The sequence below is a fragment of the Atractosteus spatula genome, chromosome 7, assembly GCF_055471065.1.
Source record: "Atractosteus spatula isolate fAtrSpa1 chromosome 7, fAtrSpa1.hap1, whole genome shotgun sequence".
NCBI classification, from domain to species: Eukaryota; Metazoa; Chordata; class Actinopteri; order Semionotiformes; family Lepisosteidae; genus Atractosteus; species Atractosteus spatula.
This window is the reverse complement of record NC_142712.1, coordinates 11756636-12044993: the sequence shown is the minus strand read 5'-3', so window position 1 is coordinate 12044993 and position 288358 is coordinate 11756636. Positions and strand designations below refer to the sequence as shown.

The following is a 288358-nucleotide window of genomic DNA, read 5'->3' as shown; positions in this document are numbered from 1 at the left end:
AGTGCAGTCATGGTTTTGAAAATCAAATTGAGAAAATTAGTCTTAATGAGCTAGCTTTTCTTTCTTTCCAGTGGCTTGTTCTGTATGCGTGCCAGGTTTAATGCTTAGCGAAAGAAAACAAATGACCATTGTGTATCATGGTCTGCAAAGACAACCTGAATTCTTCAATCTGTAGGAATGTGAGGACATGCAATATACAGCACAGTGGCTACTCATCCAGTTGAAATTCTTCTACATTCTTTTATTCTGTTTGCTAACATTATGTGTTCATTGTGCACCTATTGGGAATTTTTTCAAAAGGATTTTTTTACCATTAAAGTTCAAAACCTAAATTCAACCCCATGTAAGTTAACTATTTCTCTGTAAAACCTATGAAAGTTTAATTATTGCTGGGCTAAGAAGACCTTGCTTTTTATAATACTAACAAAAACATCTCATTTGCAATGATGACTTGTTTATGTAAGTGAAGAGTGAGATCCTGAATGTTTTTCATGATTTAAGAATTTTACACAAACAACTAAGCTATTTCTTTTAACAGCTTGCTGGGAAAGTTTACTTGTATGCACTGTATTTAGATCAGTCACCTTTCTAAATATGACAATGCTATATTATCCTAAATATTTATTGTGAATGTACACAATAATGTACATAAGTGATATCATGTTGACAGTAACTGCATGTTTTCTCCAAACTGATACACAACAGAAACTGCAGTTGTTGTCAATGCTCCACTTACCTCTTTCCATTTGCAACACTGTTATTAAGAAGAACTCAAATTCTCTGTCTCTGTAGACGAATAGTTTTAAAACCTACATGTTTGACCAAACAAAGAGTACTGTTAAAAATCCCATATCAACTTCAACCTCATCTGTCGCCAATAAAAAAATCGTTACAGACCTGCAGATGACCTTTATTGTGCAATACTGTATACAGTAGAACTGCACTCAAGTATCTCTTGACAAGACTATTTTTACTAGCTAATGAACGGATTTCTACAAGTACAGTACAACCTAAGAATCAACTAATGAACCCCAGTCTGCAGGTCACAAGTTTACCTATACCAGACCACCTACTGAAACCACTTCTCTGACCTTTGACAGCAAACAAATAAAAGAGCATTTCTCAGTGAAATGCAACCATATAGAAACTTCATACTGTTGTAAGAATGGTTTCTTTCTTATGGCAACATACTGCTGTATTCATTACTTATACTGTAGAGTTTGTGACAGACGTGAAAAAGATTGATGATAGATACTATACAGTAGGTACTGTAGGGGGTTGAGTCTGTGCCCCCGCCAATATGTTTACCACCTAGGAATAAACATGTTCTAGCCATGAAGTTTATTGCTCATCTGGAACAACCAGACATCTCAAAATGCCTTTAACATATGTAGACTCACATAGTGGTCCTGACAACTCATTCTCACACTATGGATATGACAATTAATCATACAAGTAGGTAGCTTTGTGGTCGTCTTTAAATATATACAATAAATACAAATCTGAATCTATAACAAAATAGCAGGATTAGTTGAAGTACTGTATGTGTAAATACACCTCTTAATGAGCTGATACCCACTGGGTTAAAAAAGGTTAGTTTGTATGAAAGCTTTTGTCTCCTTTTTTTTTGCTTAAAACATAAGTGAACATTTGCTCGACATGTAAGAGTGCTTTAGTCCCCAAGTGGCTAATAGACTTGTCTCTAGTGTGAAAGAACAATTCCAGATCGCCCACAAGCACACACATCATCCTGGTCCCTGAAGACATTGTGGGATCAAAGACAATGGAAGAAAATCACTTAGGTGGAAGAGGGATGGTGGGTGTTAAGGGAATTTTAAATCCGAAATAAACAATGCATTTCTTATTCTAGGGTCCATACTTTGTAACTGTTAAGTGAAAATCTAGTATTGTGAAGATGAAAGCATTCTCCCAATTCTCTAAGTTTATTAAAACTAACTTTTTAATAGTCTACTGTATATACTGTATCCTGTGACACTCTTTCACTTTTGCTCCAACCCCCAAGTGGGAAATGCACTTGAAACTGGAAATAAGAGGAAGTCTAGAGAAACCTACCCAGACAGCATACAGACTGATACCCAAAGCCTACAGTACCTGATGAAGCTAGGATGCGATTTATCTTCTACCAACCAAACGAACAACTGTAGATGGACCAAATCTAGTATCAAATCTACTTCTCTTTTATAACCTGTTTTTATATTATTTTGTTTTTACATTGAATGTATGGAGTTATGTCGAGAAACTACAGTTTCTCCTTAATCTTAGGCAACTGAGGGTAGTGTAAAATAGGTTTGTGGATTGAAATCCTCTCTGCAGATTTGAATGAAATATGCCAGTTCACACCATTGTATGAATGGAGACAAGCATTTGTCCAGTGATGCACTGTTACCATATATCATCCAGGGGAGGAGTCATGTGCTCTCTGTTTGCTTGACACTGTGGCAACCAGGAGAAGCTTTTGCCTGATGAGCCATTGTGACTTGAATATGGAAAATACCTACCCAAGAGACTTAATATAATGTGGATTTACTTTGTACATTTGCATCTAGCATCTGTTGTGTGAGGTGAAATACCAGTGACCTTTCTGGTCTGGGGTGCTATCTGTATGGATTTTTTATGTTCTTCCTTTTGCTTGGCTTTTTGTTTGGTGCTGTATGCTGTGTCCCAAAAGTAGTACTATGTCTTATGCCCTTCCTCCAGGACTGCACTTTTGTGATGTGAAGTGGTATTAAAGTGCACAAGCGTTCAAGGGTGCTCAATGTTATAAAAACGGTATTGGGACACCCTCACATGACATCACTCGTCGCTTATGGCTCACAGTCTAAATTAGTTAAATTTAGCAATACTTCTTGTACAAAGCTTGTTCTGTTAAATTCTTTGTCATTCCATTCTTTTGTCTTTCCACAAAGTATACCAAATATTGGGTAATCAAATATCCATCAGCCGAAATAGGTAGCAAGTTAATTAAATAATAGCTTTATGTCAACACAAAATAGCTTTATGTCAAAACTTCATAATTAGAATACATACAGTATGAATCTAAAATAGCCTAATGAAATTTAGTTTTTACATAAAATATGATGAGTTTTTTAAACTTTAAAAAGTTCAATTTTACAGTACTTACACATTTTCTTCTCCATGACGACTACACTCCACTTTAATAGGTTAGTACATGAAATGTCACTATTTTGCATGGAATTTTGGGTAATACACTTCAGCACAGCCTTATGAACTTATCAGAAGGGCACATAAAGTGCCTGTCGGTTCGGTCCTGTGAAACAAATTAAAAATCGGACGCCCTAAGCCCTTCCAGACCCTTCCAGGAATGAGCATATGAAGGCCATGAGACTGCCAGTATGGATACTAAGACACAGCCACACTGGTAGATTAATTGGGTCTGGAAAAATTGGCACTCCCTGTGAGTGTGTGAATGTGTGTGCAGCGATGGAGTGATGTCCTGGTTTAACACACCTTGTGCTTGTTGCTTGCCAGGATACCTTGTATTGGATGAAGTGGTTAGAAAATGGTAGGAAATACATACTGCCACTAACCTTAAATCAACATTAAGTATTCAAGTGATGTTTTAAAACTGCATTGTGTACTGTATCTATAAACGTACTGTTGGATGTGCATGTGTTCACAGATTTGGGTGTCTTCTATAGGCAGCTTTTCTAGCTCCAGTCAAATCATGTTTCTCCTATGTCCTACTTTAAAAAATTGAGTTCAAAATCATAATTTTTCCCAAAACATGTGTTTAGAATGTACCTGTATTCTATTGTTCTGCCACTCAGGATATTACTGGCTGTGATTCTGGATCTGAGAAAGAGCGTGAGAGAACTTCAGTCTCATAGTATTTTGTTCTGAGGTCTTTCGAACACATGCCAGAAGGAGCCAGACCTGAAATTTCACAAGGTATTAAAAACTCAATTTCAGGAATTTTATAGAGCTTAGCTTCTCTGACATTAGACTCACCTTGCCTTGGAACTTATGCTAAAAAACCTCAACGTTAGCCATGCTCTTCAGCTTTGGCCTGTGGTCTTTTTCCCTGAGGTTTTCAATGATTAATTCAATTGTTTCTGTCCTTGCTACCAGCTTTAAAAGCAAGGGTTCTACAACAGGAGCATGGCTGAGGTGTGAGAAAAGTAATATGAAATCTTTGTATAGCTGTGTTCTGCATGAGCTAAGTATAATAAACTCTTTTAAGCATTGGGGTTTTTAATGCATACACTCTGAATGCTACTTTTTATATGGTAAGCTGCTAAGGAAATCAACTTGTTTTAATATAAAGGTATGCATTTGAATGTTGACAATGCATCTATTCAATCTGAACTCCATTAATTCATATTTGTTCCCTATTCTATATTGTGCTTGCAAAACTGTATATACAGTACTGTACCATTTATAATGAAATAATGATTTAGTAGGAGGTTTTGACAGATTCAAAACTTTCATTTAAGGTTTAAGAGGCTTTATACTGTTTTTACCGTCTTAAATAAAACAATCATCTCACCATTACTTAGCTCTTCTAGCAGTCTGCCCTGACTGCTTATCAAAACCCATTTATCAATAATTAACTTATTATCATCTATTTACAAGTTGAGCCTACTGTATATACATGTGATCAAGGTAATTGTCTAGCAGTGTCTAGTAACAGGTTGGCTGTCAATCTTTTTACTCATTGATTTTTATTTTTTGCATAACTAGTTTAGAATAATCAATTCATCTAACAAAATGGTGCATAGCAAATGAATTCCCTTTTACTTTTAGGCATAATAACAAAGATTTAAGCTTAAGAATGTACATTATTCATATTAGGTAATATATTGCTCTTGCATCTGAAAAAATTACACTGAAATTGTGTAGACACCCATGGTGTTGGTGATGTATGCATCTGTGAACTATGCCAAGACATAAATTGAGCCCATTTTAAGATAGATTAATGCACTAAACCTGAGACTCCTGCAGGGAAATTTTGTTGTTAGTGGGGTATAAATATCCTTTTGACAAAGATGACTGAAAGTCAATCAGCTGGTCTAGTGTTGCCAAAACAATGTGCAACAAGGACATACCGTATTAACATTGCTACTCTTCTCTTATACCATCTGTATTATTTAAACCTTCATTGCTTTATAAGAACGTATTTAAGAAGGATGTGACCACCTGCACCTTTACTACTGTCATTAGATCTGGATTGTATACTACACAGCCTCTAGTTATTAATTCTGTAATGACATTTTTTAGTATAACAACTGTTTATACATCATATTCATTGGTATTCCCTAATGAATCTCTTCCTAAATGACTTAACAGTAGTTGATATATCAATTTTATTTTAGAATTATTTTTACAATTTTTAATGCCTTATAAAAATAAGTCCACAAAAGAGATGTATTTCACACAGAGAAAATGTGACTTAATTAAAAATAGCACATTACAGCTTGTTGAAAGGAACAGGTTGGCTTTTTGTAGAAAGGTACTGGTTTTCTGAGTTTTTTAAGTTTAAGCTACTGTAGGTACTGTAACACAAGCATGAGAATACAAGTCTTTCTGCACATACTGTACAAACACAGATTTGACACATTATTGATTTTGAATGATACATGTTTAAGAGGGCCAGCCTGGCCAAGCTTACAGCTGAGATTAGCCAAAGTATTTTTAAACATTAAATTTCAAATACATTTAATAGATATAGTCTTTTCAATGACTGTCAAAAAACGAAAACTTGTTCAAGCAATTGAACTTGTTTTGCTAGGTTTGTAAAGCACAAAGGTATGAATGATAATGAACAAATTCCAAGACATCTGGTTCAGCCAACAAATTGTACAGCAATTTAAAAACCTTTGATTGTGTCAGTACTGTATAATTAATCTTTTTCTCAGTCTGTGTCAGAGTGGCCATGAAGCATTGGTTTACTTTATTGTCAGTCCTGTTAAAAGTACATGTAGGCTTTACCTTTACCCTTTACTCTGTTCAATTAATACAATTACAGTATCTACCAGACTATTAGCAGAGCTATTTAAATCATTAGTAGGAAAAGCTTGCAGCTAGATGCAACTTGTTTCTTTCTCATTTTTCTTTATTTTCCCTTTGTTAGTCAGTTCTGCAGGCATCCTTTTGGAGCATTTCCATTAACAGCATGGAGACTAGTAAAGGTTGGTGAAAGAGGCTACACTTGTTGAATAATTTATTTTAAGGACCAAAGAAAGGAGAAGAGCACTAAGCTAAAGTAATTACAGAAGAAATACTAAGCCTTCATGTTAACGGGACCAAGTGATTTTTAAATTATTAGAGGAAAGTGAGAAACTGAAGTAAGGCAGAAAATTACAGGTTAGGAGATTTCTGCCAAATCTCAGAGTATCGGACACATGGAGAGCATCTGGGCCAAAGTAATGAGTAGATTTTAGAACTCCACAACAAGCTGCTAAGCTAAACCCAGCCTTTATGAGCATTTGTCAGAGAGGAAACGTGAGGCATGGGATCTTCACAAGTTCTGGTTCTGTTCCAAATCGAGTGACTAGTGGGATTCTACCTTTTAAACCCTTAATGATGTATTTGCCATGGCTTTGAAACTTTCCTCTCAGGTTGCAAAAAGACAAAATATAAAGAAATAGCATATTTCATATTTAGATTTTTGGCATTATTTCATTTACAGCACTTTACGGCCAAGGCTGAGAAAACCCCCTTCCACTGCAAAGGTCAAACCAGCTACAAGGGTGAGGAAAGGGATATCATGACAGTTGCAGGGAGCTGGTTTTCATGAAAAGGAAGTTGAAGAGCTGCTTATTCAACATAGAACAAATAAAGTGATTGCGGTCCTGGTCTGGAGGAGGTGAAGAGCTGTTAGATTGCAAAGTATGGCCATGCAAGAAAATCCAGTGAATGCAAGGATATGATGAATTTGGAGCATTTGAGAGGAGGGATAAGGCCTAACAGTGGTGAAAGATAGAGACATCTCTCTGAAAAGACCAAATTGCCAAAAGCAAGAAAAGATTCAGGTAAACAGTGCTCAGCAGGCCTGATATTTACAGTACGAGTAAGAAAGTGGTTACAATTGGATCTCTCTCAATCTTCTGATTTACACTGCACTTTTTACTTTAAACTGGCAGTAATATATATTAGTTTGCCTTCCACCCCAAATATAGCATGTAGCTAATTACAGTAAAAGACCAGGGAGGGTGATAATTATCAACAGTTTTAAGGTAAATTAGAGGGAAAGGTAACTTCTTCAGTGATGAACCTTGGTTTTTGCAGCCATCTCTGGGGAAAGATTGTTCTGGTTTCTGTTGTCTTTAGTAAAAATAAAAACAAACACAAACTTTCTGATAAAATCATCTTCTCATTTATTTGCCTACCTATTCTGTTTTTCTTTTTCAGTATTTATGAAGTTTTTAAAAATCACCTGCAAAGCTCTGACTGATCTGGGCTGGAATTGAGTGAAACTCACACAATATGTATAAAATATAAAGTAGTATTTTACTCCCTGAACACAACAGTGTCTAGGAATGTTGATTCTACAGTTATGTTGTAAGAGAAACTGCAAACTGCACAGGCTGCTTCCGAGATAAGGAACTGTCTATATACAGTATATAAATGGAATCCAATTAAACAACATCTGGATGCTTCTTTTTAAGTTTTGCATTTTGTTAAAGTTTTGAGTGGTTGTCTGGTGTTAACTGGCCCTGAGACTTCTTGTTAGTGGTTAAAAAAAGACTCCTAAGCAAATTCAGAGGCTAAGGGCACTTCTTTAAGCATTATAAGCAGGTTTTGTGTGATGAAGGACTGATGAAGACAATGAACTGTTTCTTTTTTAATTTACACTTTTACAGGCTTCTTTTGGACTATAGTCTTTCTTTTTACAAGAATATAGTGTTTGCCAAAATATTCTACTAATGTTAATGTACCTGGTGATGAATTTCTTCAGTGGCCTTTGCATACAGTATTTACATACTGTAGGTACTATTGTAGTATTAGGTCTTATAGCACATTTGGTTTGATATGCTTTGTCACCTTCTATTCTTTTGGAAACCTGTGCATAAATTTCAGCTGTGACTAGATTTTTTATCTTGTAAGACTGCATCTGTGACTAGACTAGCCTGATTGGTGACTATAGTCGCTGATCATTGAACAAACAGATGAGACTTTGAATCATTCTGTCTTTATTTGGTATATGCTTGAGGTGTCATGATTAAAACTTTCATTTTAAATAATATACATTTTTTTAATGCCAATGCAGAAAAAGCTTTTTCAAATATATTTCATTTTGGGTTGTCTAACAATACAGCCTTGAAATAAATTACTTATGGCTTTTCATATTTCATAGTTTAACAAAGCCTGACTACAGTGAACAATAAATGTGGCTTGTTAAGATGTATACTGTAGCAAGCTGCTTGATAGCTGAATTTCCTAGATCTTAATTAAATTTTTTAAACCACAATAGAATTTGCGGCACATGGTACCTGTAAATATAATGTAATGTAATAGAGTTTTCACACATGATAAACATGAGTTAACTTGAATCTCTACCACATAAAGGACTGGAAGGTTAGGATACTCGCCTTTTGGAAAATGTAAGAATATTTTTATATTTTAATGGGGAAAAATACATGTTTAAAGTTATCCTGACTTACCTTAATTTTCTCCACAGCATTCAATTTATTTTAATAATATAATCTAAACAACCTCATTATAGAATATTTACTTCAAGTTAGCTGTGTACTACATTTCAGCAAGACCGTTCAAAATAACATTCTGTGCACGTTTTCAATTTGTTTTTGGTTTAGTTTATATTTTTAATAGACTTAGCTTTGAATAAATTGTGTTCAATTGTTCGTTCATTCAGTAACCTGTTGCTACAAGCAATGTATATTCAATTTTGCCCTAGCTTGTTAACATGGCAGCTAGGGAAAATAACTCCATACTGTAGAAGCATTATCACAATTGTCTGTGGGCCTGAATAACAATTAAGGAAACGGCTGTGGTGGTATCCCACTATAGCAACAACACAGAGCAATGAGTTTAGAGCAGTGTATTTAAGCTATTGATGTTCATCAAGATATGGTTAAAGAGAGTGAGAGATCAGTTTTTAACATGTTGTTGACTCTTGTTGGAAGGGCTGAAGTGATGGTGATGGATCAGTAATACAAATAATAGTGAGGAATCCTCATAAAAGGGTCCATACCAAAGTTGTTTTTCTTAAAAGTTTTTTTTGTAGTTTACAATGGCAAGGGTCTGTATGCTTGTGAACCTACAGTAGGGAAATGTATACAGATTTCAGATATAGTTTGGTAAAAATAACATTTAAATGAAAAAGATGAAAATACTATTTCAATGTTTTCCCCAACAAATATGTATTTTGTTAAAAAATACCATTGGTATCAATTACAAATCACATTATGACCACGAGTCAATGGTGCTTTATACGCTGAGGAACGTAAAAGCCTGAAGGGTTAAGGCTAAAAAAAAAAAAGACAAATCATTATGTTAATATTAGAAAAACATTTAGCCAAGTACATGATTAAACCTTACCAAATTGTGGTAAAGCCACACATTTAAAGAAACAAAATTATGCAACTGACATTACACATGAAATACTGTAAGAACACGATTGTTAGTGCCTTATTTTCATGTTTATTATTTTTTTAAATTGTTATTAATGTGAAAAGTAGTTTCTTGCAAGGTTTTTTAGGTTCCAGGTATGTTTTTTTCAATTTTCTAAAAACACCTAGAAAAATAATATTACATAATCTGTATAATAAAAACTAACAATATAATAATATTACATAATCTATATCATATCTCTTTGATCCAATCTTCCTTTATCTACCTACCTAATCTGATAATCCTATACACAATGGTGTTCTATTATAATACACAAGACAAATGAAACTCCAAGAGGAAAATTAGTCTCTCTCTTTTTTTTCCTTGAAGGGTCACATTTTTTCACTTGTCTCTTTTCCCTATTGGAGTGCACAAGGGAAAGCAACATAGAAGGGAGCTAACAGATAATATATTTATGAGAAAGGAACTCAGACTGTGATCCTTTCACATATAAAGGATGGTGGGATTTCTTTTTCATTGAGACTAAAAGTACAACAGAATCGGTCAAATCCTTTTTTAGTAGGGATAATAAGCAGTAGCTTGAAATCACAACTTTTCTTACTGGTGCCAACCTAGAGAAAAGGTGTAATATGATAGTTCAATTATGATTGTCTTCTGGGAATACATCAGAAATATACTGTATATTACCTACAATTAACAAAGCTGAACCAACAAATACAGTACTTTTAAAGTCATAGATCATTGCAGATTATAGGAATTCCTTTCCCCATCTTGCTCATGTTTGTGTTATTGTGAAGTATTGAGAAGAAGGCAGTACACCTTCTTCCCCCATTTATTTCTGTTTCAGGTCTCTATTGATATCATATTAATGAGGTGGCCAAGAATAGAACGTCCCTTTGGACATTCTGTAAATCTTTGAAATACAACAAATTCCAATTCTATGAAGCAAGTAATGATTTCTCTGCTACCTGTTCCAAAGTGCTATTAAAAACTCAAGAAAAATGAAAATCTTGTGGAAAATCAGACCTTTGAAAACTCCCACTGCCTGCTTTTTTATTTTCATTTGTTTCATGAGGTAGCATCTGATCTGTAAAGTACAGTATAAAAAGGAAAAAAAAGGAAGTCTTCATGACTGCTACAATTAGTGAATTAGGCAAAGCTGTATAAAAACAATGTCGGCACAAAAATGGTGACAGGAGGAAAATCCAAAATAAGTTTTTATATGTCAGCATGCTCTTCCTGTAGTGCATTTCTTAAAACTAAAAATGTAAAAACAACAAACCAAGCACCAAACACATTAGGATGTGAGAACCATAACATCACAAACATGTATAGTATATCGTGTTTGCTAGGACTTTTTCCCCTCAAATAATGGCATTGTAATTTACCTTAAGCAAATTTGCTAGAATCAGAGAGTTAAATGATACTGAAAATGTCATTGTGTAAATATTCTGTACTCATGAAATTTAAAGACCTGTAATCCTTGCAGTGATTTGCTTTTCTATTTTAAATGAACCCCATTATAATAACCATGTTTTAAAAGAAGATACTGTATATTGTATTTCTGGACTACATGGATTGTCAAAAAATGTATCTACTGTAAATGGAAGTATCTAATAAGAACAGATTATTAACAGATGTTTTTTTCACACGATCTGTACATGGTACTGTATATTTGGAGCAGTCCTGCAATGAACTTCAGCAAACAAGGTACTAAAATTTTGATGAAAAGAAAATATCTCATTCATTGACCCTTCATGGAAAATAAAAACATTAGTGAAAAGTTTTGTTTTTTATAAAACAAAATATTCCAGAGATGAACTTGTAGAATGAAAATGTAAGGCAGATGTATAAAATCTGTCATTTGTGTAATGAATTAAAAAACCCAGCACAAAACAGCATACAGTATGTAATATATATACACCCATATGTCCCTATTTAACAGAAAGGAATAGAATGTAGAAGTGTGTGTCTAGACAGAAGAAATGCCAAAATGCAGATAGTTACAGTAAATTGGTAGGCAGGCACACATCATAAATGGGTAACAAATATCGGACACAAATTAGAATTCTGTTGATTACTAACAAAAACAGCCTTTTAGAAAAAGGAAATGAAAGGAAAATTGAATAAAGCTTCCATGTGGATTTTTCATACTGTGACTAAATAGTTGATTGTTTTCATTGCTCAATACAGAACTGTATTCACTGAAACAAATGTATTGATGTACAGTAATTTAAGATTGTTACGGAATACCTGATAATGTAAGCTTTAGTGATAATGTAAGCTACTGTACCTGTAACTGTAATGAAAATCATTTGGTAAGATTAAAGCAAGAAATATCTTGCTTTAAGCAAATAAAATGTTTTTAAGATGATTTTTTTTATCTCTGAATTATATGTAAGATACATGACATTATACAATGACTACAATTTGTACGTTTGACATTAAAATTCAACTAAAGATTTTCAAGCAAGAATTAGCATGTATTATGCCTTTATATCTGTTTTGTTCATTATTGACATATGTCTGGTAAAGGCTATACTATATTTCAAAACACCATAGGAATAAAAAACAGATTATTTACAGATTTGTAGTACTGTAAATCAAACCATGTATTTACTTATTTTTTTGTTGGCTGTCTTCTCTTACCTTTGAAATCAGAAGATGCTCTTTTTTCCGATACCCAAAAATAAAGCTCTCCTAAAGCACACCCATGAAAATTATGCCATAAGCTGAAGAAGCTACGATTTCCAATTTCTTGGTACCTCCAGTAAATTATTAACAACTCCTTATTTGTTGGTGTCTGGTTTATGAGGAAGAAAGAAAAGTGTCCATCAGCAACCATTCAGCACTGCTTTTTGTCCTGAACTTTTCCCTTAGTTGGAAGTATTTTATTGCAGATCTCTGTAAAAACATGAAAGTTTATCCTGGGAATAGATTACATTCTAACTCCCTGAGGACTTTGATCCCTAAGAGTAACATTTTCCACTTTTGGAAACTGCCAAAACTCCATCACAGTTATTCTAAGAGACTTCAGAATGTCAGGTACCGTACTCAGAGGAAATTAGCACATTTTCTTTTTCTAATTTAGATTAATGGGAGCTTACATAATAATGACTGTGGAAATCAGGGATATGCAAAATCCTTTTCTAGAAACACATACTGTGTTCTGCAGGTTTCATAGGTCTTTTAATACTTGCTAGAGGTGTAATAAAGATTTAAAAAGGGACATTTTAGTCAATAATTAATCATACTAATACATAACTACTAAATAATTTCTTAAGGTCTGTTGAGAATGAAACTGGTCTAGTTTGGTCTGAAGGTCTTTACCTGTAGATGATTTGCAGTTAACTGCAAAACCTGATAGATTGCAGCCCTTGAAGAGGCTTCTTATACAATTCTTAATATTAAAGGCCTCCAGAAACATTACTGTATCATTTTTATAGATTAACCTGGAATTAAACCAGTATGAAAAAACATTGTTTTTTTAACACATTTTTTTTGTTTCCTGTTTCTGAAAGCAAGAGAAAACTGTAGAAGCAATATTTAATGGTATTTTTCCTAGAAAATTGATATTAGAATAACTCCTTGCACATCATGTCTTCATGAGGCATGATTCATTCCAAATGTTATCATATTATCCATCGTCGTAAAATCATGACATCTCATGACATGTCTAATACAAACCTTTTGCAGGTGAAAATCTTTATGAATTTTAAAAGCTTTTATTAATATTAAAAATAAACTTTATTATAACACATTTTGCATCAGAAGTTCTCTAACAAATCTCTTTATAGTTAATTGCATTATTACCTATATATAACAACCAGTTTTAATTGTGTATTTAATTACACTGTAAATCAAACATCTTAAGCTAGTATAGAACAAGCTCCTTATTGTAGAAGCCTCATCTGTTTTACATGCATACATTCTACAAAAAGCAGACAGCATCATCTAAACTTTCTTTTTACTTCCCTGTCTCTTTATTTAGAATACTATGTGAAATACATCTTTTTCCTTGGAGCACGTCATGCACATTCGTAATCAACTTGGATAACAATAGCCTGGGTGTTGCAAATCACTGCTTATTACACTCTACATACAGTAGAAAATACTGGCACTGAATGGTGTAAAACACATTCAGAAACCTTTACATATATTTTTGTTAAATTCAGAAGTACTTGGTAATGCTTTTTACAACCTCTATTAAACCATTTATAAATTTCATTTGCAATTATCCATCCATTTTCTAACCACTTCATCCAATTCAGGGTTGCAGGGGAGCTACAGCCTATCCCGGCAAGCAACCTTAAACAGTTTACCTCATTAGGAAGCTAAAAACCAATGTACTTTCTATTAACAATCAGAAAACAAAATGTTAAAAGAATGCATACAGTACATACAGAACATTAAATAAAGGAACTGTTTCTCACTTGTTTTTTTTTAAAAAAACAACTGAAGTAAACCATTGCTATAATTTTCAAATGTTTTTATTGTTATTGTGCTTCTCTGAATGTACTCAGCATAAACTCACCCTTAACCCCCTGTCTTGCCCTAAAATGATAAACAAAATATTACAAATTGAGTTTTAATTTTTCATTCTATGTTTTGCGTGTCTTTTTTGTGATAAAATTAATAAACTACACCTGTCTTCCAGTTTTTGTTTTGAAATATTTTTCTTATGTATAAAGATACATGAACAAACTTAAAATGAAGCAATTAAACACTTACAATATGAAGCTTTGCTGCAATTACTGAAAAGAGAACTGGGCACTTATGTTTTTGTTGCATTTTGTAACTCAGATTTTTGGATATTTGAGACAGATTGTGTTAAACTTAAGGCTAAAGGCTGACGACAATAAAAATTATTATCATAATTTGAGCTTTAAATGTTTCATAAGAGGTGTAGTTTACTCTGTAATTTAAAATGCTATACTTCTGTATACTGGAAAAAGAAACCTAACTTATAATGAAGTTAAACAAAATGAGACAACCTAAACATATTTCAAATGAGTTACAAACAGGTCACAAAGCTGTTGTTTTAACATCACAGTACAAGTAGAAACACCTGAAGAAATTGTTTTTGTGGGGAACCAAGGAAAAGCTTGAATATGTTTTGAACACAGAATCCCCATTTAACAACCTTTTTAAAAGGGAAAAAAGATTAAGAACAGAAGAATAAGTAAGCTGTCACATACTTTAAAAAATGTATGTTCAAATAGAAACATATTTGGTGCTTTCGATTTCCAATTAAAAAGCATATTGCTACAGCAGCAGAAAATATAGGCATCCTGAGGTGTACAGTATGTAATGAAATGACCCATAAGCTATATTACGCAATTTATGAATGGCACTAATGTTTCCTAACTTTAAATTAAGTCTTTACACAGTATCAGTTAATCACAGAAGAATGTCATTTTTTTTTCTTACAACATCCTTTAATTCACATTATGTGTCACATTTTGTAAGTGTCCTTGGGTATACGACTGGCACTCCACAGTTTAGAGAGAAAAACATATAACCATTACAAGCTTTCACCTTTCATTTGTTCATTGTTGTTTAAAGCTGGTGAAGGTTTGCTTTTCATTCCTTCGGTTCCACCTTTGGATGTCTCTTGAAAGAAGAGCCGTGGCATCCACATTGACATAATAATCCGTTTATATTCCTTCCTGAAATTCTGGTTGAGCAGTCCATAGATTATTGCGTTAAGGCAACTGTTAAAGTAGGCCATAAAGTAGCTCACAACAAAAAGCCATTCAGGTATTTTTGGAGCAATGGCTTTGGGGTTGATCGCTACAGCTAGTCCAATGAAGTTCAGGGGTGCCCAACAAATCGCAAAGAGGACAAACACCACAAACATGGTGAGAAAGTTCCTTAAGTCACTGGGTTTCAGTCTGGGCCGGACTTCAGTCTTCACCTTCCTTCTGACTTGAATCACCAAGATCCATATTCTCAGGTAGCAGAAAGTCACCACCATAATGGGGACAATGAAATGGATCACCACCACAGTTATCGTGTAAGAGGAGCTGACTGTCTGGGCAAAAGTGCAAGAGTAGATACGGGGGTCATACTGTAGAGACCCAACGAAAAAATTTGGCACAATTGCGACGACAGTCAGCAGCCATATCAGAAACACAAACAGCAGGGTGTTTCTGTAGCTGTAGAGTTTGTCATAAGTGAAGCTATGGCAAATGTAGCAGTACCGGTTTATTGCTATTCCAGTGATGTTGAAGATAGACCCTATCACGCTCAAGCCCATGAAGAAACCACTCACTTTGCAGTGAGTATCCCCTAGGGACCATCCATCATGGAAAATGGCAAACAGCACAAGAGGGTAAGGGTAAAATGCCACCACAAGGTCAGCGAAGGCCAGGCTCACCACAAACACATTACCTGTAGGAAAAGAAATAAAGCTCCATTAAAATTAAAAACAAATTGCTTATAAAGCATAACCCAGTCCTACCAAACCTGCATGCTGTACGATAACAAAGTAATTTTATAACAAATCCTTTGAGGGTAAGAATCAGTACTGTGAGATTAGAAGGCAGTTTAAATGATTGGATTGCTAGCATTTAAATCAGCATGTCTTCACTGTACTGTAGATGTTAATGATCTGAATATGGTATTTTTAACTCTTTTAGCATTTAAAGTTGAGCTACTTTGATAAATTAACTTTTCTTCAACAGCTTTTATAGAAGAGTACGGATTGTTATACAGTACCTCTGATATTGATTACTGTGACTGACAAACAGTAAACTAGATAAATGTCCTCGTACAAAGATTTTTTTTGTTCTGGGATCAGAACAGATCAAATTAGATGTGACCTGCAAAACTCCCCTTCCACTGTAGAGGTTTATTGAAAAGTCAGACTTCATGTTCCAGCTTTTGCTGTCTGCATTTATTCAATTCATTCTTCAGTCTTCATTCAGAGATTCCACGTGGTGTAGTTTCCTCTTGTCAACACCATTTACAGTACATGTGATGTGCCAGAAAGAATTTTGTTGCTATTTCATTCTTCATGTTCAGCTTCTTATAGTATATTAAATGAACAAATTCATTGAAGGCTTTAGTTTGTTTTCTAAAAGTCTGGTTCAGTAAAGGGTTTAACCATTTGAGATGTCTTTAATAATTGTAATTTTCTTTTATCTTGTCAACATCATAACATAAACATTTATCTTTGCTCAAAATGTATATGGTTGATTTTTTTTCCCTCAGCATAAGCACTGCTATAATACATGATAAAGACTTTCAGTTTTTACTACATTTTATCTTTAATCTACATTGTATAATCTACCAGTCTTCTTTCTTGTGAAGTCCACATTTCAAATGATTTTATTTAATTCAGAGATATCTAAATATATATTAAATATATGTTTTCAAAATTCAGTTTCTGGTTAAGAGGCCAGAAGCAATTTTTCAGAAACCAATCAGTCAAAATGTCTTGACCCTTCCCTGGAAGAAGCAGATTTCTGACAGATGGTTAGATGCAATAGTCAGAGTAAATAATAACCTAGGTAATAACCTATGAAGTTTTTTTCTTCACAGCACTGAGGTCAAATAATCAGAAGACTGTATTTACCTTAACTAACTATTTAGAATTGTATTGGATTTCTATATTTCTCTCATAAAACCTTTTTTGTCCTGTAAACCACTGGTGTCAGAGAAGATTGATAACTCAATTAGGTCAGGTTAGTGCTTTAATTAGGTTCTGTGTGAAGGAGCTATTGTTCTAATTATATGTCACATCTCACGTATCCTTCATTCTTTTATACATGATATGTATTTGCATATAGATTGTGGACCACCAGTTCAAAGCTCTCCTTTTTCTGTAGATAAACAGAACCATCACTTGATATGGAATGTAATTTCATCACCCATGACATTGCTTAATTGGTCTTGTTTTTCATTAAACATCTGATATGTAAGTGAAAATAACCCTAAGGCAAATATACAGTATTGATTGCTCCATAGCTAGATGCCAGGAGTTCAATGTAGTGTATTGAACCATATTTTAATAATAGTGCTAGTTAAAGTCTTCTTTAGCATTCTCTATAACCATAGAGAAATAAACATTTAACAGCTGTTTAAAATGCACTGCAAGCTATACTGCAACAACTCTCAATTACTGTGAAATGATCATGATTCCCTAGTACTCCATGAAATAATGCTCAAAATATCCATCAAAATAAAGGAGATGACACGGAACTCTTCACACATGATTAAAGCTTCTTCCACAAGACCTCTACAAAGATAAAAATATCCAACTCTGAATTTTGGTGTCTCAAAACAAAGATAAAGTGGTGTACATTGTGGGGCTAAGGATTAGGGATTAATTTCAAAACAAATGTACATCCCCCATTTTATTAACTCAAATGCAAAGACTAAACTTACACACTTGGGTACTTGCACACCCAACTACAAGCATACAATGCATCTACATCTCTTATTAAATGAACCATTATCATCAGTACTTTCCTGTTCCTGGGTTAGTTTTTGATTCCTTTCTTTTTCACTATGATAAAGTCAAAAGATTTAAAAATGGCTTGTCAAACCAGGGTTAAAAAGTGAATAAAATAGAACAAATTAACATTATTGATGCAGAATATATACTGTAAAGCAGGATGTGCAAAAAAAAAGCAGCAGTGAAATGTAGAAAAAACTACACTACTGTCTTTTAAACACCATGGTTGAAGAGGAATAAAAAATAAGAACATATGAAATTAAGAACAAAACTATTTAATTTCAGCGAATAATTACCATTTTAAACTAGCAAACTTCTAATGTGACTTTTTAAAAGGATATCATTTTAGTTTTTTAGATAATTTGAAAGGGAAGTTCTACAAACCTTCAACTTAAAAGCTACAAAAAAGCTAAAGTGCATAACAGGGTTTCACATAAATTATAGAAAGCTTGCAAATGTAAACTGCTTCCAAGCACTACAGGAAAAAAAGAAATCTTTTTACAAACTTCATGTGGGTAGGCGGAGTAAATTCAATTCTGTATGTATTTTGTATTGACAAAGACTCCTCTGCGATTATGAACTTTGTGACTGAATTAAAATTTCAATACAAAGATATTAAGTTTATTATTAAATAAACTTGAAAGTGAGTAGCAGTGAGTACTGAATCATGAATGGGCATGACTCATTGGGCATGAATCATTGACAAGTATTTGTAATTTTGTGAAGTCACACAATTTTGTGTTGCAACTTTTCAACAACAACAACAAACATGCTCATTAACATCATAATCCAATACCATGCTGATGGATATGGTAATCTTTTGGGGCTCATACAGACATTAATGTTGAAGAATGTAATTGTGTTGATTTTTATACTACTGTACTTTATCACATAACATAAGGGACTCTCAGAAATTAATGTCTTGTTTCCGTTGAACAGATTTTGATATTTCATAAAATCTCTTAGTCGTTTTATCGTCTGTAGTTCTTATCCTTCTTAATGGATGTGAAAGCAGATAGATTAGCAACACTAAGAACTTGATCCATCTGCTAGTTTATTGACAGCTTCGATCTGGTCTGATATCAGGAGCCAGGACTTTTCTGTGTCATATTTTTTTCCAATTCTGTTTTAGGTTTATAGATTTAAATGAAATGTTACTGTCCGCAAGCTAGCCCTGTGTGTATTTCTCCCCTAAAACTGGGTCAAGCTCTGACTATATCTTGGGCTCCTTTTTCGCTCTTGTGAAATTGGCAGCAGCCAAATGAAAAACATAAATGAATTAAGTTAATGCTTCTAAACCTTAGACAATTTATAGATGTCAGGCATAATATAACATTTTTCAAAAGCTACTAGATAATGGAATTGCTGATCTACCAAACAGCTGGCACCTATAGTGAAAAGACAATGTAGCAAATTTTGTTATTACATTAATATATTGTACTGTGTTTGATTACTTTATATTGTAACTGGTTACTTTGTAACCAAGTAGAATGTGAGTGAAAATCTATTTTATAAATCATGTGATGTTTCCTATATTATATATTATATTATCACAAGAAATTATCTTGTGTGCAGTTTACAATGATTTGGCCATGAGTTTCAATACACATTAGCTGCAAAGTCAGTGAAATCCTTCTATAAAAGAAGTTCTTATAGGACAGACCGTAATGCATGAATGTAAAAGATAATAAACAGGGTATTTTTCTGGATCAAGATGCCACCCATCAATCAAATGCCTATGCAGGGGGCTCTCTATAAACATGACTCTTATTTCACACATCACTGCGGTTTTTTTCAGCCTTCCACCTTCCTATTCTTCTGTTTCCCTGCATGCATGGCCAAAGGGGAGGAAGGTGTCCTCAAGAGCAGTTTGTTCCACCCTGCAGCTCTTCAGTTTTCGTTCATTTTCATTTGCATTAATTTTATCATGCAAGCTAACAGGGTGGCACATAGTGCTCCAATGGGCAAGGCCACAGGCCAGAACACCCTGTCAGCTTCATTTACCAGTGGAGATCTCCATTCGCACAGTCCACAGTTCATTCTAAGGCTACACACATACATTATATTATTTTACATTTTACAGATTGTTGCATTCCTCTGACATGCAACACAAAGGCACTCATGTGAGCTATCAAGCGTATTCACCGCCCATGGAATTTCTCAGATTTTGTTCTGTTATAATATGGAATCATCCTGTATTTAATTGGGATATTTTTCAATTGATTGAAACATTAATTCTAAATATAAAACAGAAAATAACTGATGGCATAAGTATTCACCCCCTTTGCTACAACACACGTTCTGTAAATTGGGTCAGGTACAACCGATTGTCTTTAGAAGTCACATAATTAGTTGAATGGAGTCACATCTGTGCTATTAGGATGTTTTACAGAGCTCAGGTTAAACACACCTACAGTATCTCTGGGAGCTCCTACAGTCGATTAACACAGTGCCCAATAAACTAATGAAGATAAAGGAATATTCAAAGTAAATCTGGGACAGGATGATTGAAAAGCAGCAATCAGGGGAAGGCTATAAGAAGATTTCCAAGGCATTAGATACCCCAAAAGCACAATGAAGTCCATTATGAAGAAATGGAGAAAATATGGCACAACTGTGAATCTGTGTAGGACAGAGCATCCTCAAACTCTGAGTATATGGGTAAGAAGGACACTAGCCAGGGAAGCCACCAAGAGGCCTGTGACAGCTCTAAAGGCATTAAGCTCTTCCATAGCTGAAAAGGAAGAAACTGACAAACTAAGAAATGACAACAATTCCCAGGGACTTCACAAATCTGGACTTTGGAGAGGCAAAATGAAAGGCATTGTTGAAAAAAATTCACATCAGATTTTGATTACAGTGTGCCAGGAGGCACGTGGGAGCCCAAACATTGCCCTTTTTGGGCTCAACGCTAAGTTGTATGTTTGCAAAGCACATGTGAGAGATTTCACCAAGAAGACTCATGGCTATAATTTCTGCCAGAGATGCCTCTGCCAAATGTTAACTCAAGGAGGGTGAATACCTATTCAATCGGTTATTTTTTGTTTTACATTTATAATGAATTTCAGAGGTTCTGTAGAATTTTGGCAAAAATTCCTGATTAAATACATTGTGATTCCATATCGTAACACAATGCAATGTAAAATGTCCATGGTTTATAAGATTGGTAAATATTTTTTATTGCCGCTATAAGTGGTATTATAGCTATAAATTATTTGTCTTTATTTTACGTATATATTGTAATTGTTGACTAAGTGCCTAAATTCAGATCTTGCTGTTATTTACCATACTCCTTTATCATTGTGTGTAAATTCTGATAATTATGAATTCCATTGCTCTTGAACACTTTAGTGAAATAATCTAGAGTCAAACATTTACACTGAAATGAGCCTCTCAAAAATGCAGAATTTCCATACACAGGAATAATAGGCTGACAGCCGTCAGAGGTGTACTGTACATGGGAACAGAGATACAGACTTTCTTGCACTTTTCCTGCGTATAAAAACTTAGCAAAACATTAAACTTTTTTTCACTTTATGAATCCAATAATAATCTTCTGGCTTTAATTAATTTTAAACAGCCTGTGTGTCAAAAGATGGTACAAATCTCTTTGGTTACAGGAAAATATAATATACAAATAGCATCCAAAATGTATGCCCTCTTTCAAAATGGCAATTTTTGCAGGGTTATGTTGAAGCTGTCTATGGCAGATTAGGTTTTAAATCTTCCACTGTGAATACCATATACTTCAGATAAGGATTTGGAATTTCATTTTCTTAGATTAGGTATTTCATACAAACAGGTTAAACTCTTAAACTCATTCATTCAAATAATGTGTTACAGTAAATGAATTAACGAAAACATTTTCAGCATACCTGGAGTCTTTAATTTCCATTTGAATACTGGAACACTTATTAATAATGGTTTAATTTTGTTAGCGGGTCAGCCACTATTGAAACTTACAGAGGCTTTAATCCAAACATTCACACCTTGGCCTCAACACAGTAGGGTATTGACAAACAACACCAAACCAGTTTGGTTTGAACTGTCTGTGGGAATAGGATCAGTTGAAAGCAAATGTACAGTATTTGCTCAGAATATGAGAAGCGTGGAATTCCAAATGAGAATTAAATAATTAAGTTGCAGGAGCAAGGTTGGAACGGTTTAGGTTTAGAATCAGAAGGGAACACTGACTGAAAAAGAAGTAAATATAACCTAGATTAGCAAAGCCAACATGTAACAGACGTCAAGAGTCTCTTCCTTGTCATATTTTGTACAGGCTGTTCCTGCCTTCATTTGTTCTTATTTTCTTCTGTGTGTGAAATTAAGACGTAAGATCAATGCAAGCTTTTGCTGAATGATTCCAAAACTTCCACTTTCAAGCTGAAATACATTTTTCTGTCACCATACTGAATTCCCGATAGGTGCCCATCCATCCATTGTTATGTTATGGAAAATAGCAAGATAATGTGTACAGTATTAATGTTTTCATTTTGTAATACATTATTTTATGTCTCTATTTTGACTTAACCTGCGTGTTTTGTGATTGGATTTGTTTACGAATAGTGAATTAAATGGAACCATGAACTTTGGTAAGAAAACAGATTAAAAAATATACTTCTGCTGTATTTCATACAACCTTAAAATGATGCATTTGACAGGTTACCTCCCAACATTCAAGTGTCAGTGACAGCACATGATCCATGAAAATATCTGGCATTCAGTAATATTTGATGTGGAAACCAAGGTTAAACTATGCCCCAAGGGGAGAGATGCAGTATTCATTTGAGAGAAAATATATATTTCATGTGAATTGCATTTATGATGCATACAGACTGTATTTAAAGCTTTCAGCAGAACAGTATAGATAACTGTGTATCTATAGATATACAGTATAGATAACGTCTGTTGACAGCTGCATTGTCATGCTGGTGCCCGATCCTGTCAGATTTAGTAAAGTAATGTTGCTTAGCATGGTCAGTACTGTTTTGGAAGACATATACAGTACAGAAATATAAGGAAAACCATGGTACAGTACTTTTGAAAATATTCTTGGTATAGCAGTAGTTGCCACTCTTAGCTGAAACACAGCATAATTTCTGACATATTTCCCCCCTTTGAAGCATTTGAAACTTTTAATTTGAATTTTTGACTGAATTTGAGGTTCAGTGTCACAGTCTTACCAATATTGTTCTGCTTTTCATTTAGGCAATAGTCGAGTGTTTGTTTTGTGAAAAATTCAGCCATAATTATTTTTTCTTTGTCAGCTTGTGAAGATTTCCAGCTTTGTTTTCCAATCAGTTTGCAGGTGATTCTCTCCTTCAGAGTGTGCTTCTCATGTACAGTAAATAAACACTATAGCACTGTCCAAGGTCCTGAAAAGTCTTCTACAAAATGTGTCTAGTTAAAATTCACAAAAAGTCTGATAGAAACGTCTAAACTGAATCCTACTGTACATTTATCCTTAAACTCTGCATCTACACTATCCGGTAATACCTTAATTCTTTAGTTGGCTCAAAGGTCTGCAGATATTTACATCACTAATACGATTTTAAAGTGTGTTCATTTTCATGTCCTCTATCTGTTGCCTGTACTATCAGTTCTAACTCTAACCCAAAACCTGTGAAAGGCCTAAGAGAGTATTTTTTGTAACATCTTGTCATTAAAGTTTTAAAAACCAGATATTGATGTGTTTAAACTCAGACAGAAGCAGTCCTACATAGTTTTGCTTATTTATTCAATAAAGTACGCAAGGCTTATCTCAGATGTTAGATTAATATTTTCTGCTTGCATTCTTGGAATACTTAATGTGTTGTTTAATCAACCTTTTCAACACAGGGACATGTTTTTCTGGCATATGTCTCATTATACCAAAGAGCTTCAATCATACCACAGGAGACAGAAGGTTTGATTGAAAGCCTGTGGAATTTTTCTTTAAAAAGAATCTGAAGCTTTGCGACCAAAAAGTATGCTACTGCTACTGTATAGACCAAGGGAAATGACTGCCTACCTTAATCCATCTCTGACTGATTGTCACATGCCACACTTATTCTCGGGTTTCTCGGGTTGTATTAAAAGAAGAATAAAATATAATTCTTGTGAAAGAACAACAGGACTGACTGGAAGCAGGAAAATAGTTTTAACTCTGCTGTTAATGGAGATGGCAGGTGTGCGTGCATAAAAATGAATTTAAAACGTATTGCTTAACCAAAAGTATGTAAGTTTGGTAAAAACAAACAAAACATGTTTAGCAGTTAGCACACTCTTGGAATTATCACTATATATGTCCATATCATCTTTTAAAATAAAGCTCAAGAAGTAGTGTAAACAGTAAATTAGAAAGCAGACAAAAAAGGTATTGACAAGATTTAATATCTGTGAATATGCAATTTGACTCAATAAAAACCTGTGATATACAGCTTGCTCTAATCATATGAAAAATATGTACATTTTATGCAATGAAACAATTTACATAACAATATAAATCATATTGATAATCAAGACATTATTACCAATATACACGGATGTCTGTAAAATAATGCTCAGAGTAATGACACGATCAGGAAACACTGCAAATCAATGGTATAATTCTATAATAGAAAACATTATTTATTTTATAATTTCCCACAATTGCCTGCCTGCCACTCTTTCTTTTTATATCTGCTGAACATAACTGAAACAGGTGGTTACTTGTTTTTGTGTCCCCTATGCACGCCTGCAGTACTATTTTTAGTTTCTTTAAAAAACAATGTTGACTGAAATGGTGGCAAGTAATTCTGAATCATAAATAAGCTTTGTTAACAATTTAAAGTTTTCCTTTTTTTCATTTAGAAGATGAATTTTAAAAATAAAATAAAAAAAAAACTATAATCTGTAATGGAAAGAAGCAAGAACACATTATGTGAAGTTAATTAGCTCAGTTGCCAGTCAAACCATGTGCCTTTGTGCTCAGTTGATGTCCCTGTGACTCACTGTCACCACATACTGGCTAATCGTCTTACAGCGCCTCCCCATTAAATTAACAGAGTATGTCCGATTTTTTCTCCTCATTTAAAAATAAGTAAAAAGTGTACAGGTTAAGAAATGGTATTTTCTTATGGTATCATGATATTTTCTTTCTATTCCAGCTGCGTACTGTATATACAGTATATACACAAAGGTCTCTGCACTGACCAGTTTTCACATGTATCTTACTACAGTACATACCTGTAATTGAATGAAAATAGGGTTCGAGAAGAAAAAACAGTGCAACACACAATCCTGTTTATGTGGGCAGACATTACACTACATTGTTTCACAATGTCTTGCAAATTCTTTAATATTATCAAAAGCTGGAAATGTGCCTGTTTGTATATTGTTTCAGCTTCTATTACTGGTACAGTATATTGTACTGTATAATGGTTTGTTATTTGCTTGTCTGTCTGCTGCAGTAGATTTTAAACAAGCCATTTGGGTTGAATCCTAATTGCCTATACAAACATCAGACCCCCACTGCTTTATTTACTAAGGTTCAAAGGGAGAGCGGGCTGACATAATTTTTTACAGTGTTGATGTTTCCATCCTCCCTCTACTGCTCTTCCGTTATTTACATTTTAGCTTTCATTTGGGAATCTCTGAGCAGGAAGAAGGTTGTTTACTGTTTGTTGATCTCACTGTGCAGTCAGGCAGTTATCTTTTTTTTTTCTTATTTAAATGCTGTACTTGGCTTTCTTTATCGAAGTGTGACACATACCTGTAGCTGGTGGGAGTGTTACGAAAACAGTTTAATCTTTTACGAGCCTCAGATCAGCATTATGGTTTGGAACTTTCAATGAGGCGGACTCATTTTTTGAGTAATGGATAGATTCATTTATTTTAAGCTGAATTTATTAATTATATTGTATATATCTGTGTGCTGAAAATAAGGAGATGTAAGTGCAAGGAGGGAAAGTCAGACAAGACCGTATTCTATAAACATAGAACAGATCCACTGAAACTAATCAGATGTTACTGTATCTTTCTGCAAGATACATTCTTAAATCCAGTGGAAGAGAAAGCACCAATGTTTCTCACGTGACAGAAATCTAGTTTCTTACTTCTATTGTAAAAACATTGCACTGACATCATTTTTAAATACATTACTTCAGATTTGAAATATACATACTCTAATATGTCCTTGTTATGCTAGAGATTGACAAAGTGACCTAATTCAACCATTTACTTGACACACAAAAGGCTACTTTCAAAATACCATTCTTTGCCACTGTCAGCATTAATACCAGTTGCTGTTGTGTTCAATACATAACAAATAATAAATGCTATCAAGTTTGTAGAGGGTTACTGCTGCCAGATTTAATCCTGATATTAATGCTGATCAGTAACAAATGTCTTTTAAGCTCTCAAAAAATAAAATATGTGGTAAAGTGTTGGTTAAATCACAAATAATTAAAATACTTGTTTACAAATAAGAACAAAAAAGGAGAATATGATGCCACTATCAGTGAGGCCAAACTATTAAGCATACATTGGAAACCACATTTGACCTGAGGTCAAACTGAGTTTTCAGTTTGAGTGGAATACAGTGTAAGGCTTTCAATACTGTCAGAAAGCATCAGGGGATGAGTGCCAATTTCCCAGAAGGGGGATGCTGAAACATAGAAGAGGGCAGAGAGGAGGTAAAGAGACTACAGAATGTTTTCCAGCACTGTTTCCAGTTTAACTCAAAGTTTTTTTTTTTGGTTTAAGCCCTTTTCTTCTTAACAAAATAGAGTATGTATGTGGCATATCGCAACGAAAATCAGATCAAACACAATTGTTATGTTAGCATCATTCTCATTCTTAAATATTTATGATCTACATGGAAATTTTGGGGGAATGGAGAGGTAAAATCTAAGAAACCTAAGACACCTAAGAAATGAGCTTGACTGTTGCATGACAGCAGATTGCCCTCCTAACACACAGACACTAGCAAAGCTCCACACAATTCGGCACTTTTGCACACTATAATCTGCTTTGTTAAGGTATCAAAATTAAACCTCACAAGTTATGCCAACAAGAATAGAAGACTGTTTGAAAGTCTACAAACAGAAACATGACTGGGAAATTACTGTATACAGTAATTCATAAGTGACTTAATGAATTTAAGGTGAGATGTTTAGGTTTTCCAAGACTGTATTCCAAGACTCTATTTACTGTACATAATTATTGGAAATATCAGGTAAGATCATTTACAGTATGTAGTAAACAGAATGTCATTACTATGTACAGTACATGGGTGTCAACTCTGGTATAAAGTAAACAGGGGTGTTGAAAAACTGTGCTACGGTCAGCAATGACATCATAATTCTTTAGGTATGCAAGTACAATGTGGCCAACCAGTGAATTCCATTGTAATCCCAAAGGCAAGTAGTCTGCTGTTGCTGATTTATTGGGGGAAACTATTCTGGACCACATTCACTTGCACATTTCCATAAGCAAAAGTTGCAACTTCATTTAAGAAGTGAAGATGTGCAAACCTTGCTTTCACAAATGCTGACTAGTGAGGAGTGGTATTTCAATATTCCCATTAGTTTACTGTAATCTATCAGGGATTGCATGACCACCCATGATGCTGACAACATGAATAAATTAATGTCATTGATAACACTGTAGTGTCATAAGGATACCATAAGCAGTACTATTTTATGGCGGATTACAGTTGAACAAAGCAAAAATTATCCACTGTCTGAAGCCTTTTTTCTTTCACAAAAAGAAAACTTTTTTTGCCCAAGAAAACTCTGGGATGATGTTCTTGCCAGTCTTTCTGAATGATTAAAAAAAAGCTTCTTATAAAAATCCAGCCTTAGTGTAGTATGAAATTTAAAATTATTCTTATTTATACTTTGGCTGTGAATTTCTTCCTCAGTTTCTCCCTGCAGTTATCTTTCCTTATTTTAGATTAATTGATCTCCCCATTTCTTGTCAATTCATTTCCTATGAATTTCTTGCCATGTCTGTAATTAAATGGTTTTCATGATTTATAGGAGGAGTTTTTAGAAGGATGAGGATGCCAAAGAAAGATAATTCATACTATCTGCTCTTTGGGAAATTAATAATGTAAAATTTTTGAAATCACAGACATGGTATCAGGCTCTTATCAGAATGTAGGTTATCACTCTAAAGTGTGGGATTGATGCATTATGCTATTAGTAAAGCACAAAATAAAATCATTATTGGTGTTTTATGAGAGATTTAGTCATATTATAATCACTTTATCATGGAAATCTGTTGTATCCTAACAGCTGTAATCTTGATAGATTACAGCTCAGTGTGAATCGATTCCTGACTTTAGAAATGATCTCGCTTGGTCTTTGTAGAGGGAAAACTGAAAAGAAATGTTAAATATACTGAGAGGCATACCAAAAGCATTATTTGTATTTGAAATGCCTCTCCTTTCTGTATAATAAACATATTCCTTTAAACCTAATAGCTGTACCACTTACTGTAATGCCGACTGTATATAAACAGATACAAATGTTCAACTTGTTAGTGCAGTCCCAATTATTGTACATGATGTATTAATTTATTTAATGTATTGTTCGTTAATCATTTTTGTGTGTATATATCATACATTGTCTTACAGTTGTTGGTATTGAAGCCTTTTCTATTTATATTTTTATGTTTAAGGCAATACCGTACTGCATATTAAAAATGAGAACACAAACATTAACCTAAATGTCTGTTCAAACAGTTCTACAAAACAGTTCTTGGCATTCATAACACATCTGAGTTTTGATAGTTTGTAAGAAAAAACTAAAATTTCTACATTACTTGTTAGCAATGAAATGTTGGCATGTGTGCGGACTAATGCAATGAAATTTATTGCTCCACATCTAGGAGGAGTGATTAAGATAATATAAGGCAAACATTCCGCTTGTGTTTTATTTCATTTCATTATTAGAATGCGAAACAAGGATTCAGGCACATTTTGTGTTAAACACAATATTTTTATTTCCCCCAAGAGCATTTACAACATTGATGTTTCAGTTGTGTTCGAATATTAAGGTCCTACACTAACTCATTACCTGACATTATATTAATACTGTATATCGTAGTAGAGCTTAGAACTTAACGTTGCAAGTTTCATATGTTAAAAAACAATTTGTTACTTTTATAATAATAAAGAAGGTGTTCTTAGCAATAATTCTCCCTCAGAAATTCGTGAAAAAGTACCTGTGGTTATATAGACACACTCATTCTTAGAAAAGGTACTTGAAGTGTTATAGAATATTAATTGGATCCATTATTATACACTAGACACATTTATTTCTGTAAGGAAAAATTTTAAAACTCATCCACTTGGACTGGGATCAACAGTCACTGGTTCAGTCTTTGAAAAACTTGTGCGGAGTGCTACAATGTTAAAAGTTCATATTTTTCACTAATGGTACAGGTATTTTATTAATGTTACCAAATGTCCATCATTGTCCTTGAGTTACATAAACTAATGGAATGATTCATAATGTTAAGCAGGTCTGCTAAATAGGAAGCCTTGAATTTTCTCATAAGTGGAATTAGACCCTTGAGATGTAACACATTGTTTTCTAAAGGACTCTAGAGATATGAACATCGCACAATTGTGTGCTGATTTTTTTAAAAGGGCTTTCTCATTACTGCTTAAAGTATAATGTGTCATCAGGCTTTTTTCATGTGTGAGATTCTGAAATGTGTTAATACCACATCAGTGCACTGCAGAAAGAAAAACCTGTAGAGTGTATTGAAAATGTCTTCTGGACACATTCACACTGAATTTGTTGGAAGCCAAAACAACACAGCAACACATCAAAACAGTAGGTTCAAGGTTAAAATGTTCTTTTTGATCATTTTAACTGGGAAAGTTTTTGGAGCTTTGCTTTTTTATATTCACTCACAGTGGTCGAGTCTAAAACCTATGGCCAATTCTTTCTTTGTGCTGTTTGTGCAACAGCATTTGTTAAGTTGTATGGGCACTAATTGTAGAACCAAGTCAGTTTTTGTTTTTTCTCAGTGGTAAGCTCATTTCCTTTTATTCTGACATTGCTTAAAGAAATACATATCAACTTGAATTTCTGAACCCAGTAAATCAAGCCATTATTAAAAAACATTTTTCAATTAAATCTGTCACTACAATGAATTAATACAGTAATAATACAGTTGCTAGACAGCTAGCTTGTGACACTCCTTCAGCATTCAGCCTCTCTCATTTATTTAATTTGTGATGATCTTTTTGTAAAAATCTCATTGTATGCTCTACTTATTTTCCATGCAAACAATTTTAGAATTATCTAACAACTTACATTTCTCTCTGTTTAATATATACTTTCTGCAAAGATTTCCCATAAGTCTTGTGTGAAGAAAAGTGTTAAAGAAAAGTTCAGCTGTTTCCTTCCTAAATAACTGAACACTCAGCATGACTCAAGACTTTTTATTAGGAAAAAGCAAAGATTAATTGGACGCCATTAAACCAACACAAAAAATGCAACACTTAAATATCCATAAAGGGCTGGCGATTAGTTATTTTTTGTATTAAAAAGTAATAAGTTCCCAAAGCTTTTTATGGATATCTAACTTTCAGCTTCAATGAACATTCTCAAACATCCAAGGGACCATACTATTTGATCTGGCTATTTGAATGGAAAAACAGGATTATGTGCTTTTTACTTACATAAATCAAGAAATATCTGCCTTTACCCCAAAAAACAAAATGTATCAAAATGCATTTGAACAAGATCCCATCCTGTAAGTGCAGGGTATAAGATGGGATGGAAAAATACTGTACATGATTGCTCCCCTGCAGTAAGGACATCATCCCAGGACAATGGAGAAAGGGAAAATTTAGACTGGCCGGTAAAAACTAGCTCGCATATCTTTGGGAGATGGAAAGAGCACCAAGCAAAAATCCACTTCCTAAGACTGGAATCTAAATCAGGACCCCAGATTTACAGGGCCTTAGAAGCCATACAACCCATGTTAAGACAAGCAAAGCTGACAATTAATTAGAAAGCACCTGACTCAGCACCCCTCTCATATCTCAAATGTAAGAACATGCCTTGTCTATACAGTTTGTCTCTATACCTGTCACGTCCTGCACACCTAGAGGGCGCTCTATTTCTGTCCTGTTCCTAGTTCCCTGTGATTATTCATGTCTTTACGGTATGTCTTTGTTGTGGAGCCCATTTACTTCCTGGTTCTGCTCTGCTCCTGGCTCAGCATTGAGGGTACGGATGTCCTGAGACCCGCCTAGCACCAGGTCGCTCTTGTCCGTGGCCTGAGGGCTTAGGTTTCTATACCGACATCGTCTGACCCCCTGATCCTGGGCTAACCCCCATGTTGCCCTCTTTTACCGCCACGCATAGGGCCTTTATTGCTCTCCTGGCCATTCCACGGCTTGCCTTTCCGACATCCGTGACAATACCTGTCTAAAAAGCATCACTTTTCCTTCAGGAACATGTTCGTACACCTCAAGCTGTACAGGCAGATGAGTCATTTATACTTTTGCGTACATCTCACAAGATTGCAAAATTCCCAGTATTTAAAAAACAGAGCCTCTGCTGTAAAAATGCTATAGTATTTTATGCTTGAGAAGTGCTATATTCAAGAAAATACTGTACATTGGCAGCTGATCTTGATTTTCTGCTTAGGTACTCTGCCTCATTTCAACACTTATCACACATCAAAGGCTTCCTCTTCACTCTTTGGAGACAGTTATGCAAGCCTTTAGCTGAAATTACCACAATGCATTTATAATAGATATAAAAGGAAATGATTCCAGCTCCTTTTAATGTTCAGTTCCAGTGGTACAAACAGTGAAGCACGTGGCACAATTCTTTTTAAATCCATTAATATGCTAAGGCTCCTTCTTCAAAATGTTTTAATAAAACACTTGCCCAAAGCACAGACCATGAGGAGTTTTTCATTGTTCTTTCTACAACAATTTGATTATTTACAGTAGGCCTTGTTTTCAATTTGCAGTTGTAGTAAAACGTTGAGAGATACCTGCTCATAACTGTACATATACAGTACACACACTGTAAAGTATATATACTTTACTATAGTATGCTACTGTATATATGTACATATATATATACATATACTGTATATATGTAGAATCAGATATACAGATATACAAAATACATATATTTTATACTGTACAGTATAAAAAATATAATATTTGTACCTTAAATATTGTAAATACCTGCTTGTGTGCTAAGACTAGGATAAGATAATCCCCTGTAACTCTGTAAAATAAGAAATCCCTAAAACAGCCACGTATAGCCACAAGTTGGCTTTTGAATGATAACCAAAAATACACAGATGGTAATGCCAATTATTTATGATCTGTGACACAGTCACAGAACAGAATAAGCCTGATCTATACTTTCATCAAAAATCTTAATTTTATAATTTCCTTTTGCTTACTAAAACTTATTTTTTACTGAATTACTGAATTGGTATTTTTTCGGTAATTTATATACCAAAAGTACTGCAGTAATCTTCTTTTGGGAGGGGGAGGGGAATGAATGCTGCAATGCTCCAAAGGGTTAGGGAGAGGGATTAATTTTGCATTAAAAAGTAAAAACAGAAAGGAGAAAAACACAGCTTCTCGGCTGCGAAGCCTTCTGTGAGTTTATACTGTATGAAAGAGGAGGAATGTAAAGAGGGGTGGGTGAGGATTAAAATAAAGAAAATATAAGAGAGGGCAAGGAAAAGTGAAACGGGGCTAAAGAGACCAAAGTCTAGGAGACAACTTCCAGGGGAAGTGAAGAAAGCAGAAATCTGTAGAATGGAGAGATTAAGAACACATTTATTCAGTAACTGAAAGTTGGTACACAAAGTGCTACAAGGAGGACCTCTTTGTTCCAGAATAAAACTTGGTGTCTGCTACTGCAGTATCTGATCTCCAATTTTTATAAGAACTAGTGAATCATAATTTCTGGGGACCTGGAACAACTGAACTGTAATCAAATAAACAATTGATCTGTTAAATTAAGTAGATGGTTTGGAACTAAAATCAGAATACTCTTTAGTCCTCAAGAACCAGAATTCCCTTAACTGCATTAATTAGTTGTTTAATTACACAATATCTAGCAGCTGTTCCTACTTTTAAAAAAACAGATGATTTATGGTGGACTATAAGACTAACAACTAAGGCTCTCCAGGACCAGGGCCTCATTAATGATGACAATAAAAAGGACTACTATACAAGGATCAAATAACATTTTTAGGCACTTTCTGTAATTCCCAGAAGTTTAATTTCAAACAATTTTAAGATTTTGATAACTCCACCATACATCTACTGTAGATGTGTTTTACAGAAAGTTTACCCACTTCAACTAATGGGGTTCTACAGTAGTTCTGAGGTTCTAGTTTTTGATTTAGTCAGTTATGAAATAGCAATGAAACTGCCAGCAATTTGCAGGCTATGATCACCAATACTTTGGCATTCCCCTGTTCACCTTGGGGATCTGAGTCTGTAACTCACAACAACTTTTAAAGTTTTTCTATATGATGAAATGGACTATTGATCAATTTATTTGACTTTGTACCTTGGAGGTCACTTAGCACACACTTTTGCTTTTTTACCAGTATTTTAGAGACACAGAAGCTCTAAATACATTGGTCCTGATTAGATCAAAGCTTTGGACCACTTGAGCCTCCTTTACCCAAAGGCAGATTGAATTCTGTGATCACAGGTTGAAGTCTGCATCATATCACAAGCCAGGATGCTCCGAATGGCTGGCACGATTGGCTGAGAACTGCCAGTCAAGGTAGATTGGGATAAGTCAGATAGGGCAGTGGCACAGTGAGCCCTGCAGTCTCTGAGTGCTTTAGGCATGAATTGATGTTGGTAGCAGTTGAGAGATGTGTCATGCCTTATGTAACAGTATGTAAAGACATCAGAGGAGATCTATCGCCATGTGACCTAAATGCTTTTTATATGGTTGAGAAAGACAAATAAGGTTAACAATTTTGCACCTAAAACAACTAATTCTTAGAGCGATCATGCTTTCTAGCCTTAAGTTTTATTTAGTTTTTGTTTAATAAACTTACTTCATGAATATAGTCATGCAGATTTTCAATAGCAGACATTTGCTGTTCAGTTGTCTCTGAAGTGTCTGACTATGGTATTGCATACTTTTGAAGCTGATCATGTCTGCACTCTTTCAGATAACTAAATGTCAAAGGAATTCCCGAAATCATGTTACATTAGTGAAGGGCACAGCAGAGAAGAAACATAATCACTGAGTCCACAAACAAATGAAGATTCAGAGAACAGTATTGTTCACCCAAATAACACTAATTTTAGACTTGGAGGCAGTAATATTAACACTTGCTAATGGTGCACTTGGAAATCCCGTTATGCTGTCAAGAAATGAATTCCTTTATCTGCAGCTTGAAGCTGAGACTTAGATGACACGCAAAGGATTTTTTGATGAGAGGGAAAATATACAGTATTCATTTCTCCATCTACTTCTCATCAGGCAGAACCTGCAAGCTATTTTAACAGACCAAAATGCAGAAAATCGTATGATTTGACTGATTGAAGTGCTACAGTAAATCATTCTTACTATAACATTTTAGCACTTTTCTGCAAGTTCTTTCAGAATATTCTTCAGCAAAGATTGTATCTCTGTTAATTAAAAATGAAATAAGACGGACAAAAAGTTTTGAAAAAAACATGAATAACCTTTAAAACACATCAGAATATCAAGATACCATTCCTAAAATGGTGAAAATAATCTACTTAGCACTGATAACAAGGCACAAAGGCTAAGGCAACCACAGTAATTACAGGACTGCATCACATAACAATTGACAATTAATTGAAATGATTGAAATTATTTAAACATATTTATGATATACACTTTGTTTAAGCGATGGATGATACTGCAACAGAACATTCTCATATACTAGAGTTATAACTTACAACACACCAGACAGTATACCAACCAAAAAAACTGAAGACAACTTATTCAAGCATTTTTGAAAACACGCAGTAATGCCCTCAGTCTCTTATCTTTCTGAGACGAAAGGGAATAGGTTGGCCAATATTATCTTATCAAAGTGTCCATTAAATTGTGTACATGAACAGCATTTATTGAGCTTGAATAGCATAATAAAGCAGAATGCTGGCATTTAGTGCCAAACCTAGTGGTAATTTTTATACCAAAAGTACGGCAGTAATTGTTTGGGAATGGAACTAAGATGAAGCTACCTTGTCTGTAAAAAGACATTAGGTTGCTATTCCGTAGCAAAGCAAGCGTAACAAATGTGAACTATTGGCTGTGTAATTTCACAGCACTAAATATAAAGTATTAAGAACTGTAAGAACTGATTTTGCTTGGCATTGTAGAGAACTTCCAAAACTCCCTACCCCTCCTTCTGAATTGTTTAGCCTGCACAGCAATCTTAGTAGCTATTTTGCAGGGACAGCAATGGACAGCAGGAGACAATATGGAGCAGCAATGAGAAAGCAAACAAAATTTCAGGATATTGTGTGTACTGTAGATAAACGTGTAGCATTTACTGTAATTCAAGACATGTTATACCAAAATTGCACGGTGCACTAGGATTTGGAGTTACTGTAGACCTCATTCAGAATATTGTGTACACTATGATGCAAAAAATATTTTGCTGCTCCACAATCATCCAAGAGAACAGCAAACAGATACGTTCTGGGACTTGAGGGAATCTCCTGTTCTGATGGGCTGAAAGCTCTGAACCTTTTTAGTCTTGAACAAAGAAGACTATGAGGGGAATAAATAGTTAATCGTGAGCTGGAGAAAATACTGTAAGTAGAAACTACATGGAAGGGTGTTTAAAACTGAGAACAGGAGGAACATCTTTTTACTAAAGTTTAAACTAAGGATTGTGGGAGTATGGAATAAGCTACTAAACCATGTTGTTAAGATTGGTACCTTGACTTCTCTCACAAAATAACCAAGGGAGACTCTTGGATCTATTAGCTACTAACTACCAAACAGACTAGATGGTCAAATGGCCACCCCTTATTTGTAACCTTTCTTCTTTTCTCAGGGCAATATTAAGGCCGGTCAATTAGTTCTCCAAGAGCAGGTACTGCATTATTTCTGTGACAAGAGTGACTAAAATAAATAAACCACCATAATGAAAATTCATAAAGGGAGAATTCATTAATAATCCAGAAGGAATTAGTGGCAAAATAGAAATTTCAAAGACATGAAAGAGTACATAATTAAAGGAAAACATAAAAGATCTTGAAAAAATGTATAAAACTATGACATTATATTGAGTACTAGTACTTTCATCCTAGGAAATAGAAACAATATGCTTGCTGTACTACTTCACATTTGATAGTTCACATGTTCACATCTTTTATCTATTACATTCAAACCCAGCAGTGACTGAAAGTTATAGAAAGTTATAGAAAGTATTCATAAAGCATTTACTGTACCACCAAGTTTAAATACCTATTTTACATACAGTAAAATAAGGTTGTCATTACATTTCTACAAGGGGAACAAATCCAGCTCTGAATACATGCATAATGCATACTGTATTTGTACGAATCTAAAATCTCATACTGTTTTCCAATTTGGAGATTACTGATGCAAATGGATTGCAGTGGTATTTATTTTGTAAAGCCTCATTTCCTAAGAGTTGGTACAGTAATTTAGAAAGTTGCTAATACACATACTAGACTATTCCTTACTCTGTACATTCTACTTTAACCATAAGCAGCAAGTCTTTGTTTTTTTTATCTACGGTACCATGCAAGTGAAACTTGTCAACCTTCATGTTCTTTTTCCATTCAATATGAGTGACTTCAGTGTGTTCAGAGCTTGTGTTTCTACTGTCATAGTTGTGTTGCTAAATTACATATTTTATACATATTGTTTGAAGCACACAGACCATCAAACACTGCAACATTAAAAAGAACTGATACAGGACAGAAACCTGCCTGAGTATTTTACAGATTCTGATGGGTGTACTACTAAGTAAAAAAATTATTTACTTTGAAAATTAATGGTCAGTTTTACAGGAGAACAATGGGAATGAGAAATGCATGCCTAGGACATATACTAGGACATATACTGTAAGAGCCTTTTTTCATGAAAATGACCAAGCAGGAGTGACTGCAGGCAAGACATGGACAGATTACAGCAGGGTTAATCCCTGAAACACCTTCTACAACGTAGAGAAGAGGTAGCAAAGGAGAACAGACTTCAAAGTCATTTTTGAAGCCATGTATTTAATCGGCTGGGTTTGATTTAAAGGAGGTCTGTAACCCTGCCCCTGGAGTACCAGAACAGCTTGAAATAATTGGCAGTAGTTTCATTAAAAAAGCTGAAAATCTGAGCAGTATGAGCTGAAATCTTAACAAGATGTGCATGTAAATGGTGAAGTAATTCTGTTGATTCCTGAGCCCGTCTTGTTTGAAAACACTCAAGTATTCCACAATAATTTTCAATTGCATAATTAAACTTATTTTAATTTTTGTAGACCCCTCTTCCGTACCCCTGAGTTTGTAATATTAATGTTTAAATTAGTCATATTTCTCTTTCAAGAAACAACTATCTTCCTAAAATGTGTCCTGCTTGATGATTCTTCAATTACATTGAAGCATCAGCCTTCTTTATTTTCAGAAATAAGACACATTTATATATTCATACTTACAGTAGTTTACATTTCCTGTGATAGATACATTCTAGTTCATATAATATCCAGGTACATCCATATTTTTGAAAAAGAACCACTCATTTATTGTGTATTCAACATAGAACGCTTCTCCAAAGTATGGACATCACTGATTGTCTCTGACATGGTTTTGAAATACAAAAACTATTTCAAACTGTTGAAAACTATTTGAAACTAACATAAGAACATACTGTATAAACATACTCAACACAATTTTATATCACTGGGCAAAATTCTTGTTTTATCTTGTCTTGTTTTATCTTAGACAATAATGTTTAATGTTTAATACAACAGAAACATACAGTACGATTGTTTAACACCAGTTATAACAGTACTGGACCTGCCCAAAACCCATACACATAATACTCTAGCATTTTTCATCAATATCAAATGAAGATGTAACATATCAACAAGCTGATGAAGTTACAGACCCATCACATAAAGTTGCCAAACACAATATAATTTTTTCTCTGCATGCCAACCGCTTGACCAGACATAATTTGTTTAGTTTTTCTCCCAGATGAAAAGATACCACTTTGATTACTTCTGGGAAAACACCATTACAAACTAATCAAGGCTCATTATACTTTTATTTGTAAGATTTATCTTCAAAACTTTAAGTATCTGTTGAAGTCATACTGAATATTGATGGCTTCACAAATTCACTTGTCTGAATCAGTCAAATGATCAAAGATTTTATTTCTACTGTAGGACTAAAATGTAGTTACTGAAAGTTGTACATTTAATGATATTTGATCATACTTTTTGATAAGTGGCTGTTCAGCTTTGATTCCTGGGAACTACATAACACCAAATGAATAGTCCATGAATCTATTATGACTTAACAATGCTGAAACACTTAAGCAATTGGAATTATTAGAGCTAAAATGAGAATATTTCCATTCTGCCAATTAACTTTACAGTACATACTGCTACGACATACTGTAAGCAAAGATGAATAGAGCCTTAATCATTTTCTTGTATATTGGCAAATGATCCAATAAAGACACAATATAAATGTGTACATAAACACATTAATTAATTTGACTTGATTTGCATATTTGAGCATGTGACACAGATACCTTTTGTCATGTCTGTTTGTTTCTCATTTTTACTTACACAGTTAACAGGAGATTCATTCCAGGTGTTACTGTCCTGTTTTGCTATAAGTACATAATAGATCACCAGAAGCAGCTACAGTATATTAAATACATGTTATATATTGAAACCTAAGTAGCACTGGACACAAAATAAAAGCCTTACTGACAATTCAACTTCTCTGCAGCAGTTTGGATTCCAGTTTTCCTTAGACCACCTGATGTTGGTAGAACTGCAATAGTATGGAAACATCATCTTTTGGACTGATTCTAGATGGGGTAAATCTATCTGTAAAATGATTCTTTCACAATTACTGGAGAGGGAAAGGGTTAGGATACTTAGAAAACATTTTGAACTTTAAAATGGTAGGTAAAATGTTCCAACCCCCTCCCTGAGATTATTAGAAGGTTAATTTATACAGTACAGTATATGACTTCTACTGTATATAATTGTGTCAACTCTTCCCTACCCATTTGCTCTCCTGTGTATATAATTCTGTGATTAGAGAAGCTAAAAGCTAATTGTAAAAATAAACCTGAATAATAATGCATTTTGTAAATGGAATCGTGGTTAATGTTGACTTAATGTTGTTATGCGAAATTTAAGCGCGTCTTTTTCATTCCCTTGAGAAATTTGGAATGTAGCCCACTAGCGTTCACAAGATGTGTTAAAAACCTGTTGAATTGGTGAGGAAAGTACTGTACAGTAGTTAAATTTCCCCATTTTAAGATTCACAAACTCTTCAAAACTGTTAGGACATTTGCTTCAATAACCGTAATAACATTACTGACACTAAACATTTTTTTAATACAACAGTTGGGTTGACAAGCTAGTACGTCCCTCATTAATACCCTACATTTAATTTGGCTGTGTAATGGACCAGCTGTGGGCTCCTAGTATACTCAGCAGATGAAAAAGTGATAGAGTAGCCCGTGGTCTAACAATTTGAAAGCCAGGAGTTTGCAAATCGTTATTCTTGTAATATCGAAGCTTTTCTATTGCATTCTTTCTGACATGTGCAGCCTACCATGCACAAGAGCAAGCTGCCAATTAGAGTCCGGTGTTGTGTAATTTCATGGACTTGTTATACTGTATATCATAGAAAAAAGTGCCGCAGAGAAGCCCATTCATTGAATGCCCTTCCATTCATTGTTTTGTATCTACTGTATCTGTCAAGCGTGTGAATGAAGTTTGTTATCAATGGGACGCTCATTCATTAAGTGTCTGCATAAAGACACTAGTGTTAGAAATAAATATTTAGGGCACGACGCGATGAACTGTAGGTTTAACGCTAAATCAGTCGCATGTTGCAAAAGTGTGTAAATGTAACTGATAACACAGTACAATCATGTGATGCTTGCTACCTACAGTAAATGCACCGTACATTTTTTTAAAATCAAGTTATCATCACAATCACGGTTCAGATATCAACATAAACATGAATTTTACACAACATGAGCCTTTTTTTTTCTAAAAAGAAGAACCATCAAATAAGCATTGTTTTGACAGGTTAAATGCCTCGCAAGCTTGTAGCTGTCAAAAGTACGAACATACAGTACACAACACTTTGGTGCGTCTTACCTGCGTTTCGAAGTTTCCGATTTCTGAGAACGGAAATAATCACCAGAAAATTCCCCAAGACATCCACCACTGTTGTGAATATCAGCACGCTGGCCAGCACGGTGACCGCCCAGGCAGGACGAGGGTTCCCTCCCAACGCTCGACTGTGCCCCAGTTCTGAGCGGTTCCTGAGGAGGGAAACATTTTCTGGCATGTCTAAAACCTTAGTTGCCAACTCTCCTCTTCCCTTTTCGAATCATTCAAATACTGATGCCATTATAACAAACAGTACTGACTAGAGATACCTAAACGATTTTTTTTAAAAAGCCATGTCAAATAAAGACGGAAAAAATTGAGTTTTTCTCTTTTTCCAGTAGTTCTAGAGTAACTACTCTACTCGAATGAGTAGAAATTTCCATTGACCTGGCGGTTTATAATAGTGCCGGTTGTGCGAGTTTATTACGCCAGCTCGTTTTAATATTCACTATTGATCGGGTATTTCAGAAGGCGTGGGTACTCCATGCCCACGTTTCCTTAGTCTTATTTGCATAAGCAGCCAGGCGGCCAGCAGTCGAAGGTGAACGTGCTTTTTGAAATGACAGTTGTATCGGGCAGTGACTTGACTGGTGTTGCTTGCTGGCAAAGCTTGGCGGTCTGATTTATCTGTTAAGCAGCAGCAATTCCAAATGGTAAATCCAGCGTGCAATCAGTAGAGATTCAGCGAGAAGGCTGTCTTTCATTCAGAAAGAGGACATACAAAAAGACATTTTTTTCTTTCTCCACGAAAATTAACTATAGTACATCCGGGCTGAGTTATTCAGAAGATTTTTTTCTTTTAACACAAGCAACACTCATTTATTAGGCAGTTAACAGCTTTACTGAAATTATCCGACAGTTATTTTAAAAAACATGTCAGTATATCAACAAAGAATGGTCATATACTATATTTTTTTGCATTTTGCTCTTATTAAAATTTAATTTAAATCATTTCTAAAACGGATTAATAAACGAACAGGGTGGTATACCCTAATTTTCACTATATACTGTACACCATTTCAGTAAAGTCGAATGAACTCGCTTTCGAAATGTCTAATTGCCTTAACTGTCATTTTGGCAAAGAACAGCATCGAATTTTTGTTTTTGATCAGCTTTAAAACTAGAAAGGTTTCAAAATAGCTCTACTGTGTATATTCTGCGTTTTTGGTGATATGCCATTAAAGTTAATCAGGAAAATAGTTGTCCACAACTGTTAGGTCATACAGAGCGTGGCTAAAGGTTATTTTTTTCCAAATTACGCGTAGAGTTTATTCAGATACAAAATCAGTAATGTTCCGTATATTAAAATGACAAAAGTTTCAACAACCTCCTCCAGCTTTGGAACGCATTAAGAAAGGTGCCGATTAAAATCTACAGAACATATCCAAAATAATATTTCTTCCTTAAAAATACATAAAAACATAGCATAACAATAGCACTACAGAAATACAGTACAAACGATTATTTGCACGTACATTAAGTTGAATAGCTTCTAATTATGAAGAAAACACAGCAGACTCTGTTGATAAAGTGATCCAGCAAGCAAGAATCCAGTTTACAGCTCTGAACATTTCCAGTTCTTGTATACCTGTTCTAGGCTATTTCTGCCACTACTGTTTGAATGACGATCCTACCCGCCCTCTGCAGCTGCTTCATAAGAGGCTGAGTGCACAGCAGCCTTAAAGTTGTAGGATTCAATATTTGTCCTTTCCACTAAAGCGCTGCTTTGCGAAGTAGAGTATCTTTGGTTACATTTCCGTTGCCTTTTTTCTGTGTCCTTTCTGCGTCTTTGCTCCTTACTGTATAACTGGGACTCTGCTCGTTAGTTTGGACAGTTTTCTCATCTACAGTATGCGGATTAAATAGTTATCCATATCTCCTAAAAGTGGGTTTTAATTAAGCAGTCACATACAGTATTTAATACTATTTATAATAAGCCTAATGAACTATAGTATTTGAGATGCATTTCTAGCATTGCTGCCTTGCAGGGTTAGGGTCCTGGGTTTAATCCTTGCAATCCTTGGGTGCTATCAGTGTGGAGTTTGTATGTTCTCCCCGTGTTTGTGAGGTTTCCTCAGGGTAATAACAATAACAATAACAACAACAATAACGTGTTGAACACAATACCCAAAGCAACTTACAGGTAATGGGAACTCCCCTCCACCACCAAAGTGTAGCCCCCACCTGGATGATGCAACAGCAGCCATACTGTGCCAGTACACTCACCACACATCAGCATGTTGCCCAAGAAGATGTCCCCCTTCTGTACATTAAGTTATTTTTGATCTTTTGTGATGCAAAGTGCCATATAAATTCAAGGAAGTATAGTAAGAGTAGAAGCCTACATGGGAATTGGAACCATCAACTTTCCAGTTTTGAAACGAGAGCTTTAAAATCTGCTCCACGCTGCCTCTTTGCTACTTGGAGTAATAAAGATAATAGTTGTGAAGTTATGGCTGAACTACTTGCTCTGCACTTCAATATCTATACAGAAAAGAAACATGCTGATGACTACGTACAAAAGCCTTTCATCATACAAAGTCATTTTCTATTTCTATTCTACTTGATATATTTTAGACTGCATTAAGATTGCACTGAAGGTGCTTAGTGATGCAGTATAAACATCACTGTTTGTTCCATCAGAAATGAGAGAGCTTTTATGACTGCTCTACCATCATACTGTTAGTGATCTTTCATTCATCCAGCAAAACTTCGTTTCATTCATCAGACTTATAAATGAAAATGAACCTCACATTTAGTTTTCACAAGTATACAGTATACTGTACTGTAGGCTCTGTGCACAACAAGTACAGTATAAACTTTTATGGAAAAGTTTCAAAATGTGAAATCCTGGACATTGAATATACAGTAGTTTGCCTGGAATAACTTGATTCTGTAAAAAAAAATGCTGACAAACCTAGATAAACAGTCTAAAACTTAAAATAAATACATTTGCAGAAATAAAAACTACAAAAACTGTATACCTCAGCAAATTTACAGTAGAACAGTTGTGTGTAAAGATTCATAAAGCTATAGTATGATCAATACCTGAATATACTGTATGACAATCATTCTGAGTATTTTGGTTTCACAGAAAAAGTTGGATCTAGAAATAAGATGCTTGTAACTGATTCTTCTGCCTTGTCCTCTCTAAACAGAATTGTTTTAAATCAAAGATCTACACTGACATAGCAGGTTACATGTGGAGGATGTAGGCTACATGTGGTTCTCAGGGATAGGGAGAATTTGCAGTAGTTAATGAATGTAACCTATACAGTATGTTGCACGATAATAAATGTGAACATGAGGAAAACATACAGACTCCACACAGACAGGCACAAACCCAGAATCAAAGTCAGAACCAGTAGCACTAGTCAACAAGTCACCATCATACCTGAGTCTTTTAAAATTTGCTGTTTCAACCAATGATTTTGTTGTTTATGATGTTCTGGATGTTCCAAAGTTATACTTCCCCTGAATAGTGAAACAATGAAATTTTCAGGGAGATGTAAATCTGACTGTTTGAGTGTTAAGCAATCCTGTATACAAGAGAAGGTTTGGAGTGTAATGCACAACTGGAAAATGATGGTGTTTATCTTTATGAACCAGAAAGCTCTTTGATGTAACAGATATAAAATCGCGGCTGGTGAATTAATTATTTACATTAAAGATGCAGTCCTGAGATTTATGAAAGGTGAAGGAGTATACAATCTGTCATGGAATGCAGGCAAGAGTCAGAAGATTAGAAATATCTGTGCATAGGAATTTGTATTTGGAATTCAATTTTTTTGATATTATACAGCCTTTATTGTATTCTAGAAATTCTACATGAATTTAAAAATAATACCAGTTTGAACAGTTTTTTCACATACTTCTGATTTCTAAATAGGTTGAATTTATTGCACATACAGTAAAAAAATAAATCTGGATGTTAGTAGTATTGTTGCTAATGATACAGTATGGCAAATGGTATTGCAGTTTAAAAAACAATTACCTGTAAAATAAAGTACAGTATCTATCGTATTTAAAATAAAAAAAATGATTTTTTTTTTTACCAAAAGAATAGTATTGACTAACATTACTAGAAATGTCTACAAAAATGATCAAAGTATCAAACTATCCCAGTATCATTAATGCATCAGTCAATGCAAGCAGTTTTTTCATTCCATATTTTTAAATTCTTTCTTTGGCTGTTTTCTGTTCATACTCAGTATTTACTACACGTACATTTGCTTATCTCTAGCCAAACACTGCTTTGATGTGGAATACTGTTGTAAAGCAGTAACTGATTGCTTAAGGGTTGTGTTAAGGATTTGGCCCAGGTACACCTATCTTTCAGTAGGAAGCCACCCTGGGAGAAGAGAAGTCTCCATAGCAGCCAAACCTCCAAGGCTAGACAATTTTGCAGACAGATGTATGAATGTTTAGACAGCAAACAATATTTTGTTGCACTTAATCTCCCAGCTTGCCACCGCCATGCACATCCTTAAAGTAGGAATCCATCCATCCATTTTCTAGCCACTTCTTTCACTTCAGGGTCACGGGAAAGTCAGGGGCCTATCTTGGCGAGCAAAAGGCACAAGGCAGGATACACCCTGGATAGGACATCAAGCACACACACTTGCACCTACTGTAGCACCAATTTTCCCAGAAGCCGATTAACCTGCCTGTATGGAAGGAAAACGAAGCACCTGCAGGACATCTATGTAACTAATGAGAGAACAAACTCAACACAGATAAAACAACAGGACTGGAATTGAACCCTTGACCTCGGCACTGTGAGGTAGCAATTCTACCCATTGCATCACCATGCAGCCCCAAAACAGAAATTATTCCTGGTATATATATAAAGTCAAAGCTTTGTGAAAGTGCAAGGGAAATACAATGTCCTAAAACACATTTTCAGTCACAGATTCTGTTTATAGGAGCCTTTCGTGTCACTTAGTTTGGGGACAAGTCAATGTCAATATCATATACACAGTACTTTTCATAATAGTAGTTAATATAATGTCATGGTCAAATATACATTGTTTAAGGAAACAATGAACTGCGTGTATATCATAAAGGGCATTTTTACTCATGTCTGCTCTGTAGTAAAAGAACACAGTGATATTTTTATACTTACAGTATAATATCTTCCAGATATTTTTTGATTTCAGTATGAAATATATTGTTTTTCTTGTGCTTGCTTTTCCTACATTTAAAAACAATTAAGGATAAATATTTTTTTTTCAATTCTTAGTTTTAATCACCTGCACATAAAGTATGTGACAAGAGTTGGAAGTTATCTGTTGGTGCAGAAAGTCCTTTCCCCTTTTTTTGCATTATTACAAAGGCTTAAGAACTGGTTTCCCTATCATTCCCCTCTTTCCATGGGATCTTGTTTTTAACCTACGTAAGGGCAGAAAAATTAAGAGGCGCTCAATGAAAAATGTATTTGGTCTCTGCAACTTGCAAAAGGAGCTGGAGAAGGATATTAGTTATATTTTGTTCTCTAAAGAGGTTTTCGTTCAGTTGAGCTTTTCTTAAGAGTAATGCTACATGGAATCAAAATGCATGTTACGTTGGTGCCTCTTGTGTTGGGAGCAGAGGTCTGTGACATGCTACTTAGTTCAACTATGTGTTGTCTGCCTCTAAGAATACACATTGATTTAAATGTGGATTCCTAACAAAGAGCACACATTAGTGTACATTTATTTTCTGTATCCATTATAAATAGGACTGCAAAAACTCACATTTTGTTCCTACAACCAGGAGGAAACATACCAAAAACAATCAAAATGTTGACTCCATTGACAAGAATCAGAATAATGAGATAACCACATGAATTAAAGGTTTGCTTTGGCAGGAGCGTTTTAGAAGAAACACAAATTGTAATACAAGATAACTGTTAGATTTTACTATGTAACATTCATAAGCAGAGATTTACTTTTGTTCCTATGCGTTCCCTGAGGATATTAGTCCACATCAGACAACCTCCAGTACCCCTCTTCTCCTCTGGTCCCTGTGCAATTCAGTATATTTCTCCTGAGAAGAGAGGCTAAGGATTAGGAGGCTATCTTAATAGTTCTTATTCTCCTGCAAGTGATTGTTCAATCAAGGTGAGAGATGAAGCATTCTGGGTAGCAGCTCTCAGGAAGGTTAACGTTTGATACAAGCTTTTCCTGCACCAGGCCCGCTAATGTGGAACTTTAATTTTCAATTTCAGTCCATCCAGCACATTTTTTTTTCAACAGCTTTTTGTAAAGGATTGGCATCAGGTCAGAAGGAGATTAGAACAATTCTGTAGTAATAAAAAGATGCCTTACTATACGGTTTTTATGCATTCAAGGGCTAGTGGTCTATTCAAGAAAGTACAATGTATCCAAAGTTAGAATTTACAGAAAACTTCATCAGTTCTTTTTTACATTTCACAGTTACTCAATTCAAACACATCTAGAGAAGAAGTAGAGAGAGCTCATAAGAACGCCATCCCACAGAAAGGTGGTTTGACTCTAAAGGATGCAATGATGGCAGAAGGTACTGTAAATTTAGTCATTTAATAAATCAACACACATCAAAGAGTTCTTGGTATAGTTAAGTATTCTTTGATTTAAAAAAATATATATACTGCATTCAAATATGACTGAATCAAAATAATTTATGCTCATCTCCTTCATTACCTATTGCTGGCAGACATGAATGTGTTCACTGCTTTTTTTAAGGTTTCATAGGATCTTGACTACTTTTCTTTCTGTAGGGGGACATAGTCTCTAAAGTGTTTTGACATTGTCAACGTACCGTAATATTTAACACGATCAGATAAATAACTATTAACTTTGAAAAAAATATTTTGTGAAAACCACTTTGCCTCATGGGATCAAACGTCTGCATGCACGCCTTCTTTTAAAAGAAAAGTAATCATCTGTGCAACACTATTTAGTTGAAGATGACTCTGAGCTACTGTGCAAACTGACAGTTTAACTTGGAATTGTAGTACTACTTAATTTAGTCCTCTGCCTGAAGCCTGTGTAGCCTTGTAGCTGTAGCAGCTTTGTGTTTTGTCAGTGCAAAATTGAATTGGCTGTCTTATTCTCTGATTGAAGTCAATAGATTCTTCATAAAATTACTTTCAATCCTTTATGCATGTCACTCTACACCGCTTTGTAGTGTATTGTGGCTTGTGCATTTTCCCATAAGGAATAACAAAACAAAATCTTAAACTCCATTTACTGCTTTACATTATGTATTGGAACAAGGGAGATAATCCTACTGTAAATGTGAAAGTTCTTCGATCTTACAGAAACAGTCAAACTTACCTTTAACATCTACATGTATATACAGCAGATAGGGTCATGGATAAAATGAAAGTGAAACATTACAGAAAACATTAGATTTAAGGTTAGGACCTGAAGTGTATGAAATGATACAATCTGTTTCTACAATCTAATTGTATTAAGTGTAATTAAATAAGTTATAAATTACACATCAAGCACTCATACACTTATTTTATAAGATTATAACACATCTAACAGTTTTACATGATGAAGATAATGGAGTACTTACTGACTTCCAATACATTAACAATTGATTGGAAAAACAAGGGAAAAGTTCATCTTTCATATTTAAACCTTCTAGCTTTGTGATTTTAAAGCAATACAATATTTTCTATTTCATTTATTTTCTATGTACTGAAATAATTACATGCAACAAATTCATGAAATTATAATTTCTAGACATTATGTGTATATTAACATTTTCTAATTATATCTCAGTAACAAAATTAATTAATTGATAGTATCGCAAAATTTTAGAAATTCCAAATAAAGATGAGAATTTGCGCAAATTACGATGTAAAGCAACCCTTCCTGCTCACAAGTCACTGTAATAACTAACGTAAATCATTGTACGAGCGAATAAGTACAGGTTGTGCAGCAGGCTTTTCACTGAAGAAATTATCCCATGTGATCTACATGCAGAGTTAACAAGTACTGTAGTATTTGTTGGCAAAACCGTCTTGAAGTCAAGAGCAAAATTGCTATTGGTTTAAAAAGAGATGTACAGTATCTACAAGCTTGCTTGTTTAGAATGTAATAGGTCCACAAACATCACCAGAAGTTGTATTGTGTTGTTCTGAATTGCAGAAAATGGTGCTGCACATACCTGGAAATCTTGTCTGTTTTGTGATACATATTGAAGATTTTGCACGATACTGTGTACATTTTACTTTCTTTGTGTTTTGAAATGCACTCATCAATGCCAGTTTTCTATCCACAATAAGTTAAAATAGCATTGCAGTTCCCCTTTAAACGTCACTGCATTAATCGTGATCGCTTTTGTCATGGGGCTCCTATTCAAAGACACTTGGCTTCCTGTCCATTCACCCATCCCCCTGTCAACCAGGCACCCAATCATGTAATGTTACCCTGGTCTCCCTATGAAATCCCCGAAATACCACTTGAACACATATAATAAAATTAATTTTCCTTGACTATGAAGCGTATTTAAACCCTTCATCCTTCTATTGTTCTTTCCTCCAATATTCATTTAATTTAAACTGATATCAATTTTCAGAGAGCTTGGGAGTAATAACATTGTAGACTAACTTTAGACATTTACTGTAATACTAAAATAGTTACGCCATGTCACATTTCAAGATGTTTTTAAAGAGATATAGTATCAATGGTATTCCAACAATTCTGAAGGACAAGGTCAAAAACATACTGTAATTACCACTTCCTATTATGTATTCTCCTGTACTATAATGAAGAAAAGCCAACTGTTGGGGTCAAGTTTGAAACTCACAAATTATTTTTGAACTGAACTGGAATTGTTACATTTAGGTTAGTGAATGATTGCTTTTTCTCTCTTTGGATCATACTGCGTTTGCAGATTATAAATATTTGGTTCATTGTTTCTATAGCTGAACATATCTGTACCTTTAATTTCTCAACTAAAAGTGCTAGAAAAAAATGCATGTCAATGCATGTTCTAATATAGATCCGTCACATCCAGACCATCGGTGGCTCATCGCCAATGGTTGCCCTGGGAGACCACAACCACAACACAAGAGTATTCTAATTTCTCCCGGGGATCGTATTCGAACACATTCGGGCCACCTGTCTGATCTCCCATCCCTCTTTCAATCAGGTACCCAATATTCTAATTAATTAATCCTGGTTCTACCTATAAAACCCCCAAAACATCACTGGGAGGGTGCTCTGTCATTGCTGCACTCATCTCTGCTCCAGGAGACGTGTAAACCTTCAAACCTGAAACTCTATAAAGCCCTCAGCCCTGCAACCTCAATACTGCCTGCATCCCAATCAACCAGCACCTGTCCAGTGCTGTTTTTAAGGTGTCTGCTCCTGTCTGTCTCCTGTTCCCATCTGTTTTCTCCCTGTCAGCTATTTTTCACTTAATTCCCCACTTCTCCTCAGCTGAATCAGCCAGCCTCAGGAACTCCAGTTATTGGATTCCCAGCCTGTCTGTGAGACACAGCTGCCAGCAACAAGATCCTCTATAGGTTGGACACATCCCATCATACCCCCATAATACGATTTAAACTAGAGGTGTTCCATTACCTTCCAATAGAAGAAAACAAATGTATTGTCTCCTACTGGGTCTCACTGACACCCTGCTTTGTGTATTGTGCCCTAAGAATGGTACAGTACATTATGTAGGGTTGGTATGTCTAGATGTTACTGTTGGTACAGTAGGTTAATTTATTTTTATCTATAAGAAAGAGTGTTCCTTGGTCTCCACTAGTCCTGTCGCAAAATGATGATTTTTTGTTCGATTTGTCTGTGTAATAGAGTAAAACCTGCCCTAGTGGCATTACGGTTGCAAAGAGAATGATTGTATTGCCTTGAGGACCTCTGCAGGTCTTCCCCTGGTCTCTGTGGATCCATTGCCTTTCTTGAGATTGGCCGTATGGGAAAATCCACTCCACAAAACCAGCGAGGAAGTTGCACAGCCCTAGGAAACTGAGGTGGACTCCGCAGTTGTTGCCCTCTGGAACAGTATATTTGGTTGAGTCAAGGGGTATATGGCATAGAATGGGAGATTTTTCCAATGTAAAGTATATAAAAGATCAGAATAACAAATCTTCAATAGTAAAATATAATAAAACTTTAAACCTTTTCTAGAAGACTTATTTTCTTGAAGATTTGAAGGATGAAACTTTGACAACAGAATTTAAAAACAAATCACAATACTTTAGGAATATAAGGTATGTGAAAGGCAAAAACATTCAATTAGTTGCAATTTAATTAGAACAATAAAATTACTTAATACTTAATTACTTCTAGAATGCACTGACATTTTAGTATTAAGTTTTTTAGCCACTAGCCTTTGCAAGAGGTTAGAAGGAGTGCATGGCCTTGGTTTGCTGTTTATTTGTTTGTGAAACATGTCAGATACATACTGTAAGTACAAAGATAAAAAACTAGTAGTCTTGTGCCTGAGTGGCAAGGATGTTAGTTCAAGATAATTATGGTAGCTACAGTGAATTTCATGCCAATTACAAAGCACTGTAAGAATCAATAAATCATTACTTTTCCTGCCTGACAGGAGCATACTTGCATCTTCACTATTTCTTTTTCTCAGTCATTTAATATTTTTAGAGATAACAATGGATTTCTTCAAAATCTGTCATTTTGCTTTAATGTAAGTCTCCATTCAAGAGGAATAGCAATATGTATATTTTTTATTTTAGGAAATGACATCAAGAATGATAAGATAGGGCTGCAGAGGTACTGTAAAAGTGAACTTTGCTGCTGTCATCACTCCTTTAATGCTGTAAACTATATTATTAATAGCTTTTCAACAAAAGAAGTGACCATTATCTTTACCACATATAAAAAAAATCACATACAGTATGTACAGCATACAGTATATTTATATTATTGTCTACTTAAAATTTTAAATTAGAATAACTAGAAAAACTAGAATAATTTGCATGATTCCTATAATTTTGGTCTTATTACTAGATCACCAGCATTATTTATTTAAATATCCTTCAAATAATTTTACACAAAGTGAGAATGGTGCAAAATTGAAATAAGAAAGGTCTTTTATCATCCTGGATAAGACATTTCCAGTTTATGAAAGAAATGGCCTTACTGTATGTGGGTCAGACAGGCACCAAAGGCTCATTTTTAATGTAAAATATATATCTGGGGAGAAAATTAAAAATAAAATGTTAGCCACTTAAAGGTGGAAGCACTTAAAAAATACAGTATACATGTATATACAGTATAGGAAGAAGTAGCGACCAGCCTAAACAATGAAAAGCAACAAGAAAAGAAAACAATGACAAGAACAAGGCTTCATTGAGATGCTTCAGTCCAAACTGAAAATGAATTTAACCTAATATACTGTAGCATGAGTAGCCTCCCAGATGGACTTATTGACTGATTGCCAGAGCAGGGAGAGTGAGGTATTTGATTACATTCTCATACGAATCAGATTGCTTTTAAGAGAGAGCACCCTGTCTGTATAAGGGTGTGGCAGCTGTACTGTTTTTCTGCCCTGGTGAGCGGTAGCTTGCAGCACACTCCCAAGGAGCCATGTTCCACCTGGGGCTTCTTGGACTTGCTCAGGTTTCCAGCCCCCTTCAACCAATTAAAGGGTTCTTAATTCATCTAGATCACACTATTTAAACCCCATTATGCCACTGATCTGTTGCTCTGTCATTGAGATTCCTCAAACTAAGGTGGTGTGCTAAACAATACTGACCTGCTTTTTGTCACGACCACCAACCTGCCCAGACCAGAGCCCCCAAGAGAGCTAACCAGTGCCAGCAGTGGTGCGATAATTACAAGCGTCGCCGCACGTGTTAACTCAGCACCGGACGCCCTACTGTGCGGCAGGCTGCAGTATTTAAGCCATTCCAACCCGCTTCAAGCTGCTTGGTATTGAGTCTACTCTCTGAGAGCTCTACCTGGCGATTACTGTACCTCGTATTACTCTGGATTTTGGGCTTCCCTTTTGCCTTTTGACTTCGGACCTCGCCTCTCGACTTGGATTGTTTACCACCAGTGTACTTCTTGGATTTCAACCTACCTTACTCCTTTCGACCACGACCTCGCCTCTTGTTTCGGATTGTTTGCTTCTATCGGACTTCCTGGATACTGAATCACCTTTTCCTTTGGATCACGAATTCGCCTTTCGCATTGGATTGTACGCCTGCCGTGTCATCTGCCTACTCCTGCATCTGCACAGGATCCATATCTCTTCATTAGGGTATCCTAACACTTTACAGTCACAAACTTGGCCTGAAACCTCCTGAAGGAATCTCAGTCTGTCCTGAATCTGATCTGCCTGTCAGCACCGTGTCTCCTACCCAGCGCCAGACCAGTGGCTCAGTTCTCAGCCAGATTGCCGCACTACAGAACACCTTCCCTGTCTGTTTCTGTCATGAAGGCTGCGTTTGCCTCCAGTCCTGTTCAGATCGCAACTACCATCTCACTCCTATCTTCACCATCAGTCTTCGTCCTGCCTCAGCCATCTCCTGCAGCCTCTGTGCTCCACCATTGCGTCTCTCTCTGCCAGCTTCCAAATTCCACCGAGCCCCACTGGGCTCTGGCACTTGGACTTTCAGCCCATCAGCAGACGCGGCTGTCTCTTTCAGCAAGTTGCGTCATAACACCTGTCCCTGCACTTCACTGCATGAAAATTTTTGGTTGTAGTTCTTAATCACTACATTTCTTTCCTTATGTTCACAATTCTACCACATGCAGGAGGGTGGACATTTTTTCTTCATAATTGCTTAACTTACACTGTCGCAATGATGGTCTTCTATCAGAGATGGGGGGATGAGGGGAGGGTTTTGTTTATGTGTACAACTGCTTTTGTTTCCTACACAGCCATTACTCAGGGGTTCCCAAATCCAGAACTTGGGGATTGGAATACAGCAGGTTTTCTTTGTCACTTTGTCATGGGCATTGTTAAAAGCTTAAAAGGCTGTGAAGGAGGGATAAACTGATCCAGCAGAATCTAATTTGGATCAATCTCACATTTCCACGTGCTGTTTCTGTCTTAAGGAGTCATAAAAAATCTGCTAGACTGTGAGACTCAAGCACTAGAGTTCTCATGCAAGTTCTGAGATAGGTGGGACTGGCAGCACACATTCCCATTTCTTACCTCTGCTTCTAAAACAGTCTGATCCAAGAGCTTGCAGAAAGACATACTGATATTTCAGTACATCAGGGGGATTATTTTTGGACAACCTCAATGTAATTGAGGTTGAAGCTGTCGTCTGTTATGGATTCTAGTGATTGTAATCATATAAACTTCAGTGTCAGCACAGATGCCTGGAAAGTAATGTGCTATTCATTGTTGAGAACCGTACACTTTTCATTCATTTTTCTGGTTCCTGCAAATAGTGCAGCCGTAGCAGCAATGATTAGTTTTAAAATATGCCCTTTATCTTCTTGCCTGCATGACACGATTTGTCATATTACTCACAAGGGATGCTTCAGTAAGATCTGTCCCACAAACTCAAGGCCATATATTAGTGCCCTTAGAAAAAAAGTGGGGAAAAATACCAAAGAAACCTTTCAGCAAAAACATGAAAAACAGAGAGAGACAGTCAGATTACAGTAACAAGGAGATTGTGCTCAATGTATTTAGACACATTAAGTAAATTGCCTTTGTATGTATCCCTGTCTTGCCTGTTGGAGTCTGAGTATTTCTTCACATCATATTTAGTTTCATCACATAGGCAGTACTAAGAAGTTTGGTTTGTTTGGTTGTACCCTTTGGAATCCTGGATTTCACGAGGAATGATAATGCCCAAGATCAAAGCGTAATGAACTGTGGTGGAGCGAATATTTGGCTTAACCGGCTTGGCTGAGGGCTGACCTCCTGGCCATAGGACGAGAAGGCCAGGACCCCCCAGCAAGGTAACAAAGGGGTAGCTGCAGAGGTGGAGTTGGGGTGGAGGTGGGATTCAAAAGTTGGACACGAGGAAGAGGGATATCGCGTTTAGTATTTATAGCATTCGGTGGAGGAAGGACGAAGGGAGTGATTGCTAATTACTGGTGGCTGGGAATGATTGAGCGTGGTTGTTGTCATCCCTCCCGACCTTTCATTAAATAAACTCCATTACTTGATTTGGACATCCAATTATGCTACAGTGCTCCATACTGAGGTGCCCTTACAATTTTTCATAGATACTGTACACATGCTATCTTGTTTCATAATTGTTAAATTTACTGATAATTCTTTGGTTAATTGGCTAAATAATTTACATTTCACTTAAGTGATATCATATTAAGACATTTTTCAAAATTGATTTTAAAGTATGACTGCTACAGGATTTGTGTCCTTTGTATAGAATAGGCATTTACTGTACTGTATTTTGGAAGAACACTTTCTTACCTAAGGAAGTGTTGTGGTATTATGTAACACTACTGTGTTGCTTCTACACAATGTTGCCAAGCAAGTGAGGCCTGACATCAGCAATGTTTTAATATCTCAGCACATATTTGTATGATTTTAAAAACAATTCTGCCCTCTTACCATGTGACCCATTGCCCGATTAACCTTGTGTTACCAGAGATGACTCATAAGTATAAAATCCATTTATTTTCAGTACCTTATTTACTCCTAGGGGCCTGAGATGAACCAAAGTCTAACCCAGCTACAGCCTAGATGCAGGGCAGCTGTTCATTATAGACACACACTACTTTACACACACATACATTGGCCTGAGCAATTTTGAGACACCAATTAAACAGGATTAATATGAGATCTTACAAAAACCATAAAAATGCATTTATTATCATATGCTTTTCTTTTTCAATGTGTTTTTCACTGTTTATGGGGAATCGAGCAGTGTCTTTGTAAACTGTAGATGTCAAGTGGGTTTAAAGCTTTTCAATAGATCACTAGATTTGTAACAGTCATGCTTCTTTGAAAACCTGCATTTGCAATGATAAGATCCTGTATTGAAAAAGAGGTCAGTGTATGTTAGAGGAACTGAGTCAGTGCTCTAAGGTAAAAGGCTGTTTTTTATTTTGATGTACAGTGTAATTTTGTGGAAACACAGTACAGAATCTTTTCCAATAGTAAAAACTGTCATAGATCTGCCATGCATAGGTGATGCCAAAAGTGCTTTCTTCTCAAAGCTCTTCACCTAGCCCTGCTGTATAGAAACAGTGCCTTCCTGGCATAAGTCTTACATAGGAAATGTCACCCAAGAGAGTTACTCCATCCAGTCTTTTTGGCACACTTGCTCTGTCCAGACATTTGAAATACAGTAGTTCACCCTGGGAACTTTGCATGATGTTAACAATATACCTACTGAGTGGATGAAAACTTTCTTTTTGCTGCAAGATAACTTACAATTCCAAGCTTTATCTGTAATTACAGACGTGACTTTCCAAAGCTTAAAAAGCTTTTTTTGTTGTTGCGCTTGCGGCTGACATTCTATAGAAATGAATGTTGCACTATGAATTGAGCTTCTGTAGCAGGATTGCTACACTACAAGATTTATTTTTTAAAAACCTATTGTTGCTTTTGAATTTAATTAATTAACAAGCATTTTACAGTCACTCCAGTTACAGTATGTTCCTTGTTTTGTTAATACCAACTGCATCAGTACTATTCTCATGTAAAGCTTTAATCTATATTTTCTTTTTAAATTTAATGATCTTATAATCTACTGACCTACACAAGTTTTGCAGACTGAACAGGACAAGAGCATCTGATCCTTCTATAATAGAATATGGATAATATTGCAACATATTATGGAGAGAGAATTTTCTTATTGCTCTGCAATAAGAATAAGAATTGAATTTTGTGTATTATAGTTATTTGGTAATTATAATTTATATTTTAGGTTTTGGCAAATGAATTAATCGTTGTCTTTTGTTAATTTTATTCAGATGGGTTCCTTTTTAAATTTAACTATGATGCCGTGTAATAATTTTTCAGCATTATCAACATTTTAGTTAAAAATGTGTCTGTGCAGAGATGCTGATTTTTTTCTGTTTATTAAGTAATAAAGAAAGGCAATTTGCTCACAGAAAAATTTCATACCACTTATTTAAAAACAGCCTGTTGGAATAAGCTCTTGATTTTTGGGTGATATTACAGTCTTGGTAACTGCCAGTAGAAAAACAGCTACAGTACAGTAGCTGGCGTGCAGTATGACATATACAGTAAGTTGTAATGGCACAGTGTGTGAAATTCTACCTTTGCAGCATGAGGGATTAAATTAGCATTTTAGATCACATTGAAAGTTGCAGTTTTTATTTCCTACTGTATCATGTAACATAATTCAAATTTGCCAAGTATGTACTGTATCATTCAGTTATCCAGAATGGCAAAGTCTAATCAGTGAGATTGCTTGAGACCTGTCTACCGTATATTTTTAACAATCTGAGACTGCCCAGATTGTTTTTTATTCCATAATACATAATGCACAGAGGGAAAGAGGAATGCATTGCCTTTTATTTAGGTTTATATAAAGGGGATTCATTTCTATTTTCCAGTTAACCTTTCTTCATTTGTTTTTATTTTTGAAGGAGATCCACGTCTTACAAAAATCCTATAAGAAGCTTAGCAGGCACATTACTGTACATACATGCAGAGTGGATGACAGCTAAAGAAAAAATGACTATTTCTGTATTTTGCCAAGTAACATAGATGGAATTCTATTAAATATGAGATGTTTGTTAATGGAAGGTTTATAGTGCTGTTTGAGAACTTAAAGGGCACATAACAGAGACAGAAGAGATTCAAAATTCAATGTGTTCAGCCTCCCTTCAGCCCTAATGGCTGAAAGACAAGCTTTAGTGGTTTCAGGAGCTAGAGCTGAGAGACAGATGGGAAGCATTGAAAGCTTCACTGTTTAAAACAAGTGTGAGCATTTAGTCTGCAAACAAAGCTCAAGAAGCCTTTGCTGGGATTGGGTGATGGAGAGTGTTTCACCACAAACAAATCAGAATCTGCACAAATTCCATTCATTAGTAACATTTAAAAAATAAACACTGTTGCACAGAAAACGTTATTAACACTTAGCATCTATCTGCACGTAGATATTTCACCAGTTTGTCTGTGGTATGATTAGGAGGGCGTGTGGAGCCCAGGGCCTGTGGACAAGTTCCTCTGGTGTGCTGACACAACATCTCATTTGGGCCCCATTAGGTGTTCATCATCTTCAATATCTGCACATTGTTTTTAAATATACATTCCAAGCCACAGAAGTTGTCAGACCGATCAGTCAAACTACATGTGGGGTATTCATAACCAATGTTGGAAAACTGGCAGAATTAGCAGGGAGAATCCATCTATCATTTGCTGCTGCTAGCCATTTGTCGAGCTGAAAGTCATTTATGATTTTCTGAAGCTGCAATGCTGCCTAAAAGAAAGACTTGTGTATGCCAGATGAAGCCTTTGTAGTTCTGCCCGTTGTTGTTATTTGATCATGGGCTAACAGGACCCTGCAAGCTCCAAACCATACAGCGCCACCTCAGACTGTGGTGAATTGCGCTTTGCCAAACTGCCAAGTCTCCCTCCATGGGAGAAATCAATGCCATATAGATTGCTAGGGGATTGTATCATCTTGTAACAGATTCAACAAGCCCTGAATATGAATATTTCAATATTAATTAAAATATGGTGTCAAAATGAGAATCAACACATGTTAAACCTAGCTCTTTTTGAGTAGAAGATTATTTATTTTCAGACTTAAACTCATAGAGAAATAATTAGAATTTTTAAGCTTATCTAGCACCTGCAGATGTCCCGGGTTTATGCCAATTATAGTCAGGGCTTGCAAAACGTGATTATAACATCCCAAGCTTTTACCAAAGTGTTTAGACTCAGAATAGCTTACACACAATAGTTTCATTGACTTAAGCATATACTCCAGCAGATCAAAAGGTGAATGTACAGTATAAGAGCAATAATGAAAATTGTTTTTCTTACAGTATGTTTTCTTTTACTGTTTACGACATAGATATTAATTGCATTTGGGAATGAAAACACAATTGTATGTAATGCTTCTTGTTTGATTTATTGTTAAGAATGGTGTTTATTTGCAAAACGCAATAAAAATGACAAGCCTTTCAAAATGAAAATACATTTTTGCAAAACAACATAATTTAGGCTTTTATAGAAAGTGCAGCAAAGAAAAGATCTTGTGAAATTTACTGAATTGGTAAAATCCAACATACTGTATACACTTTACACTAGACTGCTATTTTTTCCTAAACTTATTTCTGCAGGATACTGTATATTTTGTTCTTCCAATGTTTGGTCAGAGGCAAAATGCACAGAATAAATGAAATAATGTAAAAGACTCATTTTAATAGTGACCAAAAGCTGCAGTTAGGGCTGGTTCCTCACAGCTCTGTGTAGAGCATGTACTGTACCTGTATGCTCTTGCTCTATTTGTGTGGGTCTCTGCTGGGCATTCCATTGTCCTCCCACCTTCCAGAGACATGCTTATCAGGTTAAGACGTGTTGCTTAACAGCCCTTATGTACTGTATATGTGTGTTCCCTGCAAAGGACTGTGATCCTGCTCAGGGTTTAATCATGTCTTGTGCTCTGTGCTTCTGACACAGGCTCTTGGATTGTAGGATGCTTCTTAAGAATAAGGAGCTTTCTGTTAATGAACGCATGGATAATGGCTGATGATGGCCAAGTGTTTAAAATGAAAAGCTTTTATGTAAAATGTGGTCTAAGTATCACTAGGAATACAGATCTGCTTAAAAGAACCAGTTTGCAATTCTTTGACAATAGAATTTAATTAACTAAAGACATTCACCTAATAACAAACTAATCAATGGAGCTGCTTTTTAAATGTCACAGATATTTTATACATCTCATTTCATTAGAACCAGCTTGGAGATCGCCGTAGCCCATGTTTCAGCATATGATCAGAATACAAAACAAGTAATTTACAACTGTCATTTCTTCTAAACCTTTCCACCAATCGTTGATAAACTATCCATAAGAAACATAGACAGTTGATAAAGATGTGCTCAGTTTTCCCCACCTCTGATATACTGCATATACAGTATAGTGGAACCATGCAGATCTACTTTTGTAGAGACAGTTATCCAAAATCATTTTTATAATGGCTTTTCAACCTGTTGTTGAGCCATAGACAAACTCAGTGGTATTCTCTCTGGGCCTTGGAGGGCCATTGGGTTTTATAGGTAATTCATAATCCTCAACGAGACCAATTAAGTGAGCACTAATTCAAATAAAGTCATTAAGAGTCCAGGTAGAAATGAAATCCAGACATTCTGACAGTTCTACAGTACCAGAAGTGAACATCTGTGGTCAAACTAGCTGAATTATAAGTGATTTATGTCTCTTGCTCACACTCATAACCAGAAATATCATCGGCACACACAATGACATTTTGGATGAAAGAAATGGGTTTCAATGTGTTTTGAAAATCAAAGACAAGTTGAAAAAAGAGTATTTGATTTGCTGGAACAATAAGTATTTGTTTTATTTAATGCTTTACAATTTGTGTCTCTGGAACATCTCTCACGACGAATTGAGGACTACAAAATGAATGATTAAACAACTTCTGAATTCATATAACTTACATACATAATTTAAATACTGTATGATATTCTGCAATCGCATTTCTGAACAGCGAGAATTCACTATTGCTGGAGAATTCTGTTTATGTAACATACATCGATAAACTAAAAACATATATTCAACAAGGTTTTGCGATTAAACGTGATATTTAGCTTTTATTCAAATCAAGATGTAAATATTCTGAGAATAGTTTACACTGCGTGTCATCTGGGAACTATCCTGTCCCTCAAAGGAAAGACCTCGTCTTTTCCAGCATGAGTAACTCTGCAGGCTAAGGTTCACAACAGAATTAATATTATTTTTTAATATTTTCCTGGTAATTCAAGTTCCAAATGGAACTTCCAATTGGAGGTATAACGAAGAAGCACAACTTGTCAAGAGCTCTTTCGTAAAGAACAGTCAACGGGCGATACCTCTACACCATGACGTTACAAACAGGCTTAGTATGGGGCTACAGGCATATTCTTTTACCAAGATGTTTTCTATGTTTGAACATTAATAATGTTCTGTAGGTCAATGACAGTTCTGAAATAATGTTCAAATTGTATAATGTCAGTTTTAAAATTAAAGATGGAAAGGGTGGCAAAATACAAATATACAGTACAAGAAAGTAAAGAAACACTAAATACAGATAAACTGGTATGTCCTGTGTTGAACGTTAGCAAACCCCTTTAACATACTGTATCTCTGGGATTCAGAATAGAGTAAACTTTTAACTTTTAAAGCATAACAAAGCAAAGGATAACAATCATAATAAAAACAAATGCCTTTTATCAACATGAAACAGCATTAATCCTGATTATGGAGAATGTATTTGTTTGCATTTAATGAGTCTATAGAGTATGGAGGCCCCCTGCTGTTCAATTCTTATTATTTTATCAGATTGGAGGATCAGCTTGAAAATCACTATTAATCTTTTCAAGTTTGATTTGCTTTTTCTTATTTGCTTTAGAGTACAGTAGCTTAATATGTGCCAGTCATCTCAGGACACCCTGTGAACTCATTAATGGCTTGCCTTAAGTTTCTCTGTCACAAAATTTGTCTTATTGATGCTACAGTATGGCTTACGTGTATGTGAATAATGGCATTTTTTTAAGATGATAAAATTCCTATTCTTTTTGATTGGCATGACATTCTAAATCTTCCAGAAAGTAAAGTGCATATTTTCTATAAAACATCAGTTTTACCACAGGAGATAGGAAACTTATCTTGATGTAGTTTTTCTGTTGGAAATGCCTTGGAATTAAAAAGTCTACTCTATGCCATCATTTTCAAAAGTCTATATGACTCATGCACTGTGCTGCTGGAGATTGTCATATACATATATGTATACATATGACATATAAAATCATATATATGTCAGATACAGGCACACTAAAAATAACACATTAAATATTCCATTGTTAGAAAATAGCATTGGAAACTGGTTTGAAATAGTCTGACATTAATCTGTGTGACCTTTATCCAGACTTCACAGTGACTCATGTTCTTTTTTGATAAAGTCATATGATAATTACCGAGATCAAATGTGGTTTTTCTTATTTCTTTATAGACCATTAATGCTTACACAGTTTAGTCAGCTTTGTATAGTACATTATCTTTCTATTCAAAATATATTCATGGACAACAAAAAATATTTTTTTATTTTTTTAAGGTTTGTAATATTCTTCATTTTCATATCAGTTTACATTATCCAAACAACATTTTACTTCAATATTTTTTAAAAGTATGTGACAAAGATGACTGATCAATGTGTGTCTCAGTCCTACATAGCAGTAAGATCATTTCTACAGTCCATTTCTGTTATACTGTTACTCTAAAAGTATCTGAAAAAGCTGAAAGGTTAATCCAACATGTTAATACAAGGATTACAAGGATTTATTTCAATGCCCATGTACACCAGCAGTGCTTGGGGCACTTAATAGGGTAAAACAAAACAAAGTAAATGAGAAAAATTCAAGCAACTGAACAGAAAAACATGGATGAAGGAGAAAGGGCAGACTCGAATTAATAGCCTGACTAAACAGACAAGTCTTTACTCTAGATTGAAAAACTGTAAAAGCATTTAAACTGTTCAGGTTGGTAAGGACTGAGTTCCAGAGTTGTGGAGCAAGGTGGTTGAAAGTCTGCACCATTTCAGATATTTGTATGTATAAAAAGGTGCTTTTAAAAGGTGTACCTCAGCAGTGTATAAAACCCTGCTTGGCACATCGGGAATAATGAGAGATGTTAAAAATTGGGAGGATTTGGTGCATAGTGGGGAGCCAGGGAATACTGTCAGAATTGGGGTGATGTGGTCACAGAGCCTTGCACGATACAGTATGAAGTTTGTTAGTGAGAGAGTAGGGAGACCACTGGAAAGGCTATTACAGTAATCCTGCCAAGGTATGATGAAGACATGAATCAGGGTTCTGCAGCAGTATAATCAAGAAAAGACTGAATGTGGGCTATGTTTCTGAGGTGAAAGTGAGAGGCTTTACAGATGGCTTTTATTTGTTCATCGAAGCAGAGCTCATGATCAAACAAAAACGCCAGATTTCACAAGCTGGACAGAATTAGAGGCTACTGTTTCCAAGTTGTAGAGAATTTAATAAGTGAAATGCATCTTCTCTAGGATTTATACAGTACGAATCACTTCAGTTTTTGTTACATTTAAATGGAAGAATAGTAGTTATAGTTACTAATAGAGTTGTTAATAATGCTCTTCAAGGCAATCAATGATTGCTTGCTCACTATACTGTATGTGGATAAAATCTTTCCAGTCAACAAGAATCGTATATTTGGTATTTGAACTGGGAACTCACTGTAGTTGCCATATATAATCGATTCTAAGCCACTTCTTTTCCTAAATCATGAGTATACACCTTAACTGTGGTAGAATGTTATATATTACAAAGTAAAGAATATGAAATGCATGTCAGTCATAGTCACAAAACCTCTACTATTACAGTCCCTCATTACAGCTGTCCGCCCACATTCCTATTCAAACATTAAATAACTTTGTGAGACAGACTAAGAATGTCATCTAAGAGGTGATGGAAGCTCATGATTGCATTTCCGTTCCAACTAATTTCAACATTTGAATAAAAAACCCTCCTGACTGTTTATTTTGAGATTAATCCGTCTTTCCCAGTCCAACATCTTTTCCTCATATACCAGTTTTTATTGTTGCACCTTCTTAGTGTGTGCATGCAAAATACAATTCTGTAATGCCTTCACCATATCACAAAATGTGTTGTAGAGACTTAAAACAACCTTGTTTTTCATCTCAGAAATGTTTCATTGCTCACCTCTGGTAGTGCTCTACACTTGGACCTACATATTCTCCCACAAAGTAAAAATGGAAATTGAGGATGTCTCTTATAAAACACACTGCAAAAGAAGCCAGCTGTAGCTAAAATGTCAGAACCTTTTTTGATGTAGAAGACTACCACATTACCACATCCTAAACTTCACTAGCTGTGGAAGATGGCATACAATACAATAGATTAGCTCAATCCTAGGCGTGAAATCATAAAGATATTAAATGTTTTCTGAAAGCTTTTAAACTGAACTGTGAGGGCAACAACAGACGCTATACATAGATTATGGCCTTGATGCTTATTTTTTAAGCTGTCGCATTCTGAAATTTGGAAAAAGTGGCTTATACTGTATACAGTACTGTATTTCTTAAAATCCTGAGGTTATATCTCTTAAAATAGATTAAGTATTTTGAGTAAAAACTGGTAATTTTAAGTCCTTGGTAATTTTCTACTAGTTGGCCAAAGCTAATAAGATGATGTTTCACTAATCTGTGTCACTTAATTCTATTGCAGGTATTAGATACTACAGTATATAAAGGATTTTTTCAGGAATAAGTATTTTATAGGGTGCAAAAGTTTCATTTTTCAGCACAAACCTTCAAGGTGGAAAAACACTCATGAAATACAAAATGAAAGATACAACATAAACTTTCTGATCAAGTATCTTTATTTTTTACATTTACTTAGAAAACGAAACAGCAGTTAAAAAAGAAATCGATTTGTACACTCAATTGCTGTAATTAGATACACAATTCAATACTGCCTAAAATACTGAACAGGATAAAGAAGAGAGAGTGCAGAAGTTCTTATGAAGCAGTCCTTAAAGTGGAAAGAACAACAATAAAGACAGTTTTCCCTTTTTATGAAGTTTTCAGAAGCTACAGTACAGACAGTATAAAATCTAATGATTCATGAGTTTTTGTGCATTTAACAATGTATGAAATCCAGACTATTCTAATAAATTATGTTTTAAGCATTGGTTAATAGTAATAACTGAAAAAAACAGAACATTAAAATGATATTCTAAGTTTTAATAAAGAAAATATGGTTAAATTATCCTTAATTTCAAACTGCCTCTTTACTGCCAAAATTCACAATAAACAACAACGTAATTAAAAGGCAGTCTGTGTTGAATTTAATATCTACAAAATCTTGCATTTTAATAGCCTAGTTATATACACTTTATACAACATTTTGAACACAAACTTACATCTTTTACAAAAAAAAGGCATATTATTTTACAAGACAATGATTCTAATAACAAATGATTTTCTTGGTTTGTTACAGTTAAAGAAACATTTAAAACAAAACTTCACCTTTATCTAGATATTATACGGTATTTCAATTCACAAACCAGATTCAAAACTCTATCTTGAGCTTGAGTGTGGGTGTGTATAAGAGAATGCTAGAATAAAAAAAGCCTCCAATTTCTACCTGACACCTGTACAATGGCCTTAAAGTTTGAAAGCATCACTGTTATGGCTTTAAGAATACTGGCACACCTCTTGAAGAAATATTCAGTGCTAAGAGACAATGATGGCAGTGTTGTTCATCTTTCCCTTTTAATTCCACTTGAGACTCTTTTGAATAAAAGACATCCAACTTATGTTACATCTTAATGGCTGCATCTGAGTGTACTTGTCTTAGATACTGTACCTCAATTATCTCTGACAGTCAAGTCTTTCATGACACAAAGTAAAGTGAAGGGAAGTCTGGCTTTTCCAATGATTCATAAAACAGTGAATTTAAATATCTGCACATAAAGCCAGTCGGTGCATTCCCTTAGTGAGACAAGGTACTGTACCTCCTTTAACACTGGAAAATTGCACTGGAAATAAAAGTGCAATACAAAGAGTCACATTTCATCTTAAGGAGCTTCAAATACAATGGAACTGAAATTCACTGCTGTTCAGAAATTTAGACAGATTACCTCTGGGACTAGGGTCAACATGCTAAACTCACAGGATTTGGGGAATTTGGGAATAACAAAATTCCTACACTAAAAAGGCTTAAACATTTTATATCGTATGCTTCCAAATATATAAAGCAAAGTGGTAGACGGAACTGCAGAACTGTAAGAATACCATTATATGCTAAATTTTAAAAAGATAGCCCTGTAAATGAACACTATTCTTTCAAGAATTCAAGGAAAATACTGGTTCTATTGTGTGGTCATTTGCACATACACTACACCGACTGTGGAAACTTCCGCTAGTGTTGTTTCAATGCTAACAATCCCTAGGTTACTTTCGTGAAGAGACAAGTGAGTAGGACAATCAGTGCTGTGACTCCGGAGCATTTTGTAGCTTGTTCTTCTTTTTTCTGCTGAGAATATGGGCGTGTATATTCACCCACCAAAATCTGAAGAACTCCTACTGAATAATGTGTTAGGCCTCACAGAGCACCCAGTATAATTTGAACAGCATGTGGCACTTATTCTACAAGGTTATAAATATTTGAAACCCAAGCCCACTTCATTCCCATACCAGGAATTTTGTGTTTGATTGAACTGCATATTGCAGATTGCTGGAGACAGGATATTGTTCTGGTCAGGGGTGTTGAGAGAAAACAGATTCATGTTCCTCAGGCCAAGCAAACACAATACTAGTACATGTACTGCCACCTAGTACATTCATTTGATTAGAGGGTCCAAATATTTTATTGTTTTAATTTTTCTTCTTGGTTTTAATTTTATGTTTATAGTTCTGAATTTATAAAGCTTTTATATTTGTATGTTTTGAGAGCCTGAGGGCATCGAGCTCTATACCTTAACAATGAATTTTGGAAGTATGATTTTGTAAGGCTAATTACAGTAGGTGTAATGTTCATGAACTGAAAAAAAAACAGTAGTACAGCTTGGCACAAGGCAAATGGATTTAAAAATAGGTCTGCACCACACTATGCAAATAATGTGGGAATCTACCAGCATTGTTAAGTAAGGCTGCTTGAACACAATTGTAAACATAGAAAAAAACAACTTTAAAAGTACACTACAATCTTGTGAGTGCACATCTCTTGGTGCAGGTATTTACCAGACCAAAGGTGTGTCTCTTTCAGTGAAATGGGTATAACAAGGCACATTAACTGTGCTAAAAACAGAATGTAAATGAGACTGTATTTATATGACATGTCTGTCAGTGACATGCATACAAATTGTATTAGAGCCACATTATGACAAAAAGATAATTCATCACATTTTGGAGATATTCATTTCTGTATGTTCCTGACAAACTTCTGCATCTTATTTTGACACTTGAAATGTTCCCATAACACAATGCAACACATACTGATACTTTAGAACTCAGCATTAGAGCACTAGTGTAACAGACATTTTAAAAATACTGTTCAGTACAGGGTGGTCAATTTCTGTTCATGTTGGGACAGTGTGTTTGCATTTTTTTCTAGGTCTCTGAAAGCAGCATAATCAGAAGAACAGAGAGCAACTGGTAAATTGGTCCACTTAACTTAGTTACGATTGAAAAATCCCATAAAAAATACTGACTTCCCAGGACAGGAATTGAATGACCTTGATAGTTTACAGAGCTGATAGAGCTTATAGAGTTTATAGAGAAGGTTGTAAACATATTCGGTGTTATTAAATCAAATTAGCACATTTTTTATCTTTTAATGATTTTAAATTCAAATTTCTTTTGTGGTCTTTTATTAAACATATTTTTGGAATTTGACCTTTATATTCTGCTAGCAGTTAAACAGACTTGAAACAAAAAGGTAATCACTAAACTGGTTATTATATGTGAACATAAAGGTATATTTTGAGTTGAAATGTTTCTATTGGCATATCTTATCATTCTCTTGATTGTCAAAGTACCCAGTCATTGCATTTGAGTGACAAAGAATATGTAGAATGGAAGCAACCTTTCCAAGAAAAAGTCAAAATTTGCAAATAAAAACCTTAGTTTTTACTTTGTGCTGTCCATGGCTGAGTACTCATACTGTACGTATGCTATCACTAGACAGTGATTTAGCACTATCACAATAACAGCATACCCTTTTACAGCCTTCACTTTTGTACCCTTGCGTGCTCTAAGTCTGAGTGCCCTTTAATTTTGTAAAGCAATTTCATTCAGTGCCCTGCTAAGAATTTTATCCTTGCGGCAGAGCAAAGAAAACAGGTGTGCTTTGTAACCTCCTAGGGTTCACACTTCAGTCTGCTGCTGAGTTTCCATAAAAGGGTGATTGACACCATCGAAGTTAAGCTCATCCACGCTTTCAAAGTCACTAATGGCCGCCTCTGAATCATCAAAGCCGCAGCTGGCAGAAACGTCCGATGAGGAGGCATTGGCGGATAAGCGCATTGTAATGGACATGTTGTCCATGTTATCCGTCTCCAAGTCTTGGCCGTGGCCGATAGTGAAAGTGCTAAACTCCTCCCCGGCTTGGGGGCCCATGGCTTCCAGCTCCGTTGGGAACTGATGAGGCGGGAGGTACTGGCTGGGGTGGAAGCGAGGCCGCTGGCGGCTGTTGGTGCTCAGAGTGCTCTCCACAGAGACTGGCTGGGGTGCAGGCAGGGTGTCATATTGCTCCTGGTACTCCTCTGGCAGTGGTGGGGGGAGCTGGTCCTGACTGAGGAACTCTTCCTCCTGCGGTGGAGGATAGTCACTGTCGATGTCATAACCCCCCAGGTAGTAATCAGTCTCCAGCTCTCTGGTGCTGCCAAGGTGCGCAGAAGAATTTTCCCCAGCTTCATAACTTGGCACTTCTTCAATATCAGGCAGTCGGGTGCTGGGCATCCAGTCGGAAGTGTCCCAGTGATAAGCTGCTTAAAAAAAAGAGTTTGATACACATTACTTCCTGTGTGTATTATTTTTTCCATGCAAGATTAAGACTACATTAAGGCTTGAAATTAAATGAAAAAAAAAACTCAACAAACAGTAACCAACAGTTTTGAGTCTTGTCATGCAGCAGTCAAAGAGCATGCAGGATCCAGGTTACATTCCATATTGAGACAGAAGTACAGCCATACAGTGAGACCAGCTTGATTCACTGAAAGGAAATAAAGACTTGAACTCAAAGTTTAACTCGAAAGTTGTTAACATAGTTTCACAGGGGCATCACAAACTGAAAAGGAAACACACAACACATTTGCCAAACATAGATGGAACAGTACATAAATATCCCAGTTTACAAAGAAAAAACTCTGTATTTGTTAAGTCTTTTGTTTTCTTTGAAGATGTCATTTTAGGAGGCACATTTGAACACAAAGGGGAGGGGGAGTCTTAAACAAGTTACCCATCTGTGTTGCCAAATTGATGCAATATTAAACATCTTATGAGTTTCAACTTTGTAAAAAGGCAAAAACAGGAATTGTGTAAACCGACAAAAATGGAAAATAATATTGCCATACATTGAAATAACGTAAACAGGCACCTTAAACAAAAAAAAAAGTGAACAGGAGCAGTGCAGCGGATGGTACAGTATTAGAGAAGATTGCATGACACTGCAGAGGGTATGCATCCCATTCACTAAGCACCTCTGTAAGAAATCACAGCACAAATGCACCTGCACAGTCAGCAGGACATTGAGACATGTTGTTGCTTGCTGAACACATGCAAGTAAAGGCTTGATTAAATTAAAAAAAGGGTCAGGGCCACAAGCAATTCAACACAGAAAGAATGGTACCGGAATTGTCACCTCTGTTGTAGCTCTGCCCTTGATCCATAACAGACACTGCCAGGTGGAGAGCAAATAAACCATTTTAATGCCAGAACGAAGCCTCAGTAAACAAAGCAAGTATTGCAAGCCTGACCTGTAAAAAGTCCTCTCTGGTTTCATGATGGCAGGGCAGAAAAGCCATCCGAAAAATAGAGTAGAGGTGACCTTTTCGCTGCAGTTAACTTTGGACGTGTTTACCATTTAAAGTCATAGCTGGTGCAAACATAGAAGAGTGGAATTATAATTATTTTCTCCACCTTGGATGTTGCAAGGTCAGGCTTAATGAAGTAGGGACAGTGTGGGATTTCTACCTAGGCCTGCTCTTTCACCTTCTTGGCCCCCAGACCACTGGTGAAGTTGGTAAGTCACAGTATGCCTGCCCATACATGGAAAGGCACTTTCTGTCAACAAATACCGTGAGAAGCATGTCACTTTTTACAGTCTGATTTAAAAAGATTGAACATATACAGGTATTAGGACAAAAGTCTGCTTTTTTAAGCTCTTAGTACTAACATTTCAATGCTGAAATGATTTTAAAACTATTGACTGCTCACACTGAGATCCCAGTTTATATTTGGTGAAAGACAGTGGCAGATGGTGGTTGCTGCAATAGACTGCAGCTTTTCTATTATTTTTGTAAGCATAAATAAAGGTAATATATACCATAGTGTTACTACAAGAGGACAGGAGCCTCCTTTTACCTTATTGCTGGACAATCTTTGGTGAAGTTTTGATGCTTTTAATTTAAAGGTGACATTTGGTAAGAGGTGTCAGCTTTCAAATCAAAACTCCACAGATGCTCTTTCTATTTATATACTTCTTATTAATTGTACATGTATATTGTTTCATGTTTACTTTAATAACAACTACAGAAGGGGTCATGCCTTCTTTGTGTCAACACCAGTGCAGGAGAAGTATATACAATTACTGTGGGCATATATCAACTTTGTAATAATTTTCAGAGATGACCCAGGCATGGTGAAATATGAAAAATGTAAAGTAATGAAAATTGATAATAGGGGGATGAAGGCATTCCAGAGTTTGCAGAGAAAATACTGCTTATATGTTAAACAGCAGGGTACATTAGATTTAAGTATATTCTGCAACCACATGCAATCTGAAGCAGTTCTAGCAGCTCTTGATTGAATCTAGCTGCTGTAATCTAGGAAGGCATAAACAGTTCAGTAAAAGAAGCATAACATTTTGTAAGGTGAGCAGAAGCATAAACCTTTGTTTTGAGTACTTGCATGCAACAATAAAAAAAAACAAAACAACCAGGCTAACCTATTTTCAATGCTGCTTCAAAAAATTGGAATTAATACCCGTTTTTAAGAACAACTTTCCTTTTCCTCATTTGAGATGCAGAGATTTCAGGAAATATGTGTTCGCGTCTTCATAAGAAAACTCTTAAAAAAGCAAATGGTAGAGAAGTTCAGGGTACCTTCATTTTCGATTGTGTCAACTGCATCATTGACCAGTCGAATGACAGTCACTATGGAAGCTTGTGGGGGAAAAGTGGAGGAGAGCAAGAAGAAATAAAGTTGGAAACAGGGTTTAGAACATCAGTCAAAAGTATTAAAATATTATCTTATATCAACAAAATGCTCAAGGATGTGATTTTGAAACCCAGCATTTCATGTACTCGATGCACAGCAGTGGTGCCATGCCACGCCCTTCCATTAAATTCCCAATTCTTTTTCAGAGCTTGTTTCTTAAGTGTGAATTCTGATGTTTTCAGTTTAGTTCCTTCTACTTGTCCCCAGGTTATGAAAAATAAAGTCTGCTTTATTTCCACTGACATTCCGGACTTTTACACACTTCACACACGTTCAGTTTTACTGTACAGTATAAAGAAAATGGAACCTTCATACATTTAAACCTCATTGAACCTTGCAACTTTTATCATTCCTCTTCTTTCCTAGCATTATTTTGGAACACAGGATAAAAACAAACTAGAGAATTAAGAAATTGCCAAAGGCAACTTTGTCACATTCGCCATGCTACAGGTGAGAATTTCCCGTTTTATTAGGTGCAAAGACTTGTACACTTCCACATAGTTGCCTGGAATGTTTGAAACTAAATAAACCGCAATAACTTCCATTTTACTTAACTCAGAATTTCACACACACACACAAAACAAGATGCATTTGACTCTGCTGTCTTAAACATGCTTTTCCTTAGAATCCTCCCACACAATCCTGTTCTCTGCTATCTGGTAAAAGCAATGTTTTTTATATTTTATGTAAAACATCAAAGCTGCTTGTGGTCTGTGATGCAGTGTTTGTTCATATTTGTACTGCAGGCTTGTCATTTATATGTTCAAGGGACAATTCAGACTTACTGTATCAATATTTTATTTATTGTTTTACAGTAGGTCAATGTAGACATCTGTAAAACTACTATCATTTTTGCTTGGCATGAGTAAAGATACCTTAGCTGTCAACATATCATTCTGGCATTTTGAAAGAATTGTTAGTGAAAAGAAAGCAATTTATTTCCCAGAACTCTATTAAAGCATTGATTAATTGTTAATCTTCAAAACCTAGGTGATTTCAAGTAAATCTGGGTTATTGTGGAAGTACTGTAAATTAACACTATGTCTGCAAAGCAAGCAAGTAAAAAACACAGACAAGCAAACCAGCAGAAACAACAATTTCCTCACAGCTTTTTGTTGTTTCAAAAACAATCAACAGAACCTCAAGCACTGATGTCTTAATGAGGATTATCTGTGCTCACTCAGTAAAGTATTACAAAAGCCTCTAAGGTTTTTGCAAAAATCCTGGCACTTAACCACTCACTGTTTATGTGGCTTTCCCCATAATCTAAACAAGCAACTATACTGTAAATGAGTGTGGGTATCATTTACTGAGGTTTATTTCCAGCAGGGTACCTCAGCATGAAGGCAGACAGCAAAAACACAAAGTGGCATGTATCATTTTAAACCATAAGCAACTACATATAAGATCATATTCTAATTTTTAACTACAGTATGTGCTCCCATAATCTTGGAATTAAATGCCTCTTCCTGATACCTTTACCTTATTTTCTAAAACTAAATTTCATTCGGAAAACCTTTTTCCTAAAAAAATGTTTTGGAACAGAAACAAGCTTTTTAATGCTCATGCTTACGTTAAAGCACAGGCAATGCTGTTCCAATGATTTGAGTTTGACAGATGCATGTCACTACAGGAAGTTCATTTAGTGAGTAAAGAAGAGTAACGTGAAATTGAAGACAAGTCTAGTGGCATTGTGGCCAGGTCATGGTTTTTATTCAGTGTGACTGACAGATTTCCTCATTATCATGGCCTTACCAAACTCCATTCATTCCTTTAAATTTGATGGACAAACAACTTTAGTAATCCAACAGTTAAGAGACATACAGTACTGTATCAGACACAGAAAAAGAACTCTCTGTTGGAGTTTTGAACATAAATCTTAGAACTACTATACCTTTGTGCTACAGGTATCCATCCTAAATAATCTAATTTGTGATCTACGTTTTACCCTCAAAATTAATTTTGAGTACTGTTTCAATTGTTTAATTCAAACCTTTGACTGCGAATCAGCCTGAGAATGCTGAAAATAATCAAATTGCCCATGTGTTGCCGACACTTGCCTACTTAAGTGAGAATATATAATACTAAGGCATCTTCTTATAATATTATTGTGCTTCTGCAGGATTTTTGTACTCACTAAACTGTTAGCTCCATGCATTCCTTAACAGATGTTACGACTCTGTTCTCAAAGCATCGTGTTCATTTAATTCCAGCTCAGATTAAGTTTCCTGAACAAATTCAGAGAACTGAGCAGCACTGTTCTCCTGGAAAAGATTCTAAACTGGGGGAGTCCAGTCCACTATCTTGTTAAGACTAACCTGTTAAAGATCTTGCTATACAAAAGGTTTAAGACAGTTTTATTAAGTTATACAGTTTTATTTTAATTGAAAATTTGGATAACCCTTCCATCCATTATTTCCATGACCCACAGTTGGATGAAGCAGTTAGAAATAGGATGGATTTTAAGAACTTATTCAGCGATTGAAATCACCAATGCTTTGGATGAAAAAATGTTTTTTGCAAAATAACCAAATTCATGTTATGGTCATTTTGCTTCAGGCAAACAGTTTTTGAATGTTCATACTAGTAAAAAAAGAAAGCTTATTGTGGTGACAGTAGTAGTGTTCTGTTACATTTTGAAATCTTTACAATTCCCTTTCACTATTAATACAGAATAATCTTTGGCGTGCATATAAATTAAAAGCTAGACATTTAAAAAGAAAATATAAAAAATGAATCCAAGCTACACTTCTTAAGAGTATTACATTGCAATTCAATAATTAATGCCACAAGATCATTGCCAGTAAATTTGCATAGACCCAGAAAAAGAATAACAATAAATACAGTATCAATATGGTGAGTTATTCAGTGTGGTTGCTGCACATTTTCAATAAACATAATAAGCAACCCTTCATCACATATGAATGACAATTACCTTTCCAGTTCTGAGAATTGTTGTATACCCTATAATATACTGCTACAAAAGTGAAAAGATGTTAAGGGCTGCATAAAATGTGTTTCCTTTAATTTAAAGTCAAATATTTGTCATTTTACAACATTCTAGAGGAAATAGGCTTCTACAGTACTTTATTAACTACCCAAACAAATCATAAACAAAAGTAAGTTTTGGGATATTTAATAACAAGTGCTGTTGAAATGTATGTATGAAGACTGACTACAGTATGTCGTATTATACAAAGCTGCCAGAAGTCCAAAAAATAAAACCAATAATGCATTCATAAACTATATTTGTTCTGTTTTCAGAAAACCAAATTATACTGCAGAAAAATAAATGTGTAACAGAAAAATCATATAATTATTTTCCAGTTATTTATTTCACAACAAAACAGATGTACAGAAATATATACATCAATTCATACTCTGACAAACCCTATGATTTCAATAGATGACAGCTTCAAATTAAATCAACACAATAGATACTCAAACGTAATACTTTCTATTTATTTTCAATTAAAAGATACTTTTAAATAGTGTAGTCGCAGCATGTTTAAGCAGTAAAAACAGTATTACTGTATGTGTTCCAGTGTTGGAGGAAAAAAAACAACAAGGCACTGCTCTTGTGTATATAAACACAAGATTTTTTATCAGAATATACTTTTATTGCAAATATTTACTTTTCATTTATTCCTTTGAAGCCTTAGAAGACTTTTAAGCAATTTTAACAGTTTGGTCTATGTTGTAATACAACAGATAGACATATAGTTTACTGCTGTGCAAGTCTTATATGCAAATACTGTAGTATTTACAAAACACCTGTCTTAGAAACGGCAACAGCTTATTGAATGTCCACATAAGTGTTTTCTAGTTTTCTAATAGCTCAGTGATGAACTCAAGCTTATTTTGGGTGAAATTAAACCCAATTTGTAATTTAGCAATCTTCAAATCAATTGAGCACAATCTCCAAAACCTGATCACTGCTTAAGGCTAATTATTATATATTGCCACTATACTCTGTTGTAGTATTTATCCATCACATTTACCAATCAAATCTAATCGATAAATGACCAGGTGCACATTATTACTTGACATATTTGTTCCTCACTACACTAAAAGTAACAGGCTGTTCTTCTGACTTGTAGAACAAAATGGCTTTGATTTCAGTACTAGTTCACCACAGAAGTCTATTTCTACAAAAAGACAGAAATACACTGAGCAGATCCAGTAGGGCAGTGCAGTAAAAAGTTGAACATGAGCACAGCTCTGTTGACTCAATCATTCACACAATCAAGTGCCAGAATCACAAAGCAAAATCACACTGGCTTTTCTGTGCTCAATAGAATAAGCAGAAATACTCTAAAATACCTCTGTGTTTGTATCAGCACAGCACAGACCAACTTAAACACACTACTGCTTATTAAGGTATGGAATGCAGATGAGGGTCTTACCATTGTCATCACAGGAGTCAGACTGGAAGGAGCTAAGGGATTGCACCTCTGAATTGCTGCCTTTGTTGCTTCCTGAAAAACAAGTCACTTCTTCCACCATGTCTACTACTTTTCCTGAAACAGCATTAAGAAATCAGAATTAGTGTCAAATGTATGTCACACTTAGTTACTTGCTTAAATCCTATGTTCTAATTATAGCTAAACTTTTTTAGAGGCATGCCAGAGGAGCATTTCTACAGATCCTCATGCTCCCTTTTCAGGTACAGAAGTCACTGCTCGAAAGCCACATCTTAAAACGGTGATTCTAAATTGGATAGGTAATCAACAGTATAATGGAACAACAATGATGGAAAATATCAAACTGAAATCTGAGTGCTAGGAATAGGAAATGGTGCCTTCTTGTTTTATTTGAATGTTTTTCTCTGCAAAAGAATATCCCTAAAATGACTGCAATGCTCCCCCTTAAGGTTTTATTTACAGATTGAAGTTTCAAATTCTTAGTACTGCAGGGAAATTCTTCTCGTCATTCTTCCTGCCTTGCCATGTCACTTTAAACTTTTTTTGGACAGTATGTGCAACAATAGAGCATTATGTTAATAAAAATGAGTCAATATATAGCACTCGGTAGTTATTTGACATTCCTCAACCACACACTTCTTCACCTAAATTACTCCTTGGCATGTAATATGTAATATGTGGGTACTTCATCTACCAGCCCCATATTTATTGAGCAAGCCACAGCACAATCACCAATATTCCAAAAACACACCATGTACTGTATAGGCACAGCTCTGTATACAGTATATCACACTGCCAGGACACTTATTCTGCCAAGACACTGTACAGTATAACATGAACTCAAGAATGTTTTTTTTTGTAGTATTAAATGTGGTCAGCAACACATTTACTTTCCTTTATTTTCCTTCATGCACAAATAGTAAATGCAGCTACAATCTGAAATACCAATATTGATTGAAAACTATGGCATTTCCCAGTTCATTATTTTTAAAACAATCTGCTTTAATCACAATCATGTCAGTTTCATATAGCCTAGTGAAATGCAATGAAGTTGTAGTTCAAAGTCCTTGTAGAGGTCATCCACTCTAATAAGAGTGAATTGATTTTTCCCTGCTTCACATCTTCCTTACATTTTCTTGCATTTAATTAATGACACCAGAAGTGAAAAAAATTGAAGCTTTTTAAAAAAAATGGATGGATATGTTTCATCTGCTGAAAGTGATAATATTGTTACCCCTAGGTAAGCTTCTCCTTTGCATTTCAAACCACAGCAAAAGCAAATCTGTAACCACAGATAAACCATTTGATGTCATACTGATGGTAAGTGATTGGATTTCCATTTTTGTTATCATCAGAGTATCTTCTCAGGGTATTTCTATAATGTATTAAAAATAAACCCAAGAAGGCGGCTCTCCCATCTTTCCCTGTGTACTGATTTCATTTGCGATTTCCATTTGTTAATTTAGGTCAGGTGGCATAATGTTCTAAACCATCTCTGTTGTATTTATTCTGAGGTTCAGCCTTTGTGCCTGCTGCATTATAAAGCTTTTTTATTAAGTACTTTTTTCGAAAACAAAGGAACATGCAGAAAAAAACTGATCTTATATTTTCTCAAACTAAATCACAATGTAAAGAATGTCCTTTTTTTAAATACACGCAGATGCGTTTAAGTAGCTAAAACTAAAAATAAACTAGAAAGACATGTTTTGCCATGACCATTCTTACCAGAAGGCCCAGCACAATGGGGCCACATGACAAATCATGGCTCCACATCCCATTTTGTTTCATATCTATCCCATTACTCAATTTAATTCCCCTTAATTCTCAAGTTCTCAGACGTATAATTTTAAAAGACTTTATTAAATCATTTTTCTCCATGGCGTCTCACATGCTGCCACTCAAACTCACCGTCAGAGTCTGCTTCCCAGGCCGTCTTCCGGATGGAGTCGCAGTCGGAGCGGCAGGGGGAGACAGACGGGAGGTTGGGGGCTACGCTGCACACCACCACGCCCCTCCTAGTGGTCAGAATCCGAGGGGACTCGGGGTGGAAGGTGGTCATTTCCGTGTGCTCAACACCAAGGCTGTCCACAATCTTGTCCAGGTTGCCCCGGGAGTCACTCTGAAAGCAGGGGGTGTAGGCCATGGGTCTCACTGGCACCTGCGGGGGCCCTCCTGCCTCCTGGTAGAGGTTGCACGGGTCTGCGTTGTTGCGCACGCTCTTAAACTGAATCCCATTCGCCTTGTTGAGCAGAGCGGCAGTGGCGGGGTCCTGCACCAACGTGATGTTGTTGCGGGAGTAGTTCTTGCGGAAGACCTTTTTGCGGAAGGCGATGAAGAGAATGATGAGGACGAAGATAACGAAAAGGACGACCGCGATTCCGATCAGCTCCTCTTTGCCCACGTAGGAATGGCCTGCCTGAATGTTAGGTACCACCACTGGCCTGAGTCCACAGTACTGACCTACATACCCTTCCGTGCAGTTGCAATAAAAAGCACCAAATGTGTTCACGCACACTCCTCCATTCTCACACTCCTCTCTCTGGCACTCATTGATATCTTCTTCACATCTGCAAGACAACATCAGAATTGCTTGTTGAGGTGTTTGCATTTCAGAGTCTTCTGTATAACTGAAATCGAATAAACCTTATTCAGCAAACCTGGCTGATCATACATGTTTTCTTGCCACCCCTGTGGTGAAAGACACTAAAATCAAGTCACACTAGAAGAGTAAAGATTGAATCAATAAGAATGATTTTTGCTACAGAAGAGCTGATAAGTTGAGGCAGATTTTATATTACTGTAGTATTACGTTTGTATGACCTACTTTCAATTTAGTCTGATAAAATAACGGTTGAGGAATGTGCCTTTTAAGGGGAAGATAACATAACTACAGTACATTAAAATACTTAAACTACAACCACAAAATATATATTTATATACAATTCCCAGTTCTGAATGATTAAAAATAACATTTGCTTTATACTGTTCAAAAATGGCATTGAACAAGGCAATGCAATATTACACTGCCATCTTCTGGCACTCAAATGTATTTCCATATTCCGAAAATAAATCACATTTCCAAATCTCCAAAAGAATGAAGCTCTATTTTATGTAGTGTATATGACATGATCTTATATTGCTCTTATACTGTATCTTATCTTTTACTGTCATACTACATTTTTTCACTTACTAATTTGATGTAAAGCAATTAAGTCACAGAACTCTCATGTTTTTCATTCTGGACTGAATTTCAGGAAGGGAGTGGATTTGCATCTAAGGCTTTAACGTGTTCAATTTTGAAAGCAAGCTGTCAGAACATGACTGAATCACCAACTTACGTGAGTCCAGTAAAGCCTCTTCTGCAGCTGCACAGGAATGCATTTCCTATAGGTTTGCAGGACCCTCCATTCTGGCAGGGGTTAGGGACACAGGAAGTGATTTCGGTTTCACACCTCACACCAGTGAACTGTGACGTACAAATGCACTCAAATCCTGCACAGGACAAGAAATAGTTGTTAACAAATCAGCCGACTCCAAACTGTTTTCACTTGCAAAGCTTCCGATTATACTACATTCCTTCTTGAAATCTGCGGTATGGACACATCTGTGTTTTTCCATAGCACTTCCCTTTAAAAGAAGGTTACTACTTGAAAAGAAATTGTGCACAGTATGTAATCTGGGTTTAAAACAATTGTTTTTGGCCAGGAGAGCTATAGGCTTAAACTCTAAAGAACAACATTGACCTAAGCAGTCTGCATACAAGACATATTTGCATTGTTATGACTCTCTCTGGGTAGCAATTGGTATTTGCCTATTGATTTGTGTATATACGTCAGACATTGCCAGCTGTGGCAGTACAAATACAACACAATACCTCTGGGAAATAAAAAGTGAAATGTCAGTAAACATAATAAGAAAAGAGAGATATCTGAATACTATTTATCAGCAGCACACACATTTACCTGATTGGACAATGAAACAATCACAGTACTTCAGATAACCTTTGGCAGGGTTGTGTCTGCCAAAATTGACAACACCAACAACAATAATAATATCTTCATGGCTTCAAGGACAAAGCTTTCCATGATAGAAAAACAAATAAGTAAGTGACACAATGCTGCATTGGGAGTTAGAAACGCATGCCATTTCAGTCAAGGACAATGACATCCAAGAATGACAATCACTCTAAATTAAAAATGCCATGGTATGTATGAGAACCAGCTTGCTTTACAAGTTGTTCACTGACATACAACAAAACCATTTACATTCATGTTTAAAAATAAGATTTCTGATCTATCAAAGGTCTCCTCCCAAATCCAATTATACAAACTACACAGAACAACAAAAGTATAGTCATACTGTACTCAAAGCTATGGAACAATGCCAGCCATTGTGCTGTAATGTGCATTTTTGTTGTTTTGAATAACTGAGAATTAAACAATAACTGTGGGATATCAGGGAAAATCTTATTGGGTATAAACACAGGAATGTGATATAATGTGATATAGCTTTTATTCTGCATAGTTATAGGTAGACTATATATTTAAGATGACACCAGTATTATACAGGAGCTACAGCCCATTAGGAGAAAAATCTGTTTCCATTTTATAGAAAGTACTTAATGCACTGAATTTAAATATCAAAAACTCAATTATAAAAACTAAAAAAGTACACAATGCTGGTGCAGTCAGAATTGCATTATTGCTGGGAATCAGAATCATATTGTTCCTTCATATTGTTCATGCACTACTACAGTTTGTTTGACAAAATGCACCTGTAATTACCATAGTCATACCATAGTTATTACTAGCTATTTATTTTCGATCAATTTAGTGAATTAAGCTTTTAGAAAATATACAATAAAGCTTGAGTGCAGGGTGTAATCTTAGTACTTTACACTCAACATGCAATCTGGAATAGAAACTCTTATCTAGAACAATCTTAATTTATCTACGAACCAAACAATCAATTTTTAACAAACTGAAGAGTTTACTGCTCATGACAAAGTGATGATATAGACAAGAGGTCACTATCCAGGTTGTTACCTTGCCGTCTCTTGTCAAATAAGTAGTTTTCTGCTTGGATCAAAAGAAATGCCACATTCACAGAAGCCACAACATTTTTAAGAAATGTTTTCCATTTCAGAGTAGCAAAAACATAAAGCAAATAAAGTAAATCTCTGTGATTAACACTTCAAAAAGTCACCTCTCCAAAGATATATGTTTCTTACTTCTACCTTGAGTGCACATAAGAAGAGATTGAGTTATCATTTCTGAAGATACACACAACACATTTCACCGATAATAGATTTCTAACCCACCTTTAGATATATAATTTAATAAAAAAGTACAGTTCTTTTTCCTTCTCTTTTATGTTTGAGATGGTTATCAGGGTTTGCTGATGCACCACGACACAACAGTGTGTGTTTTAATTTCCTTCAGCAGTCTCCCTCGGGTTCTATCTGAAATCCTTATCGACAGCAGATCTGTAAGTACGATACCTGAGTAATGAAGTTTGGAAGCCCTGTCACAAGGAGTAATGTTGCGCTTTGGGTATCAGTCGAAACCTTATTTTAGCACACTGCTTCTCATTCCTGAAGCTCAACATCCCCTGTATTGCAGCAGCATTATAACGAGTCTTCTGCATTATAAATAATAGTTTTTTGTAAAGTTTGTATTATTTTGGTACATGTAATTCATACAGTACCAAAGGAAAGTTGAAGAATTAAATGGGCAATGGTGAATATGCAAGAGTATAAGAAATATTTACTGTATATGGTAGTTTTCTGTATTCATAAATTATTTTTTCATACTCTGGGTAGATTGCACACCAATAATATTACTGAGCACTGTCACTTTTTACATACTATAACACCTGCAAAATGTATACAGAATTATTTTTGCAGTGTCAAACTGGCACCATTTTGAAATGACATTTAAAAAGTAAATATTGTTGTAATTATTATTGAGAAGATTATTAACTGAAGCAAATATTAAGAATTCAATAAATTTTATGAGTGGAAGTATTTTCTATTATACATTTATAACTTTTGCTAAGATATTCAGACTTGGGTCATGTGACAAACCGAGCTAGACAGAGAGACTCGTACAGATAATATTCTTAAGTACGAAAGTACATAACTGAGAATGAGTCACTGAAAGACTGAAACTTGATATTTCAAGAGGATGTTGTGTGATGTTCCAAAAATAAAAATGCACTGAAGGATAAACCAATTTTTTTTAACATTTTTAGTCTGAAAAAAAAACTTGACATATATTTCACTGCCTTCAGCAATAAGGCTAGGACTGTTAAAACTATTTATATAACTTCAAAAGGGATAAAAACCTTCACAGATATTCTGTATTTAATCAAAACCTGTTTTATTCTGTACATGTGTGCATCACCAACATTCTCAGCATGTACCCAAAATAATTAAGAAGAGAATGAAAGAGAAAATTAGAAACATCTGGCAATCACCCTCATTTCGATTTTATTAAAAGATAGGCAGCCAAACAGCCCAAAGCTTTTCTAATCACCTGGTGTGGTTCAGGATATTTACTAATGAAGGCCTTGCCATGTCTTTCAAAGGAATGACAAAAGGTTATCTATTTCCAATTTGGTTCACTGAAAACAAATCTCTGCATATTATTACCAAAATGAATATCTTTAAATGTAGCACTTACAAAAACACACAAACAAGCTAAAAAAAGAACAAGAACAAAAAGTTAAAATAAATAGGGTTATGAGCACCATTTAATGCTTCCAAGTAATGTAATTCCCACTACTTACCACCAGATGGAAGGCTTGCACAACTTCCACTATTCTGGCATGGAGTTCTTTCACATGCATCAGGGTAGAGCACACAGCCAAGCTTCAGCTCCGTCAGACCAACCACTTCTGCATAGTGGCTCCGCTTGTTCTGAAGGGGCAGTTCATTGTTGTTGAGGACTACTGAGTCCAAGCACCCCTGAAAGCCCCCAAGAACCAAGGGACTCTTCTTCTCGGTCAGACTGCGAGCATTGGGAGGCTGTACCTGGGCACCAAAGAAGATGGAGCCATCAGGCCCCAAAGGCTGGAAATGCAGGGGTGCCCTGCGGCGCTCCACATAGATGTCATCTAGTGACAGACTCGTGAAGTTGCGATTGAGCTCCAGAAACACTGTGTGCCAGTTTCCGTCATTAATAGGCCGTCCAGAGATCACTAGGATTCCAGGGCTGTTGCCACAGTCCAACTGGAACCACAGCTTGCCATCCTCAATCTGTCAAAGGCAATAAAAGATACAAAGGAGGAATTTTAAACACTCTGAGCAGATCACAAGCAAGGAAGCTTCATTGAACACAGTTGGAGGGGCCTCTTTGCTGATATTTACAATTGAAGGCAGCATGGAACACATTGGTTTCAGGGTGGTGAGATGTACAGTTTAAAGTAGGAAATCAATGTTTCTGACAGCTTTAAATAGATCTCTGTTTAGGCAAACAAGTAAGGAACATGTATTTAAAGAGTGGTTTAGTGGTTTGAGGCTTAAGAAGAAAACCTTGTTTGTCCTTTTGTTTTGTGTAGATGCACATCATATGTTTTAAAGATTACTGCCAAATTATTGGGGATCTTCCCACAAGGAATGAAATAGACTGACAAAATTGATTTATGCAGTTGATTTATTTCAATTAATTAGAGTATGGAAATTAAATACAAACACCCCTGTTTTGAATAAACTACATGTATGTCCTTTTGCAAACGTAAGCCTATAAACTTTCAGGAATTCAATGTGCAAAGAAAAAAAAGCACTTCTCCTTCATTTCTAAACTTAATTTACTGTTCATTTTTTAAATGTATGAACACTTGCAAGTCACCTAATTACAGCTCTATTTCTAAGATATATAGTGTGTTGACTATTAAGAACTTAATGGAACATACACCTTTAGAAAGAACTAATTGTACACTAATCAAAAGCCTCAGAAATACATAAACATTTATTATGCTGGAAAACAATCTTATTAATAAGCTTACATATCTTTCTTATCTGCTGTTTATATTTTAAGAAGGACATGTCAGTGGCACCAAATTCTCGTTTGAACTGAATTTATGAGTCTTCAATCTTGATTTATTCAATGTATAGCACTGAGACAGTCCTTGTTACAGCAGTTAATGATCTGTAGATAAGCGCCGACACTAGTTCTCACTCTGTATTAACATTCTAGAATGCGCTGATTTTGACTCTGGTGCACAGCACTATCATGTCATTTAATGCTGTGGTGCTCATCTTTTTGAGGTATAATTATTCATGGACCAACATAGCTATGACCTGCACAGAATTCACTTTATACGAGAATTTTTAGAGTTGTTATTATTCAAATTAGTTACTGCATGTAGTCAGCATGAGTTCAAGGCACCCACACATAAGAATCACACATTTTCCTTTTCAAATTATATTCAGACACTAATTTTAGAGCAAACTCTTCTGCTGTTCCTTTTTTTTAAAAGAAAGAGCCCGTCTAGCTGTTTATCTTATTGCAAGCTGATTCTGAGCTGTAGTACTAAGGAAAATTTGATGTACTGTATACAGTACATGCAACCTAAAACTGCTAAAACAAGGTAAGGAAAATCTTTACATTACCAGGTATTTTTAGTATCACTCCAATAAAACAGCCTTGTAAATGACCTCATATTAACTTCATCATAGTGAATACTTCATTATGGTTTTTTGTCCATATATTTAAGAGAAAATCATAACGTAACAAAAAGCAATGGACATCTTAATCAAAACAGTAAAAAGAGACACCATGAAATCTCGGGGTGACCTGTTAATCCATTATCTAAAGCAAAAATCTCTAAATGAAATAAAATACGCCAACTCCCATTGCAGCTCTCTTTTTTAATAGAGCAAAAATACTCTCACATTAAAAAAAAAACTTATGGATATTAAAATGAATATGATGAGTATTACGAATAGTGTATGTCGTCTTGCTGGTTGTAGTTGATTTTGAACAGAAAAAAAACACACAAAGACATGCAAAGACGAACATGTACTCACAGTTCAGAAAACTTTCCAGGCACATTTTATTTTTTTTTTGCCGGCGCCTGTGCTTCTATCACTAGCTTAACAGCCACCTGTCACAGTGATTTTACGTGGCATATTTTCTAAGCCATCTAAAGCTGTTGCTGCTTATTTACATTACAGATAGACTACCGACATTTTTTTTATCTTACCAAAACCATGTTTTACATCCAAAAATGAACATTAAAATACGGTGTGTGCTTGTAATATTGGTCAGTCAGATATTTTTTTTCTTATAAAGCAGAAAACATTGCCTCCACTCCACGTGTGACATTCACTATACAATATATTTATGAAAAAGCTTTTTATTGTGCTGAAATATCAGATAACTATACATAGTGTTCTGCAAAGGTCAAAAATGATCTGAATGTATGAAAACGTGTTTTTATGCTGAAATGTGATGCGCATGCCAAAGTCACTCACAGACCTTCAGTCTAACTGTGACCCCAGAGTAGAGAGGAGAAGAAGCTCTCTGGGTAACATGCTTGTCTCTGTGCTTAAAGGTCAATTAAGCAGGAAAAGTCACTGGGACCAGCTCCATCTGTCAACACCTCAGCATGTCATGTGGGAGAAGACTGGTGCTAAAGGCTCTGTACTCCTAATGGGAAGGCCAATGGAAGTACTGTACTGCCTGAAGTGTGAAGGGTAAGGCTCTCAAATAAAGAGTTTGTGGGATAAAAAGAAGGCAATCCACAATGTTAAATACAAAGCAGAAACCCAATCTGCTTAAAAACCTGACTATGTAATGGAACATGATGAACATAATATATAAAAATAAATGGATGAGTTAATTTACAATTTCGCCATCTGTAGCACAGCATTTGTGAATAAAACATCCTTGTAGATGCAATCATGCAAATACAGTAGTCAAACTGTTATTTTTAACAATGTTTTTCTGATTATAGTATAATAGAGAAGTGTGAGGATTGTTACCTTGGTTTAATGGCAAACATTTTATAGACTAAAAGAAAAGGTGTCACTAAAATTATTTAACAGCAACATTTAAGAGTCTTGAGAAAATCTGTAAAGTATTTTTTTAATCTAAATGCATAGGTATTACAATACTTTCATGTACATTTCCAACATTTCTTCAGACTTTTGGAAATGGCCATCTTGCTTTACATCTATTCTGGAATGTGTCAAAAGTTGCTATAAATTAAATGCACAGTGAAGTCTATTTGTGATTTATACCTAAGAAGAAACATGTACATTAAAAAACAGCTGAGACCACATACAGTACCTTCAGTATGGTGCAGGGCTCTGCCCTGGTATACATGATAATGCCTTTACTCTGCAGAGTTCTCAGGCGAAGGCCTAACCTTAGCTCATCTACTTTGCTGCCGTCTGACACACGGTATTTAATATAACTGTTTCCAGCGAAGCTCAGAGATGTGTGGCCTGCACAGACAAAATGCAACTGAGGTGTGAAACAACATAACCGCCGCTCAACACCCTAAATTAAACATGACATTTCAGTTACAAATTTGTCAGACATGGCTGTGTTTGAGACCCACTGAGGCAAGAATTACTCCATATCAAAGGTATCCAATAGTAACTTGCCACTTACTCAGAAAAGGAAATAGCTGTTGTACTTTGGTTACAAAGGAAAATTAAATCTTGTAGTTCAAAATTTGTAATCCAAAATTATCTACAGTACACTTTTACAAAGAAATGTTTTTTGCAACAATGACAAACAACAATTCAATCAGCAACTGCAGTAATTCTAAATGCACATTTATATTAGCAATAAAAAAACAGCTTCCCATACAGACACCCTATGCTGTTTTCATGTGGAGCTTTACATTGACTTGAACAGACTGTGACCAATGAGCAAACAATCTGTTTGCAGCAGGATCTCTTCAAATATGTGTTAGCAAACTCCTGACAAATGTTTTTTTTTTACTGAACCACTATGCATAGTTAGTGTTCTCTTGATATGAAGTAATTTGTGTGCTTTTTAAAGAAGACCTGAATAAGAAGCTGAGTACAGTTACTGTGACTAAAACACAGTTCATTAGGTCTAATATTCTGTCTGGGGGTCTTTGACCTTGTTTTTTTTACTGTAGATAATTTTGGATGACCGTTTTTTTTTAAGTGATTTTGGAATGATGACACTGGTTATCATTTACCCTTAAAGACTGATGAACTAATAATTCTGATTGCCCAGAAATCACAGTTTATGGATAATGTCTCCCTCCAGAGGAAATACTGCACCGCGCTCTTCACGCCAAGCTCACCTGCACATTCTCCCAGCTTGCCAGGGGGACACTGGCAGATATAGGGCCCACGACTCACTGCACCACCAACGCACTGCATATCACCTGGGCACGGCTGATCATCACACAACTCTGAAGATCCTGGGCAACTTCCACCTAGAAACAGAACACAAACCCCAATGAAATCCACATCAGAGAAAGCCCTTGCTGTGTAGCTGTGCTACACCAAGCAGGCACTTGTTTTTCCATTCCATCACTACTGCATGTTTTGTTTTTTCATTAGTGAAGCCGTTTTGAAAAATTAAGTGCTTCAAAATAATTATTCCAAAAATCTATCCATACATTATATACAGTATATAAAATATTTTCATTTAGATACTGTAGACAAGTACTTTAAATATACTGTATAGTGTAGAGAAAAAGGTCAGAAGCAGTTTTATAGTTACGCTTATTGATAAGACAGGAATAGCAGGAGGATCTAGAGTAGCCTTAAAAGCATCCCTATAGAACATCTGATGTTGTTTATAAGTCTGAAATGAACATTTAGCCCCATCTTCCTCCACAAATGCTCCAGGCATCATCATCTGGCTGCCTTTAGAGAATACAGCTCATTTGTGTACAGGGGGAAGAATGAGCAAAAGAAAACAGACAAGTCTGGGAGTTACAGTAGAAGCTAGACCTTCAAAAAATTGTGTTAGCAGCTTATAAAAAGCAATAGTATCCCAAAAGACAACAAACGGAGCTAAATTAAGTGGGGGTTTAGGGATTTTCAGTCCAAAAATGTGATTTGCCAGTCAACAGAAGACTATAGTCCATTTGCTATCAGTAGAAGGTTCAGTAGCTACCAGGTCCAATAAACCAACCACAGTGTGAAGCTTAATTTTCAATTAACTCAAATGCTTGTATGTTTAAAAAAGGTCACACAACACATAATATGATTACTTACACCAAATAAATCTAAAGTATTAAATATCAGTTGAGGTTTATATTATATTAATACAGTATATCCATTTATATTAAAATCCCTTTCAAAGTACTGTATGTACTGTAATATTCTGCACAGAAATCACAGTGCATGCTTTGTACTGCAGACTAGTATCTACCGTACATGATGAATGCCTGCTAAACCATGGCCAGAGCTGTGATATATTTCAACTAAGCCATATCTTGTCCTTTTACTTCATTAACATTGAAAAACAACAAAATAAAAACATTCAGTACATGGTAGGTAAAAAGTTTCAGATAAAAAAAGCCTCAATATTCTGAATAATAAATGTATTGAGTACCAGGGCCTTGTTATTTAACAATGAAGAGTGGAATACAATAAATTTTGACACTTACAAGGGGACATTGTTGTTTTCGGGAAATTCAGCAGCAACCACAATAAAAACTAAGGCACGGGGTAGAATAGTGTCAAGGATGTGGCCAAATCGCACTAATCTTTCATTTAGAGTTATTTTTATATTGGAGTACTATATATAGACTTTTTAATCTAAATATATTTATAGGTTTTTTTTATCATGTACTGTAACTTACTCCGATCTTAAGTTTACTCTGGGATGATGAGATGACGGTTATTAATCCTAAAGGAAATTACAGTAAAATCTATAAAAATACCACTGGTGATACCAAACTGCACTGCTGGTCCAGATCACATTGAGTTATCCAGCACTGCCACCCTGAATCGTCTGACAGAAAGGACCCCAACGGCCTCTACCACAGCAGCACAAACCACACTATCAGCAGAAGTCCCTGAAGGCAGGCAGGTCAGCTCACAGCAGCAATGCAAGGTAACCAATATAGAGGCCATCCAAGAAGAAACACAAGTAGGCGTTTAGGTAGTAGAAAAAAAGAAATGTTCTCAAAACACAGATCTACAGTATAGCAGCACAGCAAGCCTGTAACACAGAGACCACAGAAAGTCCAGTACGCTAGCAGCAACAGACAGCCCCTGCAGATTAACAAGTTCCTTACATTAAAAGCGGCGCAAACGGTCTGCACCTCAGCAGATTAGAAGCCTACAGTGGCAGCCAAGCAGGCAGGCACACAGGAAAACAAAACTCATGCCACAGAAAAAGCAACAATGACAAATTCTAAATCACGAAACAGCAAAATGGAGTCAGCCACTCTGCTGTCGTCCCAAGAGACACGAACAAGATGAGATGCTGTGTTCATCAAACCAACATTCTCAAAGTTAAATCAATAGGCATAGAGATCTCAGAGATCTCAAAACACTGTTGGAATACAGAAGTGAAAAATACATTAAAATAAAATAATAGACTAAGTTCTGCGATAAGTGGCTGCAAGACCAACTCCAGAGACCTTTCACGGGAACCACTTCTCTTCAGGCCTCTTCTATATTAAGTGCATACTATTTCACAGATTACCTTTCATTTAACTCGACTCTTTAAGTCTAAATTGGAAAAGGTATGGCAATGAAACAATGCTAAAACCTGTACTGATTTTTAATATCTTTTGACCTAATATATATCTAACAACCATGCTACTTCCTTGTAAAATAAGATGAAAATCTTCTGCTTCATAATAATAAAGATTATCATAAAACAGTATGGATGTTATTAAAGCCTACGAAATGAAGCCCTTAAGGGAGTCTGTGTGATCCAGTATAGGTAGCTGAAGTGCTAATTACATTTTTGAAACAAATTAATTGAAACCAAAGGGAGTTTCAAGACTGTAAAACACACTGCAGACTTAAGATGCAATTTAACAATGGGTTTCCCTAATATTTGGGCACTCGGTCAAACTCTTGATATGTAAATGTTCCTTATATTCTCTTAATTTCAGGGATGGTGAAGCTGGTAGTATTTCTGAGGTTATAAAAATTACTAAAATCAGCAGCAACAAAATAGGAGACTCCCAAATAACATCACAGCTCTTTAAGGCTTCAAAGCTCAAAGACCCTCCAGCTGTAACCCTGGCAGTTGACTTCATCCTGCTGTAAAAGGCACATAACTACAGTTTGATTTATTGTCCGTTATAAACTGTTATTCAACCTGCTACCTACTGTTGTCAAAAAGCATAATCGAAGCTGATGCTTTCATTTAAAACTATCTCTCTCGGTTCCCAGACAAAAAATGTTGACACCACTTCCTCCCAATGTATTTTATAAAGGAATGCTCTGCATACAGCATATGTACTGTCCAGATCTTGTGTAGTTTCAATATCGTGCGGGTTTAATATCAATGCAGAGTCTAGCCCAGCAGGCAACAGGTGCAAAGCAGGATACAGCATAGATGGGATGCCAGTCGATCACAGCACAGCCCATATCACAGTGTAAAATTAACAGTGAAATTCCCTGAGCACTAAAACCTGATATTGCTAAATAATGTTATGGTTTTGTACTAAATGTTCAGGTATCTCAAATGTTCTGACAAGACAAGCTGACTACGCATTCTGCTCTGAATTATAAAATGAAGTAGGCCTCTTAAAATGCTTTTCAACAGTTTTTTGGGTTTTATGAACTAATAAAACACTACAGCCAAAAGGTAAGCAGCACAAACATTCAATATGTCTGCTGAACATTATCGCATAACATCTGTTATATCTCTTGGCAATAGAAACTGTTACTGGTGTACCTTATCAAATGCACTGGGTTAGGTTTTTCAGCCTGCTGAAGCACCCTTCTACAGATGAAGAGTCTTAATCACTGATAAATACAAATGAATTCAGATTTAAATATAGTTTGCAACAGGTAATGTTGAATATTTTCTTAAGCAGAAAACAATCTGCATCAGAGGAATATCATATTATGTACCATTTTGTAATGTATAGCCTACATTGTGTGGTGTTGTCTGTCGAACTGTGTCTTCTGCTGTACTGTGCATGTCCTTAGAGAACAGCACAGATAAGAATTCCAATGTACATGTACACACTGTATGGTAATAAAATCCTCCACTCTGCTATCACAAGATACAGTATTATTGTATTGCTAGATTTAATTAATACAGTGTAGAATCATATACTGTATACTGTATATAATTGCTTATTCAGTATGTGATGCAATTTGTATCATATTACAGTCAAAATTACAATTTTGTAAGACTTTGTTTCTGTGATCCTTTTGGGATAGGTCATCCTTTTAAATAATAAAATGTTTTCATCTGACCTACTTGGTTAAACAGAGAGATTGAAATGTATTTATTTAAGCATGCATGGCACCACTTTTCAGGGCTTTAATTTGTTGTGGATCTGATGTTTTTAAAGAGGAAGGTTTTCCATTTGCGATCAATAATGCAAATAGGAAAGTGCATCACTACAGGTATTGACCTGAACAAGCTGTAAAGATTCAATTACACAACACTAAAAAGCATTACTGAAAATCCCCACCTCCCCAAGCTTTTTAATATGGATAAAGCCCTGTCTGATCTGCTTTTGATTAGCAAATACTTCCCTTCACACATGCAAAAACCTTCACTCCCCACCCATCTCTTCAAACATCAGCACATCTGAGTAATACACCAATACAGTATATGGCTTTGATATCAATCACTGTCACTTTTTTAGCTGATCTAAACCACTGATTTGAAGCTAAAATCCATCACAATCCAACCTGCAAAGCAAGGACAAAAATATCACTGCGATCATGTTTTGCATTTAAAAGATATTTTTAGAACAAGAAATAAAACAGCGTCTTAAGCAATTAATAAGCATCAAACATCTAAGGGACAAACAGTAGTTGCATGGCTAGTGTAAAACAAAACATCAGAAAAAACTGTTAGCTTCTCTTTATATTTCTCAGAATTACTGATCTCATTTATTATGCGCACACATTTTTTTTTGTTATAATAAGCTATACCACCCACAATCCCCCATCCCAGCAAACAACAGTGTGGTGAAGTAGACAGTGTTGGGTACAGAATGCAAATATTAAGATAACGAATCCTATTTGATCAGGTATTAAAGTGCCATCTGCTAAAGAAAGCAGCCAAATCATAGCCAACCCTTGAATTAGCAGTGTTAAATATATTAAAGCAGGACCCAATTTGGAGTCTCTTTGAAAGGGCGATCATTTTCCTGTTTTGGGAAGACTATAGTAAACCCTCAGTTCAGTAGATTACCAGGGGGGAAGTGGTGATTTTTACTGCCAAATGTCTGTTAAATGATGAATTATGTTTTTCAGCCCCAAAACACAATGTTATACAAGAAAATTATATATGTAACATTTATGCTTTCTCGATCCTTTCAGTTTTTTAACAATTGGAATCTGAACATTCAATGAAAACTAATCATGTAGCTTTTTTATCAAAAATATACAAGCTCTTTATTTTATGTGCTCTTTGATTTTAGAAATATATTGTGTAAAATTCTTTAAATCTTACAACACACAAAAAAACCCATTGTAAGCAACTGACATACTCCTATTAATGAATTTTAAATCTATGAAGTACAGTATTTATTTTTAACTTGTTTCATTATTTGTGCATTTAAGGAGCTTTTTTTACGTATTGTTAGCATTTTAGTGTAGTTTTAAAATGACTTTTTTTTTTCAAGAATTTGCTAAAGCATGCAAAACAAAAACATCACCCATCGTAAGCAATTTGTTATTGTGGAGAAAGTCTGGTATTTCTATTTTTAAAGACAAAACACCACTTAGCAGATAAAGTCCATTAAAATGAAGTCTGTTAAACCAAGGTTTTCCTGTATTATTAAAATGGAAAAAGGGTAGCTCATAGCTGAATGATTGCTGACGTTAACTATAATTTCCATTTACCAGCTTGCAGAATGTCAATTTTAGTAAAATGAACCTTCAAAATTGCAGTCGCTCAGCTTCTCCATGACTTCGAACACATAATTTGTGGAATGCTAAGATATTAAGAGAACAATTTTGAGGCCCTAATAATAAAGAAAACAGAAACCTAAATGTGCCTTACCGAATTTATGCTTATTAGATTTTCACAAATCTTTTATCTTTCATACTATTGTATGCACTCACCATTGCAGGTGCACCTGGTGTTCCTATGAAAGCGGGGTGAGACAAAGCTGATCCTGGCTGTGCTGTACGTCACCAGGGCATGGGAGTCCAGTGAGATCGTCTGCTCACATAGCTTTTCCTGGCACTCTAGGCCCGAGCAGTTTTTGTCCAGGATAGCTGAGATGCGAAGTACATTCTCCAGATGTCTCCTGGAGGTGCTCAGCTTTTGGGTGAGGTAGGCAGCTTTATAAAAACCTCCTCCTAATGTCTGCACTGCAAAAAGCATATCCAGCTGGTTGGTACCAGCAACTGGCTGGATACTGAGGATATGAAGGGTGTCTTGTTTCTGGGAGGCAACCACGTTCCGCAGGGTCCGTTTGAAGTTGCGCATGTGCAGGCCTATGAAGTCCTCCGGAGTGACACTCTCAAAGCGAATGGTGACTGAGTTCTGCAGCATCTCTGGTGTGACCTGTTCCACGTGAACAATCACGTCCACCGCCACGGCAAAACGGCCATCGCTCACCGTCACATTCAGCAAATACTTCCCCGTGTCCAGGCCCCCCAGGGCGATGATCTTTCCATCCTGCTGGTTTATCTTGAACAGGCTCTTCTGCTGGTACCTGTGGCTGAAAGAGAGCACGTCGTAGACGTCCTGATCGGTGGCGTGGATTTTCCCGATGACACCCCCTGGAAACTCATCCTCCATGGTCACAATATAGATCTCCAGGGGAATAGCAACGGGTTTGTGAATGCTCTCCTCAATCACCCGGATGAAGACATAGGATGTAGACGAAAGTCGAGGCTTTCCTGAGTCTTTGGCCTTGAGAAAGAAAAAAAACAAAAAAAAATCTGCTCAATTAAATAACTTTCTTTTTTAAGGCCTGTTGTACACAGAAATCTCAATATGCAGTGACACGATGAAGTGCAAAAATGCCACTAAAACTGAAAAAAGACTGAAACAATGAAAGAAAAGAGAGACCCTTTTACACTTTGTACATTCATCATACTGTTTAAGAATAGCTTGGGGATGTTCACCCACAAGGTGGAGGCTAGAGAGCTCACAACCCAGGAAAACATGATTGTCAATTCTCCCATGATGGAGACAGCAAACTGACATCTAGTGTTGAACTGAGTAAGTGTTATGCAGTCAGATGTGACTCCAGCTACAGAGCCATGACTCTGCTGAGGAGTCACAAAGCATTGTTGTCATTGTTATTATGGAATTGTTTTAGACAACTTCAAGAACTTTTTACTTCGAGCTCTTCTATGTTGTGACATATCACTTCAATCATATCAGCTATCACTAACATCAGACATAGTGAAACGCTCTTTCTAAACTCTCTTGCAATTGTAAAGTTGACATAACTTTATAACTTTACAGCTGCAAAAAGCTTACATTTTCTGTAGATTATTAGCAAAAATACATTAGGACAGCTTGATAACAAAAAAATAGGACCCAAAACATGCTGTATAATGTTAATGTTTCTAAACAAATAGTGACAAAATTATTAAAATCTAAACACAAATCAATATTTTAGAGGGTATTTTGTAAGAACCTCTTACCTGAACACAAATAACGTAGTCAGTTGTCCCCTCCCGTCTGAAAACAATGCCGGACTTCAGTACTCCATTCTGATCAAGTGCAAATTCATTTCCCTCATTTCCAGATACAATGCTGAACTCATAAGGAGGACCATTATGTGAAGAGTCCTTGTCTGTGACTGACAGCTGCAAGATGCTTGTACCAATGGGTTTATTCTCCTGGCAACGTAAAAATCAAGCAAGTTCGTTTACCCATTTCCTAGAGCTCACACTTATGTAACTTTATACAGTATGTGCATGAGAACACTTTTTTGGTACAACAGTAATGGAATTTTCTCTATTACAACATGAAAAAAAAGGAAAAAAAAGCTTTTGCTAAAAATAACCCTTTTGCAGACCAATTTAAAATGGCCCTTAGCAAACAATTTTAGGACTCTTGGATTGTTTCAATCTTTCTCAACGCCTCAGAGGTAAAAATTTTAACATGGGTATTACAAGTGGTCAAGTTTTGATTTTTTAGATCCTTGATCTTTCTCATCAAATGGGCTTTCTATTATTATAGAATATTATTATTATAGAAAAACTTGTTTTTCTCTCACCCCCAATTTCTGAGCACCTGGTCACTTTTTCTTATACAAAATCCATTGCCAGATTCTGGTACTTTATTGCGTATGCATTTTTAAAAGATATCTCAGAATACATGGTTGAACTATGCAATAGCTCTATAGTGTTATTAAGACTAAATCTTATAATTATAAATTAAGGTTATTATTCTTAATTTTTCTTCTGACACACATGATTGAACTCTTAAAAATGCTGCTTTCCTTGGCATACTGAGAAGTTGTGATAAGTGATCTTAATGATTTCTGTTTCTTTGAATATAAAACATACAGTACAGTATCTACTTATCTAAACCCCAAAAATGGACATGGAAATCTAAGACTTCTTTCAACTGTAAATCATTTGTTAAAGACTAACTGTGCTCCCTATTGTTACTGTCTTAGAACCTACAGTAAGTACAGTAACTGTACTGAACAAATTACAGCAGGCTCAAAATTCAGCAGAATTTGAACTGGGATTTGCTGATCTTACTACTTTTGCTGAAATTGTTGGATACAGAATTGAATTTATAATCTTGATTTTAAAAGCACTGCATGGCTTGTCCCACTTGTCTAGTTAAACCCATTTTTCAGTTTATTAGTGATGCATGTCTTTTTTTCTGGTCTCAAGAATACACTTTGAAAAATATTTGAGCATCTGACACTTGTTTTCTTCCACTAATTATTAAAGGCTTAGAATATTAATGTTTTCTACTGAAATAAAATGATATATTTTCACTGTTTTGCCAATTTACCAAGACGGTCAAAATTAAACAAAGAAATGTACGTGAAAATATAGTAAAGCTGATTTAACACACCTTAAATTATATTATTTTAACATTTTTCAGAAAGGTGGAAAACATTAAAATACCATATTATAATGAATAACCATGCATTGAGCATACAGATACTTAGTTAAAAAACAGAAGTATATTTTTACTTTTTCAAGTAAAGTTCCAGACTTCAATGAAAGTTCCAAAGTATTTTTAGCATAGAATGCAGATCACAATATTTTTGCAAAAAAAAGGCCCTAAAGAAATTAATTAATAACCATTGGTTTGCAAGACATCACATTTCAGCATTTTCAATCTGTCTGCAAAACCATATGTATCCCCCTGAGAAGTGACTTTAAGCCATTACAGTAATACCGCAAAAGAGATGTATTAATTTAAATTAACAGCCGTTGAGGCCTAAAAGTAATTGAATAAGCATGATAGCTTTACATAATTATTTTTAGATATTGACAGAATACTATATATCTTTTTTAAGGCAGTAGCTTCATTAACAAATTTCAAGTAGTGTACTGTACTGTAGGTTGTAATGTTTCATATTACTCCAGGTAACAGCAAAAATATTGGCTATTAATTTTAATACTATAGTTGCACAGTTTGCATTCAGTACTTTAAACATTGTGAATGCTCAGAAGATCTGCATTTTAGTTTGGCACAGTTAAAAAAAAAATATATATATCATATATCCCTTGCGACCAAATAGACTCCAGAAGTTAAATGGATTGTTTTATGAAAAGACAGCAGATCAAAACTTGACATATCTATTTCACTTTAAGGGCATCAAAGGGGCCAGATCTATATGTATGTTTAGTTAGCGGAAAACTTATCTACCTGAATGACAGCGGTGTAATTGGAGGGGTTGAAGAGGGGAGGGTTATCGTTCACATCTGAGATGTCAACGTTCACCATTACTGTGGATGACATGGCAGGCGATCCGCTGTCTAGGGCCCGTACTGCCAGAGAATAGCCAGACACCTTCCAGGAAAGGACCAGCCAAATAATTATAAATTGAGAAGAGAGAGAAGAAATTAAGCATCGTTTAATCCTGCAATGCAGCACAGAATTCATTAGTATGGATTTTATTGCTGTCCTCTGTTTATTAGTAGGGGCTTGAAAGTCTATGCAGTCTCCCTGCGAGATTTCTCCTAAGGTTGCTGATGTTGTACTTTTTCAGAGGAATTAAGACGCATCAATCACAGCATCCTTTTCCCCATTAATTCCTCTTGCTGGCCTCGACATGTTTTAGTTCCTTAATTCCCTTTTAAACACTGCATTTTCTACTTCACTACATGATGAGGTATATTTCAAGCATATTAATAATGATCTTTCTGTCTCAGGCTGCAGGGAACATACTTACTGTATACCAGAGCCTGTAGGGTATGGAATTATTACAATTCTGAAACATTCACAGGATATACTACATTGTCCTGAAAATATAAATACAAGTCTGACAGCAGTGTCATTTTTATTAGCAAGCACAAACTTCTCCATAATGTATATTTACATACAGTATAAACAAATACAAAGCTTGAATATACATAATTACAATCCTCCATCTGGTACTTTACTACACTTCGTCTTCACTACTAATACGTTAAGTTTTTACACACTTTTAGAACTAAACAGGAAAGTCACAGAATAAACCTGATGTTCTCAAGCACAGCCTCTGAGAAGACAAAAATATATAGCTGAAAAACTGTAAATTAAAAACTGCAGAACTGCAGGTTTGAGAAAATTAAAAATCAATACCTCAGCTCTATTATTCACAATAAATCAACACTTATGATACAGCCAGATAATGGAAACCAGCAAGCTATTCCTACCGTTTCTCTGTCCAGATGTTTATTGACCTTCATTAGTCCAGTGATTGGATCAATGAAAAACTGATTTTCCCGATCCCCGCTAACAATAGAGTATAAAATCTGCCCATTCACTGGACTGTCCATGTCCTCAGCCATCAACTGCAGAGGTAAAAAAACAGATTAGATTAAAAAAACAGACTTTCAACAAGAATGCTGAAAGCCCTTTCATGTTTAAATACCAAAACATGTATTAAACAACCTGTAAGCCAGCTACATGAACATTTTGGTACAACTTTAATATGCTGCAGGGGTATCTTAACTCTGATCCTCACATTTGGCACATTTGTTGTTAATTATACTCCCACTAATGATTCGGTGACATTTGGGTACGGTATGTCAACATGCATTTCTTCAGGATCTCTGCATTCTGTGATGCAGCAGCTAGAATACCTTGACAACTGATTCCCCAATGCTGGCGTCTTCACTGATAACCGCACTGTAGGTATCCCGGCTAAAGACAGGCGCATTGTCATTTACATCTGTCAAGTTAATGTTGACTGAAGTAACTGCACTCAGAGGAGGGGTTCCACCATCTCTGGCTTCCACTGTGAGGAAGTAATCTTTACACGTCTCATAGTCCAGTTCTTTGGACAAAGAAATGGTGCCTGGATGTAAAAGAAGAAAAGCCAGTAGAACGTGCAGTAATTCACCATGATGATAGTGATTTACAGATATGGCAATTTAATTTTGCAGCTTGGATAAACTTGAAAACAACTACTGTATAAGCACTAAACTCACCTTTCACATTTATTTAGTAGTTTTCATTTACGTGTCATTCACATCATGAGAAAATCAAAATATGACACCAAACCAAATGTTTATCCTTATAGATGCGTGTGTACATTCAAAAACCTTCTTTACTTCTAATCACCCATGTAAATAACACAGAGGACTTTCTCAGTTTATAACCTGCTATTATTCTACAGATTAGCTAGACATAAAACTTGCAATCTCCTTTACCTGTGTGGGAATTGATCTGAAATTTCCCATGTCCATTGCCAGATCTGATGCTGTAATAAATTTCTGCGTTGGTGCCAATATCTTTGCTTGCAGCATATACAGTTAGGACTTCGGTACCCAGAGCCACATCTTCAGGAACTGTAGCCAAATAGTCCCGTCTCTCAAAAACTGGAGGATTGTCATTAATGTCCAGCACTGTAATGGTGACGTTCACCAGGGAAGAGAGCTGCACGCTTTTGCCCTGGTCTGATGCCCTCACAGTGATGTTATACAGACCCTGCTGCTCCCTGTCCAGTGTCTTCTCCAGAACAATGATGCCAGAGGATTTATCAATTGAGAAGAAACCATTTGCAGAATCCACCAGAGAATATACTACCTTCCTGTTGACACCTGGATGGGAGGGATTGAAGGTATATCCAATATTAATTCTTATATTTTCACATCTTCTTGTGTCCTTTTTTCAAGACTATTACACAAGATTCCACCTTTTTCTCTGTGCTTGATGTCTAAAAGATGTGGGGGAACACTTTAATATCTGTGGTAATCATTAATTTAATTAATACCACTTGAATACCTTATTTATTGAAGAAACCAGATTAAAAAAAGAAACATTTGGAATTGCCAATATTATCTTTCTATTATATACAGTACCCAACCTATATGCAACAGCCATTTGCTTAACGACTCCAAAGCAACAGCTCCACGACTAAAACAGAATAAGATACATTGATAAACTCCTCCAACTTGCCCGCTTGCAGGAGAATGTGCTATTTGACATACTACAAGCTCCACAGCAAATGACAGGAGTGTTATAAGGATTGGACGAATGTCACAAAACTCTCACTGACATCACTGCAAGCCTGTAGGCACCCAACAAGTTGAAGGAGTCCCGGCTGAGAAGAAACAAATGTCTAATACCATCCTCACCCAGACAATACTTTACCAATTATGTGTTTCTACATGAGGAATCCTAGGTCACAGCCAGCTAGTTGCAGGACTAATTTCTATCATATTTTATAACAGATATAAATGTCTAATTTTCCTTAGCTGAGGAGAATGACTAAACCAAAGTGCCTCACAATTACAGGAAAGCAGACAGATAAGACCAGTGGGTAACTGGTAAGAATATCAGTCTACAACAGGGGATGGATTAACTTCAAAATGTTGTGACTTCATCCGTATTGTGTAATTTGCCTATTCATACTTTTATAACTTCAAACAGGTAATCCGTTGTTAAAAATCAATTTGAAAAGGGAAATTGCAGAACAGTTGTAGCTGTAATAAAACAGCTGACTGTGAAGGACTATAGTACAGGTGCCAAAGGGACAGTAATACAGAGCATGATTTGGCAGGGTTTCAGTCCATCTCGATATAACAACCCAATAGACATTAAGCTTTATTTAATTGCTTTCACAAATTCTCAAGTGTCCAAACCATTTGTTCTTGAACCATCCTCTGTTAAGTGGTATTTGGCTCACATTCACACTTCCTTTACATCCAAAAAACATTTCTTATAGTTCATTAGTTTATCAGCATATTGATTAGAACAACACTTGTAATAACCTAGGGCATTCAAGTGCTCATAAACTGAAGGCATTAAGACAAGGCATGTAATATTTATAAGTTCCATTTATAAAATGCTAAAGACATTATACCTTGAAGTTATGTAGTAGTTTAGTTGATCCAGATGACATTTTTAAATGAGAAATCAAACATGTAGGGACTGGAAACGCAATGCCTTGAGGATCTACAGTACAAAGAGTGGCCTGATTTTCTTTCAAATTTACTTGCAGAGTTTATGTATTCAATGCCAGCTTTGCAAATCAGAGGCTTTGTCTACATTAGTTAAGCACAACAGAATATTGTTTTGTGCTCATCTTCAATTCTTTTTAATTGGCTTTTTCATAAAACAAACAACTGCCTTTGACAGAAAAGTATGTAAGTTATAACTAAGGCGTGTCTTTGTCTTTGCTACATATAGGCAAAAAGCAGGAACACTATAACAACTTCCTCTGCCCCATTATCCTTTCAAAAGCATTTCATATCCTGTGATTGATTATTCTGTAAATTAATTATTGGGACCTACTGTATAAAGAACAAAAAAGGACTGCCAATTTCAGGCGAGCCACTATTTGTAAAAAGTGGGCTGTATAACAATTTCAAGATAAAAATATTAGATATATGAGAATTTAAAAGGAGAATTCAACTAGTGGATTAGAAATGGGTTCCTTGGAACACAGAAGTTTCTATTTCATCTAAATTGCTATGATTGGGAACATGATGATTCTGAATCTCGGTCTAAATAAAAACAGAAGAAAAACAGTCCATAGTGACTCACCTACGTCTGGATCATTGGCTTGAAGTCTAGTTAACAGAGCTTTAGTTGCAGTATTCTCATAAACGCTGGCCGTGTAGCGCTTGGCTGAAAACACAGGAGGGTTGTCGTTCACATCTTCAATCGTTAAGAAGATGTCAGACTTGCAGTAACGCCCCCCTCCATCTGTGGCTCGGGCTGTCATTTTATACACTGGTGTCTTCTCTCGATCCACAGGAGACATGGTTTTCAGCTCACCTGGAAAACAGTTAAGTCAATGCGCCTGCCTACTGCTGCTACTCTACTATCCCCGGAGGAAGCACAGCTCTACTGTACATACAGCACAGGCAAGTCATTTCTAAATATTGAGAAGTGCAGTAATGGGAAAGTAATGAGAAAAATATCTGCACTGCAGGTGCCATGATTTCTAGTTGGTTTGTGCTAAGACTGCATCAAAGGCCACCAGCAGTGCATAAGATACAAGCCATTTGACCCTTTTCTACATTCAATCCGCCTCTTTTGGTTTTAGACAGAATAACATAACGAATGCCCCTGACAACCTAGGAGAGAGGCCACATCGGATGTGGAGGAGGGGGAAGGCACATCTTCAGTTCTCAGTCTCTGTGGTTCAATTCCAAAAGAATGTAGAAGAACTCTCATAAGAGACTGCAAGAATGGCTCATTGCTGAAGGGCTACTTTGTCTGTTGCTGTAATGAGTATAATGTGCTGCCTATCCTTGTGAAATCAGGGGATGGTTCGTTGTCTGCATCCCACACCTCTTCAGGAATACATCAAAAACAAAATCATTCACTGCATGCACCTACGCAATGTTTTCCCCTGGAGGAAGTAAACCTACCAGATTACAATTCTACTATTTTATTTATCAGTGCAATAGGACATATAATAGATGGGAATATTTTATCACTTACAATAAAATAATAAAAATAGCTCTACACTATTATTGTTTTATATTACTGTAGAGCTTCTTGATGATAAATGCATATTGAGCTTCATTACTTCTTTTATTTTTAAAAGAAATTTAAGCATGCTATACACGTTATATACAAAGCATCCAGCATACTCAATTTAAGACTATACAGCTTTAGCAATTAAAAACGTATCCTGAAATTATTCCCTCATACTGCATTTTATAACTATGAATTATACAAGATGTGCATGCCATCTAAGAAGTGCATATTATATATACTGCATATTGAATTTCTCAGTTGTGAGCAAAATGCTTGGAATGTGTAAGAAACCAAGGATTTTTAAATTAACATCCCCAAACTACAGTAATCAACATATCTAGATCTAACATAAACAGCCTCCTCAAAACTATTTCTTAAATGTAGTGTAACCAAAGATATCTTCATACCAGTTTCTGCATCTAAAAAGAAGTCTTCAGCTCCAGTCCCATGTAAGGAGTACTGGATTTCAGCATTGGAGCCAATATCTGCATCCGTAGCTCCGATCTTCAGGACGACTTTATTTGGGGGTATATCTTCAGGAAATGATCTGGTATATAGCACCTATTAATAATAAATGTAACACATTAATACCAAATGTAAAGCACAAAATGTCAAAATTGAAAAACAAAACTAGATGGTAGAAAATGAAAATAATATATAAAATATATGAAAATAGAAAGAATACAGCACTCACTGCCCCCAGCAGAAATTACACACCCACAAAAGAATTCCCTTTCTAAATCTTCAATGGCAATAAAGACAGCAGAAGTGACATTGTTCATGGGAACAGGAAATGTAACAATCATCTTAGGCTTTAGTATGTTACAAAGTGCTGACCTGGTCACAAACAGGGCTGTTGTCATTGGCATCTATCACCGTGACTTCCACCACTGCCCTTGTTACAAACAGCCCGTCAGTAGCCGTGATATTAAGAAGGTACATGTCTTGCTCTTCACGATCCAGTGATCTCTTAACATACAACTTCCATTCTGATTGTATCAGTCCTAGGGCAAATGTTCCCCGTGGGTTCCCTCCTGAAAGGAAATTAATACACGATTGAAAAAAGCCTGAAGACTTTACTAATTGTTTCAGCTTTAAATACAGCATGTTTCTCAGCATACAGCATGTTCATCATCTACCTGCAAAAATGAAGAAAAACTCTATATTTTTCATTTGTTGTGCCCAGGCATGAATTTACACAGCAGGCCTTAAAAAAGAATGAGGTAATATTAGTTTTTTGGTGTACTGCTTTGTATTTTTATATGAGCATGTGGCTCTTGATTAAAATCCATCTTTATGGATTCACTTTCAGGTACTACATACAGATGGAAATGACTATAAAGAAGAACAGATTTACTTTTCATGTGAATCAAGAGAATCTGCTGTATCACATACTGTATCACAGGTTGCCAAAATGCAAGATGCTGACAATTTTGTAAACTCAATTTTACTCATATTGCTGATGTACAGTAGGGCATAATTTAATATTGTAACATAACAGATATTGCTTTTCCTATCTGATTCTGGTACGTGAGCATTTCTGTCTTCTGCACAAAATTTGATTACCAAGATTAATTCAAGGAACGTTTTAAGTTTTTAGTTTAAGAAAATGAAAAATAAATGTGGTCACGTTAAAATTTTGATGCAATGTAGTCACAGGATGATTTAAAATACAAAATGCAATAACTTTATGACCTCAATTCATCCTACATTTCATGAGTCTGACATTAACAGGATATTAGGATAAATAATTATAATTAGAGTTTTATTTGGACATAATATTTGAATTAACAGCTGAGCCATTAATTAAGGTCAAGCACATAACGAACTCGGTGCTTCTCAAGTGATTTGTTACATACAATGAAATGGTTTTGACTAGTATTATTCCACAATAATTAGTCAAGGCCATTATTTATGCTGCATGTGCTAATGACACTGCAGTCTCCAGCTGTACTTGCTGAGCGCTGAGATTCTCCCTGCCTGAGAGAATGAACTGAGCTGACGTGTTGACAGGAAGCACAAGGCATGACCTCCAGTGTGGTTTTGATTACTGCTGCTGGATCTGTAGCTCTTGTTAATAAAGTTCTGTTTGTAATGATCCCATTTCCCTCAACACATAACGCCTCCTTCACAGAACACTGCCTGGTGAATGTAATTTTAATTCTTACACCCAAAACATTTACTGATCAGTAAAATGTTTCTCAGCAAAAAAAAAAGATGATTTTAGGCAGAAAAGTGCTTTTACCCAACACACAGTTTTAGCAGTGCATTCTCTGAAAACATAAAGGACAAACCCTGCTACCTACTCTGGGTCTCCCTAGCTAGACTGACACAATAATTGCATTCAATGTTACATAAATACTCCAGAGAAAGTTTGTCAGTCCTTTCACTTTAGCTTAAAGCCTTTGATTTCTGTCTGGAAAAAAAAAATCCATCAGAATGCACCACACTGCTGTGGACAACTGACGTAAGCATTAAGGCTGCACAACATAGTCTGCAATGCACGGACAAAAACATACACTTTCAGCCACCTGATCACAGTTGAAGAGAGGAGTAGGTGAGTTCCTATTTCAAGTTGCCGAACATTATAAAGAAACAATTTGCAAATAATAAAGCAACAACAATAAGAGTTTTGTGGTATTAATTATGGAAGATGCCCTAAGTGTTGATAGAGCACACAAATCTGTGCTGCACTTTTATGCAAAGGACTATTTCAGACCAATCATAAATAGGTGAAACAAAATATGGAATACTATCATTTGCTTTATGATTTCTACAAAAAATAACTAGTAGAAATAAAATGGCAACATATATTTTTATTATATTTGCAGTGCTCTCTTCGACACACTGAAACAATTTAATAGGTTTGGGGGCTGCATGGACCTAAAACTATATTTCCTTGCTATGTCTCCTTAGGTGCTACAGTTCACTCTGAACTTCATTACTAAGAGAATTTAATTATACTTGGGATTATTTCAGTGAGAGATTATTGTGATTTTGGGTTGTACTAACACCAAGAGACTGTCGAGTAGGTGTGTTTGGGCCTGAAAAGAAAACTGACATGTCTCACAAAGACATTAGTATTAAGTGTTCTTAAACAGTGGTTATTCAGAGATAAGCACTGTAATTAACCAAGGATTTATTGCTCTGAAAGCTCCTGGAAAGGAAAAACAAAGAGGCAACCCGGAAAAGTCCATGGTTACCCAGGACACTGACATGGAAACCAGCAATATTGCTTTTCCACACCATTAAACGGCTTGGCGGGTAACCAATGTAATAGTGAAAGAAAAAGAATACATGCTCTCCACACAATGTGAATAAGGGGTAAATAAAACCATCATGCCCAAGTGCGCTGTCGGCATAACTGAGGAAGAAAGCATCAAATCACAACACAGCTGCTGCCGTTGCTGAAATCAAAAGAGTAAGGAATTCAAATGCTTTCCAGGACCACAGGATCAAAAAGATATTGCCTAAACCTCTGGACATAAGAGAAGAATTGAAACCTACAACACCAACACACAAGGCACACAAGGGCGCCTTGATTAATACTGTATGAGTTGTCTCACACTGAAGGCAATCATTTTTGCCATCTGACCTCAAGGATTTCAATGAAACTAGAATTTAATCTAAATGTCTGCATATACTTTATCACCTGTCACTTACACAATGAAAGAAGCTTGACAATGTATGAAACATACTATTAAACAAGTTTACATATAACACAGGCGAATGGAGAGGCATAACAAAGCAAGCAGAAACCACAAAACCAGAAAAGGCAAATAAAAATACTGTTAATAATAATAAACCTATTATTTTGTCTTTCTTTCTTATTGTCAGCACAGATTATAAGTGCCACTGGAAAAATACTGTGAACACCAAAAAAAAAAAACACAGGCTTACCACATACTATGTAATAACTGCACTGCACTTCAATAGTGGCAATTATTCATTGGTTTTTAAAAGCCCTAATAGCAGATTGAATACATGTGATGAGAAAGAAGCAAAACACATCCAACTTTTTTGGAGCCTACTGTTCTCATCGACAATGACCTGTTGGTATTGTGAGTGATGTTTTGTGCCTTTTTTCACTCTCCTTTTCAGTCATTTTAAAGAAAAACATTATCTATCAATTGCTTCTCCTAGGCTAAGACCAGATCTAACCTATTGTTGTGCCAACAAGACCTTAGAAAGGCAAAGGAAAAGCTTTAGGTGTAATTGTAGGTATAATTATATTGCAGGTATAATTGTAGATTTGAACCTCACAATAAAACCTAGATGTAACAGAACACATGGGGTTTTAAGAGTCCTAAACTGGCATAAACAAGGAAAACAACACAGGTAACAACAAAGCATGAATCCTTAAAAATCCCTGCTTAAAATGTTCCATGCTTTCATCACTCTACTATCCACTGATATTAAGCTTCACATACTGACACCACAAACTGTATTTTAGTAGAACAAAATACAGAGTAATCTGTCAGGAGGGTTTAAAAATGAATACCATATGAGGAGTAATGACTTTAAATAGGTTTATCAGGTGTACAGTATATAGTGCATTTCCTGCATTCTGCTGATTTAAACACAATGGGGAACAGACTGCTCTAAGGTTTAAGTAATACCAAATAGCAAATAGCAATGCTCATAATCCACAATCTTCCTGTCACTTTTGTCAGATTATTCCTTAAAATACACCTCGCTCTAGTGCTGTGTCTCCTATCCATGTCAGCAAGGCATAAAGTCTGTCAGAGAGATAATTAATGAGGAATAATCCTCATACCTGTCTCAGGTGAGCTGTCACTGGGGGAGATTTGTTTTTATGATATGCATTTTCTTGTGTTGTATAGTCTGTCTGCTCATACTAAAAGTTGCACCTAAGCAATTTGATACAAAACACTCCTAGACTGACCTCCCATTGGTCTTAGGTGGCTCTCTTACAAATGAACTGTGAAAGCAAAAAAAAAAACACCTTGATTTAATCATTGTGTCTCCTGTATTGCACTACATACTCTGTAGCACATCTAAGAACTGAGATCATGTAAACCCTAATTGTTTGGCTTCTATTTATTTTAAAAAATTTAGTTTAATTTAAATTATTTAGGGGGAATTTACCTGTATGTGGTTTGTAGACACAGCTTTCTTGTAATACAAGGTAAACAAAGCATTTCAGAAGTCTGGCCAATGTTCCCTAATGGGCAACTAAGAGCTATATTAATATATTTGTATGCAGTATATATATATATTAATCAATGCAGTTTCAATTTGAAGTACAATGTTTTTTTACAGGCATTATTTAAAATTGAATTATTTGTATGTCTGTTTTTCAGACCTCTACTACAGAATCAGAGATTCAATTTTAATGTTGCATGAACTTAAAAATGAGGATGTTCTATGATCTCCAAGGTATCTTTAATATGCTCAGCTGTAACACAACACAAAGTTGCAGCTAACTTTGCATGAATGCTACAGAAATAGGTTTAAAGCAGTTACCCAGTATGACTCATTCTAATAAAACAAGAGCTCTTTTTTTACTGCTGAGTCCTTTGACTCTTATTATCATATTTAATTGTTTCACAACTGAACCTGAAATAATTATGCCAAGTCAGATCCACCAAAACAGCTACAGGACAGGAATAATTTTCTCTGCCCCTTACATATGATAATCTGGATAAACTGCAGGAAATCTGCAGTACGCTTTCTTTAAATATTGAGTCTGATGGCTTGCGACAGTAGGTTAATAACAAATCACCTAAAGCATTGCATCTTTTTTCCTCTTCATTTGACATTTTTTTTTGCCATTAGGAGTAACTCAACCAACAGTGCTAGCAGTCACAGTTCCAAGCACTGTCAGTTTTCAGTGCCCATTAGCATGCAATGCTACAAGATTTTCTTCTTCCAAACTGCTTAATTAACTTTTTCCACTAACATAGTTGTGCAGATCCCCAGCCCTAAGGGTGTCCTAATTAATTAATTTTTCACTTTTGGATCAAGTAAATTCTATAAACTGCAGTCTTCTGACTGAGCACATTAATGGTATTCTTAAAATGTTTTGACACCTTTTGGCTGGAAACCAACTTGTGCTTCTGTACCATCGTCAAAACACTGTGCAAAAGCCTCACAAGCACTACTAGCAATCAGCCATACAGCTTTATACATCACTGTCCCCTAAATACAATGCTAATCAAGTATGAAACACATCACTGCAATTGTCTGCATAAACAGGCACGCTGAAGGCACTAAAGTACCATTATGAAACGAAGCCTTGCATCTTTGCAAAGGAGATCAATGCATCCCACATGCATGCAAAGAGGGCTACCAATGAAAGTTACTGTACCTTACATTTAACTACTTTATATTTTCTTTAATTTCTGTATTAATTTATTTGTGCATTTTCAGAATTAAATGTATTTATTAAATTAATGCCTTTTACCTTCATCTGTTCTAGAGCAGTGAAATAGTTTATTACAGGCTTGGAAAAACAAACAATTCTATGCTTCCTGTTTCCAATTTAAACATCAGGTCGAAGAGTGATACAGTACATACCAGGTTAATGCACTATATTCTAACAGCATGTTTTACCCACAGGGCATCCATTCCATATGGTGGAGGCCCTGTTACCATTGATCCGTTCCCTTGTTAGCTCTTGAATACTTAACCCCTTAATTAGTTTTTCACATGCTAAAGTAGTCAATTGTGGCATCCAAATGCCATTAATAATACTTGATTATTGATTGATACTGAATTTTGCTGTAGCACTTTGCATTTAATCCAAGTGCACCTCCACCTATCATTAGTATGAAAAGGGTTTAACACAGAACATATCTTTAAAATTGAAAGTAACAGTCAAGTAACAGAAAGTAACAGTATCAGTCAAGACAGGTTTCCTCAGGTGGTACACAGAATATATGTATTTTTACATGTTTTCTAAACTTTTAGGATTTGTAGAATAAGGCCAAGAATATGTTGTCTGCTTTTAATAAGCATCAAAAGTTGTAAAAAACTCCCTGCATGTCTCTCAAATATCAGCAATACAAAGATCATTATTTTTAAACTTTTTTTAAATTCAGTTGGCAATAATATATTATTTACAGCATGTCATAATTTAAAGTTAAACATTACAGATCAATTTATGTTACCATGTAATTTTATATTTTGCCTTCATATGACAAACAAAATGGTCTGTTATGGGAAGGGGGTGGAATTACCACCATAACCATGCATTGCAAGCCAATTTCCAAGGCTCACCAGTTGCGAAATTACTACCTTGCCTATTTCTGTGTCTAAATTTAGTTGTACAGAATCAGGAATTTGGATCAGGCAGTTACCAGACATTATGTCGTGTTCCAGGTTTTTTTTAAGATTCTGGATGCATCCATCAGTCTCTCAGAATTAAAAGTCTAAATGATACAGTATGTATATAACATACACATATTCATTAATGGTGGAATTTGTTTTTTTAATTTTAATTAGCAGCCAAACAACTAGAAAGATTGTTGTTACCAAAACAGCTCTTACCTGTTATATGAAAGCTGACCTGGCGGTTGATATCAGAAGTGTCAGCATCTTGTGTGTGCAGCACTGCTACCACCTCCCCCGGAGGATCACTTTCTCTTACTGAACCTTTATAAAATTCCTCCACAAAATTGGGAGCATTGTCATTAGTATCTGTGATGACTACAGAAACTGTTGTTGTAGAAGAAAGAGAAATGGTCTCTCCAAGATCTGTTGCCATCACCCCAAATATATAGGAGGGATGTGTCTCGTGGTCCAGATCTTTCAAAGTGGTGATCCAGCCCGTGGTGCTGTCAATTGTAAAAGGTTCTGTTGTCCAGTCCAGTTCTGTGCTAGGAGCAGGAACTAAACTGTAGGTGACTTGCCCATTTGCTCCCCAATCTGCATCCAAGGCTCTCACTTGGATTATTTTAGTCCCAATTGCCATTCCCTCCATTACAACTGCCTCATAAATATTTGTTTCAAAAGAAGGCTTGTTGTCATTTAAATCCAGGACCTTTACTTCCACATCCACAACAGTGACAGAGTCTATACGCCCTTGCTTCATAGTGGCAGAGACTTTAAAGTGAAAGGCATCAATCACCTCATGATCAAGGGCCTTGTCTAACTTGATGACACCTGTGTCCTTCTCAACTACAAACACTTCTTCTTGGTTGTTTTCTCCCATTTCTCCATTGACTATGGTAAATATTGCAGCCTGTCCCAGGGCAAGGTGGACAGAACCAAGTGCAGCTCCTATGGGGATGTCTTCTGGGACTGTAAAAGAGTACTGTGGCTGGGTGAAGGAAGGTATTATTGTTTCAGGAGACAAGACATGGATGTAAACAGGTACAAGAGAATGTTTCATAGGAATTCCTCCATCGACAGCTTTTACAAAGAATGAAAGGATAGAATTTTTCAAGTGGTTAAAGCTACCTTTTGTGACCATCCATCCATTGTCAGGATCTATTTCGAGAATGTCCACCACAGGAACATGTGCCTCACTGTAAAGCGAATAAGTAATCCTAGAATTGGCTCCATCATCTGGGTCATGAGCCTGAATCTGTGTGACCAGGAAACCCTTCCCAGCATCTGCTTTGACACTAGCCCTATACTCTACTGCTCTGAAGCGAGGGGCATTGTCATTTTCATCCACTAATATCACTCTGACAGTGCAAAAGGAAGCTTTACCACCACCATCTAAAGCCATTACAGTCAGAATAATATTTTTGTTTGCAGGGCTTTCCCTGTCCAGTTTTTCCATTGTTGTAATCTGACCGTTGACATCAATGGAGAACTGATCATTACCTAAATCATTGACAAATGAGTAAGTGATTTGTCCAAATGGTCCAGAATCTACATCAGTTGCCTTCACCTGGAATACCTTTGAGCCCAAAGCTGCATTTTCCCGGACCTCTGCGACATACACGCTTTGAGTGAAAACAGGACTGTGGAGGTTTGCTCCGAGAACCTTAATATGGACCTGGGCAGTACTAGTGAAGACACCATCTGACACAGAAACATTCAGGCTGTGCACGGGTTCCATCCTTTGCTTACGGTGGTTTGACAATGTGATGGCACCTGTTTTACTGTCCATTACAAAATTCATTCGCTCGTTCCCTGCCAATATGCTGTACTCTAGTTTGTCAAAATCAGAACTGTCTGCATCTGATGCTTGGACACAGGTCACAAAATGTCCTTTTGGAGCAAGTTCGCTGACGTATGATTCATAGAGTAGCTGATTGAAGACTGGTGGGTTATCATTCATATCATTCACATAGACAGTAACTGATACTTCACTGCTTAGTGGAGGGAATCCATTGTCTGTTGCTCTAACAATAAAGTTGTACTGCTGTATCACTTCATGGTCTAGCATGCGAGCTGTCAATATCAGCCCACTGCTGCTGTCTATATGAAAATAGTCAGTGCTGTTATATACATCTGAAAAAATCTGGTAGCGCATTATGTTATTTTTTTCCGAATCCTTGTCTGTTGCCACAACTTGAACAGCAGGGGTCCCGATCATGGCAGTTTCGGCCAAGGTTGCTTTGTAGAACATTTTTTCAAACACTGGAGCATTGTCATTTACATCAAGCACAGTTATATCCACATCAACTTCAGCTCTGGCTCCTGTTAGGGAATCAGTTGCCCTTACAATCAGTCGAAACAGCGGAGTGACCTCATAGTCTAGTGAATTAATAACACTTAGAATCCCAGTGTCAAAGTCAATATTAAATTGTGAAGAATGATCACCATCCACTATTGTATATATAATGTTCTGACCTTCAGGACTGGTAGCATTAATACTAAGAATGGGTGTATGAGCCACAATGTCCTCATTAACAGAAGTTACGTAGAAAGACTTATCAAAAACAGGCATGGCTTTATTCACCACAGTGATTGGAAACTCAATGGTACTAGAAAGAGAAGGATAGCCACCATCTTTTGCAAAAACAACAACCTCATATTCAGCATTGGACAAGTCAGACTCAAAGGCTTTTTTCAGAGTGAGGTCACCAGTATGTCTGTTGATCTCAAAGTGTCCATGATCATCCTTTAAGTAGTAGGCCACTTCCCCATTAATCCCTTTGTCTCGGTCCACTGCTGTGACTCGATATATTGGAGACCCAGGTTCAGCTTCTACCTGCACTGCAGCATAGTATGGAAGACCAACAAACACTGGTGGATTATCATTGATGTCTTCAACTTGGACTTTTACCATCACCCTTGCTACTCGCAAAAGGTCATGTTCACGGCTAGCCTCCACGACAAGTTCATAAAACTCCTGTTCTTCTCTATCAAAAGGAACTCCAGTTGTCTGAATCACTCCTGATGTTGACTTAATCCTGAACTTGGTGCCGGCATTCAAAAGACTGTATTTCAGAGGTTCATTCAGGCGGTTTCCTACAGCATTGACTACAGCCACCTTAGTAATGTTGGTTTTATTCTCAAGGATAGAAGTAGAATACATATTATGTGTAAAGTAAAGACCACTCTCCATTGCTTCCTTGACTAATATGGTGATCAAAGCAGTACTGGAGAACTTCCCATCAGAAACTTTCACATTAAATCGATAGCGGTCTTTAGAAAAATTATTGTTCTTTACAGTAAGAATGCCACTGGTGGATTCCATTGAAAAATGGTCTATGCTTCCTTCTGCTAAGGTGTAAATAAGTTCAGATGGGACGTTTAAGTCAGGATCAGTGGCTGAAACCCTGAGAACTTCTACCCCTACGTATGTTGGAAGTAACAAAATGGTTTCGTAGACATCCTGAGAAAACTTAGGCGGAGAGTCATTTGTATCAATTACTTGGATAGTGACCTCAGTAGGACTTTCTGCTGTTAACTGGGGCTTGCCACTGTCTCTTACATGTACATGAAAGTGAAAACTTGCAAATGTTTCATGGTCCAGGTTAGCAATGGTCCTTATGGACCCCGTGCTTGAATCCACTGTAAAAAACATTTTAGCTGTATCTTCTACTATCTGATATACCAAGAGGGCATTTTGGTTTTTGTCAGCATCCGTAGCTTTTATAACCAAGGGGCTGTTGTCAGAACACAAAACAACACTGTTGATGGGAACAGCTTCACTTATACTTCCTGTGTACCTTAGCTGTTGAAATATTGGGGGATTGTCATTTTCATCAATGATCTGAATATTAACGCTAACATTAGAAGCCATTGCTGCCATGTTGGTTGCCTGAATGATCAACAGATATGAAGTTACAGTTTCATAATCAAGGAGTTTTTGAGTGGTAATGACTCCTGAATATTGATTAATTTTAAATGCTCTTTCGCTATTTCCATGCTTGATTTCATATATCAAAGTAGACTGGCTCACAGCAGCAATTAGAATGACTGATGTACCAACAACCACATTTTCATTGATTTCAGCATGATATTCTTTCTGAGGGAACTTTGGACTGGAGTTGTCAGAGAGGGTCACTGAGATCCGGACCATTGTAGTAGCACCCAATGGAGGAGAACCGTTGTCAGTAACTCTCACGGTGATGACATAATGGCCAATAGAGGCAAGGTCCAACTCTCTGGCGACCGATATGATGCCCAGCACTGGTTCAATCCTGAAAGTGTTGCCAGTATTTCCTGAAAAGATTAAAAAAAAAACTAAATAAACAAGAATAAAGTGCAAAATATCTCTGAAATTAACAGAAGTATCCATTTCATATCCTTCAACCTTATTTAATAGTCATTATTTATAAACTTTTTTATTTTAAAATGGAGTTTAAACTTGCAATATAATTTCAGTTACTAGGTAACATACATAGTTAAAGGAACAATAGGTTTACTCCATGCTGAAAAAAAGAGGAAAGAAAACACAACATTTCGGCTGTGGAGCCTTCTTTAGGTGTGAGCTACATACATAGTTAAATATGTATGAGTTAACTATTTTCTCAAGGAATCAGCTCAACAATTAGAACAAAAGACTACCTTTAACCTCTTTCCAACTTTTGAACATTGTATCAGTATCATTTCAAACTGCAAAGTATTTTAATGAAAGCTTTCCTTTTTATATACAGTAATGATTGTAAATGAAAACAGAATTATTGCCAAGAATCCAGACTATTCCAGACATCTATGCTTAACGTTTGTCAGAAATCAGATGTCTCTTACCTGTTTCTATTGAGTATAAGAGTTCTGCATTTTCCCCTTTATCCTTGTCTAAAGCTGTGACCTGTATTACGGCAGTCCCAATGGCGGCTGACTCAAACACAGACCCCTCATAAAGAGCACTGGTGAAATAGGGGACGTGGTCATTTGTATCCTCAACATAAACAAGGACCCGTGCCAAGTTTCTTCGATATGGAAATTCCTGGTCTCTCACCTAATCGTATCAGATAAGAGTGCAGTAAAATGAGAACATGTATGTAAATACACCACCACAACCTTTTCCTGAACACTAACTGATGAGACTTGTGCTTCTGTGTATTTGGAAAACGTTTCAGAAGAGAAATAAGCATATTTATAATAACATTATAATAGGAGCAATGGTTGGGGAAGTACACCATTTAAATTCTTCAATATTCATCTCTTTAAAGTGCTGAATGTGCAATGCAAATACCACTATAATAATTACATTTTTTAAAGATCCTTTCTTGAAGTTATTGAATATCTTACGATTGTGAAACTCTCCAGCTAAAGCACAATGAAGCAAGACAGAACCAATTTAGAATGGTACTGTATCAGGGTCATCTGTGTTTATTAACTTGAAATGACTACATATTGTGGTTCCAAATAAAATACAAACTCATCTTAGGCCTCAATCTTTATTAATTTCAATTTCATTGTGACCACATAACATTCGAAACACAACTGATAGAAATCAGCAATTTGCTATTCCAGAAAATGTTTTATACATGTTCTTTTTAACAGAAACAGGCAGACGTAAATCATTTTTTATTACTACCATACGTACAACTTTGACATTATTTTAAATAAATTAAGTTTCTGTTTCAGGATGCTGCTTCTTGATGTAGAATTACGTACCTGTCAGCCTAAAGTAATAATTGCATAAGCATTGCTTTATTTAAAATCAGAGATGTTGCACACCTCTGGATTCTACAAAACTACACAGAGAAGCTTCTTGGACAGAAATCAAGTCTTCAGAAATGTGTCTGTTTTGTAAATATTTATGAGGAAATGAGGCAAGTGTAAATTAGCTTAGAGCATGTTAAAGGCCAACTCACTCACTTCTTTCCAGTTTCTATAATCAGCTGATTTAATCAATCCTATTTATCAGTGATCAGTCAGCTAAAACTTCTTCAAAAATTAAGCAATTTAAAATCGGCAAGATTCCTTTGACTTCACAATAACCTTTATTTTGTCAGAATGAAACATTAAGAGTATTGTTCTTATAAAAATGGACATAATAATTATTGCATAATAATAAACAATAGGAAAAGTTTTGAACATATTAAAAATGTTTTTTTTTAATCAATTTAAAGCCTGAAGAGAACTTAACATTAAACTGTGTTTAAACATGAACTGTCTGCCAGACATATGGTCTCTTACCATGACAGTGAGGATGTGCTGGGCACGTGACTCATGGTCCAGTCTCTCCGTTGTGTATATTGTTCCTGTGCCAGGGTCTATCCTGAACATGCGCATGCTGGCGGGGTCAATGCTGCTATGGATGGAGTAGCTCAGTTTATGCTTCTCATCTTTATCCGTGGCTATTACCTGGAGAACCTCTGTGTCAGCAGGTGTGTCCTCCAAGATGGTGATGTCATAACTAGGCTGCGAGAACACTGGGCCATTGTCATTGTTATCCAGCACTGTAACAAACACCTGAGGTGCAAAACAAGACAGATGTAAAACAACTGCGAAAAGGGGATTGTGCCAAAGGTTTTCTAAACAAATGAAGACTGTATGTGAATCAAGTGCTGACCAAATCAGAGATCAAAGGTAGCTCTGTTTTTGATATTCAGAGCTCACCTTGCAACCATTTGTCGAAACTACTGGTTTAACAATGTTTTCATCCACAGTTCCTTTTGACAGCATATGGAGGGTGAAACTACACGAGGCAAACAATGCTATCATCTTCCACAGAAACTTTTCCCGAACTTAATTAAGAAGCTTACCACACAAAAAAGAAAATAGGAATCTTTAGAAAAAAATAAAAATAGAATACTAAATATTGAGTTGTGAGCACTTTAAAAACTGCTGTTATCTGACTCCCATGGCCATTCTGATTTCCAAACCATGACAAAGAATTTCTCCCATGTTTTGCAGCTTTCCAACAACAATGGCAAAAAGTGTCCCGTCTGCAAGTTCTTTTATTTAGACCTGGAAATCTCTGAAAGCTGCTTTTGTTCCCAGTGTTGTGATTTCTAGAGGCAAATCCTGGCTGCCTTTAACGCTACAGTAGTGCACAACCGACAACCACAATGAATCATCTCTAAAGACAATGCAGCCACATTACTTTTCATTCTGGAAAAAATGAAGTGGGAATAATAACTTTCCTTTGCCCCTAAGCTCTGCCCTAGTCCCAACTGTCAACTACCTATTTTCAGATCTGACGGATTCCCTGTAGGGAGACTAAATACAAATTGTTGTCTGTATTACTTGTCCATCAGTGATCCCATGGGTTCCAATGAGTTTTTCGGTGCCAACGGCATTAAGAGACTAAGCAGACAGATGGGACAAGAGTGTCGAATGGCAGGGAGAGAGATGCCGAAAAGAAACCACTAATAGACTGCACAGAATAATAACTGAAAATAACAAAAGGTGATTGATTCGCAGGCAGCAGCTTTGTTATTCTAAGTGGACTGAGCAATACACAAATCACAACAAAAGAAAGGAAGTGTTTTGCTATGACATGATGATTAAGCGAGATGACCCACATTTTTTATTTAAAGAAACAAAGCCTCCAGAAGATCTTCTATAATATCATTCTGGGCCTTTCTATAGCATCATTCGTGTTGTTGCATTTACAACGGGACTGGTCTTCCCATTTTCTAAAACCGACCTAAATCATCCAATAATATAATTAAATAAACACAAATAAATCATAATGCAAGGTAATTAACATGCCATATTCATAATGCGCTTGTTACACAAGAGGTAAGGAGAACTCATCAAAGTATGCTCCTTTGTTGTGTATGAAAAGTTTACTTCCCCTCTTAAGCAGTCTGAACAGTAATTAGTTTTTCAGTGTCAGAAACTATTCCGTCTCAGGGACAGGAAAAAGCAGATTTTGGCTTAATTTGGCCCTTTAATTCTTTGAGTCTTTAACGAGGATTGGCTTTTCTTTCATTCCCGCAGTAAGCCTTCATTTGCATTCAGCTCTTGTTATCTTTCAGAAAAAAAACCCTTCTCCAGGTCTGTTTGTTCACTTCCTATTCCCTAAAGCTGAAGCAACATTTTGATAAAAGATGCAGCCTACTAAGCATACATATAAGTGCCTACACCATTTAAAAGAAAAAGCCTATTCCTTACCATTATTCACTGTGGTCTGTGGGAAAAGCTAACTAAAACAAGTGATCTTATTTATAGTACATATAAACCTAAAAGAAAACTGAGGAAGAAAAATACATTCTCTTTTAATCTGACCACAATATTTTTTGGTTTTGACAGCATAACTTCAGCAACTGAATTAATATATACTGTATAAACAGAAGTAATGTATTTTCACTTTTTTGTATGGACACTAAAGAGCAGTTAGAATATGTATGTGAAGGACCTGTGCTATGTAAAACTCAACTCTATAAAAATGCAAATAATGTTTAAGCTTGAAACTACAGCAAAGGACTGAAAACTAGAAATTCCTCACTGAATTTTGAATGAATATTTCCTTTGATGGACTGAAAATTATATGAGATTAACATCTAGAATGCTGGCGCAAACACCCTGACGTGCTATTTTTGCAAGTTTTCTGGCATCCGTAATAGGTGCTGTGTGTCCAATCAGCTTTATCTGCGCTTTATCAAATTCATCCTTTCAAGCAGTCTCCTAAAAGGGCACTAAAAAAGGAAACACCTTATAGTCCTTATTAAGGGCTACAAACCATTTGTAATGAATAACTTGTAATAAGAAGTTATGAAATACACTTTTCACTGCTAGTATTACCTTACAGGAAGTCGCTAAGTGTGTTATGCAATTTTTAACTGGGCTCAGATCTGTTTTGACATGGTACAGCAGTGAAGTCCTTTTGTCTTCATGTCACATAAAGTAGCACTCAGAAACAGTAGGCGGTCTTTACTCTAATAACCTTGTCAATTCTGAATGATGCATAGGTGATATCAAACAGACTTTCTGTCTGCAGCCAGTAGTCGGAACAATGTGCTTCCACAGCACATGGTACTTCAAATAACGCATCCAATGCAGAAAGCAAAGAACATCAAAGCATCCACTAGACACTGAATATATACAAATTTAAAAATACTTATTACATAGCAGAAAACACATCTGCTCTTAGATTCAGACTAAATCAAAATTCTGACTTGGGTTTCCATTGGGTAGACGCACCATTACAAGATACTAAAACCAATAGGCTTGATATTGACACCAGGGTGATGGGTCAGTTTTCATTTAATCCAAAGTTTAGTCTAGCTACTTACATCTAAGCAACAATGACACTTTGCTGTTTCACATCTTTCTTTTTTAGTATTCTACGCACAATCTTTAGTTCAGGATTAATATTTTACCTCTGTGTTTATCAGTTAAAACACCTGTGAAGGAAAAAGATATGAATGTATCATTTTCTCTTTATATACTGAGCATCAAAAGAAACTTATCACTTATAACTGCACCAAATTCACAAAGCTATCAGTGAAGTTAAATCTTTTTTATTCAGCAGGTGTGCTGACATTTCATTGAACAGACGTGACATAGGTAATCCATTTTACTGATTAACATTCTTCATCAGCAGTTTTGATCAAAGGGGTGTCGTCCGTGAAAGCCATTGGCTAGATGCGTGTGTGGACCATACTAGCTGTACATGGGTGATGCATGATGCTCTGCAACAGGTTACAAATGATATCTTGATCATTTCTGTCCTATTCTTCTTGTAGAGCCTTGACAAACATACACTTCTTCGATGTTCAACAGGGCTCAAGTCTGGTGAATAGGGTTCATGTGATATGTCAGGATGAGCTTGCATGAAGGGCAGGAAATGAGGTCCAAAGACATCAATGAAATGCCATGCAGTCAGGTTGCAATCAATCACTACAAGTTTTGTAGCGACAGTCCTACCCAGACCATTGTACTTGGACTTGGCATTGATGGGTCTGTTACACCAGTAGTTATAAGTTACCATCAGGGCGCACTACACAAAAGACAAATCTGGATTCAGCGCTAAAGATGCGTGTGTGGACCATACTAGCTGTACATGGGTGATGCATGATGCTCTGCAACAGGTTACAGATGATATCTTGATCATTTCTGTCCTATTCTTCTTGTAGAGCCTTGACAAACATACACTTCTTCGATGTTCAACAGGGCTCAAGTCTGGTGAATAGGGTTCATGTGATATGTCAGGATGAGCTTGCATGAAGGGCAGGAAATGAGGTCCAAAGACATCAATGAAATGCCATGCAGTCAGGTTGCAATCAATCACTACAAGTTTTGTAGCGACAGTCCTACCCAGACCATTGTACTTGGACTTGGCATTGATGGGTCTGTTACACCAGTAGTTAACAGTTACCATCAGGGCGCACTACACAAAAGACAAATCTGGATTCAGCGCTAAAGAGAAAGAGAAAATTTCACTGCTAGTAAGTCCACAGGAGGTTCATCCCTCACTTAATGATCACGTGTGATCATTTGCCCTCTAAAGAATCATTGTTAAGCTGCCTCCTCACAACTGAAATGCCGATATGTGGGTTGTTGCAACCTTGTGTTTCTTTTGTGGTAGAACTTGTAGAGGTAAAAGCATGATGATTTATCAATCTTGACCAGGTATCATGACTTGTGTTGTGACTTGCCAGGCTAAAAATTGTCAGTTGTGGTCACCCTAGATGATGAGCAACAGTGGATTTACACAGTCCGGCCTCCAACACCCATAAGGCATGAAAGCCCTTTTTTTCTAGATACTGTAAGTGGGAAATACCAGTGCATTTTATTTGTTTTTCTGAAACTAAAGCCTAGATTAAGATTAGATTAAGGTTAAAGACTTTTTCTGCAGGTGAGACTTTTCTGCAGGGTGAAATAATATCCAAAATCCATGCACTTTTTCCAAAAACAAATATGTCTAAATAGAGTGAATATTTCTTTTGATGCAAGTGGGCGTTCTTCTACCACGTAATATCTGTTAAAGTGACACATTCATGCAGACACTCAAAGGAGAGACAAAGTGGCTCTCTCTTCACTCTCAATGTTTTCAGAATTTAAAGTTGCAACTTAAGACTTATCAGGGCCTTAAGTTTATAGGTTGAAATGCAGAATTCTGAAGATCATTTGTAACACTTGGCTGATACAAAAACATGATGAATAACTTGGGATTCTAACAATAATCTCTTTCTTAACCTCTCACCTTGACCATTGATAAATTACACTTACTGCAAAAAAGTGTTTTATCTTGGTCCTAGAACAGATTCTACCAGAATTAACATGTCTGGCAGGGTCATTCATAAAACCTGCTGACATAATAGATCATGCAGTTCAGAATACTTTAAATAAATGTCGTTAATAATGGAGGTTGTTCTCGGAAATAAAAGCTATAATAAGATGATGTAGAATAAATGGGGAAATCCCCTGAATTTCAAGACTTTTTTATAAAAGCTTTGCAACCGATATTGCATGTAGTTTGTGTTATTAATCTCCATGAAGACATTACGTTATTTAACAAACTTGACTTTACAACGCCCAGGACCTGTTTAAACGTCTCCATTTTTCTTCCTTATGCGTCACCACGTGCACTGAACTAGAAGCAAATGTATGGATTAATAAATCCACACAGACCATATGAAACTAAAACATTGAACCATAAACATGGGTTTGTAATGTACAGTTAGTTTGAAAAAATCACTTTTACATCAGTCTGGAGGTCTGAAGAACAAAATAACAACACAGTGGTCTTCATTCTGAGTTCAAAAATAGAACTCGGAGCAAACATGCCATATAGTAGCACTGCTGTCAACACATTAGAAACTGTGTACCTGTGTGGAGGCTGCATTGGTTCCATCAGTCACCTCTACAGTCATGTTGTACAATGACTTGTGCTCTGCATCCAGTGGCTTTGCAATGACAATCGTCCCCACGCCTTTTTCAATGTCAAATATGCTGTCATAGTTTCCACCTAGGGAAATTCGAAAATAAAAGCATTCATGACTGTTGAGAGCTTGATAATGAAGACTGAAATAAATACATTATCATTCCACACATGCAATGCTGAGCTTATAATGTATCACTTGAATTAAGAGGGAAGGGGGAAATAGAAAAACCCAGAGCAAAGACATGTTTCTCCTCCATTCAAAATTCAGAATGTGCAATTTTTCAAGACTATTTTTATCATTAAAAACAAATTTAGAGGAGCCTGAACTCTGTATAAGCACTGTGAAATGGAACTTTAGAAGTGAACTCTGTTACTGAGCAGAATCTCAGGACTGTAATTGATTCACATGTGGGAATGCAGATAATTCTATGGCAGGCTGGGATAAAAGAACCTTAAGAATTCACTGCTGTCAAGGTATTAGGCTGTATGGAGAAAAATAAGTTCAAAATTTACATAAAAACAAACAAAACCACAATTTATATAAATCCAGTACATGTTGCTTATTTGTAAACTGTAAAACCTTATAAATCTGTAATTCTACAAAGTACTTCTAGTAATGCAACAGAAGCATGAAAATGAAAAAAAAAAATCCTCCTTTACAGCCATTAATTTAATTGTACTTGCGAAATTAATTTCCTGGCCATCTGCAACATTTTCAGAAAAAAAAATACATAGAAATAAAAACCTGTAGGTTCATTACACATTTTAGATTTTTATATTCTTCCTAATAGGTACGATGCAGTTCTTGCAATAAACTCAACTGCAGACCTTCAAAGATCTAAAAATGGTTGCTACTTTCTACCTTTGTCTTGATATTAACTACACCGTTTTCAATAATTTACAAAAAATATCCAGTCATTTCCATAGAAACACAATTGCGCAAAACACAATTCAATGCCAACGGGGTTATTGTTGAGATTTATTTTTTGTCTTCAGCATTAAAAGTGTAAAGATACCAGCAGGCAGCGTGAAACTATGCACCCCCTAGCTTAGTTTTGTACTTCAATTCCTGCATCCTATCTTGTAAGACACTGATTTGTCTGTACCTTTCATTAATTGGGTTATCTCAAATGCTAAAGTTTGGCTTGATTTCTTTTAGATTTATGTAGTTTTAAAAAATAGCCATGATTAAATCCATGTGTCATTGCTTTCTGAGTCAAAACATCAAGTGCTCATCATTTACAGAATAACTGAAGAAGCAACCCCCTTGTTTTGCTTTAAGCCTACGTACTGTACTGTATGTGGTTGTCCTCACTGTTTCCTGATGGTAAATAAGTGCATGGCTTAATGTATCTATTTATATTCTGGTTATGACTAATAAAAAGGAAAACACGACAGCAAAACAGGGAGACAGGGAGAAAATGCTTCTAAAATTATTACCGTGATATTAATGTGATAAACAAAATTACAAAACTTTTCTCAAACTACAAATCTAAAGTAAAAACTAATTTTAGAACAATTTTTAGCATTCTAAATTTAAGGTAACATTATGTAACCTTCCATACAGTGTGCTGAACACAACTACTAAAAAGAAAGCACTCTTAACAGCCATATGTTGTAATTTCAGAATGACAAAAAGTCTGCTTAGAGCTGTAAAATGTATTCCAAGTGTCATGCCATTCAATCCTCTATACAGTATCTTTTACACTGACTGCATTACTGAAACTCTCTCAATTTCATGATGCTTTAGTCCTATGATAGCGAACAACATCTCCCAGAATTTATTCTACTAAAACTGAAGCACAACACTTCATACTAGATCATATTTTTCATGGTCAGTAGGTGTGCTGCAGTGCTATAGTATAACTTACCAAAATTCATCTCACACTGTATACATCTGCTGCAATAATAAACATGGTGATAAAGTCATTTTTTTTATTTTGCATTTTAACTTCAGGCTAGGTTTTTGTACACTATGGCATGTACAAAATTATTCAACATCTGGCCTTAAATTAGTAAATATCTGCAGAATGTTTTTCTAAAGGAAATTAACCCACCAGGAGCCAAAATGGAAAGCTTTGGCAAAAGAAACTAAAGCTCCAAGTTTATTTTTAGTTCCACCTAGTTATGTACTTTTCACCCAGATTTAACCATGACAAAAAACCTTAATTAAAAGGCAGTGCCATTTCACAAAACAAATTGATTTAAAGACCTGATGCTCCTTGGTCTTTTTCTGATTTTAAGCATTAGGCTGAATTAGTAGGCTTAATCATTGCTTAGTTTTATGCCTGATGCCACACTACTTTAGTTTTAGCAATGCTGCAGAGAACTTAAAACAAGAAAAGAGCTACTGCTGTTTCATTCTTCAGTGCATTTCAAATAATCTGACCTCAACTCTGCAAGAGATTTAATATATTAAATCCTTGTTTTCTTTTTTTTACTGATGTGTATTAAAGAGTAAACATTTCTACTTAAGATGTACCAAATTTCTTTCTTCACCATTCTCTCACTGTCAACGAGCGCACAATGCTCATGTATCAAATTCTAATTTATATAAAAAGTTGAAAAAGGTAAAGAATTGGGTTCAAGAAAAAACACTACTGAAATAATCTGGTTTGGAGGCACTACTGGAAACATTTGCTGCTGAGCTGTGGTCCTATTCTTCCGAATTATTAAAAAAAAACTTGTTAACCATCATCATATACACTTGACCCTCATTAATTGCTTGCAAGCATGTAATTACCCAGAATATGTAATTAACGTCATAATTCAAAGCGATCAGGAATTCTCCATAGACTTCTGCAGAGCCCTGTCAGAAAAAACACACTGTTGCAGTGTTTAGCTTTGCTTTAAATTGATTTGCCATAAATACTATGTGAAAGACTTTTTAAAGCAAAGGACTATTCAGCTCTAATGACAAAAATGTTGCATTGAAATCAAGCTAAACAATTACATCTGGTTTCAGACTTAAAAAGAACGACAAGTTCTTCAATAAATTACAGAGGGAAACAAAACCCCTTCACACAAAGTAGCTATTAAACACTCTGCTGAACATCAAAATTGCATCCTTTCCTTAAAAATAGATTAAAAGTTCATTACTTTATCCCTACAATGGCAAACACAAAAGGCTTGTTCTCTGTTGCACTAAAAGTTAATTTGGGAGCAAACAGAAATACAAAAAAAACTAATTAATTTACACCTTAAATTGAAGTTAACCTTTGAACAGTTATATCTTTTTATGAGACATACAAATTTCATTTTTTCCTTATGGATCCTCTGAATTCAGATGAAGATGACAACAGGAATGAAGCACCAATTAAAATGTGTTTGTTGTTCAAGAATAAAAAACTCAATAAATCTGTCAACCTTTCTTGCTAGCATCTACTTTAAGGTAGTGACAGAAACTAATTTTCTTCCTCACAAATGCTTGAAATAGTGGTATTGTGAATTATGGCAATTATTATGGGGATAATGTTGGTGAATTCTGTAGTAACAATTCAGAATACACCTGTTCTACTTACAAGAGATGCAGAAATTGGACAGCTTATCATAATTTTGTGCAGTATCAAGTAAACAAGTTGTACTGGTGTTTTAAATTTATACAACTTACAGTAAGTAAAGACATATTAGTAATTTCAATGCATTAAAACACTAATTAAAGGAAACTGTGAAATGCAATTTACTTGAAGAAAACCATATGAAAGATAAAGATAAATAATTAAACATGAACCTCATTCCATTTAAAGTCTAACAATCACATCTGAATGTAACAGCTATATTTAAACAATTATCATAAACACAGGTAAAGATTAAAAACAGACAAGGATGCAAAGCGCAAGTGGAGAATTCAAAAGCATTCTTTCGAGACTTAACTATTCATCATGATTTTCAAGTCACAATCTTCGTCCTCACTAAAGTGAAGTATAAAGCCTTTAGTTGTTACACATTATATACTTACCTTATGTAACAAAAAATAGCCATATTCATAAGAAAGAAAAGTCTGAGATAATTTTAAGGTGTAACTCCAAACTTAAATGGTTTAATTGTCCAGTGATGTGAAATACTCACAGTTACAGACAGGTCTTGGCCAGAGAAATTAATCTGTGATGTTTAGGTGAAGATTTCACTTGCAAGTATTTATTCACTACCTCCTACCCATTTATTTTAATCACAATTTTCCAACTTCTGTCAATAACCTGAGCCCATACACTTATTTGTGTGTGTTAAAAGATCATCCAAGACAATTGCATTTTGTTAAAATCAGCAGAGTGACCATGCATTATCCTACTACCCACAAAACATAATTGCTCATTCAATGAACCAGATAATTAGGCATTGCAAGAAATTTCCGCAGTATGCTGACAGGATGATTGAAGATGACCACAATGTTTAGTTTCACAGACATTGTCTAGCATCTTAAAAGCCACTAATAGAAACTCATATGTGAAAAAAATATACATTTACCTGATTTTTCAAAAACCAAAGTATGACCGATTTAATAATACGTTAACATTTCACAATTTGCAATAGACTTAATATCCTCCTTCATATTTGTTAATATCCTTTGGATTTGCTAGGAGTGAAGTGGTGTCATGGTGATCATCACTACTCACAGTTCTGCCTCCCAGATCTCTGGTCTTGGGTTAACACACTGTCCAATTTTGTGTCCTGCCTTGTGCCCTATGCTTCTAAAAGAGGCTTTGGTTTGGCCACCAAATGCCAAGAATAACCTTACTAGGAATAACTTATAAGCACATTACATTTTTAAGGTTAAAATGATGGGACTACTTATTCTGCCCCTGAAGTTACACATTTTTTAAGACCGAAAGGTTTAATAGATGTATCACAATAATTCACAGGTAAAATTGTTAATCTACTGTTATAAAAGTGATATGCAGACAACTGACATATCCAAAATCTAGCAAATATATCAGCATATTATTTTTATAGATAAACCAGTTCCTCACTTTTATGTTTAGCAAACTTCTACCACGAAAAAAACAACATAGCAACATATACAAACAAAAAATCTAAGGTCAGATTTGTTAAGCCAAAAAAAAAGACGAAGTGCTGTCATCTTCAAAAATGTTACTATTAGACAGCCTGTGTCTATAAACAAGGCTGTACTCAGTTCACCATCTACAGATAGATTTTTGACGAAAACAATAAAGAAGCGTTCAATAATGGTAAAACAAATCGAATGCAGTTCTGTTCGAACTGGAGATACCTTCTGTTGAACAATTCCTGCCACAAGCTGTTTGAAGAATATAGAACATCTCCCGGGAATGTTTGCCACCTTCAAGGTGCGAAGCATTAACAGGAAAAGGGAAGAGAAAGGAAGAAAGAAAATGGTTTAAGAAAAAGAAATGTGAAGCCTGAGTAAGGAGCAAAGGCAAAGAAAGTCACAAAGAAGATAATCAAAGCATGAAAAGCTGGAAGTAAATGCAGAAGGTATATACTTCTCTATACTTACTGTTTCAATGCTTTGTTGGACAAATGAAAAAAATGGATAAAAAAGGGAAATATACAAGATGGTTAAATAAGCTTCAGCTTTAGTAAATTTCCTTCAGTATAGCTTCCAAGAATTATTTTTATTAATTTTCACATCTTTGTTCTCTTGTAGAATACTTTTAATTAACACAATCATATAATCACAAGAATCAATGATGGCTGGGAAGGAAACTGCTGGCAGTTTAAAGACAATCAGGAATACAATCAGGTATCACTTAAAACCATAAGGAACTGTTAAATAATGGGAATGGGATTTTCTGCCCTGTCCTACATTTTCAGTATCATTCAGTAATAAGTGAAAAATCAGGTACAGGCAACATGAATTACAGAGTCTCTGCAGTTTAAGAATGCTAATTGATGAACAAGTTGAGTGATTAGAAGAGAAGTTTAATTTAGTTTCTCATCAAATGAAGTGCTTTCACTGCTTGCTTTTAGTAAACTTGACTGGTAACTGGAAACATCCGTTGTAGATATTAAGATGGAACTGTGTAAATTAATGTCAATTTCTATATAACACGAGTTCTTAGTTACCATGCTGTGGGATAAACTAACATAAACACAGAATGCATACAGTTTAACTTCTTTCAGATTGTTAACAGAATGTTTTGATGGAATTCAAGTGTAGACTGAAAATGAAGGTAACACATAATCCCATTTTGCACTCATGATTTTGTAACAGTTTCTTCCACATTTAAGTGATATTGGTTAAAGGACGATATTCAAAACTTCTTCTTTGCTACCACATTTCCCCTTCTCTCACTAGTTTTTGCTAGCCACAATAATCTTTATCTACCATAACTAAGTGTATTGTAACAATTCTTACCGGTACAGTAGATAACAATTAAGCTGTTATTATTATTAAAATAATATTTTATTCTAATTTCATTTGAGACTAACTTTACCCTAAGATATCATCCCAATTAACTCAAGCAGTAGAGAGTTCTATCATATTCAAAACATGTAGTGGGGATAATAAATTAAGAACAAATTCTCTCAATTGTCTTTGAGAAGAAATCTACTGTACTGTATATCACCAGCTGAATAAAAACTCAAGTATTCAAAATTAAAGATCTTTCCTGAACTTTCATTTTAAATTTGAGCAACTTTATCTTTTCACACACAGAAAGTGAACAAAAACTGAGATACTGTGCATGCCCATGTATGAGAGTACGTTAATCATCTTTGTGGAATTGTCAAATGGAAAGGACTTTCTCCTGAATGACAGCTTAATTAACTTAATTTATTTACTATTAATTAACTGTTCCGACATCCCTAAGCAAATATGGAAAATATTTTATGGATGAATGTACATCCTTTATGTTTAGGGTGGAAGACAGGAGTCTGCATATGCAGTATATGTATTCCAATGAGTTACTGATATGAATGTTAACTAGAGCTTCATCAGTTCACATTACTTCAGCAGATATAATGGTCATATGATTTTTCATCCCACCCTTTTGCAAATAAAAGTCAGTCAGCAGACACAAACACAGCTAACCTGTCCACTGACGTATTAAGAGCAGTGACTGCTGCTCTTACCTTTCACCCAAAGCTTGAAGGGTGCTCACTGTAATATATACAACTGTCAGTTGGGATGTCAGTGTCCCCAAAATGTGTTCTGCTATGTGTACATAGAAATAAATGAGCACAGATACTGTATAGAAGAAGGGATGCTTTAATGATGCCATGTAGTAAATGTAATTCGATGTACTCTTTATTTACTGTTAATTGTTTTATTTACTGTTTTGATATAGATGTAATATGACACATGCTTTTAAAGATCTCCATTGTTTCTCTTATTTTTATACCACTAGACATTATACAGGTGCTGAAAACAAAGAGAGATGCTTGGGTTTTACAAATCTCTTAAAATGCACAGCATTGTTTCCAGTCACAAAATGACCGTGTTTCATAAAACAAACAGCTTTAGTCCTATCAATGGAAACCAAGTTAATGTTGCTGTGTCAGAAAGTCGTTGATCTGAAGTTTGATTTTTTTTTAAAAGTGGTCAAGGTCAATACAGTTTGGTTTTTAATGTTATTTAAGTTCAGCCAAGCATAACAAATAAGAGAATGAACAGGAATGCCTTTTAAATCTTTCTGCTCCAGTGCAGAATTTTGTCCACTGTTTGAGATGCTTAATAAACTATAACTTCTTTTAAAAAAGACATATGGTACTAACGTTTCATACAATTTGTTTTCCAAAGTCTAGCGTTGTCCGAAATATGTTAATCTGTCTTCTTTTGCTCCCGAGGTTTAAATAAGCAGAAATATGAAGCCTGAATCAGAAAGGTAAAGCAAAAATAACAACTCCATCTATGCAGACAAACATCATTTATCCAGGGATATATCCATCTGCTCAACCCACGCACTTTGAAGTCATGACTTAGATTGTGGTATTGTTTGAAAAATATAGTTGCTCAAGTTCATGAAGAAGTATTATTGGTTTAATTTTTAAAAAATCCAGGTAAGCTGCCTTAGTAATACTGCTACTGAGTATAAAAATTCAGATCAAATGATTGACAGTCAGGAGAAGAGTTGACCTAGTGAGAGACAATTCCGCTTGACTCCAGCTGCTCTGGCTTACCAGTGATGTCGAACCACAAAGGCGTGGCTGGCTGCTGCATGGAGACCACCCCCACAATCTCGGATACTTTATCATGCTCCATCACTGTGAAGTTGTAGAAGGGTTCATCAAAGACCAGAGGGACAGGGGATGGCACTGGCTTTTTTATCCACTCAATATGTAGGCGTGCTGTAGATGATTTCTGTGGACGTCCATTGTCTAATGCTTTTATCTGAAAATTGCAGGAAGGTTGTGGATTGTCTGTTAATTACATCATTATAACTGTTTTGTAAAAAGCTTTCCAAAATGGTTACATTAAAAAAAACCAAATTGAAGTACCACGTTTTTGACCCTTATGAAAACACATATCCTAGGGAAAGTAATGAGTATAATTTTATTTTTAATTTCCTTAAATTTAAAAACTATCCGTGAACTTTAGCTGCTTCTTACTGAAGTCTTTAATCTCTTATCTGCTGTTCAGATCCTGCAAGGTGTCTAACCGCAGGGAGTTCACTGAAGCAAGCAAGCAATTTCTTTTTAAAATGTTCTTGCTGTTTTGTTTTAAATGAGAGAAATTCTACTTCTACTTATTAGTACACCAGCCTTTCACATGGGGTTCTAACTTCTATGACACACCAAGATTAATTTTGGATATTTAGAAAAAATTCACCCTAGTCATTATGGTTGTTTTTCTACATTTTAAATGATATGGATTGAACTTTTAAAGTCTGCTCAACCTATTGAAAGTTTAAAGCTAGTTTACATCCTGCAATTACCTAACAATAATAAAACTGCTATTGCCATGTTGTAGAATTAATGTAAGATTTTAAATTCCTCTGTGGTTTCCAAATGCTTGTGCTGGGCCTCACCAATCTGTCAGAGCATACAACCAAACATGGATTCATGTGGGTGGCGTCCTGTGTTTGAACGTTCAAAATAATCATGCCCTTTAATTTGCAGAACAAACTAATCCATCTGGCATTTTTGAAAAGAAAGAAAACCGCGGGCGTACTGATAATTAACTGAACGTGCTTTCACATTAAAACTAGTAGGTGGGTATGTGTTGAAGTGGTCTGGGTAGACCTCTCGTCAAACTGCTGTCTCCTGCAAAACAATTATAATATGAATCCCACCCCACCCTTCCTCATAATCTCTTGTATAAATGGTATTTAGAAATGTGTTTTTTTTCTCGCATTGTTTCTGTATGGAACAATACCAACAGTACACCTGTGTATCTGGCCAAGTTCTTTTTGCAAAATAAATAAAACAAACACGGAGTACTAAAAAAGAATATTACCAAGTACAGTATAGCTACAAAGTACTATTACAAACTTTTACCATTATTAGGGACTGAAGTACTGGATAAGATGGTTATGAACTTTGAAAATGACCAACAAAGCAACACATACTGTCAGGATGTCATAACTTCCAGCTGTAAACTGCTTCCTAGAGGACACCACTGCGGTTTTCGGGTCGATAAAAAATTTCCCATCCTCGTTTCCATCTACTATACTGTAAGAGAGGTCTGCATTCGGGCCCTCATCTCTGTCATAGGCAAACACCCTGTAGATTGGATCTCCCCTTTTCTTGCGGTCCCTTTCAGGCAATTTAATTTGGTACACTTTTTCAGGGAACTGGGGCTTGTTGTCATTCTCATCCAGTACGTTCACCATCACCCAGACAGTCGAGTGTCTTGAAGGAGGGCCGCCATCCATAACCGTCACCTGTTTTCAAAAAAGAAAAAAAACACCCAGATGTTCAGTGAAATTCAAAGCACTTTTCCCCCCATATAGCTAATTACACAAGGAAACTGCTTTTCCATGCATCTTCTGACAAGTAGAACATCTTGTCATATTTCTAAAGTCTCTCTTTATCTAGTTTCCTGTATTCTGACAGCTAATTAATTTCAGCTTGCCACATTTCTCAATAATGACAGAATCAAGCAAGATATATTTTAATGATAAATCAAGGTGATGATAATAAAAAAAGAAAACATAATGGAAAATAAATTAGGCTTTTCTTTAATTATTTTTAAACATTTCTAAATGGTGTTAAGCCTTTGGGAAATGTATATTACGGCACACAAAAAATCATTTTTCAAAATACAAAAGCATAACGTATAATAAGGTAAATACCTAAAACAAATTTAATTTCTTTTTTGGTCATATTACGTAGTAATATCTTGGCTGGATATCTTACGGCATCAACAAATCGTACAACAAATCTCATCTACCATCATCCTAAACAAACGGCATTAGTTTAATTTTTTAAATAAATATGATTTTAATAACAAGACCTAAAATTCTTAAACTAAGATATTAAAAACCTTCACATTTAAAAATATATTGGTTAATCACTTTCAAATGTTAAAACAGGAAGAATGTATTTTTCACAGATATACTAATGATGATAAATATGATTCTAGGGACAACTGAGATTCATTAAACTTTACCCTTCCAGACTTACAAGACTTTTTTGTATTTCATACAATAATATTATTATTATTATTATTAAGAATAATAATTCAATCATTCTCACTAGAAAATGACAAGCTGGTAAATGAAAAGGAAGGGACAACAGCATATAAACATGGTATACAAAAGTAAATGTCAATATTAATTTGTGAGACTGAATCTGACTGCCTTACAATTTAAGGTCTGAATGCATGAATAAACTTGAGTGTGAAAAGATGTGTGTGCTGCTTGTAAACAGGCTCCTGTCTCAAGTGAGCAAATCAGAGGAGGTCTGGCATTGATATGATGTTACACAGGGATGCTTCACTTGTCAAAATTTCTTAGCAAATCATAAAATTTACATATATGCAGATGTTTGAATGTCTGGTTTCTACCGAAGGCTATAGAATTTGCATGCTATGGCTCAGGAGGTTTTTAAAGGTACAGTTACACACTTGAATTCACTTAAATACTCAGGAATTTGAGATGTGCCGTGACACAGTAAGGTCTGCGGGAATTAATTTTGAGATATGATTTGCAACACTAAAAAAACAACCCTCCAACAGAAACTATTAAGTCATTATGTAGTAAATGTCAATGTTCATGCAATTTAGGCAAACCTTTACATTCACTTGGCTGAAGTGTAGCCCTTTTTCAATTATTCAATTTCCTAAGTGCTCACTAATTTTTCACTCAGAAAAAAGCTTCCATTCTAACTAATCATGTTCCTTGCTTGAACAAACATCCGTGTTACTTTCAGTACAATTATGTTTTTATAAAATTATTTCTTACTCGCCTACATAAATTAAAGTGGCATGTTGGTGGAATCTATGCGCTCTGTTGATTAAATTATTCTGTAGGCTTAACTTCAATTAATCCAGTAAAATACACTTAAATTTAAAAAATGTCAAACCAAAGCTAATGGCTCAGAGGCTGGAGGACTAACCATGAGTACATGTCTAGATGAAACTAAGAAGTAAGTTGATAAAGATAAGTGCAGGAAATAGATTCTTTAAAAGTGTGGATTAAAGTGCAGTTTTGAATTACTACAGGCTCATTTGCACAGAGAGGTTGGAAATGGAAGAAACTTCACGTTAGTTACAGACTCAGCTTCTTACTGCCCATGCACAGTTCAACAGAGCTAACAGCTAACTGAGCCACGCCGAAAGGCAGCAAGATTGTTTTTTGTTTCCCCATGAAGAGGGGAAGCTGTTCCCAGTGTGCAGGGACAGGGGCTCCCAGCCAAACTTCAAAACTCCCCCCAGCATCTCAACTATTCACAACCATCACACCAGCTGCAAGATAGAAATTTAGTCATGCCTCAATCCTCCAAGCAGGCATGGCACTCTACAACCACAGTGCAGAGAGGAGAATGTCGACATCTGGCAATGTGATGGCATAGGATCAAATCCCAATAGGAAACGTGAATGTATGCTATCAATGCAGGGCTCGATGCTTTTCTATACTGAAGTTGACATCTTAAGCAACGGAAGTATTAAGAGGAAGACTTCATAATCTGGAGACCTTGCTCTAGAACTGTTCCAGGCAACCTGAAATGATTGGAAGATGTTTACATTTACAACTGACAAGCTCTTGGATGTCTGAACTGACCCAGGAAATAAAAGCAGCGAACAAAACACAAAATACTGATTTTAGCAGCTGGTTTAGGCTTCCTTTTCTTTGTAACTGTGACACCCTTACAAAAAAAAAAGAGTTTTGTTTGAAAAAGGAAATGAGGCAAAGATCTTTTAATTTACCGGTTTGAGCTTAGGAGTAACGAGCTTTTAAATCACAAAGATAAACCTCTCAAAGTATAGTTCCTACATAAACATCAGAAGTATCACATACTGCATGTAAAAACATACCTCAAAACATGCACTGTATTAATAGTAAATAGAAATTATATTCATTATAAATGCAGTATTTATTAGCATTTAGATGGATTTACTGTACCCCTGTAGTAATAAAAATTCTGGTCATCAAGAAAGGAACAACACAGCAAAAAGCTTCTGCCATGATTCAGATGGGCCCTGAGGATTTAGGCAGCTCATGGTCAGTGTTCCCCTGCATAAAGAGATTATGCGTACTGATTTTTGCTTTGCCAAGTTGCCCAAAATCAGACTAGATCAACCAGAGACACAACTACTGTATTAAAACACTGATTCACAAACAATACAGTCCAGGTAGATCCCCGCTAATTAACAAAAGTTATATCCCAGTCATCAGAACTCTATAGAAAATGACCAAGATCTGAAGTGATTTTCTTGGGTTACATTTCAAACCTGAAGAAAAAAAAACAATGTACTTCAATTCTTACACAATGATAAGAAAAGCAACATGTATTCTCTAATTGTGCTGTGGAATGGTGTGCTCTGATATATACTTACTATTGATTATAACCCTCTCGGAAAACAAATGTTGTGAATGACATCCAAATTGCACCCAAACTGTATGGATCTTCTTGGCAATCTGTACAAACAGCAGTTTGTGAACAGGTTTCTGTCTCAAGTGAACAAATCAGAGTACTTGCAATGGCAGGGATTGTCTTGCTAGTTTTTATCCAAAAACACAGAAGATCTCCAGTCTTTTATTCAGAACAGTAATTATCTCTACAACCCTCTAGTTAAAGGTCCAATTTTCCTCATTAAGACAGCCTGCCGGTCCTTTTCCAGCAGAGACCTCAACATGACAATATAGAATCAGAACAGGATGGAAATATTTCTTTTTCGGTAAGACCCACAGGATTTCAAATGAATCTTCAACTTACAGTATGGTCCTTACATAATATCAACAAACAGTGCATTATTGTGTGATCTAACAATTGCTTTTGTCATCGTGGTTTTATATGAAAAAATACACCAATATTACCTCTATTAGCAAAGTTTCTACTCGAAAACTATCACTGTTAATCACAGCCAAACGACTGTTCTCAGCCACTACTTGTGTGAGGAGGGTCAGGATTACCAGTGAAAGGCAAATTCGGTAATTCTACCAGAGCAGACCTTTTCATCTGCCTTGCCCTTTTTACTTGGACCTCAGCAGAAAAGCGCCGTTATTTAAATTTGGAATCTATAGCTCAATAACACTCTTTCTTTTTCCTAACGGAAACTGAGCCACAGCTTCTGACAAGCACTGCAGCTCTCTTTCAAAGTCTTAACAGTCGCATACTTTGAAATGGTCACGTGGGCATGAAAGAATGTAAGCAGTCTCTACTGTGTTCAAACAAAGGTAGATAATCGGCTGAGAGTTATTTAGCATTCTGCTGTGCCAAAACAGTTCAGCTAGTCACCAAAGCCTAGAAAACAAATGATTTGACAAAATAGTTAAAAATGTTAAATGCATATAACAGCCTTCTTCAATTGAAAAAGCTAAAAAGAACATTCACAAGTATATATACTGTACAGTATATAAAAAATGTGTATATGGGATGGTGGGGGTCACGGAATAAAGCATTTTCGGGGGCAAACAAGCAGACCTTCGATATGATATTGAATTCAGTTAAATTCCCTAAGGAATTAGGATTTTCCAGAGTGGCATGCTATTTCTTCAGTGCGTGACTCAGGGTACAGTTTACCAGCAGGCTACAACTCTATGAACAGCAGGCTCATTCAGCTTTATATGCCAAGTCTGCTGTGTTTTAAGCTCCAACCTTTATGGCAGATACATGGCAGATGTTAACCCCAGGCAGAAATATTTACAAAGCTTTAGTTGTTGATGAGATATGCCAAGTTTTAAGTCAATTGGTGCAGCAATTCATAAGAAGATGATTTCAAACAGGGTCAGGCCACCATGTTGGTTGGTGTCTGACCCCAATTTTTGGCCAGAAATAAATGGTTTATCAGACCTACCAAGTATACCTACCAAGTAAGAAACTGCTATGCTCCATGATCTTCGAACACCATCAGTTTCAAATGAGAGATTTAAGGGAAAGAAAAGGATTGTGGATGCTGTACAAATGATAATTTTGATCCATCTGGTTAAGAGCTCCTGAGGCTGTCTCATGTACAGCATAACAGACAATAGAGAACCTTATGCAGAAGTCCAGAAAAATGCCTGCCGGTGTATGATTCAAGTCAAATCATTTACACCCGAAACACAATATTTCAGACCTTAATTTTCTTATAAAAACAAACTACAGAGCACTGTCAAAGGATAATAAATGTGAACAGTACCTAATCCAGAAAAATGACCCAACTGAATTTACAGTATACTGATTATATGTACAGTATTTCTGTCTGTAAAGTTTTGTATTGCATTGCAATTCAAAGAGCACAATACTGTAAATATACTGGGCAGATAATGACACGAGCATGAACAGATAACTTGTTTGTAGAAGGCAAATGCGAGCATTTATAATGTCAAAAAAATCAGAGGTTCTAAAAATAAGAACACACCAATTTGACCAACTTGAAAAAAAATCCTTCTGAAAGCAAGTCAGGAAAACTAAAAGGATGTGTTTGTGCAAAAGTGTCTCCAGCTTTTAATGTTACTTGCACATGAAAGATGCATATTCTAAACTAACATATGTACAGTTAGAAGATAGCAATCCATGCATTTGCAGTCCAATTCTCGTGATGTGGGTTGTGGCTTCAAGGAGATACTGATCCTTATTTTTTCTTCATGCACTCTCCTCACTCCTCAGTAAATGGATTATATTATTTTGTATGTCACTTTATAGCATTGGCTAATATTGGACCAGCTCTGAAGATATAACGAGTCAGAAGCAGGCTAAGAGACCTTAGCAGTAGGCTAAAAATGAATACTTGCAAATATACTGTAGGTAAAACCAAGTATTTCTACAAGAGTTTCTATGTAACAAGACAGCAAAGACATTAACTTGGTAATCTTCGCTTGTACTCAACAATATCAACTTCACAATGTTTTTCTCCAGGAGCCTTGTTGACATTTTTAGTGTAAGAACGTTTGTCCTTTAAAAGTAAACCTGAAGACAAACAAATCCTTACTACCTTCTGGAGCTTTGAAATTTCACCTGCTTGACCTCTCACAGCAAACAAATCCAGCCTGAGGGTATCACATTCTCAGGAAGCCTTAGCACTTCCAGGAAAGTTTAGCCATTGTTCTGTCACAGTCCTCCCCCTCACAAGATCTATAATCTCACACCTGCTCCATCTGTACTTTCTTCAATTCCCTCCCTGTTGTTCTCCGCAGACCACAGACCTTTCTCTTTCTCTTCTTGAAGATATAAATCACCTACTTAACAACAAATAATTCCAACAAAATGATTAAGTATTAATTACAGTATGAAGCAGACTTTCAGAAGAAGTCTTGCAGGCCCTTCTGTAAAAGGTGAGTTAGATCTTTTACAGCCTTAAGTTAAAAAAGACAGCACAGCACACTTCCAGCTGGAAAAAGGCACTGGGAACATTTTGGTATGTTTTCCCTTTAAACATCAAGTCATGATTGTGCTCCCATTTATACTTAAGTGTGGTCAGATTAATTACACTGCAGGAAAGAAAAGAAAAAAACTTTTGCAACATAAAATAAAATCAAAGTTAATTAAATCTACACCAAGAATATCAATATCTTTTAATGTATGTGACAACAGAATCATCATTATAGTCACATTTTTACTACATTGATCTGCAATTCTGCTAGTCTTTAAATGAAAATGGATTTTTATGGTTACATTAAATTGCAAGAATTGCTCTTAACATATAAAAGTTTGACAAAATGTTGCTTTTATGTTGTAGAAGCTGTAACCATAATAAGCAATAAACCACAGGATAAAATAATAGTTTAAATGGCTTCAGGCTATTATGAAATACCTATTTAAAAAATACCTATTTTTTGTTTTGTTTTTTACTAATTTAAGTTATGATGAGAAACTAAAGATTTTAACCTTTTGGCCACTAATGACAATATTATTATGTTCCTTGCGCCTTTTTCCTAAAGCAACACAAAGCATGCCTGAGAGGAACATCATTAACAAAATAGTACTCAGAAGGAATTAAACACAGATTCTGAAGAAAATCTCCACTCTTTCGGTTCTAATGGTAAGAATACATGGACTTCGGTATATTAAATCATTACTAATGATTGCCATTACCAACATTGAGAAACAAAAAGCTACAGTATGTGCAACAGGGCACAGATGCACAATTTCCACACACAGAAAATACATATTGTTTACTAGTAATAGCCAGAATTAAGGTTTTATATTACTGTGCCCTGTGCTCCACAGAGAAATCACCTCGATGTGTATTATTCTGAATACATTTTAACATCATTAATATTTAAACCAGCATACTGTACTTCAATCAGGAGATAACAGACCACATGCATACTGCTCATTTTCTACCTACATTTTTCTAATCTAAATGAACTGAGGATAATAACACTATGCTGCAATTCTACCCTCAGTGTCATTTCCTCTCACCAATTTACAAAGGAGAACATATTAACAAAACTAATGTTACTTTATAAGCTCTTAACCCTTCGATAAAGGAGTTTACAAGGAGGGAGGAACAAATATTTCATTTTATGAAAGTACTTTAGTCATGTTCTTTAAATGTAATTGAACCACATTCCAGAAGCCCAGACTACTTATAAATTATCTTCATTACACAAACTAACAATACTACTGACAGCTCCTTTAGCAGTTAACCAGTGGAATTTGTATTTTTTTTATATTGTGTTTTTTGTATATTTTATGATATATTTGATATGATATGCAGCTGAAAGACTAATTTCAGGTTAGTGTTTGTATCATTCTGGGGTCTGTGCAGATTATTTTATTTAAAGTTTTTGTTTTTATTGGAAGGATAATGCTGATAATATATCTACATGGTGTTATACCTCTTCAATCACTACCCACTTGTCCTCATTAAGCCAATTATGACAGGAAACTCCCACTGACATTAATACTGACAGACTGGCATTAATAAAAAAGACACAAGCTTTTTTTTAATTGATATGCCTTGCTTCTTACCTCTAAAACATGTTCTGCCTGTTGCTCTCGATCTAACTTTCTTGTGGTTGTTGTTATGAGGCCTGAAAAAAGAAAAACACAATCAGGTTACAGTAGCAATGTTTGATGGTAGAATTTCTGTTCAAATGCATTTAATTCAAAAATGTTTCAACAGAAAACACAAACACAAAGCATGTTGTTTACCAGGTGCTACTTAAGGTAGATGTTTTTTAACAACTAATGTAGACTAAAAACCACACAACAAACGATGAAATCTGATACACACGCTTGTCCCCATGAAGTACAGAGTTGATGACACTATGTAAGTGTAATGTGTGCACCACCTGTTTCCATTGTAACTTGTATGCACCCTCTGATGAGACAGGGGATAGTACTAACCACCGACGTTTACTGTAGTATATGCATGCAAATATTTCCGGATAATAGAAACTTCCAACGTTAGTGAAGTGTTACATGAGCAGTACTAAGTTGGTAAGTGCCCTGCATAAGTGAATAACAAAATATACTTAATAGGTCAAATATACAGCACAGCATAACAAATTAGATCAGATTTAATGACCACTTAAGCAAATGAAGTCACAACTTGTATCTAAATACCAATACAGTCATAATGGCATTTAATATTACAACAATATTTCTTATTGAAAACAATACACTGATGCTACTGATATTATGTGAACTGCTATCTCAATAACTACTGCTAATATGGATAATAATTAGCCAGGAAGCATGATATTATTCTTTTAACAACAATGCATGGGGACATCACAAACAACACATCTAATTAAAGCTCACATAAAACAACAATCACAGACAGAGATTTTACCTATGCTTCCTAAAATAATTGTATACTAATTACAAGGCAGAGTTAGACAAAAATATTACTTTTTCTCATTCTGGGTGATTATTATACAGACAATCAAGACCAAGGCCAGTTCTGAAGTAATTTGTCCTGTCATTTAAATTTGTTACGTTATTTTCCGGATATTTAATCAGTGGAGAGGAACACCACCATTTTGCAGGGCACCAGTCTACACAGTGCTAATCCAGCAAGCCAAGATAAGATAAGATCACTTTATTAGCCATATACAACTTCTTGTATTAGGAATTCGTCTTTTTTCTCATACCCCAGCTTGCTCTCCATGAGACACAGACACACAGACAGGGAGAGAAGCTTGGGGTCAGAGCGCAGGGTCAGTCATTGTACAGCGCCCCTGGAGCAGTTGGGGTTACGGGCCTTGCTCAGGGGCCCAACGGAGTAGGATTCCCCTGCCAGCCACGGGATTTGAACCGGCAACCCTCCAGCCACAGGCGTAAGTCCTTAGCCACTGAACCACTGCTCCGCCTAGCCTGAACTGCTACACCTTCCACTCCACCACTTTGTTACAAATTTTTCATTTTTATTTGTCTGAATCACAAGCCACCCGCAAAACTTTTTAAACTTTAAGAATTCTTCTGGGGCATTTTACAACTGGCAATGACATAAAAACCAATCTACTTAAATTATATGGTATGTACTATATACCGTATAAAGCCAGATCTTCTGCAAGCAAGCCTTTTCTCCAAGAGTTATTTCAAATATTTTTGAAGACTGTATACAAATGTTTTTTTTATATTTTTCTGAAAGCCTGCATCCTGCATTTTGTAACACATCAGTGGGAAAGAAATCTAATTTACGACACATGTGCCCTCTAGTAAACTGAGAGATCATAACAAATGGATGTCCTTTCAGCCACAGGCTGTCACTCCTTGTGGGCAATAGCCACAGTAGGAAGACACATACTGTAACTGCTTATGCGTGACAAATGGTCAAACGTGTTTTTTCTCTTTTCCTTTTCACACAAATAAACCACTTGCAGCTTAACCAGATACTAAGATCTTCTAATTTTACTACATTTGATGAACCAAGAAATATGATCTATCAGGTATGATCTATTATCTATAAGGGTCAAAACAAAATTCCATTCCAAATTTCAGATCTGGTGTCTACAGCTGGGCTCTGTGTGATAGAGACTGGCTTCGGCTCACTTGAGTTTTCATAATGATTGTGGGTATTTGTCACACAAGCATAGCACACACAGTGCTCACCTGCTGATCATCAATCATCATGCTATAGAAAAATCAGAAAAATGTCAGGAGAGAGAAAAAATGATGAAAGACAGGAAGAGGAAAAACATACTGTTCAAAAACCCAAATCAGAAACACCTTCTATTTTGTTACTGGATTACCAACTGTTCTCGCTGCCCTTTTAAAATATATTTCCTCCATCATTTTTTTTTAGCAAAAGCCCTTCAGCAAATTCATGAAGCTAAGACGCAGTAGGAAGTCACATTGAGTAAACCATGTTTCCCATTGTAGTTAAAATGGAATTCATGAAGAGATCTATGAGAGTCAAACAACAAAGAAGAGCACAGTAGAGCACAAAGCGGTTTAACCTTGGACACTGTGATGAAAGCCGCAGGCAATACAATACAGTATTCACTGGTCATGTCACAGAAGTCTTGACAGTTTTTTTTGTTTCTAGCTTTCAGAAAAAAAAAATCTTCCTTTATATTAGAGAATGTGTAATATGAAATTTATGCCCCTTGGACAAATGCTGACAGTGCTGTCTAATATTTTGACAGTCCTTACAGTTTGAAAAAAAAATCAAAACATGTCTCCAACAAGTACTGTGAAGACGCGCTGAACTGAAACACAGGGAGTTCTCTTGAGACAGGCCTCTTACAGTCACCTTTTTTCTTTTTCACAAAACTAAAAGGCTACACTATTTGTTTACAAGAAAGTAAATGAAGAGTCAATATTTGTCAGTACTACTTTGAAAATTTTCAGTAGCTAGTTGTCGGCTAACACTGTGATCTATAATTCTGTCTGAATACTTATCTTGAATATTAACATGTTCAATAATAAAAAAAAATGCGATTTCAGTTATATCCTGCACTTAAGATCACATTACTGTTTTAAAATTCCACAAAAATGTCCAAACATTAATTCCCAATGTACACAATTCAGCAACAGTGAAGAAGCCATAAAGTAATCAGCATGTTGCCTGTAGCATAGTTCAGATATACACTACAGCTAGTTCAGTGATTCTGGACAGGTTTTATGCTTCTCACACTCAACGTGATCCCAGATGCTCTCTAAGGTGTTGAAGAGCCTGACTGCAGGAAAGATCATTGCACTTTAAACAGATGTGTCGCTGATACACAAAGTCAGATCAGAATAAATGCTATAAAAACAAGCTCCGTAGTTACAATTTCACAAAAGATTTGTGTCCAATCCTTGTTTTGCTTCCTCACAGCAAATGGATTTATGGGCTGCTCAACATTAAGCATCCCACTACAGGTGAGATGGCAAAATAAGGACTAGAAACAGTATGCAGGCAAGCTCACATATCTTTTATCAAAGAGGGTTAACGTAGTTTGTTTTTATAGCAATTGCCCTTCATTTGCGTGTTGTGCACACGTCATCCTGTTATGGCCACCAATTATCTCAACAAAACCAGAATGCATGGCTCAGCAAGCGTAATGCTTAACTTAAATAAAGAGAAACAATATTATGTTGATAGCCTTTGTATTAAAAAAAATCTATGCAAAACAGAAGCTTTCTCCTCAATGGAAAGAAATGATGAGATGCTGGCCCCCTTAGCTGAGACATTAGCATATTTAAACTACATAAAAAGATGACCTCCCAACCCAGTCAAGGTCACAAGTCTTGACAGAACTCTCACTTCAGCTGAGCAGCAGCTTTCACAGCATAATGCATACCCCTACCGTGAACACACAGTGCCATTGAGTTTCATATCAGCAGTGTCTTTTTGACGACAGCTAGCTGACGCTGCCTAGAGGTGCCGAAAATTTAATTTGTATGTCAGAAATTGAAAGATTCAGAGCCATCAACATTTCTTTAATGAGGAAATAAAACTAATAGCACTCAATTTATTTGTATCTATTGCATGAAATGGCTTTCACCTCAAATACTGTAAGGGGTGTGAAAACATGTGTGCCACAATCCATTGTCATGTCCTCTTGTGAAAAAAAAAAGATATACCATTTAACAATAAATTAAAACTTATATTTTTGTGGGGACGTAAGTGTTATTAGAGAGTCATTGCTTTCCTGATTCACCCCATTTATTGCAGAATGACAAATTTATTTCAAAAATATCCATGTGAGTGTGTAACATTTTTACTTTCCAGATCGTCTCAGCCTGTTGCTTAATTAGCCTTCACTCACGCTCAAACATATTCCCAACCCAGCCCTTCACTCATCCCTGAACAGGAAGACAGGGCTCTTCTCAGCTCAAACAGCAGTGGATCCGTACTAACTGCAGTACTCGCATAGCACTTGCACTGAAAAGAGGCAAACTAATTTGATCCAGAGACAAACGGGGTCCAGTTTACTCTAGTCATCAATAAAAATAATCTACATGCACACACTCACAAAATACCAACACAAACTTTATCTCTCATTACTCGCTCGAGGACTTCCATTTCACAAATTAACATGTTTGAAGTTGCCTACTACAAAAGATTTTTTTTAATATAATAAATCTTCTCAACATGACAGAGCTCACAAAACATGCAAGAAGAATGTACTGTATAAATAAGAATAAGTTTTTCTGGGCGCAATTAACTTGAAAAGTAGATCTAACAAAAGGGGCTGGAAAGAATAATAACTGTTGTGTTTTCAGCTGAGTCAATTAGAGGATTAAAGTCCTATTAGCAAAATTTCACTGAACAAACTGTAGGGGCTTAAAAATATCAAGTCCTAACAGGTTGACTATACTGTACCAATGTTATATTTCTACATAAATTGCTAAATCATTTAAACATGAGGACAAATAACACTAAATAAACCCATTATATGTACAGGGCAGTATATTCTATGGAAAATCCACGCATTTTTCATAGAACATATCTACAGATCTAATATCTGGTACATGTTCACTTATTAAACCTTTAAAGACCTTTTTAAGTAATCAGAATCCTAGTGGCCCTTACTCTGTGACTTCATGTACACCAGTCATTGACAGACTTTATTACATAAAAATAAAAAACTGAATTTAGTTAACATTTCGTGTAAGCCAAACACTGATACAGTATATGGAAACTTGCAGCAGACACGGACAAAACAGATGTTATTGTACCATTTCAACACCATTAACATGTTACAGAGAAAGGTTTTAGTTTTAGTCTTAATTAAGAAAATGCATGAATTTATGAAAAATCAATGTTTGGAAAACATCTTTGAAATAAAAAGCAGACAACATTTGAACAAGATTTAACCATTTTTCTTTGCTGCTGTCTGATTCTTAAAGGAAACTCACATGGGTTCACTCACACAGTAATAATTCCATTTTCAGTCAAGACTGGACTCTTTTTCTGTTCCCAAGATACAGTAAGTAGAAATGCTAAAAGAGGAATGACCAAAGGCATCTTTTAATGTAAAACATAACACGACTAAACTCTTGTATAGTATTATAAGCGCAACTAGAGTACGTGAACAAGTTGATGTGGCCCATGATAATTAAAGTATAACCAACAGGCCTTAAAATGCTGCCAGCATTTTCAAAGATCACACTTGATAGGCAACCCATGTCTTTGCAAACCGAGGCTTACTGCTGCATATGGCATAGAAATAGCTTCTGGACATTTTTCTGGCGGAAGTACAGCATAATGGTCTGCTGGAGCACTATTAAGGGACTTTCATTAAGCAGATACCAGCAGAAGAAATACAATTGAATATTGCCACAAGGAAAGTCTTGAGATGACAGTATGTCCCTGACAACACATTACAACACAGACCATTGGCTTAAGGCTTAACATACATTAAAAAGTAAGTTTCAGCATGACCTACATTTGTACCAGGATGAGGAATGAGAGTTAGCTAATAAACCGTGAAGCATTTTCAGGAACTGATTAACACCAAAATGTTTAAGTACTGTACTTCGTTATGAAGTTGACACTCCTATTGTTAGCATTCCAAATGTACATATTGTTTGGTTGCTTTTGCTATGACTGCCCCAAATATACTGTACTTCCTCCCACCACAGGCTGGAATGTACATTTGAATGTTACTGTACGTCATATCGGCAATCAATTCTTGAGAACAGTTAAAAAGCAAATAGTCAATGCATGTCCTTCTGTCCCCTTTAATAGCCTGATCCTCTCAGAATTCAATAAGCCTAATGTTTTGTGTGGATGCTGCACTGGTTTGTTTAACCCAGGAAGACAGGCACACTCACAACAGTGCTAGGTTGTGTGGCTTAACAATATTAGAGACCCCTACTGTGCAAATACTGATTGACATCAAGTGAATCAACCCCTGTGGATTTTTTCTCCTCTGTTTGGAAAACTTTTGGTGTCAGTGTAAAAAAACAGGCTCCTGAGACTTGTGATATGTAGCCCAACAGTATATACCTAGTGTGTTGGCTAAAATGAATACAAAAGATTATTTTATTTGCCTCTGCTGCAATAAATTAGAAAGTATTTTACATTTAAAACAATACTGGATTCACATTAAGCAACCAAAATAATACATAAAAAATATTTGTTTCCCCAAATTAAAATAAAGGCAGAAGAAACCACATTAAGCAAAATGATTTGCCATCCTTTCTGGAAGTAGATTATGAAGAAGAAAGCAAAAAAAAAAAAACATATTTCTGCTTTCAAACTGTTAATTGGGCGAGTCTTAAAGTGATAAAGACACACTGCTGTTTAATCAGTCAATAAACTCATCGCCCTGACAGCTTTGAAAGGTTTGACTGACTGCAATGAGAGTGAATGAAACTAAATGATGGCTTATGACTGCCAGAAAAGAATGGAACAAAGTAATCAAAAAAGACTCAGATGGAACAGATAAAGTGATGCGTATAGTAATTGCAAAAAAAAGGCCATATCAGTTCCGACTAAGAAAAGGCTCTGAGGAAAGAGAAGAAGCTGCCACTGCCTGAGAGATGGTATCTTACCAATTCAATTTGCTTTACATATTGTCATGTATTATTGTCTAATGGTATTCAACTTCAGATTTTCACTGCAGGTAATAAAAAAAACAACTAACAAAATTGATACTGTGACTAGAGCATAGAAGAGCACAAAGCAAGAGGTAGATGGATTGGCTTTGGATAATTAATTCAGAGAGTCCTACCTTTGGACATTACAGAATTGAAATAGTTAGATTCTATTATCTTAATCAACTAGTTTATGAACTAGTATCAACTAGATACAGGAATTTGAGACCATTGTACACTATATATTTAAGTTTCTATTGTTTATTACTATTATTTCTAAATAAGATACTGTAACACTAAATAATGCAGACATTTGAAATACAGAAAACAACTCAATTACTCTAGTTGAACACATTTTATACACTGACTTTGAGATATGTGTAGTAAAAACTTTTTTCTTGTGTACTGTTTTACTGTTTTTTCTTCACTGCTACTTATTCATTTTTCTGAAAACAGTTTATTCTGGTGAGGGTTTGGCTACCCTAGAAAAACAGGGAGAGTGTCTTTACTTGAGAGCACATAGAGCTTTCCCCTTGGACAGGACTTTAGTCTTTTGCAGGGACAGGAAGAAAGGCACAATTTAGAGCAGCCAATCCAACCTAGCTGAAATTTCTTTGGGAGGCAAAAGGGAAAAAAATGAAAAGAGGGAACACAGACCCAAGCAACGCACAATCCCTGGAGACAGGAGCCCAAGGCTACAGCTGAACTCAAGACCTTGGTGCTGTGAGGCGGCAGTGCTAAGTACCATGATACCATGCTGCCCTTGTTAAACTACAAATGGTAACTAGAAATATTCCTGTAATAAAGGGAAAAAGCAGTTTAAAAGCAGGCATGAATTCATTAAGTTTTATCATTGTCTTTTTAATGCCAATAGTCCAAAGCAAAAAAACAATTTTCAATGTAATCAGTTATCTGTCATTAATACTGTTATTAAGGTGGATTTAAAATACATTTGATTTAAGTTTCTCATTAAAGATTTTGGCACAAATGAACAAAAAATTGTAGGTTAAAATTCTTCTTTTGATCCAGTACAGACTTTAATGTTAATAGATAAACCTGGGAAAACCTTATACGTTAATTTATACGCTCATTTGTTTATTTATAAACTTGCAGTTTAAACAGCTGGAAACGTTAAGCACTCCACTTTCAAAGGTCTTGGCACCTGTTGCTATGGATGACATCATGGCTTCGTCTCGGACATTCAATGGTGGGCCTCACTGGTTACATCAATCAATGCAGATTCCTTTCACAACTCAGGCTTTCATTCAACAGGCCTCTGTCCACTGGCTCCTTTCCCTCTTTTCTAAATGGCACTTGGAGGTGAATCAAAACTACCTGCTGAGACTCTATACTATGCTGTCAAGATCTTAAGAGATTAAAAAAATGTCAGTTTCCGTTTGAGGAAGGCTGTTGGCTAACAGAACTCCCCTTCCACAATTTCGGTACCAAAATGATATGTATGTGCACTACATGTCAACTAATATTCTGGATGAGGCTAAATATTATGATTAGTACTTTACACATACAGTAATAAAATATAAAGAAACAGAGGATCCATAGGGACGATATACACTGCATAAAAAAGCCTGATTGCTGCTGACACATCGCTACTTCAATATGGGCAGATGTTAATAATTTGAATTATAAACATGTTCTAATGTGCTATATCTAAACTCCATAATGACTCAGAATGTCAGATGCTCAGTCTTCATAGCTAAGACTTATTCTGTCTCAGTGCTGATTTTAGAACAATATTTTCTCAGCTCTATCCTGCTTATAAAGTACAGAAATCTAGTCTTGGGTTACATGAGTGGGAGGTTCCTTCCATGACCACCTCTCACATTTTGCCACCTTTCAATCTTGTCATCATGGGCACACTTGATCTCAGTAACGGCTTCTGGCACTGAACACTTTCGGATCGCAGTACGTTTGGATTAACAAGCTGTCAGACACTGAAATCTGGCAGTCAAATGCCAACCCTGACAGCTGGAAGAGAGGAAACTATCGACAGTTTTATCTCAGAACAACACCGAACGGTGTGTTATTATTATATCTGACAACATGAAGTCTTGGGAAATTTTTTAATTCTTTAAAAAATGACTGCAGAAAAAGAATAAAGGAAGACAATTACTGCACATACACTTTTTGAAAATGTTTGGTTTAACAGTTTTCATTCTACATGCATCTACAGAAAGAAATATAAATTATAAGAATCCTAGAATTTTAAAAAATATATAATTTTGTCTTCTTGAATAGTATTATACATACTCCCATACATACGACATCTAATGTATCTCTCTGCAGCCTTTAAACTGTTATCAGAAAATCTCCTCACTGCCCTTAACAAAAAAACAGATTTAAGATGAATCGTTTGTTAATATTGACTATTATATCTAATATTCCTGCATATGGAATACAATTGTATTATTCACTTGAAGTAAATTTAAAAAGGTTCCATTATTACAAATCACTGCTATGACGAATGGATGAGCAAATTAAGAAGGATAAAAAGGTCATGACTTTGCAACATACTTAAAGCTGTAGAAGTTAAATCAGCCCCATCGTTCCTGCTTTCAATTAGTTGAACGTTAACTTGCATGTTGTGCTTTGTTGCACACCAATTTGTACTTGCACTTGAAAAAAGTACAAACCTCTACAGGAAAACTCACATTGAAATCTGTAGCCTGGTTTTGAGGTGCAGGTAGAAATCTAGCTCTTGATCCATACTGTCAGATGTTGCCAAGTTTTCTTTTTTTATCTAAACATTCTTCACTGGCATTTTAACAACTCTACAGACATACTCCTACTCCCATCCTGCCCTTGAGATACCTCTGGCAAATATTGCTCATACAGTTTGGTGCTATTTTTTTGTTGAATTTCTCTGTGAAAAGCTTACTGTATTATATAAGACATTTGGACTGCATAAGACTTTACTTAAGTATAAAGGATATGCATCACATTAAATTCGACATTAAATTAACAGCACTAAAGAAATATATTTTCCTTTTGAAACTCAATATCTGAAATTCGTAGAAAACACAACATTATAATTATTCATGTTCTTGTTCACATAACAGCCTTCTTTGAAATCTAACAAATGAAATGGCAAAGGCTGGCAACACATTCCAACTATCTGAAATCCTACAAATGTAAATGCTATGCATCTAGACTTATGTGTCAAGGGTGAAGAGTCTTATTGACAAAGGTGTGCTTCCTAATAAATATTAATTTTATCGTTTATCATGAAACATCAAGGCTGCAAACAATATACTACAATGATTTGAGCAATGCCAGAAGCAGTGCAGGTTGATAATAACCAGATGGTCATTTGTAATATATTTCCTTTGTGCATACAGATGATGGGAGACTTTAATTGTTTTTGTCATACAAAACATGCATTAACAACATCAAGTCCCCAGTCTGCTCTCGTCCATTTATCTTCATGCAAATTATACTTTAAAGTGCAGTCACTACATACAGCAGCACTTGAATCACATGTGGTTAATGCCCTGCTCTTTTGTCAACATTCAAAGTGAAAGATTCTTTTGAAATACTGTAATTTTTAATAGAAATAGGAAAAAATGAATGAAAAAGATGGAAATAATGTTCTTTAAATAGGCCAGTACTAAAATGTGCATCTACAGATCTACACACATCTAACACATCTAACTGATATTCTTGAGAATACTGAATCCACACAGCCTGAAAATAACTTAAGAAATCCCTCAACATGGATATAATCACTGCATTCAGCACAGTGGGCTGCACATAACTTTACCTATTATTACCATCATGGGTGTCTAAGATGTGAAACCAGAGAACAGAGAGACGCAATAACAGTACTAGTCACTTTCTGTCTGGGTGTTGAATATCCTTCTGAGATACTCTAGTAATTAAACTTTCAAAGACAGTTTTCTGTTTTTCGGAACAATTAATTTGTAATTAGTTGACATACTGACACAATTAACAAGCCATGACTACATCAAAGTTGAACAACCATCACGTTGGTTCTAATAGAATTTGCACAGAATGTGATCCATTTCTAACCTACAGTAGCTCTGAAAAAAACAAAATTGACTAATGTCAATTATGTAAACAGAGGACAATAACAAGTAAATATAAATGATAGTATATAATAGCACCAAATATTTTTTTCTAGACCTTTTCAAAACATGGGTACTCTATTCTAGATCTCTAAAATGTATATTGTACAGGACAATTGCGCATTAAAATAGCATGGATTGCATATAACAGTTCAAAACAGCAAACCTGCTTTCAATTTAAACATCCATTTCAAAAAGGATAAAAAACATCAAACTGCTCACTTCTTTGAATGAAGTTCAAAACCATATTTCTTGACTAGCATGTGACTTCCTAGAGTTGCTGCCCAAGAGGGAGTAGCTTCTCAATAACTGAACCTCACACACACTCTCAAATAAGCAATGTTTTGGTTTACATACTGTAGTTCTTCAGTAATCAAATCCCAGATACGCCATGGATGTTAAATTAAGGTTCTACCCTCTTCCAGACTTCTTCAATGCTGCGCATCTCAGGCATAACCAACAGAATGGGATTCTAATACCACATTTGTAACTCAATTACACACAGGCACCCTCCCATCTCTGTAAGCTGAACATTTCCAAACTTCTTTCTAAATCTGGTGATTTATTACAGGCAACATCCGATACTCCCTTCTGAAACCACTTTCAATCCATTAAACCATGAGTTTGCATCCTGTGGAGCAGAACTGGGTTTGGCTTAGGTCCAGTCATGGCCCCACTGCACAGAACAATATTAAAAACAAGCTGAGACAGGGACATACAGGTTATGGAAGGATGGAAAAACAAAGTGCCCAAAGTGAGAAGACAAAGAGTATGGTTGCTACCCTACATTGAAGAACAGCTTTAAAAGTCTTAAATGCTTTAGTGAATAAAACTAAATTACAGTACAGATTATTTCACCAACAACCTAATATTACTGTATACTGTAAATACAGATTGAAAAGGATTTGTTACAGATTTGAACTATGATGCTCTACCTTACAGTCACTAAACTGAAGCTTCCTTTTTTTTTTGGCTTTGTGTAAGTCATGAACAGGTGTGATATGTCTCAGAAGCACAACTAGTTCTGTGACTGGTTGGGAGGGATCTAATATGCACACGACCTCCTGTGAAGTCTGAGAGACCATCAGGAAATTTCAGATTCTGTGTGCATCTTTTTCATCTAGATTGAACTCAGATTTTTCTCACGATTCAATAAAGCATCCAATTGACAAAATTTTAACAATGCATTTTCAAAAGATAGTTGGTCACACCTGTTTTTGGCCAATTTAAATTATTTCTAGATTGGTACACAATCAACTAATAGGTTTTACAGTATGTTAACAAAGGATCATCTACTATTCAGCTGTTCGGTTAGATCTTAATAAATGCAAGAGAGAGATGAGATGCTCAGAGTGTATTTTGTGTAGCTGGTCTGGCTTAGGGATTGAACAATTTCGCCAGAAGGGCAATGTAGTCTAAACTCCCCTTCAGTACTGAGAGGACTAAGACAGGGAGTTGCTGCAGGGTGTCGATGGGGTGGTGGGAGGGGTATGTGAGAGATGCACTATGGGAAGACCTTGGAGCAAGATTACATATGTAGCTGATTGGAAATATGCAGGATTAGGATCTAAGCCTGAGACCTAAACTTCTATTAGAACTTTTGTTTTAATTTCATTAAGTCACACTCATAACATTACTGTTATATACTCATAACATAACATTGCTGTTCTGACACTGCAATTTTGCATATAGTAAAAATAGATTCAGGTTACACTTTTGTTGTAAACTATTGTTGGCACTCTGAGTGTTAAAAGACAAAGAAGGCTTACAACAAAATAAAACATACTCAGTTTTAGTTTTCTTTCTAGCACAAAGAAAAACTTTCCTTTTTGCATTAGGTTTGCGTTAGTCTAGATTTACCAAAGTCAAAAAGAAAAAAAAGCCTAATTTCTCAAAAGGTGACAAACATAAGACATATTAAGCAGTATTTGATACACTGATCTAGAGAACTGTTTTAAGTAAACAATAATAAAGTAAACCTGTTGTAAAATGGAATGCCCTGAATTCCCAGTAGAGTAGGTATAATGTTGCTAATGCAAATTCCATGCTTTCACTGAGTAGACATTTTAGTTCTTTTCAGATGGATACAGACTTAAAGTAGAAGGGAAAATTTCACAATGATTCAATGGCAAATAACAACCAAAGGAAAGCCCAAACCATAGATTATTATAAATTAAATCAACAATCACATGGTTGTTGGATAAAAAGTTTAAAAAGCTCAAATGAAGCAAATAAAGTTAAAACTTGGGCCCTGGAAATGTAATCTCTACATACACGAAATACTGTGAAATCTGAAATTGGGCCGACCCAGTAACAATATCAATTTAGCTGTTGCTTTCTGTCTTGATTATTCAGCCAACTATAATAGTGTAAATTCAACAGCTTATTTCCATTTCTAGCTATCAACTGACTTTTTGTGCTGTAATACATGTCTTATTATCAACGGAAGTTATGCTTCTATCTTCTGCATGTACACTTTTGAAGCATTAATATCTATAAAAAGTCAGATTGGCAAGATAATATTAAGGTGGCAACTTTTTAAATTTATTTCAACTAGATTTCAACACAAATGTATAAAGCAAAAAGAATTTCCCTTTTGTCTTTGAGATGTAAAATTTGATTTAGAGATGAATGGGTTAGGTGTCATTTAAATTTAATAAACAGCTATATTTCAATATTGAAACTTTGAAAACTATAAAGCATATTTTTGACACCACTGATCTGAGAGTTGCGGCTTTAATTTGAGCAACTACTATAATGGAATAATTTGGGAATGCAACCCATTAATGCAATAATTTCCTTTGCATTAATTACAATCTTTCAATAGGTATACTTGCAGGTGTATATTTTCTTCAGACGATAAGCACTTTTGCCCAGAACTGGCTGTACAAAAAAAGTTTTTTGCAGCTCATTCATGTTAGGATTGGAGGTTTACAAAACTCTCAAAAGTCTGTAGTTTATCAGGCATATTCCACTGAAGTTATGACCTAGATATACAGTATGTTTACTTCAAAATATACACAAAACATCTCAGATTTTAGTTTAATTCCTAACTTGCGCTTGGGACCTGACTAATATGCATTCTAGTCAACAGCCAAAAATAATTAGGATTGTAGCCCCCCTTTAGTTGTGCTCTCAAGGTTAAACACAGTACTTGTCTAAACTAAACACAAACAACTGCAGCAGTTAAATGAAAATTAACTGTGTGCTTCATACCGGCTACCAAACAAAAACTAATAATCTCCATATGTTTCTTCTGAAGAAGTAAAAACTGGCACAAAGACAGAAAAAACAACTTGAAGCCACAAAGTCGTTACAAAAATCGCTTTTATTTTATTTTTTAATTAGAAAAAAAATCTGGTTATTCACAATACAGTGGCATGGAACCAAAAAAAAAAGTGACAACACAAAAACACTCAGGTTAAAACTGGAAGTATGAGTTTTTAAAAAAAATATAGCAGTATTCCACTTACCCGAAAAATAACCCACTTTAATTTGCATACTACTGCACTTATCATGACTAAAAGACAGGCTGACATTTACACTGAACAAAGTGGATCCATTATAAATGATTTACAAAACATTTAGTAGTGTTTTTCAGAGTTTTATGAATCATTAACATTAAGATTTCTAGAATTATGCAGCAGTAAAAATGTCCCAAGGTAAAATGTTCTGTGAAAGATGTTTCTGGAACTTTTCATGCTGTCAGAGCTGATGCATATTTCTTTGGCAGAATCATTGCTCTATCTTTTCTCATTTCATCCTAAGTGCTAACACATATGTGAAAGCACTTTGAATAAACTGCAACGAAAATATACCTTGCTGCTGCCTGGTTCCATGGCTACTTACAGCTTTGTGCACATGCATTTTTATCACTGACAGAGGTCAGATACTTTTACAGTTTTTTAGCAGCTCATTTGTAACAGAGAGCTCTCTGATTTGCACTCAGCCTGCAGCTGTTTTGGTTGCACGACAGGTCTTTTCATTTATGATGGGGACCACCAATGTCACAGAGCAGGAGGAACTGCTTCTTTTACTTTAATGATTGTCAATTTATCATTCACAAAACATAAGGGACAAAGACACTAGCCACAGCTAAGCTCAGTGGCAAGAAGCACCATGTGAGAGCCAATGCATACTCAAAGCATCCTCAAAATCTGTGTCCTTTCATTTCTGCAAACCAAAACTGTATTTTACAACACATAGTGTATTGGGTGTTATATTAAATAAAAACCCACAAAAGGTGAAGTAAAAAACATCCATTTTCCCTGACAACTAGGATATGTAAATGTGGACATTGCAATTCTGCATATAAATGAGTAAAATAAGTGTGAAAAGCCAGGATAGTTTGCATTACTTCACCTCCTTCCTAATGTCTTTTTTTTCTGTAAAAGCAGGCTAATAAAACCAGACAGAAAAATGTAATTTCAATTTATAATCTTTATTCAATAAGTCATAAAATAAATCTGCCTTTAGAATATGACCCTCAATGCATAATCAATGAGAAATAAATTGAAGTACTTTAGAAATGTGCATGTTTCACTGGAAATTAATAATTATGCAGCTCTAAATAATTAACTTCTTTGAAAAGACTGTTATGGTATAAAATGTTAAAAGGGGTGAAAAACTGACAAGGCAAAAAATGTATTTGCAAGCATGAAAGGTGGACACACCAGATATTAATCAATTACATAGTGGTACCTGAATTTAATATATCATGTGACCCAGACAACATGACTTTCCTTCAAACCTTCCGTTAAGAAAGGCGAATAAAATGGTGAAATTGCATTACAGTTAAATTTATTTGCTTAGCAGACCTCCTTCCAAAGCAAAAGTCACACTTATATACTGTAATGCGCACATACGTAAGGTGTTACAAAATGTAGAGCTAATACATAGGACAAGTACGCTTATGTCATTTATTCAACTGCAACTTCTCTACGGTTTTGCTGTTTAGTTTTCTAAAACCTAGATGTTTTTCAATATTATTGGTCAAGAATCACTTTTCCAGTTAAGACTTTGCAACATGTGGCAAATTCCCAACCAGGAAGGCCATCTCTCATGCGTACTAAACTGTGAAAACAGGATGGACCAAGATGGATGAGGTGGTGTTTTCTATTACAACATGGCAACGAGAGAACACATGGTGCTCAGGTAAACACTGATACACTGAACATTCATACAGTCAATTAGATATACGATTTTTACCCCTCTTCATAAAATATAAAGCCATCTTCATAAAAATCACATAAAACTATTTAACCCCTGTCAGTAACAGCCAACAAGGCAAGAATGCAAGAAGAACACTGGTGGAAAGAATAGGTCTTTAAATGCTAATGCTAATCCCCCCTCAAAATAAAGATAACTTAGAAATTCTACATGATTAAACTATAACATTTCTCTGTGTAAGTGTGGAATGCAGAGATAGCAATAATAATTTATTTAACCAAACACCTAATTCGCCATGAAAGATCACAGAACAATTATTATGCTCCAAATATCTTTTGCCTTTAACACCACTTCTTTCTTGCCACCATTCTGTCCATTAAGATATACAGTATATTCTGCACATTTAAGCCATCTAAAATCTTTGAAATGGATAGCCTATTTAAAAAAAAAAAAACACTAACTTACTTGGCACATCACAAGCATATAAACTCTTCTGGCCACCCTGAACTATTATTCTAAAATGTAGTGTAAGCAATATTTGAAGTTTAAGAGGAGCAGAAAGCTAAATGTATCTCCTGGGAAGAAAGTTAATGGAGCATACATGACAGTAAGCTTAGCACAGAATAAAATGCTTCTTTGAAAAAGTGCTGCTGCAGTTTTTGGGTGAGGAAACATTAGGCACTCCTTGTCTATGTCGGACTAAATCCATGGACCCTCAAAACCCACAGTCAAGCAAGACCTCATTTGAGGAAGGAACAATCTAAACCCATTAAAATCATATTCAAAATGAATAGGACAAGTACAATTTGAAATATTTCAAAAGAAGGATTAAGCTCTGTTAAACAGTAAATACTCCAAAAGCAGCTCGAAAGATGCAGGAGTCTCATTACAACTTGCCTACCCTTTGCACCTGCAACTCCAGGTGAAGAGCAAGATGGGTAAAATCAAATCACTCCATCAGAAATCCATCAAATTAATTAAATATTATCATAATCAAATTAATTAAATTGAATTCCGTGATGTGCACAGGCAAAATTGCCTCCAGGTCCAAAGGGGATCTTTTCCTGTCAAGCCAGAGTATTTTACACATAAAAAATTAATTACCTTTAATGCAAAACCCTAAATGACTTAACCAAAACAGGAAGACGGGCTTTGAAAGGCATTTTAATAAAGTTCACGGTAAAACAATGTCTGTTATTTCACAGTTTAAAAGGCATGTTGTCCGAGATAGGTTGTTTAATGCCGTGGGCCATGATCAAATCTAAGATTAAATGTGTTTTTTAATAATTGCGGAACCTCGTGCCCAAAATAAGCTTCACTATAATGGAAAAGGTCAAAGGTTTGTGGACGGCTTCATGCTTTTCAATACTTAAATGCAGTGATCGAGGGAGAGATGTAAAAAATGGATGCCATGGAGATTGATCTTCCCACCTTCAGTCATGGATGAGGAGGACATGGATGTCAGCCAGGTCCCCTGAGATGCTTCAAATTCATGTCTGCCTGCTAGCCAGACTCTCCACATGCCAGTGCACTTAGCACACTACTGCAGAAAAGCTCCAGTGCAATTGGAATTAAATGGAGAATAAACTAATAAGGAAAATTGCACATGTAGTAAGTGCCTGGACATTAATTTGATTACTTTATAAGGCTGGAAGGTCCTGTGTTAAAAGGAATGCTTGTAAATGCCTTAGCAGGAAAAGGTGTCCTTCATTTACCCTCGGGCAAAAGAACCCCTGCTTTATTTAATTAAAAAGTACTGTTAGTATGAAGCTTAGCACACTCAGCTTAGAGTTCAGCTTTACCTGTAAGTGAACATTACCGCTAAATACAAAGAAAAATTATACTGAGACTGGTGAGGATCTTAAAATTCCAGCTATCCATTTATTTTGCACTGCAAGGGAGGGATAGTGTTATAAGATTAAGCATTTTTGTATTGCCATTTACCAGGTCTTTCTTTAACCAATTCCTTCAAAGCAATGTATCACATTGTGGGTGAAGATTCCCATGGAATTTCAAAACTGAGGGTACCCAAACACTTACTGTTTATATACCTATATGGATGGGCACTGAAAAAATTAAGAAAATAAAATGTAAACAATTCAGTTGTGAGACTATAGCAGAAACACAGCCTATTTTTATTTTGAAGACAATATGAAAATCTTTCAGACAGCACTGGAAATAAATTCTCCAGTTTCTCAAACCCTCAGCCTCTGACAGGTTGAAATCAAATCTGAAGGGGTTAGTGTTAGGATGTGTCTGATGTGCTTAGTCTTTTTGTATCACTGTCATGCAGCAACACTTTCATTATCAACCTTAAACCAATATTTGGTTAAAAAACATAAAACAATTTGTGTTCTCAGTTGCTTGAAAAAGCTAAATGAATAAATCTAAAATATAATAAATATAGAATGTTCAAACATAATTACCTAGGACATGAAAGTCACACCTCAGATCAAGAAAAGAATTACAACCAAACTAGAGAGCAATGCCCTTTACAGCTATAGGATTACACAAGGTCTTACTCCAGAGTATACGTACAAAACTCTAGAATAAATGATGACTGGAAACAGGTTTCTAATGCTGGTCCTGGAAAGACAGTGTCTCTACAGGTTTTCCAGGTTTTTAAAGTATCAGTTCCTTAAAAACCGGGAAAAGCTGTTAAACTGGTCCAATTAAGCCAGTAATGAGCTCATCCTAGACTATAAACCTCACTCACCTTCCAGGACTAGGTGACCTCAATATATAGGATCTTTTTAAGTTTGGTTACTTACAGTATCTGGTACTGTGCATTCTCAAATACCGTACATAGTACATCTGAATATGTTGCAGTTAATTACTCCAAAATCAGGGGGTGCTATTTTAAAATGTTGTCAAGTACTTAACCTGGAAAGTCTCCAGTATTGAATTCATATAGCTCATATGAACTGCATGATGCCTTCAATTAATATTTGCAGGGGGGACTTTTATAGCTCTAGAGTCAGCTTCACTCAGAAACACAAGAAAACAGTTCAATAACGTTTCTATGAAAAAGCATGAAGCGATAGCACACAATTATTTTTATGAGATATTAGAGTCAGGGTGGTCTAATTTGGGCATTCAAAAAAACCCCCCCAAAACTCAACGATATGACAGTTTAATCAACATCTAGGGCCTGAAAAGATTGTAGCTCACAAATATTCCTCACACTATACCTCACACTAAAAGTCCCTAATTGACTGTCAACAGCAGCAAATGACAAAGTTTTAATGTGTGGTCAATTTTTTGGTGGAGATGCACTCCAGCAAAAATTTCAATTCTGAGCAGCAAACTGTGGGCAATAAATTACATTCTTTACATTTCAGCATGCTGAAGCTTCTTGTATCCTGGCATTTCGGGATTAGTAGTTTGACTACTGTAGTAAGCTATGTAGTGCAGCTTGATTCACTCCAGACTGCCATCCTATTGCATGGCTCCAGTACAGTAACCCTACATTTTGCTTGTGACCAGCCAGTGCCATTCCTCATTAGCTTCTGACAAGGTCATGAATCTTAGTGGCTCACTACAATTACACACCTCTAATGTGTTTCTGCATCCTTGGAGAGGTGAGGAGCTACTCCAGTAGTACCACAGTTGACTAAACATTTCCAGCTGTGGTGTGGCCACTGCCACAGCAGTAATGACCTCCACATACAGAGAGGAAAAGCAGTTTGTGCCATGCTGTTGCCTAATTAGACTCCGGCACAGCAGTGTATCTAGAGTTCTGAAGCAAGGCAGTTTTGCAATCATTATTTTAGAAAAGAAAACTATTTTCCTTAGAAGTGCCTAATTGACTTAAACTTCAAACCCCATTATAAATAAGAAAATTAGAAATATTGATACCAATGTGATTCTATTGTAATCATATTGGTAGGTGCATACATGAGAATTTTAAAATAATTTAACTGCCCTGCAGTTTATGTATAACATAATGTTTTATTAATATTTTATATTATATATAATTATCTATATTAATATGACTTAGTATTTTTACTTAGCCCTGAAAAAGTAAAGGGATGTGTCCAGCACAGCTATACAACTAATAGCGACAAGTTATAGATATATTATATCTTTGCTTCAGACTTCAAAATATGATGTCTATGATGTGGATTAATGTTTTAGTTCAAATGCCAGCTTTTATTGAAACATCATTGTAATTCTGTTTTGTTTCCCAGCATCTGAGGAGAACCATATGATAAAAATAGAAATACTGGGAACAGAGTAAGAATCAAATTAGTATACAGCCTTCACAATTTAAAGGCAAACTGGTGTCTGGTTTCATAAAATGATATCGCTACGCAAAGTGGTGGTTATGGACATAGGACTGAACCAAATGACTTTCAAAATGACTGAAGTGTGATACTGTAGCTCTCAGGTCAAAAATATCAAGCATTTCTTTCAAGGATTGGGTTTATATAGGGAAATAAAGTATTCTCTACACAAAAGTTTAACATGTCAGGTTATAAACTGCCCACAGTACATGTCGTGGGAGCTTGAGCCGTGACTCTTATAGTTTGTGCTTCATGTTGTTTCTACAATTACCAAGGGCAGGAACTGAATCTTGCTCTAAATCCACTATCACAAGCTGACACACTGCGCTTCATCATGAGCCAGGAGATGGTAAACTCCTGAGATAAGCTGGAATCAGAGAGACAAATCCCTTTATTATACTTAAATTTCAGGAACACTATATCCTACTGACATTCAGCATTTGCCACTGGAATGCCGGCACTGAATCTTAAGAAATCAAATATACTGCAACAGATATATGGTCCAATGTTTGCTTTCAGTTTGTTCTTAATGGTGTTTTACTTATCATCCCCATGCAGCAAGTGCAAGAACATCATCAAAGCCAATAGGCACATTTTTTATTAGTAATGGTTTCAGAAAAAATAAATACAAATTCTAATATTTATGCAGTTTTTTATAACCAGGGCATTTCCATGAACAGTAAAAGAATGAAGGACATTTCTATCTTACCTGCATACTAAGGAACACAATACAGAGCAATAAAATATATGACAAGTAGAAATGATCTCTTACAGTACACATCACTTTTTATGTTATAACACTGCACATAGTTGAAAAGAGATCAAAGGTTGTGGACCTTTGTGATCGATCCAATTTACTTCCTCATTCACTGTAGATAAACAGTATGTGAGTTCAGACTGTATCACATGTCATGGGCCTGGCACACTGTACCACCAAGATATAATCAATATCTTTTTTTTTAAATGCCTAATTTCCCACATTTCATATGCTAAATGGCCTTTTCTCATTTGTAACCTTTCTTGTGTTCTTATGTCTATATGCCCTAAGGTAATATTTACAGTCTTCCTTTGTTCTCTTTTACAGCTTCCAAACTTTTGAATTGATATTGATTTTCTTCTCTGTCTTTCAAAGTTATCAACGTTAGGTGCAATATAGTTGATGGAATTTCGAGCAGTTGTTTGTTTCAGATCCACTGGTTAAATTTCAATTCAGGTCAAGTGATAGCAATTGTCAGTCCGGTGTTTTGAGCATTCTTCTTGGAATCCAAAGTATCAGGTTGTCTGCATATTTTAGATGTCAGCTTGTAGTAGGTCTGAGAATGGTGATGCTTCCTTTAGTTAGATATCCAGTGTCAGAAGAGCTAATGCAAGACTAAACCATTGGTTTAAGTCCCACTGTAGTTGGTAATGTGTACAATACAGGACATCAGGACATTTGTACTGTATTTCATCCCCTAATGTACTCTGGTTTTAGCTTTAAAAAGTCACAATTTGTCCACGAGCCAGTGGTTCTCAGTCTTGGTTGTGGAGTGCCCCTGTCTCTGTTCAAATTGTCCCAAATGGGTTCTTAATTACCAGTGCTAATTTGGGTCCGTAAGTGACCTGTTTTCTGCTTTAAATTAAAAAAAAACACTCTAATGTGCATAACTTCTGACATCAGTACACAAAATAGTATGCGGTCTTTCCTCAACAAGCTGAGTAAGAATTTGCTTCCTTAATTCTAACTAAGCAGCTTTAAATAGGTGATTAATAGTTGTTGAACAGTCACAGGTGGGAATGACACTGTATCAGGCAACTCGCACATTGACTCACTTTTCCTTCTGCTTAAATCCAATTGGTTGTATTTCAGCTACGACCAACTGAATGCAGGCAATCTTTGCAACTCACTAATTAGCACAGGGTTCATACCAATTACAAATCCTATTCAGCTCTTTTAAGAACAGAAAGCAAATTTAAAAAAAAGGCCTCAAATAGAAAATCAAAGTAAATTAGCCTGTGATTAAGAACTCAGCTGGAGCAAAAAACAGAAGACACAGGGGTTACCCAGGGCCAGGATGGAGAATCATTGTATTAAACTATAAGATACTAGCAAAGTACTTGTCAGGCATGTCCGTTAACATTCTGGCAGGCAGGTCACACTACGTTTGCAGCTTGGCTTACATCCCATGAAGCACTATTTGTTCAGGTATTATTTCAATCTTCTGTTAAGACCAGATGTTCTGTAAAATAATTTAGTAGAACCTTAGCCATTAGTCAAGGCTTTCAAGCAATTCATATTTCTGTTTTCAAAGATATTTTACTGGATCTCCCACATTTGTACAGATGTTTGTTTGTACTAGTTTGCTTTCACAGTACCTATTAATCTCCCGTTTAATACCAAAGATTTCTGTCACTTTCATATTATGTCTGCCTTCTTTAACTTTATTCTTCGATATTTGTTATAACTTTCTTCACCCAATTTGAAAATAATTAAATAATAATATGCTTGAGAAAAAGTAATGTCACATTGTACAAAGTATGACACAATTAATTGGCTAATTAGCCAACGTGTCAATGACTACATATTCAATAACAATTATTTACAGCACAAAATCATGTACTGTAAATGTCCTTGAATACCTACACTATGACTTTAAGCTTTAACTTTAATTCGTAAAATATTAATCTTTTTAAGTTTCGTTTTGTGTAACTGTGTGCTTATTTTAATAGAGAATGCAGCATGGAAAATGCATTTTTTCTTTGACAATACATTCCTGTAGTCAAAGGAATAAAATGCTCAGAATGTTGCTACTAATCCTACAGTAGGTCTCAGTTCTGTGTGGTGTGTCCCTTAAATAGTTTTATTAAAAACAAACATTATTGTGTGCATTTATAACCCATATTTAGTTAAGACAGACATTATTTAATTCATAACACATGACTCTGACTTCATGTTAGATGAAAGCAGAGATTTTTTTCCAGCGGAAGAGCTTAACTCAGCTTTATTAAGGCATTCTCAAATTTAGATTTTTCTACATCTAAACTAAGGATAAGCACTAAAGCAATTGCAAAGGATTAGCAGCTAGAAGGATCACCTGCTTCTTTAAGAACAATAATAGTAGTAATACCAATAATTATGAAAGAGGATTTATTTATTTTTATGAACATTTTATATATTTTTATACAACACTCATTTGTGTATTCTCAATTAACATATTTTTCTGTCCTAGAAATTTGCATCACCATGATCATAATTTTTGTCAGTCAACTAATTTAAATCTTTATATATATTTACAGAACACATGAAGAAATATATAATGAAGGTCCCATTCATCTTTTCTTTTTTCAGTGTATGAAAGAAACTGAATCATTAAAGATACGCTTTGTGCTCTCTTGTAATGCTCTTGAGAAAACCAGTTTATACAGTAGCTCTGGATCCAAATAAGGCAAACCTAAAACTGGTTATCCATAGGCTATGTTTATGCATGTCTTTAGAAAAAGTAAAGACACCTCATAGACCTGTGTGAAGACAGAGCATGGTACAATATGTAGTTTTTATTCACAGACATTAAAAACACAATACAGCCTAAGCTGTTCATTCTATCTAATTTAAAGTGCAAAGATAAAACTGATTATTGATAATCAGACACGGTTGTGGATTTAGTGCTTACAGATATCCTGTGCAGCCAGGACTGAAATCAGGACATTTTCAGTGCTGTAAATGACGTGGTTAGGTGTCATAATGATCAACTGACTGGTGGAAGAATCCCTAACAATCTCTTTTCCCTCTGTCACTGTTATAAATCAAGCACTTCTTGCCCTGAAGGACTCATGCAGTGCTTGACTAATGACAATGGTGTAAAAATGAGAAGTATGTCCGTTCAATAAACTTGACTGAGAGGAGAGATCCTCCCTGGTTTCACCTCCACGTGTCATGCTCTTGGATATTTTAAATCTGCTTTTCCCCAAAGACCATTGGTAGAATGATCTCCCGGGTCATGGACGCTTGCCTTTCAATAATAGCTCTATGGTATTGGTTTCAGTATCTAATTGCATTCATTGCAGTGTCCAACATGCTTAAAAGAAGACGTTATGCATCTCCAGTTGCTCTTTGTTGCCTCAAGTCAAATAAGCATTGAATCCATATTGATTTTCATTCTCTTTTCCTTGAACGCTGGCAGTTCCACATTCAACAAATTAAAAAGACTAGGACAGACTGAAGATTTAAAGATGTTAGCAAACATCACATTTCCCACAAGCCAGTTCTATATAAATAAAACACCAGTTAACGCAATTTGCTGAAGGGTGAGTAGTGTAATATAACGATGCATCAAAAAATAATTGACAAATGTGATGCCTAATTGCCTCAGGGTCTGCCAAATTAAATTATCTAAAATATTTACAGTGTTAAGTCCAGCAATTTTATTCAATATTATATCTTCTCTTAAGATAATTTTTGTCATTTTTATGAGTGTCATGACAAAGGCAAAATAAAAAATGACAACGCTCTGATCTGACATTTTATGTACGTCTTGAAATGTGCTCAAGAAAAATATTCGTTTGGAATTAGTACTTAATATATAATTTCATTGTGTGCTATTATGAATAGTTATTACTGGTATATGAATATCACTTCAGGACTGTCTCTATAATGCCCCAGTTCTATAGTGAGAGGCATTAAAACTCAACAAACGCTATTGGTCCTGATACTAATTTCTTCCATTTTTAATGCTCCCACTATATATTCACATTCTTATCAAGTACAAATTAGTGTTGAGACAAGCAGCAGTAAAGTGCTATGAGACAAGCTCAGCAAGAAGTATAACTCAATATTGCAAGAATTATGAATCTGAATTGGTCCTGTTTAACAAATGACTCTCATGTAGTTGGAGCAGAACTGCATTCAGAGCCCCTGTACTCCATCCCTATTAATGTTTGTGAGTAGGTGTTTTTTAAAAAATAAAAATAAGTGGAGTGAGCCAGCTTATTAGGTATTCTTTTTAGCTAACTGACATGGTCCTGTCACATTTTATTATCTGGTACATTATCTACTTTTAAGCCAGTATGGCACGTAAAGAACATGTGCTTACTAGGTAACCTTTAGTGGAGGAAACATACTACTATCTGTATTCTCATTAATTTGCCAAACCATCTGTCAAGGTTAAAGGTGTTTAATTGCTGGGATATGATAATCAGTCTCACAGTGATACTGCAAGATGGAGCTGCTATCAATAGCTCTATTAGCATCCTGTTCTCAGTTATCCTAATAGTGCAAGCAAATACATTTCACTCAGTACTCCTTCAAGTAGTTCAGGTCTGATATTAACTACACTCACCCTGTGCAGTTGACTTCAGCCTGAAAGCAAGTCCCCACAAGGTAAAAAAGCTCAGTTACTCCCACGCAGTAACCCTAAACTATTTTACTTTTAGGCACCGCTGTGAAAGCTTCAAATTCTCTGCTTTGGAGCCAAAATTGAACACTCCTGCAGATTTTACCATGAGCTAAGACCTCCTCTATTAAGATAAGTAATGACTGTAAGCAGCCAAGAACAACGAGAAACCAATCTTTTAGCAAAATGACTCATGCCAGCACAGACTGTATAAATGGGATATTCAGGGCATCGGACTGAGCCTGTTGTTGCCTCCTTCAGCCATTCCCCTGGTTTGTTGAAATCCTTTTTGCACACTTAAAACAAAAAAAGGATCACAGACATTGTAAATCCAATCCCCTGCTTGTTTACTAGTGTTCATCTCCCATGGTTTAACCATTTCAGATTTACTGTGAGCATAACCCCCACTGGAGTCTTCGTGTATCTGTCTATAAACCAGAAACAAATGAAACATTCAGGCTTTGAAAGAGTTAACTCTAATTACATGCACAATTACAATTCCATCTGTTTTCTCTTAGGCAGTTTTGAGGTTGAACACCCTTGAATAATCAGTGAAAATTAAATAACATGATAAACAGTCAAATTAATTTTCCTCTGTGTTGATGGGAAAACTACGATTGGAAAAAATACCTCTGGAACACAATTATCCAGAAGTTTATGAACTTATTCAAAGGTAAATTTGAAGAAAATGTTTATTTAAGTCACCTTCTATAGCATAATCCTACTAATGCTTAATGGGGCATATTTAAAAAAAATGTTATATAAAAATAATGGTGATATTTTACTACATACGTAAAAAATATACACTCAGAACATATTTTCATGTGACTGTGTTACACATGCATGTCACTGGTAACCTAACTTTTAAATATTAAGTACAAATCCTTGGAATTAAAACTGTATCTTGATATTGAAGGAAAGCGAAAGGGAATTGATTAAATTCAAATATTGTATCTGCAGTATCTTTTGACTTGAAAGAGAACTACCATAGCTTTTTTTAATGAGTATATGAAAGATGCCCCTCACCTGCCTGGAGAATTGTTGATTACCATATAGATAGCTTTTCAAGCAATCGCAACCTAAAAAATGATGAAGTGGAAATTAAAATTATTTCCCAACTCCGTTTACATGCAAAGTACACATGAAGATTACTGAAGAAAACACACACTGAATAAGCTAATCATTTGAAGCCACTTGGCAAAACATGGTGAGGCATGCAACTCTGAAGTGCTTACAGAAAGCTGTAAATCACTCTCTATTGTAAGCAAATGCACAGTGATTATTGCTTTGCATCTTCACAAAAAAAAAGATTTTACTTCTCCAGAGTTGTATGGTCCATTAAACTGCAATGGGCAGGACAAGTGAATATATCGGAGTTAAAGTTAATGGTACAGCAAGAAAAGCAATGCATCTGGGATTCCTAGCTCCTGAAGACTGTCTTGAACTCAGTGCCCCATAGTAAGACATGAGGCTTTTTATTCCAGTTTTAAAGTCGTCCTTCAACACCGTTCTCCAGAGACTTGATGCTTCATTACTCCTCTAATCTTCTCCAGAAGTTTATTTCTTTAAAAAAGGTTTTGTTTATTGCTTGAAAATACAGAACGCATGCAAAGACACTGCTGGGGATATCTTCTGATTTAAGCTTAGTTAAAGCTCCTGATTTAGGTCAGTTACAAGAAATGGAGAATAAAGTGTAAGTACTTTGTTCTACCAAAAGGCTTTTATCCCACAATGTCTCAGATTGCTTAGCAGATCTTTATCAGAACCAACCTAACAATAATCGAAGGCACTGTACCTCTGCTGTCAAAGATTTTAAATTCCATGAGGTTGGAACCTTCACCCTTTTAACCACAACAAGTAGATAAAGTGGTTTTAAATTGCTCAGTCCTCCATGTACACTGCATTTTCTATGTTATACGATGGTAGTTTTAGGGCGTTATACTTTATCCACATGTTTGAGGCTAAAGACGCCACTCATAAACTGAAAGCATCTTAGAGCGTCTTACTCATAAGCACCAGCTAACATCACACTCTTTAAGTACAGGGTGGATCTGAAGCAAGCAAACATTGCTGTTCAGGAGTTCATGAAAGTATTAGCTGAAGAAACCCTAAGGCAGCACTCTTTCCTAACATTCTCATCTATAACAAAAAAGTTAAGTAGCACAAGATTTCTTAGGATAGTGAAACATCATGCAGTGAAATTAGAATCCGAATAGTAATACACTCATAAGCATTCAAGAAAATGTCTAACAGATCATGTGAGAGGAATGCAATTGTGTTTTTTGATTTTTGAAACAGAAACTTTTAAAACTACAAAATCACTCCTCCAGATATTGATGTAGATCCAATTTCAGCACCAGCCCTACAAAATTAATCAATTTATAGATTCTTTTAGTCATAACTCTACTGGCATGAATATCAAGACAGCTCATATATGTGGTAGATAATGATGTTGCAAGATTACCAGATTACCATTTACTATCGATGATTTAGTAAAAATCATCAATACTCACAATATATCCTATGCAATGTTTTGTCCTTGGTAATGTAAAACCAAAGCTCTCTAGTTAGAATTAAAGTAGAAACTGAAATAGCTTTGATCCATTAAACTACTGACCTGTCTAGCTATCTACATAAATATCTTTCTATCCAAATATAATTTTTTCAGTGTCTATCTATAATAAATTCCTTTTGAGTTATATACATTATTTAAATGAAAATACATCTTATATAGATTTTAAGGGGACAATTATATACTTCTCGTGTTTAAAATGTCTATACTTTATGCTAAAGATTATATTAACAAGTAAGGTTTTAAGACTGGATGAAAATAAAATAACACACTGTGCCCCTGAACACACTGATTTCTAACTATTCTATTTTCTGTCAGTCAGAAAGGTGCCATGGAGAAAGTAAATATGACAGAAAGTTGACACTTCAAAGTTGGCCTGAAAGGCATGTATATGGTTATAAATTATTCTGTCACTCACTGCCCTCTCATATAATTTTAACACTTACAGCATCAATTACTGATTTGCTCAGTGAATTAAATTTAAGATGTAATCCCGTACCCTTGCCATAATTAAACTGCTAATGGCTTCGGTCCTGCTCCTTTGTCTTTTTAATTTGCATGGTGTAATGAGTAAAAATGTGGAAATGTGATGTGAAATAAAACTTACAAGAAATATACAAAACAGCTCAAAATCAAAATTAAGGGCAAAATTAAAATTAAGCCACAGTTCAGACCCAATTAATACTTCATGCTTGCTACTAACCAGTACATTGTTATTGGGTAAAGGGAAGAGGAGTCTTACAAGTAAAAAGTATCAAAATATCAAATCCATGGTTGACCATCAGTGACCTGTGAGAGGGTTAAAGTTCTAATATGGTCTAAAATCAGGTCTCTTGATTTTTCCAAAAACTGAGAAAGTGTTTTTTTAAATCGTTTTGGCACCAATTCTTTCAAAGGTATATGCTGGTCTCCTACTAACAACTAAGATTCCTGATGTTCTGTCACTCAGTTTGTGTATTTTTCTGGGTATAGTGCAAAGGACTATTAATAGCAAATATTAAGGTAGGATTCACAGAACTGGTCTGCAATTAGAAAAGCCTGATTAAAATTACATGGGAGATGTAGAACATGTGAACGTCAGTTCAAAGGAAAGTGCACGAAGAAGTAATTAAGATTTAATCTGGCACTAGAGCGAAAATTGTGAGAGCATTTTAACATGTTTAAAGTCAATCTTGTTTCAAAATATATTTTGTCACAGAAAGATAAATGGAAAAACAGTGAAACAAAAATCACGGGCATCTATTTATAACACGTAGCCTATTTTTTCTGAGAACTGTAATTCAAGGCAATTGAACGCCTTTGAGTTTTATGTTCTTTGGTGAAAAAGAACTTAAGCCACTAAGATAAATCGTATTAGATACACTGCAGCACGAACGCTGCCTGCCGCTGAAGTCGAAGCTCCTGCAATGCCATGATTTCAAAATAAAATAGAAAAAAAATCTGTCTGTATCTAACCAGACTGGGCTGAAACAGCTAATGGCACTCAGGGACCAAATAAATGTCTCGCAGGTTCTAAAGCACTAGCCTTGCCCATGTATTCCGTACTTTGAACATTAGATTAATAGTGCTGACCCAGTTTCCTTAAAGACTTAGAACCTACATGCAAAAAACTAAAGCAGCTGGGTTCACTTGCAAGAAAGCTCACCAGTACACCCATGATGTGTTGGAAATTCTGAGCTCTGGTGAATTGGTTCTCATCATCAATTATTTTTGCACGATGAATAATTGGCTACAAACATGTTTTTGAACTGCTTTTTTGGATTTGTTTAAAAAAAATATTGCTATATTTCTAAACATGTGTTTTTAAATAAAAAATCAACGCAAACCTAAGTAAAAGTGAATTGAAAAATAAATATATTACTAATGGAGGAAGCACGCAGCATTACAGGGATGATGTGGCATACTGGAGTATCCCCACAATGTAGACTTTTGCAGTTTTTAAACCACTAACATTTTTAATACTATGGTTACTAAGTCACTGTGTTTACTGTGGTATGAAAAGCACAATAACACTGTTTCTATGAAAGCACAGAGTAAGCCAGGTGCATGGTTCCTGGGTTCTTTGAAAGTATGGACTCAAGAAATTAATCAAATGAAATTGTTTCACAGTGTATATTTCTTTAAATATTCATTTAAACAGATATATTATAAAAATCACATTGTATCGTGGTATGGCGATAACTGTAGTGTATGGGTGGTTAACCTAAAACTCTTCAGCTCTCTATGATACTAAACAAAGAGGAAAATGAATGTAGAACAGTGGTGAAACTAAAAAAGCAATCTGGAAAAAATGTGTATATTACAAATGGAATACTTTTTAAAGAAATGTATTATTTTAAGCATCCACTGCCAAGTAATTTTTCAAAAGATTTCAAATCACCAACTGTATGTCCTATTTTTAGTGTTAAATATTAATGCACACAGAAACCTCACAGTATACTCCTTCCATACTGTTCACATACACAAAAAATGACAGAGGACTAACAGAAATCAAACAGACTGCTGTAGGTCTAAATCTGAATGATGCACTGCTCTGAAACATTATCTTATTAGTATGCGTGGAAAGACCTGCTGCACAGCAGAACTAGAGATGACTTACTGAAAGTATGAAATTTATTTTAAAGCATTTCAAAAAAGGAATCTACAAATAGAGGTTAATTACCATACTCTTGGTCATACAGCAGACACACCATTGAGCTTCATTCAACTATACCTTCATTCCATCTATAGTAAAGGATGTGTAGTAATTTCCCATCAAAGAGCCACCTAAATGTTTGTTCACACAAAAACTTCTACTTCCCATGAAACATGATGGCTGATAATGTTACAGTTGTCAAGAATATAGCACATTATCAATCTAGCCTAAAAGACTGTGTACAGTAGCTCTATGATACTTTAATACACATCTTCCCAGTGACATCATCATTATCATCTTATCACTGCAATGTGTTGTCACTTGAGAATGTGCCTGCAGGAAGGGTGGCAATTGTGATACCTAAACCTGATCAATGTAGCACCATGTAGTCCAGCTGCCATCAGTTACTACAAGTGGAATTCTCTAGTGACAAAACACTTCCCAGACCATCAATTGGTCTGTTGTAGACAGCAAGTATCATATCGTTCTGCACATGTGCACCACACTTGCTGATGTCCATCAGGGTTGTTAACATTGATTGATCGCTAAAGAATACTTGCTTTGGCTGTTGGTAAGTTCCCCTAAAGTGCTGCTCAAATATACCAACAGTAAAAAAGAAATTTTCTCTAAATATAATAATAATTCCTTCTGGTGTATTTTCAAGAGGACATTCAACAGATTAAATTACCTTATTCCTTGTGTCCTATTACCTATCTCACTAATAAGGTGATTTAGTGTTTAACAGCTAAGGTCTCTTGAGCATATCAGTCATGAAAGACCAATGAAAATTATTCCATATAATTTTATCTACATTTTCATCAACATTTTATAAACATTTAATCAACATTTAATATTAATATTCTTTATTATTTTAAAACATACATGCATAAAAAGGGTGATAAGATTATTTTGATGCTTAGTATATATATATATCAGATAGCAATGCATGATAATAATGCCAGTAGAATCAAGTCAACTTCAGAAGATATGATCTTTACAACTACAGTCAATGGTTTTGACATGTTGGGTATTTATTTGAACACCATAGATAAAGATAATTAGACACTCAAGGTGATTGTATTCTCTGCACAAACTGCTGTCTACTTTTTCAATCAAGTAATCTGCTGAGGTGGCCATTAATAAAACTGCAGGATTTACAATTTCTGTACATCATCTGAAATGGCACTAAACAGTCTCTGTATAGTCAGAGGAAAGTGCACAAAACTGTTAATTAACACACCACTTTATCTAACTGGAAAGAAGCAATCACCAATTAATGAAGTGAGTTAACCTTATTAATAACATATTAAGAGACAAGCCAGTAACAAGTAATTATTTGTCCTTAATTGCAGCTCATACAGCTTTGGGAGGTATTTTTTTTAAAGTTAAACTGGTACTTAAGATACTGGTTTTATGCATGGAAGCCAATTTTATTAAGTCAAATAATACATACAATACAATATACATCACTTCATCGTTCAATGTTCTACTAATACTTTAGAAAGTGGAGTAAACAACTTGTGAAGATTATACACACAATGTAAGGAGTACAGTATGTGTTCATTAGGAAATGTATTCAGTACAATAAAAAAGTTATAGGGCTCTTTCATTTCAATTTTTTGATGTTACGTTTTAGAAGATAACATTTCGGCACACTGAGACTAAAAGGCATCAGGACTTTAGATTTATCTAGATTTAGATTTTCTAAACCAGTTCTTTCTCATACATATGCCCGAGATTCAGGTTTCTTAGTTAAACCTAGTACCATGTTAGCTCTTCAATCATGCAATTCACCAATTACATACTGTACAATAAGGAAATGAAGGGACATCATTTACATCTTTTTTTTTTTAAATAACACGCATGGTAGTCTCTTCTACACAATACATTTTTACATATCAAATATGCTATTATTAGTTTTCCATGTTTTTATTAAAGGCATTCAAAACAAAATCAATTATTTATGTAATGACACAATTTAGAAAGATACTAACGTCATGTTATTGTCTGACCATTTTTTGTCTTTTACAACCAAATAACATCCATCTATTAATATAATGTAAGTTATCCTGGACACGCCTGCAGCAGAGCCAGGGCCCATTCCAGACACTTACTGATACTGACATACTGACACTTCCCCTGGACAGGACACCAGTCCATAGTGCAACTGATAGTTGTAAACTGGAACAATTGAATTCATTTCTTTGGTTCAGCTGTTGAACCTTCTTCACGTGTGAGCAATTATATTTACTTATAAGCAGACCTTAATAAGAAACGTATGCAAACTCCATACTGACTGGAGTCCGAGACAGGAATCAAACCCAGGACCCACTGGGTGTGACACAGAATCCCTAGTTGGCACATTACTGTGCCACCTCACAGAATAACAAACTAGGAACATTGCACTAACTGGAAAAGTAAGAAATCCTTATGAGAGTCCTGTAAGACTCATGGTAAGACATCTGAGTTTATACTGTAAATGCACATAGGTAATGATGAAATATTTTAGCTGTGAGTGTGTCATGAACATTTTGTTATTAACATGATTGTATCAGTTTTACCCTTTCAATATCTTTCTACAAACATTTGGATATATTTTCTCCATATATAATAAACATCTGGGACATAATCCAAGGAGTGAGTTTGGATGGGATGGATATAATCACCAAAATCTATAAATAAATATGTTTCCACAGTGGAGTGCTGGACTCAAACAGACTTTTTGATAAATAGAGCTTTCTGTACTTATTAGCTCCTTAATTCACTTGCTTTAAAACCCAAAATGACTACAGCTTGAATTACTGAAGAGCTAGTAATAAAAATTTAATAAGAGTTCCAGCCTTAAAGAATAAAATATTTAGAGATTACTGCCAGAGAAAACTGATTCTAGAACCAGTGGAATATATTTTCAAAATCAGAATTAAAATACACAGGGCTTTAGAAAGCCCTTAGTGGTAAATGTAAAGAGGATTTAGCTAAAAGAAGGTTGAATTTTAATACTCTTACATGCTACAAGAAGGTCTTAAGACATAGCCTATGACTTCGTTTTGAAAAAGTACAAAATGAACAAACTGAATGGCAAGGTATGAAACTATGTCTTAATTTTAATGTAGCCGCTATGTGGCTATTAATTATTTGTAACTTTCTTTTACAACTCTCTTTACAACTTTTCACATCTACACTGTGTACTGGCATTCCCAGCTTTCTCACAGTTCTACTATGCATATACTTTACTTTGCTGAGGTTTTAACCAATTTGTATCATGTTTTACTATACATGACAGTGCTTTACCATGCCTTTACTGTATGCTTCTTGTGCTTTCCCAAGTGATTATACCACGGCATCTACAGCATTGTATACCATATACAGTAGCTCTTAAAGGTTATATTGGACAGAACAGTTTTAATTAATTTGTTAATTCTAAAAAAAAAATCATAACTTTGCTATAGATACAAAGTTTGCTTTGCTACAGAATATTTCCAAACCTCCACAACAACCTCCACACCAAATTATTCCTAGCTTGGTTATTTTTCCAAACTCATTCTTCTTAATGACAAGAACTCCTGTACATCTTATGTCTTTTTCCACATAAACACGTGATGTTATGCTCTGTCTAGTTTGATAGCTGCATATTCTAATATAAACTATATCTGGTGGAGCTGCCTTTTGGCTATAGCAGCATATCAAGCATGCTATGAATTAAAAATGTATTCTGACTGTGAGCAATCATACAGCACTTAAACAAAGAACATTATCTATAATGGACAACCTTAAAATTGATTTCCTACACAAAGCTCACACTCCCCTAAACAACAGCCTGGCTAGCTTTCTCCATCAAAAAATGGGCAAAGTTTGATGTACGTTATTTGTTACAAGTCAAACAACATACAGTGATTTACTAAGGCTTCAAGAGTAGTTGGAAGAAATATATATGGAGTGTACTTTTTTTAGCTTAACCTAACCAAACATTATTTTATTATTTATGTCCCGTCGAGTTCCATTGTCTTTGCAATGGAAATGTTCCAATATAAGAGCATTTTAACCATTAAAATGAACATTGTTACTTATGTTAGTCGCACAATGAAACAGTTAAAAGCTGAATTTTATCTAGGAATGTCCAATCCTAACCAAAAGACTACGGAAAAAAATAATTACTCTAATCTTCTAGACCTATTTATTTAGTTGACTCACTCTACCAATACATTACTGTAGATAGCCACAAGGAATCAAACCAAGAGCTCTTACCTGTCTTGGCGTTTATAGCAAAAAAGTTCTGCGGGTTCCCACTAGAGATTCTGTAAGTCAGCTTGTCTCCTGAAGTGGAGTCAGGATCCTGTGCTATTATCTGTATCACCGACACATCCTTTGGGGAATTCTCCATAACTGAAGGGTAGTAAATGGGTTCGGAGGTCAGAGGCGCATTGTCATTCACATCCTCCACTTGGATGTATATTTCGATGGCAGTGTACAAGGGCACAACACCATGGTCAGTGGCATAAACAGTGAGCCAGTAAGAGTCCTTGGTCTCACGATCCAGCATATCAGTGGTGTAGATTATACCTGTCAGGAGACAAAATTCAGTCTTTTAATTCATTTCTCTAAAGAGTGTTTGGCTTACAATCACTTACTGTATGCCTTTCAAAACCAACATTATATACTGTACTCTTAAGGTTAGTATAAAGAATTAATTAGCATGTACAAATTTTAAAAATGAAGAGAACCTGCAAAATGCAGCAATATGAAAACAAGTTTGCAGAAGCCAGCTGGATATGGACAGCCAAAATCAGATTTTAAATAAAAAAATGTGGTGAGAATGTCATACATCAGCTGCTTATAGTATATTACAGTATTACATTTTTTGCTTTCAGAATTGCATTTCAATATATCTACATCTTTCTCTGAGACCATGTAATCAGTGTAAATCATTAAGAGTAAAATCACAAAGTGTGCAATGCATATTACTATAGTACACTAGTTGCTATTAGTTTTAAAAATTCAAAACCTGAACAAAATAAGTACAATACAGTATAACAAAATGATATCCCAGTATACCCTCAAGGGTGAGAAAGAGGAATCATAGAACCAAAAAAATAAAAAGCACAGTCAATGTTATAATGGAATCCTGTACCTGAAGACTGAAAATGTTATTCAAGCTGTTTTGTGTGATGGCATGCAACAGGTGGATGTGAATCTTTATGTGCAGGTACAGTATCTCTGCTTGATCAGTAGCACAACTAGAAATAAGACAGCTTTTTCCATTTCAGAATTTAAAGATAATTAGGCTGACTAAAAAATATCAGAAACATACATGGCAGGTATAGAAGATACTGCACAAAATACTGGACATAAGGCACAGAGCATTATGCAGTGTTGTGCATTGTTGACAAAAATAAAGACAGTAATATCAGACAGACAGCTTGAGTTACTGGTTCTAAAGACAAAACAAACTGCCCCTAGACACTGCAAAACTGGAAAGAGAACTTGTTGCCTTTTAACACCACTGCTTAAGAATAGACATGCAGTATAATATTTATATTATATTGATGAAAACTAATCTCTAAAGCATACTTGACTTCATTCCAACCATGGATATTCTCACTGAAGTTGAAATGTGTATAACGTAGAGGAAATGTCAAATATAATCGTAAGTAAGACATCCTGTAATAAACTCTTTTTGATTGTGATGTATTAATTTGCTCATATAAGCCTCCTGAGCATACAGCTTGGCAATACAGCAAATCAAATAGACAAGTCAGAAGCTTGCATAAAGTGTGAGTTATCTTTTTTTTCAAAAAGTGAGAAATTTTGTCAGTACTCACATCACTGTGAAATACATCTAACTGAATGAAAGTCTGCATCATTTCAGACAGAAGGGACTCTAATTTTCCCAAAATATTTACAGTGTCTTGGCAGTGAATTCACTTATTGTCTAACTATGTTGCAGTAAACTAAAAAAGTAAATTGTTGTGAATGTTTTAGAAAAGCCAACACAGTTTCTAATCATAATATTTACCAGGATAAGATTTGTGCAGTTGTGTAGCAGATACTTTAGAATTATTCCTAAATTCATATATTCCTATAGAATGCAGGGGTCACTGACAGATCCATGATTCCTAATTCCTCTAGTTTAGCTTTAAACTGCATCTGAAGCATCTCATTCTATAACAGTGTAGTATAAAAAGCCAGAGGGACAAATGAAAAGTTATCCCTACAAATCTGCAGAAAGTGGTATGTTGATCTGATGTAACATGAGTAGCATCTCTTCATTTGGTACAAGAGAAAAATGAACCCGCAATGTAAAAAATACTGATAAATCTGGAGTATGATCTATGTGTAGCTAAGAAAGAAAAAAAGTCTTTGGCTGTAGGGTTAATTTAGATGCTATATATCTGCCACACCCAGATCAGACATACAGTTACTCAATGCTGTCGATGCCAGAACCTGGGCATTAATTTCCTTTCATCTCTGTCTACAAGAATATGATTCATGACAGCATGCATATCTTTGCCAAGAATCAAATCAAAACACTGTGATTTCCAGTAGGGATTTGGTCAGGAGATTGAAAAACTGGCTGGAACATCTTACTGGCATAAGCTGATATAAAAGTTCAATTTTTACCTGAAATGTTTCTTTGCTTTGTTTGCCGTGTCTCCAGTTAATCATTGGTGTCCCCAACTGACTGGATGAGATATTAAAGCAAAATCCTCACTAATTGGTCATTAAGGACCCAACAATACTATCATTTGCACAACCCTGTGTACCCATACAGTACTTCCCCTTTAATTCACTTCTCTACTTATTGCAAAGTGAGTAGCTTGAACATACAGTCTGTGCTTGTCTCTGGAAAGCGGTCTTCACAAGTTGTATTTGTCCTGTTCATGCCGTGGCATGAGAAGCCTACTGGATCAGCATGTTCACTTCACTCTGGAAATCCTGCTGTACAAATGCTGTTGTGGTTGGAGTAGGTCCTGGGTCGGCAAATTTTAATCCAGATTTTCTAGCGCTAGGATTTTCAGTACCTTTTGTGTTCCTTTTGTTCCCCCAAGAACAAGTCTAGTTTCGAGATCAGTTGCTGAATAGCTTGCAGAAATCTAAGAGCTCACCACAACCATCTCAGTTTTAAATGGCTTTTCCTTTGACTGCTCCAGCACAGGGACCTACCTCCTTAGCTAGCTCAAGGGAACTGAACTCTTTCAACAAGGAAACCCTAGGAAAGGAACCACCTTTTGTCTACATCCCGGCCAGCTCTGATGGCTAACTAGTACAAAAAGAGTCTGAACAAAAACAGAATAGTGGTACCATGCGGCAGGAGATGTACTTCTAGGGTAAAATGCCAGCACACCAATTATAATACTGTTGAAATGTCCACACTGCATATTTGCAAGGCCCTTTCAGATCTTGACAACATCACACAGTGCTAATGGTTTATGAAAAACAGCAAGGTTAGTATTCTTACTGACAGAACACCACATACAAACCATATTTATCTACAACATAGATTTGAGGGTCTAAGCCAAACCAATAAACCAAAAATAAACTCCAGGAAAAAGAACTGCTAACCTGTGAAGTACAGTGCCAGGCCTAGGGACTGAATGAATGAATACTAAATAATCACATTTGGCATGTCTTTATATACTGTATGTACCCTGCTTTGCAATGAAAGAAAAAGAATATTCCCTCCCTTCAGGAAAAAAAAAGAGCAGCAAACACCTCGATTGTTGTCACACTGCAGTGAATGCATATTTAATTTTGCATTAGCGCACCATAAAATAAAATATAAAAAAAATATATGAAAAGGAACTATACCCTTGAGACAGACCCTGGGTGGATTAACACTGATGGGTGAAACTGTCAGCAACAGTAATAATAAAGGTAAAAAACTGTGTAAATAAAGTAGTGAATTAATAAACATTTTTTTTTGCTTACAAGTGAATTGAAAAATGATAATAAAGGCAATAATATGCCCAGAGGAGATCAAACGCAGACAAATTCATTACTACTGAGATTCCAGAAAGGTTCTGCCATTAGAATTCAGTTCTTCCTACTGGCTCTCTTTCCACAGGGAGAACACAAGTACAGTAGATGCTGTATACTGTATTACAGTCTACAAAGACAAGAAGAAGAGAAAATTCACAAGGCTAGCATTTTCATAAAAAATGTTTTAAAGAGAACATTGAAGGATAGATCTTAAAGAAATACTATTGTCCTTCAGCATCTGTGCCCTGTTGTGCCTTCTAACCCGAGATCACACAGAAATCTACTGTATAATTACATAAATGCACGTTTCACATGTTTTAAAATGATTTGCCATTTATTTTGCTTTTGTGAAAAATATTATCAGAGTTAATGAAGCAAACAGGGTATAGCATAGCTCTTTCCACCGCAGTCAAGCAATTCATTTACACACACCTCCTCAGCCTTAGCCAAAATGCTGGCTGGAGCTTTTAACCTCATCATACTACACTTGATGTTTCCAAAACAACTCAAAAAAGCATGTGGTCTGACTGGCCCAATTAACACTGTTTTGTGGTCAATTTTCTTTCCTTCCATTTTTTCATTATTTTTATCTTCTGGTACACAGTGCTGTATAAAATAACAATTAGTGCCTTTTAGCAACAACAACAAGCAGTCTGCATTAAACACTTTAAATTTAAGTGGACGGGTGATCTCTGGGAATCAAAAACACAGAGCCCAGCATTTCTTTTCCAAATTCCTGGAAGGCATGTACTGCAAGAGAATATTACATTCTAAGATGGCAAGAACAAATTTACAAACCCTGCCCAGGTCTTGATCTAAAAACATTTTTCTTATAAAAATAACTGTAATGGAATACTAATAAGAATGGAACCAGCACTGGGATGTTTCCCCTCAGGCAGTATTTGAAATTTGTGACACTGTGTTGCTTGGCGTCAATTTGACAGTAAAACCCAATAAATGAATTCCATAAGTTACTCTGTTATAATAAAATAAATACCATTTTAGTGTCACGTACGCATCCCCACTGTATTTTGTTTTCAAATATATCTGCCCTGAATAAGGTGGTACATCAAAGTCTATGCATTCCTTTATGATGTAACTATACACAACTGCTGAATGGAAGAGAATAGAGCTATATGTTATAGTTTCATTTAGATCCACTGTAAGCAAAGATTTACTCCAGTTATGAATTCCATTACAGATTCCATCAGCTGATTTTTTTCACTTGGTTTAAATAATTAGCCAGGGTTATTTCTACCAAATTACACGGCACTTCCATCAAAGTATGTAACCTTGTTTTTACTATCATATGCAGTCTTTTCACAGAAAGCTAGGCTGTGCAATACTATATTAAATGCCCTGCTAAAATAACTTAAATCATTACTACAGAAATAAATGTTATGCCCATCTGTAAATGAAATTGGATTTCAGCAAAGCAGGGTAGATTGAATTACTGTCTAGAATTTTATTGCAACCACAAAAGATATGAATATTACATTCCACTTCCTACACTTTCTAAGCATTAAAAATCACCTAAAAACGACAATATGCCCATACATACGGCATGTCTGTGCAGCATCTGAAAACCTCTTGTCTGTAGAAAATACTAACATCTTACTCGATTGGCAGTTTAGTAACTAGGTGAATACTAAATTTTATCCAGCCATTTCTTTAAAAAGCCCGGAGCTCGGGTCTCAATTGCCTGGCTGGGAAGACTGTTTAAGATATCCCAAAACTCTTCATAAAGAAGCACTTCTTATTCTCTGTCCTAAACAAACTCAAATCCCGCTGTATTGTAGCTCAGCAGACCAGGATGGTTCACCTCTGTCACATGTTCTAAGAATCTATTGTTTTCTGCTGACCTCGCTGCTTGATTTGAGAGTTCAAGCCCATTAGACGAGACTCCCCTTTCTAAAATTGTGATCAAGGGCTCTTAAAATGCCACTGCTTTATACGATATATGCTAATTTGGCTCAAACTACTGTTTCTATAATGTTACCAGTAACAGAAGTAAAAGTGGCCATTCATTTCTTGGCATAGTTTTGTTCCCCTTTTATTTTAATATATTACATTTTAATATAAGCATCAAACAACCATTAATATCTGCCAGTCAGCAATATACTTCCTCTGCTACATGATTCATATTGTTTTGTTTTTTTTCCCAAAAAATTAATTTAAGTATAACAATGTCTTTTTTTTTCTAGTGATATAATATTATGCATTTGCAGTCAAAGTAAAGGCACACAGTGAATTTCCTTCCACCTTTGCCAAGATCAATGGTTCAGTGCTAGTTGAATCATTGGTAGCCATCTCCACAAGTTGCATGGCTCAATCCTAAACATGGTCAACATGTGACACATTAGGCAGGAGAGCCTTTGTAGTACCACTCAGAGCCACGTACACTCACTTCCCACTGAGCTTTAACTTATTTTGTACCTTCTACTAAAAACACCGTAAGTGCAGTGGCTGTGAGGAGTTCACCATGGGTTTGTTGCTATAATGAGTTCAGGCTCTCGGGAAGAGAGTAATACACAGTGTCTAAAATGCTCTTCCAACTGATATTGAATTTACAGAATTTCCACAACAAGTCACATTACAGTTCGAACGTTTGTTTCCTTGCTCTTTCTGTGTCCAGTGGGGGACTTTTACTAACCTAAAAAAAAAGAAAGCATTTCAGTCAATTAAGAGCTCCATCTCACTTGTGCACATTTCAGGTATATTTAGAATGCTAGTCAATCAGCAAATCCCCCAGGTCTACTGAATTCTCAAGGTTATTTGCTGTGTTAATAATTTATGTACTGTACATCATGCCATGTCTGGTGTAATTAATGTGGACCACTACACTTAAGCCCTGCTTTAATCTTTTCGGTCATTGACTGTCTAGTGTCATTTATTGCTAGGGCTACAATGGACTGCACTGCATGTCTGCAAATGTTTTGGTTATGTGTTTTTAAAAACATTCATTCGTTAGATTCAAGATTTAATGGACTGCATTGCCTGCATTCAATGCTCAACCTATCCCTTAAAAATCTTAAAATTAAACAATTGGATGATAACTTTCATCTTTGCATCATAAAATGTAAATTTAGTTTATTCCACACTGTTATAATATTCAATAAATCCTGCAAATCCTCTAAAACTGCCATTTTTCACACTGTCAGCATTTAGAACAAGGTAAATTACAGGCCTTAAAGGATTCAACAAACTGCCAGCCAAGTTCCAAATTTTACAGTAACATTAAGCAAAAGCACAGTAACAGAATTTATAATTATGCAACAGTATTTCAAACAGCTTAACTGGAAATGTTTCTTTAAAACACTAACCCAATTACACATGAGAAATGTCAAAGAAATGCACATTTGATATTAAAATAAAACAGTATTGATGACAGTTACTTCTATAGACTGGAGGTCCATTAAAAGGGAAGAAATGGTATTGTTGAAAGAATTGTTGTTTTGCATTTGGTTTGCATATCGAAACACTAAAACTAATAAAAATGCATTCACAAAAACTCAAGGAACAGGCTATAGACTAACTCAAATAATAGTATTTAATACTATAAATGTAAATAAGTGTTATAGCTTGTAATCTATCTCTTCTATCGGTATATTTTGTAACTTATTAGAAAGATTTTGCATGACACATTAAAAACAATCCCACTTCACAAACTCCCTGTTTTCCAAATGATTCATATTTGGATATTATGGTGTTCAAAGCTGCAAGCTACATCAATGTACTTAAAACATCAAAAAGTTTTAAACTGAACTGTGATGTTTTGATACTACAAACTATGGTATGCATTTAAAAGCTTTATCCTTCACTGATCCCTCAAGCTTTCAGAAAACCAACATGCATCCAAAATAGATTAGACATCCGGTTTAAACGATTCTAAAGCTAGATAGGCTCAGTAAAATAAATCATTAATCAGGAAATGTGTGGCAAGTTATATTAATGAGTGCCCAACAAGTCAAGCTATTTACATTCCAGTAAATCTACTGATACATGTCTTTATGGCAACATCTGCAGTCAGCTGGAGTGAGTAGCAATCAGCATACAACTGAGAGGGGAACATCCGATTATAGCTTATGGGTGTAGAAACCTTATGATTAATTTGTCTGGTGTATGTTTTAAATAAAGATACACAGTGAGAATCACAGTTCATGCAACACAAGCAAATCTGGTGTTTATGTTTTACATCTGCAGTTCAAAACAGACTATGCAAAAAAGGTGACATAAAAATCATCTGTGTTAACTAGCTTCTTAAATAGTTAAGCCACTTACAGGTAGAACACGGGATTCTTTCTAGTTCAGAAAAATAACTGACAAAAATGGGGTAAAGCTGTACTTTCTCAATACATTTTTTACCATCTTCCAACCACAGGAGAAAACAATTACAGTATGGATCTACTGTATGTGTTCAGCTGTACTGTAAATTATATCCATGAATGTCACGTTGAACTCAAGTGTCCAAAGAAAGCATATTAATGTTCAGTACAACTTGCTTTTAGCACCTTCTGTTATTATAAATATTATTAATGCTTTCAGATGTATTTAAGGAATCTGTGTCTTCATGACATTGGGAGACCATAGATCTGTTAAACTCTGACCAATAAATTATTTTTTTGGTCTTAATAGCCTATTGTCTGTACTCTTTTCACTATTATCGAATCATTTCTCTTTTGTGATTATCCTAGGCAATTTAAGTAACAAAACCCTTACTAATACAATTTCTCATTTTATAGTGTTCATTACCCTGTTTGAACATTTGCAAACAATAAATGTGAAAATCAATCGTTGATTGCAGCTCAGAGCTGACAATTGTTAATTGTCCAAAGCTGTCACTCCTAGAGCCATTCACACAGTGAGTCCCACAACGCCCCTGACAGCTTTACAAGCGCACAGGGTGATCACAGGATTCACAAATCATAGGGATTGCTTTAATTTTATCATCCTGACATAAAGCATGTATTAATTTATACAGCTGGGCATTTTTAATGAATCAGTATGAGTGAAGTTCCGAACTCAATGGTACAAAAGCAGGTGTTGTACCCAAATTAGAATTTACAACCTTCCAGTTACATGTCCTGAGCTCTAACCACTACTCCACATTGCTGCCTTGCAGTATGGCAAACCAAAAAACCCATGGCTGGCTCACTACAGCAAGCTGTGAACAATCCAATACAAAGTCAGCAAATGGCATAGCCCAGACTCACTCCTTTGATGTCGGGACTTAGAGCACAACATTTATTGGCTGAGTCACTAGGGAGCCTTTAGCATTTTTAAATACCATTTACAGAATAGATTCAAATGTAGTCAATTTTTCAGGCATTATCAAGGCCTGAAACATATTGACCTTTCTTTTTCTCTACTTTTCATTTGGTTCATCTTTTAATCTCTTGATGTCAAAGGTTATTTTCCAAAAAAAGAAAAGTCCAACATTCCTTGGCCTTGTTGCAAAAGTACATGAGCAGTAGCCTTTTACATTCAAATTCAGAAAGTCTTTGAACTCTGTAACTTTAATTCAATTGAAAGCAATTCCCCTGTAGAACAACCATTGTCACTGAGGATCCCACAGCCTGAGAACAAAACTGGTAACACCAATAATCAAGATGTCACAAAAGGATGTTTTAAATCGGCAAGCACTTATTAGAAATAAATTATATATGACAATTACAGACTGAGAAAGAATGTTTAGTACTTATCAGGTCAGACTTGCTGGATGTCTCGTTAGGTATCACATTTAAAAAGAACTGACTCTCAGTGCAGATATGGTCTCCCAATATGGTTAACTTACAAGTAAAACTACAGTAAATAGAGTATTATGGTATTACCATACCAGATAACTCTGCTAAGTTATGACAGTTAAACAATAACAGAATAGTTCTTTAATCAACTTTCTTAACAAGTAAATGGAAGAAAAGCAGGACTTTCAGACTACAAAATATCTGTTGAGAAGACATTTTCAATATATCTTTAAAAATACTAAAATAAGTATACCATCTAGACAAGCACATCAATGAGCTGAAAACTTCAGGATGAAATGAAAATTAAGATAAAGCATCATAGCTTCAAAAGCCATTGCATTTTTTAAAAATAAAATTGTATAAAAATACATTTAATAGAACTATTGAGTTTTACTGAGGTAAACAGACAAAAATAAATCCCCCACAGACTATTTTGGTTGCAATGATTTTCAAGGGAAAACTTGACTTGAGCTTAAGATCATTTTTAAAATTTGATTTAATTACAAACTTGTAACCCTGGTGATAATACAACAAATTATGTACTGGAAATTTCATATACTTTGTTGTACAGAGCCTCTGGAGGCAAAAAACAATCCAAGATAAGTCTTAAATTAATGATTTTATTCTAATATACAGTACTATACACCAAGTAAAAACCCGACCAACATTAGCATACAAAAATAATTTTTAAATATATATTATACTGTACTGTAACTAGGTACAATTAATCTTTGTGCAAAAGAGAATAGTTCATAGTTTCAAACATCAACATCAATTTGTTTGTACCTATATTGAAATGTTTTAAATCCAATAAATATCATGATCTTTTTATGTAGATAAATACAGTATACTATATTACACAGTTTATAATCCCACATTATATTATCTTTTTAATGCATTCATAATGCAACATTATCAATTAAACATTTGTACAGGTTTCAATCCAACTTTCCCCTAGGTGCTGTTAAAACATTAAAACCAAGAAAGCAAAGTATAATACAAGAAAACTACAGTAAAGCTCATGACTAATCATCTGCTACTGAAGTAAGCCTGAACCAAAAAAGGAGAAAAAAAACAACTCATAAGCACAAAACACATACTTGTTCTATGTTTCATGAAAAAGCTATGCAGCTCATGCCTTAAGACAGTTCTGACAGTTGCATAATTAGTCTTTGCAAGTGGTAGTGCTGTATTACTGGTGGCTCAAACTGGAACACGACAATGCAGAGCATAGCCATGCTCCAACAAGCCTCTGATTCACACCCTGACAGCACCCTTTGAGAAACATCACTCAATCACTAGCGAGATACTGGCAAGTACCTTGAGTTCCTTAGGATGAGAAGCACACAATAATGGTTCTACTCATTTCCAACTCAAAGCCTCACATTTATGTGACTTGCTGAAAAATATCTGTTGACCCCAGAGAACAGGTCATGGCCAGTATCCACAGAAGTATAAATTGCATCAGTGATTACAGAGGAACCAGTGTAAAATAAAGAGCTAGGAATCACAACCTATAGATCTGTATTTCTCTGTTGTTCACAGCACATTGTAAATGAATATTCTATGTCTGCTGCGAATAATTTAAATGCAGTAGGTTGCAAACAAGTAGTCAGTCTTTTCATTACGGTGTGTCACCATAAAAGAATCAGAACACATAAAATTATGTAATTCACCTATTTGAAAAAAATACAGGAAAAGCCAATTAATGTACCGAACATCAAAAGAAACTTATCACTTCTAACCCATAAAATTCACAATGTTATCCCTAGGAAAACAAAAAGGCTTTCTTTTTTTTTTTGTAGAAGGTGCCCTGACATCTTATTGAACAAACATGCATGGCTACATTTTTTAAACAGTTTGACACTTGTCTTCAACAAGGCTGCTCACTAGACAGGGTCTCTAATGTGAAAATCAAAGGCTAATAGCAAGTGTGGCTTCTGATGGAATCAATAGAAGCTGTGGATCTGTGATAGAGTACATGCTTTGTACCAGAGCAAAAAGGTTGTAATGTGGGGTTCTATCTTTTTATTCTTATAGGGCCTGGACAAGAATGTACTGTACATGTTCACTGGTCTCTGAGCCTTGGATGCCACAAATCATTTCAGCCAATTCCACAAATGGTAAATGGGGCTCAACTTTGATGTGCAGGGATATACCTATCACTTCCTCATCTTGCAATAAAGCTGCTATTATATGAGCAGCATGAGTATGTATGCTGTCCTCCTGGAATTTTGTCACATGAGAATGATCCTGCCAGAAGGGCAGCAAGAATTTGACCAAGTATGTAGCTCTACACAGTCAGGATGCCATTAATCACTACAAGAGCAAGAGGAGTTGAGAGTTCTGTGGGGGCTTCACACTTCTACCCAGACCACCACACCTGGATATCGGTATAAATTTTAGGGGGTATTGTGACTTGTGATTTCCTAGATCATACCCATCATCAACAGACTGTGTTTGGGTGTAATATTTTACCTGGGTGTGAATGTCTCAAGTGGTGTGACAATGTACTGAATCTGCACCTAGCCTCCAACATGCAGACATCATGAAGATGTTGTTCCCTTAATGAGGCATATTGATTTCTGTTTTTTCAACCCAAAAAATTAAAAATCACCTTATCACCTGTGCCCAATCATCTCTCTTTAATATATACACTCTTATGTGTATATACAGTAGCAATCAGGTAATTATGCAATAGACAGTCACTCAAATGGATCACGGTTAATGACCAATAAATCAAAATGGCACAGTTAATCAATATCCAAACTGAAATCCAAATGTTTAATCTTCTAACAAAAAGTGTAAGGATAACCCAACTGGCTTCTATATGTATTCATTATAGTTTGGCTTGCAAAACACACCTATGAATTTTTAATTTTTAATGTCAACACCTTTACATAATATAGAAAGCAGGACATTTATATTCAAAAGGCTATTGTTTTCTACATCTAGGCCTACTCTCCTAGTGATAATTAGATATTGCATCATTCATCACAAAAAAGCATCGCCAAGTGGACAAAGAGATTATATAGTTACTTAGATCTCTCACATATTTTAATGACACTCTCCAACAATTTATTATGAAGAAATCTTTTTTTTTTCCTGATAAAAAGAAGAATGCAACAAAAATGACATTTTTATGTAATCCTTTTTTATATAACCAGAAACTGACTTTCCTAAGGGCCTGAAGGCAAAACAGCCAAAGGTATTGCTATGACACAGACAAAAGGGCAAATCAATTTACACAAAACGGATGAAGGGAAAAAGATGCAGGACAGACCACAGTTGGATAGCTACAGTAAAACATGTCAATGAGTAATGGTATTAGGAATCCGGCCTTCTTGAAAAGACTGTTTGAAATCAATAAGAACAGACAAGCAAGGCTCCCTGTCATTTACTGGTTTAACGAACTATCACAGTACAGTACTGCACTGCAAGTTGTTCAATTGCATCAAGAAGACAGATCTAACCCCCTACAATTTTTTCTTTCCACTTGCGCAGTAAACTCAGTTAGCCAGCTGGTGCCAGGCAATGGGGTTAATAACAGCTAGCATCCTATGGCTATGGCCAATTGAAAGGTCTGCTATGTATAGAAAACCAACTGAGATCACAATGAGCTTTGAAAGGGAAACAAAAAATCTGCATCTGAATTGAGTTTCATCAGATGTTACTGTGCTTTCCTCTGTACAGGTTATGAAGCTTTATTTTTTTCAAAGACAAGTGGCCAAGAAGAGATGCAGTACATGATAAACCCGAGGTCTGAACTTCAGATTCTTTTTCCGTGTAATAAGTGTTAACATAATCCACGCTGGCACCACGTAATAAACAGCACTGTAGGACATTAAGCAAAAGGATCATCCATTCAGTAAACAGTAAAGTTGTTCAGCAGTGCTGTGATGACAGTGTGAGAGATCTGATATTCTGCGTGTACATGTGAGGATGAGCATCACTGTTCACTTTGTTACAGAAAAATGTGTATGGAGAACCATCATAAGCTAGACTCGATGGTATCACTAATCCCACCAAGTTACAAGATCTACCATCTTTCCTCTGGTGCATCATTATGTAATGAATAGATGAAGACCAGCCAACCTGCACAATAATGGTAACATCAATTAACTTTTCATCTCTGTGATGAAAGGACTTTGGATATAAAGTTGAACGGTGCTCCCTGTACTTTTTTCCTAGTGCTGGAGTAACAAAAAATTCACAATTGTTAGAAATCCTGAAAAAAATCAGGTTCAGGTAAATAAATATGCATTTCACCTTTATGTTTCAGTCTGCTTTGTGTCAGAAGTAAATAGCACAAACCCTATCGTTTTTTTTTTAATTACATGTCTGTGCATACAGTGGTTTGTCTCTTTCTCTCTGAACACATGGTCATAGCTAAAGGCTATTTTTAGTCTCATTCAATGAGAAAAACTAATTACGGCCAAATGTATTCTCATCCACATAAATATGTTGGTTCGTTGTATGATTTTTTTTCAGAAATCCTGTCAAAAGGCTTACTGCCAATGTGCTAAATAAACAACCTCATTGCAGCCTTCAGACATGCTTTTTGGTGTACCTCAAATTGTACTACTGCAAACTGTAGCTACAGTAACTGAGTTTTGTCAAATACTGTCTATACACCCAACAACTACTGTTATCTTTGAGTGAACACCTACTGGTTTTAAGTAGTTGCACAGATAAAAATGAAGTTGGAGTAAAATTGGTTCTATTTCTGCAAACGGGCTTCAGGCATCAAAGGAAGAAGTGTAAACATCCAGCTTTTTGCTTGTAAATTCGGTAAATTCAAAGTAATATATAGATAACTTTGAAAGTAAAAATCTTTACAGTAGGTCAGTTTCTATATATACAGATGCACTTCAGTACATAAGATTCAGTACAATTTCATAGCCTTGAATGATATTATGAGTCAAGACCAGTCTTCCTGCATAATGGAATTCACAGGTTTCTGAAAACGTGCACTGTTATTCAAAGCTGGAAGGTTGCTGTGACATGGAATTTGAATCCTTGGATGGGATGGGTTTCAAATATACACCTACAACAATTCCAATTAATGTAATAACGCATTCATTTATTAAATTAGAATTGTTCTCCAGCTTAAAAAGGATGTATATCACATCCCGACAACAAATTTTAAATACCCAAATGGCACGACATAAATAACATCAACTGACAACTGATCATGACAGTTGCTTGCCTTTGGTGCTTCATCAAAATTACACAGTATATAACCCCCTTTACAAATGTTTATCACTTTTCTTTTAAAACTGAATTAGAACCCTTGCACCAGCAAGCTCACATACATTAAAGATTTCACATATTAGCAACAACAGACTGACATATGGATGTCTATAAATTGTGAGAACAGTTGACCATCTAGATAATGCCAAAGATGAATGAAAGTGGTACAGCTGGATCAACGCTTGTTTATAATTAAGAATATTTCAGGTTTTTCCCTTTAATTTTAAATGTATGCATTTAATGCAAATCAATACATTACCTGTACTATTGTCACATCCACCTGATAAGAACATACATACCCCTCTCTAGCTGATTAATGTGATATAAAAAGGTGTTTTTTAAATAAGAAAATTAGTAAGGGCACCGTACATTATTAAGTCCTATCATATACATTGTTCTACAACAGTCTCTTGTTAATTGTTAAATGGTGAGTTGATTGATTCTTTGAATAATTAGTTGTTTTTTCATACTTCGGAAGCAAAGATAACTATAACAACAACCTTCTGCGTGGCTACTGGGAAAACTGTGGCGAGGGTGTAGATGATTGATGAATCATGCCCTGAACAATCTGTTGCGCACCAGACAGGACACTACAGAGGATGGCTTGCCAGAGGAGCTGCCACTGGCTGGGGACTTGCATTGTTCAAGCTTGTTCCCAGTCTTGCTGATCCTCCTCTTCTTGAATTGAATAGGGACAGTAACAATGAGACAGCACCATGTTGAGTGATTATGTGCAACACTCTTTCACAGATTTTGAGTCTATGTCAAAGCTCTTCGGGGGTGTCTTTAGGATATTCTTAGATGGGTTTTTTTTCCTGGTTATTGCGAAACTTCAGTTATTTCAATTAAAAAATATTTATAGTAGGATTAGCAAAATGATTATTCTGTGTACCTTCAGTTTGATCACCATGAGTTCTTCTGTTTTTGAATGTAACATGTCAAAGACTACACTTGCTTTGGTGAACTTTTCTTATTGTCAATGTGAACAACTCAAGATAAGGTGCTGTCTATATGGAATGTCAACTGCCAACAAATTCAGTGTGATAATACACATGACATACAGCTGTACAGGAGTAAGTTGATGTGCTGTATCACATCAGTCTTTTTGGTGCTGACTGTAAGACAAATCTTGTCACAAATCGAATAGAGGTGGTCCATAGTTTATTGCATGCCTAGCTGTGAAGCCACATTTAAGTGCTCAGTCATCAGTGAATAGGAAGTCTAGGATAGTATTCTCCTGCACCTTAGCATTGGCATATACTCTTCTCGGTTTGGCAGTTGCTGTTGGTGCAGTATCTAAACTAAATATCAACATCACTGTCATGGAAGGAATTTGAAATGTATGAAATCTTAAAGTTGTCCAAAGTTGCCCTTTATCAATGTTATGTGAATGCAGATACAACATGAATGGCTGGCTACCTAAAGTTTCAGCTTAAGATGTTCAATCACTTGGGTGATTTTTCCCTGTAATTATCTGATGGGCTAAACTGGCATGTAAAGCTTAGAGAGTGTAAGTCTATGGTAGTCCAGACATCTGTGCCATACATAGGCTTTTGCACTCCTATATCCTGTCTGTATTTGTTCCTCACAATAACCGTCAGTCAGATGTCAATGCTTTAAGAAAAGATTAATTCAATACATCTTGTTAGAAGACTGATGGTAATCAAAAAGGTGATGCTTAGCACAATTCTTTAGTACAAGAATAAGACGGCTAATACAATTTTTTTCAGATAATTTTTACCCAGGTCTGAGGATCTGTGCCAACTGTAGCATTGGTGTGACCAATAATGATGAGTGTATTTGCCTTCAAAACTTGTGAGCAGTGAGCAGACAGGAACCACTGATAAAGTGGTACTGCAGTAGGAAACTTGAACTGGAGTTCAAGTCCGTGATATTACAAATAAAAAACAAGTGTTCAGTGTTTGGTAATTGAGAGGACCAAAATTGGTTACATTTTATATAAAGTACTTTCAGAAAGACAGATTTAATTAAAGTAACAACAGTACAAGATATGACAAAATGAATGACACTGTGCCCTTGATATATTTCACAGATAATAACCAATGTGCAGGTAACACGCTGTGTATTGTACTATTGAATTATTCAAGACCTATCAAGCCATGTGGGGTGGTGGAAGTGTGATGCAGGAAATAATCTAACATGATAGGCTTTTATTTCAAATTGAGAACAACCTTATGACGGATTTAACCAAGTCATATTAAATAGTTTATCCATTCCTCTAATCTAATCTAGTAGGGTCCTTCCAGTAGGACAATGAACGACCACACAGTGCTAAGATTACAATCAGGCAGTTTCAAATAGCCTCAGAAAAACAAAGTGAAGGTCTTGCAGTTGTCAGTTGTCAGTTTTCTCCTGAACAGAACATCCGTGAGACCAACTGACCAATGCCATCAATAGCAAACAACAGCAACCACTCAATGACTACCATCTGGTTACAGCTGCATAAGAATTGTGACAGAACATCCATCTGCAGTCCATCTGGAAGATGATCAGGTCTATGTGACAGTGCAGCCTGGGCTGTTGTAAGGGGTGTCCTACACAATTGGAATTGGAATTGTACTGGAATGTTTTTGACAGCATGTCATGTTTCATGCGGATTCTTTGATCTGTATGTTTGTTCACATTTTCTGTGATTTTGTTTGAGATCTTTGCTCAAAATATTTGATTTAATCCCTTATATTTGAGTTGTGTGTCTTTTCTGTGCTAAGGTATATTTACGGGACACATTTTATTATGCAGGGAGAGAGTAGAGATAATTAATGGTTACTAGTTTCTCTCTTCAGGGAACATTAAGTAAACTTTGCAACTATTTTAATGCTTTTCTGGAGACTTCTATCTCACATTTATTTCCACAGAGACCTCCATGCTGTCAAATATATCAACAGATCTTATGTCATCAATGAACTACACTATGAATAGATTGCTTTATAGTGACATCTTGGTGAGGTAAGTTTTTATTAAAGCTCTTTTTGTATTATTTTTTTTTTAAAGAACATGACTTAAAACTCTGTGCCTGTCAAGAAACCCATGAATGTGTCTTGATTAAAGTGGACATTATCATTATTTCTATACCATTTACAATTCAAAATAAAGGGGTTAGCTAACATCAAGTGATAGATGAAAAAGGTGCTGTAGCCTGAATATACAATGTCAACAGCTAGTCTAAACTTCCTATTGAAAATCTGAACAAAAATGTGAGGCTAAATCTAGCATCACATAAAACATTCTAACATACAGTACCATTCAAAATACATATAAATAATACAAATACATACAGAAAATCCCATTTTCCATTTTTGCTCTTTCTAAACCTTAAGAACCTAAAGAGAAAATAATCAGGCTGTATTTAATCCTATTAATTCAAGGTACAAAAAAATCTTGAGTACATTTTAAATTTGAATCTGCTTTTATCTGGTTTTGTTTAGAAGACAACCTACTGTTAGCCTCCTCATAGGTGACCAACACACAATAACAACTATGTAAAATATAGTTATATGACCCAATGATGACTGTGCAGTAAAGAAATTGCCAACTTTATCATGTTCTGATTCTTATCACTTTTCATTTACTGTACAAATGTCATTACAAAAGCAATTTAAAGCAAATGATTGTTTCAACTCAGGATAGCTACTTAAATATTGAGATTGTGACTTAATATTAAATATTAAGGTTATCTTTTTAATTAGGGTTTTGGCTTTTCTACAGTTTATTTCTGCCTGCTTAGACCTAAAAACATAACTTACCCAGAATACAAGAACTCTTGCTGATACACCCAAAGGAGAAAGATTTGTGTAAATGTTTTGCTTCTAAAAAATAATTTTATTACGTCTTAATACCCAAGCATTTTGTTTTAAATTGTTCTAACTCAATTTGAATGTTCATATTTTCTGTACATTTCAATAGACAAAAAATAAAACAGGGTGCTGACATCCTATTGTTAGAATGTTCTATTCCCAGTTAGCAAGAATGTAGAGTTTTGAAGGAGGGGCAATTCACTGCCCTGAAGACGTTAGTTCTATGAAGCTGACTTGTTCTGGCGGCAAAATGCTAGTGATCTCAGGTGGTTTTCACTCAGTGAGGCCTGCCTCTAGGAGTTAAAAGGATTGTCTGGCACAGGAAAAAACTCCTTGAGGCTCGAAAAGGAGCTACAGATGGATACAGCTGGTATCCTGTGGACAACCCAGCTGGGAATTCGGTAGTGTCACTTCCTTCAATTTGAGCAGGTAAAAGTCTGGAAGAATCAAACTGCCTTCATTTTCAATGTAGCAATCAGTAAACTAAGGCAGGATGTCTAACAATAAAAATACAGCAGGATCCCGGGCAATCACTGCACTGCAGTCTACTTCCTTCATTACCTTAGCCTTTCATTTTATATATAATATCACTAATTCAAAAAAGCCTGGTCACTTCTACTTTAGGTTATGAATAAGTTATCACATTCATTTACATCACATGTTCAATCACAGCTCAGTTCAATAAGTACTGGCATTTGATGGGTGTGTGTGTTTGCCAGAGTTTATATATTTGAGGGGGTGTTATGAAAGCGTGGAAGAGAAATAATATAAGTGCTGAAAGAAAATGAACAGCAGCGACATGATTAATAGACATACAGTATTACCTGATATACAAACCTAACAGCTAATTGCATACTGCGCAGGAAACCAGGATTATATTCACCTTGAATTTTAACTTGACAGGATGCTGGGATAATACTTACAGAAGAAGGGCCCCTTGTTGATTCGCGACTATATTTAACTTTTTAGTATCTGCGGATGCTACAGCGTTTCATTCTACAAAGAGATGTGTTAACCCACTTCCCAGCTCTGACTAACTGGGACAAACTAGAATTTTACTGAACAACCCTGAAAAAGATCAATGAAGGAAAGGGAATGAATGCTCAACAGCAAACTAATCAAAGTGCCACCACTTTGCTGCAGACTGCACAGAACGAGGCTATGATTAGTTACCATAAAATTAATATTGACAGGTTTGGAACATGTTCATTAATGCAGAGAAAGCTCATTAGCTTCAACACCCAGACAGATCCTCAGTTCCACCTACTTTACCTCAATAATAGGCAAAATCAGAACTATTAATTAACAATTCCACCCTTTCCCCAGCAGGCTGCTGAAATCAAGAATTAAATCTTGATCTTAATCAAGATTAGGATATCTTGTCACCAATGCGGTAACTTCATATTCAGTGAAGATAAAGCCATTCAAAACTATGAGCACAACTAAAACTCAGTAGGCCAGTTTTGATTAGAAAATGATTTGCTTTTTTGTTTACTTTCACATTCTTTTTTCAGGATTTTTTGGCTACTTTAGAAATACAGGACTGCAAACCACCCTTGTTTTAACTCATCACATCATTATCAAAGTGGTTGTACAGATGTTTCAAGAGTTCTGCTGTTCTTTTTTTTAAACTTTTTGCATGTGTTGCATATATTGTTAGGACTTCTCCTTTGTAATATTATGATACCCCAAGGTGTTCCGGATTTACAGGAATGATAAAGTACAAGTTGTCAAGACATACCCTAGAACTTCTTTATACTTGGCAACAGATAAAGGCACTCCCCTCTAGAGCTCAGATTTACTGTAAGAAATCAACAATAAGCCTAGGAGGAGTGCTAAGGAACTCAACAAAAAGTTCTTTAATTGATACAGTAACTACTATGTTACACAAGCTGCAAATGAAAAGAACCCATTTTACTGTAATGCTTTTAAAGACAAAGGGGGTTTAGAAATATTCTAGGTGGGTAGCTGCGTCAGCATGCGTAGGCTGCAAAGGAACAAGTAATAGGTTTATTCCATGCTGAAAAAAAGAAGAAAGAAAACACAACGTTTCGGCCGTGGAGCCTTCTTCAGGTGTGACGAAGAGATCTAGAAAAAGATTTGGAGGAAGGCATAGTGGGTCGCAGCAGCTGTAGGCGGTAGTAGTACAGGTGGGTAGCTGCGTCAGCATGCATAGGCTGCAAAGGAACAAGTAATAGGTTTATTCCATGCTGAAAAAAAGAAGAAAGAGAACACAACGTTTCGGCCGTGGAGCCTCCACGGCCGAAACGTTGTGTTCTCTTTCTTCTTTTTTTCAGCATGGAATAAACCTATTACTTGTTCCTTAGAAATATTCTGTTTGTAAGCTCATACTTTGTGCCAGGTGCAGACAAAATATAGCGAGTTCCTGCATAGAAGTGACTGAGGCCTTTCTCTGCAATCCAGAAATATTTGCTCAGCATAGCAAAAAGGAAACATTTAGTGATCTTTATGAAGGCATGGCATAGAATGCCCTGGGAATGAAAATGCTGTAAGTGAAAAATTACAACTTTACAGGAGATGCAAGTTTCTTTTCTTCTCATTGTCAAAAAATGAATGACAGATTACATCCCTCTCCTCTGCTGCAGTCAGCTTTTTATCTTGAACATCTAATTTGTCATTCAAAGCAGGCAGAGACAGTGTGAAGAATTTTACCATTTCTTTCCGGTACAATATTCAGGTTCTTGGAATTTGAAAATATTTATCGGGAAGTACATACATTAAAATTGTGTGCAGGGACACCAGAGCCTATCCTGGTAAACAATGGGGAACAAGGTGGGATATAATCTGGTCAGGACGCAAGTCCGTCACAGAGCATACACAGACACAAACATACACACTTACTACCAGCATGTCTTTGAAACACAGGAGGAAACCGGAGCTCCCAGAGGAAAGGTTCTAACATGAACACTGTGAGAACATAGGAACTCCATGCAGATAGTACCCCAACAAGGCAGCTATGCTAACCACTGTGCGTATATACTGCATATGAAAATTGTTTTTGTTAAACAAACTGCATGTATTATGATGATGCTTTGCATCCACACACCTTGCAAAGTTCCAATCAATATAATAAAGTAAAAAGCTTGTTCTTTATGATGAGCAGTGTATTAAGTTCACAATGTTGCTATTTCCCCACAAAGTATTACTTTGTATACAAGTCACACAGAACCATGCTGTTCTGCGACACTGAGAAGGGAAAAAACTTAAAGATCTTGACACCTAACATTATCAGACTAAAACAGGTTTTGCTGTGAATCTAGTAATTAACACTCAGCCTGAACCAAACCTTGGGTGTGAAGTTTAGCACTTGAGCTGTCATTAACATGCAGCGATGCATGTGGTTAAAAAAAAATAAACTTGTAGCAGAGTTTTAATAATTAATTCAACATAAAATCTGAGTAATTGTTTTGGAACAAGGACCAAGTGATTTCAAGTGGCTTTTCTATGTTTTTCTGTCTTTAATGTTAAGGATCAGATAAGTTTCCTTTATTTTACAATACAAATGGCTGGGTAACCAGATTTAACAATAATATAGCCACTGCTTTTATTAAATGCAGGGTTCTGTGAATTCACAGAATATTATCATTATTTCTAGGGTATATGTAAAGTACATTAAAGAAGACTCTTCTTTCATTTCCCTAAGGTTTCCAGCCTCAAAACACATAACCTAGATTCATTAGCTAAACCTATGCAAAAACTTAAAAAAATGGCTGGTATAAAGCTGATGATGGGCTTTGAGACGAACTGTTAGGCGCTGCTGCTTGCTGCTTGTTGTACAGGATGGTACTGTACATTCTCCTGGTGCAGTTAATTTTGGACGTTTCTGATAGCAACACCTTAGAAAAGAATACATTTGAACACAATATTAAAACATTAAAATACACTGGACATTAAATTGGTCAGAAGTCCATTTTAAAGGCTGTTTCATAACAAGCAAAACACACATGAACTCAGTCTGATAAATACAGATGATGACTAACGTGAAAACTTTTGTTTCCAGGCACCAGAAGTGACATCATAAAATTATATGATTTTCAGTTTCCTGGAGCAAAAAGCATATTAAAGTGTATTTCCAGACAAAGGCACACAATGTTTTACCAAACTCTATTAAGAATTTAAATACATATTTGGACGAATATTTTACAACATCAGTCATCTACAGTATGACAAAAAAGCATGGAAGAACTTCACAATCAGATTTACTGTAGATTTTCTACATTAAGGACTGAGAAATAGACATTCAACACTAGGACTAGCCTATACCTGCTCAGTGAGCAGCAGGGTAGCATTCAAAATGGAATTAAGCATCGAAGGTAACAATGTCGGAATCAAAACTAGAAATGAAATAAATACAAATAGCAATTATGGTTTAGTTAAGAGTTTCTTTTTTTAGTTATAAAGAGCAACAAAAGAAATCACCATAATACATCTAAAAAAACAATTTCTGAATAATCACTGGTAAATTTCAAAAGAAAAGCAGTATCTTTATTTGAAATCAGGTATTCCTTAAATCTGAGAAATTTCCTTTCACTGCTACTCTAGGGGAGTAGCAATGTGCCACTGAAGGCACAGTAGACAGTTTCTGCCAATGTGCGCAAAACCTTTAAAGGCTCAGATTTACTCTTTGATACAGTCCTTTCAGATTTTTGCATAATAAACAGGTTTAAAGAAGCTGAATCTGTCTGCACTCATCTCCTACAAAAAGATGAGGCACTGGAAAAAATCCCATAAAAACCTTCCATAATAACCCAGATCCTTCTCTATAATGTAAATTTATTCAGAAAATCCAAAAACCACAGCTGAAAGAGGTTATTTTATAGAGGATGAAAAAGATAAGAAAGAAACGTTTGTAGGATTTTTATAGAGTAAGGTTTTAATTAATTTACTTTCTTATCAATAGTCCTCCTTCTCTTAGCCTCTAAATAGTTAATCTACACAGCACCACCAAAACCTGAGCTGACCCAATTTTTTTACAGTATTTGCAATTTTGTGGTATTCTACAAATATATTGTTGTGACTGGTGGTGTGACATTAGCATTTTCCATCTTAGTTGCCTTACTCAGAAGCTTTGGAACAATGGGTATTGTTTGGCTGTATTTCTGTAGCTGTACTTGCACTTGCAGGTTAACATGAAGAAAGACAGATGATAAAAGGGTGTTCCTAATAACTGACTCAAGTTAACTGTAAATCATTAAGACCACAATATTAAACAATAAACATTCAACATTGACAGTTATATTTTAACTGTTCCAAGAGAGGTCATAAAGACAGCCTCTATATGGAATACTGGAGCATTATTGGCTGGAGCATGCCATGTATTTTTTTAGAACATTTGAGTAAATTCTCATTTTCCTATATTATTGAATCTTCAGACTAAAACCATCTCTCCTATTACGTGTTGCATTGTTAGAATAGAGAAAATGGTTTCCCATTCACATAAAGCTGTGTAATGGTTTATAGTAGTTGTGTAAATTTTTCTTAATAAATATTTGTTTGTTTTGGACCTGATAATTACTCCATCATTACTGCTGTGCCAAAGAATAAAAAGACACACATGCCACACAGCAAAGATTTAAGGGGATGAAACTTATCTTTATAATTTGCTTGAATAGTAAGATGTCAGAGCCTTGCTTTTTATAACCCTCCAATTCTATTACAATATTAAGAATGTAAAAGTGAATAAAATCTTTTCTGTTTCAGATTAAATACTGATTTAAAGCCCAGGCCTTTTTAACATAGCACTATTTTCTCTTGACAAAAGGCCATGAATAAAGTCAACTATCAGTGTTGATTACTGGCTATGGAAAAACAAATTGAAAATGGTTGGACGCCTTCTCTAATGGCTTGTCCAATAAGATAGACACTAGACATAAATAATTTGCAATTTCAAAGGTCAATTCAATATTTTAATAACAATCTGTCCGTTTCATCATATTGCTAGATACAGTTTGCCTATGAACAATAATTTACACAACCATTCTAATCAGGAATTCAAAAGTAAACCACTTTGTAGGGGAGATTACCAGCACATTATCTAACCTTTGGTCTACACTACAGTAAGAGCAAAACCAACCTTTAGTTCAGTTAATAGTCTTCAGTAAAATTAAGTTTTTACTTACTTAAATATTGGCATACAAATATTTATGTACTTCACATACTGGCTTGAACAATCCATAGTTTAAGAAAACCTTGTGATACGTAGCAGACGGAATATGTCACTCCTTATTGCCTCTTACAGAAGTAATCATTCTGGATACTGTGAAAGAGTAAACAGCCTTGTGGACTTGTGTTTTTCTTACCCTGGAAGCTGTTTTAGTTGCATGTCAAGACTGGGTGGCAGTAGTTAATGCCTGGGGCACATCGACTTCAGTGAGGAATTTGAATCTTGCTACATAAATAAACTCCAGTTATTAAACCATAAAATAAGCTACTTATTATCCTTAAACCTATCTTCCACAACACAATCTCCCTTGCCTAGAAAACCCAAAACTATGAATACAGAACAAATTCATTATTTAATAATGGATCACACTTTAAAGAAACTGGGAGTTAAAAACACATTACTAACTGCAGGGCCAAGGTAATGAACATTCTCAGTCAGGTTATTTTTGCTATTTATATTACAAAATAAATAGCCACACAGACTACACTTAAAAGATTTTAGAATTAAAATGAAAAACGTAATCTTACATTCTTATTTGTGCCACTCATGCATAAAATAATGAATTAAATACAGACAACGGCAGAAGTACTTGAGTTAGCATTTTTAGTATGTTTTAGATAATTATCTCCCCTCATTTATGATAATCCAGACTTTGCCATCTACCACTTCTTTCAACACATTAAATAAACATGTACAGTGGGAATAGTTGGTATTCTTCCCTGGTTTGACAGTTTTAGTCAAATCCTTACAAGTGCTGTAAAAGCATGTGTTTTGTAATACTGCTGGAAATCCATGGCATTTTTCTATATCCATGTAATGTGTATATATTTGTATATTATGACTGTAAAATGTGTAATTAATTCTGATACTGATAATACTGCCATTATCATTAGTTCTTTTCCATCCTTGCAGGCTATTTGGTACTAAACCAAGAATACTATAGCTAACCTTGGAAAAAAAACTCAAACTTGCAAGCGAAATCTCTTTAACATCAAAATGTTCAATGTGTTCATTCACAGTAAATGTTAGGATTTTAAAAGAATAAACCCTAGACCTGTTAATTTTTTTATGTCTTCCTCTCATGGTCTTCACTCAAAAGAGTACCTAACATGAAGATTATATATATATATCTCAATCCAGTGTAAAAAGTAACTTCTACCTCAATCAAACACCACGGAATAGAAACAGTACTTCCTATCTTCTCTTCGAAAAGCATATATATCAGGCATTCTTTTGTAAAAGTCTACTGAATATTACCCAAGAATTTATGTTTATCTCATTTGACATCTTCATTTTGGTTCTTTCCTACATCTGGCTTCAAAATGAAGTGTGGACAAGGAATGGATGTTCTTCGTGATTTATATGTGGAGCAGCCCATATACTCTGCATGTGGACACTTGTAAATCATGGCTGCCAACCCAATGCAGCTCAGAACATGGGACATACTACAAGGCCTCATCTGCTGATGTTTAAGATAAGATCAAATCCCCTTTTGCTAGGTCTTTGCCTGAATTAAAACTATAATCTTGGCAGCTGGTTTGGTTTATATGAATTATACAAGAGCTCAATCAATTTGTGGTATGCATTCAGTAATCAAATTAATTAATTTCTATCTTATCCCATCCAGTTTTGTTTTGTACCTTGATTATTTGCACACATAGGCACCTTGTCACATACGGTCTTAATGGGAGCAATTCAGCCAACCTGAAACGAAAACTGATCTTTTGTCTAAATTGAAAGAGATCTAGGAAAATAGTAAATTGATCTGTTTTGTATGCACTCTTGCTTAATCAGTGCAAGAACGTGTAGAATCAATGTATCAGGTTGAAGCTCCAATACAAATTCTTGTAAAATATAAGCAAAAATAGCATGTGTACATACTGTACCTCTAAAGCAGTGTGACATTTCCAGGGACAATATCATGACAAACAGCCATATGTTTGGGATGGTAACAACTGTCCTGAAGCTTGTGCTGCTCTTCACACTTTAGTTAATACAGACTCATAACAAACGTTAAAATGTTTTTTCTTAGTCCATACTGCTCAGCACTTGAACATGCTGTTAACATTAAATAGAACATTTAATAGCTTCTATTTGGAGTACGTAGGTATTTTGAATGCAGAGCAATAGTCTTCATCTTCGTAGTTATGGTAGCACATAACTCTCGGAAATCAATACACAAGATAAAGTCCAGAAATACTCTTTTGAGAAGCATTTACACAATAATAGAAAGTGTGATGGGAAAGTTAATGTATTTTTTAAATAGTGCACATTTTATACATTTACTGAAATTATAGTTCTTAAATCATGAAGCTTAATCAAGATCCCATAAAACCAACCAGATATTGAAATTTAACAATGAATCAAATGAGATTTAAAGGAAACACATATACATTCTGAATGCAAACACCATAAACTTACATAAAATGTTATCAGCTGATCATGATGACAATTAATATTAATATTTCCATTTTGCGTCATAAAACAGTATTCTTTAGTGCAGCTTTTAGTGATCAGATCCGAAAAACTCTTCATGTAAAATGTCTTCTGGCAAGATACCTAAGCTGAAATGCTCTATGTGGCCAATGTACTTCATCTCCACTGAGGAACAAACCACATTTAAAATGCTTCCTGGGTAATACCAATCCATTACATATTATTATTACCATATTAACTAGAAGCTGCAGGCAAGTTTTCAGTTACCAAGCCTTAACAGCACAACAAGGTATGGTTTCAAACATGTAAACGTAAATCATATAAACAAATTGTTAACTAGAAAAGATCACTGTAAAGTATGTGTTTATATACAATAACTATTTAATATTAGCTGCGACAACCAACTTACGTACACAGTATATTTTAGAAGGTAAGATGATCAAATAAAACAATAAAACATCCGTTGAAAAAGCAAATATTTTGAAAAACAGACTATAACCACCAAACCTACTGTACAATTATTTTCACAAACATTCCAAAATCCTGAAATGTATGAATATAAAACTCTATACAGAACACAGAGCAAAAAAATGCCTGTTTAGAAAAGTTGAAATTTGATTGGTCTATGTTTTGCATATTTTTTCACGCAGTACATTCTCTTTAGCAACACTGATAAAACACCATGCAAAGTTAAACTGCAACAAGATTCACATCAATTAGTCAACGATTTTTTAAGTTGCTGTCATTTATGGTTTCAGCACAAAATTCAATATGGCCACCTCATCATCTGACTTACTAATTTTTTTAATTAGAAGCAATGATGGACATTAAAGGACTATTCACACAAAGTTTCACATTCATGATACAATACAATGATATCTGTGTAAGTTTTACACTACAGTTTAGCCTACAACATCCATAGCCATGGAAGAGACAAATACACAGATATTAATTTAGGAAATCCTATCATTAACTATAAAATTAACTGTCCGAACAAAAAGTTAAGATTAAGAATTAGCCATGAACAATTGATGTTTAAACAGACCATTTTATTTTTTTTCCCTTTTTTGCAATTTCACATGAATATACTGTAGCTTGCATATATATGACATCAGGTCTACTATTAGTGGTAATACACACATACAGTATGTGGGTTTCTGAAAGATGAAACATGCTGTCATACATGGTCATTAAAACTAACAATCTACAGAAAAATACCATTTGGGTCAAACAATGAGTCTCATGACAAATTCAAAGTCCTACACATTTTGCATGAACTTATCAAAGGAACTAAGATTTTTATAACAGCCTCCATCATGACTACTGCTAGTGTAGGCATTCTTGCACAGGGCCAACAGAAGCCAACGGTTTCAAACATTTAAAAAGAAGGATTTTTCCTTGTGAAAACAGGGGGTCAATGTTTGTTTAGCACACAACTCATGAGCATGGAGATCAGCCAGAATGAACACAGCAGACTTCTAAGACGAAAATTCTTACATGTTGAGCAGTATCCTAGCAACTTTAACAAAGAGTATGTATAATCGTTTCCAGTTACATTTAACTTGTACACCAAGCAGCCCTGCCCCCTTCCGTTTCAAATCTTCCACACACACAAGGAACATGAATTTCAGTGGGATCCACTCTACTTGACAGTGCAAATAAGATGACATCATTTCTAATTTAGAAGAAAAAAAAATACAGTCTTATAAAAACTCCAGGGTACAGGTTGTAATTACACTGCCGTAGTGGTAAGACTGAATGTGTAAAGTTTAACCAAAGCAGCATATAAACGATTTACTTAGTGTATTATTTGGGGAAAGCTTTTCATTTAAAAAATGTAAAAAATACATTTAACTGTAGGTGTGGAGAGCATAGAGATGTTTCATACCATCTGCAAAGATTCACATACATAGTCAGCAGGAAAATGTCCAGAGTATCCTGTTACAATCAAAAACACCTATCAGGCTAATCCTACAAGATGAAAAGAATAATCTACTGCACAGCAGCTGACAGAGGATGCCTTAAACTGCTTTAAATAATTAATAATGCACAGGGAACTGCCAGACAATCTTCAAAACAGATAGGAATGAAGCAAGAGGATACAGTACCTTGGTCTTTAATGCACTACTTATCTGTGAAGAAAGAAAAAAGTATATACTGTACTTCCAAAGAGAACAAAAAAAATCAGTTCATCACAGGTTTAGACTACCTCAGACACAAAAGAAATTTGTATTTAAAGATTTGTTCTTTTTTATAAAACGGACAATAACGCCGGAGTACCATTTGTTAACTCACAAAGAATTTATTATGTGTTTGGGACCATCAATTTCAGTTCCTGTAGCACTGATACTACATACAATTGGCTTTTTTGGTACTGTTACCACAATTACCGGTATTATGGTGCAGTTTAACAAATGCAATTGCTTACTGAAGTGATTACTGAAGCTATCATGAAAAAGAGTTTGTCTCAACAGAAGCTTCTCAAAATGGTGTTTCGGCTCAGAACAATTTGAAACCCTCCGATAAAGAGTACTGTAGCCAGAAAAAAACCCCTGACATGAATTTGCCTGAAGATACCAAAGTAGTAACTAGCAACAAATCAAAGCTAATGCCTTTTTTCACTGGTTTACTTAAGCACTTAATTAATCTCAAGAACAGACTAGTAAAACTGTAACATGCGAAAGAGTAAATTTAGCAGTAAAATTGGGTTGAGATTTAAAAAACAACAGACAAGAACATGCGGCCAGTCTTGATAATCCAGATACTAGTATCTACTGAGCCAGAGACTTCACCAAACCATTCTTGAAGGATCCCAATGGATCAGCTACAACATCCAAGCTTTGAATGTTGTTCATTCTGCCCACACCTCTTTGTTTGTATTAAAGCTCTTTGTATTTGCAATACTCAAAGAACATGAGAGCTCTTAAAGAAACAAGGGAAATGTGCAAAAATATAAGTCTTACAAGCAGTGTACAGTAACCGCTTTTACATTTTCAAAGGGGAATTCTGGCCCTCATTTTTGTTCTCGTTTTGGTTTGACTTTTGCAGGAAGAAACAAATGACATACAGATGAACTCATCTTACAGTGATAAATCCATTTAGGAAATGTGAACAATGAGAAGAGAACAAAACTGATGTAGATCAGTTTTTGGTTATGATTGATTCAATCAACATAGGCCTTCTGTAATTTTATAGTATATAAAAACATTAAACATTCCTTAGTATTTAACAAAAATTCTGTCAAGCAAATGAATACATACAAAATGAAGAGAGTAAGAAAAAAGTGTATTGTGTGACCTGTCTAGCACCACCTCTGGAATACTAGTTTTATTATTACCATTCTTGAGAGGTATTTAATACCTTTCACAGCCTAGTACAACTAAAAAAATATGCCAAAACAGCTTTTTGTGTTTACAAAGCTATCATTTAAACATTGCAGCCACACTCAATAATGAAAGAAACTAATAGAAATTCAAGGCAGGACCCACTTTTCAACATAAATGTTTAACAACCCAAATGCTGTATATTCTTAGGCCTCCTAAGCACAACCAACACTCTTAAGACACAACCCAAAATGTTCCCAAAGCAAAGTTCATAAATAATTATACAGTGTGTAGCCACAAAGAAATTGGGGGATGTGGGCATTACTGCTGACTTACACAGGGCTCTGAGGCTTTGGCAAGAGCAGCATTGGTCTGGCAGTGAAAAACAAGGGAGTCAGCAGCTAGCCTTATAATCTATCATGAATAAAACACATCCACATGGAAAGAGGCTCATACTTGCATTTACCATCCAGTGGCTTCAGCTGTTTCCTTCCTTTCATAATAATGTCAGCTTAACAGTGATTTCACTTTCTCTCTCAGTTTTTTTTTTTATGAATTGTTGCTGTTAACAACCACAGGGTTAATCCTGTACTCAACTTCACATTTCTCAATTTGTGCTTTATGACTAATCTGGATCCTTTCAATGGCCAGAATTATTAACTAAAAGCAGAATATTCAACAAGACATGCATCCACATTGAGACGATTATTTTCAGCAGTATCAGAGGAATTCAGATTTCACAGGGAAAAAAAATATAAGCATTTCAAACAGTGAGATCAAAACAAGTTTTAATCTGAATAAGCCAATTAACACTTAGACTGCATTGCACGAGAAGTGTGAGGTTCAGCACTTATATACAATATGTCAAGCATCATGGCAGTGTAGCCTAGTGCAAAGCAGAATGTGAAATTTTCACATTTAAGTTTGGGATGAGCGTGATGAGCTCACAAAAGCAACCTCATTAAAGATGTTAGAAGAAAATATCACCCTATCTGTTATTTGAAGAAACTTTCTGACACCCCCCAAAAGTACAAACAATAGCTTTCCTCAAAATATCTTAGTTTTTCTTTACCTCAACACTAAGTAGCAAATGTCACAAGTCTGCTTGCTTAGTATGCACTAGGCCTTTACAGTTTGAATTAGACTTTTCAACCCAACCACACAACTTACAGTACTTCACAAAGGTTTTCACCTCACTTTTGTGACTCCTAATATATATAAATCTATTAGTTTTATATATCTGTTATATAAAATCTGTTAGTTCTAACAACTAAAACCACATACAGTATTTGGTTCTGTAATGAAAAAGATGCATTAATGATGGCATTTATGAGAGTAAACTATCCATTTCTTGGGAAGCCGTGAAGAAATTAATAGTAGTACTTCAGGAGCTCATAAAACTAACATGTACTGTATAAACTAACATAAAGAAAATTTTGAAGTTCAATTATGTGTGGCTAATTTGTAATATTGTAATTATTTTATTCCTCTTGTAAAATTTGCATGATAAATAATAAGGAGAAATCTAAAGATATGTTCCATTTCATAAAGTTCAATATAATTTCACATCAGTAAATGGTAAGGGTGATAAAATCTTAAGTCAATCTTTTAAGCTGTTTTTCAAAGAAAGGTTTGTTCTTCCTTAAAAAATCATACTGTAGAAGTCATGCAATTCTATTTCAAGAAATATCAGCACCTAATATTTTACAAGTGTCACGCTCCTCTCCTTTCTGTGATTGATGATAGCTCACTTATCATTTATTTTCTTAGGCGCTTTAGGTACAGCGCCAGGCAACTGCCAGATTACCAAGACTTTTATTTACTGTATCTGAGAACCCTCTGCAGTGAATGGAACTGAACATTCAACTGTTTTATTCATTTGAAAACTAGTCAATGCACCTCAAAGTAACAGTTAATAAATACAGTATGTTAGTATTCAACTCACATTCTGATGTAATTACTTAAAAAAGAAATTCTAGTACAGACTTATGAATTCAAAAGAGTTTAATATATATATACTGTATGAGATACTCCAAGATACAAAGATATAACACAAAAAAATTTTGGTGGCAATATGTCCTAGCACTGGGGTATGCCACGGCTGTTTAATAGTTCTGTAGTTTCTCAACTATTTCTCAGCTCCAGATACCAAGAAAAATATTTTTTTTTTTCTACTCGGTGTCAATGTAGTACCCATAGTGCTAACTAGCTGCACCAAAAGACCATAGTTTCTGTCAATTGACTCCAAAACCATGAGTTTGATCAGAAATTGTCACACACTTCCATCACTGAACACAGCTGTAATACTATAGCATAATATATAGTATAACTAGTGCTGCATATGTACAGTATATAGTTCAGCATTTGTTTTCAGAAATTAATTATGTTTATTCTGAGAAATTAAAAAAATATTGAACCTAAATTTAATTCTACAATATATATTTCATGCTTCTTATCTCAGACGGTACATATGTTCAAATCACGCCTTATTTACATGCTTAGATTTTTCCACATTAGGCATCTACAGTATCACCCTCTTCATAACAAGGTGAAGTGCTAAGAACTGTTTCACCCAAGGGGTGGCTTTAATTAGCCAAATAGAACTAGGCTGCATCATGCATACAAATTGTTAACACATGAGCACCCAGCCACAACCTTTTTAGAGACAAAAACAGTAAAGAACAGTACAGTAAAGCATGTCCACTTAAAAATCAGGACTTACTGTATAGACAACATGCAAAAAATAGAATTGCACATTTCCTATAAAAAAACTTTCAGAACTTAATCCCGTGTACTTTACATAATTAAGCCAAATAAGTGAAAACAGTCTTCTACATTCATGCTCTGAAAGCACAATGTAAGGTACTCATGATGTATTCATTTTCAATACATTCCAATCCTAATGCTTACTGCATCTCAAGAACAGTAAGCTGAATAAAAGCCATTGCAAGATGTAGTACAACACGCAAAACAAATATCCAGAATAATGCACTCCTGGTAGAGCTACCACTGGATCATTAAAAATAAAGGCGCCTACATAATAGAAATTCACGCTTCAGGAAATAGCAACCATAGCTTAATATGAGCTGATATGAAATGTTCTCCGGTGAAATTAGGCCTGCCTATTCCACAGTGTGCTAGTGGCTCATCTTCAGCTGTGTTGTGAGGTGCCCAGAGTCAATCTTAATTGCCTCCTCACAAATAACCGATGAGGGACTAAGGCAGTTTGACCCTGCATATGCTCAAGTATAATTAGGCAAAGAGTAAAAATAGGACTGAATAACCTACAAAGATTATGGCCACTGCTGTTTTATAAATTCTCATTTATCCATCAAATGATTTATGAATGCATTATATTATCTTACTGTAGATAAATCATTTTTAAAAGGATTTTATTACATTTTGTCATTTCCAAAATGTGGTATTTCAATGTTTCCTTTGCACTTGCTAGCACTTTAGACAACTGTAGAGATCCCTGAATCTGAAGAAGGTCTTTTTACACCTGATTTAATATGAATGAACTTCCATAATACCTGCTCTTCTCCTAAAGAATTATACTGTACATCTCCTCACACAATGCTCAGCACATTGAAAAAAGTGTCTGTGAAGTCAGAACCAAAAGCTTTCATTACTATTGTTCTTTTACAATGGTAATTACAAACTATGACAATTCAACCTAAAGTAAATGATGGCTATTACAGTACATCAGCTACATTGATATCTACGCCCATGTTAACAAGTTTCTATCTATACAAACTTTTATTATATGATTATATAGTTTTATAGTTTAGACGTTATAGGAATCCACAGCATGAAGATGCTTCAAAGCCTGTGGTTTGTCAGCAAACAAAATTCATTCCAGCCTCCCTGGAAAAAAAAATCACTGCACGTATGAGACGCCAGCTGACACAATGCTCACTTAAGCATTATAAAGTAGTTAACTTCTCCTTTTTTGAGTCTTACATGTTGTATATTGCAAAAGATTAGTGGAGTAATGATGCACGGCAGAACACATAATGGCAGACGACAACATAAAGAATGACAAACTAATATTTCCTTGCATTTGTAAACCACTTTCCATCCCACAGGATTCCACTGCACTTCACATGCAGTGAAGAGACCCAGTTCATCCACCACTGAAGTGCAGAACTCATCTGGATGATACTCAGTACCTACATACACAACACAGCAGGCAGCAGAGGAGTGAGACACTGCTTCCCCAATCAAATTAAGAGAGAAACGTCTTAACGGAGTCCAGACTATGCACGCTCAGAATGGAATGAAGCCAAGGCACTGTCGTTTACACCTCCTACTCTTATGAACAGTCCCTTGGGATATTAAAAGGTTCAAAGGGAGATCCTAAGTATAGTACTGTACCTCATGCTAAACTGTCCATTTTGAGTGAGAAACCAACATGAGCTCTATGTGCAACTGGGCTGCATATTACTGTAGAGGGAAAATGACATTAATTTGCCAATACAGACCATGCACTAGCAACATTAATTTAATTCTTTAGGATTTATTCTTCAGTATTATTTCAATTCTTTAGTAAATTAAAGACTTAAGCAGTTCAGCAGGGCTAATCTGTCCTCCTGGGTTCAGAACCCTCAAAACATCCACATCATAGTATTGACTTACAGTAGCTTATATTAATAAAGCCACCTCCCTCACATGGAATGCTGTTCTGTTGTGAATAGGGTGCTAAAATTTGCAGAGACGATAAGGAAATAATAAACAATGTGGAAAAAAAATCAATAATTGCTCTGAAAAACATACCTTAATCTTTAACAACTTCTTTATGTAACACTTCAATGAAATTTACACAGCTGCGCCACTAATTAGGAAAATCTCACACTAAATAGGGATGTGGCTATGGAAATCAGAAAAGAATAAAAGGGAAGTACAGAGAAACAGAGCAGTTTATGATTGCATATATTCTACAATGAGTATCAAGGGGAATGCATATTAACACTTTTCAAGACAAAAGGCTATTCAGAGAGACTTTATAAAATGTAAAGTGTAAACATACTACAGTTTATGAAAGTAATATACTCGTTTTTACTCTGTTTACTATAGGTAAACATTGCCTTGTTGCCTTGTTTTATGCACCAAGCTAAGCATTCATCAGTCAAGTCTGTATACTGATACACTTAAACAAGTCTTTTGTTAATGCCTACCATTGTAAACATTTCCAAAGTATTTTTCTTTCGCTTCACCGATACATTGAACCCCAGAGTGCTGTAAGCAATTCTTCAATCCCCTAATCCTCTTCTGTTTTTCTAGTATAATTACCGTATGCTAACACTGAACTCATTTCTATGTTTAGTCTTACAATTGTAAAGTTCATTGAAGGTGTACATGCTAAGTCAAACAAGAGAATATTTCATCCCTCAGTGTTGGATCCTGTACAACTAAGATGCCTGGTTGAATAATCTGCTGTAGATGAAATACCGTAATAACTTTTATTAACTAATTAATTGATGTAAAGCATGAAAAGCACATGACTGAGCTGTGCTTCTCAGTGAATGAACAGTGCATTAATTAACACCAAAGGAATCAATTTTATTTTTATAAGAATCTTTTTTCTCTGTACCATTGTGTGTTCCACCTTTAATTTTTATAATACCAAAATCCAAACTACCAACGTGTTTCCCTTTTAGAATGTATATATAAAAATATATGAACCACAGTCACAGTATGTGGTTTTTTTTTTGTTCATTCTTAATATTGGTCAGGGGTTTCAGCAAGATTTGAGATATTCTTCCAAAAAGGTCTGGCAATGTGCCACATAAATTATTCCAGAGGAAAAATGTGAACATTTATCTTAAAAGCATTCAAGTTCACACTTTTGCTGTGTTATCTCAAATTGTTTCCCAAGGAAACCGACACTGTGATGGAGCATCACAATTTAAGTACTTCCTGAGTTATTAGTAAAAGGAGGGGGAAGCACATTAACAAGCCATTCAATTCATTAGGTGTTTAAAAAGGGGCTTCAACTAAAATGCTGCTTTTATGTAACTTTAAAGGCAACAAAAAACTACAGTTAAAAGGATTCATTCCTCTGAACACGAGAGTAATTGTCACTAAAAGGGGGGGAAGTCATTCTACTCATCATACTGACCTCCCAGTTTCTCAAGAACAAAAGTAATGAAAAAAATCACCCCAGGAAAAGCATAAAATACACAAAGTATACAAGCACAGAGTACACAGAGCTCACTATGCCACCACAGTCTTCTATTAAGAAAACCAATCTGTGCCAGCTTTGCCGAAAAACTAATGAAAGAAACAAGTGATGTGCAGCATGTGACATCTGTCCTGAAAAATAATTTCCTGAAATTATTTTTGCTGTGCCTACTGTTTTCAACTAGGAGACCTACATCACACCTTGAAGATAGCTGATTTTGTCTTAATATGGTCTTTAATAATAAAGCCTTCCAATTGTATTAGTACATTCAGTCAGTGACAGTTAAATTAATATTCTTTACAGCAGCAATGAAACAAAATGCAAGCATGGTAAAAATTAGGCACTTAAGTGTAAAAAAAGAAATTGCGAAATGTGGCACCTACTGAAGCGTATGACTGCTGTATAAGGGAGAGGCTGAGATATGGCTTCCATTTAATTCAGCCCAACTATCCATGCATTTTTGTCAGGTAAAATCAACAGCTCTGAGTTTCTTATGTCAAAGTTAGCCATGGTAGGAGCAGAGTTAAAGCTGTAACTGCGTCTAGAAATTTCGTGCATTCGTATGATTTATGGTGCATGCAATTGTGCAGCTAACTGATAAAGACGGATAAATTCAAAATATCTATTCCATTTGCTCTCACTAATAGAGGGACAGCAATAGGGTTAAAAATGAATAAAACATGGCTAAAAAGGCCTGTGGAAACAGATGGATTACAGACGGGTGTCACCTTGTTGGTATCGTTTTTACAGTCTACTGGAATGGGAAATTCCACAATGGACAACACCGCCATTCCCCATTTTATACTGACGCACAACATGCTATTAGGTTGTGCCAAATAAAAAGGTTTGTCTGTTATATGAGATCGAAGCAGGACAGGTGTTGCAGCAAACATAAAGGAAGCTGTGGCCTCAAGAAGCAAATGATTGAATCCTTCATCCTGAGTCATTAACCTGTCACCAACCTGCATTAATTATCCCCAAAAATATTATTTAACGGTTTATACGTCTTAGATTTCATGCTCAAATTCATTCTTGTTGGAATATAATAACTCCATGTGCTCGTTTTTATTTAAGCTCAAAACTGTATAATTGACAACCACCAGTAAACCATTTAAAGAAGTGTCCCTGGTCAATCCACTGTTCTTTACATTCTGTTGTTTATTTTTTTATGTTTTATTAAGACTTGACAATATATACTGCATTAAATGTATCGCTTTCACAAGTGCTTAATACACTTCAGTTGCACAATGTGTTCTTTAGGAGACAGGTCAATACACAAGACTAACGTAATACAGAGAAACAAAGGGATCAACTACTAGACCTAATAGGTTTACATCATTAAAAGAGGAAAATTCTTATATTGTAATATGATTTTCACAGGATACATTTTTTAGTGTCTGTTAAAAATATTATTCTCCACATGGCCATTCTAAGCATTACTGACAATCTTCCACCCACTAGTGCTAATATTTGTTTTGACACACAGGCACTGCAATTGGCACTAAACCATTTAAAACTGTAGTGCCATTTTTGTTTTGTTTTTTTGGATAGTGCTCTTCTAGGCTTTCACATTTCAATAATGAAATCTGCCATCTTACTTACAGTATTTGATAATGTAGCTAAAATTCAAAACAGTTTGGAGGAAAATGTGTCTTTTTATAGTGGCTGCTGTAATTCCCAATAAATGTTTGACTGAACTAAGAAACCAATTTTTCTGACCCCTCAGTAAATGCCTGCTTTAATATACAGATCTAGCCTCCATGAATAAGCTACACTTTCAGCAATTCTTGGGAGCAGAATTACCCTGTAGTGCACACTTATTACCTACAGTACTACTGACATATGCTATTGCACTATGCAGTATTAAAATTAACATACATCTGGCTCCCTCAGAAAGTCCATCAGAAAACTCATTAAAATATGAAAATGCTTGAATAGGTCTTGAAGATTTTTTAAGCAATGATGTTATTGCAAGTAAAAGTTTCGTATTTGCCCTTTCCACATGTATATTTAACTAGACAGAAAAGAATAAGGACATAACCATTCTATCAAGGAAAATGCTTATTGTCCTTACTAAATGTAATGTTACATAGAAAGGTTTTCAATTCATTCCTTTGAATCATGTTTTTTAACTGTTACTTCCATTTGTATCAGGTAATCATATTTAATAACAGAAAAAAAACTATGTAGTAATTTTTGTCTCATAGAAACATCCTGGCAAAATGAGCAGTAAAATATAGACCTAGGCCTTTTTTGTCCCACAGCCAGGACTGAAATTTCTCAACTCAACAGACAACATTAGACAATCCAAGAATATTTTTCATTAGAAAACAACAAAAGCTCTATCAAGTCTCCTGGTAAAATTTCTGTGGCATTTTAAAAAGAGGAAACAATGCTTCTAACACAAGAAGCAAAGGCCAAATATTTGGGTCAGGGAAAAGAGTGACATGACAACTGCACCGAATGTAAATACAGAGCTCTGTGTGGTAATTCTATCTGGCACCCCAACTTTCCCTTACTACAACTAAGCTTATGAATTGGAGTTTTAAACCACCTTATGAACAACTACCCCATATTTTGGCCTCAGTGCTACACTTAATACAGTTCATTTGTCATATTTGTCCAGTGCACATTAATGTATACATTAAATTCAGTACATTTTCTATTTGTGAGCTGGGAAAGGAAAAATATATATGAAAGTATTATTAATTTTCATAACCTATATACCAAAGTTCCAGATATTTCCTAAATAGCTCACACAAATAATTCACAGTAACGTCAACTTCACAGCTAATTTTAAAAGAATGCATTAAAGGGTAATTTAATATCTCAAAAGGATTTCTTATTTTTGATTTTACTAGGAGGACATACCTGTTTCTTCATCAATAGAAAATCGTCCCAGGCCACTTCCATCTCGTATGGAATATTGGATTTCTCCATCCCGTCCTATATCATCGTCTCTTGCAGTGACCTGGAGAACACTTGTGCCAATCCGAGAGTTTTCCTTAACTGAGCCTATCAGAGCAAAATCAGAAAAATATGGCGGGTACAGATTCTCGTTGACATCCACCACTTCAACGTCCACAAAAGACACAGAGAGAAGAGACACAGGGCGGCCTTTATCCTTAGCCCGTACTGTCAGGTTATAGAATTGCTGCTTCTCATAATCCAACTCCTTGGCAAGTCGAATCACTCCACTAGCTTTGTCGATCTCAAACTTTCCATTGTAGTCATTTGCCAGGGAATATCTGACCTGGCCACCTAATCCAAGATCAGGATCCTGTGTCTCAAGCCAGGCTATAACAGTGCCAACAGGCAAATCTTCAAGAACTTTTGCATTGTAATAGCTAGGAATAAAAGCTGGAGAGCAGTCGTTGACATCATCCAGGGATATCCTGAGTGTTGACACTGCAAACCTTTGACTCCCTCTCTCTGCTTTATCACGGGCCTCTATTTTTAAATTAAAAACTGATAGAAATTCTCTGTCAAGCTGGCCAGCAACGTAAACAATTCCATTTGTGCTGTTAATCCCAAACTGAGTTGTGCTTGTCAACATTGTATAATAAATATCCCCATTAGGCCCTAAGTCTTTATCTGTTGCTTCTACCTGAATCACCTCAGTGCCAATTACAGTGTTTTCGGGAATAACGGCATTATAGCTCTCCTGTAAAAACTGTGGGGTGTTGTCATTAGCATCTTCCACATTGACAGTCAAGAGCCGCCACGTTGATTTCTGTGGCAAGCCTAAATCATAAATGGTGATATTGAGGAGATACCTATCTGTTTTTTCACGGTCCATAGGCATCAAGATGGTTATTAATCCAGTTTCCATGTCAATGTTGAAACAACTGTCTTTGTTGCCATCGGAGATTGTATACAAAACCTGGCCATTGAAGCCAGTGTCTCCATCATAAGCCTTGACCCTAAAGACACTAGCTCCGATTTCAAGGTCCTCTCGCACAGATATCTCTGAAGGAAAAGATTTATCAAATTGTGGAGTCTGCCTGTTGACTGAAAAGAGATCTAGAAATTCATCTTCTGTCTTGGTCTTGCTGTTCGCTTTAGCCTTTTTGAGTAACTTTTCAGCTAACTTCTGAGCAACTCTGGTTTCTTTGCAAGTAAAGCTCTTAGAGGGCATTTTTCCGTGTACAATGGAGATGTTAACAAACATTGGGTCCGAAAAGTTTTCCCCATCTGTTGCTGTTATTTTTAAATTGAAGACCCCGTTTTTTGGATTGGCGGTCATTAGAGATCTCTTTAAGACCAGCACACCGGAATCAGGATTTAGATCAAAAAATCCTCGTTCATTGCCTGAGAGGATCTTATACTTTACTAACTCGATTTCATCAATGTCTATGGCAGACATAGTAGTGATCACCTCCCCAATTGGAAAATCATAAGATATTATACCCTGACAGGCTATTTTCTCAAACAGGGGATGGTTGTCGTTGACATTTTCTAGGTGAACGGTGACATTGACCTCACTTTCACGGCGGTAAGGTGAACCCCAATCAGAGGCCCTGACAACAAACACAAAGCTCTCAGATAAGGATTCAAAGTCAAGCTCTTTGTTTGTGCTTACAACACCAGTGAACTGGTTGATTGTAAAAGGCAAGGTTTGGAGACTGGCAATGCTGTAAGTTATATACCCATTTTCTCCTCTATCGTTATCCGTAGCAGAAACAGTTAAAATGTGGGTTCCAATTGGAATGCTTTCATTTACAAACACCTCATAAGAGGGCTGTAGAAACAAAGGTGTGTGGTCATTAGAATCCTCAATAGTAACCCTCACACTTATTCTTAATTCACTGTCTAACTCAACCACCTCAAGCTCAAACAACTCTTGATTGAGGTTACTAACAGGAAGGGCTGTTGTTATTAATCCAGTTAAGGAATTGATCTTGAAATACTTAGAATCTTCATCAGGGCTCAGAATGTATTCCACATCTTCAGGTTCAGGGGAAAGTTTAACAACTGCAACAGTAATCCCAGGAGGTGAAATTTCACTAAGCTTTACTTCATAAACCTCCTTTTCAAACTTGATTTCAACAGGCTTTGGTCTATTGACATACAAGTGGACGACCTTAACAGCAGAAAACTTCTGGGGAAAGCCTTTGTCCTTTGCCTGCAGTGTTAAATTATAGCCGTAAGGGAAATGATCCCAGTCTACTGGTTCTGAAGCTTTTATTCTGTATTCATTGACTCCTGCTCCTCTCACCAAACGAAACTGGTCCAGAGGATCCCCAGCTACAATGGAAACTGATTCTATTTCTCCATTTGCTCCATCATCCAAGTCTTCAACAGAAACTACAGCATACGTGGGGTCTTTGTCCAGTAGAGAAGGGATATGTGTGACCACACTTAAAGTTGGTGCGTGTTCATTAACACGTTCAATATGAATGAAGAGCTTTGCTGTGCTGCTCACTCCATTGTTTCCATATAATTTCATTCCCCGGTCAACTGCCAAGATTTCCAGGTCATATCTGTTTTTCTCATCAATATTTAACTTGCCACTCAAAGAGACCACCCCACTTGTGGGATGAACTGCAAAAAGGTCAACCTTCTCTTTGAAGAAATAATAAAACTCTCCATTGGAGCCAATGTCTGCATCTGTGGCTGTCACTTGTGCTACGCTAGTTCTTAGTGGGGTGCTCTCAGGTATAGTGACAGAATAAGTTGTAGGTGAAAACAAAGGGCGAAGGTCATTCATGTCTAAAACCTGTATGTTTACCTTTGTCCATGTTTCCAAGTCCTCCCCTCGGACAGAGGCTTTCACTGTCAGCATGTAACTATCCTGTATTTCACGGTTTAAGATGGCAGAATTCCCACCCTTAGTCCTAATCCGTAAGAAGCAGAAATCTCCAAGAACAAACTCCTCTGCTTTGAAAAACCCTTCTTCATCTCCAGAAATAATCCTGTATTTTATATCCCATGAGCGATGCACTAAAGTAATCCCCATTTTAACTTTACTGTTGGCATAGGTTCTAGCAGCTGAGTTCTCATAAACTGTAGCATTGTAAAGTGAACGTGTGAAGACAAAGTGAGGTACATTTTCTGGATCCTGCAGGCTTTGGCAACAGCAGGAGAAAAGCTGGAGGGATAGGAGGGCGAGGCAGAGAAGAAAGGTCTGTGTGCCTGCCCAGTGGCCCATATTTACAGCCATCCCATCATTCTTCCATCCTGAAACAAAGAAGAGGGAAAGTGATGTCACCAGGGAGGCCAGCCAACAAAGGGAGAGTTTCAAATTGTAAAGATATGCCACAGTTTAGAACTTGACCTTTGAACCCAGGAACTGAAAGACTGCTAATTATTCATTTGATCAATAAGATGGATCAGGATCTCAAATTGCCAAGTTGCCAAGCAACATGGTCCAGTAAAATCACTGAAGACTGTTTGTAAACACTGTTTCTCATTTGAATTGTTCACAAAAACAAGTAGCTTTTTGTAAAAGAAAAAGTCTAAAACCAACTGCCAGTAATACAAGAGTCACAGACAGAAACACCCCAGTATTTTAGAGAAATTTATAGCTAGGACTCTTATTTACACAATGAAGGTTTAAGGATCCCTTACTTCTTCATAAAATAGGGTGAAACTTGTCGGTTGTGATTAGAATTTTCTGTATGGTTTTATTTTATATGGTTAAGCACATTTTTTTCTTGATTTCCGATAAAGAGGACTTAAAAATAAGTTCCCACAAGTATGCACACTTCCAAGTTGAAGGAGGCCAAGATACAGTAAATGTCATGTTGTAGAGATAGTGGAAACCCTCAGTGGTCACATTCTGATGACAAAATATTTCCACTGGCTAGATCTATAATGGACTGGCAAAGTCACTAACATTTGTGCCGACTTCTAATAACATACTGGAGAAGAACTGCCTTCAATATGATGTTGCAACTCCCCTTTGCTCAACCCCCCAAAAAAACTTTTTATATTCTCAGCTAAAATAAAACTCTACAACAAACAATACTAGAAGCCAAGGACAAGTCGTTGGTTTGTTTGTTTTTTATTTTCCGCATTTCAACTCACACCACAAGGACATCAAGAATTCATCACAGTATCTCATTATTAAAAAACAATCAATCAATGACATTGGATTTGTCATATAAACCTTTCATACCCTAACAAGTTAAAAGCTAAACAAGTTAACTTTTAAATAATAGCGATTCTATTTATGTTCTCTAAGAATTAGCTGAGACAAGATTAAAATTAGTCAGCTAATGAGTGCATTAACAGATATCACATACTGATTTTCAGCTTCCTAAAAGTTATTTCAGAAAGTATTGGTATATGACCAGTAAAGCCTTTGTATTCTAAAAAGCATTATTATTAAGACTGATCATTAGAATGTAATAGTCATAAAACTTAAAATGAGGTTGTTATGACTGATCCTGTTTAATAATATATAATGCCCTTTCTGCCTAAAACAAAAATAAACTAATACATGTGTGTTTAAATTAGTGTGGATGTCTTTCTTTATTTCCACACATCGTTCTTACACTCTTTTAAGTTCTTTTAAACTCCACACATCTGTCTAGCTCAGGGAATCGGTCACAAGTATAAATATAAAATCTCTTGCCCCTCCATCTGCAAAAATATTAAGAAAATGTCAAATGTTTGCATTTAATTCAAATTCTTAGAAACATTTTACTACAAGATAAATTACTAAAACAATTGGCTGTAGTATATTACCAAGAAAAACGCTAACTTTAGTATGTATGGGAAACTGTGGCCAATTCCAAAACAAGACAATGTTGTAAAAGCTATAAAAGCACATGAAAGTGAATGATTTTTGTTCCATTCTTCATTTGTCACAACATGTAGCAAGGAGCTTCCACTTAAGGTCTTTGCATAAAGACTTGGAGGTCTTCAGTTATCTTTTTTCCAACTCTGACTGACTGGTTAGAAAAACTCTATGGTTTTAAGTCTTCAACTAAGAATATTATAAGGGAACCTACTGTAATTCAAGAATTCAAAATTCTTAAAGGCGCTCACATATCTAACCCTATGGATTTCTTCAAAATTAACAGTGAAACACTAGAAGATAAATAGAAGCTAATTGAGAAGAAGAACCAGAGAACAAGGGAACGTTTTATACAAAGGGATGTGGGAGTTTTGAACAAGCTACCCAGCCAGGTTTTTGAAGTGAATTTCATTGTTCCTTTCAAGAGATAGAAAGATGAGATTCTTGGATCAATTGGCTATAAAAGCAGCTACTATATATGGGCCAAATGGTATGTAAACGTTACATTCATGCATTAAAGAAACCTTGCTTTCTTTTCATATTGTATGTCAGTCTTTGGATACTGAACCTCAGCCAATGTCTATGAGCATTAAAAGATTGTGTTTGAAAAGGACAGAAAGGTTCTAGACCTATTTAAGACTAGGATAACCAAAGATATCTACAGTAGTCATTTAACAATGTCATAGTTGTAAGGTTTTATGATTAAATGAACCTATAGAGATAGCCTCTGACACTGTGTTAATATTGTATACTCAGTATAAAGCTCCACCTCTAAGATAATATTCATTGTGCTTAGCTAGAGGCTACCATAATCAAACACCAGCTAATTCATAAAGACACCCATTCAATAAAAAGAGAATCCCATGCCTCATGCTTACACTGTGGTCAGGTTACTGTGTTGAGGGCAGGGAGTGGGAAAGAAACTCTCACATAACCAAAGGTATTCTCTTAAATTAAAGCTTTTCAAATACTGATGATAATACTGTATGAACTGGTCACTAAAGCCACCATTAATAACTTAATGTCTCTTCATAGTGCTGTTCAACTTTTTTTAACAAATGTTTTGCAAGACAGAAAAATGTTTATACGACACTGCTTAACAATTTGTAAAAAAGGATTTTCATTTTTCTTCCTGCTGAAGCAACTGCATATAGTAATTTCCAAAAATGGGCATAAATGGGACAGGGAACACTCTTGTATCTAAGCATAAGAATTACTCGAATGCTTAAGAGCTCTTTCAAAACCCAGCACACTTAACTGTTAAATACACTAATGTTTTTTCTATTTGTATTGGTAAGGATTTGTATTTGGACACATAACCTTGAGCTATGATGGGTAGAAGGTGATGTTCCTTAATGCATTGCAAAACATTCCCTTGTATTTGAGATAAAGGGAAAAAGTAAATTATTAATGTTTAATTTCTAAGAGCAAAGTGTGTAAGTAAATATTTTTTCTTAGTTCTGCAGTTAAGATTAACATTTTTTAAGGGCAAGAGAACATGGCTGTGGTTCTTGGTCCTAAAGAACAGAACTGATTGATTACTCCACTCTACTAAAATAAATTATTTGAGTGCTTCTCCAGATTATCATACAATACCTACAGAATAAACTGGACTGCACTCTTTGAAGACACTTATTTTACATCCTTACATCCTATTTTACAACTCTCAAATGTCAGAATTCTATGAAGGGGTGTGAAAAAGAAAATTGGAAAATTGAAAAATATGGTAAAATTGTAAAAAAAAGTTATGCAACTGGAAGTTTAAATGCTACACCTAAAAAAACATTCAGTGAGGGGATGTGATTATTAGCGTCTATAAAAAGTGATTCTGTGGTCAGTCTTTAAAAGACAAAGTAACAACAGTGTTTGGTGTCAACTGTCCTCACCTGTTTCAGTCCACTCATACGAAGAACAATACACTAAAAAAATAATTGCTAGTAAAACAGTACCTTGGCAAAATCTCCAGGGTACTTATTAAAATGGCTGTGTGCTTCACAGCACATTTATTTCATTCTATGAGCTTTCAAGCTCAGCCTAGAATTTGTACTCCTGTTCTATGAATTTTGTTGCTGAGCTCTCATTTGCATGGCAAAGAGAATCACGCTGCTCCCAAGTGCAACAATGGATGTGTGCTGCTCAGTGCTTTATGTAGTGAAGAGCAATATTCATCTGCATATCATCATATACTATGAAGATTGCAAAACCTGTGACTGTGCAGCAGGCATAGATTTAATGCATTTAGAATCTCTTCAGAATGCACTGCTGTCTGGCAATTATACAAGTTCAGAGCAGAAACATTATGGTCCTCCAGCAGAAAAAAGGAGTTAAGATTCAGAAATTTTCTCCCTCTCAGCACTTTTGAATCCCTGTTTTTACACAGTTTTCAGTGTAAGGAAGGGAAAAGTGTGTTTTTGTTATTTTAGAAAAGGAATTGTGAATGAAACTGGTCACTTGTAAGCCAAATGTAACATTGAAAGATTCTTGGGACTTCAGTTTCTAAGTGGAAACTATGTGGAAACACAGTTAAAAACAAGAACAGGAGGCACTTCTTTATCCAAACGGTTGTGGGAATATGGAACACGATACACAGGTACTGTATATTGTTGACTCCCATACCTTGGCTTTTTTTAGAAATGGCAAGAAGATATCCTTAGACCAATTTGCTACTACCAAATGGGTAGATTGGCCAAATTACCTCCTCTCATTTGTATCTTTCTTATGTTCTTGAGCACTTTTTTCCCCATACAACTATGAAAAAATAATCCTCAAACAAATATGAAGAAGTCTCATCTTAAAACATAAAACATTCATGGTTCATTTAATTAGCTAAATTTCATTGTTTGAAGAATGACCAAACTGATTTCAAGTCTGAGATACAGCAAGCTTCTATATTTTTTACTGAAACAAAATCTGTAGGACAACTTTTTCGTAGCCTTTTAAATAAAACATCCTGCAAAGTGTGAAAAGAGTTTATGGAAGATGACCCTGACAAAGAACACAAAAAAATGTTCTTATAAAAACGCTTTTGTTTTGTTTTTCCCCTCTGTCCTTCAACAAGGGTTTTCATGCACATACTTTAACTTTTTGTCTGATATAAGGAGGGACGTAGAGAATTTTTACATTGGCCACATTTCACATAAACCATTCCTTTGCACGCTGAACATTGATAAAAATGCCTCTTGTGCGCAGACTGTGGATAAATTGTGATAAGATGGAGGAGAATACAGTCTTAACAAATATTAGCATAAAATATTTCAGCTGCAAAAATACTAAGGACGTCAGTTTTTGTTTGTAAAACTGTTCCCACTGACTCCTAAACTTTACACAGTTTTGCATCACATGCAGTGTAAGAAAGGCAATTAAGACCCAGGCTTTAGTCAGTATTAATATCTCTCCCTGATAAGTGAATGACCAAGTCTGCTTTTATCTGATTGTTCAGCAGTGCAGAGCCATATAATTAGTTCAATTGGTGACTCAGGCATCTATAAAAGCATCCCATTCTAATGATCTTCTCCAGTTTCTATTAACTGGGCCAGTCTTGGTCCTGCTGACAGCCTCAGTCAGCCTCGACCAGCCCAGTTAATAGAAACTGGAGATGATGATTAGAATCGGCTGCTTTCATAGGAATAACACCAACTCGGCCTAAAGTGCTATTAGAGAGTCAGTTTTCATACTATCTATCATAAGGACCCTGCTGAAGAATCTTTATCTTATTTGCCTATATATTATTATTACTTACTCTGTCATATTTTGGCACAAGTACATTTTTCCACTACTCAGCATGTATTCTTCTTAAATCTAGAGTCATAAATTAGTTTTTGTTACAGCCAACCGATTTTGAAATTGCCAGTTGTGTATTTTTCATGTCTCTGCTCACAGCTATGAACTCCTTAACCTCACACAGGAGAAAATAAGGACATGTAGGCAGATTTTACCAATCCACTCATCCTCGAGCCACTCGTCTCTGAACATAGTAGAGGTTCAATGCTGGGAGCCTGTAGGGGTCGCTGTGCTTCCCTGTTGTTGCTCGGCCTATTATTCCCACTCTACCCTCAGTGGTGCGCAGCCAATTGTGCTCCTCAGCTTGAATACCATTCAGCCAATGCCATCACTCAAGTTTGAACCCACAACGCCTTGCCCAACCATATGTACTACTTTAAGCCATTCGGGAGGCACCTACGTAGGATGTATTTGACTACATTTTAATTTGTAAGAAATGGGCCATTTTATGTTTCTCATGGTAAAATATAAAACTCCAGGTTTCTTCTATCAGTGTCATAAAACAAAAAGATACTCAAGAGAAGCAATTAACCTCTTTATAAATGTACCTGAAGATAAATATTAACATACATTTGTCCAACATTACAGCAAAACTTCACAGTCAAGCTACTGTATGCTACAGTATGTGGCAAGGCACAGGCTGTACGGTTGACACTGAATTGTACTGTATACTGTATGTTTGGAATTCACCAATTCTAATATCCACATATAACAAAAGAGCAAAAATAATAAAAGAACCGGATAGGAAATGAACCTAAATTCTTGACAGGAGAAATAAATCAATACATTTACACGGTAAATCTTATAGCTAAAATCATCCAATATGCGGTACTTGTCACTTATGGTAGTATTATACTCTTCTTTATAGCAAAAAAACCTTATGAAATTCGTAACCCATATTGAATCAACAGCAGCAGTGCAACTTAACACGCACACAGACATGGCACTGGCTTTGGCTAGTGGAAAATCTTTCAAAATAAGTATGAAAATCTACACAAGGTTACCTGATAGCTCATTTCCTGGGTGAGTGAGGCCTCTTTCTTAAAACTCCCAGACAAAGGAATAATATATGGAAGAGGAAATACACTGAGCTCACCAATGTGGATCAGTGTTGCACTCACACCTGCATTATCCATCAAGGATTGTCTGAACTTAAGTCCAGAGAACTCCCCCCACCCAACGCCACCCCTCCCCCCTAGACCTGCTCCAGCAACCCAGTCGCTGCTCTGGCTAACACCTCATTATGATGCTAATTCAGGTTAAAAAGCCCAGCTCCATCATTGCTGCTGCTTTAATATTTAACAGGCAAATTCTTTCAGAATAACAATAACACAAAACACTGACATTCTATTTCAGATTACTCAATATGAAAACAGATGTGCATTTTTCTACTATATAGTCTGTATAGTAGAAAAAAATAAATAGCTGTAGCTTAGTGGAAATGCGTGCGTGTTTTTACATCAGATCCTCACATCAGACAAATAACTTTTAAACTAAAACACGCTTGGACTTTGACACATTTTGTTAATCAACAAAAAATAAAATAACTGTGGGTGATGGAGGCACATATATATACTGTATATTGACAGTCATTTTGGCATCTTGGGAAATAATAAAATTATACTGTACTTTATTTACCAGCCAGGGTAAGGCAAAAAGTAATTACACTTGAACATTAAGGATAAAATCCATGTTTTTAGAAAAAAGAAAACAAAAAAACTGAAATAATAGAACAGGCATAAGCAAGGGACTGATTAGACAGGCAAAGTACGTAGCAGGGAAAGTTTTTAAGGTAATCTAGGACTGCGAAAGCCAAAGAGTTGGTACATATGGGAAAACCTAACCCATTTATTAGGCCTAATTTCTTTTTACTTCAGTCCAGCTGTGTTCTTCTTAGTTGTCATCAAATTTTAAAGTGTGCCAAAGCCAGTGTCTCAGTCAATACTAATAAGAATAAGTTGTAACATTCACAAATCTCTATTCTTCCCAGGGGACCTCAAAGTACTCTAAATATTGGAAGGGACCCAATTCATTCACCACTGAAGTACAGCACCCACATTCAAGGCATGTCTTATGTGCCAACAGCCCCATAACACAGTGAGAACTAGAGAAATTGAGAAATGTATTACATGATGTATTGATATAACCCTATGGAGCACGAGAGGACGCTTCCTAGATTATATATACAGGATATTTATTATTTTGTATATAAATACAAGTTATTTACTGGGCTAAGGCTTACTATTCAATGTCTGTACCTACTATACCTACAGCAGATGATGGTTTTTTAGTGCATACAGTAGTTTGCTCAAGCACTGGACTTTACTACTATGGACTTCATCCTTATATAAAATTGTTAGAAATTTAAGAATCATACAGTAGATTTTCAGAGAAATGTATGTTTTGATAAAATGTGATATTTCTGTTAAAAAGATTATAATTTTCCAAGTTTTATCACAATAAAAGAGCCATAGAAAAAACAAAAATCTCAACTTGGCCTTTAGTTTATTGGCACTCATCAAGTCCAGTATCCTTTTATTATGTGACAATGAACTTTGAGAAGGCTCACATGGTTTTACACACTTTTCAATATCAATAAAAAATGATGGATTCAGAATTTCTTGTGTAACAGAAACCGATTTCTTCCCATTTCACTTCAGTTTTTATTCTTCAATACAGCTTAAAAGGGTGCAGTGTGCAATGAAGCCAATTTTTGTTTTTTGTAGAGATTGTGCTCATCTTTTCCCATTTCCTTAGACATCTCTGTTGCAATGTCAGACTGCATCTCCAAACTGGGCACAGGAGAGCATTACTGTACCTACATATCTTCTGATACTAAGACATGGGATTCGAAGGTATGTATAGGAATGTATTGAAATAACGAATAACAATTAAACTAAACGTATAAAGCAGCATATGCTTTTTGACTGTATTGGAGTCTAATTGGTCTAACAATTTAAAAATAACTGAACTTTTAAAAGATAAAACAATGTATGATAGAAGGACATTAGTTGAAGTTTCACAGTGAGAGACACCCCAGTTTCAGAGACTTGATTTTTTTTATATTCAAATTCCCAACATTCTTTTTATTCTTTTAAAAGTAGTGTGATGGTAGTGCTTCATAATGTTTTTGGAAGGAGTTTCCAATACTACTACTCATGAGTCACCTCTTCATTGAGTTCTAAAAGGGGGTATTCTCATATTGGTGTTGTTCAGGTTTTGAAGGAAATAAAAGGTTTAGATCCATATAACTCATCATGCAGTGAGAGCAATAACAGCTAAGCTATTGATTCCAAATCCCCACTGGTCTGAAATAAAAATAAAGTATATATTAAAAAAAACAGTAATAATAAAACTGAAATATTGCAGCTACAATGTACAACGAACCTATCAAATAATATTACTTGTTTTCTCCTATTAAGTGAAATATTGCTTCATAATTTTAAAGAAAAGAGAAAGTGAAAATTACATCTGCAGTGCAAAGGAGAAGTCAGGACTGAAGATAGATATTGAAAAGGAGGCTATATCTTAAGAATCCCATAATTAGAATTAGGAACCTGAACCACTCAAAAAACATAAGGGATATTCAATCCAGGTTAAATTTCAGTTCCCATGCTAACACAATTGATTTAACTTCTAAGTTGATTAGTGTTTGAGATCATTTTTAATTTCTGAAATATAATAATCCATTTGATTTGTCATCTGCAGTAAATACATCAGCCACTTTCATATATAATTTCTCCATAAATCCAGATCCATCAAGGATTAGTACGCACAATAGTGCACACTGCTTTTACAGAAAACTTAAGAAGAACTACATATAAAGTGAAAAACATTTTTAAAGGTCAAGTGCATTAATTATCTACTTGACAAGACTTTAATTATGTGGTTTGGGGATGCTGAGCATTTACAGTACATCAATGACCACATATAGCTGTGAATCTTTCAGCATTTTCTCAGATTTATACTGAGTAAATGTACACTTCACTTTTTCAAGCTATGACAATAAAAATGCTAACTTTTATTTACTGACACACTTATTAGTGTAGAAGCAGCTGTCTTATCTCCTAGCTGTGGGTATCATCCTGGAAATGATATTCACCAGAACCAGACATGGATCTGAGAAATAATTAACAATAAAAATAATTAATAATTAATAAACAAAATGAGAAGATACCTGTTCTATCTACAGTAAATGAGTTAAATTGCACCATGGTATGTATTCCACACACTGTATGTGTAGCAAAATCTCACAAAAATGATCTGAAATGGCTATTTTAAATCAGATTTTATTTGATTTTAGAAGCAACAAATTATGTTGGAAATTTGGCTGAAATACAAGGAACTAAGCTATTGTATATCCTCCCTCTTAGATTGCTGCACAATGTACAATGGCTCCAACAGATTTCATTTGAAGACTTAACCTAGAGAAGGACACATTTGGGTTACTACTGCTTCAAAAGAGAACTACAACAAAAAAGAAAAAAATAGCCTTTTAGACCAGAAAAGAAAAAAGAACATCCATGTGCTATATGGTGGGTTACATTCACAATGCTTGTGTGCACTGCTGAACAGAGAAAAAGCCTGATAAAATCTTCACAATGAACTTCAGAGTGAACATTTTCCCAGATAAGGATTATGCAGTATGCTAAAAACCAGTAAGGATTGGAAAACACACACTTACAAAGAAGCATTTAGGTATATAAGCACTGTGCTCCCATGTCCTTTAACCCTGCTATAACCATAAGATAAAATTGTTAAGACAAAGTACTGTACATGCATATTGGTGCCCAAAATACATTGCTCTTTACAACATCAGATTTTAGGAAGGCTGACACAGGTTACTGCCTTACCATGGCAATTATCCAAAATTTAGTCTAAGCATTTGGTAAAAGAAGTATAAATGATCTGATTATATTTCCATGCACTATTTCTTAAGTGTATCTGGATCCTTAAGCATTGTTAGTGCTGTTAGGTGTGCTGGGGGAAATACCAGTGTTATTATACAATTGAATGTGGCTCAAATTTAAAAGGAATTCATTATATGGGGGTGGGGGGTGTACCAATTCTTTTAAACCTTTTCAAAACAAATAACATGTCAAAGAAAATAGAGCTTGACAGGTCCAAACGCAAAGGGTTATAAATATTTAGATTCTGATTGACAATAATTTCAAGCAATTATGGAGAATTATGTTTTGGCAATTAAGGATGTATGGGCAAAAGGCTTTGTTTTCAGCTGTCTAATGTAACATGCATGAGATTAACAGCAGGCAGACGCATCACTTAGCAATCAAAGTTCCAAATCATCCTATTGAACAAGTTTTTTTTGGCTAACTGAAAAGCAAAAAGTTCAAATAAAATCACCAATGCAGATGCAAATAAATCATCAGATTAAGCGATAATCTGATCATCATAAAATCAATTCCATTACATTTTTAAAAAGTCCAAACGAGATACTGCTCAATTAAAACAATGGTTTTTGGCAGCAGCATACAGCACATAGCTGAGGCACTTAACCGACAACATTGTGAAAGGAAACGTAAGCCGGTATTCATTCAGTGAGAGGCAAGATAACACTGTATGCTCAGAAAAAAAAAGTTTTGGAAATCTAAAATTTGCAATGTTATTATAACCGAGCATGACACATGTTCCTTAATGTATTCCAATTGCTCTCCTTTACATACAGGTCCAAAACTCAAACAGTGCTACAATTAATAGCAAGCCAAAAACAAATAAGCAAATTTTAACTACTGTAGCTTCATGCCCCTGCACTCAAATCACTATGAAGCTAATGTAAATAATTAGAAACAATCTACAGGATTTTCAAAAGGTACATGTCAGAATCCTTACCTTTGGAGGAAAGAAGGGCCAGCATACATTCTCTCAAAACACAGAAACTGAGCTCTCATGGCTACATGCTATGAAACCTTCACTTCACAGAGTTCTTCATTTAAAACTTCACTACTACAGGTTCCCAAAGCGCACAGCATACAAACGTCCTGCGGGATTAAGAGCACATTGCACACAGGAGCATGAGAGCTTGCTCACTCTGCACTGTGGTGGTACAGATCCAGGAGGGGGAAAAAAAATAACTGAGCAACTGCCAAGATTAGTTCTTACTGCCGTGTAGCATCCCTTCACAAGCTGCAGATAGGAAAGGAGAGAGAGAAAAAAAAACTTAAGAGAAAGTAGCACTGCACTGGTTTTGTTTCCAAGACTTCTAATTTGGCCCTGCAGTGGAAAGCTCAGAGAGAAAAGAGCCAATCTTTCTTAGATAAGAAAGCAAAAGCAGAAGGGGGGAGGGTAGTGGAGTAGCGGTGGGGTGAAAAAGGGAGGGGGGGCAGTGCTGGGATGTGACATACATATGGAATGAGCACTGGAACAATGCTGACAAGACAAGCCAACCAACGGCACTTCAGGCAGCTGCATATTGAAACAGAGTTTTGAAGCCCTGGAAAGAAAAACAAGAAGCAAGGTCATCTAACTAAATGGACAAAGGGAAACACACTACCATAGTCTGCATACAAGATGTTAATAGATTTTGAACCCACAGAAAAATTAAGAGTTGAATTATAAATAGATTGCCCAGGTTACTACAGAAGTGTTTACACGGACCTCAAGAATTTGCTTGCTTTAGATTAGTCTCCTGGGTTTTCAAATCCTTTTGGACCTAATTAGCACGACACCTTGCTAGCAAGGCGCTAACCTTCAGATGTATCTACGGCTTTACACTAAGACACTATCCGAACTTTGGCTGAAATCGGGATTAAAATTCAAACGTTTTTTTTCCAAGGCTTTTTAAAATCTTGATCTGCCTTTTCTCCTTTCTTATTTCAAAGCAGTGATGCAAACCTAATAAAAATGTATAAGCAAAATTCAGGTGCAAGGTTTTCATGGGTATTCACATGCCCTCTGACATGATTTTATTCTTTATACATAACATTCCAGTAAAATAATCTTTTAGATTTCTAAATGAAAAATTTCACGTATGCATATATTTAAATACTTAAACAGATATAAATATATATATGCACAAGAAGGTAAATTTTCTCCAAGAAGAATCCAGAGTTGTTAAATGTGTTCTCAAAATTTCAAATCCCAATAAGGTATTATCCGTACTACGAGCTATCTTGAAAAGCTACCACTTTCTTAATTACACCCTCAACACACATAATTACATTTGAGTGAGGGATAAATATTACATAATTAAAATTCCAATGAAAATGGTGGACCCCGAACAAAAATCTTTAAATAAATTAGCACAAGAGGTTATAAATAATAGCCATTATTTATTAAAAGGCAGTGTAAGAGAGTACAATAAGTGCTTTATGAAATTACATTTTAATTAAATTGTGTATATTGCCTTTTTTTTTCCCAACACAGTCCAGACCCCACATCTCCATTATATAAAATGCTTATTCTGTCACGGTCTTCTCAACAACTGTAATCACTACTTGCTGTCACAATATTGGCCAAGAACATTGCGCCTAATTGTGACAATAAAACTGTCTTTATCCCAGGTGATTTGTATAATTAGAGTTTCAGCCAGAGCACATTTGCAAATATGAGATGGCGACTAAGCTAGGTAGGTTAATGCAACGATCTCCTACCCAATTTGTCATAACCAGAGGGTAGAGACTGGAAAAAAGATTGAAGAGCGAGAGAAAAAAAAACAGCCCATCCCCCTGCTCTCATAGGAAGATTTCTACATGCTGTCCAAAGGAAGCAATAATGAGCCAGCACCACTACCTAGTCCAGTGGGGTTTCTTAGCAAAAAAAAGGCTGTTGAAAGGAAAAAAGCAAAGATAATCAGTATTTGGAAACCTATGAATTGCATTAAAACTAGAAAGTCAATACTGTACTGTTTTCAATAACAGAAGGCAAGAAATGCTTGTTGGGTTGTAAAATTGCAACAATACATTTCTGTAACAAACTGTAAAATCATCCTTATCCACCATAGTCTATACACTAATTAAGCTGCATGAAATACTTAATTTAATAAACTAATTTTCAATATCACCTTTAGTTGTAGATGTTAAGCATCGGCAGGTTGTATCTACAAAACAGTGTTACAATAAAGCAATTTAGGTGCAATTGTTTGTTAAAGTGTGTTTTTCTCAGTGATTCTTTTTAAGCGTACTGAATATTCACTCATTCCAGCAAGAGGTATTTAAAATGTTTTAGTGATTTAATAAATTTAAGGTACTTGCTAATGCATTGGTATGCGACAAAACTAAGCTTTGATGATTAATTGCATCCTATAATCTTCCACAGCTTTTACCTACATCTCAGCTGCATCTTTTCACTACTGAACCATGCATGTACTACAGCATAGTGAGATGTTCAATATTCTGTGTAAAACTTACTGACAAGACAAGGACGTTTTATTGCTATAACTGAGTTCAAGGTAAACGTACAACAGGTGAAAAATGGCCTTAGATTACAATGTGATAAGTCTCTGAAGCACAAAAGGTAATGCGTTTAAGAAAAGAATACTACTGGAAATGTGCTTGGTGCTGGATAAGACTGGACAATGAGCTAAAGATATTACAGCTCATGAGCATTTGCTGGTTTGCCTGCTTGGTATAAGAACAATGGCCTAATATCGAATTACATTTTTTATTCCATTATGCATAGGTTTTCTCCTGTCTTTATTGCTTTCTGTAAACTCGGAGGTGTGCCTGTGTAATTTCTTTCATGCTGAATCAGCAAGATGGTATATATTGATGTAGTCTTAAAAGAAGCTTCTAATATTAAGTTCCGTTTTCATATAATATGCTGTGTAACCCACTGGAGTAGTCAACGAATAGCACTGGGTAAAAGGTGGTATGCATATACAGCAATAAATAATACACATATTTCATCTAACTTTCTTACATTGCCAGGTAAAGCTATGTTTGCATTGATGTATATTGATCAATAGACAGCGAAGTATAGTCTTTCAAAAGTGCCCAAGTAAAAAGGTTCACTAACACTTCTGGTCAATATGTATTTTACATACTGTAGGTAGGAATCCGACAAAGAGACAAGAAATACTGGCTGTCATTAACCAAACATTAAGTACTTACATTTAAGGAGCCAATGTTAAAACCTCAATAAAACAAATGTTTTGGATTATTTATTTGCAGATTTACTGATATTCTAGGTTTTCCTTTAAATTCAAATCAAGATATGAGGAAAAACCTCACGACAAACAAAAATAAATGTGGTTCTTTATAGGATATCCATTGTTATTAATATTTATTGGATGACACAAAACCTTGACCTCATATCTGTATTTTTCCAGCATAACTCATAATCGTGAAGCGGTTCGTTTAGTTCAAAGTCAAACTGTCTTCCATCCTTTCCGCTCTCACTTCTTGCGATAAGTACTGCAAGATCTATGTGCGATGGATTTCCAATCAACAGCCCTCGCCAGCTGAGCCGTCAGTCACAGACTGTGTTTGAGTGCTAGATGTCTTCACCCCCCACCCTCACAAGACATATCTGCTGTGCAGGCAAGCATGTGTGATGAGAGGTGTCTATCAGATCTGCTTGATTTAAAAAAATTTCTGCTAAGAGCCTTAATGTGTTTCTTTATGTGCCACGCTTTTCATGTCTTGGTCATACTGTATTGTCTATGTTCTCCCATACGTGTCTAAACACACATTGTGAGTGCGGCATGTTTTTAAATTCCTAATGCACAGAAAAACCGCAAAGGAAGGAGACAGTGGTGCAGTTCAAAATTCAGAAACTGGCTGCACATAAACAGGGGAATGTGCTCCTGTCTACAAAAGTGCAATTTTCAGCAATTAAATCTCAAAAACTGCCCTAAAGGTTGTGAAACATCACAAATACCTTAGGTGAAATTGAAGACGCACTGTGTTTTAAGTTCTATTTTTGAAGTAAGTGCTTCTTAACTTTGTGGAAAAAAAAGGGAAAATTATAAGCTGTTTAAGCAGAAGCATTTTTGGAATAGCCCTTATGAGTAACGCAGTTCAACTGGAGGAGGTGGGGAGGGGTATGCCATTGAAAAGTATCTTTTAAGCCTGTCCTCAGTTGGCAGCTGTACTGCCACTGTATGATGGTCTTGCGGTATTTTTAAACAGTGTCTTTAAAGTTTAGCCTTTTTCCTAACGGATTCCAGATGGACTGTTCTGTAAGCTTTAAAGCACTAGAACTCAAGCTCAGCGCCTATTTATTTTTGGCCTGAAGCGTATGTGGAGAACTCAAAGATGTAGTTTGTGCTTTTGCAAGCTTTTATTTGCTTTACAAATCATATCTACAAATAGCCACCTTTTGCAGTCCACATGTTGCTCTGACAAAAGTTTTCTGAGCCATCTGTTTGCTCTTTAAATTGAGAGAGTAGAAAGTTTGCTTCTGTGCGATGTCTAGAATACTTCCCCCCCAAAAAATAGGGGTTAAAAAAGAAACTAATGCTTATGTTCCAAATGTATAAGTTGTGTAAAAAAATGTAGGTTTGAAAAGAATCTACAATTTACCATTGACTCAAGATCCTGTAATCTGTAACTTCAGAATCTGTTAAGTGGTACCATACACAGAAAACTCAAAAAGCCCCAAAGAAAGACTCATACCCATTTCCCATATTATTTTGCTATAAAACAATAATAATGCACTGACTTTTTAAAGGCTGGTTGTATAACATTGCCACAGCTATTTCATACTGTACACTGTTCTATGAAATAAAAGCAGTTTTAGCATTTATCTCTTTCACAACTGATTAAGAGCATGCAAACCCTTTCACATGTTTGACTTCCAGGTCAGTCTGAAATCATTCATACACCATTCAGTGCAGCCTGTATCCTGTATGGTATACAGTACAATTATTACAAAGCACAATAAGAAGCCAAAATTGTTGTTTGTTAACAAAAGTATAAAAATTATTTCAAAATACCTAAAAGATGAAGAAAATAGATGTGTCCTACTGGCCATGCACACACCTGTGCAGAATAATGTTATGGAGTAACAAATGTGGTTACATAACAGTTGTCACCAAAGTGAGGTGACCAGGCAAACTCTTTTTTAAAAAGATTCATAGAAGTTCTTGGTGAAGTAAAATAATGTAGTCTATTTGTTTCTAGGAGTTCTAGGAATTTTGATTTTCACATTCCTTCTTAGACTATTTCCAAACACTGTTCATCAGACATTTCTATTGTGGAGAATTCTGGGAACACAGTCCAACAACACACTGCCTAGGTTTACTGGCGAGTCTAAATTGTTTCCCATTTGTGAGTGTGAGTGCAAATGCCTGTGTGGGCCCTGCAACACATTGGCATCACATCCAGGGTATCCTGCCTTCAGCACAACAAGTGCCTGATTAGGCTCCAGCTCGCTGTGACCCTTTATTGGACTAGCAGTTAGTGAATAATGGATGGATGAATGTTATCTGTCAAAAAGGAAGGAAAATAATGTCTGAATGTCATTCAATATTTTTTTTATGAGAAATATCAGGTTGTTCGTGGGAATTTCAGACTGCTAGGGAAGAGTACATTAAATCACTTTAGAGCAATCTTCTGCAGTTTAATTCCTTTTCAGAGCAAGAGTCAAAAGAGATCTTTATGTTCACAGTATGGTATTCACAAAACAGGTTTTTTGTAACAGTAAAGTTAAATGATTCAATCCCAGTGTTCATCAGCGACTAAGGATGTACTGTACAGTATGAGCAATAATGATCTCAGACAAAGAAACACAAAATTATACAGACTGCCAAAGAGGTTAGTGAAATATTTTATTTTCCTAACGTCAACACTGAGGAACATTTCATTTGACAAGACATTTCTCAAGCTCTACAAAGATGAAGTCAAAATACCAGAACATGTAATTTACTACATTGTCTGAAGTTTAAAAAGTAGGAGTGAAAGTGCAAAGAATAAGCAAAACTAATCAAAAGACACTGTCACTAAGTATTTGTAAATGTGAACAGAACAAATAAGTCTCCATGCCAATCAAAAAAAACAACCATGTTTTCAAGAATTTGAGACCACGATGAAAATAAACTCTTTTTTTACCATTCGTTCAGCACCGAAAAACATTACGGAGCCTGTCAGCAGCCCACATGCCTCTGCTTAGATATCTAGCTTGGAGATAAATCAGGAGAGACAAAAGAACTTTGTACTCTTGTTGTTCGTGCTTTGTTTGCTGTTGCTGTATTTCTCTGCAGCATATCATTTAAATTCATCCAAAGAATTAATATTTTACCAGTACTGGAGCAGGTTTCAAATGTTAGAAGATGACCCAGATAGAAAAAGTTTTAATACCATTTTTTTCCCCATTTTAATTTCTTTTTAAACTCTTAAGAGTTCAGTCCACTCATCTGCACAAAACCATGCGTGGTTAAAGTTCTGATTTGGCCACCTATTTCAGCCTTCCACTCTCGTAGCGTGCAGTAATCTTGCCAAAAGTGACAAATCTTTCATTCGCTTCATTTATAAACTAGCAAGAGCTTGAAACATACTGCTTTTGTATGCAATGAATTTATTTTGCCCTTTGGGTTTCTGAAATATTGAGTGTATTCATAGAATACAAAGGCTGGAGAGAAGGAGCAAGAGAAGAGAGAGATTTAAAAAAAATGGTGGAACAGAGGAAAATGCAGGAGATAAAGACCAATATTAACACAAACATGCCCACACAAATTCATATCTTATAGGATCTGTTTCAACTGGATTTGCATAATCTTTAGATGAGTCTTTTCTTGCGTCTATGTTGTGTTGTGCCTTGAGGTAGAGCTGGAGTTAATCGGTATCATGCTTTAAACACAGGTCCCCTCCAAAAAATAAAATATTCTTTGCTCATCGAGTATATGTAATGTCATTTCGTGATGAACTGCTTCCTATTTGGAAACCCAAATGGAACGGTGCTGCAGTATGTTATTTCCTCTTTATCTAATGAAAAACAATGGGAGCAACTACACTGTAATGAGACAAGGGGAAAGAAAAAAGGTAACCTGGACCAGTGAACACTAGATAAGTCTGGGATAATTGGTTTGAAGAAAAGTGCTTGCATTATTCTCTTATTTCTAAACCAGTCCCCATCAGTCCTGCAACAGTCCTCTTATGAGGCATTAATCACCTAAGGAACACTAAATCAGAAAGGATGGACCAGGCTGTCTTCTATCCTTACAAAAAAGTGAAGAGTTAAAGCATATTCTATTAATATCAATAATGACATGGGGGCAGGTTTGGCAGCGCAGTGTTTTAATTTTCTAAATTTAGCAAAATAAAACACTTGGCTTTGTTTGAACATGGGGATCCGCCAACACTTTTGTAAAATTAATTATATCTGTTGTACGTGCTTCCATAGACAACTAATTGACATTCATCAGTATTTGTAGAAAGTACCTTGTTTGAAGGATATTAACCATGTACAGTACACTACCGTGCCAATCACATTTATTCAGAGCAGAAAGGATGGAAGACAGTTTCAAATGAAACAAGAACAATAACCATAAAATTGTGATTCACAAATTGGAATGTATTTCTTTCTTTAAAATGATAGTTATACATATAAGATGTCATATTGCCACAAATAAAGTCCACATAACACAAGGGTCACATAATTCACACCCATGAAGTTAGTATTTAGTAAATTATCTTAAATCGGGGACTATTACATTGACTAGATACCTCCTGTAGTGTGCTGAGGTTTCTAGAATGGGAAATTTATAAACGATTCTCTACGTAGAACTGCTCTAGATAACCCTTTGATTTCCATTACTTCTCATGTTGGAAGGTCCATTTGAGGCCAAGATAGAGTTTCCTATCAGAAAAAGAAATCATGTGTCTGATCAAAACATCCTGATACATGTTGGAGTTCACCATTTCCCTTTTCTTGTCAAAGGATAATCAAACCCCCCACCCCACACACACACACATTATTTCACAATGGACAGGAGGGCTTTCTCACATGAGCTTCACCTTTTTAAAAACAAACATAATGCTAATTTGCATGTCCAAAAAACTTATTTTTCATTTAATCAATTTTCATGTGACCATAAGACATGGTTTCAACTGTCATTCAGATGTAGTTTGGCAAAATCAAATTACCTCAGATTACTTCATTAGATTGTGCTGAGATCGCCAACTGTTGCACCACAAACTCAAAGTATTTCACAGCCTGTGTTGACAGTAGTCATTTACATCCTCTTCTCACAATGGTGGCCAGTATCATCATGATGATGCATGTTATTATTGAATGTTTTCTGTGTGTTACCTCCTTTCATACCCCAGTGGATCTTAAGAGGTCTCCTATATAGCGCCAGAGGCTTCCGCTGTACTGACAAAGAGCAGAATGTTACTGTAGATCTGCTGAATTGTATTTAAAGGATCTTAAAATGTTAATAAATGTGACCATGTTTTTTTCTGGAAATTAATTATATATTACTTTGATCTGTGCAACACTATTGTGTTTGTAGCATTACATTATAAGAAATTTTATATAAGCCATTATATCCAATCTATAGCTTATTCTGATATATTGAGGGCAGTTTTTGTCCCCATTTAATCAGGTGTATAAATGAAACTGAAAGGCACTAACAATGTGGATATACATTTGATAATAAGGTATAATTTGTCACTATCTGAATTAATAATTATTAAAATTGATATTTTTATAAAACATTCTAGTATACAATGCTAAATGAGAATGTATCATACAAATAAAGAAAACCATGCAGATATTTAAAGTGTCTATAATGTGATGAATTCAATAAATATTTAAATGAAACTGTCAAACTGTATTACTTACTACATTAAACCTTCTTTTCTAGAGACTGTTAGAAAAGGTCATTGACAAATTCTCAAAATAAATAAGCAAATATCTTTTTTCTAGGTCATTTTAGGTTAATAATATAACAGTTTCGATTGCTATAATGACCACCAATGTAAAGCAGTAGGCTGTCAATAGCAACTGCATTTTAAGGGTCCTTGGGGAATTCAAATGCTAATTTAACTTCACACTCCAACCACATGGTTCACATAACCAGAGCTGGTCAATTGAAGTGGTTTAAGGTCAGTACCTTTAGGAAAAAACAGTGATGAAAGTCTTCAAAAAATAGAATTAGTCTTCCACACTATGCACTACTCAAAACAGTGAATGTTACAGTACAGCTTCATTAACTAATAATTTAACTCATGGGATGTTTATTAATTACCACGAGGATATGATTTCATTAGAATGAATCAGGGATACAAATGAAGTACAGTTCGCTCAAGGAGCTGTGAATGAGAGAGATAGTAAAGCCAACAGCAAGATACTAGCATGATAGAAAACTCAGTATGAAAATGTATTTTATGCAGACAGTGAGGCAAAAACAAAATAAACAAAGCTTGACAGCCGAACTAATTCAACAATCCTTTTGCTGCTCAAAATGACCTGGCAGTTGTTCAGAGTTCAGACTAACGTTGACTTCAATGAGCACAGCTGATAAAAGGGTCCATTTGAATTAATTCTACAGTATATGCTGCTTTCTCTCCCTCAAGCAGTTTAATAGTCTTATTGATCAACTAATGCGGAGATACATTTCTCAAATTTTCATGTGTTATCAGTTAGACAAGCCAGCCACCAATCAGCAAGACAATGCATGGCAACTGTAGTAATCAATTTGCTTTAGTCAAAAAAAGTTTCAGCTCACCACAATCATATAACTACAGCATGTACCTGTCAACATAAATATAGTTATTTCTGGTTTACTTTGATAAAGGAAATAATTAAAGCATAAAATGTAAATAAACAAAACAATTGTAAAATTATTCCTACTTCTGGAAATGCAAGCAATTTATTGCAGTTTTTTAAACACATAATTTAAAAGAATTAAATAACTTCTATGACCATTTTCAGAAAATAAAATTGGTAGAAAATGCCCATTAGGTTCTTTTTATTTTAGATAATTATACCCCCCACCCCAATATATTGGCAATACTACTACTACAATAATTTCTAGGTCAAAGACATCAATGTTTCATAAACCATAAATTTGTCTGCTGGCTGCCATAAAGGAGGATTGATTATTTTATTAATCTCAAATATAGTGCCTCCAACCAGTATTTTATGAGCACCATTAAACTTGCACATACCAAATTCTTATCTTCCTATCCTTTACTAATCAATTGAAAAATAAAGAAAACTTATCTTAAAGGAAAAACTAGCAGTAAACACAGTATAAGGAAATGGATGACCTCCAAAAGATGCTGATAAATCTGGTTATTAACAAAATCCAGCAATTAAAAATGTATCAATTTATTTGGCGCTGTAGGGTCAGAGATCTCATTTGTTTTCAAGATGAGGGAACCTTTAATCTGTGATTCTCTCAGGGCTCAGAATACTTTACAGTTTTTCTTTTTCCTCATTAAAAATTGATATCCCTAACTCCCAAGACATCTTTTCAGAGATTCAGTACAGAGGAGTGAAATACATTTTCTAGTCCTAAAAATAAATATAGTGGAGCAGCTACAAAAAAATACAGATCTATTTACACAGATGTGCAAAGGTTTTAGACATCTTAGATACAGTCAGTACTTGCAATACATGTTATGAGTAACAACAATTTACTCATAGCCTCCACTCGTTATTCTACTGTTACAACAACCTGACCATTATTAATAGTTTATATTGGGTGAGAGGTGGTCATTCAGCAATCTTTAATAATGATTGCATTTCTTCATATTTATCAAAATCTTCAAAACTCCATCAGAACAACTCAAGGTAAGCCACTGTATCATTAGGAGTCAATCTGAAAATGTAGCAGCTAATCCATCACATTTACCAATCAAGTGTAGCTGGACACAAGCTATGCATTCCTCTCAATTAACATAATTTGTTCATCAAGGGATATTTTTTTTGTACTGTTTAATCAAAAGGAACTGTTAGCTCACATAACCAACAACATGACTAAATAATAGTGATGGTTAATTATTGCCGTAGAACCAAATTTGTACATAAGGATAACATTGAATAGAAAGAGTAAAAACCTGTTAAATGGTATTTTTTAAGGTCAGAGTTACTAAATTCTGCATCATTTGCATTGGCATAAAATAGTTTGTCCTATTAAGCATTCTTCACAGTCAAATGCAACCAATGAATTTTGTGAAGAAAAGTTTCATTACTAATTCTAAGAAGCAAGTAAATAATATTGGCTAAGATGAATGATTTTATTTAATCTACAGTTTCATGTTATTTCATTTCACACTCAATGCCTTTGGAGTGAACGCGTTGTTGTTTCTTCTCAGTATATTTATCATGATAACTAATTAGCATGCTAGCACCACGCCATGCTGTAGAAGCATAGACACAGCATTACAAACTTACTGGTACCTCCAATATACAATTATTCCCCACTGCACTTTCGCTAACTCTGTGTACTGTTGAGAGATTTTTTCAGAATCTTTTTTGCCTTTTAAAGATGAAAAAATAAATAGAAAAAATACATTTGATGACATCAGAAAATAAATTTTAAAATAAAAAAAGCTTCAAAACATTCTCATTAAAAAAATAATGTACAAAGTTCACAGTCACCTAGGTCCTTTGCGGGCAAATACATTATTACTAATATTCCATCATTTTAAACATAATTAAGTGAGAGGCCACAATTTTTTAAGCAATGATAATGCCACAAAGAAATGGAACAATATCCACCAATCGTTCCATTTTTCACAACCATGCCAACAAAGACAGGGCCACTGTACGCCAGAGCCTACCCCTGCAAATAATGGGCATAAAGCAGAATAAAGTCTGGTCGGGACACTAGTCAATCTCAGTGCACACAGAAACCAGGATAAATTGGAAATATCAATTCATCTAGACAATATGTCTTTGGACTGTGGAAGAAAACTGGAGCATGAGAAAAACATTATTCCACAAATGCATTACCAGTAGAGAAGATACTCTTTAAACGGCTATTGTCTATGACTTCAGTCTTTTGGTATACAGTGTCATAAAGTCTATAAAGTAAATAAGAAGTAGCCTTTGTGACAACAAAAATATCAACTGGACCACTCACAACAGCACTATAGATTGTTTTAGTAGTTCTAAATTTCCTTATTAACAGGCCTTTTAGAAAAAGTTCCATTGAAATCAGTAATACAGAAACTCATACTATACAAAACTAAACATACTAACAGACTAAACTCATAAACGTATACTATAGTAGTGAAAAAGCCAAAGTTCTTTGTTGTGATGATAATCACAAACCAAAATAAGACTGACTTGAAGTAACACATGATGTACCCGTCTCTTCTATTTCAATCTGTCATGCCCTGTACAAGATCATAATATTCTTAAATTAAAGAAGGTTTTGAAGAGATTAAAAGGGCAAAATATAATCAATTCTTTACTGTCACTGACAGCCAGTGTTAAACTGCTCTGCATACTGAGAATGGTGTAATACCATTATTCTAAGTTAGAAGACGTTCACATCAGCCACAGGATCTCACTGACCCTCTTTGAATGACAGACAAGGGTCAGCTTGGTCTTTGTAATATCCATCCCTGTCAAATGAAAAGTGACAAATTGCAGGCAAGGCTATATCTGCCTCTGTATTTGAGAAGAAATGCCACAGCCACCCCTCCATTCTAGTGCAACTCAATCTAATTTATGTTCTGTGCAAGGCTTGGCAATAAGGTCCTGCAGTGCTGATTATATTATTGGATTACTATATAGTAATACTAGATTATTTTTTTTTAGAGAAACAAATTCTCATGCAAAATAAAAAGGAGGCTAACTACACTCTGCTTTTGCATATCCTTCCTGAAAAATCCAGATTACATGCTTTATCATTACAAAGTGTTTCATGGATGCAAGAGAGCAAAACGGTCTGTCAAACACAGTCTTTGGTATTTCCAGGGTTCAGGGACGATCATAAAAAAAATGGCTTTATTTTCCAGACATTCCTTGTGAAGCTGTCAGCAAAGTAATACCTTGCAATGACGCCACTATGTAAAGACTGAAGGAAATTTAAAACATTGCTAAAGGCATCTGTTATTCACATCTCATGATGTAATGCAGTTAATTCAAAAGAACATATTTTAGACAACAAAAGGCAAAGAAAAAAGAAATTCAATCAACTAAATAGCTACCAATAAAACCATTATTTATGTAGTAATTTTCATGCCCCGACGTTTCAGGTACTTTACACAAGGTTAACCACAAAGAGGCAAGTACAGAAATACATGGAATTACAAGAAACTAGCAGGCGACAAACATAAAAAAGTATTACTTAAAGTACAAATGGATAATATACTTATAAAATTGTATACAACTAAAAAAAAATCATAAAGTTAAATTACAAAAACAATGTAGGCTTTTATTTTAAAAACAGGCACTACAGGAAACACAATGACTTGTAAGTAGAGCAAAAAAACAGTAGTCCAGTCAGGATGACATATATATTGTCTGCATCAGATGAATATAAAAATAATTTTAGCAATACTTCTTAAATATCTTAAACTACACAGTGCTACATCAAATAATGAGATTGACTCATTTCTTGTTTTCTTGTATTTGTAGCAGATTTTTATTGAGTCTAAACACTGAGAGAAAAATAAATGTTCGCGTGCATTTTAGTAAAGACAAAAAATCAAGCACTGTGTTTTCAATGTAGTGAAAAAGAAGAAATTTAGCAAAAAGATACCTGAAAGGTAAGAAGCCTTTTCTCTTCAGGAAAGTCAAGTGGATAGAGGAATCCAATATGTTTTCTTTCTGTCTGAGATGGTAAAAGCCTGTCTAATGAAAAGAAGAATTTAAAGCAGTCTCAGCACCGTGCCATGAAACATAAAAGTGGGGTGTATTGCAACTTCATGCACTGGAAAACCCCTAGAAAAGAAGGCACCCCAAAAGTTTATGTGCACAGACAGTGTAATGTTTAGAAGACAGTGATACATGTACAGCAAGAAAGGGCCTGTTCCAACAAGACTGGGAAAACTAAGCATGCATCTAAACCTCTGTTTCAGCTTCAACAACTGTTTGGACACACAAGGCAAAAAATCTTATTTGGGGAAAAAATGTTTCGGATGGGCATTTGATCTGTTTTGAATTTCAGTTTATAACACACATAATCAGCTTTTGAACTGTAACATCCAGTATCAATATAAAAACAGTATTACCTGAGTAGTTGCTGAGAACAGTGTGCACACAGTAGGTCAAATCGATTTACCTTTAACAGGTATATTATCTACATATACAGTACGTATGTATATAATCTACAGTATGTGTGTATATTCTTGTTACATTAAAAGAGCATACTATTATTGATTTTGGATTGTTTTTACATTTTGCATTTCTGATGTATGCAGAAACATTTAACCTCATAAGAGCATGACATTTTTGGGGAAAAAATCCAGAAGGCTATTGCAACCAATCGCTTTATCTTCACATCTACAGTAAATAAGCCAACAACCTCCATATCACCAATATTTTGAAAGAGCCCACTTCTCTGCTGCTATCAAACTGCAAAGCACAGCAGAGAAAGGCTGAAATTTGTTCTCTAAATACCAAGCGCTTATCAGTCTGTGGAGCAGTAATACTGGTACTTCTTTACCTCTGGCTTTTCACCTCTCATTAGATTGCCTAGAAGATTGAATTTCCCTCAGACCAACATACACACACCTGCCAGAAGTGTCTGTTATGGGGGCACATAAGAAATTCCTGGAATGCTTGCTCAAGGACCACTGTGAGCTATAAAACCTACTTGAAATTTTCACAATCATAAGGGACATTTAAAAGCTACATAATTCTAATTAATTGGTAGATATAACTAAAAGCCCTTCCAAAAACCACTGAAATGAAAAAGAAGGAATTCATACAGAAATAAAACAACATATACAGCATTTTGTGCAAATATAAAATAAAGAGCAATGCTTTACAGCAGGTGGTTGCAGCCTTTTCTGTCTGAATGGTAATTTTTCAAGAAATGGTTTAATCACAAAAAATCTGAAGCGCTGTTATGAACAATCTTACTATTAGGAATAAATACTACTGCAAGTGTTTGATAAACTATAGGGGTTTGTGGTTTCAAATAATCCCTCGATTCTGTTATGTATGAAAATAAAACTGCAACTAAGACAAGCAAGAACTCTTTTAACCACAGTGGTCTTAAAAAGCTCTGTATTATACCAAGAGTCGATGAGCCCCTGTGTTTTTTCCATACAGTACTAAGGATAGTGTAGCGTCCTTTAAAGAAAAATAAATAGCATAAACAGTTTTAGAAGCTGAAGTAAAACACCAAATGGAAAGCAATTTTAATTTACTCCTTTAATTTACTACTCAATGGCAGTTAAATTATATAATTAGCCTTTCATAGCCTGCAAGCTAGACATTGAATGTCTGGGTGTAAAGAGCACCTTGAACATTCTGGACAAAAAAGGGATTTTTAAGCAGTTGGCTTTCGGGAACCAGCAAAAGTTAGGTGTACTGTTTCTTTAAAAATGGCACAAAATGCAAGTCTACAGCAGCTGATATAATACCTCTAAGTTACAGAAGCATATGTGCTGTACCTTCAAGTGAAAATAATGAGCATCACTCCTCCCAGTAGACAGCAGCATCTAAAATATGCTTCTGTCTGGCAGCCACGTCGAAACTCTCCAGAAGATTCCAAAATACACCTGTTCCCTGTTGAGGAGGTTTGAAACATTTATGTCAGTGTGGTAGTGAATCCAAACTGAGTGGTCATTTCCAAGAGCCTATCAAGCTCAGGCCTTCCATTAAGTAAACCAGCTATTGTTGTTTCAGATCACAAAATACAAAACAATAGCTACAAAGCACTAACTCCAATTATCTGTAGTTTACACTCTAGTTCACTCTAACAAGTAACTGTGATTTTCTTTAAAGTTTTAAACATCCGTATTGCAGAAATGTGACAAAAAGGTTGATGAGCAATCTGTTCTGATAAAAGCAGCCTTCTATGATCATTCACATACAGTATATATCATTCCGGCTTCATATTTATTTTATAAACCACAGAAAATGTAGCATATACCAAATATATACTGTATTTTTTTTAATGTGTGGCTTTTTACAGAGCTTTTTCAAATTTGTCAAAAAAACATTTTATAAACAATGAGTGTATTAAGTACTCACAAGAAATCTGAATTGAATACTCAAAAAACAATTTACTTTACATCAAGCAAAAATTAGTCTTTCCATACATAAAATCCAGACCTAGAGTCAACATGATCATTTCCTTTATTCAGTTTCTTATTAAAATACAATACTTGCAGTTCTTGAAGTACTTGCTTGTACAGGCAAAGGTGATGAAGCTTCTTGTTTTAAGTAGGGTTATGTTGGCACCATTTCAAATACCAGTTCTGGAGTGGCCACATGGGCAGGTTACTAAAAAGCTAAGAAGCTGAAGGCATTTTGATTCCTTTGCCAACTGCAATAACAGTAAATAACTGACAAAGCATCAGTGGAATCCATCAGCCAAACATCTGCATGTAGAATGTATGTGGGTATCTGCAGTAAAAAATACCCTCATACATTATTATTTAAATAACCAAACTTGCGTCTTCAAACAAATGTGTGCATCTGTGGCACACATTAAGAAGAAAAGTTTAGTCTAACTTTTATATACACACAAATTTATATATACAGCATATACATATTACAGTGTATTTCCAGATATCACTATAGCAATGTCACACTATTAATCAAATACAGAAAAAAACATTAGCATAGAACAAAACCTTTTTGCTAAAAAGCAAACGTTTTCCAGCATTTCAACATAGTATTCCAAAGGGCATCACACCAAAATGTTATTCTTGAAATTTAAATATTTTTTTTTAGATTTAAATTTTAAATCTATTTAAAATTTAAGGAAAAACAATGCAACTGTTTTTCATAGTTTTATTCTGAGCTTTTGACAGAGAGTAAGAGGATCTCTTAAGTCAAATGCATCCAAACAATTCACTCCGCTGTCTCTATTTTCTTAAGCTAAACAAATGCAGCGCCACTTTATTGTAGTAAGGATGACTGACATTAACCAGGTGTAGCCTAAAGATATTATTCAAATGAGCTTTGAAAAATGTATTCCAGTGTATTCTTTTAAAAGTGTAGCATTATGCAACCCTGAATGCTGTATCAATTTTTTTTAATCAAATCAGTTTGAAAGGAGAAAAACTGACCACTACATTGATACTGTTGAATATTCCCCTGTGTATCAGGATTATATGGGTTAAAGTACTGTATCTGTTGTGAAGGAAAGTCTGACTGCAAGACACAAAATGTCGCGGGTAAACAAAAAACCAAAAAAAACTGACTTACATCTTTCGACAATAGCTAACATAAAAGACATGCCTGCTCATGTAAATCAAACACTGCTGACTAAAGTGCACACTGGATGAATCTATGGACAATAGTTTGCCTGCACTGAATGTACATACAGTAGTTTTGCAATACACTAAATCTCGGTTACTGTAAAGTCTTAAAACATTTTACATACCATTTTGCGTATATCTTTTCTTAATAAAGTACTTTAAAGTAAAGTTCTTTACTAAAGTAACAATTTCAATGTCAGTTTAAAACGAAATACTTAAAAATACAGGGTTTTCATTCTTAATTTCAGTGTCAGATCTACAGCAATTGACTTAGGACCTCGTTTAGGCATCAAGTGCAGTACTTCATTGTTCAGCACAAGGAAGCAGTCCAAACAAAATGAAAATTAAGACATAGGATAACAATATGAATTTAATTACATCTGGCTTACTTTTTGGCCTCTTTTGATCTCTAAAACGTATGTCATATTTCTGCCTTTATCTTATAAGCATAACCTGACTGCACCAAAAACGTGAAAAAATGTGCAGTTAGTATTCATAACTGCACACAACATAACTGTATGAGAGAGCTACACAAGTGTCTGCTGATTAAGATCAAAGCCCAATGAGCTGCATATTGTAATTTATTTATTACAAGCGAGCCTGCATTTTAATAGCTTCTAGCTGCGGATCTGAACTTTTTTTTTGGTTTTGTTAAACCACATTTTGTTAGAAATGATACAGTTTTTCTGAAATGGTTTTAATTTGTTCTCTGAAATCTTGGAAAGCATGCAGAAACTTTTGACTTTGGTCATAGTACAGAACACATCAAGGTAAACAGAAACATTCAAACACGCATTACTTCAAAAGTTCACTGCCCAACAACCACCACCCACAAAGAATCTTAATTCTTTAATTTCTTACTCCATGAGCCCCAGAAAAGCATCAGCTGCTGTCTGTTAAAGACCCTGATTGAAAGGATTGATGGACGTCACCAGCTGTGACAGGCCAGTTGTCATATTTTAAACTAAACCATGACAGAAAATGCATTGTAGCACCATCATAACTACATATGATCTATAGTGAACACGTGGTCTATTCCGAGCATTTCTTTCAAAACCTGAGATTCTTTAAACCACTAAATAGTAATGTACCATATTTCCTATGTACATGTAAAAGCATTCAAAGCCGAAAATGAGTAAATTAAATAAAAAGGCAAACCATTTAAGATTGTAAAAGCTTATGAATATATAAATAATGTATAACACGGGACGAGACAAACCATGTGGCTTCTAATGGGCTGTTAGATCTTCAAACATACTGCAAACTGTACAAATCCAGGCATCCAGCCTAAATGAAAGAGCAGATGCACACAACTGACCCATACCCTCAGGCAAAACTGGTTCTCTGCGGTTTTGCGCACATTCAAATGTTTCAAGCAATAAAGTCTATCCCAGGCCAGATTCCAGAGGTTAAAAGCCAAAGCTAACTGTTATCAAACAGAAAACACTGACAACCCCTGCCTACAGGAAATGGTATTAAATGGATTGAAAATCTGAGGAGTGCTGAAAGGAAAATAATTGCTGCAAGAAGTTGTTTTGAACAATTTTTCTAGCAATATTTCATATCTCTTAATTATCTAATTTATATACTGTCCTCTAATTATGATCAACTAGAATACTGTACCTTATTCATGACTATCACCAGTGCTAAATACAAAAAAAAACTATGGATTATCTTTTAAAAAACAGAAAAAAAGAGAAGAAGAAGAAAAAAGGCAATGAAAAAAATCTCCATGTTAAACATTTTCACACTATAGCCTTCCATGTATGTTCTGAAAGAGAACAATGTATTTAACAAAGGAATTCTGCAATCCCAGAGGTACAATCTGTTACCTTAAATCAGTCATAAAACTTGACAAAAACCTGAAAAAATCACATTAAACAACATCAGTCATAGAAAATGTGTAAATTCTTCTTTCTGTAAACATACACATGAATTGTATGAACACATAAGGCAAACTGCCACATGCAAAATGAACTGATTTCACAAAAATAGAAAAAAATGCAATAAAAAGCACAGGAAGTGTATTTCCAGATGGTGAAACTGTGGTTATTTTCTACAAATGTTCAAGTTTAAGACTCTGAGTTTTCTGCTTTTGACAATGTATAGTATATGTAGACTACTGTACTTGTATATGCATTTATTTTTGTATGACAAACCACTTTGTGCTGCACACAAAACTACATCAACACAACTGCTCATGCATCACAAATTCCTCTTCATCAATGTCTTGACCTATTCTGTTCTATAGAGCTAATATCAATACAAAAATTCTGAATCAGCAAAGCAAACTAATTAAAATCAGTGATTCATCCACACAACCTGTTCTTTTATAATAGAGTTGTCAGTCAAATTTACAAGGTATAATAGTGTTTAATTCATGAGAAACCCATTAGTTAAGCAATAATTATTCGTTTCTTTCAATAATAATTTTCTCTAAAACATTAACATTCGGGAAATTCTATGAGAGGAACAAGAACCAACTGACCATGTAAAAAACACTTCTTCTAATAAACTTCTTCCGACAAACTTCAAGTCCAATAGTGTCGAGATATTGAACAAGTGAGCTAAAATATGTTTTTCTTTAGATTGCCATACAGGAATGGGGCCATCATTTAAAGGCTCAAACAGCTCAAGATCTATCAAAATACGACTGCCTATAAACTCTTTATGAACCCTGCTGGTGTCTCTGGCCACCTGGGAGATAATGGCCCAATGAGCTGAGTTTTGAGACACATTTGTTCAGTTACCAAGGTATCAGTCATTCACCTAGGGAACACTGCATGGATTTACGCTCTATGAATACAGACACTGTGCAGTCTCTCATGCCCATATCAAAGCCAGAACTCCCTACTGGCAGAAATGCTGGCACCACTTGAAACTCGGCATCCCAAGTTCTAAACTCGGCATCCCAAGTTCTAAAAGGGCATGGCATTCTCTCCTTTTCTAACCACGACAGTTGCCAGTAGACTTTTTCATGCATTTTGTCTTGTTCACTTTGAACACTTTACTAACAACCAGTTAATGAAGAACAGGAGTCTCGGACTCAATTCCTAGGGTCAGTTGTCCTTCAGTTTCTATTCCACTCAAGCTCTCAGTTATTGTACATAGTTGGTGTAATATTTCTTACCGGGATGCAAGGTGTTATATAGGCAGGGACGCGCAGAGCCTGATGGCTACAAGGGCTCAAACCCCTGCCCCTTTGCCCTCACTGGCCCAAGCGCCCTTTTTCGCTTGTAGAAAAAAAGTCCAACCAACTTCCTTTTTTTTCGCCACTTGACGATTCTGATTCTGTAATTAGTACAGATGTCCCGTTAGGGGAAAAAAAAATGTTGGAGCTAATCGATCTCATCCGAGCACAAGTGCCCTCCCGTTTGTTGGAAAAAGCGGAGAAAAATACCAACGTAGGCTACTACACCTGCTGAGGTCGTGTTAAACATTTCTGAACGGTGAGAAGAGACACAGATTTTTCAGAAGGACTGTACAAAAGTAACACACCAAGGGTGTCGTATCGAGCACATTGTGTTAAAGAAAGACTATTTTCACTCACCTATTCTAAGCTTGCAAACCGACGAACTTGGCACATTATTGTCTGCATGGCTACTTAGCTAGCAAGATTTGAGATTTCCTTCAGAAAATTTAGTTGACTGAGTAGACAAGCCAGTCTTTTTCTATTTGATATAAACAGCTAACATGCATATTCTTTGTTTTCCTTGTTTGTCACAGAAACAGCAGAGCATGCCTTCAGAAAAAAAGAGAAATAATTGAGGGAGGCAGCTAAAGGGAGTACATCCCCCTCATAACTGGGTTACAACTAGCAGCAGACGAACAGGTAAATGGTCATCAAAAAAACAGTTCCTTAGGCTACATTCTACATACGCCTCAATAACAGAAGAGTCTTGCCTCACAAGAATGACTACATCAGAACATGTTGTACAACTTAAATTTTGATGAATATCAAAACTGCCTGTAGTCTATTTACAAAAAATCTACAGGCTATATGAGTAGAAATGCAAGGTTCTGGAACATAAAAAAATACTTTTCCTTACTGAAAGTCTAATGCACGAGAGAATGGTGATATACATAACAAAACTGGTACCAAATGATAATTTCTAGCGGCTTCCTGAATATTTGTCACACAACAGACACTTTTTGGGGAAAAAAATCTTTGATTTGATGTGCTATCATGTGAACTCTTGCTCTTAAGATAAAAAGAGATTGCATTTGGTATTGCATGTAATTAGATTGTAATTGTTTTATTTGCTCTGTCCTCTTGTTAAAATGTGTTATATCAGGAAAATAAAGTATATGCTCAGTACAGTGGGTATAATATCTTGTCTGTTAATCAAACATAATCAGCAATTACGGACAACCATTTTTGACAAGGATGTGAATATTATAATGCACATTAAAAAACACAGAAATACAAGCAGGCACTCATTTGGGTCCAGGATACTCTAATGTAACAAATCCTGCCCCAGAAAGTGCCCCTTTCTTCTCTATTGAGCCACTACCCATCAAAACGTCTCTGCACGTCTCTGTTTATAGGTAACTATAATTTTATTGAAGTGACGCTGTATACAACAATCAAAAGAAAAATCAGCATTATCTAGCATAATCACATCTAAATCAATAATTATGTCAATTGCTAATCTATTACTCATGATGGAAAAAAAAACAGAAGACACTACATTCTCTAGAAACTGAGATCAAGACTAACAGACTTTGTAATGTTTGTTATTTAAAAATTATCAAACTTTTTAAGAGTTGTGCTCCTTCCATTTAATGTGCTGTTCTTTGGGATATTGAATACAATTACTTGGCAGTTTACATTCAAGAAGACGTTTCTCTTTGCCAGTCCTAGTACTCAAAGCTGGCTGAATGCTGCAGTTGTCCAAGAAATGTTAATGATGCATTTTTAGATGAGAACAACATGTTTTTTTGTTTGTACTTTTTGCTACATCCAAAAAGAACAAATCAGGGACATAGTTTCATGAGAATTAAGTTAATTTCTTAATTTTCCTTAGATTTTTTAAAACCCAAATTCTCTCTATAGTTATGTTAATGCAACAATTTTAATAATTGTGTAGGTGATATTAACTATAATGTTTAAAGAGATGAAATGTTGCAATGCAGCATCAAGATTCTGGAAGAACAGCAAAAAAATGCAATCCTTTGTGTATACAGGAGGCAGCAAGTATAAATAATGTAACTGCATCACTGGTAAGGAATATGACAAATATTGGTCCCCCTAAAGCTGTTTACTCAGCTTTACAGATTCAATTATACTTTTCTCAAACAACTTCACGAACAGTGTTTATTTATGACAAAACCGTCTTCAATTCTTCACAAAACACAATACTGTTCAGCTAAATGAAATGGTGATGCAGTGACCACTGTTCTTTTTTTGCTTCCCTCACACCACAAACAAGAGTGAAGTAGATTTCAAAGTTAAAATGAAGGTATCTGAAGCCTCCCTGCATTTTACCCAATGTGGTATATAAAGTGACAATATAATGTTGGTGTTCATGTGTAATACTTTGCATTTTTGTTTTAATTGAAAACTGTGACCAGACGCCAAAAGGAGTTTGCTGAATATTATTACTGTTTGGCAGATGCATTTATCAAAAGCTACCTAAATAATATAATCTATTTAGCCAACATAATACAACAGAATTAAGATTAACAAAAAATATCAATACAAAAATGTATCTAATGTTATTTACTGTGATATACAGTATGTATGCAAAAAATACAAAATTAATACAGCTGTATCTCCTTTTTCATATACTGTAGGAGCTGTGTAAATGAAAACAGATCCAAACACTGGATTTTGCAGCAAATTCACCAAAACAGTGTGCATGTTGTAATGCTGAATCATTTTTTGTTTCACTGGTGTCACATCCATCATCTGCAGGCTACTTTCTGATGCTGATGAAGTTGATGCTAGCAGCCTTTACATTTTCTGCATTAAGATCTCTTTTTTGTGCTGAGAGAATTTCACTTTCACAGGTTAACATGCAGTTGGGTTGTCTTTGCAGTTAAAGGGGAACTGCAATGCTATTCTCATAATTTGGGGTTAGAAAAAATCAGCATTGATGAGTGCATTTCAAACTGCAACAACAGTAAAATGTACACAGTAATTTGTAACACCTCCAAGTTATATCACAAAATAGACAAAATCTTCAGGTATGTGGCAACGCCATGTTCTGCGATTCAAAAAGAGGCAACAAAGTGTCTGGTGACGTGATGCGGCCCTTTACATGACAATGTAAAGAAGCAGGTTTGCGAATACATCACTTCTAATCCAATAGAAATATAGCTTTCAATTTCGAGACGGTTTCGCCGACAAATACTATTTGCTATTTATACACTCGTACATCCTATTACATTATTGATTACGGAGCCTAGTGACTAGTTAGGAGGAAGGGCCACATCATATGGCAATGCATTGGAACATGAAAGCGAGTTGCATCAACAAATGGGACTTAACAGTACTTTCACAAACTTCAAAATATTGTAATTTATTTGAAGTCTGTAATTTTGTTTTCTCTCGAACGTCAATGAATGTATTTTGTTACCAAGATTTAATAACCGGTCTGAGAAATTGCGCCTGCTGTTCCCCTTTACGAGTGGAAAAAAATGTTTTTTTTCTTGTTTCTGTAGCAACAAGAGTGGGTTTCCATTTTTCTGCATTGGTGTTTTGGCAGATGAAAACACATTTCAAGTTTGGTAATTATGATGCGACTTAACTCATAATTTAATTAAAAGTGTAGTCTATATGCTGGTAGTACATTCTGAAGCCTGAAGTGCACAGTTCCTTCGGTGTAAACCTGGCTATAAAAATAATGCAAACCTTTGCTAACAGTCAGACCTAAACAGGTTTAGTTCAGAGACCCTAGAATAAACAAGGCATTACTCTACTATTTCATCTACTGTTTGAATAGCTGAACTGTAAAAAAGGAGCAAATCAAATCAAAGCTTCAACCAGCCATTAGTCAGAAATTTAAAATCCAATGATTGACTGCAAGTTCCAACTGAGTACTGTGAAAGCTAAAACCTACAGGCAAACAAGACAGAAATTCTTGTAACTGACAGGCTATCCATGTTTCTGATTATAAGTTTATATATATATACTGTAAGAACCATATTATTTTAAATTGCATGTACTGTAATGAGTTTATCCTGGTGACTGTTAAGAGTAAAAATAAGCTATAGTAAAACTATGATGTCATCATCCAGTTAAAAAAATTACAATGCCTTAAAGAGCCTCTGGTCATTAATTTTGAGTATTAATTAAATGGTAAAAAGATCACTCAGAGTACACAACAAGATCCTTAAATCACAGTTTCAGATTCCTGCATATTGTGTATTAAAATCTTTTAAAGAGCTGTTCATGGATCTGCTGATAAAACAATTAACAAACCAGCATCTTTACCAAACATGCCCCTGAATATACTTTCCTTGTACCTCAAAATTTAAAGGCAAAATCTGTGCTAACTAGCAATACAGTCCTAAACAAGATTTGACAAAACCTAAAAATATTACAAATATTTGTAATATAAAATAACATAACTTGATCTGAATTTGCTAACCTTCTTACTGTGTAGTTATGGCTGGATGCAAAGTTTTATTCAGTGTATACTAAAAATGCACAGCAAGAGGATGAAAATGTGGCATGTTCCGATAAGGACAACAAGCAAATCTCAAGCAAATGAGAGCAAAATGAAATAAATAACGCATGTTGAAAAGCAGACAATTTGTTTATCTAGATCAAATGTTATTTTTTAAATTGTGGATTAAACAGAGAAAATTCACAGTGTGCAATTGCTCAGTGTTTTCATCAAAGGACTGGAAAGGGCAAAGACAGGTTATTGATCGTAGAAACCTATAATAATTACAGTATACTGGTTTAATAATTTTCTAAAAAATGCATCTTGGCTATTTCAAAGCAGTGTAGATGTCTTCCTCAAAAACTGCAGTTTTTTCATTTCTTTCAGCTTTTTTAAGAAGGGTTAAAAGTGTAAAAGAATGCCAAAGCATTGTTAATCCAAGGTATACTGTACCACATACCAAAGAACTGGTTGATTTCACTCAAAGGGCTGGTTGAGCTCTATTCTTGCTCATTTCCCACAGAATGCACTCTCAAGATCAGATAATAGAGGAGAAGCAGATACCTTAAGGTGAAGGTGAATAATGGGTATCTCAAGAGTTCCGTAATGCACAGCACTAAAACACATTTCATTGGGATGTGAACATTTGAACTGTAGAGTAATTTAACCTCTGTACTGATGGCTAGTTCTGATTGTCAGAAGCCTTCATATTGCCTGAGTACCCTGTGGATTCATAGTCACAGGACTCTTTTTTACCTCCTAAAGCTTTAATATAACCCAGAACTATTCACAGGACTGAGTACTTAATGGAAACAATATACAAGACAAACTAAATGTAAATTTTCTGACAGTATTCTCACAAAGAAGTCAAAAACTAGACTCTGCTGATTTTTTTCCTGTTTCCTAGCATCATTCATCATATCCATTTTCACTAAGACACCTGCTAAAACTTCCTGTGGATATTAGTTGTATTTTTCAATATCCACCTTAAACACATTTTGCCCTGCAGGATTCTTAAGAACCAGCTGAAGATCACCAAATATGCTGTCAGGAAGGAATAACAAATAAATCCAAACTTCCAAAATGTGGGATACAGAATCTCTCCTCCTTTACACAACAATCGTAACATTAAAGAAGCAGTAAGTCCTATACTCTTCTGATGTAATTTCCTACAACCTGATTATTCTATTCTGTTTGATTCTCTGTTGTTCTTCTGTTGTTTCTTTTTGCAAGCCAAAAAAAACAACAAAAAAATATTGTAGTGGAAATAATAGCACATTGGAAAACTCAAAGTGAGTAAGAGACAAACTAAGAGGAGAAAGTAAAGTACAGTGACAGAAGGAAAACAGCTTTTTTGGCTAAATGCAAATTTCTTCCTCTAAATGATTCTTGGCAGTTAGCTTTTAAGAAGCTTGCTCTCAAGTAGTTGTTAGTAAGCAGGCAAATGACTTATTCTTAAATATAAGAATCATCCAAGATGTACCTAAGAGGGATTGCTAAAAGTACCAAATTAAATACTATCAAAGCAAAGAAGACCTAAGCAAACAATACTATGAAGCCAAGATGGTCCTGGCGATGCCATTTGACAATTTTCTTCAGTGTAGACTCAATATTAAATGTTTTACCAATAGTATGAACTACTCACATCTGTTAAGTCAGTTGATTTAGCTTAACCAGCTCATTCATTCTCCAAGCAAGAGTCAAGACTCTGCTATCCATTACTGTGGTTAGGCTGTGTCTCTTTCAGTTTAATAACCTTGTTAATAATAATTTAAAATGCTGACACTGGCTGCCCCTCCTCTGACACGTCCATTTTAAATATGTAATAACAAAAAATCATTTTGGTTGTATAACAAATGGAAACAGCTTAAATCTTATGCAGTGAGTCTGTTTTTACCATTGCTTTATCAGTCATCTACTGTGCAGCATAGAGATCTGTGTGTAAAACAGCAGAACTGTAATTACTGTTATCAATTTCAGACTGTACTGGATTTGAGATTTAAAGTCTATGGAGGCCTGATTAAAAGAGCATTTTTAGCCCAGTGGGCTATTCCAATTCAACCCTAGGCTCTGCAAGTGATTCATTCTAAGGTAATGAAAGAAAAGAAGGCAAGGAAATAGACTAATTTGCTCGTCAAACCTTATTAAATATTTTTTTTTTAAATTGAGACAGATTTGCAGAATATATTAGACATCAACTTGGATGGCAACTGGGAAATTCATTTTAAGTTACAGACAGAAATGCAAAAATGTAAGTTAAACCAAACCTTTTGCTGCTCTGAGCTTGAAGCGGGTACTTTTGACCATGCTGTATTTGGGGCAGTCTCATAAGGAAGTGATATACGATTCTGGATAATCCCAAACGTGAATCAATAGCAAGAAAAGCAGATGGGATACAACACTGGTCAATGGTTATTACTGACCATTGTAAATTGAAAGCTTTTTTCTTCAATTACTCACATACGGAACCCAGGTCTGATGGATGTGATTGTGTGGCTACTAGCACTACATTTATCAAACGATTTCCTTTGGACACACTTGGCTGTTGTTTTTTTTTCTTTTTTCTGCTCCATATTGTTAAAGTATAATAGCACACTGCTTAAATGGATTATTACTCTGCAGCACAATGTGGTTTTATAAAGAGTCTGTGAAAGAGTCGGCAATGTAGCTTGCAAAACAATTTGAAACAACATGCCATTTTATCCGTCACACATACGGCAAAAGAAATCAGCAGCGCCTGTAGAGAATACCTTGTTTTCAGCTCAGTGTGCAAGTTCTCCTTGCTAGACTATTGACCCTTATGGGTTTTGAGTTTTTATGGTTTCCAAGTGCAATAAACATGCACAGTCCACAGTCTTTTTTTCCGCATAATGAAAATGATGTCTATTTCTTCAAATGCAGAGAAGTCTTTGTATAAAGTATGGTTGATACTGTTTTTATCTGATATTTTGAAGAATACAGTGTATCCAAAGTACATTAACACTTTAATTAAGAATATCTGTAGTTACCATCACATAATAAATCTACAACACACATAACACTTAATGATATGAATGTATCCACTAATGCAGATATTCATTTTGTTGATCATTACATTTAAAAAAAAAAAATAAAGTCATTCTACTTCGATGTGTGCTCATAAATCTGTTCTCATTGTGTCAATTTCTCAACTATTTTGAAGCACAGATGGAGTCTGGCTGTGTAGTGTGAAGTGTTGTTCCCCGTTTTAAAAAATGATGTTCTCAATTGCTTGGCACTAGAATGACTACAGTAGCAGTGGGGGATTAGCAATAAGAGATCAGTAATTCGGAATGGTTTTCCTGGCTTGGAATAACCTGGAATTCCTTGGAATTAGACCCTCATTTAGACTAGAAGCCATATGGAAGACATAGGTCAAACAAGACATTTATACATATCGTGTGCAGTTAGCAACATTATTTTTGTTTGAACACAGCAATATGGGAGAATATGGTGTCTAGATGAAGAATGTACTGTCACTGACATAGGAAAAACCAGAGCAAGACATATTTTCTACAGGTGTACTGATACTGGAAAATTACACACATATCAGCACTCATCAAAACACAGTGCACAAGCTATTGAGTTTTGTTTTAATCTATCTATTCAGATTTCCTTTTACATGCTCATCTGCTCTATGCAATAATACTCATCAAATACTTAATGAATACATAGTTTACAGGCTTAGGTGTCAATCTTCAAAACTGATTGATTGCAGCATGATTGGGCTTAGTTTAGCAGCAAATAACAAGTCACTTTGAGTTTACAAAATAGTATATCAATATACCGAATCAACCTCACTCAAACAGGAACCATTTGTTATTGCCTGAGGCCACCTCTACTGAAACAGAGACCTAAATTACACCTTTTAAAACAAAGGTTTGCCATTTGAAGTTTGTAGGTCAAAGTTATGATGTTGAAAAACAACAGGCTCTTTAAAGCCTTGTATATTGCATTCAGTGTAGTTACAGTATTTGGACATCATCATCAAGGAAAGAAGACACTTTTATGAAATGCAGTCATTCATCATATTTTCGTACTGCATCCTGTCCAGTGAAGTGATCTGATATAAAATCAGTAACACGGCAAGGAAAGACTCTCAAAGTCATTCCCAAAACTGCTCTCAAAACTAGAAAATTAAAAGTAGCTACATCCCATGAATGAGTCGTGAGGTATTTTTAACAGTTTCATATGAAGCAGGCTGTGTGTTCACCAGTTTGAATCACGTACTAATGCAAATCTAGACATTTGTGGGGATTGATTTAAACAACGCTAGCAGGAAATGCGCAAGCCCATTTGCTACCAATGTACTGTTGCAGCACTGCACCCCCCTACAGTTGTAACTTGCGCTGCACTTCATACTCCAAAATCTTTTCTGTGACTGAACCACTGATCTGATGGCCTGGAATAAAAAATGCAGTCTGTTGAAGCATTAAATATACTTGTGGGGACAAATGTAAAAATATGAAAATCAAATCAATAATAATTTCTCAGTCCTAGCCTTGGGAAAAAAAAAGTATAAACATTATCTGATATAAATATATAAGCAAAATAAACAGATATAGCCCAAGCACATTTAAATCAGTGAATATTTCGCTTGATAAAATTGAATTTAATTTCATGCATTTTAAAGATGAAACTTAAAGAGCCGTTTTCAGAAAATAGTTCACAACAAATCTAAACAATTGATTTTCAATAAACAGGCCTGAAGCTTTTCTTCGTTTACAATATTAAAGAGCACACCGCTACCATCTCTAAACTTTTTTTAATGTACTCCAGAACTACACTACAAAGACCTTGATAATATGTTCTTCTGAAAACCATGATACTGTACTGTAATTAAATTATTTAAGCAATTTTCTGATCCCTCATTTCCACAAGTTCCATTTTCCAGAGAAAAGGTTAAATTCATTCACATGATATTTGCCAAATTAATTTTCATCATGACCAGTTCAATATTATGGTTCGTTCCTCTAAATTTAGTTGAATGTCTCCCATGACATTACTCTCATTGTTTTGTATTTTTTTTATAATTGTCAAATAATGCATCCTGTATTCTAACAAATTGAAAAAATCTCCACATCAACTCTTCATCTTCTTGCCCCATACATGCATACTTTTCACAGTAATAAACTCAACTCTAGAAGAGGCACTTAAAAATTATTAGCATTTCCTTTTATTGTCAGTGAAGGTATTACATTTGCTGACGCAAGACACTACTTCTGAATAACTGTTGCTCAGTTAACATATTGTAATTTAAAAATCATAATTTAAACAGCACAGTCCTCTGAGACTGTAAGGTACACTGCTTCTCTGTCTAAAAGTCAATTAACTCTGGGAAAATATTCCCAGCACAATATATTTTGATTCTTAAATTAAACTTTTTCTTCTATGCCTATAGAATAATTTTAAAATTGAATTTGTAACACACAATGAGCAGGTGTACAGTGAAATGTCATTTACAAAATGGCTTGCAGCTTTTAAATAGTCCCATAAAAATACTTCAAGTAACCCTGAAAACCTGAACGCCTACTGCAATGATTCACCATACATGCAATGTACACAAACCCTACCACACACCCACAAGCTCACTCACTATGGCATAACCACAACTTAAAAAACCAAGTAACTGAGATTGTCCTTACAAACGACTAACAATCAATCCCCTTACAGATCATTTTCATATGAGTTAATGTGATTTTCTATTAATTTAAGCTTCATTAACTGAGCACAATATAAAAAGACTGTTTAGTTGTTTATTATGTATTAGCTGCAAAGGAACAAGTAAAAGTTTATTCATGCTGAAAAGAGAAGAATGAAACAACATTTCAACTGTGGAGCCTTCTTCAGGTGTGTGTACAGTACCTATGTACCTACATGAACTATTATGTATTTACATTTGAACAGTACTTAAAACTTCTTCGAAAAAAAAAAATTCTAAGATAGAATTATACTGCCAGTTCAAAAACACAGATTTATTTTTGTCTCTGACAGCTGACTTCCAGGTAAAGCATGCTTTCTTGTCAGCTGGGTGAGGAATGAGACAAGCTTTTATTTAATCAAATGCAAATTATGCCATAAACTTTATTTTGGTTTGAAAAGCTAACACTTTACCGGCATCATTTTTCCAGTCATTTAATTGCTTGTTTGATCAGTCTTTTTTTTTCCTAGTGTATACTGTTATTCAAATGTTGGTTGCATATTCTAGCATCTGTACAATAATTTATGACAAAGACTCCCTAAAGCTCGCAATGAACCAGAACACTGGTTATAAAAAAATGCATCAATGTGTTGACCACTGGTCAAACACTGTCGCTACCAGCCTCTGCAATGTGGTGTTATTTTCCTACATTTAAAGCCAGTGATTCTTTTCAGAAATTAAAGAACTAAAGGCTGAAATGGCTGTAAATAATGATAAAAGTACTTTACAGCAGAGATGAAGCTATTGCTCTGCCTAATATATCAGATAATGCTGCTGTAGGGCTAGATGCAATCAATACACAAGAAACTGATGAACTAAAAGAACTATAGACTCCTAAATCAAATGCTCCCAGGATTACATGGTGCTGTTTTTTTCCAATAGTTAAAATATCTGAGCTGAATTCAATTTCTAATGCTTTCTTTGCCAGTTACTAAAACAGGACACCATCTAGTTGACTGAGACCTTGGTACAAGGGTATCAGTTTCCAAGAGATAAATGTGACAATTCCTATCTTTTAGACACAAAACAATGGAATCTTTAATAAGAGATAGCTGTTGTTGCTAGTGTGATTGACAGTCAACAAAGATTTCATATACTGTAAGTTGCAGAAGCAACAAAATGCTTGATTCTAGTGTGGCTCGCATTATACTCGCTCGAATAATACTTCCTGAGTATCCAAAATATTTCTAAAGAAGATCAGTTCAGCAGGTGATGGCCCAGTGTCCAAATAAAAAAATAATCATTTCACATTTTAGCACATTTTGTTTAATTTGTGATGTAAATTGGAGGTCTTATAAGTTACTGTGTACATTTTATTTTTATTGTGGTTTGAAACGCACTCATCAATGCTGATTCTTTCTACTACGAAATATAAAATAGTGTTGCAGTTTCCCTTGGACCACTGATCAGTACAATCTGATCAATCAATCAAGTACAGTGCAGGGGGATTTTGAGACCTGAATTAGAAAAACAAACAATACACTGTAACACCTGATAATTAGCGATAATTATCCTGAGTCACCATGCTAATGAAATCAAAACAGTTGGTGGCAACGGTACATACAGTCACAGGCCTATCCTTATACTCCATAACAAACAGTACTGCCCACTTATCTGGAGTCATTATTAAGGTGTTTTCAAAACTTTGAGGAAGATGCTCACTGGAGCAATTGAATGAAATAGCAGTAAGAAAGGAGTGACAATGTGGGTAATACAACAATACATGCCCACGACACCTGATTACGTCACGGCCAATCAACACCCATGATGATGGAACATAACAGATGCTGCACTTGGTGTTGTGATGGCTCTCCAAGACTGACAACTAAACTTAGCCAAAAGTAACAACTGGGTCGAGACTCCGTATGTAAATTCAGAATCCTTGTGCTGTGAAAAGCTCCCAATTGTAATTGCATTTGATCACTGAAGTAACAGTTGGAAAATTGTCAACACCACTGAATATCAATTAATATTCAGCATAGCATCTACAAAATAGGGGGGAGCAGACTAAGTTACTCCTCATCTGGGCCTCAAGTTGCAGGGGAGCTCCCAAGTTCAGAGACTGCATGCATGTTCCAATGGGAAGCTAGGGAGCCTTCTCTCCTCCTGCACCAGAAGGACATTTTCTTGAGACATTTTCTTGATACACAGCCAATGGACCAACACTGGATAACATCCGACATGGATCTACTTGTCCATCTCCCTGCTGAACTTTTAAAAGCTCACCAGAACTGCAACTGATCGAGCGTTATCAATTCCAATGAGTATACATTGTTCCCATTTTAACACCCAGGAGCTATTATTCCAAAGAAGTATACTGTAGGTTAGACAGAGATTAATTATAAGTAACTGAATATTTATTTGTCTTTCAAGCGTCTATGAATGTTGACATCTGTTATGGGACTGATTATGAGGTTGACAAGACTTAGCTAAGTATTACAGTCTGCATATTTTACCCTGTATTATTAGCATCTCTTATATTATTATATCTCTTGAATGACCACAGCAGATTGATTCATATATACCATTGCCTTGGTTTATCTGACACATTTTATTATTTAAAAAAACTGTACATTATATAATTTGAATCCACGTGTATAAATAAATCACTCTGTGATCTTATTGATTCCTACTAGGCATAAGGTATTAGTGTTAGGACATTTATATTATTAAATCATTATACTTTTACCCTGAATATTAAAGAGTTAACTGAGATGGGGCCACTTACTGACATAGTGCTACTTCCCAAGCATCTAGCACAGACTATGAACAAAATTCTAGTTTAATTAACCACATTTAAGCCTAGATACACTCAGGTGGAAGTGATACTGGTAAAGGCAGGGGAGGTAAGATTGCTAAAGTTCATCTTGCTGACTTTTTGAAAAATTGTGTTCTTTTTCCTGAGACCTTGGATTGTACTAAAAGTAGTGTTAAATAAGCAGGAAGAGCAAGCAATAATCCCTGATAAGGGTTAGAAAATCTATAAAATTTTTATTTCAATCTCTGCGTGTTCTAAACATCCATGACAGACACTGGCAGCTTTGACCACTCAAAGCAACTAGCCAGGGCTCTTCAAATAGAAGGCTTTTGAACTGTCAAGCTGGGTAAACTCCAAGATGACATAAAAGTCTCTGCCAGATCCACCTTGCTATAAAACAATTGGGCCAACCCATTGTTTTCATTATGTAAAAAATGGGGTTATGATAATTAACACTGAATCCGAGACTGCTACTGGATATTCGAATGTTCCAAACTGAGCTAAAAACTGTCAAGTCCCTTTAAAAAATAATTAATTTGTCTAAATATACCCGATTATGTGTGTATACAGCTATAGAACGGTAGAGTTTTATTTAACAAATTTTAAAAGTAGCTGACAAACTATTTTGCACACAACATAGTGTTTTCCGGGCTTGAAAATAAATCTCCCGTTTCCGTGATTAGAGCTCAGTATGATTTTAAAGCCAAAACCTCGTCATCCTACTTCTTTCTTTTCCCTCTGGCACCAGAACGTCAACACACCACAATTTATACAGCTGTAACCATAAGGAAACAAAGGGGGGAAACTGCATTCATAAGGTATTACATACTGCATGTATCCCTTTGTCAAGCCTTATTGTGATTTTAACACCAACCACTCAGAAAAGTCTAAATAAATAGCTAATGCCATTGTAACAGAACGTCAGTGTTTGTATTATATTAAAATCTGACAAAAGGATGCAAAACATAGCGGAACTATCAACATTAATGCAGGATCACGTTCGAAGACCGTATGAAATTTGACAAGTGAAACCATCTCCAAATGAATGCGCCCTACAGTATACACACCATCTGAATTTTTTTCTTTCGCTAAATCAAGTTAATTTAAACCCATACTTGCACAGGAAATAAATTTAAACTACTTGTTTAAATACCATTTTTTTTGTCCACCGTATTCATTATAAATTACAAGCAGCTCCTGAAATGTCTTGAAAATGCGAAGAACTCCTATAGAACTGAGTACCACCAGCTGTTTGACTACTGTACCAACAATTTAGGACCTGCCTTTCCGTCTCAGAAGAAAGCGCACTGAAGGGAAGAACATAACTACATCTTACAGTCAGGGTACATTACACTTCAGCCTCTTATTACAACGGTATATATGCTTTACAAGTCTTACATTCACGCAAGACTTCACCATGACGTAAAATATTTCAACCTTATCAACTACAGTACGCCTCTATTCTATCATACAAAACTAGAAACACTTAATGAATAACTAATCAGCATAAAGCCGTTTTGTTATCTACAAGAGTTCCACTGTTAGTGTTAAAATTAACCTACTGTACGAGCACGACTGGGAGATCTACGGTTTTGTAACTATATATCCTTTCCAAATATCAAGAGTTCTAATTAATTCTACTGGCACATAGTGCATTTCACAACCTCTGCACCTGTATTTGATTAATGAAATCTGAATTTTATTTGACATTCAATTTTTTGTGCAGGAAAAACAAATGCCAACTGTAATATTTAGCTTTCGCTGTCACTACCCCTAACTGCACCTGAGCCAGTTGTTCAACAGACTGGTGGTAAAATGCACAGCACGGATGCACATACTTGTACAAGAAACTCTCAACTGCACGCTATACTTAACAGCACCGGCTATCTCTTGCACACTTTGAGATTTAAATTAGTTACCTACACTACAGTACATACAACATTTTTCAACTCTAAGAATCGGACTTTTTGAATCCCAGCAATTTCAAAATGTGGAATTTTGGTCATTACTTTCTTACAAAACAACCTACCTGGGATTTTAGCTACACTACATCCTAAATTCATTTTTAACGTTCAGCAATTCTAATCTCCCAAAACTTTTCCTGCTGCGGCGACGAGTCCCTGGGGGTTTCAGGTCCCTACAGTATTCCGACTTTTTCGAATGCTACCAAAACGCACGATATTAAATCCTTTCAGAACACCCCACTGAAAAAAGGACATATTTACTTATCTATCCGTGCCAATATGACTTTCGTTTAAAAGACCTCATTTCGAACGCAGAGCTTCATTCTTTTATTTTTAAACGATTATCCGCCACCACCTTGCTGTGTAGAGCTACCACAGCTTAATTCAATCACTAAATTTTCTACTTCCATGCAAAACAGAAGGAAACTGTTTTCCGGTGAATGCCGCACGAATGTTTGTTGACCTACCCTCTACTGTGCTGTAAATCCGTGTGTTAATTTCTACTTTGCAGTATCCATAGAAGTTAAGAGCACGCTTGTATCTGTCCAGCAGCAAACCGCGTACTTGTTCCTCCGCTACACCAATGCGGTCTCAATCTGTTCCCGTGTAATACTAGTTGTAGAACAGAACAGCTTGTAAAAGTAGGCAAATACAGCGCAACCTACTGGGCACAAATAAATCCTTTGGAAACCCATCAAAGAGGACGAAATCCAAAATTCGGTCAACTCTCAGAGTAAATCTCTTACACGACAACTTAACTTTTCGTTGCATTAATTAAGGAGTAGAAAAATGACTAAAGATTTGCCTACAGCTTTAATTCGTAAAGATAAAGTAATTTTTGGAAGGGACTCCGTTTTGTTATGTGATAAAGCTTCTAATAAAATATCGAATCTATTATATTATTGCACATATGATTTTAAAGCAATTCCATTTTAACACAATTAGAATAGATTAAATGCAATGACAAGAATCATATACGGTATGTAATTCCATTGAACCAGAGCTTGGTTCTAGTTAACAGTTTATAGCCTTTTTTTAATATTGTGAATTGACAGTATTCATTGTCAAAATATTAAATTGTAGAGGATCTGAGATCTGCAGCTTCTCTCTGGAGGTAGTGAGGATCCCTCCTATTTGTCTTCATAATTGTGGGACTCAACAGAGGTACTGTAGCTCTGACTCAATCTTCACAACGACAATTGATTTTTTTTTCTTATACCTAAACCACAGAATATGCACATCTATTTCATTTATGTTCCAGCTATTAAAACTGAATACAAATGTACATGAAAAAAAGAGTCTCAAGGGATAGTTAAGCAGAAATCTAATTTCCAGCACTTTATTATAATAGTGTTTTCCCGCTGAGAATGTAAGGTTTTATTTATTTAGTGAATGCAAGGTTCCTGAGCCAAGGCTGTGTCGAAGGTGTGCAGTCCTGCCCTGTGGATTGGGCAGTCTTTTAGGATTTGCTGCTTAATTTGCTCTATCCCACAGGAACAAAGAGGGCTGCACTGATTCCCCACCTACATAGAGGCTGGCAAGACATGGACCATGACCAGTCCTATACGGTTTGGAGTGCATAACTCTTCTCTTGGAAGATGAAAGCTGGGAAGTTGTTGAGTAGGGCATGCGATGAAGTCCGGTGATTCCCATTCTCGAGCCCAGGTGGAGTCTGCTTTGGGGTCTTTCTGGGGAGGGATTTCCAGATTGGCTTTCTTGAAGACAGATGTGTCTTTGGTGGATTAAATGTGTTTCCATGCAGTAGCCCATGAGGAGCATTTTGGACCTTTTTGAGCATCTTGTGGGTGATTACAAGTCGTCGGATGTGTGAATGAGTGAATTTTTCTAGAATCTGGAGTCAAGGGAGTGGGGTGGAGCATGGGGTCCAAGGGTTGATGTGCATGCTGCCATTCAGCTGGGTGTTTACTGTGCTGATTGTGACCAGACAGGGACCCAGTATTCAGCTGCTGAGAACGACATTGCAAGGGCGGAGGTCCAGAGGGTGGTATGAGACAACCTCACCCTGCATCTTGCTGCCTTACCTGATCATTAATTGTAGAACTAAAATTGAATTCTAGAACTTTAAAATAGGATTCATATGGAATAAGTGCAATTATACTTATGCCAGATGTATATCTATTTCTTACAAATAGTTATACTTTCATGTATAGCACATACACTGAGGAAATGTACCTGTTTTCTTTTTTCAATTCAGGTTAAGTGGTGAAAAATGTGGAGGAGGGTTAATAGTGAGATGTATCCAAAAAGAGCTTTGGATACGTATAGTGTGATATGTTATGTGTATAGTGCATTGAATATGTGGAAGGTGGAGGTGGAGTGCTTAGAGATACTACAGTTTTAAGCATGCCTATCATGTCATTTCTCTCATCTGTGTAGGTTATCTACAGTACTTATATGAGAGACTGTACTATAAAAGCTGTGTTCACTGGTTAACTTCCCAATGTAAATTATTTAAATCATTTGGTATTTGTATCAAGAACAGAAATGACAAAACTGCCTGGGATTGCAGGGATAGTTGTATATAGTACATCTGGATTATGATTATCAGAAACAAGGGACAATAACAGAAATAATTCTACATGTGTCAACTAAACTCGAAATCCCTATGCTTAGGCATGGTGAGGACTTTCTTTCATTGGAAAAATCCAATGAAAAGAGTCTAAAAGATAATTGTTATTTTTTCAAAAGAAATCCACTTTTGATTAAATTCACCTTTATGGTACAGACCTTTAAAGGTTTACATCTAACACAAACACAGACAAACCTGACGTAGCTTCTCTTATTACTAATTCAATTTCATTGATTATAACTTATTTAATGTAAATTATATTACGATGAAACCAGGACATCCTCCATGCAATCCAGAAATGCACTCATTAACATATGTATAATCCCTGTTAAACTGCAATAACCAGAACACTCCCTGCTGCAGACTGGGTTCCTACATAATTTCGTAGCTAACCTTGAAGGCCACACAGCTGAAATGCTGACTTCTAACCTTTCTGTTTTTTGCTCGAAAGATTTTTGCACGCTGAATAAACCCTCCCCTGTTCCTTTTTCAGGCTGCCTGCTGACATGTCTCTCCACCTTGTCACTGGTTTGTTTGTGCCCGCTATACAGGCTGCTGCTGTGCAGATCACCCTCTGAGAAGTCTCCGTGTTAGAAGCTGGGTGGGGGGGGGGGATCCCTCTTGTGGAACGGAGAGTGACATGCTTGGAGGAAGATTGTCAGCAGGTTCCCAGCTCTCCTTAAAGATAATGAATTAATTTAAAAGGTTTTACAGTGGATGTGTTGCTGTTTGCTATGCTTTTCATTAGCTATTAGCTGGAATAGAACCAAGGTGATGCTTTTTTGATGTTTTATTTATTTTCAAAAACCCCGTATGTATTCAGATCAAATACAAGTTTTGTGAAAAGCATCAGATTCTAAACAAGTCTTTATGTTACCTTTCATTCCATGGGAGGTTTGTCATCATTCAAACTTTCTGATGATCCTAGTTTTTTTTAAACAACTTTTCTCATGATAAAACCCCAACTTTAGTGATATACAAAAACAACACAGTTTAATCTTTGATAGGGACTACTATATTTTCTTCTTATAAGTTTCAAAATTATTTTATCCCTCTCTAAGTTTTATAAAATGTTTCCACTATGATCAAGTGAATTAATTGAGCCAAGTAGTGTAGAGTGAGGCCTAGCTTTCTTGTTAGAAGAAATATTGCACATTGGTAAGTGTATCTACATGACAAAAAAGAACTACAGGGTCTTCTGGGAATTACAATGATGATTTTTTCACATATTCTATATTTAAAATAATCTGCTATATACTGGCATCAGCAGTCCAGCATTTAGCTGTGCTTTATGCCTAATGCTTTCAGGATAGCCTTGAGGTTGCCACAGACCTTACCAAGATTGCTTGGTGGATAGATAATCATCATTATTTCCAATACTCTGCTGTTTTTTGAAGAGATGACCACTCTTTAAAAATGTCCACACTAGCTTGGGAGTACCTGACAAATTGATTTTTATGATTATGTGAAAATAGAAAAGGTTTTATTTTGGATTGAAGGTTGGAGACTGGAGGAGTTTGAATACAATGGCAGTTTTTACTATGCCTTCCTTACATTCTGAGGCATTAAGAGGGAATCTTTGAAAGCAGCCAGTGGTGTAAAAAGCTTTTGCTCAGTGGAAGGCACCCTGCAGGGAAAAATCGGTTGAATCCTGTTGATACTTGGCAACGTGTTTTAATAAGTGAATCTCTTTGAATGTTTTAATCAATTGTTTGTCCGTGTGTCTGGTATAAGTATAAGTCTGGTATCTTATTCTTTTTTTGGTCTAATTTTAGAAATTACATGCTTTGCTTTTTACAATTTTAGCTTGAAAAAACCAAAAGAACAAACAATTGTAAACTGACAATCATTGATTTGCAAAATATCTGCCTCTCTTATGAGTGAATTCAGATAAAACAATCTAAAACTCAAACCAATTATGCTATACTACTGTACATGCAAAACAAGATAAAAGACAAAATGCCATGTAATTTCTAGAAGACTTCTTTGAGTGATTGAAGTTGTAGATTAATAATGCCAACATAGTGGTCTGATGATTGCCAGTGCTGCTTTGCAGTCCTGGGGCCCTGGGTCCAATTCTTGGAGTGGTATGCATGGGGTTTGTATGTTCTCCTCATGTTTGTGTGGGTTTTCTCCAAGTGCTCCACTTTCCTCCCACAGTCCAAAGTCATACTGGTAGGTTAATTGGCTGCTGGAAAATTGGTCCTGGTGTGCTCTGCTTCTTTGACTGGCTTCCCATCCAGGGTGTATCCTGCCTTGCACCTGTTGCTTGCCGGGTTGACTCCAGCCAACCTATGAGCCTGTACGGGATAAAGCAGTTTAGAAAATGTATGAATGGTTTACTAATGCTTAAAATCTGAAATTTTATAACAATTGAAAAGCTTAAAACTTGTTCTCCGAATTCAAAATTAAGTATAATCTAAAAATTGGCCATACTTCATGGTTTGATTAATTTATCTAATGACGTGATATGGAAAAAGCAATATTGCATAAAGCAGTGTTATTCTATTTTTCTACATCTTCGAAGCTTCCAACAAAATCTGTTCTCTTGACTTATCATTTTGTTATTTTAAAATGAATACTTTTTACTTTTTGGAAGACTGAAGAATGTTATTACTATAGAATAATTATTTTTTTTAAACTTGAGATGATAATCAAATTTTTTTATCTGCTGAAGATACTAAATTACTTGATAATTGCATTCCAAGTGCTGTGCTATCCTTTGGCTTCAAAACTTGGATAATGGAATTTTTTTTGTCAAGAGTGCAGAGTGCAGACATTGTGAACACCGGCACATTGTGCATCAATTAAGAAGTATGCATCAGTGCTATAAAGTAGAGCAAATGAAAAAGGCATCTAGTCTTAAAATATTCACCCACACATAGACCTTCTCAAAGACGCTCTTCCAGAGTCAGACATCTGGCTTTTCTAATTCAGCAAATATGTGTCCTTTGCTAACTTGACTGTATCTTATATAACTACATCCTCTCCAACTAAGTATTTCATTATCAGTCTTGTGTACTGTATAAAAACATACATACTGGCTAGACTGTATGAAGCAAAAAAGGCTATTTTCACAAATGCCAGATTATCACATAATAATCTGGAGACAATGGTGGAATTAGCTCTTCAATAGACATCTTTTTGTTGAGTCTAAGCTGATGTTTTTTTTCTTTAGTTGTAGCAATTGCTACATGGGTCAGAGCACAGGCAAAGAACAGAATTATTATTGTTAATAATGTAGCAAGTGTTTTATTTCATATTTAGCTTGCAATTGTTTGCAGTCACATGGACCTTTTTATCACCACTCATGGTCTGATTCCATACAGCTTCCTTCACTATTTGATTTCCTTCACTTCCTTTGATTTGATTGCCTTAAAGAAAAAGGTAACTCTTGGGTAACTCTTAGAAGCATACTGTAGGACTCTGCAATACGACAATGCAGACACATACCAGGTGATGTCTACAATAGAAGTTCCCGGCCCTGGTTCTGGGGGAACTCTGTGTCGTCTGGTTTTTACTCAAGCCGTGTTCTTAATCACAGCCTAATTAATTTCATTTTTCTATTTTGATCATATTTGTAAATCTGCTTTCAGGTCTTAAAAGGCCAAATGGGATTTCTAATTGGTATCACCAATTTACCACATTTTCAGGTCCAGAACTGCCCTCATTCAGGTGTGTTCCCTGAAACATAACCAGCTGGACCTCTGCAGAAGGTAGAAATGCTCAATGTGGGGGTGTCTGATGCAGTGTCATTCCCACCTCTGTCTGTTCTTCATAAAAAAAAGAGCTGTTTAGTCAGAAAAGACAGCAAGCAAGTTGAGGAAAGGCTTCATGAAGTTTTCTGTAAATTGGGTTTTTTTTAACACTTTGGACCTATTGGGGAAAAAAAAACAAGTTAAATTAAAGTTTAAAAAATTCGTCTACAATGTAGTGCATTGAGGAGTGTGGTTTTGAACTGTTACCCCATCTACTGTACCTTACAATCTGGAATCTTGCATATTTGGATTTTCCTGTGTCCAAGGGAAGGTAACTGAAGTCAGAACTTGAAAAGGAGTGTTAAAATGAGGTCTACCTGAGGGTGCATAAATAATTCAAGGCCCAACTAATGTATTTTTTTATGAAAACAACTTTGCAAAGCAGAGGCAGAAGTGTACAAGGAGACTTTGCTGGAAAATAACCATAACCCACCTGTGAACAGTATCTGGTGGATGATTCACAGATTTGTTTTACTTATTGGCTTGTCATCAAGTCCATGTGAGCTAACTATCCCCCTAAATCTATCATATACAGTATCTTCAGTTCATCAATAAAAACAAAGATGGTTACAATTTATAGATTAGTCAGGGACATGTGAGCATTTAAGTCTTCTAATCCACTAGAGTAGACCTATTCTTAACATTAACTTCATACACAGACAGTATTGTTTAGGGAAAATGTGTAATTAAAACCAAAATTATCTGTTTTGGAATATAAATAGAAAGGATATTCAGCACTGCAACAATGTATTATAATTGCATAGGGAAGGATTTATTTGGGAAAAAGTTTGAATATATGGGATTAAAGCAGAGGCACAAGAATCAGATTATTCAACAAGACAAAATCTTGATTGGTTAACACAGATTTTACTATTTGCTACAAAACTCAAATACATGCAAATAGAAAAAGTAATCTACTCATTTTCACAACAAAGCACTTTTTACAGCATTTTACTCAACATATGTTACTTCCTTTCGCTAGGTGCCTCGTTATAATCAGAATTAATTTGTTTAGTGGCTAGTTTTTCCCCTGTAAGGAGTAATGAACCTTTTGTGTCCTTTCCGTTCTATTCAGTACTTCAGTACAGCCTTTGTGAAGTTGATGTCTATGACCTTTTGTTTTGTTTGTCTTTGTGCTAAAAAAATTGAAAAGAAAAAGGGGTTTTCAAATTAACTGTCCAGCTTCCACTTCAGTATATTCAGTGTGTTGCATGTAATGCTTACAAAATCAGAAAATAGATTCTGCAATGTTATAAATCAGCAGTAACCTTTGTTTAAAAGTACTCAACTGAACTCATACTCTATCAGGATTCTGAAACAGGCAATTGAACAAAATTGCTTCTTGTTCTTTATCATTTAAATCCCTACAAGGAGTCAGGTAGACCTCAGCAGAATAGGGCTTTTCTCATATTTTTCAAGTCTTTGTGATAATTTGTTTTACACAGCATCTTGTCAAATACTGCAAATAAGCACACCAATTGTTACCATTACATGGTTACAGCAACATCTTTATTTCCATTTATGGATTAAGAACAAGAAAAAAAAGAACCTTAATGGTTTTAACAGAAAGCTTAAAAAAAAGAGAGATACAATTACTTGGAACACAGCCTGTTAGACTCCATGCCTATTCATTCATCTAGCCAGAAGCCATATCACCCTGCATCTCACCACTGGCAGCCCATTGAAGTTCAGCAGATGTGAACCTAGTCAGTACCTGGATAAGAGACGTTGTGGGAAAGTTAAGGTTGCTGCTGACATTAAGTAAAAATCCAAGTGCGAAAAGAGTAGGAGGTCGAGAGCAAATTTCCCCCTGGTCTTCACCAATCATAGCCTCCTAATAAACACCATTTACATATGAATTGGCTTCATTACCTTGTCCTCCTGCCTGATAGCTGATGTTGGTTGTGGAGGGGAACATTGCATGTAAGGAGCTTTGAAATGAACAGAATTGGTTCTAGCTGTATTACTAACATAATCATGAAAATTTATCAATACTGTACCTAACACATTAGTTTAAGAAGATAAGTTTACAATATTAGAACATAATCACCATTCTTTATATAGCTAGAATCTATTTCAGAGCTCTCAAATCTGTAGTGACTAGTATTTGGAGAGTAACTTTTTTATTTTATATTTATTATCAATATTGTGGATTTAATTTACTTCAATTTTCCCTTGAAAATACTACCATTGGTTTAGAGAATAGTCAACACTACGTATATGGGTGTCACGATCGTAATCCCTCCTCTTAAAGGCGATCAGGATCATTCACATTTTAGTTGATTTTGTGCACCTGCCTCCTATCCTGCCCCTCCTTATTTAAGCCAGGCACTCACACTATTCTGGGCTCAGCAATGGAAGATGGACGCCCATTAGCCCACCTATCAGCGGGTCCTGGAGTGACCCAACGGCATAGCATTCACCATGACGTCCTGACCATCTGGGTCAGGGACTTGGAGCGCCAGGCCTCATTAAACCGTTTTTATTCCCTGTCCCTGCACCGGATCCCGTTCCGGTTTTTAACCTTGTCTTGTTTTTGTCTTGGATGGATCACCCGGTTCGGGACTTTAGGACTTCTCCCTGGATAACGCCATGGACTCCTCTGGACTTGTTCGCCCTGGCCATGCCCCCCCAAGCACCAGTGCACCGTTGTCACGCCCCCCTGTTTGTCAACCTGCCCAGTTCCTCGTCGTCTCCTCCCCATGTCCATTTCCACTTACTTCCAAATTGTACCGTCAGCATAGGGTCCTGACCAACGCATTATTATAATGGGTGACTTCAAAACAACAGGTCTGAAACAAAGTATTTTGCAAAATCAACATGGCATACAAAAATATAAATGGAAACATACTGCACATAAACACAAGTATGAATATTCTTTTCATAAGGTGTCTCTTTGTCTGTTCTTTGATACAGAAAAAGCTCCTGTATAAATACACTTTGACACAACTTTTACTTCTTTGTGCATAACATACATCTATTTTCTTCCATTGATGTAGCAATTTCCTATAAATGAGTGATAATATATAGCCATATACCCATATAAATGTGACTCATTGTCTGAAGCCGATTACGCCAGAAGAACAGATATGAATTGAGCGTGGAACAAGATAAACTTTATTTTCCTCTAACACAAATGGGTACTGGTACAAATGAAATCCCACTTTAAGTCAAAACAAGTGTAAAACAAGATAAGTCAAAACAAGATAAAACATGTATTCCTTTTTTTTGAGAGCCCAAAGAGCAATTGCAAGGGATCCAAAACCTCAAACAAGCTTACAAAAGCACTTTTGAGCTCAATTAATTTCATCATATTATACCATTTTTGGTGGCATTCTTCAAAGACCTGATGTACAAGTCTTTAGCGTGGTCATTATGACTATATTATCTTTTTCTATTGCTACAGCAAGCAATTTGGGTAGGACAGCCTCATTAGAGAGACAGTCTGTATGGTAAGCAGCCTTTGTTTTCTCAGATGTAAGAGCAGCATGGACTTTCCTCCTGATTGAGACTCCTTCCAGAGAACTGTAGGAGTAGGGCTGCCATGCTGAGGGCTGTCTCACAGGTTACAGTGGCACTGATGCAGAGAGTGAGGAGTTATAATCAGCTCCATAGTGTCAACAGACGCTTAAATCCAAACCAAATGCATGTTAAAAAATTGCCTGCCAGCCAAAGAAAAAAGTTGGAGATTTCTTTTATTCACACTTTGGCATTGTTCCCTTGATTGTTTGCAGCCAAGAAGAAGTGATCATATTCTGTAATTGGAATAGATTAGAAATGTCAGCTGTATTATTTAGTACAAAACCTTTTATGTGTTTGTTGTTTGTAGTGGCTGCTGTTCTGTTCTATATGACAAGGACTATTCTACCATTTATGTAGTCTTTGCGACTGAAAGCATAATGAACCTGGCTGTGGAAAAAAACGTGTTAAGAAATCTTATCTTACAAAATAAGAATAGTGATTGGGACCCTGGATTCAATTACTGAGGTGCTATCTGTGTGGAGTTTGTATGCAGTACAGAACAATGGTTCAGTACTCAGTCAGATTGTTGCATCATAGTGACTTGAAACCCTCTTACTGTCTCCAGGATAATACGAGTCCGAGACAGATTCCTACTAAAGTTTCCATTTGGCATGTTGTAGTATAACCTCAGGTTTTCTGCAGGATCAACGACAGTACCTGTAGCGGGGAAGTATTTCATATTTTGGGAGGCTCATATGGAAAGACGGTAAGTAGCCTGTGTGTCATGAGCATAATATTCCACCACTGTATTTGCAGATGACAGGGTGATATTATTCCAAGGGAACAAGTGAGACCTACATTCTGCTTTAACCTTTCTGTTGAAAGACTCCAAGTGTGCAAGTATTTCTTTCACAGTTCTTTGTGTCTATAATGTTTTAAAACAAACCTGACCACAGTAGATTGCGCAACTCTGGCTAAGCATTTGCCATTAGTCTATTGGTGTCCTCAATTTTCTTCAGCCTTTTAGTCCTCACATTTGCTAGAATGACCAGTTGTTTTCCTATTACAAGCAAGTGCTCTGCAATGAGTGGATCTGACATGTCCAGTCAGAAATGTAAACAGAGTTCATGGTGTCCATGTGAAGCTGTCATGCTCTGAATTGTTCTTTTGTTTGGCCAAATGGCTCTGTAAAACTCCAGGAAGTTTGCTAACATTATACCGCTATCGTTTCCCATGCCTGATGTATCTATTACAGTTTGGTAGGAGTAGCAGATAGCTGATGAATATATGGTCTCTATAAACTCTGACATCTATTTACAGTATGTTATCCCTCCTCTTCAGTCAGTGGACCATATATTGTAGGTCTCAAAATTGTTTTAGCGGCATTAACAGAGTTTATCCATGAATGTGGAAAAAGTGCAGCCTGATCAATATGCATCATGGTAAATGTTCAAGTCCTGTAGATCATAAGAGTATGAAAAGTGTCTTGTGATGAATTCCAGTTATGAGGACCAACAAGGTATGCAATAAAATATCCACATATTTAAATTACTACTAGCACTTCTTTTTCTGTTTCAGCATAGCAATATTCTGTGTCAGGTCTTCAAGATAAATGCCACTGGTCTCCACTCTCCTGATAACTGAAGTCGTAAGACTCACCCAAGACTGCATGAATGCATATCCACTGACACCGTAGTTTCCTTCCAAGGACTGTATTGTGCCAAGACTGCTGGAGAGCTAAACTCAGGCATAATGCTCTGGAATGCTGTCTCTTGTTGAACATTTCAAGTCCATATAGTTTCTCTTCTCAGAATGGGCTTTGTCAGGTCTGCTACTCATGTGTAGAGAAATTATCTCTGTAGGTAAACATACCCATAAACCAGAGGACATTTGCAACAAAGCCTGTTCTAAACACCTTCCCTCCCCAAAGAAATGTTTTCTATAATTTCCTTTTTAGTTGATATTGGCTTTTTGTGAAGCCAAAATCAAATGCACCTTGATTTTCTATTTTACTTGTGGTGGTGTTTTGTTTCATAAACAAACAAAGAACAAGAAACTGAACAAAGAAAGAATACATGCAGGATCTACTGACATACACTAAAAAATCTTAATCTCTGATATCATTATTGTTTCTAAAATAATGGATGTGTCTACTGATTGAAAAAAACTGAAAACTAGATAGTATTTTCACCATGCAAACACTTGACTACCTTTCAGAAAGTGAAAATTTCATTCTTTCAGTTTTGTTTTTCAAATTTCAGCTGCTGAGGCAATGGAGGAAAAATACAATTGCACGCTGTCTTCATTACTGCTCAGTTGATTCATGATAAAATGAGATTTACATTCCAGAGTGAATAAACAGTTCAGTAATCTTGCTATAAATATTCAGATAAATGCATTGCAGACACAGTGTACAGATTCCAGAATATTACCCTTTTGCATATATATGCAACATTCTTTTAAATGCAATAAACATTGCATAAGGGTATTGCAAGAGTTAACCTTGCAGAACAACACTTTGAACATAACTTTCAATTCTTTATGAGATTTTAATTGTTTGGCTCTAAATATTTACTAAGGGTGAAAAAAAATGTTTCCTGTTTAGTGCTGACCTTATTGGCATTTCTGTCTCTTGCATGCTAGCCAGCTTTTTGTCAGAGCTGCCAAATGGCAGAGGTGACTGGGCTTTCATGAGCTGCCTTAATGTCCTGCCACCTCTACTGGAAACTTACCAAGTCACACTGACACAAACTGACAGTGTTGTCGCCCACATTTCTGCTGCCAGATTTTCATTTCTCTCCCCTTTAAGAAATGTAGCATACAGACCCTTTAAACAGCTTTAGTTCACTGTGATAACTTCGATCATAGGAGATTTTAATTGTGTGTTGCTGGCAGCACTGTTGACTCAGCCTTCAATGAGGCTGCACTTACAGAGCTGGGAATGCCCTACTTCTGCATTCACTGGCTGTCAAGGTGTATTTACATAAGCCTTAACCAGCATCAGCATACAGTGCCCAATTTGCCGCATTTCTGAACTTCTTCTGTGTTACAATAGAAATTTCAGTGACTGTTTCACTGAAAGCTAAAAATATTTCAGTTAGCGAGCTAAAGAAAAGCTTCAGTGATCATTGATTGTTGACAAATTTAACTTTAAAGTTATGCACGTATTATCAAACCTTTGACAAAATACAGGCTATACCCCCCTTAAGATTTATTTTTTAATTAGAATGCTTGGTGATGTCACATGGATACATATTTAAAAGAGCTTCTATATATTCTTCGTTATTTAAGTGGCGTTTCTTCTTTGGCAAAACATCCCCCTTCACAGCAAGGAACTTAAATCTCAATTAAAAAAGAATTAGGTAACGAATGATTATTTGGAAACCAGAAACAATCTTAAATCATCAAAGGCATTTCATAATAGATCCAGTATAATAATAAATACACAAGAAACAAACATTATAACTTTTGAATGTGGCAGATATAGTTAAATTTAATGTACAGCAATACACATACCAGGATCATTTTCATCATGTCATATATGTTTGAAGGCCAAAAATGCCAAGGCATAATATATGTGTTAGTTATAGGGCATCAAATATATGCTAATAATTAATAAATTAAAAATGTTTTTCCTCATTTCATAACTTACAGATTGAGTTTAGGTTGATTCAGATATTTTGTTTCCAGTGGCTTTAACAATTTATTATGATTATATTCTGCAAAGTCACCTAAATCTGCACATCATGCTTTCATATGCTTCCAAATCAGCCCAATGCAAACAATTGTATGAATACTCTGCAGTGTCTCCCTGGAAAGTCCACAGCTATAAAATCCAAATGGGTTTTCAATTCACCAGTTATTAAGATTAAAGAAGTTTTCTAGTGCTAGAATTAAGAGGCCGTGTGTATCAGTGAAAAAGATACTGTTATGGAACTCTGCAGGAGAATATCTGGCTACTAGAAAGAGCAAGCTGTGAAAAACAATCTATCATGAGTTCATGGACTAATGGATATTACCTGCAGATTTGAAAATGGCACCTACTGTATAGTTTTTATGATTATTATCCTATTATGCAACCGAGTCCTTAATTTCTTTCTATGAATGACTAAATTAATTTATTGCTCTAAAGAAACAACTACAGTAGAAATGTGGTACTAATTATGGCATTGCTGCATTAGTTGAATGCTCTGAATACATACTGTGCAATAATATGAAACAGCTTTTCCATTAACTGTATGGAATATACACTTAATAAAGATTTACAGTGTAGTTCTCTATCTATTGTAAAAGTTGAAGGCTTTTTAATGCTTTTTTCTGTTCTGAAAAACATTTGCATTATTTCATTCTGCCAGCATGCTAAAGGAACTTTTCCTTCTTACTGCTGATGGAACACCTTACATCTACAGTAATCAATAGTAATTCAAAACCAATTATGCAAACACTATATGGCATTTTCTACTTTGATAATATTTTAAAATACAATTTTTCTGCAATAAAACATATTTTTTCTGTGCAATATGTTGTACATTGTATAATACATATATTGATGTAATGTCATCTAATTTTTTGGAAGAAAAACATTTGGCAGCATAAACTGCAAAGCAGATGTCTATAAAAGTGTAGGTGTAAAACATTAATCATCTAGTTACGAGGATTCATCTCATGCAGACAAAAGAGGAGATCAAGCATATGTAATTAGACAATAGTGAGTTTATTAGTTTCTGCAACAGCTGGAGATCAGTAGATCAGCCTGAATTCTGGATCGTCATTAAATATATTTCTTCTTTTAAATTTAAAAACGGGCTGCAGAGGGTTCCAGAATCAGTGTATGTTTTCAAGGAAATCATGTGGATTTGTTGCCAGATTACAGTAAGTCAAATGCTTTTACTTCTAATTTTAAATCGGAAATCAAAATTGGAATTTTAATTATAATGTATTAATACATTAATTTCAATTATATCCCAAAAGGTGAAAGGTGAAAATCAATTTTTAAATTATAGAGGGACTTTTTATTAACTTTGAACTGAGGTCAAATATTTGGGTTAAAACAGATAAAACAGGACATAGTTATCACTATATTTTGTTAGGATCATACTGTATTTAATAACTGAAGAGTGCTAACTGCATTGAAAACATATTATGCACCATATGTGGTAAAATCCCAAATTAAGTCCTGCTGTATCTGTCAGCTCGGCTACATTGGGATCAGCATTGTAGCAGAGCTATTCCAGGCAGGGCAGAAAATTGAGGAAAGACCCCCACTCCTGCCACTCTTCCATCCATTTATGGAAGGCATCTTAGTATAACAAATTGAACTCTCCTGCAGAATGCTACTGTACTTAGAACACCAACATTACAAGAGCCTGTTAGGCAGAAAATAGAGTCTGCTATACCCTGCTTCATGGAATTTTGCTTTAAAAGGCCTGAGTTAAAAACGAGAGAAAAATATTTTCATATTTTCAAGAGATATACCTAGTGAGAACGCAAATCACCAACAACAGTTTATCGTACTTTGAACAGAACCCTACAAAATGTGTAAAAATCCCATGAAACATAATATCTGCTCTTCCAGCTCCTCAGCCTTTGTTAGGTTTTCTTGCTTAATTGGTATTTTATACAGTGTGTGACCTGATTTTTGTATCTGCCTAATTTGACTATGCTGCTTCCTTCAACAGAGCAATATTGGAAAACATTTTTTTTTCCGTCTTCATTTGGAACACCTGGCCTTGCCTCTTCACAGAAATAAAGAGATCTCAACTGTGCTCTTGGCAGGTGTCAGGTAGTTCTTAAAAACAAGGCAATCATGTGTAACTTTAAGAACATCTATTCACCTGCTGTTAATCTTGCTAATTCCCCTTTCAAGGTCTGCTTGGATTTAGCACACTGAAAGATCAGTCAAACCTGTTTGCTTTTTGGAGCCACAGCAAGGATCACAATTAATTTCAAGCTGTAACGCAGACTTTGGATTAGGAGCTCCCCCTGACAAATCCTAAACCAATGCAAAAATGTTTTTGAAAGTTGCTTACCACTAACAAAATAAAAGATACTCCTTAGGTTGCTGATTTGCCCAATAATTCCAGCACACTTTGTGTCAGGCCACACTGATACCAAAATTAAGAAATTACACTGAGGGTAAAACCTTTGCTTAATCAATGCAGCTAATGAATTACTTGCGGGATTAATTTTTTCCATGTTATTTGCTTTTACAATTGCTCATTTACATTTATATTCTGTTATTGTGGCTCTGTGGCTAAGGATCTGTGCCTGTGGCTGGAAGGTTGCCGGTTCGTATCCCACGGCTGGCAGAGGAATCCTACTCCATTGTTCCCCTGAGCGAGGCCCTTAACCCCAACTGCTCCAGGGGCACTGCATAAATGGCTGACCCTGCGCTCTGACCCCAAGCTTCTCTCGCTGTCTGTGTGTCTCATGGAGAGCAAGTTGGGGTATGCGAAAAGACAAATTCCTAATACAAGAAATTGTATATGGCCAATAAAGGGATCTTAACTTAATGTAATTTGGGCATGTGATTCACTGGGTACCAAAACTGTAAGGAATCCTAACAACCAGAGTGGACAAAAAGTAAACCAAACCTGACCTTTAGAGTTGATTTGAGTCTTTTTTTTTATTAAAGAATAGAAAAAATATGATACTGTATTTTTATTTTAACAGTACTTTTGTAAGTTTAAGTAGTTATATTGTTCTGTTTTGGGGACACTCTGCAGTATAAAACTCAGAGTAGAAAAATGGTGTTGTGTAAAACACCTGTGAAGCATCTAGCTTTTAGATGTGGAACCTCAACAGATAGCCACACCCCGAGCTAGGAAATGTGAACCTACTGTACATGTGGGATAATGGACTTTGTGTTTGTACTGTTCAGAAGCAGGTGGTGAAAGCTAAATTGCTACCCTGTTTATTAAGCAGTTAAAAAACCTGAGAGGGTTCTGTCTTCGAAAGAGTATTACATTGCCATTTGTGCTGCATTCATTGTATTCTCTGACTCCTAACTAATGGACTTACAGCAATCTTGGTGTAAGTCTAGCTCCTGCGTTCTCCTGAGTATTAATTCAATTCTGAGTTTCACACTAGTCCTGTGATAATGAAACAGCAGCTCGGTGCTTTTCCCCCATCTGCTAGAACTCTGTCAGTGATTCTGGTAAACAGGCCAGCTGATAACCACTAACATTTAACAAATAAAAGACATTTGAATAAATTCTTTGTACTTATGGTAAGTTCTGGTCTGAATCTATGTGAATGTACAGTGTGTGTTGAAACTACAACTAATCATCACAAGTAGTGAGAAATGTATAAAAAACATTTGTACGGCCACTTAACTATTGCAAGTTGAATAAATGTGACCTGCAGCTAGTCAAGCTTACATGTCATTATATTTTCATCCATAAAGGATACTAATCTTTCCATCCCTTCTGTTAATGTCATTTGGTAAGATGGTTGTCATTCAATTGTTGCATAATTGTGTTATAATCATGAGCCAGGACATTAAAGACTTTGCAGGTGATTTTTTTTCCCTTAGTAGAAGAGGCAGAAATGAAGTAACCCATCTGGAATGAATGACAGCACTTTGAGAACTATACAGAAAACGAGTACTGTATTTTATGTACATCGATCCATTTTCAAACCACTTTATTCAATACAGGGGCGTGGGGGAGCAGGAGACTATCTTGGCAAGCAATGGGTACGGGACGGGATACAACCCTGGACAGGATGCCAGTCCATCACAGGGCATGCAGACACAAACATGCACAATATAATACCAGGACCAATTTCCCAGAAGTCAGTTAACCTACCAGTATATATTTGGACTATGGGAGTAAACTGGATCACCTGGATGAAACCCAAGCAAACACAGGAACTCCAAGCAGATAGCACCCCAGGTCTGGAATTAAATCCAGGCCCTCAGAAAGTTAAGAATGCTATCCACTGACACCCCTTTTTACTGCATATACGTTCAGCATGTGTGAAAATCAATTTGTACTGTTTGCAGGTACTGTATGGTTTTCCTACAGTTTATACAAGTTTATACAAGATTATTGGGTATTTTTGTATTTTCTAATAATGTTACTTTTTTGGTCTCCTACCCACAAATGCTGAGCACTCACTTCCATGTATCTTTTCTGAACATGAAGTCTCCAAGGCATTTATTTAAAAATGAATACTGTATTTAAATATTTTAAATCCCTGACAAAATGTTAATTAAAGAAAACATGTTATTAAACTTTCAGTCCAGACAGTTAACCCATAACCAGTGAATAACAAAGATATCCATAAAAATATATTCTGCCTTTAATTAATGTAATAACAGGGCTAAGAAAGCTCTCACCCAGGAAAACAGTTATCATGACCCCAGTAATGGCAATTACTGTATATGAGGCTTTGATTTAGTTAAGTCTTGATGTAGCCATCTTATACTTGGAGATATTAGTGTGGGAAATTTTTAAATAAAAGTCTTTATTTAAATTTTGCTCATAATTTATTATATTGATCTTTAGTAACCACGAGATTCACGAGATTCTTTAGGAATTTGTCAAAAAGTTCAATTTTCAAACTATTTATGAAGAATTAGTGTCACGCCCTTTGCAGCCAGTTTCCCTAGTTTCCTGCCTTGCTGTCATTCCGGTCCCTCTCTTTCCCTTCGGCTATATATTTCCGGGTCTTGCACTCTGCCCTCGCTCAGCATTGACGTTTGGATGTCCTGAAACCTGCCTAGCACCAGGTCGCCCCACGTCCACTACCTGAGGGCATAGGTTTCTATACGGCATTCCCTGAACAGCTGAGCCCGGGCTAACCCCCGTCTCGTCTATTCTCTCTCCTGTCATTCCACGGTTCTTTCTTCCCAACATCCGTGACAATTAGTTGGAGAAAATAGTTAAATAATTAAATTATGCACAACAAAATTGTGCATTGTGAAAACATTAGAAAAACATTGATAAAATTGCTTGATTACTGACTGAGATACAAACCTTTAAGCTTTTCTCATTTTGTTTGCAATCCAGTTACTCTGTGAGAATTTGCTTCATTCCTCTTTATTGGATGATTTGTAATGTTCTTTTTGCCAGCCAGCAATCTGTTTCAAACTGAATGCCAGCCCTTTTTTCACACTTCTGCTTCCATTCTGTTGTTCACATTTAATTTGTCATATAATCCCAAATTCAATCACTGATTTAGAGTCTGGAAGTTATGATTTTCCCAATCCAAAAGCAAAGTAAAAGTCATTTTCAATAGGTTCTTCACCAGATGATACTCTAAAATGCTACAATATTAAAACCAATCTGAACAATTTGTGAGGAATGTAGTATTTTTCATTACAGCACTGATCTGGCAGAATTTTTGATAGTTACTTGTGCAGCTTGTTGTATGTAGCTGGTTCATATTGACATCCACAGTGTAATTATTTAAATAGCTTGAAAGTCATAATAAATAGAATCTATGCATCGCTGAGCATTGAGCACAACAGTTTCATGCACACAACAATCACGTGGACATCTGAAAGGATATTCAGATACAGTTACCGACATAATCCAAGGAAAACTAATAGATGAGTACCTACGGTAGATCTTCATTTTTGGTGAGCAACAGGGTCAAAAGCATTTGAAAACGTTTTTCATATTTACATTGAAGTTGTCTTTGATCCATACAGTGAATAAATTATTTCGAAAAAATCTTGATGATGCACGGTGTATGCAAAGACTAAAATGCCAGACAATATGTTGAAAAGAATGTTTTTTCATACACATAGAGGGAGTTCCAGTTTTATGTGTGATGAAATATGGAAAGTATTTTTTTACCCCCAAGAGTACTACATTCCTTTGAAATCTTTCCTATCCATGTGCACATTTACTCTAAGGGGTGGATTATTTGCAAATGTTCCAGTGAATATGCCTCTTCTTACTTGGCTTCCCTCTGTCATTCTCATTTTTTATGCTATTTGGCAGCATTTGCATGCAGAATTTCTATGGATTAATGCTTTTGGCAGAACATGCCATCTGTCTGCTACCAGTGCAGCATGGACCATTTTTGCAAGTTTTTGGAGGGTTTTGTGATGACGAAAAGCAAAGATATTATCCCAGTAAACAGCAGTGTGAACATTGTTACCAAATGTCTGGGCAACAATGTTCAGTATTTGGTATCTTCATTATAATTTCTATGAAGTACTACAGTATACCAGAAGTCAGTCTTTATCTTTGAATCTTCGGGATAAATACTTACAAGTTATCATGAAGAATTATACTTAATGCTTTATTAAATCTTTGGGTTTCTGAAAGGAAACAGAATTCAGTACCTCTTTGGATTATGCTAAATCAATTCTCTCTTAAAATGTTGCAGGTTACAAATAATGTATAAGTTAAACTCGTACCAAGTCAAGTACTCCTTACAGATTCATTTTATGATTTACTTATGTATTCATTATTGAAATCGGGATACTGCAACATGGATGTTAAGAATGAAGGACAGACTTACCCAGTAGCCCTACACAGATCCCTTATCCAGAAACAGACTGAAAAGGCTAAGATTAGCACATCATGTTCATCATCATCAACATACCCTTTATATGTAAAAATAATCTACTTATCACCTTTAATTGTTAGAGGGATCTTTCATTAGCTGTAGGCTGTCAGGCTTGAAAATGTGAAATGAAAAAATCACTTTTGACATGACCTAAATATCAAGAGGAACCTGACATTTCAGAACCTTTATCATCAGATTAAACCTTTCTTTCCTTTTTTTCCACCTAAGAGAAGGTCATTTAGTATACATTGAAAGCCTAGGCTACTCCTTTAAAGGGCCTTCACTACTAAGATATCTTGTAGTAAGTGACAATTGTAATAAAAATGTTAGTATCTATTGTATTCTTGCAGACTGATAGCTGTCTAGGTAAAGAGTATGGAAAACATAACAGAAGTATATCACTAGCTGTGCTTCATCTTTTGGTGAGTAACAAGTGAGCAAAATGTACCCCAGAGTTCAACAAATATGTCTTCAGTTTACAAGTATGACATTTACAGAGACTTTTCTTTTCTCTTTCATTAAAATATGAGAGCACTCATAAAGGACTCTTCAGGGCCAATTTAAATGGCTTTTTATTAGGGGGCGCTCATCTTATCACTCTAATAGGATTTCCTATTGCTCATTAAAAGCCCTTGTAGCACTGGTGAGATTTCATATTTCAGATAGTTACTATATATATATTCTAAAGATAAACAAGGACATTTTTGGCTGAAATTAGTTTTTATTTTATTTTAGCAACTTTCCAACTAACAGAGTACTGCTCCATTAGTTCTAACAATTACCTCAAGAATGGGAAGAAACAGCTAGCCCAAGGCATAAATGAAGCGAAATTACTGTTAACTCTGGCTCCTTTTGGCAGTCCAGACATGTCCAATTGCAGAGAGATAATATATTCATCAAGCTTGCAACCAAAACCTTGATAACCTGCTCTCTCACTGCCTCTCAGATTCATCACTCTGCCGTTATTACTTCCCCACTTCATATAGAGGCCTGCAGGCTGATCTAGGAGGTGTTGCAGGCTGTCAACTGCACGCGTGAAAATGTGTTTGTTATATGCTGAGTAATTAAACAAAATTTACTTTGCAGAATATCTCTGGGTTTTATAATAAAATACTCATATTTTTATAACCTTTTCTTGTTCTAACTGCAGCTTTATCCCTAGGCAAAGCTTTACAAGGTAAGGGTTTATTTAAAGACTACTATGGATTACAAACTTTATTGGGCTTGTCATTTCAGAATGTCTCACAGAGAAACCCACCTCTTGGTATAGAAATGGAACTTTGCTTTCGTTCTAATTTTACATTGTGGGCACAGATTGAAGAAAACTGACATCTCCGCAGTACAGTATGTGAATGTATAAATGTGCTAGATTAACCCACAATGGAAAATCGGGACTTTGCTGTTTGATAAATAGAACAGCAGAAAATGCTTTGTGGAGATATTTTTTCTTCGTGTAAAACGCACGTTTTGAATACAACTTCAACTTTAAAAACAGCAAGGAAAAATGTTCAGCTATGCCTTTTTAAATGTTGTATGACCCTAGTTCACCGACTCAACACCTGTCCTGTCTTTTCTCATCGCAGAAGAACTTGAGAAAGCCCCCTTGCAGCCACCAACAGGCGTCTATAGAAGAACAAATCAAAGTAATGAAATGTTTTCAACATTCTAATCAATGCAACACACATAGCCACTGCAAATGTGTTAATTTTAACAATGGATATAATCATGGTACAGTACATATCCTCATTTTCTAAATATCGTCATTAGCTTGTTTAATTAACATTCTTTCAAGTAATTTTATTTTAATTTTCAATCACTGAGAGACTAGGTCTTTCATTTCATTTCCGGCACAAAATAAAATACCACTGTAATATACTCGGCTTGATTCAGGTACTAATAGAATGGAGTTTATGTTAAATATAATGAGCATGTTCACTGCACATTTCATTAAATAGGTCTTGCTAAGCATAGAATTTAACTTAATGTTCATTGAAAGTAACTATTTTTTTAAAGTTCAGTACGTCTACAGATAGCTGACTGAAACAGTGGAATCTGTTATCAACAATGCAGAAATCCAACTTTGTGAAATCTTTTCACAAAGTAAATTCTACTCTTATTTTACAGCACTAGACAATTTGTAATTAAATTGAAAGGTTAATACATTTATGGAGGTGCTGATGGCCTCAAAAGACTACAGTCTCTAGGTTTTTCTTATGTAAATCAAAGATAATTAATGCCTTTATTATGTACATGTTCTCATTTTCATTTAGTGTACCTTTTTAAAAATTAATTTTGCCTGTTTGCTGTGTCACCAGTTCTTAATACATAGTTCTATTAGAGTTCATGTATAAATTAAGGTTTACATAATGTCTTGCTGGAGGGAAAATAATGAATGAAATTTCAGGAGCTTTATTCTACACTTATTACAAATTTTTATGCTATACAAGAGGTAAAAATGGAGGTTTTCCAGATCCCTGGTTATCATTTCCTTGGTTCAAACTATCTCTTCATCAGAACTTCACTGTCAATTTCACCATAGTAATGTCTGAAAGAAGCATGTGCTGTTTTAAGTTTTGGTCTATTTTATTTCAGTCCATCTTGCTTTCTTTTGTTTTGCTTTATTTTTTTAATTATTTTTATCAAAACCTGAACAAAGTAGAATTATAGTTAACAGCAGTACCGCTCAAAAAACACTGTGAAATTAGAAAAAGTATTTTCTTTAAATGAAATTACTAATAGTGTAGATTAAAAATACTATTAACAGTTCATAAAGTATCTTTCCCAAAAATGTAAGAAGAATTCTTCACTAATTAGAAAAAGGAGACATTATAGTGGAGGTGGGTATTTTAATTTCTATGTGCTAGCAATTAATTAAATGTATTTTTTTTCAAAGTCCAGTTCAAATAAGACAGATAAAGCCTGTTTAGGTAATATGATATACAGTACATTTTGAGTTTGTGAGAAAACTTTCATGAAGCATTGACTTGGTATACTTGGTCATTTGTTTCAATTTCTATGACATTTCAGATGCTTGGATGGGTAGAGTTGATATTAAAACCTCCCTCAATGAAGGATAGTTTTTCCTTCTGAAAAATTGCACAGATAAGAAATATGTGGTTTTGAAACCTTACACAAAACAATCCACAATTTTAAGGTGTCTACTTCTTCCAATAAATTATCAGAAACTATGTAGTGTTTTCTAATTTGTCAACAACAACAATAGTCTTGGGTTCAGTTTCTGGGGCACTATCTGCATGGAGTTTATGTATATGTGAGGGTTTCCTCCAGGAGGTCTGGTCTGGTCTGGTTTCCTCCCACAGTCCAAAATACTGTTAGGTTCATTGGCATCTTTGAAGACTGGCCCTGGTGTGTGTTTGTGTGTTCTCTGCGATAGACCAGCCTCATCTTCAACATGCGTGCTGGCGCCATTGCTTGCCGGGATAGATTCTGTCTTCCCTGTGACCCTGTATTGGATATATAGCAGTTAGAAAATTGAAAGATGTATATTTCTTTTATCATGCACACAACAGATTTGGAACATTTTACACAGATTTAGGATGTTTTTCATTTATTCTGTCTATAGACTTTCTGTCTGTACAAAATCAATTCTACATTACAGTATATACACATTATTTATTTATATTTAGAAATTGGTAATACAATAGTGAAACAGTCATTATAATCTCTCACGTACCTAATATAGCAACAAGAATCACATACTGTATATCACCTACTTGAATTTTTCTAATAACACTTCTAACTCCTACACTTAGCTGCCTGAGCTTTAAATAGTTATAACAAGTGTTTAAACTAGCACAAATATTCTGGAATGAGAGGGCAAGAAGGTGGATTCTGATCAATTAATGTAGGTAAAATGTTACCTAATAGATTTACATCTTATCTGTCGGAGGAACCCAACCATGATCCTTGCAAATCTAGTTTTATGGGTCATACTTTAGTGTCGAATTTGTAAACCCTTGGAAACATTTTGACCAGTGAAGCAAGTGATTTGTCCAATTAAGTAGTTCGATCGACACTTGAATTTAAAACACTGACACCATTTAGCTCTGAAGACCTACAAATAGCAAATCGTGATATAAGAGAATATATCAGTTAACATATTTAGTCAATGAAAACTGACATGTGCTCCAAGTCTTTACAAACTGGTGTTTTAAGAGTGACTAATATTGTAACACCTGCTTGATTGTGGGTCTAAATGATGTGAGTTTGCCACCTTGTCTTTGGTGATGTTCTGCACTGTGTATCATGCAAAGATTTCAGAAACACCCAGTGGGCGCTGTTTTATAACCAGCAACTAAATCACAGCACTACTTTGATTATGGTTTTGGAGAAGCCAATTAATTCTGTCTGTTATTTAAATGTCATTATCATCATAATGTTACACATGTACAATGTGTATTGTGACTCATCAATACACATTGTACATACAAACCTTGTACTATAAGATAAATTACCACTCATATTTTCACATTTCTTTCAACAGTTTTCAACTTCTATGCAGAATATATTTTCATATGATGGCACTGATGTTGTCATCATAGCTGTATGTCTGTATTTTTATGCAAGGAACATATGAACATACAGTATACTATTGTTGCTATGGTCCCTGTTGTTTAAAACAAGTGGCACCATTCTTGAACAGATTACTCCCTGAATCATAAACCCAAATGTAAACAGAACCATGGACATAATGGCTGCAGCACCTTTCACCATCATGACATGTACTCACTGCCTGTTTTATTCATTAACAGAGGATTTTCAGCTATCTATTTTCTTGTTTTTGGCTGCTTAGGTAAACTGCTATAAGGAAAAATTGTAACCCTTAAATCATTACTTTGGCATTTACCAGCATAACTAAACACTCGCTATGATGCAGCTGCAAAATATCAGTATGTAACTTTGCAGAACTGGTGTTTATAGTGGAACGTAAACATTGAAGAAGATAAACCCATACATCTGCATGGGAATATATCTGGGTATTTCTGTAAAATCATTTGGTTGTGGAATTCAATCCAACCAGCCAACCACGGCCTAAAGGACTCACAGCTTGCACAAACCTGTGTTGCCATAGCAACAGGACAATATCTGTAGATCAGATTTGTTGGTTCATTAAGTCTGGGAAGTTAATTGGCATTTGATCATATTGGGAAATTAACAAATATCCATTAAGTTAAAAAGCAACAGTAATTTGTTGGTTATGCGACATGAATTGATGGCAAAAAGTAGATGTTTTTATATCTACAGTACAGTATATATATATTTTTAAAGAAAT

At 35.5% G+C, this 288358-nt stretch overlaps 3 protein-coding genes across 3 annotated transcripts; all 3 read right to left on the bottom strand.

The window, feature by feature from the left end:
* Positions 1-13536: 13536 nt before the first annotated feature.
* On the bottom strand, positions 13537-40919 carry LOC148830471 (melatonin receptor type 1B-like). The gene is made up of 2 exons (XM_088921085.1): positions 40391-40919; positions 13537-15969 (listed from the first exon to the last, which is right to left on the bottom strand). Exons 1-2 carry the CDS (start codon positions 40581-40583, stop codon positions 15101-15103), a joined length of 1062 nt encoding a protein of 353 aa, XP_088777211.1. The 5' UTR covers positions 40584-40919; the 3' UTR covers positions 13537-15100.
* A 22999-nt stretch (positions 40920-63918) lies between these two features.
* On the bottom strand, positions 63919-122195 carry LOC148830470 (protocadherin Fat 3-like). The gene is made up of 23 exons (XM_088919885.1): positions 122186-122195; positions 120259-120398; positions 114674-114949; positions 113276-113486; positions 108668-112747; positions 101993-102189; positions 101563-101716; positions 100211-100444; positions 97873-98262; positions 97303-97517; positions 96874-97011; positions 95882-96025; positions 93682-93879; positions 92140-92938; positions 86208-86342; positions 85211-85368; positions 81705-82173; positions 78254-78407; positions 76824-77482; positions 74898-75011; positions 70377-70436; positions 68915-68950; positions 63919-68039 (listed from the first exon to the last, which is right to left on the bottom strand). The coding sequence occupies exons 1-23, from the start codon at positions 122193-122195 to the stop codon at positions 67420-67422; spliced, it is 9591 nt and encodes a 3196-aa protein (XP_088776011.1). The 3' UTR covers positions 63919-67419.
* Positions 122196-129733: 7538 nt separating this feature from the next.
* On the bottom strand, positions 129734-221566 carry LOC148830469 (protocadherin Fat 3-like). The gene is made up of 5 exons (XM_088919884.1): positions 221530-221566; positions 212722-216030; positions 173180-173494; positions 137793-137854; positions 129734-130114 (listed from the first exon to the last, which is right to left on the bottom strand). Exons 1-5 carry the CDS (start codon positions 221564-221566, stop codon positions 129734-129736), a joined length of 4104 nt encoding a protein of 1367 aa, XP_088776010.1.
* Between the last annotated feature and the right edge of the window lie 66792 nt (positions 221567-288358).

Excerpts from the sequence above, each read along its gene's own strand:
- LOC148830471 (XM_088921085.1), bottom strand. The coding sequence starts at position 40,583 with ATGCCAGAAAATGTTTCCCTCCTCAGGAACCGCTCAGAACTGGGGCAC. Across the intron at positions 15,970-40,390 it reads TCGGAAACTTCGAAACGCAG|GTAATGTGTTTGTGGTGAGC; the intron begins GTAAGACGCACC and ends CTTTTCCTACAG.
- LOC148830470 (XM_088919885.1), bottom strand. Across the intron at positions 100,445-101,562 it reads CTTTTTAGATGCAGAAACTG|GTGAGCTGAAAACCATGTCT; the intron begins GTATGAAGATAT and ends ACTGTTTTCCAG. Across the intron at positions 86,343-92,139 it reads CACCAGGTGCACCTGCAATG|GTGGAAGTTGCCCAGGATCT; the intron begins GTGAGTGCATAC and ends TTCTGTTTCTAG.
- LOC148830469 (XM_088919884.1), bottom strand. The coding sequence starts at position 221,566 with ATGTTCAGAGACGAGTGGCTCGAGGATGAGTGGATTG. Across the intron at positions 137,855-173,179 it reads TGCTATAAACGCCAAGACAG|GCCTCATAACAACAACCACA; the intron begins GTAAGAGCTCTT and ends TTCTTTTTTCAG. Across the intron at positions 130,115-137,792 it reads AGGCAGAACATGTTTTAGAG|GTGACGGTTATGGATGGCGG; the intron begins GTAAGAAGCAAG and ends TTTTGAAAACAG.